This window comes from Nilaparvata lugens, chromosome 3 (assembly GCF_014356525.2).
Source record: "Nilaparvata lugens isolate BPH chromosome 3, ASM1435652v1, whole genome shotgun sequence".
Classification (NCBI taxonomy): Eukaryota; Metazoa; Arthropoda; class Insecta; order Hemiptera; family Delphacidae; genus Nilaparvata; species Nilaparvata lugens.
Window position 1 is genome coordinate 544,670 of NC_052506.1, and position 220,544 is coordinate 765,213.

At 35.3% G+C, this 220,544-nt stretch overlaps 8 protein-coding genes and 1 long non-coding RNA gene across 14 annotated transcripts in view; 4 read left to right on the forward strand and 5 right to left on the reverse strand.

Annotated features, from left to right (window-relative positions):
- Positions 1-495: 495 nt before the first annotated feature.
- LOC120350156 lies at positions 496-2,182 on the reverse strand. The gene is made up of 2 exons (XR_005570658.1): positions 1,826-2,182; positions 496-853 (listed from the first exon to the last, which is right to left on the reverse strand). It is a non-coding gene; the product is annotated as an uncharacterized LOC120350156 (long non-coding RNA).
- Positions 2,183-9,800: 7,618 nt separating this feature from the next.
- Positions 9,801-13,019, reverse strand: LOC111057496 (baculoviral IAP repeat-containing protein 8-like). Its single transcript, XM_039422571.1, has 3 exons — positions 12,894-13,019; positions 11,411-11,965; positions 9,801-9,958 (listed from the first exon to the last, which is right to left on the reverse strand). Exons 1-3 carry the CDS (start codon positions 12,937-12,939, stop codon positions 9,918-9,920), a joined length of 642 nt encoding a protein of 213 aa, XP_039278505.1. The 5' UTR covers positions 12,940-13,019; the 3' UTR covers positions 9,801-9,917.
- Positions 13,020-28,496: 15,477 nt separating this feature from the next.
- Positions 28,497-39,850, forward strand: LOC120350152 (ataxin-10-like). Of its 2 annotated transcripts, XM_039422563.1 has the most exons (7): positions 28,528-28,564; positions 29,106-29,307; positions 31,630-31,779; positions 32,871-33,205; positions 35,149-35,324; positions 36,924-36,987; positions 39,601-39,850. In XM_039422563.1, the coding sequence occupies exons 1-7, from the start codon at positions 28,531-28,533 to the stop codon at positions 39,780-39,782; spliced, it is 1,143 nt and encodes a 380-aa protein (XP_039278497.1). In that variant the 5' UTR covers positions 28,528-28,530; the 3' UTR covers positions 39,783-39,850. The 2 variants fall into 2 exon arrangements, with proteins under 2 accessions (XP_039278496.1, XP_039278497.1); XM_039422562.1 differs by having other exon boundaries at positions 28,497-29,307.
- A 723-nt stretch (positions 39,851-40,573) lies between these two features.
- LOC111044916 (transmembrane protein 98) lies at positions 40,574-94,970 on the forward strand. 3 transcript variants are annotated; one of them, XR_005570657.1, is made up of 8 exons: positions 40,574-41,776; positions 43,228-43,410; positions 46,101-46,213; positions 71,691-71,803; positions 76,852-77,070; positions 79,756-79,813; positions 93,249-94,018; positions 94,054-94,970. XR_005570657.1 is itself a non-coding variant. In XM_039422569.1 (7 exons), exons 2-7 carry the CDS (start codon positions 43,238-43,240, stop codon positions 93,257-93,259), a joined length of 687 nt encoding a protein of 228 aa, XP_039278503.1. In that variant the 5' UTR covers positions 40,574-41,776; positions 43,228-43,237; the 3' UTR covers positions 93,260-94,969. The 3 variants fall into 3 exon arrangements, 2 of the variants coding, with proteins under 2 accessions (XP_039278503.1, XP_039278502.1); XM_039422569.1 differs by having other exon boundaries at positions 93,249-94,969; XM_039422568.1 differs by lacking the exons at positions 93,249-94,018; positions 94,054-94,970 and having other exon boundaries at positions 79,756-80,414.
- A 4,472-nt stretch (positions 94,971-99,442) lies between these two features.
- On the reverse strand, positions 99,443-150,131 carry LOC111048166. Of its 2 annotated transcripts, none has more exons than XM_039422566.1 (5): positions 149,982-150,131; positions 116,366-116,546; positions 112,190-112,339; positions 103,492-103,668; positions 99,443-101,492 (listed from the first exon to the last, which is right to left on the reverse strand). In XM_039422566.1, the coding sequence occupies exons 1-5, from the start codon at positions 150,005-150,007 to the stop codon at positions 101,307-101,309; spliced, it is 720 nt and encodes a 239-aa protein (XP_039278500.1). In that variant the 5' UTR covers positions 150,008-150,131; the 3' UTR covers positions 99,443-101,306. The 2 variants fall into 2 exon arrangements, with proteins under 2 accessions (XP_039278500.1, XP_039278501.1); XM_039422567.1 differs by lacking the exon at positions 149,982-150,131 and adding an exon at positions 126,592-126,867.
- LOC111048167 (NADH dehydrogenase [ubiquinone] 1 alpha subcomplex subunit 8) lies at positions 126,017-126,962 on the reverse strand. Its single transcript, XM_022334032.2, has one exon. The coding sequence runs from the start codon at positions 126,773-126,775 to the stop codon at positions 126,248-126,250; it is 528 nt and encodes a 175-aa protein (XP_022189724.1). The 5' UTR covers positions 126,776-126,962; the 3' UTR covers positions 126,017-126,247.
- On the forward strand, positions 139,040-144,659 carry LOC120350150. Its single transcript, XM_039422559.1, has 2 exons — positions 139,040-141,214; positions 143,313-144,659. Exons 1-2 carry the CDS (start codon positions 140,703-140,705, stop codon positions 144,592-144,594), a joined length of 1,794 nt encoding a protein of 597 aa, XP_039278493.1. The 5' UTR covers positions 139,040-140,702; the 3' UTR covers positions 144,595-144,659.
- A 9,538-nt stretch (positions 150,132-159,669) lies between the features above and the next one.
- On the reverse strand, positions 159,670-175,900 carry LOC111048161 (protein LZIC). Its single transcript, XM_039422572.1, has 5 exons — positions 175,580-175,900; positions 167,428-167,563; positions 166,858-167,013; positions 163,935-164,067; positions 159,670-159,779 (listed from the first exon to the last, which is right to left on the reverse strand). The coding sequence occupies exons 1-5, from the start codon at positions 175,678-175,680 to the stop codon at positions 159,718-159,720; spliced, it is 588 nt and encodes a 195-aa protein (XP_039278506.1). The 5' UTR covers positions 175,681-175,900; the 3' UTR covers positions 159,670-159,717.
- Positions 175,901-194,120: 18,220 nt separating this feature from the next.
- The window catches only part of LOC120350154, a 54,200-nt gene continuing 27,776 nt past the window's right edge, over positions 194,121-220,544 (forward strand). The window contains exon 1 of one of the 2 annotated variants that reach the window (XM_039422574.1): positions 194,121-194,313. The gene's annotated coding sequence lies outside the window, so the exon portion shown is untranslated. The remainder of the gene's footprint in view (positions 194,314-220,544) is intronic. The other variant, XM_039422575.1, reaches the window with a different exon arrangement.

Sequence of the window (220,544 nt, forward strand, 5' to 3'; positions counted from 1 at the left end):
ATACACATTATAGGCTAACAAGTCAAGGTAATTATTTACATAGGGAGTATATGTTTTCTACACAGTCAGTATATGAGGTACCTACCGTCAATTTATCATGTCATGTTTTAACCGATGATTACTATAATGTCTGGCATTCAAACAATATTATAATGGAATTTCACCAGTTAACATCTCCTCAACCGAATAAAAAGCCTGACCGGTATCAACTTGAATACACTCTCTAGTAAAGTGCTCATGTAGATCGCTTATTAGATCTAATATATTCAAGATATCTTTGAAAAGTAAGAGCCTGCAGCATAATAAACAGTGAAGAGTCAAATTGCTGTATATTTTTGAAAAATGGCTTGCAGGGATCCATTCTACCCAGATATTAAATTGCCACATCATAACACTGTGTTATTAAATATGCTTAATTTCTGCATGTACATAACTGAGTAAGTCACCATAACAATCATATATTTACAATTGTTATATACAATAAAGTAGCATAGATATGATGTTGAATTAATACTTTTATTTCTGAACACAGCAATCATGAGTTCAACTTGTCTTGATTCGAAAAGTTCTGTAGCACTGTAAAAGCACTATTCGAGTCTTTTAATTTCCTCCTAAACAAAGGTTTGCTCTCTATTTCAGTTGTGATATTCATTTATTCATTTACGGTACAAATGAAAATTTGTCACTGAAATGAATACAAAATAGTAGGCTATTCGGATAGTTACCTAAAATGCTAGTGCAGTGCAGACGAAGATCTCGCAAGTTTCTTGAGGTATGATTTCAAAACCGACCGAGTACAATTTTTCTAGTGTCTTGTCCAAATAATTTGTTCCATTTCATCAATTTTCAGAGCCTGTAAAAGAACATGGATAAATTAGATGAAAAAATAAGTAATTCGCAGATGAATGAATGGAATCACAGTTCACCAATTATCAGACGCAACATATGAAAATAGAAATGAGATAATGAATAATGCACAATAGAAATTCATAGATCATCACAATGCATACTTGAAAAAATCATGCTTCTTCTCCTACAGAAAAGGATCGTTAGAATTATAAACAATGAAAACTACCTGGCATATTGCAAAACTTTGTTTATTGAGACTGGAATACTAACACTCCCTTGTCTTTGAATCAGCTCTGATGGTTGAAAGAAGACCGGATTATTTCCAGCGGAACCAACATATACATGGATACAACACAAGACGACATAATGACACCCATATACTGACAGTGAGAACTGGACTGGCGCAAGAGGGGCCCAGATACTTATGCAGCAGGATTTACAACCATCTCCCAGAAGAAGAAATAAAAAATATCAAAAGCATAGGCACCTTCAAGGACCTCCAGAAGAGACACTTACAACAAAAGCCTTACTATAGCCTGCACGAATTCTATGATGACGGTGTGTTCCGCAGGGACGACCACGGCGCTGTCGCGCTACTAGTGGGATATCTACAAGTATCAAGCATTACGCCTCAACTACTGGACTGATTAACTTGACAATTTGCATATAGATTATTAATTATTCACCGTTGATGGTTATATTAATTCTTTTAAATATAAAAGAATATTAGCCTATTGTTAATTTTTCAAGATTAAGGTAGGTCAAGTTTTAAGTCTGTTAAATTTTCAATTAGCCCATTGCGGTGCACGGGTTATCTGCTAGTATTGAATTGAATTGGTGGTGGAATACTGCCCTGAATTGAGCCACTGACAAACTTGATAGCCAGAAAAGAGTATTGTAGCAGCTATTAAGTTGTAAGTAACTAAGTAAGTATAGGCCTACTTGAGTAAAAGTATACTTATGTTGTGTGACTCACCTGTCTGGTTGACTTGCTTTTCTGTGAGCATCAAGATTCAAGATCCAAAAACATCTAAATGCGTCTTCTTCTGTGTCTTACAATCCATACCAAGCAACTGCAAAAACAGACCCACATTATTATTATTGTGTACAATCTTAATGTAGAGTGGTCAAATAAAAAAACAAAAATATGACCACTTTCAATAAAAATTTGAATCATCAATCATAAATTCATTCAAATTATAATATGTATTATCCCAAAGCAGCTGAACGGTGGAGACGTCTCCTGGGGATGATGCGTCATTGAAAAATATCCAATCCCCTACGTGTACAAGCCGATTCTTTCCATTATTACATTATAGATTTATCATTAGGTTTTACCGGTACTTACCAAGTTGTCGTTCTAACAAGCTAAACTGTTATTATTTGCTAGGTTGGGATAAAACTAGGAAAACATGAGCGTTAATGAATAAATGGTTTAAATTATAATACATAACCAACTTTCTTGACTAGTTTATGAATCAAAATTCGGAGAAGGAAAAGTTTCGGCCTGTACCTTTAGCTCCTTTCCAATCATTTAAATGAATAAGTTTTATGTATCATCAAATAGCCTAAATAAAATAAACTTATTGACTATTTGAAAAGTGTTTACCACCGTACGTTGGTTTATGCAAATTGATTTTATCTCACCAAACTGTTATTTATGAAGTAAAAATTGGGCTTGAAAGTGGAATTCTAACCTCATTCTTTTAAAGAAAACATAGGTAGCCTCAAAATTTTGGGCCTGTTGTTTTCTCCGAATCTAATTATTGTATAACATTATGATTAGCAATTGACAATAAATAAAATGAATAAACTTGTCAACGACACCCTTGGCTATGATACCATACAAAACCTGGAATAATATTGTAAACTAACCCATAACCTATTTGCAAATGTTCATGTTTGTTTATTAGTGAATAAACCATTACCAGCGGGGTGGTACAAGTTATTCGCTCCGCAAACTGTTCGACTTAAGGCGCGTTTACACCGGAGTTTGAAACACGAGTTGCAAACAGAAGTTGCAAACATCTCTAAAAACGCGCATTTTTAGACGAAACATTTCGCTGTTGCAAACAGTTTTTCAGTGTTTGCAACAGAAATTTTTGTTTCCACCTGAAGTCGGTAAAGATCAAAGGGAGTTGCAAACTTTTGTTTGCAACACTAGTTTCGGTCACTATGTGCCGTTGAAACACGAAACAGAAACATTTCCCCGCCATCCCCTACGCTGCCACCTCCACTCTCACTCAGTTATAAATCCTTCTTAGTCAGTGCCTGTCATGCATGGAATACACTTCCTGTTTCTATCAGGTCTATCGAGAGCCGAGCGAGCTTCAACCTGACTTTAAAAAACATATTTTGGAACAAATGACTGAAACTGTCCGGCCCTAGAACGATCACATGACAACCATCCCTCACCCATTCCACCAATATAAACCTTTAAACCATGTTATAGAACGAATTATATATATATATATATATATATATATTATATATATATATATATATATATATATATATATATATATAATTATATATATATATTATATATATATATTATATATATATATATATATTATATAAACTCATGTTATTTCAATATTATCCACTGCATACTGCTGTATATTACTGAAATTTGATAACCTGATCTACTTTCAGCCTACTTCATTTTATTAATCAATTATTTGATCTTATCTACCTGTATAATTATTTTACTTTATCAATTTTCTGTTTTTTTTCTCTTCAATATTCATATTGATTAAAACTTTTACAATATTTCCATTAATAAATAAATCCTTAGTTTAAATAACGAAATCAACGTTTTGGTAGAGAGTTAGTGGGGAGGATATTTTTAATATTCTTCCCAAAGAATGGACATTGATATGTCCAAAGCTCCGCCAATTTATGTAGATGCATAACAATATGATTATTATCTATAGTTATTATATTACAAATTGCTTTTTCATATCATATACAGTTCAATAGTTATTTTCTTAGTCTATATTATGCAAATTCATCTATAACTTTGCTGTATTGTAAGCTATTGTATATAAGTGTATAAGCCAGTATATATTGTCATCTACATAAATAAAGTACTCAATCAATCAATCAATCAATCAGTTACAGAAATAGCCTTTCGGTAATTCGTATCCATTTTCGAAATTTTGTGACCAATCAATAAAGTTATATATTCAAAATCCTCACTGGTCATTCTTACAAAGTTTTTAAAACTTCCGTCCGTTCTCAGTTCACCTGATAGAGGGTCGACATCATCTCTATTTAAATCGTCCAACAGGTCGTTTCCACTGTACGTAGCTCTGGAATTCAGAGACGGCCTCACCCAGTATCGTCTCGGCCTACGTTGCTTTGACAACACGACACACGCCGCCGCGGCTAAAATGACATCCTCGACACTTGACATCCTCGGAAGGACTGATCCCAGGAACCAGAACATAGGCGAGTCATAATCAAGGTTGAAAACATTTTCATGAAACATGGAAATAAAACCATGAAATAAAAGTTGCAAACTTTTATTTGAAACTACTGTTTGCAACTGCTGTTTGCAATAAAAGTTTGCAACTTTTTGTTTGAAACTTCGGTGTAAACGCGGCTTTACAATCTGTTCGCTTGACAAACTGTGCGCACTACTATATAAAGGTCACGTGATGGCATTTTGTGCGCACGATACTTTGAGTGACGTCATCGACTGTAGCGCTACCTACTGCTTTAATATTTATTATTACCTTAGCTTCGTCTCTCTAATAATTCTATTATTACTATCTAATCTTATAGCAAGATTTTGACGGCATTGAATAATTTTCTAACCTAAACTAATATTCTCATTTTTGATTAGTTTAGAATTTGAAAATTAAATCTAAAGTACCTTATTATATTTTCTGTACAGTTTTCTCAGACTTTATTGATCTCAGTTGGTAAACCTTATTATTGCAATTCACGTTAAGTTAATTAAAATTGTAATGAAAAAATACTTTTATTCAATTGCAGTTTAAATGATAATGATGAATTCTAGGTTAGAACTAGCACAATTACAAAGTTGGTAATCAACACCTAACAGTGTACCTATGCAGAAAGATTCAAAGACTCTTCTCACAACGGTAAAGGAAAGGTTAGGTTTTTCTTATAAATGGCAATATGTTGATATTTTTCATGTGACTTTTTACCCGTATTATCGGATGGTCACGTTATATTGTTGGTCCCGGCTGAAGTATGACAGTCGTTAGGCCCATTGACGGCTTAAATTATATATTCAGGCGGTGGGACCTTCCCTCAAGGGACTCCTCAACTACAAAAGCCATACGAATTTACTTTTACTTTACAAGGTAAAAGGAAATGTTAGGAGGTTAGGTTTTTGCTTATAAATGCTAATATGTTGATATTTATCAAAATGTCTAATCACAGTGATTAGTAATCGTGATCACAAAAAACTATCCTAATGGTAGCTTTAATACATGATGGGCATGATGGGCGGGCATACGGTGCTGCGTAGGATCAACATAGTGGCAATACACATTGTTGCCATGATAGTAACTTCAATTTTATAAATCATAGCTGCCTAATTATTCAACAGAGAAAATAGATTTCTTCATGAAATCATTGGATTCAATATTACATGAATTATAAATTATTAGTACTGTATTCAAAAGTTATTCAAGTAATAGAATTGTAATTGATATTGAAAGTCGCCGTTACTCAAGGTTAGTTTTGAAATCAGCTAGCCTATTTCTAAAAATTGAATTGAATTGTATCAAAATAGGCTACCGCCTACCGCGCTTTATTTTTTCCTTCTCTTCCACCTAAAAAAATTGAGTCTATATCTTCAATAACAACTGAGATAACAGCGGTAGCTCCTCGGCTAGAATTTTGCCTAACTGTCTCTCATGGTTGCCAATGGTAGGCCTATTTATTGACTAAATTGCCTCTGTCGCGCCAATTGTCAATTTCGGGGCAACATCTGTACGTTTTGTTGAGCCAACTAGCCTATGTTTGGCCACTGTGCCTAGTTATCTAACACTTCACCCTAGTACACAGCCTGTATTAGGACTAATAAACTACCAGTAGCCTTTTTTAGACACTACTACTGGCGCTGTGGTCTAGAAGAACCCATAAGTTTTTTTCTTGAATAACATTTAAGAATTTTTTTCAAACATTGATGGTCATCTTAAACTTTGTAGTGTTTTAAATTAGTTTTACGATAACTGGAAAGTAAATTTATCAATATTAGAAAAGTGCAACTGTTAATATTTCTTGTATATTTTTGTTAATGACCAATTTTGGGAGAAAAATCTGGCGTTTTCTTAGTCTGTAGGAAATAAATTTAAAATAATATAAAAGTTGTTAAACTCAAGGTCCTCACTTAGAAACAATGAAAAATAATTAATAAGAATAATATACTCCTTGTATTCACACCAAGTGAGCGCTGCACTGTCGCTGTTTACAGGCGGAGGGTTGGTGTGTGGCTCCTTAGCATCGGGACTGAAGCGGCGGATGCTCTACTTTTTTCGTCCTATATTCAAAAAGTTAGATCTTCCATTTTTGTTTCTCTTTTTTCCAAATTTTCCATTTTTCTTTTAATTTATTTTCTCGTTTGCTTTAATTTATAAAATTAATTGTTTTATTTATAAAAATATTTTTTGTATTTGGTAATAAATTAATTATCATAAACCCCTGATTGCTGTCGGATAGAATTCTCAATAAAGCGTTTTTCATCAAAATCAACCCAAACTTTCACTTGAAGTATATATATATATTTTATTTTTTAAATTTTAATTTACGTATTATATTTTGTCAATTACCTACCGTATATAAAATTGAATTATTTTCTCCATATTATAATGATGTGATACATAATTATTATGAAATGAATATTGTTTGCTTTATGCGACTCCCCCCCGCACACGGACCTGTCATCCAAGCGGGGAGCCTATTCATATGTATTTATTTTATGTAAATTTTATAGTATTTTAAATGAATAAATACATTTGATTTGATTTTGACGATATATTGCGTATTTTAGTATTTTATTCACCTACTGGAATTTTGATTATGTAGGCTACTGCGGTATGCTAATTTCTGTTGCTGATCAAAATACACATTGATCACCACATGGAATTGTAACTTTATCATTACATAACCATATTTACAATTATATATTGTAAATAACTATTAAAATCATATTTATATAAAATGATATCATATCATTATGTTGTTGGTTATCCATCTTGTTTCCACCATAATTATGGTGAAGAAAATATTTTAAAGTTGAGCCATAATGATATTACTATCGTATTTCATAAAACTTTAAAGTTAAAAATCCTCACATTCTTTGATGTGGCGACGTCCGTTTCATGCTGGTATTGCACATTTTCAAGCCAAACAGAAACTCAGGAGTCTCTGAGTAACAATTCTGCTTCAATACCAGCACGAAACGGACGTCACCACATCAAAGAATGTGATTGGTTTTTTTTTTACTTTAAAGTTTTATGAAATACGATAGTAATATCATTATGGTTCAACATTAAAATATTTTCTTCATCACTCATATCTTCAAAAATATTATAGCATGATTAACTTTACTTTAAGCAAGGATTTAAATAGCCACAGATCACAAACTTATTGTAGACAGACTACTTAATTTCATTTTATTGTTATAACATTACAAAAATGCACAACACAGTCAAATACAAACAAGTAAAGTAAATAACAGCATTAGCTAAACAAATAATATCATATATTCATTAACAATTCATTCTTATTAATATGGTGAAACGTCAACAAGTAAAGCTTTCATATTTCTCTCAAAACAGACAATATCGCAATTTCTTGAAACATTTGGTACCGTAAGTTATTGAAGAGCCTAATTTATAAGTCCATTTAATGTATAAGAATAATTTAACTGATTAACTCATATTGAGCCGGTTTCCGAGCTCTGGCACAGAATACAAAATATTGTATTCTGTGGCTCGGGATTTAGCTGAGTTCTAGACTTAAAACAGCTGGAGTCGGAAAATTGGCTTTCCGAAACGGGGCCTATTCATAGTCATAGTCAGGTTTAAATCAAATTTCGAAAAACTAGAAAATTTAACACAACATAAAATGAAGAGAAAAAAGTGTAAAACCCTTGTGTTGATGCATGCCTAGTATAATGAGTATGATCAGAGCTATTAACTGTAATACAAGACAGGTTTTCCTTATAAAAGATGTTCAAACGCATAAACATCAGGCAAAGTCAATATTTTCAATTGCTTAAAAAGTGGTTTACAATGTGGATGCCTGGCTATGAACATGGGAAATCATCCTTACAGCTATTTTCTGCAAAATTAACAACCTCTTTAAATTATATTATAGGCTACACTAGCTGGCCAGGCGAACTTCGTAACGCCAAATAGTTTAATGCATCTCATGACAAACTTTATCTGGATACACACCCCAGGAGGCGCGATGCGGCATTTTATTTATATAGATAATTTTGCAACTGCAAAATTACTTAAATAGGAAATAAGCTCGAATTTCGAGAAAATGTGATTATTCAATTCCAAACTGTTGGCAACTGTAGATTCTATTAAATCATTCACTATGAAGAGATAACAGTCCTCGTGTGTCTCCAGCGTTATTGTCCTGTCACCAGCTGGCTCAGATCTTTGAATCGTACACTTGAGATGCGCGTGAACACTAGCGTCAGGTGATGAATTTTCATAACGGCAAGGAAAGTTGTGGGAGTGCACCACACCAGATCTTTTTGTTTTTAGTCGGGGTGTTTATAGTGGGTTCCACGTTATATTGGCAGTGTAGGAAGATAGGAGAAAAGGGTTGCCAGATCTCAGCCTTGCCACCCAAACAGCTGATACTGGTATATCTGATGAATTTAACTGTTAATTATTGTTAAAAATAGTTATTTTATTTGCCAAGAAAATATATTTTTTAAAGATGTAATAATAAATATTCATGATTGAGATAAAATATTTTGTCAATTAGGTAGTTGAATTTCTACATTGTTGATAAACGATGTGGCAACATCGCAATGCGTGAAAGAGATAGCGCCATCTGTTTTGTTGAACGATAGACAAGGATAGCAACACCATTGCAAATCACACACTGCCATTATAACGTGGACCTCACTATAGCATGAAATACATGGGCGGTTATGGAGCAGCACACACTCTTGTCTACTATCTACTGACGGCTGCTGTATGACGCAATGATTATAACAGGTGATTTTTATTTCTGTGTGTGGCCAGCTTACAAATCTTCTACCATACAGATTACATGTAGACTTTGAAGGACCGTAGGAAAGAGTCCAGAAGTCGGATTATAAATTTGATAGGCCATAAACCTGGTCCTGAACATAACGAATACAACTATAAAAATCATCAAATTCGATGCACACATAAAAAAGTTATTGAATGTCAAAATTTGAGGCTTGATTATCATTTATATAGCACATTATACAGAGTGGGTGAAAAGTCCGAGAACGGCTTAATATCTTATACACAAAGGTAATTTGACTGTGGGTGTGATTGTGGATCCTACTCATATTGAAAATACTACTTTACTATGATTTCAAAAATCTGGTCCGCCATATTTTTTTAAAGGAAGGTGATCATTCAATATATGATTTCAAGACGGAATTTCAAGAAAAAAAATGCGAAAACCGCATATTGACATCTCAAACCGTTTCAAAGATATTCACATTATTAATCAATAATATTCAAAGCAGAAAGGGAAGAAAGAGTATAGGAACCAATCACACCCACCGTCAAATCACATTTTTTGTGTATGAGATATTAAGCCGTTCTCGGACTTTTCACACAGCCTGTATTATATACTTTACATTACAATAATTATTTTTCCTTGATGACTCTTAGGCTCAACTCACACTTACGCGATTCAGGCCGAGAAGAGACTCGTTTTGTTTTCAAATGGTGACAATCGCGGAGACTAGAATCGACTGGTCTGAGTGTCATCATTTAGAAACACATGCTCTCGACTAGAGTCGAGACTCTTCTCGACCTGACTCGCCTAAGTGTGAGTTGAGCCTACCTGCTTATTGCTGCTTACTGAAAATTTAAGTACACCCTCTGATAGTGTGTACAATGTATGTTGCATAGTGGGCAACGTGGCTGCCCGTTCATGTGCAATAGATTTTGCTCGACACATTCCTCGCACATGCAAATGTGCCCACACGGAAGAGCAATGTGCGTACATTCATTGTTCAAACAAATCACGCAATTGCTCAACCGTGGGGCTGCATGTGGCTGCTGCTGGGCTTCGATGGGACGCTGCAGGACTCCCTGCTGTCTTCTTCGGCGGCGTCGGGCAGGTGGCCTTACATTTTCTGCTGCCACCACCACCTCCTCTCCTGCCACTGGCAACATCCACTCAATTATTTCCTCGTCAACGACGACCGCTTCCTGGAGGCCATTGTACTGTTGGACAAATCCCCGTTCTATCAGGTTATCAGCACAATGGCTCACCGTCGTCAGGAAATTTATTAGTGTAATTTCCTGGCGCGTTAATCGCCGCAGCGCCATCCTGATTGCATCAGAGTTGGCGTTGTTGTCACTTCGAGCCCTACGCACACGTTGCGGATCGTCTCTGTCTATACGTTGTAAATCATCAAATGATGATCTCTCAACTTCTCTCAATTTTCCTGAAAAAAAACAAGAACCGTTTGTTTTTCGGTAACTTTAAATTTATATTCTTAATATGTAAATATTTCCTATTCTAGTTATAATAATGTGAAATATATCTTCTATGTTCAGTTTTGAAGCATCTAAATTTGAAAATCTCCTTTGTGAAAATACTTGAGGACTGGAAATTTTGTGAATTGAAGAACTACAAGACCTAACCTATTTCGTACTACAGTATGTGCTATCTACATTTGGGAGAGGAATAGCACAAGGTTACTTTATTTTTTCCTCTCCCTATCATTTTGATAATGTGCTTGTTGTATGAATGACTAAAAAATCAATAAATAATCATTTATATAATAACTTGAGCTCCAAAACAACATCTCAGCCCACTTAAACTAATCTGGTGGCATATTTTATGGAGAGGACTTCTTGGCAGGCTAATCCACTGGTATGACAAATGTCACAACCATTTCAGCAACTGTGTTTAAGAGTAAGAGTGTAAGTAACTTCTAAAATATTTCGGATATTCATCAATGGCCAATAGGAATGTGAAAAAGTAACCTCCGTAGAATGTATTCTGAATAGGAAGGTAGCGTGACATATAAATAAAGTTCAACAATTTTTAATTTTACTCATTCATTATGTGTGGTAGAGTTAATTTCATATCATGACAGCCAGTAGGCTTAAAGGTGCGTACAGACTTTCGCTCTGCTCCGCAACCGAACGTCACTCCAACAGAGCGATTGATGATCGACCGAGAAGATCTAACATCTTCCGTAACGTTCATGATGGGTGCGTGGGCGGAGCGACTGTGGTTCGATTGAGGAACGAGGTCGGTGCGGGTTGGAAGCGCGTATATGTGTACGCAGCTTTATATGTTGGAAGTAAAATACCTATCTTATAATGTGTACAATGTATGTTGCATAGTGGGCAACGGGGCTGCCCGTTCATGTGCAATAGATTTTGATCGGCACATTCCTCGCACATGCAAATGTGCCCACACGGAAGAGCAATGTGCGTACATTCATTGTTCAAACAAATCACGCAATTGCTCAACCGTGGGGCTGCATGTGGCTGCTGCTGGGCTTCGATGGGACGCTGCAGGACTCCCTGCTGTCTTCTTCGGCGGCGTCGGGCAGGGGGCCTTACATTTTCTGCTGCCACCACCACCTCCTCTCCTGCCACTGGCAACATCCACTCAATTATTTCTTCGTCAACGACGACCGCTTCCTGGAGGCCATTGTACTGTTGGACAAATCCCCGTTCTATCAGGTTGTCAGCACAATGGCTCACCGTCGTCAGGAAATTTATTAGTGTAATTTCCTGGCGCGTTAATCGCCGCAGCGCCATCCTGATTGCATCAGAGTTGGCGTTGTTGTCACTTCGAGCCCTATGCACACGTTGCGGATCGTCTCTGTCTATACGTTGTAAATCATCAAATGATGATCTCTCAACTTCTCTCAATTTTCCTGAAAAAAAACAAGAACCGTTTGTTTTTCGGTAACTTTAAATTTATATTCTTAATATGTAAATATTTCCTATTCTAGTTATAATAATGTGAAATATATCTTCTATGTTCAGTTTTGAAGCATCTAAATTTGAAAATCTCCTTTGTGAAAATACTTGAGGAATGGAAATTTTGTGAATTGAAGAACTACAAGACCTAACCTATTTCGGACTACAGTATGTGCTATCTACATTTGGGAGAGGAATAGCACAAGGTTACTTTATTTTTTCCTCTCCCTATCATTTTGATAATGTGCTTGTTGTATGAATGACTAATAAATCAATAAATAATCATTTATATAATAACTTGAGCTCCAAAACAACATCTCAGCCCACTTAAACTAATCTGGTGGCATATTTTATGGAGAGGACTTCTTGGCAGGCTAATCCACTGGTATGACAAATGTCACAACCATTTCAGCAACTGTGTTTAAGAGTAAGAGTGTAAGTAACTTCTAAAATATTTCGGATATTCATCAATGGCCAATAGGAATGTGAAAAAGTAACCTCCGTAGAATGTATTCTGAATAGGAAGGTAGCGTGACATAAATAAAGTTCAACAATTTTTAATTTTACTCATTCATTATGTGTGGTAGAGTTAATTTCATATCATGACAGCCAGTAGGCTTAAAGGTGCGTACAGACTTTCGCTCTGCTCCGCAACCGAACGTCACTCCAACAGAGCGATTGATGATAGACCGAGAAGATCTAACATCTTCCGTAACGTTCATCATGGGTGCGTGGGCGGAGCGACTGTGGTTCAATTGAGGAACGAGGGCGGAGCGTGCTCGGTGCGGGTTGGAAGCGCGTATATGTGTACGCAGCTTTATATGTTGGAAGTAAAATACCTATCTTATAATGCAATTTTAATGTATCATTGCAGCTACTTACGCATAAAACTGCACACATCCAGGTTGACGCCGAATGCAGCCAACATCCTAGCGTGGAAGCTTTCGAGGTGATTATTAGTCCTCCGAGGTGCCTGCAAGGTGGAGAGGCTCTCCACGCCAATCACCCCCATCCAATACCTGAATAAATCAATAAAAGAAATTATTTCCACCTCCAAGAATAAAATTACAGAGAAACTTGTGATCTGTTATTTTAAATTATTAGTTTCCAGTATTCTGTCAGCTGTGTTATTGAATGCAGTGAAAAGTCAAGAAAGGTAGTTCAGGTTGCATTTAGACCAAGAAGCAGCGACCACGGGAGGATGGAGTGGACAACTGTGAGGGTGTACATTGTGGCTGGTGAGTCCCTAATTCATTATTAAGCTTGAGCCACCCATTGTTTCATTTTGACCAGTCCAGTTTAATCATTGTAATTTCCTCTTTCAAATTTAATTAAAATCTTTCAAATATTTTTCAAGTTTTAAAAGCCCTATTGGAGGAGGCCTTCTGCCTACTCGAAACAGCGATTAAGTAACTGATTAATAGTCAAGCGTATTCAATGTTAGCACATCGTTAATATAACCATAGATAAACTAAGTTCATTTATAATTTATTATTCTTTTGGATTTGAGTATTTGAATATTTGTAACTGATGCTTAATAGTCTTTCCATCCATCCTCATCAAGGTTGTCCTGTTTAAAATCATAATCACCTTCTCTTTTGTATTGTTGTGAGAGGAGTAAAGTTTTATTTGTATTTTCTATATTTTCGACACTAAATTTGTTCTTATTTGCCTCCAGCGAAGGCCTAGGCTGTCTTCCAGAGAGCTGTTAAAGTAACTAGTGAGGTCAAGAAATACCTCATCTCTAGATAAAAGTTTTTTCGGTGAAAGTCTGGACTATATCTCCCTTCTTGAAAATAGATTTGACTGTAGCCACTTTCCAAACTTCCGGGATCCTCAATTATTGTCTCCAGCACATATCAAATGGAGGAAGCGAAGTTTGAAGAAGAGTTCCCTATGCTTGAACCATATTTAAACCATCCGGTCCAGCTTGTCTTATTTTATACTCTTTTCTCACCTTTTATTCTGCAGGCTAAAACCTATTTAATTTTAAATTTCCGTTGATTGAACAATTTTGAATTTATTTTAAATTGAAAGATTTTCAATTTAGAAATATCAATGGAAATTTAAAAATAAATAGGTTTTAGCCTGCAGAATACAAGGTTAGAGAGTATAAAATAAGAAGTTTTATCACCCAGCATTGGACAATGAAGCGAACAATGACGACTTGCAGGTTGCAGGGGCAGTGGGCGCGCACAGGCTCACTCAATGACTGGGAAAATATACACCTATGCTATGCGTAGAGTGACTGTATTTACCAAAGTTTTTATTGTTTATGCCACAATTAACACCACACATATAAGTAATGAGTTATACATAGAAATGGATTGATAAGAAAATGGTTCAAGACCTTTAACGTGAAGGTGAAATAAAGGTACTTGAACCGAAAATGTCGGGGCGCTAATCATCATACGACCGCGGCGCCCCCCTAGCCGGGGCGACCGCCCCGGTCGCCCCACCCTTTGGGCGGCCCTGGAATTCACCAGCCCAATCTCAAAGTCGGTGGTGATTGTTTGGATCACCAAAAATAAAATGAAAACTCAAAAATCAGTTGAATGTTCAGGTCAGAAAGTTGGATATTATTCAATAATTCTGATTATAACCTAACATCAAAATTGGTGAAATTCTTATAACTTTGTTAGTTTTGAACAGATTGATTTGAAACTTCATGGGTGTGTTAATTGTATGAAGGGAAACGTTCATGATTCTTTGTAGAATTTTCCTACGTCCCCTTCTTCCTCCTAAATCGAAAAAACATAATTATGGTAATTCTGATGCTATATGCGAGAAGATTCAAAAGTCGCGCTATTCTGAGCTTCCTCTCTTCTTCGCGGCAAGGAACAGGATTGGATTAAATCGCCGCGGAACAACACTATTGGTCTACTCAAAAGCGCGACTTTTGAATCCTTTCGCATATACCATCAGAACTACCATATGTTTTCGGTTTAGGAGGTAGAAGGTAACATAGGAAAATTCTACAAAAAATCATGCACGTTTCCCTTCATACAATTAACACACCCATGAAGTTTCAAATCAATCTGTTCAAAACTAACAAAGTTATAAAAATTTCTCCAATTTGTTGTTAGAAAATCTAAATTGAATAATATTCAACCTTCCGACCTTGACATTCAACTAATTTTTGAGTTCTCATTAATTTTATTTATGTTGAAAAATTATTATTCAATGATATTTTAGTTTCTCTGAGCTTGTCATCATATTTTTGACGACTTTCTTCATACCTATATCCAATCTGGTATATCTTTTATGATACAGTTCTTGATGAGTAATTAACATTTATTTTGTATACTCTTGTATATTTTTGTCATTGAGTACCTAAATGGATAAATAATAGGCCTACTTCTTGTACAAATCAATTCATATTCCATATAATTCAATAATATTTTAGTAATTTGAATTAGAATAAAATATTATATGAGGAACTGTCATAAGGCTGTTGGAGAATGTTTATTATAGAATGTAGTGTAACAGTTTGTAGCATTCAACGTTTTAATTCAAGTTCAGTATACTTTCTTGTGCATATCATTTATCATTGCCATATACTGTACGATAGGTATGGATTGAAACTTGGAATAAATTTAAATGATAGGCGGTGTATTTGAAAATAATAATAGGCGGTGTTTGGCAAAGATGAATTATTCCAAACAATATTGTGATTGTGATGTCGAAATGCAATAAACCTTAGCTGCAATAAACTTGTAGATCTGGGAATTTTTTTATTCTCTAACTAGTCTATCAACCTCCTGCACACGTTATTCAGCTGTAGGTCGGTCAGAATAAATAAAAATTTAAACGACCGCCATTGTGTGTATTAATTTGACAAATTGTCATAATTTATTCTTTTGTAGCTCTATCTAGTCACAAATCATTGTGCAAAGTTCCTATTCCTATAAGAAAACAAATTGTAAGCAGTGGCCTAACGTACACCCCCGCAGCCCCCACGGCGCGGGGGTGGGTCACCAGGGGGCCCGGGCAAGGGCCCGGATAATAATATGTAGATTATAGATTCTATAAGATTGAACGGAGCTTGACAAACACATATTTTATGTTCATCATGTGTATGATAATTTATATTCAGTGGATTTTTTATTGCATGCATTATTGTCTGGCCGTATATATTTCTATAAGGTGGGGTTTCAATATTTTTTAAGATGCGTGCCCATCAGTATCAATATTCTCACATTTGAAAATTGAAATAACTATAACATTGTTGATAAAAAAATAAAAATTTTAAAATAGTTGAGAAATATTTTTATCAGATGGGAAGATTATCACGAAAATGAATAAATTATTATCAAATGGGATATAAATTCAAACGTGAACTGAGTTTATTAACATAAGTGAATTTTTGATCTTTGAGAAAACAACAGTTTTTAAGAGTAAATTATGATTCAACTGTGAACTGTGATTCACTGAATCAACTAGAACAGGTGACATCAGATACATGTGGATGAAAAAACTGCGTGAGGTCTACTGTTCACAGGTCTACTAGTATTTAGGATACAAACCAACAATTAATGCTTTTTAACTAATAAGGAAGATTTCTGATAAAAAATACAATAACAATTTTTGAAAAATCAGGCGCTTATAAACTGGAATATAGCCTAGTAATTGTGAAAAATTTTACATTGGTCAGATACATAAATGTTTTCAAAATAGGTTCAATGAACATATTCAGGCTTTAAAATAAAAAAATCTGGTTACCTACAACCATTCACCCCGCTGACGGCGTGATTATCGAGCCCAAAAATTGAGAGTGGTATCATATGATAGCTGTAGACTTGTTACATCGATTTCCGTTAAATTTATTATGAAATACAACTTCCCTGGGGGCGGCAAGGGACCTGGTTACCTACAACACTTCCCTCCCGCTGACGGCTTGATTATCGAGCCCACGAATCGAAAGTGGTATCATATGATAGCTGTAGACTTGTTACATCGATTTCCATCAGATTTTTCTTGATTACTCATACCCTGGGGGCGGCAAGGGACCTGGTTACCTACAACCCTTCCCCTCCCGCTGACGGCGTGAATATCGAGCCCAAAAATTGAAAGTGGTATAATATGATAGCTGTAGATTTGTTACATAGATTCCCATCGAATTTTTCTCCATTACTCATACCCTGGGGCGGCAAGGGACCTGGTTACCTACAACCCTTCACCCTCTGACGGCGTGATTATCGAGCCAAAAATTTGAACGTGGTATCATATGACAACTGTGGACTCGTTCCATCGATTTCCGTCAAATTTTCCTGGAATACACTTCCCCTGGGGGCGGCAAGGGACCTGGTTACCTACAAACCTTCCATCCCGCTGATGGCGTGATTATCGAGCCCAAAAATTGAAAGTGGTATAATATGATGGCTGTAGACTTGTTCCATCGATTATCATCAATTTTTTCTGGAATACACTTCCCTTGGGGGTGGCGAGGGACCTGGTTACCTACAACCCTTCCTCCCCGCTGACGGCGTGAATATCGAGCCCAAAAATTGAAAGTGGTATCATATGATAGCTGAAGAGTTGTTCCATCGATTCCTTCCAAATTTTTCTGGAATACACTTTCCCTGGGGGCGACAAGGGACCTGGTTTAATACATTAACCCCCCTCCCCCGGCCCATAACGTTTTTCCTCCGCCCGCAGCGTAATTATTGAGCCCAAAGTTTAAAAATGGTATAGAATGAAAGCCCAAAATTTGCTCTATCGAATGTCACATTCATCTTCAAGATCGGTGATGGTCGCGGGCTAACCGTGAAGCTGGCCCGCCAAATTTGAAAACTTTCGAAGTCTCTCACGGTCGTATTTTTTGAGCCCAAAATTTGAAAATGGCATAGAATGAAAGCCCAAGATTCACTCTATCAAATAACACCTTCATCTTCAAGATCTGTGATGGACGCGGGCTAACCGTGAAGCTGGCCCGCCAATGTATAAACCCCATTTCCGGTTGAGCCCAAAAATTGAAACTTGGATATTCTGGAAGCCCAAAAAAAGCCCTAAATATTGGCACATGTTTCAAATTTTGGGCTCGATATGGTGGGGCCAGCTTCACGGCGGTCAATAATTACGCTGTCGGCGGAGGAAAAACGTTGTAGCCCGGGGGTGGGTTAAAAAATCTTGTGTCATACAATATTCAAAATCTCATTTAAGGTCAATATTGAAAATGAAGAAGAGGAGCGGGATATATATTAATAGTAAAGAAAATAGGAATCAGAAGAAGAGAGATTGGGACCAATAGTAAATAAATATGGAGAAAAAAGTTGATTGAATGGGGATAGAAAAATTGAGAAAGAGATAGATAGTGAAGAGAAACTTATTAAGCCTGGAATAAAAAAGGGAAAGGTAATGTAACGAAACATAAAAATTTATAGAAGAGTACCAAGCTGGCTTGTACGGGAGGAGAAGAAATGTGAAAGAGGAGATCAAGATAAGAAGAAGAAGGAAATCAGAAAAAGAGACATGAGGAGGAAACGAGAAGACACCAGAAAACCGAAGGGAAGAAGAACGAGAAAGGAAGAAACAGGAATCAGAAAAAGGTAGATGATGATGATGAAGGGAGAAGAAACTGAAGGAAGGTTGAACTTCTCGGAACGAAAATTGTGAGGATACAACATAATAAGTTGAGATAAACACTCTCAATACGTAATCTTGGAAATGGTACTAATAATATGAATTTGAATTGATAATCAATATGTCTTATTTAGTAATAAATGGAGTGAATAAGTGTTGTGATAATATTGTAATATCCAATATTACAATAACTATAAGAATAAAAGGGCTGCTTTATAGTATCTGAACTATTACTCTGATAAAACCGTATCCAAATTGAATATAATAGCCCGGCGACTTGCCTGCACGGCCGACGAATCATTTGCCTTGACGCGAAAGTTTGGCCAATTGCGAAGAGCGCCGCCAATGCTAGTCGAAGTGGGAAATTTGAATCGAACTATCGGCGCGCGACATTTTTTGAGCTGTAGATCATAAAAATACTAACGAATTCTTCCGAAGAAAATTTTGATGATTTCTCACTACACTATCGATAAAATGAAATATTAACGATTTCGCTGAAAACTGACAAACATAATTTATCTTCTGAACATTCAGTAAGCAACCAAAATCTTTCCAGATACCACAATCTTTCCTAGACATCGATTGGGTTTTGATGTTCTAAAAATTTCAACCATGGCTAAAATGTTTTCACGCTCCCGTCGCATTTCACACTATTGTGCCCAGGGGATTATATACTAAATTAATTACTACCATAATTTATTTATATACAAATACGATTAAGGTAAACACAACAGGCATTCACCCCAAACTGTTCTAAACCTCAATTATTGGAATACACAGTCTAAAGGTTATGTAAATGATAAGTTAATTCACACACTATTTTGAGTACAAAAAAATGTATCTACTACAATTTTGAATTTAACGTTGTAATTTAAAGCACAAATGAACACAAATAGAATTATAGGTATCTTGTAAAGTACAAAATAGAATAGATTACATTTTATAAACAGATTGCATAATGTCTACGTTAATAACAATGTTATTATTTGATATTTTTATTAGAATGTTTCTTAAATGCAGTATGAAAACCAACACACACGAGCTGACTACGATGCGGACTTTGTGATATGTTTTGTTGTCTGAAATAGAAAGCAACAGAATAAATTAGCATACATTTTTTTATAACGGGCACAAAATATATGACAAGATTATGGTACAATTTTTTTCAATAAACGATTTATCATTTATGTGCTAAAATAGTTCAACAAATCAAATCTTTATTTATTTGTCCCAAAAACATAATTACAATGAAAAATTAGAGAAAAATTCCATACACGATACAAAATGAAAAATGAATAAATACCATCAAAAAGAATAAGATATTTATGAATGAATTGAATATATAAATGAATGAATTAAAGTATAATGAATAAATATATTAAAACTGAAGTCCCTGCAAGGTTCAAAAAACCTGAGCGCAGAGATTCAATGATTGAATAACAATGAAGATAAAAATGGGATAACATGAAACTTGGATTTGCTATCAAACATTTATTGAGAAAATCGGTAAGAGGAACAGGGAGTGAGGAAGGGAACATAAATAGCAGAGAAAAAGCATAAGGGAAAGTAAAGAAAAGTTGAAAATTACATAAAAATAATTAGAAGTCTTTATATTAAGATAGGAGGAAATTTCTCTAGATGAAAGCTACTATTAGTCCAGTCAATATAGATATAAAAAAGGGGATGTGCTTGCAATGTATATAGTAGTTATAATTTTTGAATGTATTACTCGGATACATGAGAAAAGTCCAGAATAACATTTTTTAGGCAAAATTTCCTTGTGCTAGATACAGAGTGGCCCAGAAACATCGTATTTTCGGCTCATTATCCAGTTTTCAGCTATTTCCGCAAATCTAGCAATCGGACAGAAAAATTTATTTTTGTATCAAAGTGAGAACAATGCAGTTGGTGATGATGGTTGAAGCTAAAAATTAGGTGTTTTTTCACAATACAAAGGGCATTGTTGTCAGAGGTGTAGCTGGAAGAGATAGAGCACTCTACCAGGTCTTAAATTGTAGAGCTCAAAAATACGCCCACAGGGATTTTGAATTATACATCTAAATGGTAACAATCTGAATATATTGTTGAAATCTGAAATTAATCAAAATTGATTTTTTCTTTAAATTTCACAAATTTTTGAAAAATCATAACCCAGTACTTATTGAAGATAGAGTTCAGTAAAATCTCATTTTATTCAGAATTTTATAATCGAAAGGAAAGGAAAGATCAATTTTTTTGTCTGATTACCGGATTTGGCGGAAATAGATGAAAACTGGAAAGTGAACCGAAAATACAAGGTATTTGGGCCACTCTGTATCTTACACAAGGAGATTTTCCATGAAAAAATTGGTTCTGGACTTCACTCATGTAGCCAAATAATATATAAAAGAATCAGAACTACAATATAAATTGCAAGCACCAATGTATATAGTGGCTGGACTAAAATTGAATTATTCAAGACACTACATGTATTGATTTCAGATACTAGTTTCCTATCAAATTTACTGGTGATAAAATGGCCAGATCTTATCAATTCTACAAATTGATAAAACAGTATCTGCAATTTGAAATTTAGATGATTGATTTAGATGTATGGGTGCCTGACAGTTAAAAAATCCAGCCCACTAAAGCAACTCTCACTTGGATAGAGTCTGGGTTTTCCTAATGTAGCTCTAATATGGTGTTTTTGAATCACAAAAAGTTTTTCCAAGTGGTTTAAGTAGGTTCCATCCCAAATTTTTATCTAATATCAATATTCAAGACATTACTCACCGTTGAACAACTTTGTCTTTTGGAAAGCTTTCTCGGTTACTCAGCAGTAATGAGGGGGCAGATATTACTGGCACTTTGCGTTTCTGAAAAAGAAAACCCTATTAAACATGACAGTATAAAATACGTATAAGTAATACAGGAAAACATAATTACTAAATAAATTATAAGCATATTATTAAAAAAAATTAAACAAAATAAAAAGTGCAATAATGAATCTTTCCTCTATAAGATATTTTCTAATAATAACACCTATTTCATCTTCTAAACAAACACAATTTATTGAATGTGAACATCATCTTTGAATCTATTCTCAATCTTCATGATATTTGGATTGATGATCACTGATAATAGTCGATTAGGATTCTAGGCGGCTACACGATGTAGATTGACCTTTCAATGAATTCTTGTTGATCATCTCTGATCTGAAATGGTCAAATGTTCATAACATTGATAACCTATTCCAAGAATGACCATTCCATTTATGAGTTAAAAATGTATTGTCTCACTGGGCTAGCTACACACAAGTCGATTGTGGACGTAAAATGAAAGTTCGTTCGAATTTTGACCGCACAACCGTAGCTTTCAGAAACATAAATTCCATAACGATTATAATCGTGATCGAGCATATTTCAAGATTCACATAAGCTGTTTGGCATCTGGTTGCTATGTGGTAGTGAAGCCGATGGAACGCTAGACGTTCAAACAAAATCAGCTTTTTACACACATCGATTTTGGACGCACGATAAAAAACCGAACGTCCAATTTTGTGGCGCAATGAAATGAATGGGTGATTACAAACACATCGATCAACGATTTTTACCGTACGGACGCCGTGTAGCAGTCGTCTCTTGTCTGGAATAATATACTCCTATATATTCCAATATCAACTATATTGGAATTTGGACGTTCAATTTTTTATCGTAGGACCAAAATCGATGTGTGTGAATCTAGCCTAAAGCCCCGCACACACATCAATTTTTGTTCGTACGATATTTTTCTGTCCTTGAGAATTCTATTAGATTAAACAGATGATGTTTGTCAAGTTCCGTTTAATCTGATAGAATTCTTAAGGACGGCAAATATCGTACGAACAAAAATCGATGTTTGTGCAGGGCTTTAGATGGTCTACTTCTATTTTTTTGTTCAATCAAAGCTGACAAAACGAATTCTCACTGAGTATGTACTGTAAATTTATAACCTACTGATTTATTGGAGACACTGGGGCTGATGAAGCTCCCAATTAAAAGTGATATAAAACTGTGTAAATTAGCAATAATCAATAAATAATAGCCTAATCTATAGAATTATCTATAAAAGTTTGTGACATAAGACACAGGAGATAACATTATTACCATGCTTTGAAGATCATTTCAGTAATATTGAAATTGAAACTTTTCAGTTATCTAGTCAATACTTTCTGCAATGAAGTTATCAATCCGATCTCTCTAACCAACATAGATGCGTAAAATCAACAGCATATAGTTGTTGTGTTTGAATTAGAATTATTAGAATATGGCATTGTCTGTAACTATGATCAGTTGAATGGTAATAAAATTATATTTATTTATTTAGAACATACTATGTTGCGTATGATAGAACATAGTTTAAGAACAGGCGCTTTTATTTCAATTTTTTCTTACAATTTACACTTATTGAAAAATTCTACATTTTTTTGTAAAAGAAACCCTGCTCTAAGAAATCAGCATTGCTTGCCACACCTCATTCATTCTTGTTCATTTCATACCGTATATTAAAGTAAAATCATCTTTATTCACTTCATTTTACAAAGCATAAACAATAATAAAAATATCAAATGCACTCCTCATTAGGCTAGGCCTGCGTCGAGAAGGAATAATTAGTCTGGAAATAATTTAAAAAATTTCCTATATTGAATCAATATGTTGAAAAATAGTTTTATGAAATAGAGAAATGATGATGTAAAGAGAGAACATGATGTCAACTGCATGCTTGCTCTCTTCGAGCGCATGGTAGTAGTTTAGTTTATCCTTATTTTCAGCATCGAATAATCAAGTTTATGGATAAAACCAAATTACAAAGTATTATAATTTGAGTGATAAACACATTGATCGTGGACATTGGTTCCGCTTTGCACTATTGCTACTGCTGTCATACAGTCCTCATAAATAAATCTAATTCCAAAAAACAACTGTCATAAAAAAAATTAGTTATTTGTTTGGATTCACCAACATTGACTTTCTGGGCCCTGTTGCATGATAAAATACAAGCTAATGTTCTGGTTATTTCCTATTCTAATAGCCAACTTACTACTAATATTATTGGGTTTTATTTTCACATGCAATAGCCCCCTAGTGGGGCGTAAATAAAATACAGATATTCGTGAAGCTGTAATAGATCAAGTAGAAGATGTTGCAAAAATACAATTGTATTACATAATTGGTAGGCCTATTGAAAGTAATTAGTAACTTTGCTATAGCAAAAACTGAAAATTATCAAGACCTGATAGGTTGATATTGAAGAAACTGACCTGATACTTGATAAATTGTTCACCAGACATACATCAGTTTCAACCAGCAGCAAGTTTCAACAAGAGATCAGTGAGCATGTGCTACATTATCTGAAAAGAGAAAATTTCTAAATTAAATAATAATGTACAATATTATTATTATTAATAATAATCTTTCTTAGAGCGCCTCTCGTTTTACACGTTGCCTAGGCATCCATGAATGGATCGTATCCTAAATACATAGGGTATAACAATGAATAGTCATAATTGAATAAATATCAATAGTCTCAAATAGCAAAGGTTAAATCTATTGGTGGGGGAAGAGCGGTGTTTACCAAAATGTGTCCTCGATGCTATCAAAATACCAAATTTTGTATGTATGCTGAAGATAGAAGTTTGTGCATAGTAGACAATATATTAAATTCTCTAAAAACTCAATGAAAAGATTCAGCATTAATTTTAGAAAAATTGTTTGAGTAGATTAGATTTGATAGGTTGATACTGAAAAAAACAGACCTGATACTAGATATTATATTGTTCACCAGCCATACATTAGTTTCAACAAGAGGTCAGTGAGCATGCGCCGTATTATCTATAAAAATAAAACTTCTAATTATTACAAAATTAAATAATAATGTACATTGATAATAATAATCTTTCTAAGAGCGCTTCTCGTTTCACAAAGTAAATGCCCATGCATTCACGGATGGATCGTGTCCAAAATACATATTACAATAACATAGCCTAATACAAAAACAATAAATCTATTGGTGGGAAGGGGGAGTTTCCAAAATGAGTCCTTGATAACAAATTTTGTATGTATGCCAATGATATAAGTTTGTGCATAGCAGACAAAAATTTTAATTCTCTGAAAACTTAATGTAAAGATTCAGTATTGATTTTAAAAATTTGAGTAGGAAAAATAAACGATCACTAAATTATGATCAAACAAAATTTCTACATTTCACTTCAGTTGTAATAGAAATGTATAACTTAGTTCTTATATACGGTACATAAGAAATATTATATGATATTCCATTACTCATTTTATTGCTAGTTACTAAAGAATTAAGAAATCTTAATTGAAGGAAGTCTTAATAATATGTTGCATTCGTGGATAGTAGGTCTTTAATAAAGCGATTTATTGATTGCTAGCAAATTGTAGCCAACTTCTATGGATTTTGAGATTTGGATTTAATCAATATCCTACATAAAACAACCGTTAGATATTATTTATTTATTAGGTTAGCTATACAAAGATCAGGAAAGAAAAAAAGTTTGGGCTATTGCCCAAAACTTTTTCAACTTCCTAATTTAGTTCCAAATTGTCTAAATATTATTGTAGAATCTCATGTTTGCCCAATAATTAACAATTATACATAGTTTATGTCTATTTATGATGTAGTATAGTACTTTGATAGGACAACTTGAATTGTTAAATTACAATAATTGAATGAGAAAGTAAGTAGCAAATGACATGAAAAACTAAAAGAGTAGCTAAAGAGTATTCTTTCAAGTAGGTAGGCTATGTGTTTTCCAACAAAGTATTTTTAATGGACAGATGAAACATAATTGTGGAAAATAATTATATAATAAATTTTATCATCTAATGCAACTTTTCATTTATTTATAATGCTTATTCATTTATTTATTTATTCATTTTATAACAAAAATTTGTAATAGCCTACCTAGTATTTTAGTGATACAAAATTGTACCATTTCAGCTTTTAACATAGATAAGCTTAACACTTTTCTACTTGAGAAATTGCTATTTACTTTCCTAAAGTGAATCTGCAGTAATGTTGCAGTAAATGAAATTTACTTGCATTAATAATGTAATATTGTAAATTTATAACTTGAACTTAACCTCTAAATCGATACCGTTTTTGCCTCTAGAAATAACCTATAAACACCATACGACATGCGTATAAATGGTCTAGTTTTTGTTGCCAATGCCATTGTGATAAATTAAAGAGTCGCATAGTTCTGATGATAACATTCCGTTAGAGGGCAGGTAGAGCGCCTACGTCACTAAACTACTAAATTTTGCGCACAAGTGCAAGCGCGCACAGATTGCGATGCGAACAACTGTTAGTGCGCACAGATTGCGATGCGAACAACTGTTAGTGCGCACAGATTGCGATGCGAACAATTGTTAGTGCGCACAGATTGCGATGCGAACAACTGTTAGTGCGCACAGATTGCGATGCGAACAACTGTTAGTGCGCACAGATTGCGATGCGAACAACTGTTAGTGCGCACAGATTGCGATGCGAACAACTGTTAGTGCGCACAGATTGCGATGCGAACAACTGTTAGTGCGCACAGATTGCGATGCGAACAACTGTTAGTGCGCACAGATTGCGATGCGAACAACTGTTAGTGCGCACAGATTGCGATGCGAACAACTGTTAGTGCGCACAGATTGCGATGCGAACAACTGTTAGTGCGCACAGATTGCGATGCGAACAACTGTTAGTGCGCACAGATTGCGATGCGAACAACTGTTAGTGCGCACAGATTGCGATGCGAACAACTGTTAGTGCGCACAGATTGCGATGCGAACAACTGTTAGTGCGCACAGATTGCGATGCGAACAACTGTTAGTGCGCACAGATTGCGATGCGAACAATTGTTATAATGTATTTATTGATACCCTTTTCAAATATAATGGTGTTTAAATGCCTAATTATCTACTGAACTTTCGACTGGATACTAGGCTAACCTCCAAATTCCTGTATATGTTTACCAAATCAACCGTTTTATTCTTAAATTATTTCCACATATAATTTTAATTAAAATGATTGGAAATATGAGATAAAAACTGTCCTATTCCTCTTTTAAATTTAGATTCAGACTAAAAATTCCAAAAATTGGTTATTGGTGGTTATTACAAACCACTCTGTCTCAGACAGCACCGTATCGCGCATGCGTTAGCAACGGGTTTTTCCCGTTCCATTCAGTCAGTTCTTTGAATGTAACGTTCTTTGTGATGATGGTTACCGAGCACTGTAACTGGAGCCAATCGTCATTCTATTTGATGGAAATATTATTATCCAATGATGATTCATCATTTACTAACCTAACCCCCTAACCTATCCTTTTACCTTTGAAACATCAAAAAACATAACTCTACCTGGACCCTAGCCCCTTCTAGCATATTGCAATTTTTAAGCAAAATTCTAACCCATCCTAAAAAAACATTATTGAATATAACCTAAATAAAACCTTACCCCTAACTCTTTCACATTTGCAAATCGTACACTACCATTATAACGTGAACCTCACTATAGATATTCAAAGAATACTTTTGAATAACTATGTTATAACTGTGACTGTTGCTGGCCGTTACTCTGTTTCTGTGACAAAGAGAAGCTCCTAATTTAACTTGTCAATGCTATGGTTTGTCGATGCTATGTCGTGTCGGTGCTATGATTTGTCGATGCTATGTCGTGTCGATGCTGTGGTTTGAGCAGCTTCTCTTTGTGCCAGTTGCACAGCAGCCGGTTATATTTTAACCGTGATTAATTCCTCGAGAACCAATCAGAGAAGCCGTCTTATCAGAAAGGCCTTCTATGATTGGTTCTCGTGGAATCAATCACGGTTAAAATTTAACCGGCTGCTGTGCAACCGGGCCTTTGTGTCAGATACAGAGTAACGGCCAGCAACGGTCACAGTTATCACATAGTTATTCAAAAGTATTCTTTGAGTATCTATAGTGAGGATCACGTTATAATGGTAGAGTGTGATTTGCAATGGTGTTACTATCCTTGTGTATCATTTAACAAAGCAGATGGCGCTATCTCTTCCACCCATTGCAAGCTTGCCACTTCGTTTATCAACAATGTAGAAATTCAACTAATTGACAAAATAGGGTTGAGGGTTAGGTTTTATTTAGATTATATTTAAAAATGTTTCATGAGGTTAGTTTTTTGCTTTGAAATTTCAATATGCTAGAAGGGGCTAGAGTCCAGGTAGAGTTATATTTTTTGTTGTTTCAAAGGTGAAAGGATAGGTTGGGGAGTTAGGATTTTGCTTTGAAATCCAAAGTATTGAATGTGAAAGGGTTAGGGGTTAGGTTATTTCAAGTTATATTTAATAATGTTTCATAAGGCTAGGTTAGGTTTTTGCTTTAAAATTGCAATATGCTAGTAAGGGTCAGGGTACATGTAGAATTATGGTTTTTGATATTTCAAAGGTGAAAAGATTGGTTAGGTTGTTAGGATTTTGCTTTGAAATTGCAATGTGCTGGAAGGGATTACGGGTTTTTACAAAGATTCATGTTAATTAATGTTTTAAATATGAAGGGAGGGTTGAGGGGTTGGGTTTTTGCTTTGAAATAACAATATGCTGACTTAGTTATAAAGTTTTTCAACATTAGTTAAATAACAACCGTTATATTTTATTAATTATATTATTGAAAAGTACTCTTCCTTTTATTGAATGGAATGATGATGATGATATATTGATTATCATATTGAATTTAATGATAAATCATCATTGGATGAGAATATCATCATCAAAATGGAATGACGGCTCCAGCTACGGAGCCCGGTAATCATCATCACAAAGAACGTTACATTCAAAGATGTGACTGAATGGAACGGGAAAAAAAACCGTTACTAACGCCTGCGCGATACGGTGCTGTCTGAGACCAAGAGCGGTTTGTGTGGTTGGTCGATGCCGTCGACGGTGGTTCCCCTAGGGGTTATAGGTTAGACAAAATTCAATATTTGCTATTAATATTAATAATATTAAATTTCATCGATTAGAATTGTTATTCAGTTACCGACACTTTTTTTTCCTTCTATCATTAAAAAAATTGAGTCCCATATTTTTAATAATAGTTGATACAAATAATTATAATATTTAGAATTGTCCTTTCTTCAAAATAAGGTTAGTTTTGTAACAATTCTAATATTAAAATTGAATCGAATGGTATAAAAATATGCTAGCGCGCTTTATTTTGTCTTTCTCTTTCATTAAAAAAATAAATTGAATCGATATCTTCAATAATAACTGAGATAACAGGGGGAGCTCACCGGCTAGAGCTTAGCCAGAATATTGTTCAGTATAAACTGCACATTAGTCAATACTAAAGTAGGTAATTCTTTTGTGGGTAAATTTTCAGCTAAACATGAGTGAACAACTCCATTCTCAACTTTTCAAACTTGCACTCGAAATAAATAAAGAAACTTTAGATATCAAATGTATTACAGAAATTCTAAGGTATTTTCGTAATTTATGTGCCACAGATAAAAATTCTCAAGTAACTGTCGGCGAGGATGAATATTGTATTGATCTTATATGTACACTATTTGATAAACTTTTAGAACAACCCAAGATAGAAGAAAATATTGTTTGCCTAAGAGTTGGCTGTCAGTTTATTGGAAATTTGATTGTAGATAATAGTGCCAATAAATTGAAGATACATAATAAGTGTTTTACGCACATAAGGTGAGTAAAATTCTATTTAAACACTTACAAACAGCTTAAGACTAGACAAATGGTAACACCTAGATAATTCTTAGATCTGGATGATCTCATAATAAAATCTGGTGTAGTCACAGTCTCTACTTTCCTTGTCATAATAGTAGTTTTTAAAATATTTCACTCTTATAAGATACCAATAACTTTCAGCATAATATTCACAAGTAAAAATATTTTTGAACACAACATTAGGTTAGGCTACAGTAACTATAAAAATGGTAATATAGTTACTGTAGGTTAGGTTTATTCTAAATTCATAATATGATAGTCATTATCTCTACCTTGACCAGCTGTTCTATAACTGTAAGTTCTTATTCAATTTTTAGCTTTATATTTTTACAGTAAGTAAAATTTATAAATATAATATTATATCAAGGTATAGAGTATGACACTGACAAATTTATTAGTCTAAAGTATTGTTTAAAATGCAAATGTTGACTGACCTATAATAGTATTGTCTACTAGTAGTTCTATGAACAGTAGACCTCTCGCAGTATTCTCATCCACAAGTACCTGATGTCAACTGTTTTAAATGTTAACAAAATCAGTTCACGTTTGAATTTGTATTCCATAATTATTTATCAATATTTATGTTAATTTAAACAATGAATAGAATATATTTCTATTCCAGAATTTATATAATATTCATCCAGTTCCGTGATAATCTTTCCATCTAATGAAAATTAATTTTTTTTTCAATCAAAAATATTATAATTACTTCAGAATTATTTAGTTCATTTGATTATTTTTAATCGCCTATTAAATTAGTTTTTTCGAATGTTAGGATATTGATACTGATGGACACGCATAATAATACCATGATTGCAAAACAAAATATTGAAACCAAAGACCTTAAAGCTGCGATTAGACCAAATTTATTAACAAAATGTTAATAACTCAATCCATATAGATCATATTAGATTGAACATAACTTATCATACACGTGTGTTTGTCAACTTGCGTTCAATCTAATAGAATCTATAAGGATTAAGTTATTAACCCTGGTGTAAATCCAGCTTAAAGATGCATACCTCTTCAAGGCCTTTGATTGAAACTATAGACCTTATACAAATACAGTAATAGACTGGCTTCTCCACACATCTGTGTAATCACTTGTCAGCTGATTTATGATGAATAATTCTACAGTTTGATTTTTACTCTAATATTGGCGTATGAAGGAGGCTCCTTTTTCCTTTTATATTATCCTTGAAATGCAAAATTTCCAAAAACCTTGTATATACGTCGACGCGCAATTTAGAAAGGAACATACCTGTCAAATTTCATGATAATCTATTACCGCGTTTCGCCGTAAATGCGCAACAAAATATACACATATAAACATTAAGAGAAATGCCAAACCGTCGACTTGATTCTTAGACCTCACTTCGTTCGGTCAATAATAAAAACAACGAAGCTCATAAATAAGTAATACACCTAGTGCCAAGCCATATGAGGCGTTTTCAAATGAGTCGGCAGGGCAGGAATCTCTCCAATGACTGATTATCAGCTGATTTCCGAACGACAACTCAATCAGCCAATCTGAGAGCTCCCTGCCCTACCGACTCGTCTGAAAAACGTCTCATGTGGATTGTCCTTAAACTGGCTTGCCCTGTAGTCAGAGTCATTTCTAATCGTTGTGATTTGATTAACTTTATATTTAAACCCTATTCAATGTTATACTGACTAGTGTTAATGAGCTTTTTACAGCTTTACAAATTAGATGAACCGTTGCTGTGTTGGTTATGGGTTCGATTCCCACATTCCCTGGTATTATATTTCCGGTATCATGAATGCACAAGTCGTAGGCCCATATGTACCATCTCGGTTTAAGCGGAGATAAGGTGAGGTCCACGTTATAATGGCAATGAAAAAAAATAGGAAAAAATCGTTACCAATTCTCTGCCTCCTATACAGGATAGCTGATGATAGCCGGTCGTATCTGATGAAATAAAACTGGTCTTTCTCGTTTAAAATTATCATTTATATTTTATTCGTCAATAAAGTATTTTGAGTATTGAATTTTCATCATTGAGATTAAATATTTAGTCAATTAATTATACTTCTAGATTGTTAAAAAACGATCTGGCAACGTTGCAGAGTTTGAAAAGGATAGCGTTAACTGCTCTGTCGAATGATAGACACGGACAGCAACACCAATGTTAATCATATAACATGGACTTCACTATAGATGGAGTATTTATTCACATTGTTGGCGATTTAATAAAAAAGGTATAGGTACTGATTACAGCCTGACACTTGACGTATGATTTTGTTTGTTTTTGATTGCAGGAAATTAATGCTATTGGGCGATGAAAAACTATCACAATTTTGTGCAATGATTCTCTACAATATAATCCTCTCTCAAGGTGAAGCTTGTCAGGATATCTTGAAGAAGACCGATTTAGTGAGAGCTATTTTGAATCAAAACTCTGAATTTTCGTAAGTGATTATCCGTTGTTTTTAATTATTAGCTTGTGTTCATAGAGAAAAGGTAGCATTAGTTACGTTATTTATCTATCTTTCATCTGTTTTTACTTTCCTTGCCCTATTACCATAGGTAAGGAAAGTATTGCTTTCCGAAAAAATTAAGGTATCCCAATTTCTAAATTTCTATACGTTTCAAGGTCCCCTGAGTCCGAAAAAGTGGTTTTTGGGTATTAATCTGTATGTGTGTCTATGAGTGTATGTGCGTCTGTGTACACGATATCTCTCATCTTCCAATAAACGGAATGACTTGAAATTTGTAACTTAAGGTCCTTACAATATAAGGATCCGACACGAACAATTTCGATCCAATGCAATTCAAGATGGCGGCTAAAATGACGAAAATGTTGTCAAAAACAGGGTTTTTCGCGATTTTCTCAAAAACGGCTCCAACGATTTTGATGAAATTTATACCTAGAATAGTCATTGATAAGCTCTATCAACTGTCACAAGTCTCATATCTGTAAAAATTCCAGGAGCTCCGCCCCCATCTATGCAGATTTTGATTTTAGATTCCCAATTATCAGGCTTCAGATACAATTTAAACAAAAACTTTCAAATGGAAAAGATTGAGTATGAAAATCTCTACAATTAATGTTCAGTAACATGTTCACCTAAAATTGGAAATAAGCTCGAAATTTGATAAAATGTGATTATTCAATTGCAAACTGTTGGCAACTGTTAATTCTATTAAATGATTCACTATGAAGAGATAGCAGACCACGTGTGTCTCCAGCGATATTGTCCTGTCACCAGCTGGCTCAGTTCTTTGAATAGTAGACTTGAGATGCGCGTGAACACTAGCGTCAGGTGATCAATTTTCATAACGGCAAGGAAAGTTGTGTGAGTACGCCACATTAGATTTTTTTAATATATTATTATGCTACATCTTCTTTATGGCTTTTTCTATTCTACCTTTATTGTATATTACTCTATTCTACCGTTATTGTATAAATGGATAAAGAGAGGAACTGATTCAAACAGGCTTTTGTGCAACCGAGCCTAAATGTTAGAAAAATGATCAAAATTTGATTTTTGTGTTACAGGACATTTATAACCGAAACCCTCCTGTTCAAACATGGCGAAATCGAGGCTCTCTACTCAAACTGCGACCTTGAAGCGAGAATAATGCTACTAACGATGATCAGAGACCAGGCAATGGATGACAAAAATGTGCCTGACACTTGTATCACCTTTATAGCGGACAGATTTAAGAAACAATCCGACAAAATACTGAAAATAGTGTCGACTTATGTGGAGTCACTGGACCCGCAAGAGATATGCGCTCTGCTTTTCACGTTGGCTTCGTTGTCTGGCAGCGATACGGGACCTTATCTAAAAACACTGCAGACTGATAATTCGCTGTTCATCAATTGTGCTTGTAAGTTCATTCATTCTTTCATTCATGCATTGAGTTTATTATTTATTCATCTATTTATTCATTTATGATACGGGGCTCTTTTTCATTTCATTTGATCTCGAATCGCCACCCTAATCTTCAGGCCCTATCTCAAAACACTGCAGGCGGATAAATCGCTGTTCATCAATATTGTGCTTGGATCATTAATTCATGACACGGGGCTCTATCCCAAGTCACTGTGGACTGAACATTATCTCATCAATTGTGTTTGTGTGCTCATTTATTCATTCATTTTATTTTTTATTAATTGATACAATAAGTATATCATCATCTTCTTCTTCTTCTTCTTCTTCTTCTTCTTTCTCTTTTTCTTCTTCTTCTTCCTCTTTCTCTTTTTCTTCTTCTTTTCCTCCTTCTCTCCTCTTCTCCTTTTCCTCCTTCTTCTCCTCCTTCTTCTTCTTTTCCTCCTTCTCCCCTATTCCTTCTTCTTCTTCTCCCTCCTCCTCTTCTTCTTCTTTCTCTTTTTCTTCTCTTCCCTTTGTTCTTCTCCTTCTCCTCCTTCTTCTTCTTCTTCTTCTTCTTCTTCTTCTTCGTCTTCTTCAGTGGAAGGAAGAGAGATGTGAGGTAGAGTATGAATAGGGTGAGAAGAGGGGAAGAAGGGAGTGAGAGGGATAGAAAAAAATATATCCTTTTGATTCCTTCTCCTCTCTCTTCTTCTTCTCCTCTCTCTTCTTCTTCTCCTCCTTTTCCTCTTCTTCTACTTCGTATTCGTTTTCTTCTTCCTCTCCTTCTTCATCCCCTCCTACTTCTTCTTCCTCCCCCACTTCTTCTTCTTCTTCATCTTCTTTCTCTTCTTATTCTTCTCTAGAACTATAGGCCTACCAAGAAGTATAGATAAGTATCATCAAAATGATAGGGAAAGAAAAAATAAGGTAACCTTGTGCTATTCCTCTCCCAAATTTAGATAAGGTTACTCATAGTCCGAAATAAATTAAGTCTTGTAGTTGTTTACTTCACAAAAATTTCTGTCCTTAATTATTTTCAGAACGTAGATTTTCAAATTTAGATGCTTCAAAACCAAACATAGATTTCATTTATTCGTTCATTAATAATCTATGACAGGGGGCCCTATCCCAAGTCACTGCAGATTGAAAATTCTATCTTCATGAATTGTATTTGTAAGTTCATTTATTCATTTACAAGGGGCCCTATAGTGAGTACCGATTATTGTTAATTACTGTCGACTATTGTCGATTATTACTGTGTTTTTGGGATGATTGTGTATGAACGGCGTTGGATGAGAGACTACCAGCGTCAATTAGCTTCACGAAAAAGCTACAGCATACTCTAGAGACATTCTCTTTAGTGAGGTCCACGCTATAATGGCAGTGGAGGAAAATAGGAGATCAGATCAGCGTTGCCTATGCTCTGCCTTGCCACTGCCTTCTATAGAGGATAACTGATACCGGTATATGTGATGTAATATCAACTGTTCATTCTTGTTTAAAATAATCAATAATATTTAATTCGTCAAGAAAAATAATTTTCAATTATTGAACAATGCATTTCTATAATAGATATTAGATAATTTGTTAATTTATAAATCTACATTGTTAAAACATGATCTTGCAACGTTGCAGAGCTAGAAAATGATAGCGCTATCTGATTTGTTGAATGATAGACAAGGATAGCAACACCAATGTTAATAGAATACTGCCTTTATAACGTGTTATTTTCATGAATACAATTTATGTTCTATTCATGATGTTTGTAACTTATTTTCTTTTGTAAAAAAGTTCAAATTCCAAAAATGCTTAAAGTTGAATTTTATACCTGTTTTTTGGCATAAGATCTCTGATGAAGAAACGTGTTTGTTCTTATCTATTAGATTTCGCTAGATTTTGATCACTAAAATGATTAAAAAATTATTTCAAATAATTTTTTTCTGTTGTTTTGATTTGCAGTTCTGTTGAGGAGCATCCATGAGGCTGGAAAATCGGGAAATAACTGTTTTACCAGTGTGAGAAAATTGCCAGATGAAAATTCTAAATCAAAGGAAAATCCTGTGTATGGCTTCAAAGCTGACCTCATCAGGTTAATAGGCAATCTGTGCTACGGCCACGACAAAAATAAGAATCAGGTGAATATGCTTATCTATAATCTTATTGACCGAGGTCTAAGATTCAAGTCGACGGTTTGGCATTTCTCTTAATGTTTACGGCGAAATGCGGTAATAGATTTTCATGAAATTTGACAGGTATGTTCCTTTTTAAATTGCGCGTCGACTTATATAAAAGGTTTTTGGAGATTTTGCATTTCAAGGATAATATAAAAGGAAAGAGGAGCCTCCTTCATACGCCAATATTAGAGTAAAAATCAGACTATAGAATTATTCATCATAAATCAGCTGTCTAGTGGACTATAATACTACCCGTTCAAAAACATCGAACATCTTGAAAATTTATCTTTCCATCAACGTTAGTAGACAGTTGACTATAATACTACCCGTTCAAAAACAAACAAAATAAAATTACATTAGTCTTGTTCGAAATGTTTTTCTCTTTCCAACAATACCCTTGAAATTGAAATTCGACCAGTAGTTTTCGAGTTATTGAGTATTTAATGATCGGAAGTGGGCATATTCTGAAAATATCGAAAAATCTATATATCTCGAAAACTAAGGTCGATAAGAAAAAATATTACTGAACATTTTTTGTCAGAAATGTCGAGTAGAATCTATGGTCAACGGCTGTTACAACCTTGGTGGGACACTCTGTATAATATTATAAAACGAAAAATCTAATTAATTTCAAAGTTTCCTTCGCACTTTTCATGCATCATACTCTTCTATTTAGTTGTTTTCATACATTCCACATTGACTGACAACTGTTTTCATCTCATTTTTAGGTTGGATTGTACCTTCATGATTAAAGTTGAATCCAAAAGTCAAACATGTAGCCTACGTACTTGAATCAACAGGGTTTACATTGGTATAGTGGAAGTTTCTGTTCTTGTAAACTTGACGACAAAATACATTCATTTTATACAAACTTGAATCCAAGAAAACTTGACTAATATAAACGCCCCTTTAAGGTGAGCGTGCACTAGGTCGGTGGAGCGGCGTGGCGCCGTTTTGAACTAGTTATTCGTGACGTAGACTTGTCAATTGCGATTTGAAGTTAGAGCTCCGATTGAGGTCAGTTCTAATTTGTGATAAAGTGGCAAGACGTGAGTGATGGATTTCTGAGATGAAGAAATGTTATTTTCGGCAGTTGTGGTTGAAGCAGAGGAAGAGGAACTATCAAGGAAAAAGGGTACATCCCATTAACTTACCGTAATCATAGGTAATTGATCAGAATGCAAAGTTTTTCTTTGTATTTTGTTTTTGGGAAGATAAATAAATTCAAATTCAGAATGTGAATTGGAAGACGACAGAGCAGCAGGCTGTTTAGTGAAGAAGCAGAGCTCGGAATCAGCCGAGCCCTCACGAAGTTACCCGAGCGCGGAAAAAATCCGACCTACCCTCCGTGCACTAGGTCGGTAGAGTGCGACTTGGACCCCAAAAAGTCCAGAGACTTTTCGAGATCCACGCCACGCCGCTCCACCGACCTAGTGCACGCTCTACTTAATAAATTGTGAATACCTCATTAGAACTCTGATACTGACATGTGAAAATCTGTGTTTTTGTATATTTTTGTGGTTTTGAATTTATAATTATTAGATTATGAATGTATTTCAGGTTCGGGAGTTGGATAGCATACCAATTCTGCTTGATTGCTGCAATATTGATGACTCCAATCCTTGTATCCTTTTACTACAATAATTAGGGAGAGACACATCTTTGGGTTTATTCTGTTGATTCTCTCCCAATCATCAATTTGATATTGTGATATTGTACCAACTTAGAGAATTGGCTTGTATTGAAGCTTTGTCAATTATGAAAATTACATTGAGGGGACGTATATTCTATAATTTACTGCAACAAAATATTAAGGAAATTGAAAAGCAGAACCTTCTCAAAGAAAAGACTAACTTGTGGACAATCCTCTTTATTCATTGAGTGAATTCCCAGTGATGCATGTTCATAAATTATAATTTACTAGCTGGCTCGGCAAACTTCGTACCGCCAAATAGTTTGCATCTCATGACAAACTTTAGCTGGATGCACACCTGAGGAGGCGCGATGCGGCATTTTATCTATATAGATTATTTTCCAACTACAAAATAAATAATTTACTGAAAATCAATTTATCCTGAACACCGAAGACAGCACAATTATTCGAAACAAAGCAATGTCTTTAGAGCATGTCTTTAACCTGAGGCCGCACTGCTGGATGGTTACACACACAACAGTCATTTTGTTTTTAGTCGGGGCGTTTAAAAATACATGGGCGGTTATTGAGCAGCACACTCTTGTCTACTATCTACCGACAGCTGTTGTATGACGCAATGATTATAACAGCTGATTTTTATTTCTGTGTGTGGCCAGCTCACAAAATCTTCTAGCGTAAGGATTACATGTAAACTTTGAAGGAACGTAGGAAAGAGTCCTGAAGTCGGATTATAAATTTGATAGGCCATAAACCTGGTCCTGAACATAACGAACACCACTAAAAATAAATCATCAAATTTGGTGCACACATAAAAAAGTTATTGAATGTCAAAATTTGAGGCTCGATTTCTATTTATAAAGATTTATGACGTGCCCCTAGTCCTAGCGTTGTAGATGGCGATTTGAAATGTAATGGTCCAAGGCCACATGAACCGTTTTTTTTTGGCGTTTTCGAACTGGCGACGGACGAGTCGGCAGGGCAGTAAGGAAAGCTTTGAGATTGGAAGATTAACTGGTGATTGGGTAGGCGTTCGGGAATCAGCTGATAATCAGCTATTCGGAGAGCTTACTGTCCTGCTAGCCAGTGTAAAAACGCCTGGAAAACGCTTCTTGTTGCTTGGCCCTTGGGGCGAAGGTGAAGGTTATCATGGAAGGTTGTTGAGAGTGTTGAAAATAATTCATGTATCTAAATGTCTTCGCTTCCTTTGCTGCTCCATTACGTTCTGAAACATTTATTTGAAAACCTTTTTTTTATGAGGGTAATGCCCAGATGAGCGGACGATGATGAGAGATGAATGGACCTAAAGTTTTAGGTGGGCTCCAAACCACTTTTATTACTTCTCTACAATCAGCTACCTTCTCTCATATGCCACTCAACTATATTTTCAATTTCATTTATATTCAATTAGAATATTCAAAACATATTACAAATCTTTATAATATGACATATCCTTCAAAATATAATAAAATAAACATAATTACTTGAATAAAATAAAATATAAAATCTAGGCATCACCAGCAAAAAGAAAATCTTTGCCCGCTGGTGAGAGTTTCAAAACAGTGAAAGAAAAACACAATATTTCTAAATAATGCAGGAAATTTAGGTTGAATTTAACTAATAATCACAATAGAAACTTTAGAACAGCAGAATCATAAAAAATCAACAAATATTGTGCAGAGAAAAGACTATAAAATGAAAATAAAAGAATTAAAATTAAATTGATATATTTAAGGTGAAGTATTCCCTCTCAATCCACTCATTGATGCTCTTTTTACTAATTTCAAAATCCAAGTCAAAAGGTATTTCATTGATCAGTTTACTGCTTGTGTAAATTAACTGTCTTCTGATCAATAAAAGTTTAGTAGGATAAAGTTAATAATTTTGACCCTAATACATCAAATCGAAGTTTAGATATCTTAATATTAATTAAGTAGATTATTTATTAGGATAGATAACCGAATGTCTTTATTATAAGAGTGTTATCACATTGAATGCGTATATTATGTGTAAGTGCACGCTTGATTATGTAAAAGATGAAAAGAACTGGAAAGAGCACTAGGTACACTCATACCGAACGCGTGCACTTACTGGTTGCGTTCAGTAGGAGCAGCTGCATGCACGTCACAACGTGCTTCTATGGCTATTTCCAGATTTTGTTTCTCATGTGCGCGCTTGGTCATGCATGATCTCACGTGCACTTGCACATATGTGCATCCAATGCAACGGAATACCTTCCGTTCTCCCTTTTAAGGTATTCAACGTTGATTTCAGTGAAAGGTTTTTTGGAAGACAGGATACGACTGTTCCAAAAAAACCTTTCACTAAATGCGTTCTTGAAAGTCTGAAAAAGGAGAACGAATTTCAGAATAGTGAAATCATAACCCTTTTAAAATGTTATCTAAATTTGGGAGAGAAATAGAAGGAGTATCCTTAGTTTTTCTCTCCCGGTCAGTGCTTCTTTGTAAAATTTATAAATAAATTAGATGAAAAAGACAATCAGCAAGTCATCAACACAACGCTCACGGTTTTTGAGAGAAACAGATAACGTTATGAAACAGATACTTTCCTTAGCGACTTGCACAGTTATTCTGCAGTGGAGCATACTGGCATTGAAGAATATCAGCGAGAGATGTCATGAGAATCAAGCAATTATTGCAGGTCTAGCGAAGAAAGACGTTGCATTTTCTCCGATCCTCGAGGAGTTGGGCTACACGTTGCATTCTGAAGATGGCAAAGGCATTCGAATAGCTCCGTTGAAGCGATAGAGGACTGAAAAAACTGGTTTTGTTCAATTTTTACTTGAGTGTAAAATGAAGAGATTACTATTATTTAATTGTTGTTATTTTTAATCTTATTGATCAACATGATTGTTATGAAGTGTGACTATAGAGAGGTCCACTTTATAAAGGCAGTAGCTGAAGATAGGAGAAAAGCGTTGCCGATTCTCTGCCTTGCCACTGCCTTCTGTAGAGGATATCTCTACCGGTTTATCCGATGAAATATTAACTGTTCATTCTTGTTTAGATTAATCATTCATATTTTATTACTCGATAAAATATATTTTTTTGTTGATCTAATAATAAATGTTCATGATTGAGATAGAATATTATGTTAATTATATTTCTGCATTGTTAAAAGATGATCTGGCAACGTTGCGGAGCTAGAGAGGGATAGTGTAATTTGCTTTATCGAATGATAGGCAAGGATAACAACTCCAATGTTAATCAGATACTGCCGTTATAATGTGTACTTCACTAAACCGTAATTATTGATCGACATGATTGTGATAGCAATGCATATTTAAAACCAATCAGAGAATAAAACTTGAATTTTAAAAAACTTTTGAAGTGAAAATGCACTTACTTTTTGTATAGTGACGATCGTTTCGACCTGTTGTTGGTCATCATCAGACTCTGTCTGAGTCTGATGATGACCAACAACAGGTCGAAACGATCGTCACTATACAAAAAGTAAGTGCATTTTCACTTCAAAAGTTTTTTAAAATTCAAGTTTAATTTTAATAGTGAAAAAGTATGGATATACAACAGAGCAATCAGAGAAGTTGTTACTACTTATAATCACGGTTAAAATTTAACAGACGTTTGTACAACCGGGTTATAATGTAATAACATTACAGATAATGCATATCTAAAGTGAGGTCTATGTTATAATGGCAGTAGGCTACCGTTGATTATCATTGATGCTGCTATTTATTCAAGTATTCATTTACAACAATATGGAACAACTAGCCTTGCATATCAGTCGACAAAGCAGATAGCAATATCCTTCTCTAGTCCCGCAACGTTGCCAGATCGTTTATTAACAATTTAGAAATATAATTAGTATAACAGAATTGGTTTCATTTATGAAAAATTATCAAGTCATTATTATTAATGAAAATATGACGATTCCCTGGTTAATGACTATGGAGAAGACGAAACAAGTAACAAGATAAAACCACAAGAGAGTCACGTGACAAGCTGCAGATTACTATTGGTGTTTGTTCTCATTCAGCTGGAATCGATTGGCAAGGAATTACAAAGTGGCAGATCAAACATTCTCCAAAAGCCGTTCAAGCACAGGCCTTCAAAACCCGCTCAAGCTCATAACCCGTTGACATTAGAGATGTATCACCCGCAAACATCAGAGAGGAACCGCGATTATAAAGGTTCCAATCGTGGTTGATAAAAGCAATCTAAAGTAATTGTCGAACATACAAGCGGGTAATGACTTGAGCCTCTTGTTATCAGTGGGAACTCGCCACGCCTTTCTAACAAATACGATATTACCATTAACATTATTTATTTCGAGGATTGTTTAAGGGACATCTTGTTCTATTTTAGTTCTAAAGAACTAGTTCAGTATTTTTTTTGTAGTTCAAACTATAACGAATCTGCGCAGTGTACACGCAGTGTCCGATACCACAAACGTATCGATATTTAGTATCGGATCGAAACAAAAGTATCGATAGTGAAGTATCGAGACAACTCTACGTCTACGCAACGCAAGTACGCATGCGCTATTATTGTCAAAACTCAAAGATAAAACTTTTATGCAACAAGTTTCAAAGTATTTAATATTCTTCTTTTGTTGTAATTTCTCATGTTTATAAGTTAATCTACTCAAAAGATTGATTTTTAAAAATTACCCGTGTTAATTCAATGCCAAATTTAAGCCATTTTTACGAACAAGTATTGAATTCATTTCCTGAAGTACATATCTGCGTTTTTGGTTATAACCTACAAATTTTAATAAACAGGTAAATATTATGACCTTTTAATTCATAAAATTTGTAAGTTATTGTGGAATAATAAGTATTTGATATCACCTTGTAATAATGAACGTTTTGAAACTGTTAATTATTTTTCTTTTGGATTACTTTTCACAATTATTCTTTTTCTTTCAAATATAATTATACCGTAATTGCTAATTGGTCAATTGATAGCCGACGTAAGTTTGATTTAGAGGTGGTTTCTTTCCCTATAAAATAAATGTATAGTTTACTTTAAATTCAATTTTAAATAATATAGTCTTAGCTAAAACCATTTCCTCTAGTCATTATTTCTTGAATCCAGCATAAATCCTTTGCAAAACAGTTAATGCTATGACTGTTTCCATTATAATGTAGAACCATAGAGAGTAAAGAAATTTAGGATTAGATTATTTGTCTCTGCTGACAAAGATCTGCTTTTCGATCATCTAGCTTTATTTCCTGTGTTATCCTTATTTAAAAACATATTTATCCTCATTAAACTCACTTGAGTTTATCTTTTTTCAACCAGTTCTATCTTATTGCTAAATATACATAAACATTGATATTATAATCCTCCATTATTACATTCATGAATACATGAAACAGGATTTATCTCAAAAATTGCTTTCATAATACAATAATAAATTACAATGATTCATTATAAATATTTAAGAATACAAAGAATTGTATCGGTATAACAGTAGCAAATCAAGAATATTATATCTGTGAGGTCGGTTTCCGAGCTGGGCAATTAGCTAAGTTCTAGACTTTAAACAGCTGGAGTTAGAAAATTGGCTTTCCGAAAAGGGCGTAGCCTGAATTAATTCATGCTAATGAATTAATTAGATATTATTATTAAACGAAAATCAAAATTAATTGCTGTAATTCACCCCGAAGACTTCTGCTACTGCAAATGATGACAACAGGGTAAACAGCTAGATGGAAATTCGATGAACGCTACTATTCAAAAATTATTATTGTCAGCCCGGGATCGAACCCAGTACCTCCCAATTGCCGGTCATAGTAGCGCTCATCGAATTTCCATCTTGCTGTTTACCCTGTTGTCAATATTTGCAGTAGCAGAAGTCTTCGGGGTGAATTACAGCATTTAATTTAGATTTTCGTTTAATAATAATTAATTCAATAGCATTTGAATAATTGCAATATCTCAGTAATTTCCATCCATTCCTAAATAATTCAAAATATTTGAGACTTTACACTATTTTCGCTTTATTTTATTTTGTGTTCAATTTTCTAGTTTTTTTAAATTTAATTTAAACGTGGACTATGACTACGCCCCGTTTCTGAAAGCTAATTTTCTGACTCCAGCTGTTCAAAGTCTAAACTTGAATAGAACCCGAGCTCGGAAACCGGACCTAAAAGTTCTGAATTTGTGTTTGGACCATTGCATTTGAATATGATACATGGACTGAATTTGTGTGTTTGAACTATTACAGTTGGTGATACATGGAACTATGGTTAATGGCTGAGAACGGCGGCATGGATATTGTGATTGCTATTGGAGCATTGGCCAGTGTCTTCATTGGAGCATTTGTCAGTCTAGTCATGGTCTGTCGGCATCGCACTTTCACAAATAAAAACACCGCTTTCATCTCAAAAGTCGCCGAACCCAAAGGAATGTGAGTATGAGTCTTACTTTATTCGGCGAGCTAAATGGGCGTTGACATTATAGTCCATACAAAATTACTTTTGATTTGGAGCAAGGTTTATAAATACAGGTCATGACACTCGTGTTCCTTATGGAGCGGCCATTATGTGGGGTCTTTATGGCGGTACATTTGAAATTCCAATCTGCTCATAACAAAATCATGCATTATGCTTTTTGAAAACAATATTCTGGTTCAGATAATATGCAAATTCAGGTTTTCGATTTTTTAATAATGAAATTTCAATAATAAATGGTCCAATAATTCATTTTTTTATTATTAAAAATTGTTCTTATTCTTGTAACTTGTTATTATTTATAAGGCATTGGGACAAAAGGCTAACCTCATAAACAGTTTAAAGTTCCCAATCAATTAAATCTAAAAATCAACAATTCAGTTCCTAGTTGGAATCTAAATATTATTATTCTGTCAGAAGAATTTATTTCACAATTCAAAGCCAAGCAATATTCCTTGAACAATAATTAACAAAATAACACATCATGTTGTTCAATCTATAATGATAACAGCTGATAGATTTGAAAATTGGTGAACTAGAACCCCATAAAATGGCGATTTTGCAATGCATCACGGGATTGTGTCATGACCTGTATTTATAGACCTTGATTTAGAGGGATATATGCGCAGCAGAGAAAGGTAGGGATACAGCGGCGGCAATGTTGCCGTTCTAAATCGGCCAGCGGTCTCTAATTTCTAGTGAGTGTTCAAGTGCTCATGTCAAGCACTAAGTAAACTAAGTCTAATCGACAACTTGGCAACTGCGCTTCTTTGTATTCATTACTGTAATTGGCTGATCTCCCTCCATTTCTCTGCTCCGCATATTCCTCCCAGTCAAAAGTAATTTTGTTTGGACTAAAGACAAGTTTACGTGAATTCAAGTTTTGTATAAAATGAATGTATTTTGTAAACTTGAAGTCTACAAGTTTACAAGAACAGAAAATTGAATACACTATACCAATATAGACTTTTCTTCAAGTTTTGTAGATGTAGAACATGTTTGACTTTTGAATTCAACTTGAATCTTGAAGATGCAATCCAACCTAAAAATGGGGAAAATAAGATAGAAACTGTTTCCAGTCAATGTAGAATGGATAAAAACAACTAAATAGAAAAGTAAGAAGAAAACTTTGAGATTAATTAGGTTTTTCAATTTATAATTCTATACTTTTGAGGTTATAAAAACTTGAATTTCAAGCAGTCGCCTGTGCTCAAATATCGAGGTGACAAGTAGACGGGGTGACACCCTGTCGCGTACCCTGTATTATATTATAGATAACAGGATAGAAATGAAGCATGTTCTAGTTTTTGAATCCTGTATGTTTTCTCTAAATACAAAGGGTGCGTTAAGACGTATTACAGGGAATACAATCCACGAACCTTGCTATGTTACATAGACTCAGTTTTTGTTTGTGTTTTGTATTTAAATTCTATGTTTTTTTCTCCATTCTGTATTGATACTTCAATTGCAATGGGCAATGGGGTTTTTGCAATATCTCGCAGATAACTCTCTATGTGTCCAGTCCCTTAATGCCGCATCCACACTCTCGCCCAATGCGTACAAATGACGACGAGAGTGTGGATGGCTGGTTTACCAGTGCTTGCCTTCACTGGCCTTCGCTTGCCTTCGTTCCAAGCGAAGGCGAGTGGCCTTCAAAAATGGTCACATTGCAGTGTGGATGGCAAGACAAGCGTGACCAAGCTTAACCTACGACTTGGCGATAGTGTGGACTAGACATTAGACATATTACAGGAAATAAAATCAATGAACCTTGATTATGTAGACTAAAAGTTCACTCAGTATATAGACATGTTCACTGTAACTTAGTGGTTTTCCTCTTAATTTTATTTGGAAATAATTGAAGATTTATTAGAAATACTTCAGTCAATTTATATCAATGAGCCTTGTTAATGTGGTAAATTCGCTCTGTATATAGAAATCCTATACTATTAAACAAGCAATTTCTGTTTATATGTTTAGATGTTTATATGTTTGTATTTCACCGGATCTCGAAAACGGCTTTAACGATTCTCACAAAATTCATAACATAGTAGGTTTATAATATAAACATTCGTTTGCACTAGGTCTCATCCATGGGACAACTCGCTGAAGAACATTAAAAGGATATTATTCATCCTTGGAAAACAGCTGATAATGATTATTTCTTCGTCTGTTGATGATGGAAGTGAGTGAGCGAGTTCATGTGTTTGGGACTGTGTCAAAATTATGACTCTGCTGTTGAACTTTTGTAATCATTCAATCAGGTAGGCCTACTTAGTGCCGGTTGCAAAAAAGCCGGGTTATTTTCAATCCTGATTAATTCCAGTATTTTGAAATGGTCTTCTCTGATTTGGTTCACGTGAAATTAATCTGGATCAAAATTTAACCGGCTTTTGTGCAACCAGGCCTTTGTGAGGGAAATTTTTGCATTCCTCTTGGAATTAATCTCAATTTACTGTGCTTAGATAGAACATTTCTGTATGAACTATGAATGTTATTATAATTTCTTCTTTCGTAATAAATTTTTTATGCTTTTGTAGTCCAGAGCGAAGCTCGGTCCCCGATATTCTATATTTGCACTGTAAATTGGTGGTTTCCCTCTTAATTTAAATTTTAAATAATTTATGTTTTATTTCAAATATTTTAGACAATTCGACAACACCACTCTTCTGGGATCGGATCTTGAGTTGGGAGAAGTGCTGCTACATCCTTATATTGAACACATTCTACTCACAGAGAATTGGACTGCAGATGCTTCTGGTGAGTTTTATTTGTGTATTTAATCAATCATTTAGCATAAAGTTTAGCTTCAGTCTTTTGCTCAAGCAAAAGTCGGAGCATGTAAGTCGTTGCGTCTGGACGGTAAAACGGATGGGTCTTCAAGCTTAAGTCGTCAAACTTGAAATGTATCGGCCGGCAATCTTTTTCCATCAAACCGTCCGACTTTTGCCTATCCACCAAAACCTAAATCGCGTAAAAATGGAGATAGAGAAATTGTGATTTCAGATTCGGATTCAGCGCCCTCAAACTAATAAAATGCCTCGCGAGTACTTGAAAATAAGCAAGTTTTTTTATCGATTGTATATAACGCCTTTTAACCATTTTTTTCTTTCTTGATTCTCATGATACTCTCAGAATTTGATATTGATATTATGATTTACCATCATGATATATTAAGATGTACTATATTGTTGATAAGAATACTATCTACAAAATTTCAATCCATTAACAATCACTGTGTTTCGAGATGTGACATGTAAACAAAGCCATTTAGCGATTAACAGTAATATTTTTGTCATTATGTTTTTAAATATAGCATTATCCAGTTGAATCAGCGAAAAAATACGATTTAATTATTACTCATCTACCGGATATATGTCAACCGTATACAATTCAGACTCAATGAACCATATCACAAGTCATATTGAAGTGACACATATAACCTCTTATATAAGCTACATAAACATATAAGCTACTTTGGGCTGTTGTAAAAATTGGAATTAGAACCGTTTTGGGCGTAAGTTAGCCTGTGGCACTTTCCTGTAAGTTGTATAATTCTGAATGATTGAATAAGTAAATAAATAAACATATCAAGAACTGAACTTGTGAACACAAAAATAGGAAAACGGACGACATAAGACGGATGCGTGTGGAGTGGACGCAATTTTACATCCGTCTTTTGCTTGAACCAAACGATCCGTCTTTTGCTTGAGCAAAAGACTGATGGTATACTTGAGCGTCTGGACCCGGCTTTACACAACTTCCAAAAGTACCACAAACTTAAGCCCAAAAACGGTTCCAATTCTAATTTATACGACAGTCCAAATAAATAAAATAAATGAAACAAGCTTTATTTGTCATAAGGGCCATGCCCCTTACAAAGAGTTGCACACTAAAAATACATGAATTACAATTACAACATCAACACAATTGATCAACTCCTCTTGACCAAACCCCGAGTTCGGCTCGGGCCGTGGTGATAGAAGGAGTGTTTTCGTGGCTGCTCTGTTCAGATAAGATAGGCCTGACTGTTTCTGATTCTGCTTGTAGAGATTAATGTTGTTCATTGTTTTCGTAGCATTTCCTAACCTAGAAAGTATTTGTTTAAAATTATTAACAATATTCCAATAATCTATAAATGTCAAATGTAATAAATTAATTCAACTCTAATATATATTTTTTAATTTCTTAACATATCATTAGTTTCAACTTTCACTTTATCCGTTACATAAGTAGCTTAAACTCATCAATTACCTTTTTAACACTGAACTTTTCAAATAACTATTCCTAGAACAAATTGATCAATTTACAATTCTTAAACCCAGATAATCTTATCACTTAAACGTATCACAATATTTTCTCCGTAGTAAATGTTTTTCTAAACCTTAGTCCTACCATAAATAAAACTGAAAATTGTATTAGTAAACCGATAACTTTATAAATTCTCTAGTTTCTTAAACCTATCCTTTTTTCTGTTTCATAAGAAATCCATTTTTTACATTCCTTTTTACTTCTTGATTTCCTAGAGGAGAGCTTATTCTGTATCATAGATAATCATAATTATTGACACACGGGTTGAAATAGATCTGCAGAATCGGCGGGCTGCTCTGTAAGATTTGTGAACATTGCATCCTGTTATAGTCGCTCTTAGCCCGGATCCAGACGGGGTACGAGCGATTTGAGGACAGACTGTTTCATAGAATTTTCACCTGTGTTTACTGAAAGTTAAAGACTTGTTTTCTGTTGAAAATTCACTAGAGCTGATTCCTTCTTTTTTGACTCTTCTTTGTATTTTTGCTGATATATTTAACTGTTTCTCTATTTATTCAGCATAGCTCTCACCAGATTTCCTTTTCCTTCCCAAATCATCTCTGACTTATCTTCAAATAATAGACTTTAATATAATATCGTTATATTAATCAATTCACCTAAATATTGCCATTCAAACAACGCTAACAACTATACGGTTGTTGATTTTCTCTCTTTCAAACAGCTTATTTTTTCTCAAAAAAGTAGCATAAAAATTCTTAGTAAAATTTAGATTTCTTAATTTAGTCGTTTACAGTTAATTTAATTACTCATTTTCACGTGTAATAGAACATTGTCACTATATCTTCAATCCGTAAATCTTACAAAAAATACTGACTAAAACTTTAGTAATTTGGAATAACCACCTTTTCCTTAACGATTATAGAATAATACTTCCAAATTGAACAAAATACTAAACACTAATACAAAATAAGGCAAGGTTTATTTTGAGGGATAACTATTAACACTAATACAAAATTGAGAGCTGAAATAATCTTTTTTTTCTATAGGAATTTATCTCAAATTATTAAATCTGTTTTTTCAGTATAGAGCTTTTAGGGTGTTTCTACGAAGGAAGTGGAAGTCAGGGGTAGATAGGCTGTCTTGAATTATAAATAAGATCATAATAATAAATTTAGACACTTGGCATGGAAAAAATTGAAAAATTTTTGACTCAGCAAAGAAAGCCAGGGCTAATTTTTAAAGGCTATAGATATAGACGAGATACTCGTCGAGCTGATGACAGTGTGGTATGGCGTTGCTTGCAACGGTCTTGCTCAGCTACTGTGAGAACTAACTTGAGCGAATCGGAAGTCTTGAAAGCTGAGGGTGTCCATGGCCATTCGCCTACAAAATCTTCCGAAGCTAATATCAGCATGCTGAAATCACCAATCAATGTGGAGAAGGTGAATATTGATAAGCAAAATATGAGTGACTCGAATAGTCCTTACTCACCTGTAAGAGGTGGAGAATTTATTAAGATAGCCACAAAAAATGCTGCCGTGAATTCATATAGAGGAAATTCTTCATCACCTCGTATGCTACCCTTGGATGAATCTCTTAGAGAAGTTGAGCTTCAGCAGCAAAGAGATGATATTATTGCACATTCTATGAGTCTTCAGATAGAGTTAGAGTCTTGCAGGAAGGAGAAGGATTTCTTATTACAGTCGCTCCAGGAGAAAAAAATTGAGATCGAATTAGCCCTTCGAAATAAAGCATGCTTGGAACAGGAGAATGAATATCTTAGATCGAGAAATACCGAAATGATCACCACAATTGAAGTTCTAGAGGCGGATAATACTCTTATGAGAGCCGAAAATAAATCGCTCAAACTTGAAACAGTAGAACTAAAAAATTTCTATTCACCTGGAGATATCAATGCATCTGTCGACTATGATGACCTAAGACTAGAAAACTCTTTCAATGCTCTTGTCCAAACTGCTAAATCGAGTTTGTCTGAAGTAAGTAAATATAAAGATACAGAGTCTCGAACAAAAAATACTTCTTCCAGTGTTGATAAAACTGAGAAAAAAGATAAGAGAGTGGGACATGATAACGAAAGTATATATGAAGTGAATGATCCACACACAATTAAAAGGCAATCGAGCTCACAAACGAAAGAAAATAATGAAATTAACTCTCATAAGAAATCCATCAATAAAAATAGGATATTGGTATTAGCCGATAGTCATGGAAGGAAAATCTGGAAATTTATTGGTAATAAGCTTCCTAATTATGACGTCCAGGTCTTTTTCAAACCTAATGCTACAATGGAACGGGTAATTGAAGGAGTTGAAAAGCAAATTGAGAATTTTGGTTCAAGTGATTTTCTGATAGTTATGGGTGGCACAAATGACATTGGAGCTCAAACGTCACGAAGTGTAAATAAATTCAAGAAAGTACTTGATATTTTGGTTCCTATGAGTCTCAAAACCAATCTTATCATGACCACCATACCACATCGCTTTGACAGACCTCAACTTAACCAGACAATTGACGAGATAAATGACGCTATTCATAAACACATCAATAGCAGTACAAGGAAAAATTCGAAGAGAATAAGGATGTGTTTTATAAATGAGAGATTGAGGCGAGCAAACTTCACCCGACATGGGCTTCACCTTAATGGATCAGGATACAATATACTGTGTACTAGACTGGCGGAATTGGTTGAGAATAAATCACCATGCAGAAGTGTAGATAAGAAAGAGTCTTTTTTAATGAGGTGGCTGAAGAGGAATGTGAGGGATTGATCTCTTCGAGTAGAGTCTCTCAGTTTGATGAGCTTCCAGAAGAGACTATAGATAAACGCCGAATCGGAGCCTCTTCTTGGCAAGCTCTGATCAACAGACCATGTAGAAAGACTATTAAAGTTATTCACCAAAATGTCGACAGTATTGTGAATAAGATGGATAGATTGGACATACTATTGGAAGATGAGTCTCCTGATATCCTGGTCATTACGGAGCATGCTTTGAGAGACTTTGAAATTAAAGACTTAAATCTGAATATTACACCCTAGCATCTTGCTATTGTAGAGACAAAAAAAGAAAGGGAGGAGTAGCAATATTTATTCATAAAAATTTCAATGAGTACTTAAAAAATAGTGAGGTTTTGCCAGTGTCAAATGCAGAATTATTATGTGTTGAAGGAGATATAGAAGTGACTGGAATAAAGTTAAATCTTTCCTCTCGAAACTTGATTGTGGTTGGAATTTATCGACCCCCAAATGGAGTCTTTGAAACTTTCATTGCTAATCTTGATTCTCTGATGGACAGAATGTCAGTTAGTTCAAATGATTCTATTGTTCTACTTGGGGATATAAACGTGAATTTTCTGTTGGACAGTATTAAACGCTCAAGAATCACGGAAATTTTGACTCAGTATGGTCTCTCACACACAATTGACCAGGTAACCAGATTGAAAAGCGGTACATGTATCGATAATATATTTACAAACATTTCTTCTTCACAGTACTCCACTCAGGTAATTCATACTTTCTTATCGGATCATGCTGCCCAATGCATTGACATTTCTGCTGGAGGTACATCTGAAACTGATAAAGCAGAGAGGCCAAACAATAAATTCAAGTCATTGATTAACGATTGCTCAGATGCCAATATTGATCTTCTCAGGCTACATTTATCCAACGAAACATGGAGTAATGTTTATGAGGAATGTGACACAAATGAAAAATTCAATCGATTCATTCAACTCTCCTTCACCACTTTAATGTGTGTTGTCCTCTGAGATCCAAAAAAACTTCAAGAATAAAAAGAGTGGCATAAAAGGTAACTGGATAACTCAGGAGTTGGAGCAAATGCGCCTATATCTGAACATGGCTACCCAAAGGATGAAGGCAGGACAAGAGGTGGATATGAGTGCAATAAATAGAATTAAAAAACATTATGATGCGGCGGTTGTCACAGCAAAGAAAAACTTTTACGGCGATTTTATTTCTAAATCTGACAACAAATCCAAAAGTTGCTGGAACGTGATCAATAGCTTCAGAGTTGATGGGAGCAGAACTACAAGTCAGTCCGGGATTGCTGAAATTAAAGTTGATGATGAGATGATTAGAAATCCAAGTGAGATAGCAAAGATGTTTAATGAGCATTTTGTGTCAGTGGGAATGCAAACTGAAAGAGAGAGATTGAAAAGCAGTGCTAGAGAAGGATTTGCGAATAGTATGCCTGAACCAAACCATAATATGTTTCTCTCTCCAACAAATGCATATGAAGTTCTCTCCATCATTAAGAGTATAAAATCTAAGCGAAGTAAAGGTTATGATGGATTATCTATGAGTGTAATTGAAAAATGTATTAGCGAGCTAATTTCCCCTCTCGTCAACATCATAAACTCAATGCTTGAACAGGGAGTTTTCCCAGATCGCCTGAAAATCTCTAAAGTCACTCCTATCTATAAAAAAGGAGATAAAACGAATATCGCTAATTATCGACCCATCTCAATTCTGCCCGCCCTCTCAAAAATTTTCGAAAGAATAATCCATATAAGATTAACTAGCTATTTGTTCAAATTCAAGCTTATTCCTTCCTATCAATATGGTTTCGTCAAGGGGAGATCGACTATTGGTGCAGCAATAAATCTGTATGAGAGAATATTAGATGAATTAGATAAAGGAAATTACTCCTCGGCTGTTCTCTTAGACCTCTCGAAGGCCTTTGATCGTGTCGATTTCAAGGTCCTGCTGATTAAATTGCGAGGCCTGGGAGTGAGAGGTATCCCCTACCAACTATTGGAATCATACATAACTGAACGCATTCAGTATGTCACCATATCTTCGACCTCTGGAGAAGTTTCCTCTTCCAAAATGAAACTTAAATTTGGCGTCCCTCAGGGTTCAATCCTGGGCCGCTACTCTTCCTTCTGTATATTCTGATGTTCATTCAGCGGTATCTGACAGAGTTCACTTGACACTATATGCTGACGACACAACTCTTTTTTTCTCAGATAAAGATGTGAATAATTTTGAAATAGACATGAACATCTCCACAAATGCTGTTGTTCAGTATTTCAATGAAATCTGCTTATCAATTAATTCTACAAAAAGTCAAACTATCCACTTCAAATCTGCCGCTACTCTTCCTCAATTATGTATTGGAGAAGATGAAATTGAGTGCACGGATACAGTTAATATGTTGGGGGTGTACTTTGATGACAGGTTGACATGGACAATGCATGTTGATAATATTGTGAAGAAAATAAGTAAAAGTCTCTTCCTCTTAAGAAATCTTGCGAAGTATGTCCCACAAAACACCGTTAAAGTTGCATACTTCGCTACTTTTTACTGTTACCTCACATATGGTATAGAGCTTTGGGGTTGTACCACAAAGGAAAATATGCAGAGGGTCTTTGTACTACAAAAGAGGGCAATACGGTATATAGCGGGCCTTGGATTTAATCACCCCTGTAGAGATGCGTTCAGATCATTGTCGCTGCTGACGGTGCCTTCGATTTACATGTTTAGAATGATCATGCATACTGTAAAAAATAGAATGGACCTGACACTTATCTCCGATACGCACTCCTACAACACTAGAGGCAGAGACAACTTTGCGATTCAGCCGCATAGGAGGAAGCTTTTTGAGGGTAAGCCTAGTTACTCAGGCTGCAAATTTTATAATAAGCTTCCTATACATTTAAAGCGTGCATCCACCAGCATTCCTCTTAATAGATTTAAAACCGACCTTCAAAAATATTTTATAGACAAAGCCTACTACTACAGGAGTATTTGGAGGATCATTGAAGGAATCGCTACTATTTTAATTAGTAGACTATATTTATATTTGTGATAATTTGACGACGTTCAACTGTTTGCTTGTGTAATAATGAGTACACTGTGTTGAATGGATTGAATATCTATCTATCTATCTATCTTCGACTTTAGGAGTTGACACTGATATTGAAATGAAATAGTTTGATATAGACCAAATAAAGCTAGGTTATTTGCCACTTTCACATGTTTGAATTACACACTCCATTTAATTTTATTCATTTCTTCATTAATTCGTACATTTCTTTCTTCGCAGAGTTTTAAAACTTTCTTGAAAGCACAATTGACTCAAGTTCTGTTGGGTTTAATCGAATTTAGCCTATATATCAGTTTATAACTTTATTATATTGTCCAAGTTAACAGCTTGTACAGTATTGGACTGATGAGAAGACCCCCATTTGTTCGGTGAGGGGGCAGGCGGTGGTATTGCTAAGGGTAACCGTCCAGTGGAACCGTATTCGACCGATCCGTTCGGCCGTTGGATCGGACGAATCTGCCGGCCGTTAATTCGGCCGAATATGGTCGTCTATAGGAACCGTTCACGTCAATTTAGTTCAGTAGTTGGCTGAACTAATGAATACCGGTATTCAATAAATATTGGATCAACTACTATCTTAGCAACCAAAATTTTTCATAAACAATGATTATATTGAGATTTTGAAAATTGAATAAACAAATATCCACTAAATTAGTTATTCATTACAATAATCTTACCTTCAGATCCTATTTGTTCAGATTCCTTTGAACATCAAGACGATGATTTGTCTTGCAAATGAATGAATCTTGAATTTTGATCTTCTGTCTCGCATATCCCACAATGGAACATGCTCTTGAACCAAACTTATCAACTTTTCATTGTCCATAGTAAAAACTTTATAAAACAGAACAAGTTCAAAAAACGAAAACAGACAAGACTGTGAAACAATTTTGAGGTTAGGATGATGTTGTCCGAGCTTGACTTTGGCCGGATAGAGCCGGAAAATCCCATTCAATTCGGATCGAAAACTTGATCGGCCGGAGACGGCCGTGCACGGACGTATATGAACCTGTTGCAATGGACGATCATCTATAGTTTTCTTTGTTGGGGGATCGTTCGGACGAGTTCGGTAGTTTTCGGCCGATGCTAGTTCGGACGAAAACGGTTCCAGATGACGGCCAACCTAATTATGAAATTACGGCTTGCTGGCTGCTTGACTCAAATAACTGGATAACTCAGCGGATAGAGTGCATGTTATTGCTAGGTATAGTATCGTCTTGATGCTGTGAAAAAGTTAAATCTATCCACGGATCAAGTTATGAGTCTGGGACTGTATGCTCCTAATTGAATACTATATCGGATTAACAAGGCATTCAAGTGTTATAAACTATTAGAGAAAAATAACTCATTTTTGACAATGTTGAAATTTATCAAAATTTGGCTGAAGAACGCTTTGGCTTAGTATGTTGTTTAACATACCCCCCCCCCACTCAATCAGATGTTATATGTTTTTTTATTGTATCAATATAAATAATTAATATGAAGAATTACTGGTACCCTTTTTTAATTTTATTTTGGACATGACTGGTTTCAGTCGATTATCAATAGCAATAAATAATATCATCAGTTTATCCTATACTATTGAACGAGCATTTTCTGTTTGGATGTATATATGTTTGTATTTCGCCAGATCTCGAAAACGGCTCTAACGATTCTCACGAAATTCATAACATAGTAGGTTTATAATATAAACATTCGATTGCACTAGGTCTCATCCCTGGGACAACTCGCTGAAGAACATTAAAAGGATAATTATTATTCATCCTTGGAAAACAGCTGATAATAATTATTTGGTCGTCTGTTGATGATGGAAGTGAATGAGCGACTTCATGTGTTTGGTACTGTGTCAAAATGATGACTCAGCTGTTGAGCTTTTTTAATCATTCAATCGGGTACTTAGTGCCGGTTGCAAAAAAGCCGGGTTATTCTCAATTCTGATTAATTCCAGTAGATCCATTGGGGTCTGTTTCATAAAAACTTGGAAGTCCTGTAATACATGAACAGCTGATTTTATCGGCTATATTGAGCATGTAATTGGAATGGTGATTCTCCTGTATTATGTGACTTATAAGTTTCATGAAACAGGGCCCTGATTGATTCCAGTAGAACCATCTTTTTGAAATGGTCTTCTCTGATCTGGTTCACGTGAAATTAATCAGGATTAAAATTTAACCAGCTTTTGTGCAGCCGGGCCTTTGTGATGGAATTTTTACATTCCTCTGGGAATTAATCTCAATTCACTGTGATTAGATAGAACATTTCTGTATGAACTATGAATATTATTATAATTTCTTCTTTCGTAATATTTTTTTAAGCTTTTTTACTCCAGAGCGAAGCTCGGTCCCCGATATTTATTTTAAAAAGGTACTCAATATTACTGGTTACTGGATTGAACAGATGATCGGAGCAATTTAGCTTGATCAGTAAGTTGATCGAAGCACTGTCTACACGCTACAACCTGTCGCTCCAATCTTGCCAGATTGGTGCAATCTTTGCCAGGTTGATCAAGTTTTCGATCGACCGTTCAACCCCGATATATCGCGATCAATCTCGCTCAATCGCATACATATGCTCCAATTATTGTAACGATATGGTCGGTACCGATCAGATTGGTGCAATATATCGTAGCGTGTGGACCAGGCTTTAGAACAATAGTGGATATCAGAATTGTAATGTCCGGTTTCACCAAGTTCGGTCGAGACATTTGAACATGGTAAAATCATGTATGCTTTACAACGAGTGCACTGGAAAATACTAGTAGCTCTGTGAACAGTAGACCTCGCACAGTTTTAAACCGCCGCCTCCTCTTATACTGTCCATCAGAGTAAATCCTGTCTGTATGTCGTGTCGGCGAGATATCGTTGTGAAACCGGCTAATGGCTGTTGGGGTTGGTGTATCAAAAATGCTAACATCAAAAGCTAATCTCCTTCAAGACATACTGGCAACAATACAGCCCAAGTTCAAAGCAGAGAAAGTTCGATACCAATACTATGTTATTTTAGTTTTTAGCATGCGTTATTGCACGCAATTAATAGTTCATTTATTTATTTATTTATTCACAATGGAGACGACGGGTTTCCCCAAATATGTCTCCCTATCAATAAAAATTGTACAGATACAAATGAAAAAAGAAAAATAATGATAAAAATAATACGAACTTATGCAATAATAAATAATACAAACAACAAAAATACCACATAATTCAAAAATGGAAAATACAAAGATTTCAAATACTTATGAAAAAAAGTAAAAATAAAACAAATTGAGAATTCAAAATTCCAAAAATTGTAAAAATTAAAGAATTTAATAACAAATAATGAACAAAATTTCATCAATAGAATAAATAACATTTATAACTGAACGACGTCCCAAACCATATGCACATCCTCACTGATACAGTAATTTATTTATTTGATCAGATCATTTAACTATCATAATAACGCTTTCCGGAATTTAGCGCGAGAAAACCAGAAGACATCTAGGCGCCCAGACAAGCTGTTATAAATTCCTTGCATCATATTTAATAGTGTATGAAAATTGCATTCAATGAGGCATGCAATTTATAGTCTACACAGCTGCTGATTTTTTACCAAGTTACATTGAAATATTGAATTGCATGCATCATGGCATGCGATTTATAATCCACTCGACATAATCTGATTTATGATGAATAATTCTATAGTCTGATTTTTACTCTAATATTGGCGTATGAAGGAGGCTCCTTTTTCCTTTTGTATTATCCTTGAAATGCAAAATTTCCAAAAACCTTGTATATACGTCTACGCGTAATTTAAAAAGTAACATACCTATCAAATTTCATGAAAATCTATTACCGCGTTTCGCCGTAAATGCGCAACATATAAACATTTAAACAAATGACAAACCGTTGACTTGAATCTTAGACCTCACTTCGCTCGGTCAATTATGATTTCCATGGTGATAGCATAGAGAAAAGATAGCATAACAATAAATCCCATGGTATAGGGCGTTTGTGTTGCAAATTTCACTGTTAACTCAAGGTGAAGCTATTAAGTGACGCTGGTAGTATCTCATACTGTGCCGTTCCTACACTCTCACACGGCCAAAACACTAATAATAGACAATAGTGGACAGTAATGGAATTGAGTTTACAAAAAGTGGCTTGAAATTTGGAACATAAACGACCTTCATCATGGGATATATTCTTATGCTATCTTTTCTCTATAGTATCACCATAAATGATACAGTATCACTACACATGATACAGTAGGCATGATTTTCAGGAGGCAGATATCCCATGGTCTAGGGCGTTTGTGCTGTGAATTTCACTGTCAACTCAAGCCGATAGTCCTAGTCATTGTTTTTGGTGAAGCCAAATTATTAAACTATTATCAGGGAGATATTATGAGGGAGGCTGAGAGCTGCAGCGATGTGGTGTATAAAAGGAAGCTGTTTAAATGGTTGATTGGCATAGGTTGGCATAGCTGGAACCGAGGGCTTACTCATTTCCTATGCTTCTTAAATCTCTAAAATTTAATGAATAAATTGTCACAGTCGAGTCCTCTTGCTCTTTTTTATAGCTCTTTCTTTCCATTTGAGCACTTTTCACAAATGGTGACAAAAACAGTGGTAGGGAAATGCAATAGTCTGTAGATTGCACTCCATCATACCAGCATATATGTTAGGTTATCTTAGGGCCGGTTTCCGAGCTCGGGATTTGGCTAAGTTCTAGACTTTAAACAACTGGAGTAAGAAAATTGGCTTTCCGAAACGGGGCGTAGTCGTAGTCATTGTCAAAGTCACGTTTGAATTAAATTTCAAAAAAAAACTAGAAAATTAAACACAAAATAAAATAAAGAGAAAGTAGTGTGAAGTTTCAGCTGTTTTTAATTATTTAGAAATGTTCAATTTCGTCAAGAAAAAACGTTTCCAATTATAGAAATGAGAAAATAAAAACTGCGACTACTGTTATAAAAACTGCGACTATGCCCCGTTTTGGAAAGCTAATTTTCTGACTGCAGCTGTTTAAAGTCTAGAACTTAACTAAATACCGAGCTCGGAAACTGGCCCTGGCCCTTAGTATTATAAATGTATTTTCCTCCACCTACTGTCAAAAGTACTTGGACTACTTTACTCCCTGAAACATGATACTAAAGTGTCACTTTTTCGCTCTCGGTACTAAAAAACAGAAAAACTCCCTAGGGAGTAAAAGTGACTCCATTTAAATAACATGGGAAGCATCTCTATTTTAAAAACGTACATTTGGAATAGGTCAGAAGGTCTAAGCTCAGATGAGGAAGCATATAGAGTAGTCATTAAACCAACTAAATTCAATACCTCAACCAGACATTTGATCGATATATAAAATTTTTGTTTGTATGCTGAAAATATCATTACCAACTTCATATCACTATACTAAAAAAAATGTATATATTTTTTCTTTTATTCCATGTTATTCAAAATATCAGCCAACGAATATTACTTATTAACTAATCAAATTTGAAACTGGAACTTCATCATAGCTGTAGTTTTGGCTGTCATTGTTGTTACAACTTTAGCCGACAGAAAGTGCTGTCGGAGGAGAACTGTGATTACAAGCCAGCTGTTTCTGTTTACTTTTTAGATTATGTTGTAACACATTGTTTGGTCACATACGTTTTTAAAAATTATTTTATTAGCAGTTTTTATAAAAATGTAGGTGAAGGAAAAATGTTGTGTATATCACGAGTGAAAAATGTTTTTTCTCCCTCAGGAAAATTGTTGCCCTCGGCTTCGCCTCGGGCTTCAAACTTTTCCCTCAGGGAGAAAAAACAGCACTTTTCACTCTAGATATACAAATAACTATTATATATTGTTTTGCTTATAACTATTTCAAACTTTCTTTACTTTTTGTTATTAGCTTGCTCATAGGAACTCTCCCCCATTCACAGACGTATTCCTAGGCATCGGCTGGGTAGTAGACAAGGAAGACACCTCAGGTTGCGGTTAGTCTCGCCGTGGTTCCCTCATTGGCCTGCTCGCTGCTCTGCTCCTGGTCTCGGTAGTGGTCTCGGCTGGTAGTGGTCTCTGGTAGTGGTCTCGGCTGGTGGTCTCTGGTAGTGGTCTCGGCTGGTGGTCTCTTCTGGCTCTTCAGTGGAAGGCTGCTAGTGAGCAAGTGCTATCGAGGGTAGCTGAGTAGCCCCCTTTTATTCACAGTCCCCGAGTTCACCTGCGCTGCTATTGGTCGGTGGTGCTCGGCCAATAATATAACAATATTCAGTGTTTACAATAATATAACAATAATAGAAACGCAGGAACAGGTGGTGGCGACTGAGGCGCACCCTGGTGGCGGGTGGGTCAACCACTCATTTGGTTGATGCGTGGCGTGGGGAGCAGAGCAGAGCGGCAGGCTGAAAGGTAGCGAACGCGAGGGAGGTATCAATTCCCCCCCCCCCGTTTGAGGTAGCCACGGCGAGAATTTATTGATTGCAAAAAACAAGATACAATGTTTACAAAATATACAAAAGTGCCATTGGGCGATAATTTTACAGAAGTGAGACCAGAAGGGTCTCCCCCAACAGGTGGGTTGTGGTCAATAATTACAGAAATAAGACCAGAAGGGTCTCCCCCAACAGGTGGGTTGTTATTCCAAGAGATGTTGCTGGTCGGTGGTTGGAGCCGGGCGTAGTTGAGTCTCGTACACCTTGATGGTCTCGTTGTCACGGGTGATCCAGTAGACAGCTCCTTGGTTGTGGGCGACCGTATATGGTCCCTTCCATCTGGGTGCTAGGCCCGCGTGGAATTTCTGAGCCTTGTTGGAGAGTTGATGATTCCGTGTGAGCACCTGGTCGCCGATCTGGTAACGAGGCTGTGTCTCGGCTATCGGGTCTCCCTTCCTATTGAGATAATTTTCTTGGTCCAACACGGCTTCACGTTGGATTGTGGTTAGCGTGTGTAGACGCTGGTTAATATGGTCTTTGTGCGGTTTGAGTTGATTTTTGGGCCAGTGGCTCCATTCCCCTGGCCGTGGAAGGGTTTGGCCAAACAGGATTTGACTGGGGCTGTATCTTGTTGCCGTGTTCTGTCGATTTCGCAGGGTGAATAGCACAGATGGTAGTTGGTTCTCCCATTCTTGGTGTTGTTCTTGTAGGCGGATCCGTAGTCCCTTCTTGAGTTCCTGGTTCCTTCTCTCGGTAGGGTTGGCCCGGGGGGGATAAATTGGCATGGTGTAGTGTAAGACTCCCCATTTGAGGCAAAGTTCGTTCCATAGTTTCCCCGTAAACTGAGTGCCATTGTCGGAGAGTAGGATTTTTGGGTATCCCCATCTGGGAAACAGGTGCGTATCCATTGTGCGGCCAATCGTGTTGGCGTCGCCGTGAGGCAGCGGGTAGGCTTCTATCCACCTGGAGAAAGAATCAGTGATGGCCAATATGAATCGATTTCTTCGCTTGGAGAGTGGGTAGGGGCCCATCAGATCGAGACATACGGTTTCCCATGGTCTAGTAGACCGTCGCGGTCATTGCGTAGGTTCGTGATTCTGGTTGTACTCTTTTGAGCAGCTACACAGCAGGCAATTTTGTACGTACGCGGTTATCTGCGCCTTCATACGGGGCCAAGTGTAGTATGTAGCGATGTTTCGGTAGGTTTCGGCGTAGCCTGGATGTCCCATTAGATCATCGTCGTGATAGCGGAACAGTAGCCGGGTGCGAAAGTTGGGCGGTATGACTATTTGCCAACCGTCGCGTGTCTTCTTCTCCCAGAGTTGGTTGTGTAGGCGGTAACTGGTGAGGAATACTTGATCAGTTCCTGGTTGATCCTCCAACGGTCGGGGTTCGATCTCCATCCATCATTGCACCTGCGCGTTGATCTGGTCGTCTGTGGCCTGTGCTTTCCGAATCTCTTCTAACAGTTCAGTTTCGGTTGCAATGCTTGCTAGCGTAGCAGGTTCACTGGTGACTGGCAGGATGTCGGGAGGCATGGTTCGTTCTAGTTGTTGACTGGTCTCCTCAACTTTTTCGTTGTCGGGTTGCCGTGACAGTGCGTCGGCGAACTGATTCTCTTTACCCAGGCAGTGTTCTAGGGTGAAGTCAAATTCTTGTAGGAGCAGGGCCCATCGAGTGAGTTTGGCGCGGCTGTCCTTTGCAGTTTGTAACCAGGTAATCTTATTGTCGGTATGGAGTATGAATGGCCTGCCTTCCAGGTAAGGGCGATATAGCTTTATTGCCCAGACAACCGCAAGACACTCTTGTTCATTACTGTGATACTGTTGTTCCGTGTGGTTCAGCTTGGCACTGGCGTATGCGATCACCTTACGGTCATTGTTGATTTCTTGGTATAGGACAGCCCCTATACCGACCTTGCTAGCGTCTGTCTGTAGGATGAAGGTCTTGGAGAAATCTGGTCAACAGAGTGGTTGGATGTTGGCGGTCAATGCTTGTAGGCGGCGGAAAGCTGTCTCTTCTGTTGGTGACCATTTCCATCGCGTCTTCGTGCTAAGTAGCTCAGACAGAGGCGCACAAATGTCAGCGGCATTGGGTAAAAATTCTCGTAGCCAGCCGACTACTCCGAGAAATTCTCGCAGTTTCTTTCTGGTGGTGGGTGGTTGGGCAGAAGTCACAGCTAGGAGAGCCTGCGGTTTTGCTTGGTTGCCCTCGGAGGTGATTATGTGACCGAGGTATTCAAGTTGCTTGCGGCCAATCTGGCATTTTGCTGCTGAGACAGAGAGATTGTATAGATTTAACCGTTCAAACACTTTGGCTAAGTGGAGTTAGTGTTCTTCCCAGGTATCCGAGTACACAATGATGTCGTCGAGATAAGCGTAGCAGAACTTGTCAACGTATCCACTCAGTACCTTGTTCATCATGGATTGGAAGCAGCTGGGTGCATTTCGTAGGCTGAAAGGCATGACCTTAAATTGTAGCTTTTCGCCGTAGGGAGTGGTGAAGGCAGTGTAAGGTCGAGACTGGGGTGCGAGTGGTACCTGCCAGTATCCCATCTGTAGGTCGAGTGAGCTGAATATTTTTGAAGTTCCCAGGCTTCGAATGACGTCCTGTAGGGTCATCTGCGTTGCCGTGGCTGGAACGGTGATGGAATTCAGCCATCGGTAATCGATGCAGAACCGTGATGTGCCGTCCTTCTTGGGGACAACGACGATTGGAGAGTTGTAAGGCGAATCACTGGCTTCTACCATGTTGCGTTCCTTGAGGGCGGCAACTTCGGACTCGATAATTTGCAGTTTCTCCCATGAGTATCGGTAAGGCCGCTGGCTGCGTATTTCTGAGCTGTTGAGTTGAATTGTCATGGTGGCGGCCGTGGTGATGGAGGGTGGCATCTGCTCCATGAACAATTTTGCGTGTTGTTGCAGTAATACTGTTAACCGTCGGTGCTGGTCGCTGGGCGTGTCTTCTAGTAACTTGTCAACCAGGTGAGTGTCCATCTCTACTGAGACTGGTGATTGCGCTATCCAGAAGATCGTGTCTCGCTGCGTCTTGCCGTAGATTAGCCTGTCTTGCTCAAAGTCAAGCACTGCCTTATTCTCCCGAAACCATGGTCATCCCAAGATGATGTCTTCGCGTAGGTCAGGTAGACCTAGGAAGGGAATATTTTGAATGTGCTGTTGGATCTGGAGTTCCAGATGTCCTTGTATGGCCGTTTCACAGCTAGTTTTTCAGATTGGTTTCTACAAGGATGCAGGTTTGATGCCTAGTGAGATCGGACTCCCCGATCCTAGGTGACGGTTGGCCAGCAGTACAGGTAGCTTCAACGGTTGGATCCGTGTACCGTGGTCGAGGTGGGCAGCTCTCTCGAAGTTGTACGTTGCGGCTGAATCAAGTAGAGCGTGTAGTTGTTTACCTGCGAGGATGACAGGGATCCGGGGTAGAGTCTGTCCGTCTATCTGGATCACAGCTAGGTTCGGTGCTTGGCTGGGCGGAGGGCTGGTGATGTGGTTGTTAACTACTGGGGCGGCAGTGTGGTGACCTTGTCGGTGACTGCGGCCAGGGCAGTGTTGGTGACTGGTGGCTGACTGCGGCTGGGGCAGTGTTGGTGACCGGCTGGTTGACGGCGGCTGGGTCAGTGTTGGTGACCTGGTGGCTGACTGCGGCTGGGGCAGTGTTGGTGACCTGGTGGCTGAATGTGGCTGGGTCAGCGTTGGTGACCTGGTCGTCGACTGCGGCGAGGGCAGTGTTGGTGACTCCGTCCATGACAGCAACCCCGGTAGGTGGCGGGTGCGTGTGGGTCACAGTTGCATGTTCCTCCCCAGGCTGGTGGTTGATGACGTGCTCATCGTCGGCTGGTGATGCTGTCCTCTCGCGGGCCAGTAGAGGCGCGGCTGCTGGGTGCTGTGGAGAGTCTCTGTCAGCCGGGAAGAGCAAGGGGTCTTCGGTGACATTGGAAGGAGACTTAGCGACGCTAGCAGGGTCTACGGTGGCGTGACGGGTAGGCGATCGATCCGTTGTGAGTGAGACGGTCATGAGTGACGGCTGGGTGGTTGACGCGCAAGGGTGTGCCGGACGCGGTTGCTGTTGTGAGACGGTGACCTGGGTGACGACTGGTACTGGGTCATTCTTGATAGCCCGTGGAGGTGCGGCTGCTAGGTACCGTGGAGAGTCTCCGTCAGCCGAGAAGAGCGAGGGGTCTTCGGTGACGCTGGCAGGATCCACGGTGGCGTGACCAAGGAATGACTGGCTGGCCGGTTCGGTGACGGTTATCGCTTGTAGTTGGGGTGGTGACCTGCGAGGCTGGCGCTGCGGGTCTTGCACCTCATCGTTAGTGTAGTGGACTCCTACTTTCCGTGCTGGAGGGGTGGAGTCCGAGTCTCTCCAGTATCGCCGTTTCCCTGCCATTTCTTCGCGAGTTCTGGGCAGTCGCGATGAAAATGCTTGGCCGGGCAGTAATGACACTGAGGAAGCTGGTTGTAGTTGAACCTCGGCGGCGGCTCTCGATGGGGTGGCCCTGTGGGTGCCGTAGGTTGAGGCGGCTTATATTTTGGTCGACTGTTGAGGTCGGTTTCCAGGTCGTTGGCGATCATGATCAGCTCTTCATAGTTCGTGGGACGAGCAGCTCGAACTAGGGTGCGAAGCTCGGAACTCAGCTGACCGATGAGCAGGGCGATCACCTCGTCTTCAGCCAGGTTGGTTCCTAAGCGCTGCTGTAGTTGGAGCTTCTGACGGATGAATCGCTCCACTGGCTGGTTCGGTTTGTGGGTGGTGCCATAAAATTCCGTGTGAGCGGTTGCGATTTTATGGGCTCCCGAGAAAGGGCCTGAAGTCGGTCACGGAACTGTTCCCAGGTGGTGACGAATTCTCCGTAGTCTCTCCACCAGGCGGCGGCGTCGTCTTGTAGTTGCGCTTTTAGAAGCATGACCCAGGTATAGCTGGGAATGTGGTGACCCTGTAGCAGCTCGGTGCACTGTCGCATGAAGGTGATGGGGTCTTCATGGAGCTTGCCGCGGAAGAACGGTAGCAGGGTCGCTATGCTGGTCAGCTGGCTGAGGTTGCCGGTGTAGCTGACGGCTGGAGCCGGTAAGTTGGCCATGTTGCTGGTTGCGGTAGTGGCGTGACTAGAGTTGACGGTGAGCAGGCAGGTTGACGGTCAGCGCGCTGGGTTGCAGGGTGGTTGGTCGAGCGGGCTCGCTGGTGAAGGCGGGTGGCTGCGTTGCCCCGGTTTCGCTGGTGGAAGCAGGCGGCTGCGTCGTGCTGCTGTCGTTTGACCGGTGGTCTGTGCAGGCCAGCCGGCGAATGTAGACTCGGTGTGCTGGCTGGTTGACTGCATCGAATCTTCGGTGGTCGTATCTCCACTGTCTCCAGCTCCGGTTCTAGTCGCTACCATGTTCAGGTGTTATGGGCGCCACTGGGAAATTGCCTGTTCCCAGACAGGTATTCTGAATTGAAAGATTCAGAGACACATTTTGTTGAAAGAAAATAAGTTTGAATTTTTTGTGTGAAAAATTAAGACATACATTTAGATGAAAATTTAAGACATACATTTAGTTGAAAATTTAGGTTGACATTTTGTTTGAAAAAAAAGTTTTGACAGTGGTAACGGGTTACTGTATCTCCATACAGTGAGTGGCCCCACGTTGGCAGGCGCCAATAATTGATATGGCGGAAGGTGTGGCTCGTTCATCAATTGGGCTAGTCAGTCGGGTCGAGCGAGGGGTTGTTACCACTGTCTGAAAAAATGGCTTTTGGTGGCCCTGAAAAAGGCCAAGTTTGTTGCTGGTGGCCCTGAAAAGGGACCAAGATTGTTGCTGGTGGCCCTAAAAGGGACCAAGGCAGGCTAGATGTTAGTAGTCGTCGACTGGCGCGATACCACGCCGCGCGAGGGTCCGGGCAGGTCCGTCTGGTGCGAGAGCAGGCCGGCAGGGGCTCAAGTCAATGGTTTGCAGTCTCCACTCTGGTTTACCCGGGCTACGGAGAGGGCTGACCGGGTGATCTACTAGCCAGAGGTCGTGCCGAATCTCCGCCGGGAGGACCTCCTCGACCACTTCCTCGTTTAGAAGGGGCCTTCGGTCAAACCCCGGGCAGGCAGGGTCATAGGCTTCCGCTGCACACACTCCGATGTCGGTTCGGCACCCAACCCGCGCATCCAGAACCGCGCGCCAGTTGTTAGGCTGGGGCGCTAAGTCTTGGGGCGCAGCTGGCGCGGCGGTGTACAGCCTCAGCCTCTCCTCCACCTGGCGAAGCCGACGTAGGGCCCTCCTCTTCTGGATTCGGCGGCCGGCTCGGTTCCTCCTAGGCATCGGCTGGGTAGTAGACAAGGAAGACACCTCAGGTTGCGGTTAGTCTCGCCGTGGTTCCCTCATTGGCCTGCTCGCTGCTCTGCTCCTGGTCTCGGTAGTGGTCTCGGCTGGTAGTGGTCTCTGGTAGTGGTCTCGGCTGGTGGTCTCTGGTAGTGGTCTCGGCTGGTGGTCTCTTCTGGCTCTTCAGTGGAAGGCTGCTAGTGAGCAAGTGCTATCGAGGGTAGCTGAGTAGCCCCCTTTTATTCACAGTCCCCGAGTTCACCTGCGCTGCTATTGGTCGGCGGTGCTCGGCCAATAGAAACGCATGAACGGGTGGCGGCGACTGAGGCGCACCCTGGTGGCGGGTGGGTCGACCACTCATTTGGTTGATGCGTGGCGTGGGGAGCAGAGCAGAGCGGCAGGCTGAAAGGTAGCGAACGCGAGGGAGGTATCAAAATATTATTACTAACTTCATATCACTATACTAAAAAAAATGTATATATTTTTTTTCTTTTATTCCATGTTATTCAAAATATCAGCCAACGAATATTACTTATTAACTAATCAAATTTGAAACTGGAACTTCATCATAGCTGTAGTTTTGGCTGTCATTGTTGTTACAACTTTAGCCGACAGAAAGTGCTGTCGGAGGAGAACTGTGATTACAAGCCAGCTGTTTCTGTTTAATAATAATAATAATAATAATAATAATAACTTTTATTCACTTCATTGTACAATTTTACAAAGCATGAAACATAAAAAATATCAAGTGCACTCCTCATTAGGCTAGGCCTGCGTCGAGGAGTGGTTCGTCTTATGAATTACAGAAAATATATAAGAAAAACGATTCAGCTGCTTCAAGTACTATATAGAGCTACTTACATAAATAGTATTATCTTATGCCATTAAGCAATCTAAACAAAAATACACATCTTCCACAAAAATAAACAAATTGATTACAATGCTTAGTTATATAGCCTAGTTTACAGAATAAAGTTAAACATATTTCAATGAAAAAAAAATGAAACGAAACAATTTATGAAGCCGATAAATACAGTCTTAACCTTCTACAGAAAATCGATAAGGAGGACTCTCTAGAAATATCGAAAGGTAAAACATTAAATAAACGAGGACCCTGAAAGGCTGCATGACCAGCCGCAGATGCAGTTACTCATCTCGGCTCATACAGTTTCTCTCTGGCTTGACCACGAGTTGTATATCCATGTTCAGGAGTCACTGGAAAATCTAATGGTCGTTCAAATACATATTTTAATAAGTTCAATTTATATAAATCCTCAGGGCTTAGAACTTTGAATTCTTTATAGATTAGGTTAGTGGGATATCTAACTGGTCTATTCAGACATATTTTTACAATTTTCTTATATTGCAAAATAAGGGGTTGTAAGATGGAAGATCCACAACCTCCCCATCCAACAATGCCGTATTCAATTACAGAAGAGATTAGGGCAAGGAATACCATCCTCAACTGGTACAATGGAAGAATATTTCTCAATTGAACAAACTTATAAAATGTTTTCCTTAATCTATTACAAACATAAGAAATATGTGGCTCCCACCTTAGTCGAGAATCTATCATGATGCCTAGGTATTTTACAGAATCATGAACAAAGAGAGGAACACACTGGCAATAAGACTGATTACAGTCAGGTTTATGAATAATTATTTTAAGTTGGTACTCCTCAGAGGGCTTACCAGCCATTGTGAGGTAAAAGGGTAGAACCACAGTTTTATCTTTATTTATACATAATTTATTGTGGTCACACCAATTTTTTATCTTTGCTATACCACTATTTGCTTTCTTAAATGTTTCCATCCATGAATTTCCATGAAACAGAGCTACAGTGTCATCCGCAAAAGAGTAGAGAGAGCCACAGTCTAGATCAATATTTAATAAATCATTAATATAAATTAGGAATAGAATTGGGCCAAGCACTGTTCCTTGTGGAATCCCAGCTTCAACTCTCCTATCGTTGCTAATTGTATCATCAATTTTTACGGCTTGTAACCTTAAGTTTAAGTATGACCTAAAAAATTTCAAAACTATGCCTCTAAAACCGATAATTTCCATTTTATTTAGCAAGAGTTCATGGTCCACTGTGTCGAAAGCCTTTTGGAAGTCCAGAAAGATTCCCAAGCACTTTTTTCCTCTATCTAAATGATTTATAACTTCTCTACTCACTCTAAATATTGCATCAGAAGTATTAAGGCCACTCTGAAAACCCAATTGCGAACTATTTAAGATTTTATATTTATTTAAGTAGGATATTAGTCTCGACTTTACACATTTTTCTATAATTTTACTAATACTAGATAAGAGGGAAATGGGACGATAATTATTCAAACTGGATTTCTCCTTTCCTTTATTTTATGTAATGGAATGACTATAGCCCGTTTCATTTCGTCAGGGAAGTAGCCCTGTTGAAAACATAGATTAATTATATGCTCAAGAGGTTTAGAAATATTATATGCATTTTCAATGAGGCAATTTGCATATACTCCATCAGGGCCAGGATTTACCCTTCTTTTCAGACTAAAAATAGTATTAATAACTTCTTCTTCTGAGACTGGTGTAAAAAAGAATGAATTACAATTTCCTGGAATTACTCTATACCTGTATGTTTGTCTTGATTTAAGTTCTTTAGATTCCTATTTGTAATCTCTTTACCGATTGTAGTGAAATATTTATTGAATTCATCTGCTATCTCTTTCTTTTTGTCTGACTTTATTACTCGTTTATCAATGCCTTGTATATCAGAAGATATATTTTTCTTTTGTTTAGTAGAATCCGTTGCTTCATTTATTGTTTCCCAGGTCTTCTTGATATTATGTTTGCAGTTAATAAATTTGTTTTTGAAATAAGTCTCCTTTACCACGCGCAAAATCCTCTTTAAAATAGTATTATAATTTTTTAATTTGTTGGCAAGTGCATCATTGAACGGCTGTCTTCTAGCTTTTATAGTCATTTTGTTCCTTGTCCTTATTGATCTAACTAAACTTGATGTGATCCAGGGTTTAAGTCGGGTTTGTCTACTGCTAACCCTATGACAAACTTTTTTTGATAATGTAAAATGTTTTATGATAGTATCAAAGAAAATTGTAAAGGCTTTTTCAGCACTGCTTTCTGACATAGTTTCCCCCCACGATTCGTTTTCAATTCTAATCTTAAAATTATTTAAATCAATTTTTTCTTGTATGATTTGTAGATCATCAACAGCAGTATTTTTATTTTTACATATTTGATTCTTAGTCTCACTAATAGTACCCATTATTGCTTCATGGTCAGTAATCGAACAATTAAAAATAGCTGGATTAAGCCAAAAATACCGACTTTTTAGAAAAAAATGGTCAATACATGTTTCAGATACGTCACCGATTCTAGTACCTCCATAAAGATAACTTATAAACCCATATTCATTCAATACATCCATATACCTATGCCCAGCTAGACCTAAACGATTTTCCAAGATATCAATATTCGTATCACCAATCAGGACTCGATTTGAGAAGCATTTAGTCTCCTCTAAAAACATTTCAAGGTTATCTATGAATTCAAAAACATTCGTATCTGACGGTGATCGATAAAGGGCAGTGAAGTAAAACTGGTTTTGTTGAAAATCAATAATAAAATTAATAACATTTGTTTGTTGAATATCGACATTCAATATTTCAAACTTAATACTATGCTTAATATACACAATAATTCCATCGCATTTATTATATTTTGTTGGTTTTATGTATTTATTGTAATTGGGTAGATCAAACCCGTCATCATGAGACAACCAGGTTTCAGTGAGTATTATAATATCAAAATTTACATTTAAACTAGTAAGAAGCACACATAATTCATCAAAATTCCGTCTGACACTTCTAATGTTCAAATGAAAAATTTTTAAAACAGAATTGTCCGAAAAGAAAAAATTAACATGATTAGAATCTTGTAGCTTCAAAGTTTTACAATTATTATTGTCATAAAGTTCCTCCAATAAGTCTCTTACTTGGCAGTTCTCCATAATAAATTAGAGAGAAAAAAAACAATAACCAAATAGAAACTAATTTACAGCTTGTTGTAATCATCTTTCGATCTAATCAGCAAAGCCGGACTGGTTTCAGTCTTCCTGACAAAAATTTTTCCATCTCTAGACCATACGTAGCGGTAGTTTTTCTCTTCAGCCAACTTCTTCGTGTCTTTGAGCAGCATGGACACCGCCGGGGACAAGTGTTGGTAAGCCGATATCCTACCAACCGGAAGAAAGCGAGATACAGTCTTTGTCGATATGCCAGGCTCACTTTTGTCTTCAAGTGCCTTCTTCTTGAATTACTTTTTACTTTTTAGATTATGTTGTAACACATTGTTTGGTCACATACGTTTTTAAAAATTATTTTATTAGCAGTTTTTATAAAAATGTAGGTGAAGGAAAAATGTTGTGTATATCACGAGTGAAAAATGTTTTTTCTCCCTCAGGAAAATTGTTGCCCTCGGCTTCGCCTCGGGCTTCAAACTTTTCCCTCAGGGAGAAAAACAGCACTTTTCACTCTAGTTATACAAATAACTATTATATATTGTTTTGCTTATAACTATTTCAAACTTTCATTACTTTTTGTTATTAGCTTGCTCATAGGAACTCTCCCCCATTCACAGACGTATAGTCTTCTTGGGGGATTCCACTTTCCAATAATGTTACAATTTTAAACAAAATAGTAAAGTAATTTATCTTTATATTCATTGTCTTATTATAACTTAACTATATTGTACAAATTTGTAATTTCATGTGGAAATAAATTGAATTATGTGATACTGGTTGTCTCTCATACTGTGCCGTTCATACACTCTCACCTTAACAACACAGTAATAATGAATAGACAGTAGTCGACAGGAATCGGCTTGAAATTTATAACATAGGCGACTTATACTATAGGATATCTTAGCATGCTATCTTTTCTCTATAGTGATATTTACTATTGATAATTTCAGTGCACACTTTCAGATCGTACCCGGTTTGACCAGGCTTGGCGAAACCGTGCATCAGCACAGGTTGTACAAAAGTCTGTTAAACTTTAACTGTGATTAAGGACGTTTTCCGCTTCTCCGATTGGCTCTCGTGGTATTTAACCGTTAAAATTCAACAACCTTTGGCAACCGGGCCATAATTTTCTCTTTTGTTTTAATGATTAATGACAGTCTATTGTATTTTATGATTAATAAAATATTATCTTCGAAGTGTGATTAATAATGCCCATGAAACTGGCTCCTGATCATTTTATATATCATTTTGATTTTCTGAGTAGTTCTTAATACATTTTTTAATAAATCTGTGTTTGGAGTCTCTAGTTTTTTATTCATTCTGTTTCTAGTCTTTTTATTTGTTTAATTTTGTTCCTAAATTCAATTTGTTTTAGATCTGATCACACACTGCTTGGAAATAGTGAAACTATGTAGACATGTAACCAACACTATAGCGGCCTATTCAGTCGGACATCATAACTCCCAAGCTCTCTATGAAATTGTACAGGTAAACTAATAATTTGATCACAATTCGCCAATAATTTATTGTAATACATGTCTATTTATAACCATCTTTTACATTAATGTAAACATTAAGCTGCGTTCACACCAAAGTTGTCAATAAACTCTTCATTTACTAGATATAGTTTTGTAAAAAAAATTCTTTTTTTTTATCAACAAGTTTCTATTCTCGAATGTAAAGCAACAAAAGCAACATCTCTCATTATCATTCGCCTCATTACCAATGCACAAGCCTAGAGCTTATGTGGGCATCATCCTCAGCAAAAATAAAGTTTTCAATTTTTGCCCAGAGAGCGTATTCGGCGTAGAGGGGAACATTTTGTTGGCAACTTTCACAGTGTTTCCCACACTGAGTGGGAGACAAAAATTTTGTTGAAAACAAGGATTTCCATACATGTTGCTGTGTTTTTTTTTAATTTGACAACAAATTGCCGCAATTTATTGAAAACTTTTTTGTGTAGTTGAGAAGTTGTTGATATTGTGGTAATTATTCATATTAAATGAAAAGACTAAGAAATTGTCAAAAACCACAGATTTTTTTTAAACTTAGAAAGACCGGTTTCGCTTGTTACACCATTGTCAATCTAAAACTAAATACATGAGCAGCAGAATTTATACTGAAAACTTAGTTGACAACTCTGGTGTAAACGCGGCTTTATATTTTTATTACAATTCTCCAATATCTATTGTAATACATTTTCAGTAGTATTTTTGATATTTTTAATATTGAAATGTGGAAAATATCTGAACGAAATCTAAACTAGACATTATAACTACAACCCACCCTATGATATTATACAGGTTACCCACTAATTAGATAAAAAAATTTAAATTGTCCATTGAAATACATTGTCAATAGTCTTGATAATATTTATTATAGCTATGCTAAGAATTTTTATGAACAAGTTCCCTGAACACTACATAAGGCCCGCGTTATAATGTCAGTGGAGAAAATCATCTACTATTAAATGCATGTCAGCTGATTCGGAGTATGAATAATGTCTAAAATTACCTGCCATTTTTTAAAAGTTGACACTTGACACAAAAGCAAAGTGAAATGGTTACAAATAACTGGTTAATAGATTAAACAAAAAACACAGCGCGATTACAGTAGGCCTAACTTACAGTTTGTTGTTTTGTTCAACAGTGAGCTAAAATATTTCTAAAAATCATTTTCAGCTATTTTGGAACAGCTGTTATTTAAATCCATGTTTTATTTTCAATCATCTACAACCTATGAGTTATTAGTTCTCTCCTCATAAAACAGCAAATTTTTGTGGTGTAATGTACTACATAAGAATACATTTTATTCAACTTTTATTTAAATCTAGTTTACACGGCTTACATAATTCTTTTCAGAATTAAATTCTCTACAATTTTTATTGCGAAAAATTATTTGTTTACTCGTCATTAAAGAAAGTTATCGGGCTTCAAACGTAGAAGTCTGTGTTTTTCTACTTAGACTTTTTGCATATTTCAACTTTTTTCTCAAAAACTACTCACACTACAGCTTCCAGACTAGTTTTATTCAATTTTTCAGATATTTTTCCATATGAATCCAGCATAAGTTTTTCAAAAACTAGTCCCCAAACAATTTAGCATCGGTGTATTGCACTAGAGGAACTTAATTCCGGGCGAAAACTTTCACTCTGTATAGCTCGCAATGAAGCGTTTATGGATATATGTTTATAAGAATTTTTTTCTTATTTTTACCTCTACTATCACGTATTGAATTATTTTACCATAATTAAGAATCACCCTGTAGAAAAGGATAGCGCTATCTGCTTTGTTCAATGCTTCGTTGTACAAGGATAGGAACACAAATTTTAATCAAATACTGCCATTATAACGTGGACTTCAATTTGTGAGGTCCACGTTATAAAGTCAGCAACTGATTGAAATTGGTGTCTTGCTATCCTTGTCTGTCATTAGACAAAGCAGTTAGAGCTATCCTTTTCTATAGTGAGGTCCACATTATAATGGCAGTGTACGATTGACAATACTGTTGCTGTCCTTTTCTATCATACAACAAAACAGATAGCACTATCTCTCTCTCGCTTTGCAATGTTGTCTATTTGCCAGAATATTTTATATTCACTTTTGACAGTGACTGTACAAAACTGACCAAACAATTCTCAGCCCCATTTTTTCCTTCATTCTATCAAAATACTTGAGTACACAAGTCGTATAATTTTTTCAAAATTTATTTTTGAAACAATGAAATAATTTTTAAACATTACCGTATGAGAAACACAAATTAAAATACCTGAAATGACATTTTAAAAGTTGATAACTAACCATCCTGGACTTCATCCATGCTTCAGTTAGCCTGCACGTTTAGGTTAGACCTACTCGTACCCCGGTATAAATAATATTGAAAAGTTATTTCAGAATTAATCCATTGAATTTACTTATTTTTAAATAGGATTTCTATTTTTCTATTATTTTTAAAAGAAATTGGAATTGAATACCTACCAAATAACTTAATTTCTGTTGTTTTGAAATTCAGATTGTTGTATCACAGCTTTTTACTTTCCTTGCCCTACTACCATAGGTAAGGAAAGTATTGCTTTCCAAAAAAAATTAAGGTACCCTAATTTCAAGTTTTCTATACGTTTCAGGGTCCCCTGAGTCCAAAAACATGATTTTTGGGTGTTGGTCTGTGTGTGTGTGTGTGGTGTGTGTGTGTGTGTGTGTGTGTGTGTGTGTGTGTATATATGTGTGTATATATGTGTGTATGTCTGTGAACACGATAACTCCATTCCTAATCAACCGATTGACTTGAAATTTTAAACTTAAGGTCCTTATACCATGAGGATCTGACAATAAGAGGATCTCAATAAAATTGAATTCAAAATGGCGGATAATTACTAAAAAACCATGTTTTTCACCGTTTTCTCAAAAACGGCTCTAACGATTCTCTTCAAATTCATACCATGGTAGCTATTTATAAGCCCTATCAACTGACATGAGTCTCATTTCTGGGAAAATTGCAGGAGCTCCGTAATATTCTTGTGAAAAACGGCGGATAATCACTGAAAAACCATGTTATTCACGGTTTTCTCGAAAACGGCCCTAACGATTTTTTTCAAATTCATACCATGTATAGCTATTTATAAGCCCTATCAACTGACATGAGTCTCATTTCTGAGAAAATTGCAGGAGCTCCGTAATATACTTGAGAAAAATGGCGGATAATTACTAGAAAAACCATGTTTTTCATGATTTTCTCAAAATAACTTGACCGATTTTTTTCAAATTCATACTCTGTATAGTTATTTATCAGCTCTATTAACTGGCATGAGTCTCCTTTCTGGGAAACTAATGGGGGGTCCACCCCATCCTTGAGAAATGAACTTTGTAACCTCCTTCTCGTGCATGAGGTAGGTAGGTAGAGCAGTTCATAAAAAGAACACATAGTCGAGATATTTCATCTGTAGAACAGATGTTTTGACGACTTTAAAAAAAATGACGACTAGAAAAAATCATCGAATTTTACAATTTACACAAAGGAAAAAGAACTCTGAAAACAATTATATATACACTTATACAAAAGTCTGATCGTAGTTTCAAATATGAGCAAGGAAAGTTGTGTGAGTGTACCACACCAGATTTTTAAATTAGCCGCCATTTCAGGTTTGTATAAAAATAAATATTTGATGTCAGGTATGAAAGCAAATTTTTGAATCAAATTATGAAAAAATATATTTTCTTGATTAATTTGACATTAAATTAATTATGTAATCAAGGAAATGATAATTGTTATTAGATTAAATTTAATGGGATGAATTGAGTAACAGTGGGTACAGTCAGTGGCAAAATGGAGAGACTTGGCATGGCAACGTTTTTCTCCTATCCTTCATCACTGCCGTTATAACGTGGACCTCACTATAGAACAGCAACACCAATGTTAATCAGGTGCTGACTTTATAACGTGGACCTCACTGTAGAAAAGGATAGCGTCATCTGCTTTGTTTAATGGTAGACAAGGATGGCATAACCAATGTGAATTCGGTGCTGACTTTATAACGTGGACCTCACCATAGGCCGATCGGGTTCCTGATATGATGACAAGTTTGACTAAAAATGACTAAAATTTAGGGTAGATTTTAGTATTTCCCAATGTGGAAAAAGTGCCATGAAGATTTTTTTAAAAGATAATTAAGATATGAGAGCTTATAATATTAAGCTAGAGTATTTCTATTCCATTCTATTTAAATCGTCAACTGTACTTTTAGGATTGAATTTGTTTCTTGGTTCTTGTTTAAATTTTTCTCCAATAGAAGAATATTTTCCATTTTGAAAATAACTGATTGGTATAAATCATTATAATTTTGGTATTTGAAACATCTTAAGATGTTAAATACTGTTAAGATGGATGTGTGGGGTTACAAGAAGAGATAAAATAAGAAATGAATTGATCAGAGGCACTGTAAAAGTTGGACCACTGGGAAAGAAAATGCAGGAGACAAGGATGAGGTGGTTTGGGCATGTACAGCGACGGGAGGAGGATTATGTTGGACGAAGAGTGTGAGAGGACGAGGTAGACCTAGGATGAGGTGGGGAGATAGAATAGCGGCTGACTTGCGGGAGAGTGGTTGGAGGAGAGAGCAAGCATTGGATAGGGCTTTGTGGAGAGGCAGGAAGGAATGCCGACCCCATTTAAATGGGATAAGGCAAAGCCAAAGAAGAAGAAGAAGAAGAAGAAACATCTAAATACAATTCTAATCTATAATTATAATTAAGGGAGGAATTGGGTTATACACGTACGGGATAGGAAATTCACGAATGATTAACTTTGAATTTTGCATACAGATTCTCAAATTACCGAGGATGGTTATAGGCCTATTTTAAATTCTCCAAGATTTCAGTACGGTAGGTCAAGTTTTTAATTAGACCCTTGCGGTGCACGGGTTATCTGCTAGTGTTACCCAAATTTGGGATAGAAATAGTACAAGGTATCTTTAGTTTTTCTCACACGATCTGTGTTTTTTGTAAAAAATAATAAATAAATTTCAATTTTTCATTTTTTAGGTGGCGAAACAAGTGTCAGACTGTGTAGACGATGTGGTTCGCACAATGTACTGTCCGCCAGTACTGGACGCCAGTCTACTGGAAGCTCGCTGTCTGGCGCTAGTACTTACCGTCACTCAACTCATTCTCGTTGCGAAGCACGGGCTGCTCCCTGCTTCCCCCTCCACCCCCGCTGCCGTCTGCGAGCGTGCGCTAGAACATATGCGCAAACACCTTACGGTAATAAATAAATAAAAACAATTACATTGTGCTGTATCTTCATCGGGTACCGTTCTGTATCTGTCAAGCCGATTACTGTCGACTACTGTCTATTATTACTGTTTTGGCCGGGTGAGAGTGTACATTGTTGAGAAACGATATGGCTTGTTGCGGAGGTAGAAAAGGATAGCGATATCTGCTTTGTCGAATGGTAGACAAGGATAGCAACACCAATTCAATCAAATACTGTACACTGGTATTATAACGTGGACTTCACTATAATTTCTCTGATACCTCTACCTATATACCCTAATTTGGGACTGAATTTTTGTTAATTACATTTCTTATGAAATTTACAGTTAATTACCATTTCTACATTGTGAAACGGGAGAGAAAAACTAAGAATACCTTGTACTATTTCTCTCCCAAATTTAGGTAGCATTAAAAGTCCAAAATGAGGTTATGTCTTCTAGATTTCCATAAAATTTTCAGTCCAAAAATATCCATACAAACCATTCTTTTGAATTTAGATTTTCCAAATACCAAAATAATAATAATAGTAAACACTCAGTTATTTTTAAAATAGAGAATATTCACTTATTAGAGAAATTTTTTAACACGAACCAAAAAAACAAACTTACTCCTAAACAAAAAGTACAGCTGACTCACTATATAACTTTATAATATTCATTCTATTGTCATTTAGACTGAATTTGGAACAATTCTGTTGTGGAATGGTTGCAATATTTATTATGAGCATTAAAAATACTAAAGATTTACACAAACAAACATTTTATTTGGTATAGGACATGTTCACCGTCTATTACTGACTTTTCACATTCTATGGTAACTAAGTTTCTAAGTTTCTTTGCTACACTCAAGAAATGTGTGATGCTGTTATTAATAACCTTAATTCATTAAAAAAATTAATACTCCAATTGAAGTTGGAAATTCTCAGCCAAAGTTCTCATTTTTATTCATTCAAGAATCAGAAAAAATACAGATAGAACAAAAAATTTGCATTTAAAATACACGCCAACAGTTGATTGGGATGGCTGCAAGATGGCTGAACCGACAAGCGCGCGACCTAGCGGGAAGAATCTTACCTAAGTTTGTTTCATCCAGCTAGAAAGTACTGAAAAAGGATTCAGAAATTTAGACTTTTGCTCAAATTACCGAGGAAAATGCTTAGAGTAAACTGAAAAATACTTATAAAAATAACATAGTCAACCGAGAATATTTATTGTGGTATTCTTATGTTTTTTTATTATTTTTATTTATATGGATATCGAACGGTAATCATTTAACCTCAAAATTCGAATTTTATAATGTATATTTGCTACTTTTCTCATTGCTTGCAGTTGAAATAATAATTATCAATAGAAAAGAAATATTATTTATTATTAAATGATGATTATTTAATTATGATTTAGATGAACATTATTCTTGTTTTGGATTTCTAGATTGGGATTTTATCATAAATGTAGGGTAGCCATTGATATGATTCTTATCTAAATCTAACCACATTCATTGTTACCAACTTAATTTTGTTTTTCGTGCACTAATCCTCCATATAACCCACCAACTATTTTGTGTTGCCATGTTGCAAATCTCGAGTGCGCAAAGTAATACTTTGCGCACTAGAGCGGAAAAGTGATTCTTTGCGTTCTGTAATCAGTGCAGGAATGGCCACTTTTTAAGGTATCTGTAGGAAAAATATATTATTTTATATCCTTATTTGTTGAAGCACCGCCGATTCATGAAATTACATTTTTTTAATGAAATACAAATTAAAATCAATCTTCTTGCTGATTAATAAATCTTCGTAAAGTGAATAATAATTCATTGAGTTCTCGAACATAGTCTGTAAAATGAAATCAGCATCTGATCAACATTGGTTTGCTATCCTTGTCTCTCATTAGACAAAGCGTATAGCTCTATCATTTTCACAGTCATCTGGGATAACTCGCTGAAGGACATTAAAAGGATAAATGCATCCTTGGAAAACAGATGGAATTTTTGTCGTCTGTCGATACCGTAATGAAAGTGAGTGAGCGAGTGCATGTGTGGGTTATTCCTCAGCTGATCGATCTCACGAGAAAAATAATCTAGCAAAAAATCTTATTTTTGTTTATTTCTCTTTTTTTAGAAAACGTGTTTACTTCAGAAAGTCCAAAATAGTAACTATATGCTGTTAGTGTAAAATAGTACATAGTATACTAACAAATATTGTAGCAAACATAGTATATCATTATAAATGGAATTCATAGTATATCTATTTGTAATTGATGATGTGTTTGTTTTTGAAGTGTGAATACATTGTTATTTTGATGAGTGATAGTAGCTTAACCTAGATTTTGGACTGTAGTATAAATTTGATAAGGGACACTTAATGGGCATAAGCCTGTTGTTCCTCCTCATATAACTGTAAAAATAATTGTATGACTGAGAAAATGAATAAATAAATATAAACTATAAATTCAATCTTTCGTTACAAATTGTCTATGATTTTACACTCCAGAGCGAAGCTCGGTCCCCCGATATTCAATAACTAAACACACATTTTCTCTGCTTTTAATAGAACAGCTGACAGAATATCAGAGACATTTTGAGCGAGTTCTTCTGCCTGGGGCTATGATACTACTGAACCAAGAAATTAATAAAATAAATAAATTTAATGAATAATAAAATGAATTCTATTTCCAGGTTCTGAGAGAGGCGGCCTTAGTTCGTGAAGCAGCCGAACATGATGCAAATTCTTCAGTTGACTCAAGCTCCTCTAACGATGTCAATTCATGAATACTGTAGGCTATTCCAAAACAAGGCTCCACTATATTGAAGTTTATATAGTAACTGTACTCTACACAAGCTACAGTTTAAGTCTATAAGTCGTCATTTCAACGTTTAACAAGTTTAACCAAGTTTTAAAATTCCACTTTTTACAGTCAGCAGCTTGGAATAGAATTATGGTTCCAAACACTAGTGACAGAAAATATAGAGTTTATACTCCGTACAAAATTACTTGTGACTTGGGAGGGACATGCGCAGCAGAGAAGGCATACAGAGGTAGGGATACAACAGCGGTGATGTTACCGTTCTGAACTGGCCAGCATTCTCTGATTTCTAGCGAGTATTCAAGCGCTCATGTTAAACTTACGGAGTTTACTCTCTGAAAGCCTTCAGTCAACTGACTCTAATCGACAAATTGGCAATTGCGCTTTTACCTATTAGCCTATTAACCCTACAACTCTCCAACAATGCATCGTAAAAATGAATGCTCACCGTAGATTTATAGAGCTTTGTTTTCTCTTCAATTTGATGTATTATTTCACTACTTAATGTTTTCCTTCTATTGTTATAGCAGATTCTTGGATGGACGGCGTCATTTTATATTCAGACCTAATTTGGTCGTCGTTGATTGTAAAAATTTATACAAAACTTGTCAAACATTAACGTTTTTAAAGCTTAAAAATAGATCGAGATGGTCGGTCGGATTCTAAATCACTTGAATCAAATTAAAGACTTGTCGGCCTCAAAGTATTCAGCCACAGAGTAGAATGGCATCCCACGCAGCCAGGCTCTAATCCTTCCACCAAAACTTCTGTCATCCAGATCCCTCACCATGTCTGGCAGCGCATTGAAGATCTTCTGTGCCAGTACAGGGAAACAGTCTCTTTTCTTGTTCAATCTGCAGAAGGGTACATCAATTTTTGCTTTCCCTCTGGTATTATACGAATGCTTATCAGCTCTTCTTGTCATTGAGTGATAATGACTTTTTATGTGTAGCAAGGAGAGCAGAATATACTGGTTGAACACCGTATAGATACCCAGTCTGATGAAGATCGGCCGACAGTGATCAAGGTATCCGGCTGAGTCCAAAATTCTTAATGCCTTTTTCTGTTGAAGAAGCACATCATTACATCCGGGCGCATGTCCCCACATCTGCAGTCCGTAGATAATATGGCTGTGGAACAAGGCAAAGTAGACTTCAACAAGATGCTTCCTTGAAATAAGAGGCTTTAGACGTCTGAGTAGAAATATTACCCTGGATAGCTTCAGACAAAGTTTGTTGGTATGGCTACCCCAGGTGAGTCTTGAATCCAGCGTAAATCCTAGTAGCTTGACCTCAGTGCGATTGATGAGCTGGTTTGTACTGAGGCTACAGGTAGTCTCTTGTGTCTTGTCTTCATTTAGACTCAGCTTATTATTGTTGAACCACTGTTTTGCTAGTCCAAAAATATCTGCAGCCGCCTTTTGCGCCAACAATGGTGTTCTCCCTCTAGCAAAGATTGTGGTGTCGTCAGCAAAAAGTAGGATGCCTCCCAGCAAACCAAGGTCATTGATCATAATCAGAAAAAGGAGGGGTCCAATCACTGATCCTTGTGGCACCCCATGATTAACCTGTAGAGGACCTGAGTTAACTCCCTCCAGCGAAAGGATCTGCCTTCTGTCTGTTAGGTAGGATTCCAGGGTGGCAAGGACCCGACCTACAACTCCATACGCTTCAAGTTTCTCCAGCAGAATATCATGCGGGACACACTCAAATGCCTTACTCAGGTCTGCCAGAGCCAACGCCACTGAGTCCCCCTCTTCAAAAGAATCTAGGATGTCACATACCAGCTTGGAAACAGCTGTGACTGTTGATTTACCGCGCCTGAAACCGTGCTGCACACTTGAAAATAGATTATTGCTCTCAAAGTGGTCCATTAGTTGAATCTTCATAAAGGCTTCAAAGATCTTGGCCAGTGCGGGAATAATAGAAATTGGCCTGTAGCTTTTCAGGGCTGTAGGGTCACCCTTCTTGAAGATAGGCACTGTTCTAGCCAGTTTTAGGGCTGTGGGGATATATCCTTTGCTAAGGCATGCATTCAACACTACACTAAGAGGATGGGCAATGACATCAATAATAGATTTCAACAGGTCAACTGACATACCGTAGATATCTTGAGTCTTTTTATTTCTGAAGTGACTCACCATTTGAATAATGTCTTCTGGTGTTACTGGGTCCCAGTCCTCCATTTCTACAGTACCATCTCTGGGTTGCTGAAAGAGTCTGCCAGCAGCCACCTAAGATCTGTCTGTTTCTGGTAGGGCACTGACAATTTTTTCCACCTCCTGTATCAGGAAATTATTGAATTCATCAGGGCTTGCTTTGACTCTGGGCTTCAAACTCTGCTTACTTGGTCCTGAAACACTTTTCACTAGGTCCCAAGCAGCCTTGCATTTGTTATTGGCCTGATTGATTGAGCTAATGTTAGCCTCCCGTTTTGCAAGGTCCACCTCCTGCCTGTAAATCCTCTTTGCCTTAATGTATTGATTATGGATGTTCTTCCTCTCTTCCTCATCGAGGCAAGATTTCCTTCTGCAATCCAGAGCCAAGACAAAACTCTGTAGCCGAAGTAACCCAGGCGTATACCAGGCATTACTTTTTTGCCTACATGAATTTATTTTCTGGGCCAGATGGCTCTTTTTGATTCTTGTCATTTTTGCAGGAAAGATTCTGTCAAACATGTTAGAGAATTCTTTAAAAAAGGAGTTGAAGAGCTCTTCTGGATCATCCATTGGATCAGACAGAATTTCGGTCCAGTCTAGATTGGCCAAGGCTGCTTTAAGTTGTGGAATCCTCCCAGGGTCAATTTTTCTAGAAGATTTAAAGTAATTGGAGTGCCAAGGTACAGAATCTGAAGTTTCACTCACCGACTTCAGCCACATGTTCATTATGACAGCGTCATGATCAGCAATCATAGGATCCTGGATGTCCACCTCATAGTTCCAGGAGTCAAGAGAGGTTGCAATGGTATCCAAGCAGTTGTCACCTCTAGTTGGAGCATGACTCGTGATGTACAATCCATGACTTTGCAGCAGAAACCTGAATGTGTGATATATGCTGTTTTCTTCATTCAAGTGGATATTTACGTCTCCGCCAAGAACTATAGGCATGTTCAACTTGTTCAGGCTTGTCAAACAATTGTCCATGGCAGTGAAAAAATGCTCAACATTACCATTTGGGGAACGATAAACTGCGATGACAATTACATTGTATTTTTCGAGTTTTACTCCAGATAGTTCAATGTCAAGTTCCCTACAAAACATACTCACGTCAACAGGACTAGACAATAAATCCTCTCTTAGATAGACTGCAGTTCCTCCATTCTTGTGATTTGAGCGAAAGTATCCTGCTCCAAATTTCAAATGTTCAATAGTATTGTAGAATTCAATCTCCTGGCCAAGAAGATGATGCTCACTTATACACAAAACATCTGGATATGACTTTCCAACAAAGAGAGAAACCAAATTAATTTTTGATCTTAAGCATTGCACATTTACAAATATCATTTTAAAATTGGATAGGGAATAATTATCCTCACTCTGAGCGTCCAGGTGAACTAATTCACCTCTATTTGCTTCGGGCGAATGGAGTTTAAATCACCTGCTTCAGGTTGTTTCCTTCCTCTATTGAAAAACTTGGACACCAGAATGTCACTTGGCCAAAAGTCAGAATCATACACCTCACTCAACAAACTGGAAGGCACTCCTATTTTGAATGATGAATACTCCTTTGGGAATTTTGCATTCAACTTCTCAACCACATAGTCAGCTTGTTTTTTACTATTCAGATAGTCTTTCACCTCAATTACATTTGTATCAGGCCCAAAACGAGAAACAAATAGAAAAACTTTCCTACCTGCAGTCGATAATTTATGCTCACAGTGTGAACTGCCTGTAATAAATTTCTTTTTTTAGGGCCTGATGAATTGGCTGGCTTATCTCCAACAGTCACTGGTTTAGAAACTCTGCTAAGATTCTTCCTATCACTTTTTTTATCTTGAAATTTGGACTTGACAGAATCAGCATAAGTGAAGCTTTGTTGAACAGCGGTTTTTGCAGTCAAATTTTCACTCAAGTTCATATGTATAATGGTGGTGAATATTTTCCCTACATATAAACTCATTCATATTTTTCTTTACATTCACGGCCAACATGAGAACAAACAAGCTATAAACAGTCATTATCCCTTGATTGATGAACAATGGCTTGCAGTGCTCCAAGTAGTTAGCATTGGAAATAGTTCTTATTGCCTTCTTTTGAAGCAGTAGGATTTTATGAATATCAGGAGAACACCCCCATAGAGAGAGACCATACGAAAAAGTACTTTGAAAGAAAGCAAAGTATGTCATCCTAAGGTAATCTTTAGGAACACATTCCTTCAATCTTCGTAGGAGATACAAAACTCGGTTCAGCTTAGAACATACATAATCAATATGAGGGCCCCATGTTAGTCTTTGGTCGAGGTGTATACCAAGAATCTTCACACTCTTCACATCTTTCTCATCCACTTGTCTCAAACCTAAGATCATTTCTTGTGTCTTTCCACTATTGAGAAGCAAGTTATTTGCCCTGAACCATAGGCTCACTTGTTCTTGACAAGTAGACATCTTTTCTTTCAGAGTTGTAATGTCAGAATCGGTCGAGAGCATGGAGGTGTCATCTGCATAGCAAACTATTCTTGAATCAGTGCTGAAACCTGCATCATTCATCATAACAAGAAACAGCAATGGTCCTAATATTGAACCTTGTGGTACTCCCTGAGGTACATGGCAAGGCTTGGAAAATTCTTTATTGACATTGACAGTTTGTTTACGCTCACTCAAATACGACTTTATGAGCTTGAGGGACTTTCCATGCACGCCTAGATGATGCAATTTTTTCAGCAGAATGTCATGGCTTACAACATCGTATGCTTTACTTAAGTCATAAGCACTAGGCCTGCATAACGTTTAGAATTGAAGCAGTCCATAATATCTTCGACAATGGAGCTAACCGCGTCAATAGTTGATCTGCCCGCCCTATAACCAAACTGGGTATCTGAGAGTAGGCCATTACTCTCCAAATATTCATAGAGTTGAGTCCCAATTATGTATTCAAAAATTTTGCTAAAAATTGGAGGGATAGATATTGGTCTAAAATTCTCAGGTTGATCCTTGCAACCTTTTTTATAGATGGGCACAGTTCTAGAATGTTTGAGAACTGCCGGAAAGACTGACTCATTCATACAAGCATTAAAACACGATGTTAAGGGGTCCGCAATTGAATGAATAACTTTTTTAATCAATGAGCTAGATATATTATAGATATCATTACTAGTTGTAGATTTCATTTTCGAAACAATGGCAAGAACCTGCTCAACTGATACCTCTCTTAACTCAAATCTTGAAACAGATCTAGGGGAAAACTCCAAAAAGTTGGTTGCTGATATTTCTGATGCGGTAATACTAATGTTAATCTTCTCTATTGCTTCTAAAAAATATTATTGAACGCATCTGGAGAGACTGATGTTTTCCATTGTTGATATGGATTTGAACTTTTTCTAATGATTTTCCAAGCAGCTGAGCATTTATTGCTTGCCGACTCAATAAACCTAACATTGGTATTCAGTTTAGATGCTTTCAATTCAGATCTATAGATTCTCCTTAAATTCCGATAATTAAATTTTTCATTTTCCGACCCAAAATTCTTGTATTTATTGTAAGCGATGAGTAACGCATTCCTCAGACCACTTAAAGCAGGCGATAGTTTCATCTTACTAATTTTGTCATTGTTGGGCTTCCTACTTTTCAAAGGAAAAGAACACTTGAAAAACTCATAAAAACACTTGAAAAAGGTTTGAAAATTGTCTTCAGCTGATTTGTGAATGAGAATACTAGACCAATCCCTACCATAGAGTTGAGAACGCAGATGATTGGTTCCCTCCGTAGTTATTGCTCTAAAACTGTAGGACTTACCGGCTTTCAAGCTATTACATGCATTATCCACACTTAAGTTCAAGAAGTTGGACTTATATTGAAGCATACAGCATCATGGTCTCCTAGCATGACAGGCTCAACAGCCACCTCAAACAAATCAGGATGCAAGTCAGTTGCTACATTATCTAAACAAGAATTCATTCTTGTTGGCTCGAAGTTACTTAAATACAGGTTATAAGATTTGAGAAAATTCACCAACTCAGTTCTTCTAGAATCAACAGACAATATGTTTACATTATAATCACCTCCTATTATGAAGTGATGATCATGCACATATTTAGTTAATGATAAAATTAGTCTATCTAATGCATTAAAAAAGAGAGCTAGATCACCTTTTGGTGATCTATATAGCGCTATGACAATTATTTTCAAATTTTTATTCCTAACAGCAACAAACTCATGGTTGATTTCATCTGTATATGTAGATACATCGATTTCTTTGAAATTATTTACACATCTGTCAGCAATAAAAATAGCTACACCACCATTTTTAGAATTCACTCGGCAGAAGGCAGAGCTCATTACAAAACCATTTATTTTGACTAGACTTAGAAGATCTTTTTTCAACCAATGCTCTGTCAAGCAAAGAATATCATGTCTATTTGTACTATTTATCACATTGATTTCTTGTACTTTATTGCTTAAGCTCTGTACATTGCAAAAGAATACTGAGAGTGCAGAACAGTGATCTCCATTAATATAGAATGGTTGATGAAGTTACTGATTTGTGTGCTTCTGTTTATAGAGTTCGGTTGAGCATGGAAATTACCTCTAAAAACTACTCTCTTCTCTGTGCCGGGAAAGTATTGGTGATTGAGGACATGAATTTTGTAAAATGGGAGAAAAACATGTGGATGTTGAACGTTGTTATTTTCTACATTAACTAAGGAAAAACTGTTATTACTAAATGGTGAAGTATGATATTGTCTGTTGTTGAATTGTGAGGTATCATGCAGATTGTCATCAGAATTTATTGCATCCAGGGCAATTCCATTCTCGTCCAGTTGGTGAAGTGTCTCGTCTGCGTTTGTGAGATGTCGCACGTTTGAAGCTGCTCCTCCGTGCCAAGTCGTATGAGACTGACCAATCAACGGCGCCGGTGATGAAGTCAATGGTTATCGCATCAACATCGTCATTAATCTCCATTCGTTTAGAAGGAACGTATTTTTCAGCAGTCGTTCTTCTGGTCATGCAATTAGCAATAATTCCACTATCGCTAGTCACAAGGTCACATAAAATCTTTCCCATGAAACGCTTACCATTCTTCGAGTAATGTAAGCCCTTTTTTGTGAAATGGTGTCTCTGCATGTCCCTATTGACCTCTGTATAAATCACTTTTGATGCCCCACAGTAAGACGATATTCTACCCGAGATACATATGTTTGCAAAATGTATGTCATCGTTGAATTGAGGTCTATCGTATCTGCTGGGTATCGCACTGACAATTATGTTAGTGTTGAAGCTCGAGGACAAAATCTTATCCATTGCTTGATGGATAGTTAGATGACCTGGCTCATTGTTTCCAAAATCATTGGATCAACGAAGTTATCACCAATCCAAATCCAATCCAATGCAACGAAGTTATCACTTAGACGACCTAATTCATCAAGAATAATAGTCAGATTTTCAGAAAATTCACTATTTTCTTCGTTATTAGATTTGATTTTGTCAGTTCCTGCATGTTCAGACAGCACTGAAGCAACCTTAACCTTGCAAGCTACGCAATACCACACAAAACCGTCACTTAACTCATCTACTTTCTGATATTCAGTTGAAGAAATGTTCACACAACCAATATGATACCAAAAATTACACATTCCATCACAAAACATAGCATTATCACAATTTTTAACCGTTTTTTTACACGCACCACACAAACTGTGTTGTCTCTTCGACGCTGCCATCTCGATCTCTAGCCCGTCTATTGAAGGTGTGGAACTGCTAAGTTGACACTTGTTGCAGAGTTGAAAATTTCTCCCCCAACATTGAATCTGCTATAACAATAGAAGGAAAACATTAAGTAGTGAAATAATACATCAAATTGAAGAGAAAACAAAGCTCTACAAATCTACGGTGAGCATTCATTTTTACATTGTTGGAGAGTTGTAGGCCCTGAAACATCAAAAAAATAGTATTAAAAGCTGTTGTTTTAACAATTTTACACTTTTAAGAGCGTATATCTCGAAAACTGTTGGAGATTTCACAAATTACCACAGAACAAATATTGTAGAGAACTTATCAAGCTTCATTTCTGAATAGTTAGTCATGTCGGTTGAACGCATTATTCTCAAGATATGAGCGTGTAAGCAAAACATTGAAAAATGCAACTTTTAAACCACCCTCATCACTTAAGCACAAGGGGTAGGGATGGGGACTTTTGATATGTTCATCCCCTAACTGGTCCCAACAAAGCTGCGAAGTCAAAAATTGTGTTCAAAGCATTCTCACCAAATTCCTTTGTAAATTGGTCTATTTTTGCATAACTGAAGATCTCACACTCAACACTGAAGCTGCTGCAACAGTCGTGGGGATGTGCGTAAACTTGTGAAATTATACATAAAATTGGAGAGAATTTGATGCTCTATAAGCTCATGATCAGCATGGATTTTCCCCATCGATATTAAAAAAGTTATAAGAGCAAAAATAGCAAAAAATCGAAGGAAATGTGTTTTTTTTTAAATGTCACATCTATTAGAGCGGATATCTCGAAAAGTGAAAGAGACATAGAAAAAGTTGTTGGTTCAATATTGTATGAAATTATGTAAGCTTTAATCCCTTATAGAATAGTCATGTCTGTAAAATGCATAATTTGCGAGTTATATGCGAGAAACCAAAAATGGTACCTTTGAACCACCCCCACCCCCTTAGCACAGTGGGTAGGGGTGGGGACTTTTGATATGTTTACCTCCTCACTACCCTAAACAGAACTGCGGGGTCAAAAATTGCCTTCTAAACTTTTCCTCTATACCCTTTTTTGAGCATTCATTCCCTGGACTGATATCTATATCAATCACAGTAATTGGCTGATCTCCCTCCACTTCTCTGCGCCGCATATTCGTCAAAGTCAAAAGTTATTTTGTACGGAGTATAATTGCACTCAAGTACAATGTGCGGATCAAAACTTCCTCAGTTAGTTGATGACATAGCGGAATGCTAATTCTCGAGAGTGGTGGTTTTGAAGGTTTGTTCTTGCACAGATCAGTCGCCATTATGCGTTGGAACAGCGAGAATCGTGCATTCGCAGTTGAGGCCTACTTTTCGAGTGGCTGTTCAGTGCAAGGTCCATAAATACAGGTCATGACACAATCCCGTGATGCATTGCAAAATCGCCATTTTATGGGGTCCTAGTATACCAATTTTCAAATTTATCAGCTGTTATCATTATGGATTGAACAACATGATGTGTTATTTTGTAATATTGTTCAAGGGATATTGCTTGGCTTTGAATTGTAAAATAAATTGTTCCGACAGAATAATAATTAACCGAGCCAAGTGAGATTTAAGATTCAAGTCGACGGTTTGGCATTTCTCTTAAATGTTTGAATGTTTATATGTTGCGCATTTACGGCGAAACGCGATAATAAATTTCATGAAATTTGACAGGTATGTTCCTTTTTTAATTGCGCGTCGACGTATATACAAGGTTTTTGGAAATTTTGCATTTCAAGGATAATATAAAAGGAAAAAGGAACCTCCTTCATACGCAAATATTAGAGTAAAAATCAGACTATAGAATTATTCATCATAAATCAGCTGACAAGTGATTACACAGATGTGGAGAAGCCAGTCTATTGCTGTATTTCCATAAGGTATAATAATTATTATATAGTCTGTGTACTCGTGGATATATCAGGTACTTGTGGATGAGAATACTGCGTGAGGTCTACTGTTCACAGAACTACTAGTAAATTAGATTCGACCAGGAACTGCATTGTTGATTTTTAGATTTAATTGATCGGGAACTTGAAACTCTTTTTGAAATTGGCCTCGCATATTTCTGTCTTGTCCCAATGCCTTTTGAATCATAATCCTTGATCTACAAGAACAAGAACAATTTTTAATAATGAATAAATGAATAATTGAAGCATTTATTATTGAAATTTCATTATTAAAAAATTGAAAACCTGAATTTACATATTATCCGAACTAGAATATTGTTTTTAAAATTCATAATTTTGTCACGAGCAAATTGAATTAATTGGATTTTCAAATGTAGGCCTACCGCCATAAAGACCCCATAAAATGGCCGCTCCATAAGGAACATGAGTGTCATGACCTGTATTTATAGACCTTGTTTCAGTGGTTGCAGTACAGCGCGCCTTTCGGGATCGGTTTAATTTAGCCCTGTATAGTAATCCTGTAGTTTGTCAGGCAGCCCTCAAGGCTCTTGACTCCAATGAATCTTGTCTAAATTGGTGTGGGAGTGCCACAAAACACTCAGCAGGCTTGCAACACGCAACTCTGTGCATCTTGGTTGGGTACCTAGCCATGTAGGCATAGGAGGTAACGAGCGTGCAGATGAGCTTGCTAAGCGGGGTTCCAGTATGCCATTCTTTGGCCCAGAGCCAAGCTGTGACATAAGCAAAACAACTGTCTTCCATACAATAAGTAAATGGTCCAGGGACTTAAATTACCAGCAATGGCAAGGTCACCCTGGTCAAGCACTTGGCAAAAGGCTGCTGGCAGACGCAAGCCCTCGCTTCACCAGTCTGGGTAGAGGTCAGGTCAAGCAGTTGATTGCCCTGATAACGGACACGGCCACTTCAGGAAACATCTCCACACAATTGGACTCAGAAATGAAAGTCAGACTTTGGAGTGTGTGGGCTTTGTAATCAGTGTGAAGAAACTGCCAAGCATATCATACTGGATTGGGAAAGACCTGAAGCTGGAAGAAGGGCTCTGTTTGGCTGCAAGCAACCAGGTGAGGAATGGGATGTTAGTATAGGGGAAAAATTCATGGACCTTGGAAAGGACACAGGAGTTTGTTTGCCTAACTAACATACTTGGGACACACAATAAGTTTCGGTTGACGTGTGAGGCTCTTTGAACCTTTGGATCCGTCCCTTCAAAAACATAACCCTGTTGGCCCGTGTTCCGGGCCGGAAATTCATTGTTTTGTTGATTACTACATTATTTAAAAAACGGATAGTTCAACAAGACGATGATCTGAATTTCCATGGCCCATTATAGCACATGAAAACATTAAGGCTGTGAGCGATTCAATGGGTTACAGCAACAAGACGGGCCGCCGTAAACAATGGATGGACAGGTAGAAGTTCTACAGTGGTCGCCTACTCTTATTGAATTTCGACATTTTCGTGTTAATTGTTAAGGTTTCCACTCCGAGGAATATATTGGTGGACCAGTGTAGTTAGTTACTTGAAGGCACTTTCAGCTGTAAACCAGTGGTAGCATACAGTGATTTGCTAAACACACACATAACAAACACACACATATCTAATATTGTAGAATTTATAAGGACGGCAAACAAATTTACATCCAAAGTATTATATCGATGTTAAGTACAAATTTAGTCGGACGCACGTGGTGTGTAAAGCCCACAACGAGTTTTGGATGTAAATTTGTTTGCCGTCCTTATAAATTCTACAATATTAGATAAGACTTGACAAACACAAGATACAGATCATATTATGTTTGTTTGCTAAGCTGTGTTCAATCCAATAGAATTTTAAAGGACGCCAAATAATCATATTTCCAATGAGTATTGTATGTAACTAAAGTTAGTCTGTATACAGCTTGTGAGCAAGTTGAGTTTCATCAAATGAATCATTGGTAATAGTACAATAATTACAAGTACTTGATCACTGATTTACATTCGATAATTGCAGAAAATACAAGTAACTAATGTAAGGTGCAAAGTAATATAGCTCTGCTAGATGTAGCTCTGCTATAAGTAGATATAACGCTTATTTAATGTAGCAGAGCTATATGTAGCTCTACTAGATGTAGCTCTGCTACATGTCAATTTTTGTTTATAGCAGAGCTAGATGTAGCTGCTCTGTCCTTGAAGGAAGGCTGCCGCAGCTGTTTACTGCTGTTTGCAGCTGATTAGTGCCTGCTGGGTTTACACCAGATATACCGACTCATTTGTTTTCAGAGTGCTAGTAGGTTACTGCGCATTGCCAGCATTTATTTTTTATTTATATATTATTATTATGCAATGATGGAGAGTGAATTTGACTGGAATAGAGACAAAATTATCCAATATCTTCTTTTTCTTCTCTGTGATGCCATTTTGATGCCATTACTTGTAGCAGAGCTACATATAGTTTGGAATAAACCAGTATTCACTGCTGAGTTCCCAGCCAGATGTTGAAGAAGAAGGTAGTTCTTGCAGCAGCCGCTGCTTTCGCCACAGCTACTGTGATATTTTCAGCACAGAGAAGAGAAAGAAGATATTGGATAATTTTGTCTCTATTCCAGTCAAATTCACTCTACATTATTACACAATAATATATAAATCAAAAGTAAATGCTGGCAATGCGCAGTAACCTACTAGCACTCTGAAAACAAATGAGTCGGTATATCTGGTGTAAACCCAGCAGGCACTAATCAGCTGCAAACAGCAGTAAACAGCTGCGGCAGCCTTCCTTCAAGGACAGAGCAGCTACATCTAGCTCTGCTATAAACAAAAATTGAATAGAATAGAATCTTTATTGCAGCGATATCTGAGGTCTTCAGATACAATACAAGTGTCAAATATATACAACATGATACAAAATACAAATATATTACATCAGTAAGTTACACTATCAGTACCTTATGATAATATGTCACCTGATTTTCAACTTATAACCGAATATTCCTAGCTAATGTATAAAAATCTTCAATCTTGTTTAAAGGGTTGACTTGTAGCTCTTTGATGTTTACCGAAAATTTTGGATAGCTCATTTTCTGCTAGCTGAGAAAATAGGCTTAAAACTGCTATATAGCAGATCTCCAGTGTCACTTTTTGAACTTGTAGCAGAGCTATATAGCTGAGCTACATAGTGTAAACCTAGCTTATGGTGCTACCAGCTAGAATTGCCTTCAAGAAACCACGCGGAGCACTAATGAGGGTAATGAAGCAGAATCAGAGGACAATAAATCTATTCATGATTCTTTTGAGTTTGGAATGTCTTTCTATCTTTTGTATTATTTATGAAAATTGATCAGCACTGGGATGTGCTCACAACTGAAAATTTCATTTTTTATTGTATTCTTCATTAGTTTGCATTTAGAAGATTCGATAAATGTAGGCTGGATGACTGGTTTTGGTTATCACCTGTATAATTGGTTTTAACACGAAATTATTCAATTCTTATCATTGTATTATTATAAGAAGCATTACTATAATATTTATTATATAGGTATATATTTTTTTCCATTTTTCAGTATTGCTATAGGCTACTTCGTACTGTTTGCTTTATAAACTCACAGCTAGCGCACAAGTTTAACTTTGCTGGCTGTGCCAAATCATTTAGATCTTAGATGTAATATCAACTGTTCATATTTTTTGGTGCCTAATAAAATAAAGAATTGTAGTGGAGAGTTAGGGAATGCACCTTTTTGGAACAATAGCCCAGTGCACTGTTAGCGCGGCCCCGTCTCCTTTCTTTTGCCCGATTCAATTTTGTAATATCCAAGGCGATCAGCACGCAGATGCGTGGACTTTCTGCGAGGAGAATTCTTTTTCCTTTCTTTTTCATCCATGCAAAATGGATATAATATATATTTGAAGTAACACTTGCCAGAATGCCTTATTTTAATCAAAGGTGATTTGTAATGGCCCGATTATGATGTCCCCGTGTGATTTTTTCTGTGAGGTTTTTTCATATCCTATATGTCAACCGTCCAACGACCTTCAAAGATTGAAAGAACATCGTAGGTCTACAGGAAGAAATTTCCAACCTGCAAGGGTAAATCAAATACTAGGGTAATATCAAATACTAGAAATAGATAATTATTTTAAGTGTATCCCGAGTGGACGGGGGGAGGTCAATTTGATGATGTGCTCTTCAAATCTGCATGAAACAAAACTTTAAATTAACACTTTCATTCTGAAAATGAAATGAAAATTTTCTGACTTACTGTGTGTTTTGAAGGAAGTTTTGATGCCGCACTCTATATAATGACTTGACTTATATTTTCATATATTTATGCAGGTAGGCAGATTTATATTTTCATAATATTTATGCAGGTAGGCAGATTTATATTTTCATAATATTTATGCAGGTAGGCAGATTTATATGTTCATATATTTATGCAGGTAGGCACGTTACGAAACGGTATCATGTTTACACATGGTTGGTGAAAATCATGGAAACAGCTTGATATTTCTTTCAAAAGGAAAGTTTGACGATAGGTCTGATTAGGAATCCTATTCGAATTAGAAAAAAAAACACTTTTCTGTCGCTTCAAAATTTTGGTCCGGTATTTTGAATCCAACTTCATTCTTTTAAATGGAAAGTTGGTAATATGATGCATGATTTAGATACAGAATTTCAAGAGAAAAGCTATTTCACATTTTAAAATATTAATAAATCATACTTTCAAACTTTTCTGTTAAAATTGTTAAATATGTGATTGGATGTTACGGTAATACTGTAAAAGTAAAATTTGATAGTTTAGAATTTTTTAGATTTTCATGAACTCATTTATTTCATTATTGTATGTTTCATTTGTATTTTTAAATGTGAATAACCATGTAACGGATTGACTTATTGATTTGCGGTTTTCGCCATTAATTTTATCTTTAAATTCTGTATCGAAATCATGTATTGTATTACTACCCCTTCCTATCTAAAAAAATGTAGTTGGATTCAAAATGACGTACCAAAATTTTGAAGCGACAGAAAAGTAGTTTTTTTTTTAATAATATAGGATCCCCCAATTAGACCTATTGTCAAATTTCCCTTAAAAAAAAAATATAAGTTGTTTCCGTATTTTTCACAAGCTATGTATACATAACTAGTACTTTTGTTTTGCCAGTGTGAAGTATTCATTTAATACAGTATTCTTAGTAATTTATGTTGATTTGTATTATTATTCGTTATTTTATTATTGTTTTGTCAAAATAGAAACTGATTTCATTGATTGATTTTTTGATTATTATTAAGCCTATATCACACCATTTCATTATATATTTATATTTTTCACAAAGAAGCACTAAACCTAAATGCTAAATGAACCTGCGACAAAAATGAACTGGTAGTTAGTAAAGCGAGGGTAAAATCTTTGTTGTAGTTTAGATACTACTGTGTTACATTTGTAAATATTTTTAAAACACTTACTTTTCTTGGCGAAATGAGGTAGACCTATTGCATTTCACTCCTGAGAGGGTTTTCTGACTTTTCCAGCTTCATCAGCCTGGATTTAAACTTTAAAAATCCTATTTGAAAAATTCAATAATTACAATCAATTGTGTGTTTGGGTATTAACGTGATCAATTTGATGAAATGATCATGATCTTGAAGTGATCGTGTAAACAATATTATGGATGTTGATGGTCTATCTTAAAAATCTGGTGTAGCGCACTCACACAACTTTCCTTGCCGTTATGAAAATTGATCACCTGACGCTAGTGTTCACGCGCATCTCAAGTCTACTAATTCAAAGATCTGAGCCAGCTGGTGACAGAACAATAACGCTGGAGACACACGAAGTCTGCTATCTCTTCATAGTGAATGATTTAATAGAATCAACAGTTTGTAATTGAATAATCACATTTTCTCGAAATTCGAGCTTATTTTCAATTTTAGGTGAAAATGTTACTGAACAACAATTGTAGAGATTTTCATGCTCAATCTTTTCCACTTGAATTTTTTTGTTTAAATTGTATCTGAAGCCTGATAATTGGGAATCTAAAATCAAACGTTGCATGATGGGGCGGAGCTCCTGGAATTTTTACAGATATGGGACTTGTGGCAGTTGATAGAGCTTATCAATGACTATTTTAGGTATACATTTGATCAAAATCGTTGGAGCCGTTTTCGAGAAAATCGCGAAAACCCCTGTTTTTGACAACATTTTTGCCATTTTATCCGCCTTTTTGAATTGCATTAGATCGAAATTGTTCGTGTCGGATTCTTATATTGTAAGGACCTTAAGTTCCAAATTTCAAGTCATTCCGTTAATTGGGAGATGAGATATCGTGTACACAGATGCACATACACTCACACATACACACACACAGACCAATACCCAAAAACCACTTTTTTGGACTCAGGGGACCTTGAAACGTATAGAAATTAAGAAATTGGGGTACCTAATTTTGACGTGACAACGTCTTATAAATTGGTTTGCCGGGTGACACTTCAAGAAACTGCGTTACGTTCCCAGTTATGCGCTCACAATGAGAGCGAGTGAGAGCGTTCGTTTCGGTTCACGGTCGTCTGGAAAGAGCACGAATGGGAGCAGTGGCGAGCAACCTTCGACCATTATATTAATGGTCGAAGCGAGCAACGCATTCACCTGGAGAGAGAGTGAAACGGAGCAATCTCCTGCGACTGCGCCACTACTTAGTGAATAGGTTATGTGAATAAGTATAAGTGAATAGGTATAAGTGTAAGTAGTATAATAGGTATAAGTGAATAGGTTATTTTGTAGTAATCACAATGTTGTGGTAGTTTTCAATCACAAAAGCAGTATAAATCGTTTCTCAGCCAATAATAATTGTTAAACTTGAAAAAAATGAGCGCGACTTGCTATAAAAAAAATTGAATCGAGCACAGTTAGCCGCCTAAGAGCGAGAGAGACAGAGTGATTTTGTTTTGCCAGTGTGAAGTATTCATTTAATACAGTATTCTTGGTAATTTATGTTGATTTGTATTATTATTCGTTATTTTATTATTGTTTTGTCAAAATAGAAACTGATTTCATTGATTGATTTTGATTATTATTAGGCCTATATCACACCATTTCATTATATATTTTTCACAAAGAATCACTAAACCTAAATGCTAAATGAACCTGCGACAAATGAACTGGTAGTTAGTAAAGCGAGGGTAAAATCTTTGTTGTAGTTTAGATACTACTGTGTTACATTTGTAAATATTTTTAAAACACTTACTTTTCTTGGCGAAATGAGGTAGACCTATTGCATTTCACTCCTGAGAGGGAGCTTCATCAGCCTGGATTTAAACTTTAAAAATCCTATTTGAAAAATTCAATAATTACAATCAATTGTGTGTTTGGGTATTAACGTGATCAATTTGATGAAATGATCATGATCTTGAAGTGATCGTGTAAACAATATTATGAATGTTGATGGTCTATCTTAAAAATCTGGTGTAGCGCACTCACACAACTTTCCTTGCCGTTATGAAAATTGATCACCTGACGCTAGTGTTCACGCGCATCTCAAATCTACTAATTCAAAGATCTGAGCCAGCTGGTGACAGAACAATAACGCTGGAGACACACGAAGTCTGCTATCTCTTCATAGTGAATGATTTAATAGAATCAACAGTTTGTAATTTAATAATCACATTTTCTCGAAATTCGAGCTTATTTTCAATTTTAGGTGAAAATGTTACTGAACATCAATTGTAGAGATTTTCATGCTCAATCTTTTCCACTCAAAATTTTTCGTTTAAATTGTATCTGAAGCCTGATAATTGAGAATCTAAAATCAAAACTTTGCTTAGATGGGGCGAAGCTCCTGAAATTCTTACAGATGTGTGTCTTGTGGCAGTTGATAGAGCTTATTAATGACTATTTTAGGTATAAATTTAATCAAAATCGTTGGAGCCGTTTTCGAGAAAATCGCGAAAATCCCTGTTTTTGACAACATTTTCGCCATTTTATCCGCCTTTTTTGAATTGCATTAGATCGAAATTGTTCGTGTCGGATCCTTATATTGTAAGGACCTTAAGTTCCACACACACACACACACACACACACACACACACACACACAGACCAATACCCAAAAACCACTTTTTTGGACTTAGGGGACCTTGAAACGTATAGAAATTTAGAAATTGGGGTACCTAAATTTTTTTAGGAAAGCAATACTAATACTTTCCTTACCTATGGTAATAGGGCAAGGAAAGTAATAGAAGAATTATTTATAATTTTGTCAAAATTACATGAATAATCTAAATTGGAGTTAAAATGAGTAAACCCCACAAACCCACAATTTTCATTCATAATTCGTGCGTGCTACCAATGAAACTTCAAAGCCCAGTTGCCCAAAAGCCTGTTAAATCTTAATCATGATTGAATGTCATAAGAACCAATCAGAGAAGGCTATTTTGAAAAGAAGGCTTCTCTGATTGGTTCTCGTGTCATTTGATCATAATTATAAAGTAACAGGCTTTTGTACAACCGAGCCTAAAACTAGACATTTTGGGTCCATTTTCAAATGAAAATTAATAGGTTACTAATTTATTTGGTTCAATATTTTTCATATTGCTAATAAGCATACTATTACCTAATACTTGCTGATAAGGTAAAATACAGTACACAATGAGGAAGCTTCGTTTTTCATTTATTTCGACTTAAAAATTACCTTTAGTGAAGTCCACGTTATAATGGCAGTGGAGAAAGATATGAGAACAATGTTTTGTCAATACCTTCTATGGAGGGTAATTGATAACGGTTTATTGATGTAATATTAACTGTTCATTATCGTTTAAAATAATCAATTGTATTTCATCAGGCAAGAAATTATATTTTTCAATGATGAATTTTCATAATCAAGATTAAATATTTTGTGAATTGATTATATTTCTAGATTGTTAAAAAACGATCTGGCGACAGAGCAAAGCGAAAAGAGATATCGCTATCTGCTTTGTTGTTGAATGATAGACAAGGATAGCAATACAATTGCTAATCAAACAATGCCATTACAACGTAGACCTCACTATACTACAAAATATAATCACTTATAATAGAAGAAATTAACATAAACAATTTCAAATATAAAATCTTTACAAACTGTACAATTTCAACGCCATATTTATACATTATTTCTTTACTAAACAGATCTTGATATAAAAAGAATGATCTACGGTAACTAGAATGTATAACTTAGGAGATGATAATTAAAAAAAAAGTATAAACACAAGTAGTTTAGTTTTGCAACCTATGCTTATAAAATGAGCTACAAATTGAAAGACCATTAAATGGTTAAAATCTTAAATTTTAAGAATACTTGTCAAGTTAGCTACAAAATTCAAGTTGCTGGTATACATTTCTCAACATCCACCAAAACTATTCACTCAGATGAAACTTTCCAAAGAAAATGCAATGAAATATGAAGGAAATATTGAAAATTAGAAGACTTTTGAATTATTCAAATTTCCTGAAGTTACCATTTATACTGGTCATAAACAAAACTATTGACTTTTTCACATGTGTAGTGCTTAAGCTGCATTTACACCAAAGTTATTAACAAAATGTTGGTCCTTATAGATTCTATTAGATTGAACTTATCATACACATGATAAACATATGTGTTAGTCAAGTTCCGTTCAATCTAATAGAATCTATACGTTTTAAGTTATTAACATTTTGTTAATAACTTACACAGTATCCAAGTTGATTTAGATGTCTCAAAGATAAAAGACGTAGTATCAATTCATGTGGAAATTTCATATCATTTTATAGGTTTTTTTTAAATTAATTTATAGCTTTCACACAATAGTGATTTATCTACTTGGTACACTAGGCATATACAATTCAGTTTTTGAAGGAATAGTTGATAAAATATTGTAATTTTTCACTGGTTTGAAAATTATCCATCGGGTTGAGAGTATCGTTTATAGCTCTAGAATAATTTTATAATTAAAATTATTGATAACGATTTTTCTTTCTAAAAAGGATGACGATTTCCAGCATTTTTATCAAACTTTATGGCTCTGTCGCAAAAAAGGCTGTTGAGTTCTAATCATTATTAAATTTTAAGAGAACAAATCTTCTTTCTACAAAGCTTGATTGGATTGTCTGATTGGTTCTCGTGGTATTTTAATCATAAAATTTAACAGTTTTTTGCAACCAGCTAGATTCCCGCAAGCATTCTACTCTATGCTATGGTATAACCAAGTATAGTGATGTTCACGTTAAAATGGCAGTGGAGAAAGATAGGATAACAGTGTTGCCACTGTCTTCTATAGTGGATAGCTGATAAAGGCATATCTGATGTAATATCAACTGTTGATTCTTGTTTTAAATAATATTATATAATGCTGAGGAAATAATAAATTTTCATGATTGAGGTAAAATATTTTGTTAGTTAATTATATCTATACATGGTTAAAAACTATCTGGAAACGTTGCGGAGCTAGAAAAGGATAGCAACACCAATGTTAATCAAATACTGCCATTATAACGTGGACATCACTGTAAGCTATCTTTGAGCAGTACCTTCTTCAAATCTTTATTTAAAAAACAATACAATACATTCCAAAAAGCAAATACAACATTGCTTCCTAATTTCTAATATGTGTTCCCTATAGAAACCTATAGAAGAAAGAGACCTTAACAATATTTCAATATCAAGTCCACACACTGTTACATATTTAAGATCGATTGAATAATAGTCTATTTTATGGAACGAAATAAAAATTCCTAACTACCCAGAAATAGATACTTGAGAATTCTTATTTCATTCTAACAATAGTAGTAGCTCTGTAAGGAAAAGTTAATATAGTCTATTTTGATTATCGCTAGACGTCTGTCTATCACGTATATAAAGGACCACTTATCTAAGTAATGATACTATAGTGAGATTAACGCTATAAAGTGAGCACCTGATTAACATTGGTTTGCTATCCTTCTTTGTCATTGTACAAAGCAGATAGCTCCATCCTATTCCAACTCCGCACCGTTGCCAAATCGTGTGTGTGTGCTATGAAAAGATATAATGAACTACCAAAATATTTTACCCCAATTATAAAAATATATTATTAAATCTTGAGAAAATAAAACATTTTCTTGTATAATAAAATATATTCTATATACTATGTATACATAGTATATATAGTATAAGTTAGAGTTGACTGTAAATAATAAGGGCCAGACCATAGTAGGCGTTTTTGGGGGTATTTAGAGTCGGCAGGGCAGGAAGATCTCCGATTAATTGATTGGGTTGACCGGCTAAAAAACGCATGATGTGGTCTGGCCCTAATAATCGTATGGTTTTATTGGTGTGAAGTCCCTGACGGAGGTTCCATCTCACATGAATATAAGATTCAAGCCGTGAATGGACCTCGAGACTGTCATATATCAGCCGGGACATTTAACGTGCCCATCTATCAACAAGAATTATAAAAAATTGATATATCAGATATACCGGGTTGACTTGAATCACCACTATCTAGAAGGCAGTGGTGAGTAAAATAGAAGCTGAGAATCGGCACCCCTGTAGCCCTATCTTTTCCACTGACTTCATAACGTGAATCTCACTATGGAATGCATTCATCTAGACGTCGGCGACAGAATACTGCGTTTAGAACTTGCGGCCGCGTCCTGCGAATAGCCTGGCCGATCTGGTGGTTTGTGCTTCCTCGCTAGATGTCGCCACTTCTTGGGAGACGCTGGCCTGGCCGCGCGGTGAGAATCGCCTGGAAGCTCCAGGTTGCGACTGCGTAGTTGCCGATTTGCGATTCGAGTCGCTGCCTGTTTGATCTGCGATCTGCAACACATTCAAATCGATTAAACAAAATCTAGATTATTGAACACCATTGAGTCTCAGTTGCACAAAAGCCTGTCTAATTTAAACCGAGATTAAAATATTTATTATTTAGTACATTATACAGAGTGGCCACCTACCGGGAGAACCTTGAATTCCTCATGAATTTTTCTAATAACTCATGAATTTTCAAAAAAATTCAATTAATTTAGTAAAAATAAGTGTACAGAAACAATAAACTCAACTAAAAAAAAAAATACTTGATAGCTAGCAATAATAATTGGCAAAGTTTTTGAACTACCTAACCTAAAAAATATATAAAAACATCGATATTCTTGTCAAGTCAAAAATTATCAATAAATTTGGAAATTTAAATATGCTACTCGCAATTCGTCATGGAATATATATCAAACTGAAGATTTCCATAATAAATTCTTTACGAATGTATCTTGTTCCTCAAATACCGCGGATACTCTACCTGGAAAGTTTGAAATTTTTCTCTGGAAAACCGGGAATTACTCATGGATTTTTTATTTTAAATTGAGTGATCACTCTGATTGAATGAAAAAGACTAAGAAATTGTCAAAAAAAAGTCTTTAGTCTTCTTAGTCTTTTTCATTCAATATGAATAATTACCACAATATCAACTTCTCAACTACACAAAAAGTGAAAAAAAAGAGTCACTCTGATTATTATTGTGAATTTTGTAATTGTTTGATTGTGGAGCAATTTTTGGGGTTTCCATATTGTAATCTACAAAGTGAGCATAAATTATTGAATACATTTCATAGGTGAAAAAAAATAACGAATAGCAGTAGCGCGCCTATTTTTTGCGGCAAAAAATTGGTGTAGATGCTATAATTCCTGATGACCTTCATAGAAACAAGACGATTGAAAGGTGGGGGTGACAGTCGGCTCAATAGTGTGGGCTGATGGTGCGTCAGGCGAAACCTGTGTGCGTTCTGTGGATACACGAAAGCAAATCGGTTATTACCGTTCAAAGACGTTTTCGTTTTCCAGATTCGTTTTCCTCGCATCAAAGAGCATAAGGTCACGAAGTTTGAATTTTAATTTTTCACAAAAAAAATGAGGAAAATCGTGGACTAACCATCGTGCGTTTGGAACAGTAAGTTGAAAAAAACGTATCTCAGATTTGGCATAAATTTGCACCATAGATACAGCTTTAAATGAGAAATGACGGAGCCAAACTTGGGAACCCAACCTACTATACAGGATGAGTTTTATGCAGCTTCAAACATAAAATTTGCATATTTTCAAACGGCCATATCTAATGAACGGTAAGGAATTTGTAAATAGGATTCCAGATTCGTTTCCTCGCATCAAACAGCATAAGGTCACAAAGTTTGAGAGATTTTTATTTTTCAAAAAAGGATGACAAAAATCATGGACTAACAACCATCGTGCGTTTTGAAACAGTAAGTTGAAAAAAGTAGCTCAGATTTGGCTTGAATATGCACCATAGATAAAGCTTCTTTACCTGAGAAATGACGGAGCCAAATTTGGCACCCCCAGCTACTATACAGAGTGAGTTATGCAAGAGATATGCGAGACAAAAGATATCATCGTCGTGATGTTCAAAGGAATCTGTAGACAAAGATTACTGAACAAATAGGATCTAAAGGTAAGATTATTGTAATGAATAACTAATGAATAACTAATTTAGTTGATATTTGTTTATTCAATTTTCAAAATCTCAATATAATAATTGTTTATGTAAAACTTTGGTGACTATGATAGTAGTTAATTCAATAATTATTCAATAGTTCAGCCAACTACTGAACTGGACTGACATAAACTGTTCTAATGGCGACCATATTCGGCCGAATTAACGGCCGGCAGATTCGTCCGATCCAACGGCCGAACGGGTCGGTTTTGAATACGGTTCCAGTGGACGGCTACCCTTAAAGTTCTACAACTCTGTGGTCCTATAATTTACACTGATTTTATAACGTGAATATCATTATATACTATGAGAATTTACCTTGTTCCTTCGTCCATTGCTGTTGGACTTGTAAGTTTTGTCGGAGGACGGAGTGGGGGTGGGTTGAGTGGTGGTTGTTGAGACGACCTGTCCGTGGTTGGAGCCGACTTGGGCGCGACGTCTTTTCAGCGTCTCCAGGAGATCCGTGTTGCTACGGAAGGGCCGCACCACACCGCCCTTTTTTTCAAAAAATAAATTTTGCATGAAAAAATTGGTTCTAAACTTATGTTATTTATCCAAACAATATATTTTCAAAAAATCGGTTCTACAAGGTGCGCCAGAGAAACTTACTTATTTGAAAAAATTAAGCTCAGGAATTTTCGCGCTGAGACGACTAGTAAAAATTTCCAACTTAGAAACGTTAAAAGCAGTGTACTTTGCACCGATCCATTCCCACATTTCATATGGAATTGAAATATATGGAGGAACAAGCATCTCAAAATTGAATAAAATACACCTATATTACAAAGAGAAGCAATAAGAATAATTCTAAATCTTGATAGAGAGCCATTTTTCATGCAAGCCATTTTACAGTAAGTTAAAGTTCATAACAGTGTACAGCTTTATAGGACAATATTAAATATAAAAACTAACGAATCGAAATTCCCACGGCGAGTAGATGTACATAATTACAACACAAGAAATAAAAATAATTTTACAATAAAGAAACACAATAAGGGAAAGTATAAACAAAGTGCAACGCACATGGGAATAACATTAATTTATTGGTAGTCTCCCAGGTTACATTTGGCATGAACGTGATAGATCAAAATTCAACGAATTGTTGAGAGCATATTTGATAGATTTAGCAGTATAAACGAGTTTACTGTAAAAAAGGAATTTCAAACTGTCACTTCTTAGTTTTTTGACTTTTTAATGTACATTTTCATGTATGTTTTGGAAGGAAAATAAATGATTGATTGAAAGGTCAATAAAAACATAAGTACTTATTGTTTTAATCTTTTTTTATCTGAGAATGCAATATTCCTATTTTTTCATACAATCTTGAAAATTACATCAGATCAATGGCGACCCCCATTATGCATATACTGATGAAGTCGGTTTTTGAAATTTGTATCCACTCGTTGCAGTATATCAATCGGTATGTTGGCATGTTCTTGCTAAGGCGTGCTATGGTCCGTTGTCGATCGTCATAAACCAGGGATTTCAAATAACCCTAAAAAAATCGCATTGAGGAAACGCATGTGGTAATGAGCCCAGTCACTGATAAAAATGACCGCGTCTTCAGGCAGGTTGTCAATCAGCATATCACATGCATTTTGACGGGCAACAAAATCGCGTTCAGTCAATTCTTGAACAGCAGCCAATTTATAGAGATGAAATTGAAGGTGTTCATGGAAAATTCGTCGAACAGTGGAGTCAGAAATTGCCATAGCAGCTGTGTGTTTGCAAGTCGAACGCCGGGGAGAACGCACAACTGACTGCCTCACTCTTTCGATATTTTCTGGAGTTTTGATGGTTTGTTGAAGTCCATTTCTGGGTTTAGCGACACTTCCACACTCCCGAAATGAGTTAAACCATGACGGAATCGAATTACAGCCAGGAACGAGTTTGTGAGGAGGAATATCAAATCGATGTTCCAGCGCAGATGTCACATTGCGTAGCAGCAAGTGATCCACCATTAGAGAAGAAGCTCTCAACTGCGAAGGCCCGCAGCTCTCTAGACCAGAGCATGATGGCTACTTACTTGAGGGAGGATAAACTTGGGTACCTCCCCCTCTACTCCAGATGCGCCCCCTCTACTCAACCAATTCAACGCGCGGGAATTTTTTCAAATAAGTAAGTTTCTCTGGCGCACCTTGTACAATATATATATATATATATATATATAATATTATATATATATATATATATAATATATATATATAAATTAAAACAGGAGACACAAGACATAAATAGATTGAAAACACTTAAAAACTTACATTAGAAATGGGGGGAAATTTTCGGAGACTGAGTCTCCTTTCTCAACCGAGCAGACTGCAGTTTTGAATCCAACGGTCATGTGACCACTGAGTACGCACGGAGACTCAATTGTAGCAGCAGAGACCACAGATTACGCGGTGCAGACGGATGGAGAGAAAAAAGGTACAGATTCAGGGGACATGATGGGGTATTTAGGGGGCGATTACAAACGGGATATTTAAGATTTGAGTGAGTTATGAATAATGAAAGGTGTAGCTTATGAATTGATAGAAAAGAGGAGATTTAAAATTAGAAATAAAAAAAGAATTAGACTAAAATTGGAGAAAGGAATTGTTGAATTGAACTTGAATGAAATTTATTTTTCATTTTTATTGAACATTTAATATATATTTGATAGCTGTGAAATTTATTATGATATGATGAAATTTATTTCAATTTAATTAAACAGTTGGTAGCTATGGTACTATTGCTGTCTGTTGAGACCAGGACTGGAAGCAGCTCCAAGCACCCAAATAAAAGCCAATTCTTTCGTCTTGACATCTATGGAGGGGGCTGTGGGAGGGAGGGTGGCAAGGACTTTGACTTTGAAGCATTGGTCAAAGTTCTTGTTGTGCTCAGAGCCATGGGTAGGGAAGTATTATTTTCAAAGGAAGCCCTGTGATTGTTGATCCGGAGGTCTAGGGCAGTGGTGGTTTCACCTATGTAGAAGGCAGGACAGAAGTTGCAGGAAAGGAGGTAGATGCAATTTTTGGAGATGCAATTACTGGATTGATGGATTTGGTGGGTGTAGTTGGTGATAGGACTGGTAAAGGAGATGGAAGAATCAGTGATAGGACAGGTTTTTTTTTTTATATTGTCTCATGTTGATTCATGTAATACTCTCGCCATTTATATAGTGAAGAGTTCAAATTTTTATTCAAATTCAAGTAAGTTACAATACATTCTGGTTCATACATGAATCTACAATAAATTACAGTACAACAGCCAATTATGCAACAAATTTCACATATTATGAAAACTTATTAATTACAATGAAGATTGAATGCAACATTAGAATATTGATAATATAGTATTGTAATATAACTACATAAATCAGCGGTGTTTCAACAATGAATAAATGATAATTTCAATGAATAAATATACACCCCACTATATATTATATGTGTTGGGGTATAAGTAATTAGTTGCTTATTGCGTGTAATAATTACTATTTACAAACTTCATTCACTGATATGGGATTAAAGTTTTTTATAATAAAATTAGTAAAAATGTATAATACAAACAAACAAAATTATGGAATTAGTAAATAAATATTAATGTTCTATTAAGGAATAATAATAAGAAAGGTTATTTTCGAAAAATGAAAAACAGTAAAGAGTGGAATGAAGAATAAATAGTTTCAATATTTACAGTCTAACTAAATTTTCACAATTTTCCACTCCAATATCAACCAACCAGGAAAATAAACTTTTCTTGAACCTGTGTCTATTGAATTCTTCCCTAATGTAACTTGGTATTGAATTATAAATTTTTGGTCCCAAATATGTGTAGTTTCTTTGCCCAAATGTAGTGTTCATCCTTGGTACTATTGAATACGTGTTTCTCTGCCTTGTTTGATGGTTATGATCTGCCAGTCTTATGTGTTCGTTGTTTCTCCTCATTCGCGTGATGATAGCCTGGATGTAGAGTTGTCTTACACTCAGTACTTTACTGTCCTTGAAAAGAATGTTCGTGGGGAATTGATTCTCCTTGAAGCCTATTATTTTTAGTATTCGTTTTTGAAGTTTATAGAGAGGTTCAACATGTGTAAAATTCGTAGCTCCCCAGATAATTATGACGTATCTTAAAATTGATTGCACTAAAGAAAAATAAACAGTTTTTAATGTCTCATAGTTGAGGATTTTACGGAGTTGATAGAATTTGTAGAGAAGCTTCCTGATCCGGGTAATTGATAGATTAATGTGCTTGTCCCATTTGAATTTGTTGTCCACTATTGTCCCTAAATATTTTATTTCATTGACTTGTTGAATTGAAGGGCAATCACACGGGTTGTTGGTGCTTCCACAGTGATGCAGGATTATTGAAGAATCCGGTGGTCTCGTCCGTTCTGTCAGAGAAAAGGCTAAAAATTTCGTTTTTGTTGCATTTACTGTAAGCAAATTTTCTCTCAACCATTTATCGACTTTGATCAATTCTTCCTGTGCCAGATTAAAAACTTCCTCCCAGGTGTTTCCTTCAAATAGTATACACGTATCATCAGCAAAAGCTATTACTCTTCCTCTTATCTCAATTGAACATAGCTCATTTGCATATGCCAAATACAGAATTGGCCCAAGAACTGTTCCTTGGGGAATCCCATTTTACAGCGGGGGCGTTTGCAAGGTAGGGTACCAGGTGGAGTTGGGATTTCAACAGAGGTGAGTGATTTGTTTTTACTGAGAATTTTCTTGAGGTTGGGAGGTTGCTTATAAATGAGGGTGGGTGGTTGCTGGAAAAGGTGTTTGGTAGAGGGATTGTAGGAGATGACATGGAATAGATCTTTAAGGACAGGTTTGAGGTATTCAATTCCAGGGAAGTAGCTGGTACAGAGCTTTGGAGTTTGTGGGATTTGGGAATTTTTTGTGGATGGATTAGTGCCAGTTTTGGAGGAGATTTGTTTCTGTAACAACCTTTCAGGATAGTTACATTTCAGGAGGGATTGGTGGAGTTTTTTCGAGGTACTGGTCAAGATGGTGGGGATCACTGCAAATTTTTTGGCCTCGGATTGAGAGGGAACGTGGGAGGGATCTTTTGATGTGGTAGGGATGGCAACTCTCAAAGTGTAGGAACTGTTGAGTGTGGGTGGATTTGGTGAAAGTATTGGTGGATAAGGTATTGGAGTTGGAAAGGATTACATTGACATCTGGGAAGTTGATGGAGGATTCAGAAATATTCCAGGTGAAGGAGACAGAGTAGTTGGAGTTGAGTTGATTGAGGAAGTGGGAGAGGGAATCATGTCCATGAGGCCATATGAGGAATATGTCGTCGATGAAACCGTGCCATATCAGGGGGGATAGGGTTTGTTTGGAAAGGAAATCTTGTTCAAGGAGGCCCATGAATAGGTTTGCATAGGATGGTGCCATCCTGGTGCCCATCGCTGTACCCTGGGTTTGAAGACAATATTCATCTTCAAACCTGAAGGCATTGCTTGTGAGCACCAGTTTGGCAAGGTTTACTAGGAAGGAGGTTGAAGGGTGTGGGCCGTGAGGAAAGCAAATGCTCAAGGGATTTTAAGCCTTCAGAATGTGGGATGGAAGTGTAGAGGGATATATATATATATATATATATTACATTTGAGTGTTTCGCGGATGGATATATTATATGTAAAAGAATTAACCGGGTACATCCGTTTGTTTTGACTTAATTACTTGAACATAAATTAAGCATAAAAAATCAACAATCAACCTCAGCCCTATATAACCATGTGAAAAATACTGGTCATACAATAAATTTCGTGAATTCCAAACAAATAGCCAGCATTCGAGATTTTCAAGTCAGAATTGTGAGAGAGGCGTTGGAAATCGAAAAGCAAGGCTCTCTAAATAAAAGAGACGACAGCCTCAACGTGTCTCCCTTATGGAAGTTAATTTTGAATACCAAACGCCCAGTACCTGGTACAATGAAACCCGCTACAGCACCATTGTCACCAAAACAAGACAACTTTCCTGGAATTTCACTCACCCAACAGCGCCAGCACAAGCAAGTGGAGGGAGGGGGTAGGAGATATGCTCTTCGACCCAGAAAGAATACCTAGGACTCAGTGTGGATCTCGACGCCACCCTCAGAAGATGTCGTCTGCGATGGCGACGAAACGTCAGACTCAAGTAAGTCAAAACAAACGGATGTACCCGGTTAATTCTTTTACATATAATATATATATATATATATATATATATATATATATATATATATATATATATATATATATATATATATTTTGCAAGCACCCTCCCTTTTGTCTATATAGACTGGACTAATAGAGAAAAAACAGCATAAGAAGATGTGTAGGTCGTTATGTTCCAAATTTCAAGCCGATTTTTTATAACTCAAGCCGATTACTGAAGACTACTGTCTATTATTACTGTTTTGACTAGGTAAGAGTGTAAGAACAGCACAGTATGAGAAACTACCCGCATCACACAGGACATAGCTTCACGAAGAAGAACTACTAGGACTAACGGCTTGAGTTAACAGTGAAATTTGAAACATAAACTCACTGTAGCAAGGAATATATTCTTATGCTATCTTTTCTCTATGCAATCAATCAAAACAGAATATAATTCTTTGTTGCGTTCAAAACATTATGTGTAATAGATGTGGTCAAGAAACAAATCAAGTCCTACAACAATTCTACAGAATCATACAATACAAGGGTTTGATCACAGCGGATCGAAGGCATGTGCATGCAAGTGCACGTAAGATCATGCATGAGCCGAGAAACAAAATCTGGAAAGAGCCATAGAAACATGTTGTGACTTGCCTATAGCTGCTCACACTGAACGCCACCAGCAAGTGCACGCGATCAGTGTAAATGTTCATATTGCTCTTTCCAGATTTTATTTCTCATCTGCATGCATGATATCCTCTATAGAAGGCAGTGGCAAGACAGAGAATCGGCAACATTGTTCACCTACCTTTCACCACTACCATTATAACGTGGACCTCACTATAGGCCTATTCTATCTTTTCTCACTTACGTCGAGACCATATTAGGCGTCTCTCAGGCAAGTCGACAGGGCAGAAAGCTCTCCGATTGGCTGATTGGGACACTACCTCCGCAAACAAAGCCGTAGTGCATTCGTATGACGTCAGCACAGGTAGGGCTCCTACACCAATAAAATTCATTGATTTCAGCTGATCTATATCTGCTAGTGTTTTTATTGGTGTAGGAGCCCTACCTGTGCTGACGTCACACGAATGCACAATGGCTTTGTTTGCGGAGGTAGTGATTGGGTTGGCCTTCAGGAATCAGCTGGTTATCAGCCAATTGGAGAGCTTCCCGCCCTGCCAACTCGTCTTAAAACGCCTGAAAAACGCTTCATGTGGCTTGGCCCTTACACCTTTACATCAGTCTGTCCAGGTCCACGTCTCCAAGGTGTAAAAAGAGATAAGATATCATGAAAAGCTATTCCATGGTATAGAGCATTTACTTTCCAATTTCCACTGTTTGTTCAAGCCGAACCTTGTTTTATTAGTGTCGAAAATTGTTGATTATTACTGTTGTTGGGGTGAGAGTGTATGAACGGCACAGTTTGAGAGACTACCAGTATCACATAACTTCACGAAAAAGATGAAATTTAGAACATGAACGCTATACAGTGTTATCAAAAAAGGTGCCCATAAGTCAGGGTATGATTCCTCACATCAAAAGAAGAAAAAAGTTCCAATTAACATAGGTCCGAAAATGCTTGGTTACCAAGTTACACGGAGTGAAAGATTACGTCTGAATTTCAGTTCCCCTGCTGAAAAGAAGCCTACTGGTATTTGTTGGCTGTTAATTAAGATGTACTATTCATCGTACTTTATGTAAAATGAACTGAAAAATTAAATAAAAACGTTTCCATACCTGTAGCTACAGTAATTTTCAAGATATGTGACGAAAATAGACAAAATCTGTTAAGCTCTCTTTTCATGCGATTTGTATGTAATTAAAGATTATTTTTTAAGGGTTCCGTTTATCTATTATAGACTTATTTTACAACTTTCTATTCGAGATTAGATTTTCTACAAGTTCTGTAAGAAAATATGTTGTGTTTATTGCACATTTAACATAGTAAATCAGCTTCAAACCTAAGAGGAACTTGTGTTTCGGGACCAAGTTATGCTTATTTCGTCACATATCTTAAAAATTACTGCAGCTACAGGTCTGGAAACGGTTCTATTCAATTTCTCAGTTTATTTTACATAAAGTACGTTGAATAGTACATCTCAATTAACAGCCAACAAATACCCATAGGGCTTCGTTTCGGCAGGGGAACTGAAATCTTCCACCCTGTATAACTTGGTAACTAAGTAGTTTCGGACCTATGTTAATTAGAACTTTTTTCTTCTTTTGATGTGAGGAATCACACCCTGACTTATGGGCACCTTTTTTCAGAACACTCTGTATATTTTCTGTGTGTTTACACTTGGAAAATACCAAACAATGAAGTATGAATAGCCAAGGTACAGTACGGCCTGATTCCACCAAAACTAGAAACTAGGTTTGAGTGGCAGTTGGATCTGTGGAGATCATTTTAAATTGGTTTCTGTTTGTAGTATAATTTTTGTTGGTGTAGAATCAACCTTAGACCAGTTATAGAATAGACACGCTGGGAAGTCTAGCCTCTGAAGCCAACATCTACTGCCATATCGCCAGATCGTGACGTCATCATCGGATAGAAAACTTTCAGATTGTGTCTATTTCAGAAGGATGTATATTCATTAAAATGGTAAACTCCCGCTGCGCTCCCGCTGGAATAGAAACAATCTGCTATGGAAAACAATGTAAACAGAAAAGTTTTCTATCCGATGCTGACGTCACGATTTGGCGATATGGCAGTAGATGTTGGCTTCATCGACTTTCAGTATGAATATACAATGGGCCGTGTCTATTCTATAACTGGTCTAAGGAATCAACTGACGCTCAAACAAGGTTTTCATTCTGTTGAGATGCATGACCTACCGTTAGTGGCCAGCATAAGTAAAGCTAAATGTGGAAAATGGTTGTACGTACCTTGAGACCGCCCTTGCCCTTCTTGGGCGCCTCGGTCGTGGTTGTCTGCGACTGCGACTCGTTGTCTTCTTCGACTAGCGACTGGTCTTCTTCGTCGTACTCCTCTGCGGCCGGCGGTTCCGGCTGAGCCGTGGTCGTTGTCGACTTTGTCTGCAAATTTAGGTTAGGTCACACATTAGTCTCCAAACAATTCACACTGAACTGAAGGTGCAATGCGACCACTCTATTCTATCCGCGCGTCTGCTATAGTAGCTATAGATTATACAGAGTGATTCTTAATTATGGTAAAATAATTTAATACGTGATAGTAGAGGTAAAAATAAGAAAGAAAGTTCTTATAAACATAAACGCTTCATTAGCTAGCTATACAGAGTGGAAGATTTCGCCCGGAATTCAGTTCCTCTGGTGAAATACACCGATGCTGAATTTTTGAAAAAAAATTATGCTGAATTCATATGAAAAAATATTTGAAAAATTGAATAAAACTAGTCTGGAAGCTGTAGTGTGACTAGTTTTTGAGAAAAAAGTTGAAATATGCAAAAAATCTAAGTATAAAAACACAGACTTTTACGTTTGATGCCCAATAACTTTCTTTAATGACCAGTAAACAAATCATTTTTCGCAATGAAAATTGTAGATAAATTAATTCTGAAAAGAATTATGTAAGCTGTGTAAACTAAATTTAAATAAAATATATTCTTATTTACATTACACCACAAAAAAATTGCTGTTTTATGAGGAGAGAACTAATAACTCATAGGTTGTAGCTGATTGCAAATAAAATATTCGGTTTTTTATCAAAAGCTTTATTTTTATATGAAAGTAACATATCTAAATGACATTAAACTTATACCAAAAGACTAAAGACTTATACCAAACAATTCAGCATCGGTGTATTTCACCAGATGAACTGAATTCCGGGCGAAATCTTTTACCCTGTATAGCTCGCTAATGAAGCGTTTATGGATATATGTTTATAAGAACTTTTTTTCTTATTTTTACCTCTACTATCAAATATAATTATTTTACCATAATTAAGAATCATCCTGTATATAACGGGTGATTTTTAGAGGTGTAGAACTGTTCAAGATGGCGACCGATTTTTCAGTTGTTGAATGATTTATTCTCAGTTTTGTTTGGTAATTCATCATGAATAGATTCACGCCTGAACAAGTTTAGGTAGAGTATTGGTAAGGAGCTCGTGAACACCCTGTATTATGTAGCCTGCCATTCCACACTAATAGCATCATGTTATTATTTTGCACTTTTTAGAGTAAACATGTAGCCCAACATTCACAACTAAATATGGTTCTCAAGTTTTCACTTGAGAATTACTTCTAATTCTACTAAGCAAAAAATAACTGTTATTCATACACTATGAACCTACTCATTGCTAAGAGCTTGTTCACATGACAGCGACTTACGCTCGGTTGTCGCGCGGTTGGCAAATCGCTCGATTTGCCAGTCTCGTACACATGACAGCGATTCATGAGCGATTTGCCCTCGGTTAAGTCTGAGATTACAACCGCCGCGATTCGCCGGCGACTACTAAAACCGAGCGATGCATGTGTACGGAACCATGTGTTTCCCTATACCTGGCAACCGCTCGGTTGGTCAATCGCGCGACAACCGAGCGTAAATCGCTGTCATGTGAACAGGCTCTTAGAGCCACATGACAGCGATTTACGCTCGGTTGTCGCGCGATCGCTCGGTTTTAGTAGTCGCCGGCGAATCGCGGCGGTTGTAATCTCAGACTTAACCGAGGGCAAATCGCTCATGAATCGCTGTCATGTGTACGAGACTGGCAAATCGAGCGATTTGCCAACCGCGCGACAACCGAGCGTAAGTCGCTGTCATGTGAACAAGCTCTAATACTATGTCTCATCACTTTATAAACAAAAAATCTGGTGTGGCGCACTCACACAACTTTCCTTGCCGTTATGAAATTGATCAACTGACGCTAGTGTTCACAATTTTTTGTTTAAATTGTATCTGAAGCCTGATAATTGGGAATCTAAAATCAAACTTTGCATAGATGGTGCAGTGCTCCTGAAATTTTTACAGATATGGGACTTGTGGCAGTTGATAAAGCTTATCAATGACTTTTCTAGGTATGAATTTGATCAAAATCGTTGGAGCCGTTTACGAGAAAATCGCGAAAACCCCTGTTTTTGACAACATTTTCGCCATTTTAGCCACCATCTTGAATTGCATTTGATCGAGAATGTTCGTGTCGGATCCTTATAGTGTAAGGACCTTAAGTTCCAAATTTCAAGTCATTCCGTTAATTGGGAGATGAGATATCGTGTACACAGACACACATACACTCATACACATACAGACCAATACCCAAAAACCACTTTTTTGGACTCAGGGGACCTTGAAACGTATAGAAATTTAGAAATGGGGGTACCTTAATTTTTTTCGGAAAGCAATACTTTCCTTACCTATGTTAATAGGGCAAGGGAAGTAAAAAACGTTTAATACGGTATGGCCCTTACTGGTTTTGTATAAAAACAGATAAAATGAGCATAGCATCAGCTGATGAAAAGCGAAATACGCGTGTTATGAGCGAAAAGCCTGGCGCATAAGACTGTACGCACCAGTCTAGATACAAACATATAGATTTTTGGACGTATGATTTATTGCCGTCCTTATAGATTCTATTGGATTTAACAGATGATGTTTGTCAAATTCTTTTTTGCCGTCCTAATAAATTCTAGCAGATCTTCACCAAACGTCATCTGTTCAATCTGATAGAATTCAAAAGGACGGCAAAGAATCGAACGTCCGAAAAACGATCTGTGTGCAACTGGCTTAAGACTAAGAAAAATGATTTATGCTTTTAGGAAACTTAGAGAATATTTGAACAAGAACGAAATCCTAACAATTTATTACACATTTGTTCAATCAATTATTGAAGGAGGGATCCTGGCTTATGGAGGAGGATTCAGATCTATTTTGAATCCTCTATTCATTACACAAATTCTGATTCTAAAGGCTGCACTTGGGAGGCGTTGAGACTACTCGACTGAGGCGGTTTTCGCGGAGATGGAGGTGCTTGATGTCAGGCAATTATACATTAGAACTTTGGCAACATACATATTCAAAAACTATTCTGACATTATACTATCACTCATAATTATACAACAAGTAGAGTAATACATAACAATATCCAAATGCCAAGGGTAAATAAAACCATCTTCACTACTAATTCATACTACATAGCCCATGTTCTGTTAAAAAACTTACCTATAGCTGTAACAGACTTCATTAACTATAAAATATCTGCATTTAAAATAGCAATTAAAAGGTGGATTCGGGGTATCGGTAGAGGCGAGAGTTGTGAAAGATTGATTACTTCAGAGTTTAGATTCTAGGGCTGGATTCAAATGAGCTAAAAAACTAATAAAATCATAAGACTTTACACATTCTATCACCGGTCACTATTACAAATTTTAATCATTATACTGGCTATTTTTCTGAATCTACTGATTCTCTCTTTTTGAGGTGTGTGTGTGTATGTGCGGGTGCTGGCGTTTTCACGCCTTTGTGGGTGACCTGTTTCTTCGTCTGTTTGTTGGGTTTGGATGGGGGAACGTCACTTATGGGGGGCGGGAAGGGTTTCTTGGGTTTCTAGGGGGTGGCATAGGGATAGGGCGGAAAAATGTAGTTTCTTTCAATTGGGGGGGGGGGGGTTAGTGTCACTATTATTGAAATGTCAACAAGCTTAACCGATCTATGCAAGTACTGCGAAATATACATGTATAAGCCTATTCCTACCTTAGACTCATTCTCGCACACAGGCAGTAATGCCTCTGCGAGAGTAAATATTTCTTAATATATATTTGTATATCTGCTGTCATTTCTGTGGTGCTGACATTGTCTTATCTTTATTGTAGAGTGTATTCTTATTTTATTATGTAGGCTACCACTGTAATTGCTTGTACGACTTATGAAATAAATAACTTTTTGAATTGAATTGACTCATAATGGACTGCAACTCCGGTATTATTTAATAGTCATTAAATTACATTTAGTTCGCGTTACACAAGTAACGGTGGTGAGTTTCATTTTAAAGTGAGATTAACTTTCAACTGTTCCTATCTCAACTGTTCTCTATTCCTCAATCGACCAAAGTTATTTTTTGGCACTCCAAATGACTCAATGACTTACCAATGACTTGGGCTGTGGCCGGCCAATGACCGGACCTCGGGCCGACCTCTGCAGGGCCGAGGGCAAGCCCCTAGGGGCCGGTGGGGCCACCTTTTGAGGGGGCGCTGGGGCAGAAATTTCGTCATCGTACTCGTAGTCTTCACACGACACACTGTAGATAGTGCATGCTGCTACCAGTAATCTAAAACACAATCGATAAAATATAATCAAGTAAATAAATAAAATTTTGAATTAATTTTATTCATTTATTATTCTAATTTTTACAAGAATGAATGAACCAACATTTTCAGGTGAATTTGAACGTAGGCGGTTACCGGTTTCTGTTGGTCAACCATCCAATGAAAGTATCAGAAGTTTTTCAATTATCAGAAAGAAAACTGCATTTGAATTGAATTTTTATCAATTGAATATTAATTGTATGATTTAAAAAAAATAAAATAAATGCTTCATTCAAGCAATAAAAATAAATTGCATTACAATTACATATTAAAGCACAATCGCAAGTAATATAATATTAAATCAAAATAAAATAGGATATAAATAATGGATGATAATAATAATAATGAATGGAAAGTGCTTTTGAAGAAGTATTAATGGTTCATCCCTCTTTAAGCATATAGTCGCTCAACATAATAACAAACTTTATCTTGAACTAAAGTATCTATCAATAAATCAGAACACATTCAGACAAACCAAAACTAACTACAACAAAATAAACTAAAAAATCTTTCAACAAAACTAAAATAAACTGAATCAATTGTGTTCCATTTTTACACTATTTGTTATGAATATTTTACAAAACAAAACAAGAACAATAATATTTTAATCAACAAAGAACTCTTTTAACAAAACTAAATTTACAATCTATTTTGGTAGAAACAAAATCATAGCTACATATATATTTAATCTAATCTTATATATATTAATATCTATATCGGAATATCTAGAATATCTATAATCTTATATCTAATTGATCAAAGTGAATTATAGCAGAGCTACATTATAGCTCTGCTACATAAAATTAAAATCTACTTATAGCAGAGCTATATGTAGCTTAAATTTTATATATCTCGTAGTTCTGCTATAAAGCTACATAGTGTAAACGTAGCTTTACAAGTGTCACACACGTGTTACAAGTGTCACACGCGTGTTATAAGTGGTCACATACGTGTTACAAGTGTCACACGCGTGTTACAAGTGTCACACACGTGTTACAAGTGTCACACGCGTGTTACAAGTGTCACACGCGTGTTACAAGTGGTCACATACGTGTTAAACACATGTCTCACAAGGGTTATAAATGTGTTACAATTTGCGTTGCGCCTGCCAGGCTAAACACAGTATCCTGACAAGCGGCTAAAAGCAGGAAAACGAAAATAGGAGCTCCCCGCGACCTTGGAATAATAATAATATTGTTATTGGTTTGTGATCGTACTATACAGTACCGTACAACTATAGTGATACTATCATCTTTAGAACCGGTTGGGTGGCAAGTGAAAGTACAGACATAACCTAAAACCGAAACTGGTTTCAGTCAGCCACAACCCGTACTTTACATATTATGTATCTGATTCTTAATGTATGGAGACATTATTACGAAGGGTAATCATGGTCTTACAGCGGAGGAGGTGGTCTCATCACTACTTCTTCTAATCCTTATCATTCATTTTTCAAATTCAATTACAAGAGGGGTCCACGTTGTAATGGCAGTGGAGGAAGATGAGAGAACATCGTTGCCGATTCTCTGATACCAACTTAGATTAAACTATTAGGTGTAATTTTGACACCTCTCCACCAATTAAGTCTGTAGGTATCCTATTATATTAAGCGAGCAATTTCTGTATGTCGGTTTATATTTTTATATCTGGTTATTTAAGTTGAACGGATCTCGAAAACGGCTCTAACGATTTTCAGAAATTTGTAGTAGGTTTATGATATAAAAATTCGATTGCACTAGGTCTCATCCTTGGGAAAACTCGCTGAACGACATTAAAATGATAATTCATCCTTGGCTGAAACAGCTGAGACTTTCGTCGTCTGTGGATAGTAAAAAGTGAACGAGTGATTCTGTAGAAAATCAAAATATCGCATCCCCGAAATTCATAAGCTGACGTATAGTAGTCAGCTGTGAAATATGAACACGATCATTTTGGAGAATTGTGTTCAGTTTATCAATAAATGAAAATAACGAGCGAAGCTCGGTGCCCCGATATTAATTATAATTTATGGAAATGTTGCCCCAAAGACAAAGTAGTACTTCGGCTACAGTGAGGTCTACGTTAAAATGGTTGTGGAGGAAAATAGGAGAGCATCGGTGCCGATTCTCTGCCCTGTCACTGTATTATATAGATAGCTAATACTAATATATGTGATGAAATATTAACTAATCATTTTCGTTCAAAATTATATATTATTCACCAAGAAAACATTTTTTTGGATGACTAAATAATGAATTTTTACAATTGAGATAAAATATTTTGTTAATTAATTATATTAATTTCAGCATTTTTAGAAAATGATCTGGCTACGTTGCGGAGGTAGTTAACAACATTTTTAATCTCAATTATGAAGATTCATTAAATCATATAAAAATATTTTCTCGACTAATAAAATATAATTGATTATTATTAACAAGTATACATCAAGTATATATTATTAATTCAGTATACCGGAATCAGCCAACTTCTATACACAGTGGCAAGATAGAAACGGCAAAACTGTTCTCCTTTCCTTCTTCACAGCCATTATAACGTGGAGCTCGCTATAGTTCAGGAAGAATATTATGCATTATCAAATTCAAGAGGAAAAAGGAACACTTGGAGTGCTTTTTGTAGCAAAAAAACAAATACAGGTTGTAACGGAGCTCATGTTATATGGAGACACAGCTTATGAAGGAGAACTATTCAAAAAAAGCAAATCTAACGGATTGGATGCAGTTATACAGTAATGTAATTGGCTTTATGGGCGTTGTCGTTCTATTGAACTTCAATTATTATGTTATTCTACGGTTGTAATTTCAATTTCCTATTTCACTTTTACAGTAGGTAAGTTTGTGGAGTAGAATAAAGCAGGAAGGAGAAGGACGAAGAAGAAGAAGGAGAAGAAGCAGAAGCAGAAGGGCGAAGAAGAAGCAGTTGAGAATAATATGAAGAGTAAAATGAGAAATAATAAAACATATAAAAGAAGAGTGGACTGGATTCGCAAACAACAGAGATAGTGTAAAGTGAAAATATAATTCCCTTAAAAATGCTAATGGTATTATTGACCGAGCGAAGTGAGGTCTAAGATTCAAGTCGACGATTTTGCATTTCTCTTTATTTATGTTTGTATTTATGTTCCGCATTTACGGCGAAACGCGGCAATAGATTTTCATGAAATTTGACAGGTATGTTCCTTTTTGAATTTCGCGTCGACGTATAATATATATGAGGTTTTTTGAAATTTTGCATTTAAAGGATAATACAAAAGGAAAAGGAGTCTCCTTCGAACGCCAATATTACTGTAAAAATCAGACTATAGAATTATTCATCAAAAATCAGCTGTCTAGTAGGCAGACTATAATACTACCCGTTCAAAAACATCGAACATTCTTGAAAATGTATCTTTCCATGAGCTGAGGCCATGATTCAAGTTTGGAGTTATTGATAGAAAACATTTTGTTAATTAATTATATTAATTTCAACATTTTTAGAAAATGATCTGGCTACGTTGCGGAGGTAGTTAACAACATTTTTAATCTCAATTATGAAGATTCATTAAATCATAAAAAATATTTTCTCGACTAATAAATATAATTGATTATTATTAACAAGTATACATCAAGTATATATTATTAATTCAGTATACCGGAATCAGCCAACTTCTATACACAGTGGCAAGATAGAAACGGCAAAACTGTTCTCCTTTCCTTCTTCACAGCCATTATAACGTGGACCTCGCTATAGTTCAGGAAGAATATTATGAATTATCAAATTCAAGAGGAAAAAGGAACACTTGGCGTGCTTTTTGTAGCAAAAAAACAAATACAGGTTGTAACGGAGCTCATGTTATATGGAGACACAGCTTATGAAGGAGAACTATTCAAAAAAAGCAAATCTAACGGATTGGATGCAGTTATACAGTAATGTAATTGGCTTTATGGGCGTTGTCGTTCTATTGAACTTCAATTATTATGTTATTCTACGGTTGTAATTTCAATTTCCTATTTCACTTTTACAGTAGGTAAGTTTGTGGAGTGAAGGACGAAGAAGAAGAAGAAGGAGAAGGAGAAGAAGCAGAAGCAGAAGGGCGAAGAAGAAGCAGTTGAGAATAATATGAAGAGTAAAATGAGAAATAATAGAACATATAAAAGAAGAGTGGACTGGATTCGCAAACAACAGAGATAGTGTAAAGTGAAAATATAATTCCCTTAAAAATGCTAATGGTATTATTGACCGAGCGAAGTGAGGTCTAAGATTCAAGTCGACGATTTTGCATTTCTCTTTATTTATGTTTGTATTTATGTTCCGCATTTACGGCGAAACGCGGCAATAGATTTTCATGAAATTTGACAGGTATGTTCCTTTTTGAATTTCGCGTCGACGTATAATATATATGAGGTTTTTTGAAATTTTGCATTTAAAGGATAATACAAAAGGAAAAGGAGTCTCCTTCGAACGCCAATATTACTGTAAAAATCAGACTATAGAATTATTCATCAAAAATCAGCTGTCTAGTAGGCAGACTATAATACTACCCGTTCAAAAACATCGAACATTCTTGAAAATGTATCTTTCCATGAGCTGAGGCCATGATTCAAGTTTGGAGTTATTGATAGAAAACATTTTTTTTACATTTTTCATTTTGAATCTGATGATTCAGTCAAGTTGACAACTTTTTATTAATAACTCATGTTATCAACTCCGGTGTAAACGCAACTCAACATGATGTTATTGACTTTTGTAATTAAAATTGCAACAAATATTATAGAAAAGAAATTTATTTCTAAAATCATGAAAAGTGATAAATGAAGTTTGCAGGAAATCATTTTGTTAATTTCATCACACAGATTTTTCGCCGAAACGACAACACAGAATGTTCTCTGATGGGTTGATTGGATTGGCGTATCGACGGCAGCCAGACCTGATAACAGCGCTCACACTCACATTCCGGGACGACACGTCACGGTACGATAGGACAGAAAGCTCTATGTTTATTTAGGTTTTTTCTACACATTTTAAATTGATAAATTATTTCTTTTTGAGAAAACATAACAACAGGTCTACTGTAACTTACATTGCGCGAGGTCTACTGTTCACAGAACTACTAGTTTATACTCACTTGGCCTGACTGAGTAGGAATAGTCCAATTGGAACTCATGGGATTTATATTTTCACTGTACCGGTGACTTTCACTGACACTGACATGTGGGAATCCATCTTTATGCATTGAATGTCGCAACTGACCGCTGATTCTATAGTGAGGTACACGTTATGAAGGCAGTATATGACAAACATTGGTGTTGCTATCATTGTCTATCATTCGATAAAGCAGATAGCGCTATCCTTTTCTAGCTCCACAACGTTAACAGATTGTTTTCAACAATGTAGAAATATTGACAAAATATTACAACTCAATTATGAAAATGTATTATTCAATCATTGAAAAATAAAAAATACTTGACTAATAAAATAATGTCGGGGACCGAGCTTTGCTCTGGAGTACAAAAGCATAAAAAAAATTATTACGAAAGAAGAAATTATAATAATATTCATACAGAAATGTTCTATCTAGTCACAGTGAATTGAAATTAATTCCCAGAGGAATGCAAAAATTTCCCTCACAAAGGCCCGGTTGCACAAAAGCCAGTTGAATTTTAATCCTGGATAATTTCACGTGAATCAAATCAGAGAAGACCATTTCAAAAAGATGGATCTACTGGAATTAATCAGGATTGAAAATAACCCGGCTTTTTTGCAACCGGCACTAAGTAGCCTACCTGATTGAATCATTACAAAAGTTCAACAGCTGAGTCATAATTTTGACACAGTCCCACACACATGAACTCGCTCACTCACTTCCATCACCAACAGACGACGAAATAATTATTATCAGCTGTTTTTCCAAGGATGAATAATAATTATCCTTTTGATGTCCTTCAGCGAGTTTTCCCAGGGATGAGACCTAGTGCAATCGAATTTCTATATTATAAATTTACTATGTTCTGAATTTCGTGAGAATCGTTAGAGCCGTTTTCGAGATCCGGTGAAATACAAACATATAAACAGAAATTGCTCTTTTAATAGTATAGGATAATTGATTATTTTTGACAAGAATTAACAGTTAGTATTACATCGGATATCCTCTATAGAAGGCAGTGGCAAGGCTAAGAATCGGCAACGCTGCTCTCCCATCCTTCTCCACTGCCATTATAATTGCTTTACAGAATAAGGGTTGCATAACCTGGAAAAAGGTTCAGCTATAGGACTATTATTGGCTATTGGGTGAAAAAAACTGTAACATAGATAAAACGGTTCATCAACATTGAAGGTCATGCGCAGAAGAATACGAAGAATAAAAAGAAGAAGAAGAAGAAGAAGAAGAAGAAGAAGAAGAAGAAGAAGAAGTCCTTGTCCTTGCTTCGAACCTTGTCCTGCTATGTCTCCCCAAGTCCCCATATTGGTGTACAATTATTATAGAATATATAACTAATCTATAGCTATATAGAAGCTTGTGCTTATGCGAGGTTCATGTTATAATGGCAGTGGAAAAAGATAGAACAGCGTTGCCGATTCTCTGCCTTGCCACTGCCTTCCATACAGGATACAGTTTTATCTCATGTGATATTAACTGTTCATTCTTGTTTAGAATGATCAGTTAAGGTGCGTACGGATATACGCGCCGCGAACATGAGCAATTCACTTTTAATCAGCTGACTATATCTGTATTTTTACAGAAAAGGTAAGAAAGATACAGATATAAAAAGCTTGGCATCAGCTGATTAAAAGTGAATTGCTGATGTTCGCGGCGCGTGAATCTGTACGCACCTTAACATGGACCTCATTATACAAAGATGCTATAGTGGATCAAGAGAATCTTCTGTATAATCCATGCTCCATGCAGTTATTATTATATTAGGGGTTTTGATATGATGGGGCCTGTCTGTCAACAAGGTGTAAACGTTATTTCTGTGATATTCGTTGAAAATATTTCATAAAATTTGACGAAAAATTGACATTTTCGGAGCACGGGTTACCTGCTAGTCTATAATATAATACAGGAAGGAATCAGCTTATACACGTACGGGATAGGAAATTCACGAATCATCATCACGTCTCAACTACTCAACTGATTAACTTGAAATTCTGCTTGTGAATTATTAATTTACTGAGGATGGTTATGAGCCTAATTGAAATACTCAAAGATTTCTGTAGGTCAAGTTTTTATTGGACCCTTGCGCAGCACGGGTTACCTGCAATACACACAACAGTCTTGAGGAGACGCCAAAACGTTCAAAGTAGGTACCGTACTTGTTAGGGGACATTCCTTCTGTATTAATTGTATGCTGGCATCTAGAGACAAGGTAAGCAGGATATGATACAAATTCGTTCAGATTGAAGGCTGAAGAACTGGAATCGGCTGAAGTCAACTCACAGAGGAAAAGTGCAGCAAATAACCTAAGATAATCGGTAGAATTTGATGATAATTGAGTCCTTCCAATAAAGTGTACCTTCAATTTTAATGATAGCACCAACTGCACCCTTTAGCTTCCGTTCATTTTTTATAGAGAGGTCCACGTTGTAATGGCAGTATTTGGCTGACATTGGTGTTGCTATCCTAGTCTATTAATCAACATAGAAGATAGTGCTTTCCTTCTCTAGCTCTGCAAAGTTGCCAAATCGTTTTTTAACATTGTAGAATAATGTAATTAACAAAATGGTCAATCTCAATTATAAAAAATTATTGTTCAATCATTAGAAATACATTTTCTATACGATTAAGATAAATAATTGATGATTTTCAGCAAGAATGAACAGTTTAGGCTGTGCAAAGGCTAATAATAAACTTTCTACTCGTGATATTTTTCAAAGTTTTTCGATTTGTATATCATCAAGCTATCAAAATAAAAAAGTTTTCTTAGGAAAACATTTTTTTCCTATCATTACTTTCTGAGAAATGAGCGCCTGAAGTTTGAAATTTTGGGACAACACTTCAAATTCGGTAAGATATAAATCCATGCGATTTAGAGGATGGATTCTTCATGGTATTGTTGATCTAGTAAAACAAACATTTTCTGAAAATATCAATGTTTGGAAAAGTTATTCAATTTACCAAAAATAAAAGTTAATTTTAGTAAATTCTGTCCCAAAAATTTAAACTTTAGGCGCTCATATCTCAAAAAGTAATGATCAGAAAAAACTGAGAAAACTTTCTCATTTTGATAGCTTGATGATATACAAATCGAAAAACTTTGAAAAATATCACGAGTAGAAAGTTTATTTTTAGCCTTTGCACAGCCTTAATATTATATCAGATATACCGGTATCAGTTATCCTCTATAGAAGGCACTGACAAGGCAGAGAATCAGAAACGCTGTTCTGCTATCTTTCACTACTGCCATTATAACGTGAACCTCACTATAGCTGAACTACTGCTATGTCTTTATGGACAACATTTCCAATATAATCAGACCTGCAGATTTAATTGGCGGGGAAGTGACAAAATTACGCCTAATAGTATAATATTTCATAACACTATAAGGCTCGGCTCTACGTCCATTAAATTTAACCGTGATTATCTTCAGATTAGTGACGTCCTTCACTTCTCTCTTTAGCTCTTGTGGATTTAGTTTTGTTTTGTTAGGCTGGACCACTAACATTATGAACAAGTCGTCATAGATGAATCATTCTGCTTGCTGCTTTTTGTGTTTGATGTGTATTTTTGTTCTTGACCTGTCTTATGACAGTTTTTTATGTTCTTGACTTGTTCACTTGTGGCCATACTTATGACCACGCCATGAACAGAAACTCATTATTATTATTATTATCATACAGTGTTGTGTCATCACAGCAAAAGGTTTCGAACAAACTTTATTCAGGTTAGGTTTTTGTATCTTCGATTTGTTATTGTTTTATTGTTAATTTTTCCTTTGCTGCTCTATTTGAAGTTTAATTATTTTTTGCATCACTATGATTAGGCTAGTAATTTCCCAGTAAGTTTATAGTTTGTTATTGGTTGTTTATTTCATGTTAGAAGCTGCTGTCAATCAGAGCTGTTTTTTGTTCAATGCCTCTCGCCAATGACAAAACACGCATGATGACCATGTGTGTACACACATGTTCATCATGCATGTCCTGTCTTCAGTGGCCATCCTAGGATTACATTATTTTTAATCACAGTTGCATTTGACATCCGTAAGTAAGATCGTGAGTTTGCAAATTCGAGACGTGTTTCAAGGCACTGGGACCATATATTAAGCTCAATGTCAGTTTTTACACAAATCGATTGTCGGCCAACACTCAGAATATTGTTATTTTAGGGTGTGACCATATTAGGTCGAAGAACAGTTTTGAGATTTAGACGACAACTGGTAGATAAGTGTAAGATTAATAGATCGATTTTACATTACTAAACCTACAGAAAGTAGGCTACTAAGTCCATGAACAAACATCATAATTTCACAAAAAAAGTTTATTAAAAGAACAGATAGACACGAAATGGATACATATATATCGGAATGTGTTAAAGTAGAATTTGAGTTGGCATATAATATGGACCTCATTTAACATCTGGTATGTTTTAAAGGGATACTATAATAATTGAACAAAAGAGCAGTGATTTATAGTTTATAACAACTCAAATACTATAGGCTAGTTTAGTCTATGAGAAGCTCAACAGTTTTGTTCAGGCGTAGAAGTAGAACCGAGTGCCATATTTTGTTGGTTGTCTTGGGTAGTCATCGGGCAAATCATCCGGTGTATCGGAAAACACCTGGATCTGTTCAGGGGGCGGCTTCGGTCTTTCAGCTTTATGAATTTTTGGTCTAGAAAAGTACCCAAAATCGGGTCGCTCAATGTTCAACTCATCTAGCATACATTTGTCGAATGTGGTCTGGGTTTTGCGACAAACACTGAAGTCATAATCAGCACTGGACCTATCAATACAGTGGTAGTAGTTTTCGAATTCATTGCGACAATGTCTCTTCACCTTACGAAAGAAATCAAGTGTACATGAAGTAACAGCTTTACCTTCGGATATGCATTTACGGGGATCATCCAGTTCGTTGCGACAAAGCATGAATTCGTCGTTGGGCCATTCGCAATATTTGCCCAAATGAAATGCAGCTGCTCGCAATGGAACCCCACTCAATTTTACTTCATCAACTGTAAGTTCTTCGATTGAAGGTAAACTAATATCTGCGGTAACCGCCATTACTACAAGAGAAGTATAACTCAGCCCGAACAGTACAAAACTTTTAACAAATAAATTTGATGATTTCAAGAAACAAACCTAAAATCCGGAACAAATAAATTCAAGTCAGCTGTGAGTGACGCTGAGAGCTGTGAAGCTGTGATTGAACTTTGAGGTTACGGTTAGGTCAATAATCGATTTATTTTCAAAATCAAAAATGGTCGATTCAATTTGTCGACTATCGTCTAGTAAGGAGCGAAATAATATGAAATTCAAAAACACGGTAAACGAAAATTCATGGAAATAGAAATATTTTATTTCTAATATTCAGTATTATAGAAGTTAGCCCTAATATTGGCAAAAAATAATCATAAAGGTCATTTTAAAATACCACCTGATAATTTTCTCCGCATAAAATATTTTTAAAGAATGAAAAGCACAGATTTATAACAGTTCTTGTAAACTGTTCTAAAATTTGCACAACTATCAATAAAAATTAAAAAAAAAAAAACAGCAATTCTATTAAAATTACACAAATCACAGATAAATATGATTTCATATTTATTTATATGATTTCATATTTATGTATTATTTTACAAAGGCGACTTTCTAGAAGTATTTCAAGCCTAGGTGATGATGATGGGATGAATGATAATACAATGAAGGTAGAGTTATGAATGAATAAAAATGATAGGTTATGCTATCCACTTGAATTGATAAAATATAACACAATACAGCCTTACGGTACTAAAAACAGAACACACTTCAATTTCATATAAATTAAACATGATTATTTAGAACACTATTGGCCGGTTGCACAAAAGTCTGTTAAATTTTAATTATGATTAAATGCCAGGAGAACTATCGGAGGAGGCTCTTTTGAATAGAGTCTTTCTCTGTTTGGTTGTGACATTTAATCACGGTTTAAATTTAAGAGACTTTTGTGCAACTGGGCTTTTATAGGTACTAAATTACCTATACAAATATACACAGTGTAAAACGATATTATACATGGTATTCTTTAAGAATTAAATAGACAATACACAATCAATCATAGCAAACTTAAACAAAAACACACCTGGTAATATTGTAGACTAGGCTAATACTTTTTCAAAATAAATTAAAGCTACCTACTAAATCCGTAGTATTGAATCAATTTACATGCATTTTTGGCCGCATGTTTCAAGTTCCTATATACCTGGTTTTTGTTTGAATAGTGAGGAATTTAATAGAAAACGTACGGACGAAAACGTTTCACTATTTTTCTATAAACCTGGAGTTTCCATACATGAATAGAATAATCAAGTAACGAATTTGATATCGCTCTTTCAAGTTCAATATATTTGAAAATCGGGTCAAAACACAGTACCACTATATCTGGCGTTAGGAAGACTTATTTCATTTCAGTTCTTCTTTCTATTGTAGAATTTTGAATAAATTAACTCAAGTTGATTGCTAGAGTATTAAGCCGACTTCAAATTTGAACAAAGCTAGTGGCGCTGGCGCCTGGTGGGTTCAGCCCAGTCAATACATTATTTCGCATAATTATTCAATAGGTATAACTGCAATAATAATTCGGAAAGTGCAGGTCCATAACTCATCTTGTGTACGGTGCTTTTTGATTACTATTGCCTCCAGATTATGAACATAGTGGAAGAAAGAGAGAGAGAGTTTGTGAGATAGATGGAGTGAGAGAGAGCAATCAGCATTCCTATGCTAATGAGCAGAAGGTATGCGCAATGAACATTATTGAACAACAGTAATCGTGAGTTTAAAGTGAAGGGTGGTTGGCTGGCATATTATACTGCACTGACATTATACTGTATTTCGCGGTGCGCGCGCACATTATATACTGTACTCAATAATGTAATGGAGAAATAAGCCAGCAGCATGGCTTGCATCTCAGGCCTGGCCTTTCCAATGTGTTATTGCCAAATAATAATAGCCGACTAACCGATAATAGCAAATCGTGATCATCGCCGCAAAACAAAGAATAAATCGATGATGAGACTAAATCTTAAAATTCACATTTATTCCACACACATACTTACATTCACAAAAATCAAAATAAAAGTTCCAGCCTCACAATACAATTAAAAATTAAAAGTTTATCAGAGATTGACAATGGTGTAACAACCGAAACCGGTCTAATAAATCTGTGTTTTGACAATTTCTTAGTCTTTTTATTTAATCCTATTAGCCTATATTAGGCGAGCAATTTCTGTATTTTTATATCTGGTTATTTATTCAACGGATCTCGAAAACGGCTCTAACGATTTTCACGAAATTTAGAACATAGTAGGTTTATGATATAAAAATTCGATTTCACTAGGTCTCATCCCTGGGAAAACAAGCTGAAGGAACATGAAAAGGATAATTCATCCTTGGAAAAACAGATGATAATTTTGTCGTCTGTCGATAACAGAAGATGCGTGTGCCTGTGTGGGAGATCAGCTGTGTAATCAATTAGCTTACCGTATCTCAAGAGAAATCTAGAAATTTTAATTGACTCGATCAAAATAATCTGATTTGTTGACTTGAGATGGTATATATCTTAATATTCAAATTTGATCATTATTTTACAGTTCTAGGTGATAAGTGAATGTTATTCAATTTGGTATAAATAGCCTCTACCTGCACTGTATTATCATCCCATCATCATCATCATCACCTAGGCTTAAAATACTTCTACAAAGTCGCCTTTGTAAAATAGTATTTAATAAAATATGTAAACAATCTAAATTAGAACTTTTATGTTTTCAAATATTTGAACTGAAAATTTGACCTGAATTCAAGATTATGGAACATAACCTACTTTTTAGAATATTTATAATGTATAAATCAAAATTCGAGGAAGAAACAGTTTTGGGCTGTGCCTGTTAGTCCTTCCCCAATCATTTTAAAGAATTGAGTTCTGTTTATCAATAAATAAATAACGATCAAAGCTTGGTGCACCAATATTATGAATAATTACCACAATTTCAACTTCTCAAGTACACAAAAAGGGCAATTAAGAATTAACAATATACGGTAGTATAAGTGAAAAACCACTGACATAAGATAAATCTTGTCCGCCAGTGGGAGTAGGAGAAAATATACGATTATCATACACTAGCTTCATCCGAATTGATGTAGAACAGAAGCAGATCTATAGAGAAATGGAGATCAATTTCATTATAAATAAAAATATATATCTAAGTACCTACCCTTTTTAAAATTGTCTATTCACAACATGTTTCGGCCATTATCAAGTGATTGGAAAATAAATAAAGTGACTTGATAATGGCATCATGTAGCCAAAACATGTGAGTAAATCATTTTTAAAAAGGGTACTTGGATTTCTATTTTTATTTATATTCTAGAGTAGCCTCAACGGAAAAAAATACAATTGATTTGATTGTATGGTGAGAGATGATATGTATATGATGATAAATGAGAGATGAAAGTATATTTCTCCATAGTTGAAAAAATAAATTTCTCCATAATTGGAGAAATAAGACGTTGATGTTGTCAATATTGTTCAACATCATCAATTCAAGTTACAGAACCAGGTTTCATGGCAACACCTACCACATCTTTAGTTCTGTGTTTTTTCAACATAATTAATTTAAAAATAATTATCAAGATTGATATTAGATTTTTGACCGAACCTAGTGTAGTCAATTTTTTAACTCGGATTTTCTTTTGTCGCCTGTATCATAGAGAAACAATAGCGTAAGTAGATATCCCATGGTATAGGGCGTTTATGTCGCAACTTTTACTGTTATCCCAAGCCGATAGTTCACATAGTTATTTCATATGCAGCTGTGTGACGCTGGTAATCTCTCAAATTGTGCCGTTCCTACACTATCACTCTAACAAAAAAGTGAAAATTGACAGTAATCGACAGTAATAGGCTTGAGATAACAGTAAAAGTTGCGACATAAATTCCCTATACCATGGGATATCTACTTACGCTATTTTTACTCTATGCCTGTATGTAACGCAATTACGGCCAAATGCGTTGATAGAATTCGATGAGATTTGGCAGGAATATTCTTTTTTCAACTGCGCGTCGATTTCAAGTATAATAATTATGGAAAGAAAATGGATTCCTCTATACTCCGATATCACTATCATATATATACTCTGAAGATAGGATTAATCAGACTATAGAATTATTCTTAATCAATCAGCTGACAGATGTCTGGAGAAGCCGTGTCTATTTCTTTAAGGTCTATAATAGTTTTAATCAAAGACCTTAAAGAGGTATGCATCTTCAAGATCTTTGGTTTCAATATTTTGTTTTGCAGTCACGGTATTATTATGCGTGTCCATCAGTATCAATATTCTCACATTTGAAAAAATAATTTAATAGGTGATAAAAAATAATAATGAACTAAATAATGCTGAAGAAATTATAATATTTCTGATTGTAAAAAATTAATTTTCATTTTTTAATTATCACGGAACTGGATGGATTATATCATATGGAATACAAATTCAAACGTGAACTGTGTTTTTTTTTAACATTTCAAACAGGTGACATCAGATACTTGTGGATGAGAAAACTGCGTGAGGTCTACTGTTCACAGAACTACTAGTAGTTGGGATATGTTTGAAAGAATTTATTGATGTGAAATATCACACTGAATTATAATCAAAATTCCGTGCCAGTATTGACCTTGTTTGAAAGCAATCTCTTTCCGCTAGTAAGGAGCCTATTGTTTTGAAGTAGAAGCAGCATTTCTCTGGAATCTTCAATAACTGAGAGAGTGAACGGTATTTCTAAAAATACATTCAATAATGATGATGATTATTATTATTCCTACAGCCGGAGGTGTTCCGTGTTCAGGAAAATTCATCAGTTTCTTGTATATCACATCTTTGGAAGATATCTTCTGTAACGGTTAAAACTGTTCAAATAAAAGTATATGAACGGTAGGCCTAACGGTTACAAACTTTTTTGAAATAAACGCATATAGAGGTGCGTACAGATATACGCGCCGCGGACATGAGCAATTCACTTTTGATCAGCTGATGTCAAGCTTTTTATAACTGTATCTTACCTTTTCTGTAAAAATACAGATATAGCTGATTAAAAGTGAATTGCTCATGTTCGCGGCGCGTATATCTGTACGCACCTTTATAATGTATCTAAATCACATTAATAATATATATTGGAGAACTATACTGGATTTTTTTATCAAACATTCCAGGCCTCCCAAACTTATTTAATGAGGATGATTTTTACAGTTTCTCTTTCTCTCTTTACCTTCAATTTAAATATTCTCAATAATGTTAAGTTATTCTTATAATTTTTTAGGTCTTCTGAAAATGTATGAGTGCAGGGCTACTTTCTTTTATTTATAAACTAGAATTATAGTACCCTTTGAAATTGATAAAATAATAATAATTTGTATTTTTATTCTATTATTTTACTAATTTCAAAGGGTACTATAATTCTATTTTATAAATAGATTTCTGATGTATTTTACAACTTGAAAATGACTAATGGTTGAGATATATCTATAATATAATAGAGGAATGAATCGGCTTATACATGTAGTGGATATGGAATTCACGAATGACGCATCATCACGTCTAAACTACTGGACTGATTCACTTGAAATTTTTAATATATTTATTTATTAGGTTAGAACAAACAATACAATGATCGGAAAAGAAAAAAACAAGCTATTGCCCAAAACTTCTTCAATTTCCTAATTTAGTTTCGAATTGTCCAAATATTATACATAAATATTAAATAAATATTATATATAGATTCTTAATTTGCACTAGATGATTATAGGCCTATACGAATGACGCATCATCACGTCTGAACTACTGGATTGATTGATTGATTGAGTACTTTATTTATGTAGATTACAATATATACTGGCTTATACACTTATATACAATAGCTTACAATACAACAAAATTATAGATGAATTTACATAATATAGACTAAGAAAATAATTATTGAACTGTATATGATATGAAAAAGTAATTTGTAATATAATAACTATAGATAATTATATTGTTATCCATCTACATAAATTGGCGGAGCTTTGGACATATCAATGTCCATTCTTCGGAAAGAATATTAAAAATATCCTCCCCACTAACTCTCTACCAAAACCTGATCTACCTGGACTGATTCACTTGAAATTTTGCATATAGATTCTTAATTTTACAGTAGATGATTATAGGTCTATTTTAACTCCTTCAAGATATTAGTACAGTGGGTAAAGTTTTTAATTAGACCATTGCTAGTATATAATAAGTGGAACAGTACGGTTACCCCACAATATAGATGTAGCTAACACCAGATACGTATTGTGTCTTATCTGTGTTAAAACACCTTTCCTGAATAACTATATGTATATGAACAATAACACACACACACACACACACACACACACACACACACACACACACACACACACACACACACCGATAGTATCCTTTAATAGCAACTTCTTATGCAATATGAACGTCTACCACTAACTTACATTATAATATATAGCACGGGTTTTATATGTTCTGCCCTGAATAGGAGGAATAATATGTATATTGACAAATAACGAACGATTTGTAACCTCAAACTCCATATATACAGCAGTGCAGTGTTATCAAATTTAATATTTTTATTGGTAAATATTGAAAGGTTGTTACTCAACACAGATATTCAAGACTAAAACTATAAAATCAGTCTCAAGAAGAAGAAGAATAAAACGTAGAAGAAGAAGAGGAAGGAGAAGTAGAGGATAAAGAAGGAGAGGAAGAACCAGTTTTATCCATATATAAATATGACGAAGAAGAAGAATAATAAAAATAAGAATAGCTGACTAAATTTAGCCTAATTCATGAAGATTCAGTTCAAAATACAGAAAATAAAGTGATGAACATAGTATAGGTCTACAGCCTATACATGTCCCAGGTTATACAACAGATTTGGGATTAAGTCTATCTTTAAAGAATTCAATGCCCTCTAATAATTTATTGAAAGAGAGAGCGGGAGAGAGAGATTTCTTGTAAGAGAAGGTCGTTCGGTAGGTAAGAGTTTTTCATTTGCCTCAAATGTCAAGGCCACAGTTTCGAATCAATAATCAATTATAATATCAGCTTCCATTTATAAATTGACACTTTTCTTTTCCTAAGAGCAATACAAAATAATTAATTTTTACTATACAAAACATATCAATCAATAATAAATTCCAAAAAAACAAATCCACTAGAGACAGATCTCAGCAATAAAATGAAAAACAGTGAATTTTTAAACTAATTTCTGTATTGTGGTGAAGATATAATTATGTTCTGGTTATGAAAAAAGAAATCCAAGTAAATTTTTTAAATTATTTAGTCACAACATGCTTCGGCTATATGCCAATATCAAATTATCCTATTATATTAAGCGAGCAATTCCTGTATATTTATATCTGGTTATTTATGTTCAACGGATCTCCAAAACAGCTCTAACAATTTTCACAAAATTTGGAACATAGTAGGTTAATGATATAAAAATTCGATTGCACTAGGTCTCATCCTTGGGAAAACTCGCTGAACGACATTAAAAGGATAATTCATCCTTGGCTGAAACAGCTGAGACTTTCGTCGTCTGTGGATAGTAAAAAGTGAGCGAGTAATTCTGTGGAAAATCAAAATATCGCTCCCCCGAAATTCATAAATTGTAGTTTCTCTTTTGTTTTTCATAACAAACGTGCTCGGCTTGTGCGACTGATAAAAATATGTATTTGAAATGGCTTCATGTTTGGCATTGACTGAGTTATATATTAATACCCAAAATTTTACTAGTGGTGTGTGAGCTCGTTCGTTAGGACTGAGAGTAAAAGTCCGGCTGTTCTGGTGAAGGGGATAGATTTTGTTCTTGTTTTATAATACAGTTTTCCTGTCACAGTTCGGGCAGTTTAAAGAGAATTGTATTATTGAATAGGAAGGGATCTGAACCCACTTCATTAGATCAGTTTTTTTTATTTATTTTTCATTAATAATTAACGTCGCGATTAACCAGTGGATGCCAAATTGGGGGCCATTATCATAAAGGTAGGTGACTACTGAGTCATTGTTTTAATTTTTCCATAACCACAACAAATTTAATCTTCACTAGCAGCCAAGCGAGTAGCCCTTGAAACATTCATATATTTATTGTTATTTCATAATTTATAATTATAATTCTAATTTTTTTGTACAAATAATTTATTGTTTTGTTTTAATTATCAAAACCAGTACGATCATTTCTTGTTTTCATTTCCCCACCTTTACATACTCGGTGTAGGCACATATTGCTTACATATTTGGTGGAGGTTTATCCTGCCGTCCATATCTTGTTTACATAATTGGTGGAGGCTCAAGGGTTTTTAATCCAGCTTTTAAAATTTGGACTTTTCCGGTTACCTCATTGAAGATTCAATTTTTGTGGTTGCATTTTTCATTATTAAATAATTATATGTTTTTATTTCAGTGAAATTATGGGTGAAGTAGTTGAGTTTAAACCTTACGGGGCTCTAGAAACAGTTAGTAGGATGAATTTCGAGGATTTATTGAATTTGTGGAACAATAATTGATTACTAATAATGGATTTTAACGGATGGAGAATGATGATTATAATTGAACAGATTAATTTTGAGATTCACGATATTGGAAGATTTACGATTATTATTGATTTTGAATTGCAAAAGCTATGACAATTGAAGATTTTGTACGATTGCAAGATTTATTATCAATTCTTATTAGAAAGAATTAGATATTTATGATGAGATGAGAAATTAATGATTATTAAGATATGATTGAATAGGATAAATTTATTATTATTGGAGAGATATCGATATTTGAGATATGGAGAATTTATGATTATTGAAACCAGATTAATTGGAAATTTATTATTTATTATTGAATAGAATTGGATTGGAACAGATTAACAATGGAAAAACTTAGACCGTTACTATTACCGAAATTTTTTGATGGAAAAGATGAAGAATTTGACATTGATGATTTTTTCAACTATTTTGAAAAGGTTGCCTTAGCGAACGGTTGGGATGAAAAAGATAATTTATTATACTTGCGGTTTTGTTTGAAAGGAAGTGCTGAGAAATATTTTGACGTTATTGAGAATGATTTGACTCGACAGGACAAATTTGAATATATGCCAGTGAAAGAAAAATTGGTTAATTTCTATCGATCTCCTCTCAAATTGTGGAAACTAGAAAAGGAATTAGATACTTGTAGCATGGAATTTGAAGAAGATGGTAGAGATTTTGTAGCACGAGTCTTATCCCTATGTAGAAAAGTAGATTCGAATATGCATGAATCTCGGATTATCAGGATAATTTTAAGAGGTTTGTCTTCAAATATATTTGAAAGAATTATAATGTTATCAAATAGTACTATTGTAGAATTGTATAAAAATATTGAGAAATATGAATTATCATGTCAGTATTTGAATGAGTGGAAATTTGGACAGGTGCAAGTAATTAATGATATTATGGAACCAGAATTTGAAGAACTATTGGAAATCGGAAATGAGTTTGAAAATGAGAATTGTTTAGAAAATGCTATTATCTGTGATGATTTTGATTCTTGTAATTATTATGTTTCAAATGAAGTGGATGTATATTGTCATGTTAGTAACTTCGAGATTGAAAATGGGTTGGATGAAGTTCTTATTTGTAATGATTGTGATTTGAATGAGGAAGATATAATTTACAAAGAGGATAAAGATAGGGAAATGATTAAGGAAGAGTTATCAGATTTATCGGAAAGTGATTTGGATTTCTCTTTTACGATTGATAACAGGCCGTTTGAACATTTTGTGAACTCTGGTATGCGTAATGATTGTGAATCTAGAGGAGTCAAGATGCATCAGAATGTTAGTCTCGTGAATAATAGGACTAATAGAAAAAGAAGACGTAAGAAATGTAAAGTTTGTGGTAAACATAATCATTTTACGCGGAATTGTTTTTACAACGTTAATTATGCTTATCGGGTTTATAAAAGGATGCATAGAATTTGTGAAAAAGAAGGCTATGATATTAGAGTGTGTTCTTTTGATGGCAGAAAGTTTTCGGAAAATGCTAGACGTAAGAAAGCATATTTTACTGATAGGACACAGGAGTTTAGTACTAGGCATATTGATGAAAATGTTTTAGACGGCGGTCCATCAAATATTGATAATTCAAGGAATGAATTAGGAGGTTGTATAGTCACTGAATCAGGTTCTACTTTGGAAGGTGTTAGGCACAATGGGATATATGTTAGAAGAAACTATTCTAATACTGATGATAAGAAATATTCAATCTCCCATAAACACGAGATTGATCTTGTAGATATTAAAATTAATTATAGCCAGAAATGTGGATCAGCAAATAATGGTGTTGAACGAAATATTACTGACTCATGTTCAGAGTTGAAAAGTGATGTAGATAATAAAAGTTTTGTTAACAAGATGAATGAATCAATTATTGATAAACAAGAACCAGGCCATGGAAATAGTATATTGAACCGATTACAGAAAAAATGTGAATCAGCGATTTGTGTGAACAGTGAAGGTGAAAATACAGAGTCAGATTTGAATTATTGTAATTATCCGAAAGATATGAAGAATAATAAAATTGAAACTGATGGAATTGTTATTAATGAGAGTTCGGTAGAGAAATATGATGACATAATTTTGAATAGTTTGGAAAGCGTGTCCCAGTTAAGCGTTAATAGCGATGAAATATTTATTGAAACAATAATTCTGGAGAGGTTTGAAAAACGAACTCAGACTCAGCAGACTCAGCGAAAGTATTACATGAGACAATATTGCTAGTAGAACGAGGCCTTTTAGCTGATTTGCAGTTGTCATTCAATGAAGAACGCTGAACTGTTTGGGACTAATACATCATTCGATGTCAGATAAATTGAAAATAATCATTGTCCGATATGAAGAATGATTAATATTATGTTATGTGGAAATATTATGAGCTAAAAAGAATAATGATTAGAGTAGAATAAGATAATTAGAATAGAATTTTTATTAGATTTTGATATTTTTACTAATAATGAACTTTTCAATTTTGGGATTTTATGATTTTTTTTCACTGAGCTTGTAGGTAGTGATAATTTCAATCGTTTATGTCCAATAAAATTTTTCGATTAGGGCAGTAGTTTTCGAGTTAGGTATTTTCAATAATTTTCAAAAATTTTCTTTTTGGGGTTTTGTGATTTTTTTTCTTCATATAAAGTTTTGTTTTAGTATTTTGAAACATATTCTGGAAATTCAATGTAATTCACCGAACGAATCTGTTGTGAAGGAAGTTTTTCAAACGACGATTTTGATAGCGTTCGATATTGATTGACTTCTACTAAATTTTTGCTCTACTGGCTGCCAAGAGGCGAAATTATCGAAAAATTCAGAAATCTCCAGTTCATGGAAAACAATTTTGTGAATTTTCGATTTTTTTTTTCGGGAATCTTATTTTTTAGGATGAGTACATTCAACTTTGTTCTGTGGAAAATTTTGTTTAGAGCAAAGGGTTTTGAGGTTTTTCATTTTATAGTTTTTGTTGGTGACCTTGTATAGTAGCAAAAAAATTTATTTTTTGAATTCAAAGATGAATTTTAGGTCATTCGCTTGCATTTCTAAAATGGGATAGGATATGTGAAGTAGATATTTTTGAGATATTTGAGGGTTCGTGAGTTATTTCAATAGGTAGTAAATTTTCGGCTACAGTCAGACACGGATTTTGAATTTCGCGCGTTTCTGCTGAATGGTTATCTACTGATTTTGAATTTCGCGCGTTTTTGCTAAATGGTTATCTGCTATTTTTCTATGGTTTATGTTGGGATTTCATTTTGGTTTCATGATATTTGATGGATAGTTGTATTCTACATATATTGGATTTTGGTTTTCAGTTATAAGTGGTATTCGTTTATTCCGATGAGTTCTTTTTTTTACGATTTATGATGATTACAAGGTATGCGGCGTATCTTGATTGTTAGTCTAGAAATTTCAGACAAATTCGGAAAAAGTCGATTTTCGAAAAAAATTTTATTGCAGTTTCATATTTTCTTAGCATAGATTTTAGCATTGCGATAATTATAATTTTGTTTAGGGCAAAGGGTTCTGAGATATTTCACTTTAGAATTTTGGCCCTTTGGATTTTATATTTCATTATATTAAGGTTATGAATAAGTTTTATTGAAATATTTTCAAGGGTTATTAAAGGTAGATATTTTGTTGATAGAATTCATGAATTAAATATTTGAATTTGTTGTCATAAGGTGTTGATAATTAAGGTTTAATGGTGATAGTCATTTTTTTAAGTCGTATTTTTTTGAAGTCATGCGCTATATTAAAGTCCCTAAGAGAATTTTTGTAAATATTATTCGTAATTATTTATCATTTCATCATTGTTTATCAGAATTGATTATAATATTTATGGATTTATCATCCAGTGGTTGAATAATAGGATTATATTTTATTTATTTGATCTGTTTTCGATGGGGTCTTATGATTCAAGCCTATAATTATAAGTCCTCGTAAAATTTTATTAAAGTATTATTACTGATTATTGTTGCTGGAGGTGAAGTCCATATTTTTCAATGGTAATATAGACCAAACTTATTGTCCATGGGTTATAATAAACGGTTATAGGGGAATTTTTTAGCTATGGATAGCAGAGTTTCAGTTTTATACGTTTATATCTTTGAATTGAATTTCGTTTTATAATTTTTTCTCAGTATAAACTAATGATTACTATATTCTTGATTATATTTCATGATAATATTTGAGTTTCATTGTGTCATGGTTCTAATATTAATGGTTTTGAGTAGAAAAGTTTTTCTTTTGGCACAATAGGTTGAGTTTAGGGCTTATTATTATGGTTGAGTTTTTATTTTCAGAAGTGATTTTTGGTAATCATTGTAGAACCATGTTTTACGATATAGAATCAGTTATTATAGAAGAGGGTTTATTATTCCATGGTTACATATTTATAATTTTAGGGTACAGTTACCTATGAAAATTGGTATTTGGCTGGGTTTTACATTTAATTTCACCAGTTGCATTATTGATTTTGTATTGATTTTACAGTTATGATTAACCATGTTATATTTCATAGTCATTATAATTATATCTCAGTTATTTCAAATTATGGTTATTCCAGGAAAATGAACAGGAAATATGGTTGATGGATAGTTTACCATTTTATGATAACCAAATGGTCATGTTTCATTCACATAATTACATATTCTGATTACATGTTACATTTTTGTAATATAACATTATCACTGATATAACTTTCTTTTTTTTTCTCGATAAATCATGGTACGTTTTAATATTTGGTGCCACGAAAAAGTACAGTAATGTAATTCATTGTTTTGTTATTTTATTTTTGCGTTTGTACTGATGTGACCTACGTTAAGAAAGTGCAATTGTCACGTATTTTTGTTTAGTTGTCAATCTTGTTATTCATATCCAGGGCAAGGTCGTTCATTGAGTGACAAACGTTGTTATTGATACTTTTAAACGTTCACTAATAGAAATTCATAATGAAGCTGTTATAAGACAATTATATTTTTGATGGATGAATATTTTATTCACTTTTATTTTGACTTGAATTTCTTTCTCAATAAAAATATAACTAGAGTATAAGTTTCTTATATTCTGATGATTTATTGTATGATTGTGATTTTGTTTTCATATGACTCATATATTGTTCTGATTTCAGAATTGTTCCAGTATATATATATATAGGCCTATGCACTTCTAATAAATTGTATCATTTCTAGGTTTCTGATTAATAATATATGCTAACCAGCCAGTCCAGTTGTTAATTGTAATATTCACGTCGAGTTTATTAATATTATTGTAAACGTTTCTCTTGATTTTTTTTTATTACGATTCATTTGCGGTTGCTTCAAGTAGAGTTTTTTTTGTTTGTAAGAGGTTCTGTTACGCATAAACATGTCAATTATGGTACATTTTGCGTCATTTCTCATTCTCACGACTTTCACGGCGCAACTGGAGGCAGTCAGGGTCTTCGCGGGAGTTTTCTACAAGGAGCTACGTCACGCTGTAGCGTATGAATCATCGGTTCCACTAACATACGAGGTAGATTTCCCGGCAGCTCAGCTCGACATCTTGCAGGCGGAAAGGGTGTTCTGGCCTAACTGTCAACAAGAGGATTGCAGTTTAGCGGATGCGGTAGAAGTTTTGTATAATTCTACAAACGGAATTCTTCGCAACAGTCATGCTGCTTTCAACTCTTCAATTCGTTTGGGAACTCAAGCTTCACGAAAGACCAGAGCGATCGATGTTGTCGGCGATTTTCTTCATTTTTGTTGCGCAGTCGCGACGGATGGGGAACTTCATAAGCTGGAATTCAACGAAAAACATGTAGCTGATCACCTCAACGCATTCCAAGGGTTGGTTGCAGACGACCACAAAGATTTAATTCGGATTTCTCGCAACTTGAGGCAGTTTGCTGGAAATTTTTCTCAGCAATTTCACGATGCGTATAGCAAATTAACAGACAGTATGAGATTATTCGTACAACAGAATGTATCGGAGGAGAAAACACTGTTCACAAACCAGTTATTAACTTACATTTTTCACCTCTACTCACATGTAAATATTTTATCACGGCAGGAATTCATAAATACTGCGAAGGAACGCTGTGATAAAAAGCTTTTACCCTTTTCGCTGGTACACCCCAATTTATTACGTTCAGATCTCTTCAGATTGGAGAAAGGATATAAGTCGAAAGGACACCAGTTAGCTATACCTCTATCGGATTTGCAGCGATATTTTGATCTTCCACTTACGACTTGCGTGGTGAAGGAGAACTCCATGGTGCTTAGCTTAAAAGTACCGTTGGTCAGCATCGGCGGACAGTTTCAATTGCACAAGTATGTGAGGACACCTATGTATTTCGACGGCCAGATTTGTCAGCTTCAGCAGCAGGATTTCGTTTTGGCGCGGAGACAGGAGGACGGTGAGATTCAGGTCATCTCGGGAGATCATCTCTCTTCTTGTCGGGCACAGGACGATTTCTTATGCTATCTTCCGCGGCTGGTGCATGGAGGACATATGTCATCAAGATGTATGCATCACTTGTTTGCGGCGACAGAGCTGAAGGACATCCAACAATATTGCAGTTTAAGCTGTCGTCCAGCTAAGCAGGAGTTGGAGATCGTCGAATTTTCGCCTTCGGAGTATATCGTCGCGAATATACAGGCCAACACTACAGTCACTTGCGAGGGAGGTTCGTTTCATCATCTTCAACCTATTCCGGGAGCAATGTATGTGGTTTTACCCTGTCATTGCGAGATTTCGGTCGGCGGGAGAATAATGGTGAGAAAGACTTTTCCGTGTGACGCAAATGTTGATAAACAACCTCAGGTTCTCCATTACTTACCTTTGCATTGGGTTAAGTTTAATTCGTTGAAAATTGATGTTTTGCAACCGCATTTCAATCCTAATTTTGTTAATTTTAGCGAAATTTTAAAAACTGATATAGATATAAAGGTTCCGGAATTTACAGTTCAAGACGTAATATCGTCAGATATATTTCACAAAGTAGATCTTCCAAATTCTTGGGGAGATGTTGTAAATTCCTCTAGTTTTGTTTTTTATATATTATTTGGCTGGTTAGGGTTTTTAACTTTATTCTGTGCATATTTAGGCATCAAGTTGTATGTGTGTAAATTATCTGCTGTAACGGTAGCACAACCCAAGATACATATAATCGATAGTTAGGAGTTATATAGTTACTTTTTGATGGATTAACTGTTTTATTGTTTTTTTTCTTGACTATATAGTTATGAGTCATAATGTACTTATAAAGTTTTTTTTTTCTCGATAAATCATGGTACGTTTTAATATTTGGTGCCACGAAAAAGTACAGTAATGTAATTCATTGTTTTGTTATTTTATTTTTGCGTTTGTACTGATGTGACCTACGTTAAGAAAGTGCAATTGTCACGTATTTTTGTTTAGTTGTCAATCTTGTTATTCATATCCAGGGCAAGGTCGTTCATTGAGTGACAAACGTTGTTATTGATACTTTTAAACGTTCACTAATAGAAATTCATAATGAAGCTGTTATAAGACAATTATATTTTTGATGGATGAATATTTTATTCACTTTTATTTTGACTTGAATTTCTTTCTCAATAAAAATATAACTAGAGTATAAGTTTCTTATATTCTGATGATTTATTGTATGATTGTGATTTTGTTTTCATATGACTCATATATTGTTCTGATTTCAGAATTGTTCCAGTATATATATATATATAGGCCTATGCACTTCTAATAAATTGTATCATTTCTAGGTTTCTGATTAATAATATATGCTAACCAGCCAGTCCAGTTGTTAATTGTAATATTCACGTCGAGTTTATTAATATTATTGTAAACGTTTCTCTTGATTTTTTTTTATTACGATTCATTTGCGGTTGCTTCAAGTAGAGTTTTTTTTGTTTGTAAGAGGTTCTGTTACGCATAAACATGTCAATTATGGTACATTTTGCGTCATTTCTCATTCTCACGACTTTCACGGCGCAACTGGAGGCAGTTTGCTGGAAATTTTTCTCAGCAATTTCACGATGCGTATAGCAAATTAACAGACAGTATGAGATTATTCGTACAACAGAATGTATCGGAGGAGAAAACACTGTTCACAAACCAGTTATTAATTTACATTTTTCACCTCTACTCACATGTAAATATTTTATCACGGCAGGAATTCATAAATACTGCGAAGGAACGCTGTGATAAAAAGCTTTTACCCTTTTCGCTGGTACACCCCAATTTATTACGTTCAGATCTCTTCAGATTGGAGAAAGGATATAAGTCGAAAGGACACCAGTTAGCTATACCTCTATCGGATTTGCAGCGATATTTTGATCTTCCACTTACGACTTGCGTGGTGAAGGAGAACTCCATGGTGCTTAGCTTAAAAGTACCGTTGGTCAGCATCGGCGGACAGTTTCAATTGCACAAGTATGTGAGGACACCTATGTATTTCGACGGCCAGATTTGTCAGCTTCAGCAGCAGGATTTCGTTTTGGCGCGGAGACAGGAGGACGGTGAGATTCAGGTCATCTCGGGAGATCATCTCTCTTCTTGTCGGGCACAGGACGATTTCTTATGCTATCTTCCGCGGCTGGTGCATGGAGGACATATGTCATCAAGATGTATGCATCACTTGTTTGCGGCGACAGAGCTGAAGGACATCCAACAATATTGCAGTTTAAGCTGTCGTCCAGCTAAGCAGGAGTTGGAGATCGTCGAATTTTCGCCTTCGGAGTATATCGTCGCGAATATACAGGCCAACACTACAGTCACTTGCGAGGGAGGTTCGTTTCATCATCTTCAACCTATTCCGGGAGCAATGTATGTGGTTTTACCCTGTCATTGCGAGATTTCGGTCGGCGGGAGAATAATGGTGAGAAAGACTTTTCCGTGTGACGCAAATGTTGATAAACAACCTCAGGTTCTCCATTACTTACCTTTGCATTGGGTTAAGTTTAATTCGTTGAAAATTGATGTTTTGCAACCGCATTTCAATCCTAATTTTGTTAATTTTAGCGAAATTTTAAAAACTGATATAGATATAAAGGTTCCGGAATTTACAGTTCAAGACGTAATATCGTCAGATATATTTCACAAAGTAGATCTTCCAAATTCTTGGGGAGATGTTGTAAATTCCTCTAGTTTTGTTTTTTATATATTATTTGGCTGGTTAGGGTTTTTAACTTTATTCTGTGCATATTTAGGCATCAAGTTGTATGTGTGTAAATTATCTGCTGTAACGGTAGCACAACCCAAGATACATATAATCGATAGTTAGGAGTTATATAGTTACTTTTTGATGGATTAACTGTTTTATTGTTTTTTTTTCTTGACTATATAGTTATGAGTCATAATGTACTTATAAAGTTTTTTTTTTTTTTTTTTCGATTTTTATTGCAGCTTTTGAAGTAGTTCAATGTTGATTCACAAATAAATTATTGTCAATTGAGATTTTCTTTTCATAATAAGTTGAATATTCATGTATATTAATGTGTATAATATTGAAAGTTAGTTTCATATATAATCAATGTTATTGTGCAGCATAGTTTCGTTTTGAATTTGATTTGAATGTTTGTAATTTAGTTTGAGTAACCTACCTTTCTATGTAAAAGTTTGATTTCAATGTATAGTAGCATTATCAAGTCAATCAGGCACACGTTTGTTTCCCGAGTATATTATTTTGTTTAATCATTATTTTTTTTTTTTTTTGTTCCCCTCTTGACTACAGACTCAGGGACGAGTCTTTCAGCGGGATGGGTGATGTGTCACCTGGTCATATGGGACATATATATGATTCATATATTTATCTCATATTGATCAGGATTTTAGAGTTTTATTTTACGAAAAGTTTAATGAACGGTGTTTCTGCCTTTGAACAGTTTTGTCATCGACAGAAAGATTGTTTATTTCACTTGTTATCAAAATTATTGTAGTTTCTCTTTTGTTTTTCATAACAAACGTGCTCGGCTTGTGCGACTGATAAAAATATGTATTTGAAATGGCTTCATGTTTGGCATTGACTGAGTTATATATTAATACCCAAAATTTTACTAGTGGTGTGTGAGCTCGTTCGTTAGGACTGAGAGTAAAAGTCCGGCTGTTCTGGTGAAGGGGATAGATTTTGTTCTTGTTTTATAATACAGTTTTCCTGTCACAGTTCGGGCAGTTTAAAGAGAATTGTATTATTGAATAAGAAGGGATCTGAACCCACTTCATTAGATCAGTTTTTTTATTTATTTTTCATTAATAATTAACGTCGCGATTAACCAGTGGATGCCAAATTGGGGGCCATTATCATAAAGGTAGGTGACTACTGAGTCATTGTTTTAATTTTTCCATAACCACAACAAATTTAATCTTCACTAGCAGCCAAGCGAGTAGCCCTTGAAATATTCATCTATTTATTGTTATTTCATAATTTATAATTATAATTCTAATTTTTTTGTACAAATAATTTATTGTTTTGTTTTAATTATCAAAACCAGTACGATCATTTCTTGTTTTCATTTCCCCACCTTTACATACTCGGTGTAGGCACATATTGCTTACATATTTGGTGGAGGTTTATCCAAGCTAGATTGAAGCCAAACTAATCTATTTTAATTGCGAGTAGTAATGACACACGGAAAAGAGTTTCACATTGATCTCTTGAGAGTGTGTTGACTGGAACAACGCTATCAAATCAATTAATACTAGTAGTTCTGTGAACAGTAGACCTCATGCAGTATTCTCATCCAAAAGTACCTGATTGAAACTATAGACCTTATGGGGATACAGCAATAGACTGGCTTCTCCACACATCTGTGTAATCACTTGTCAGCTGATTTATGATGAATAATTCCATAGTTTGATTTATACGGTAATATTAATTGGCGTATAAAGGAGGCTCCTTTTTCCTATTATATTATCCTTGAAATGCAAAATTTCCAAAAACCTAGTATATACGTCGACGCTCAATTAAAGCAGGAACATACCTGTCAAATTTCATGAAAATCTATAACCGCATTTCGCCGTAAATGCGCAACATAAAAACATAATATGTTTAAACATAAATGTTTAAATGCTTATATGTTTAAATGTTTATATTATAAACATTTAAACATTTAAACATTTAAACATTTAAACATTTAAACATTTAAACATTTAAACATTAAACATTTAAACATTTAAAATTTAAACATTTAAACATTTAAACATTTAAACATTTAAACATTTAAACATTTAAACATTTAAACATTTAAACATTTAAACATTTAAACATTTAAACATTTAAACATTAAACATTTAAACATTTAAACATTTAAACATTTAAACATTTAAACATTAAACATTTAAACATTTAAACATTTAAACATTAAACATTTAAACATTTAAACATTTAAACATTTAAACATTTAAACATTTAAACATTTAAACATTAAACATTTAAACATTTAAACATTTAACATTTAAACATTTAACATTTAAACATTTAAACATTTGAACATTTAAACATTTAAACATTAAACATTTAAACATTTAACATTTAAACATTTTTAATCATTTAAACATCTAAACATTTAAACATTTAAACATTTAAACATTTTTAATCATTTAAACATTTTTAATCATTTAAACATCTAAACATTTAAACATTTAAAATTTAAACATTTAAACATTTAAACATTAAACATTTAAACATTTAACATTTAAACATTTAACATTTAAACATTTAAACATTTAAACATTTAAACATTTAAACATTTAAACATTTAAACATTAAACATTTAAACATTTAAACATTCAAACATTTAAACATTAAGAGAAATGCCAAACCGTCGACTTGAATCTTAGACCTCACTTCGCTCGGTCAACTATAGTGAGGTCCACGTTATAATGGCAGTGAAGAAAGATGGGAGAACAACGTTGCCGATCCTCTGTCTTGTCAATGCCTTCTATAGACGGTAGCTGATATTGATGTAAATTAACTGTTCATTCTCGTTAAAATAATCAATTATATTTTATTAAGCAAGTAATTATATTTTTCAATAATTTAAAACAAAGATGAAATATTTTGTTAATTAATTATTAATTCTACATTGTTAAAAGACGATCTGGCAACAGAGGAAAGCTAGAATGAGATAGCGCTATGCGCTTTGTTGAATGATAGACAACGATAGCAATACCATTGCTAATCAAATACTGCCTTTATAACGTGGACCTCAGTGTAGGAACGGTGGTGAATTTCATTTGGAATCTCAATAATAATTACAAAAGTAACCTCTACTTGATAGAGCAAAATAATATAACTGAAGCTTTCCTTCTATTAATGATAGATTCTATGCTGGATTGAATATAGGGTCTGCTAGCTGTGTGAATAAATAAAGAAATGTTTTAGCTTGTATGGTGATTCTGAATTAAAAAATCAGAAATAAAATATTTTGTTAATTAATTATTAATTCTACATTGTTAAAAGACGATCTGGCAACCGAGCAAAGCGAGAAAGAGATAGCGCTATTCGCTTTGTTGAATAATAGACAAGGATAGCAATGATAATGCTATCTAATAATTCATATTTTTTGTTGATTGGGGATTGAATATTATTTCTGTGTACGATTATATTATTTTTATTATCTGGTATATCAATAATATCTGTAGTACAGCGTAGTTTGAGGTGCACATCATCACAGAATATTTTGGAAGAGGAATATGACAGGGTTTACCTGTTTTCCTCTTCTTCAGTTGTAAAAACGTTTTCAGCTTGAGTTATATACAGCTCAACTTTCAACTGATGATTGAGCCTTCATCATTTTGAACCCGGGCTTTTTATAATAAAATCTTTCTAGTAGAAAATTATAACATATTTGTTTCTATGACATCGTCGAAAAGGTCTTCAACATCTCTGTCGGCATTTAAATCAAACAGGTCTAGCTATTGTTTTATTAAAGAAAAATACTTTTAACTTTGTTACAATTTTCAGGAAAAATAAGACAGGAGTACTATAATTTTCTATAATTTAGCATTCAATTAGAATACCCACTTCCTATTTGAACACGATACTCCATTGGGTAGTGTTTGATCACAAAAATATCATGGATATCTATACTGTACGAATAAAATGAATTTAATCTATGTTAGAAATATATTCAATAATAAGGAACACTGGAGCCAATAAAGTAAAGCTACGTTTAAACCAAAGTTATTAACGAAATGTTAATAACTTAATCCTTATAGATTAAATTAGATTGAACGGAACTTGACAAACAAATATGTTCATCATGTGTATGATAAGTTATGTTCAATCTAATGGAATCTAAAAGGATCAAGTTATTAACATTTTGTTAATAACTTTGGTGTATGATAAGTTATGTTCAATCTAATGGAATCTAAAAGGATCAAGTTATTAACATTTTGTTAATAACTTTGGTGTAAACGCAGCTTAAGGGGAATGTCCCATCATTACATCCGAACTACTGGACTGATTAACTTGAAATTTTGCATTTAGATTCTTAATTCAACGAGGATGTGTTGTAGGCCTATTTCAATTCTTCAAGATTTCAGTAGGTCAAGTTTTAGAACCTAGCGGAGCAAGGCTAGTTTTGTAATAAAATAATAGGTAGGTACTTGATAGATTTCATTTTTATGGGCTATCTATAATATAATAAAGGAAAGAATTCACTTACAACGGGATAGGAAATTCATGAATCACGTCTCAACTACTGGACTGATTAAGTTGGAATATTGCATATAGATGCTCATTTACCGAGGCCTATGTGTAATAGGCCTAATTTCAACTATCCAAGATTTCAGTAGGTCGAGTTTTAAGGTTGTCAAGTTATTAATTGACCGAGCAAAGTGAGGTCTAAGATTCAAGTCGACGGTTTGGCATTTCTCTTAATGTTTAAATGTTTATATGTTGCGCATTTACGGCGAAACGCGGTAATAGATTTTCATGAAATTTGACAGGTATGTTCCTTTTTAAATTACACGTCGACGTATATACAAGGTTTTTGGAAATTTTTCATTTCAAGGATAATATGAAAGGAAAAAGGAGCCTCCTTCATACGCCAATATTGGAGTAAAAATCAGACTATAGAATTATTCATCATAAATCAGCTGTCTAGTGGACTATAATACTACCCGTTCAAAAACATCGAACATCTTGAAAATGTATCTTTCCATCAACGTTAGTAGACAGTTGACTATAATACTACCCGTTCAAAAACATCGAACATCTTGAAAATGTATCTTTCCATCAACGTTAGTAGACAGTTGACTATAATACTACCCGTTCAAAAACATCGAACATCTTGAAAATGTATCTTTCAATCAACGTTGTAGACAGTTGCAGCCAGACCTGATAACAGCGCTCACACTCACATTCCGGGACGACACGTCACGGTACGATAGGACAGAAAGCTCTATATTTATTTAGGATTTTTTCTAGACATTTTAAATTGATAAATTATTTATTAATTTTTGAGAAAACATAACAACAGGTCAATGTAACTTACTGAGCGCGAGGTTTACTGTTCACAGAACTACTAGTATTTTTTACACATATTAAAACTAGGGTGTTATTTTTAATGTGTTTTAGAATATTGTGATAGGAGATCGATGGTACTGACATTAAGGAGAAAATAGAAAAATGATAGAATATTGTGACACGAAATAGATTTTACTCACATGAGGTGAAGAGTTTGAGTTTTCATGTTTGTGAGAGGAAGAGAATAAACTGGTTGATGCTGGGTGCTAGAACTGGTTGCAACTACTGACTACTGACTACTGTGACTGACTGGCCAAGGCACACACTCAACTCACACTGACTTACTGACTCTCGGCTGACTAGTCACAGGAAAGGCACCAGGGGTAGGGGTCATCCACCACCCCACCTATAATGAGGTCCACGTTATAATGGCAGAGGGGACAGCGGTGCCGATTGTCTGCCTTGCCACTGCCTTCTATGGAAGATCTTAGCTGATACCAGTATATCTGATGTGATATATTAACTGTTCAGTATTGTTTAACATAATCAATTATATTTTATTCGTCAAGAAAACATATTTTTCAATAATTGAATAATACATTTTCGTAATTGAGAACAGATATGTATGTTGTTACGGCAATTCATTATCTTTCTACATTGTTGCGGAGCTAGAAAAGGATGGCGCTATCTGCCTTGTTGAATGCTGGACAAGGATAGCAACACCAATGTTGATCAAATACTACTATTATAACGTGGACCTCAAGTAAGTATGTATTCGAATACCTTAAGGCTGTTCGGTGTATACCATTCATTTCTATTTAAATTGGATAATCTGTTTCAATATAATTGTTAAGATCATTAAAAGAGTGAGAAAAATTGGCAACTGGAATTTTTAAGTGGTCTAATAAGCGAGTTATGGGTAGTTGAAGTGCTAATTTTCCAGAAACCGTTGAACGGTTTCGACTATATTATTAGAACTTCTCTTAAAAATTCAAAAAATGTATCTTTCCGAACTAAAACATTTTATTCCCCATATCGTTCATGAATAAAAAAATAACATTTTTTGTAAATTCGATAACTGGTTTATTTTGGCATAAATCGCGAAAAACGCATATTAGAACAAATCAATGATATACTGAATGTATTAAAAAGAAACTCCAATGGAAAATTAGAAACCGTTTATGATCTGGAAAGAAAACGGATTTAGCACTTTCAACAACCCATAACTCGCTTATTAGACCACTTAAAAATTTCAGTTGCCACTTTTTCTCACTCTTATAATGAGATCTCAACAATTATATTGAAAAAGATCATCCAATTTAAATAGGAAAAAAGTGTACCGAACAGCCTAAAGCAATAACACTAAAAATGAGGTACTGAACCGGTGATACAAAGAAGTTATCACCGACAAAATTGTAACAAAAATAAAAGATTCACAAATTTTCACACGAATGGCTCCTATAAAACAACAGATTCATTTCTAAAGAAGATTTATGACTCTATATCAAGTAGTCTGTAGTCTCAATCTGTGAACTACATTTTTACTTTCCTTGTCCTATTACCATAGGTAAGGAAAGTATTGCTTTCCGAAATTAAGGTACGGTACCTCAATTTCTAAATTTCTATACGTTTCAAGGTCCCCCCTGAGTCCAAAATAGTGGTTTTTGGGTATTGGTCTGTATATGTGTGTGTATGTGTGTATGTGTGTGTGGTGTGTGTGTGTGTGTGTGTATGAGTGAATGTGTCTGTGTACACGATATCTCATTTCCCAATAAACGGAATGACTTGAAATTTAGAACTTAAGGTCCTTACACTATAAGGATCCGACACGAACAATTTCGATCAAATGCAATTCAAGATGGCGGCTAAAATGGCGAAAATCTTGTGAAAAACAGGGTCTTTTGCGATTTTCTCGAAAACGACTCAAACGATTTCTATCAAATTCATACCTAATAAAGTAATTGATAAGCTCTATCAACTGCCACAAGTCCCATATCTGTAAAAATTTCCAGGAGCACCGCCCCATCTATGCAAAGTTTGATTTTAGTTTCCCAATTATCAGGCTTCAGATACAATTTAAACAAAAAAATTCAAGTGGAAAAGATTGAGCATAAAAATCTCTACAATTAATGTTTAGTGAAATTTTCACCTAAAATTGAAAATAAGCTCGAAATTCGTGAAAATAAGATTGTTCATTTGCAAACTGTTGGCAACTGTTGATTCCATTAAATCATTCACTATGAAGAGAATAGCAGACCTCGTGTGTCTCCAGCGTTATTGTCCTGTCACCAGCTGGCTCAGATCTTGGAATTGTAGACTTGAGATGCGCGTGAACACTAGCGTCAGGTGATCAATTTTCATAACGGCAAGGAAAGTTGTATGAGTGTGCCACACCAGATTTTTGACACCAGGGAATGCAAGACTGAATATTTCATCAATGATGTAGTGGATCTGAGAATGGTGAGAAGTCGGCCTTTGAAGATCCTGGATTTGACTGTCACTGTAACTTTTCTGGTCAATTTTTTGATGAATAATTCAATATGACTGGGGTAATCAAGGATTTATGATCCTCTGGATCTCCATGACACTCAACAGTCTACAGTAGTCTACAGTCTACAGACGTCTACTGTAGTCTACTATGGTCTACAGTCTACAGACGTCTACTGTAGTCTACTATAGTCTACAGTCTACAGACGTCTACAGTCTACAGACGTCTACTGTAGTCTACTATAGTCTACAGTAGTCTACAGTCTACCGACGTCTACTGTAGTCTACTATGGTATACAGTCTACAGACGTCTACTGTAGTCTACAGTCTACAGACGTCTACTGTAGTCTACTATAGTCTACAGTAGTCTACAGTCTACCGAAGTCTACTGTAGTCTACTATAGTCTACAGTAGTCTACAGTCTACCGACGTCTACTATAGTCTACAGTAGTCTACAGTCTACAGACGTCTACTGTAGTCTACTTTAGTCTACAGTCTACAGACGTCTACAGTAGTCACACTGGGAAAGAAATCTTTCACGAATAAAGGCTTAAGAAGTCTTGCATCCTTTCATTCTAAAACATAACAGAAAATTATTACAGATGGGAATTACTGAGGTATTGCATTTATTCAAATGCTAATGAATTAATAATTATTAATATCGGGGCACCGAGCTTCGCTCGTTATTTTTATTCATTGATAAACAGAACACAATTCTCTAAAATGATCGTGTTTATATTTTACAGCTGGCTCACGTCAGCTTATGCATTTCGGGGATGCGATATTTTGATTTTCCAAAGAATCATTCGCTCACTTACAACTATCCACAGACGACGAAAGTCTCAGCTGTTTAAGCCATGGATGAATTATCCTTTTAATGTCGTTCAGCGAGTTTTCCCAAGGATGAGACCTAGGGCAATCGAATTTTTATATCATAAACCTACTATGTTCCAAATTTTGTGAAAATCGTTAGAGCCGTTTTCGAGATCAGTTGAACATAAATAACTAGATATAAATATACATAAATTGCTCGCTTGATATAATAGCATTAAACAAAAATCCAAATTGAATGATGTAAATCACCCCGAAGACTTCTGCTACTGCAAATATTGACAACAGGGTAAACAGCTAGATGGAAATTCGGTGAGCGATACTATTCATAAATTATTTGTCAGCCCGGAAATGACAAATAATTTTTTAATAATATCGCTCACCGAATTTCCATCTAGCTGTTTACCCTGTTGTCAATATTTGCAGTAGCAGAAGTCTTCGGGGTGATTTACATCATTCAATTTGGATTTTCGTTTAGTAATAATTGGAAAATTATCATCTCTCAATCTCTTGGGAAGAGTTTCTCTCAAGAGCTTCATGTCTCCAAGTTGATAAAAATTCTGTTTTGTTTGTTCAGTTGCTTGTACCTTGTAGAACAGTCATAAGTGTTTCAATTTTCCATGATGAATTTTAACTAAACAGTCCTTTAATAGTTACTGCAATTTAACTGTTATTGAGTGTACACTAATAGTTCAATATAAATTATTTTCAATATTCATAATCTGAACAATTCATTCTGTAACAATATAGGATGATTGAGGACAATGGATTGTTCAATATAGTGTGGCTCACGCTATAATGGCAGTGAAAAAATATAGAACACAGTGTTGCTCTCCTATCTTTCTCCACTGCCATTAAAACGTGGACATCACTATTGGCCCACATCAAAGTTAAATCCCGAATTCGCCACTGCGAAGAAGGCAAAAGGATAAGATGAGAAAGACATAAAAGACGAAGAGAGGAACACGGAGAAGAATAGACTGCAGAAGATGACAGTAAGTGCAGAGAAATTCTTGTAGATGTAGAAGAAAACTGGAAAAGAATAGGGAGGAAAAGGAAAATAAAAAAGAAGAGGAAGAAAATCGACTAGGAAGTATGAGTTGTCATTATTAATGATCTGGATCATTTGCTGAACTAGTTGATCAACTTCCGGTATCAGTGTAGCAGAGAAAAAATAACAATAACTTGTAATAGCCTAAATTAATAGCATAGTAGACTAGCCTTTATTTCTATTAGTATGGTGTGCTAATTTTAATGAGACCTTATTTATCTAGAGGTCATGCCGGAATTAAATACTATAACAAACAGCAATTATCGTACATTACACCTACCATACACACAAATTAACAGTTCATGTTCTATATTATACTAACTAGTAGTTCTGTGAACAGTAGAACTCACGCACTTTTCTCATCCACAAGTATCTGATGTCACCTGTTTGAGATGTTAACAAACTCAGTTCACGTTTAAATTTGTATTCCATATGATAATTCTTGCAGTTCCGTGATAATCTTTCCATCTGATGCAAATATTCCTCAAATATTTGAAAATTAATTTTTTCAGTCAAAGATATTATAATTTCTTCAGCATTATTTAGTTTATTGAATTATTTTTAATCACCTATTAAATTTCTTTTTTCAAAAAATGTGAGAATATTGATACTGATGGGCACGCATAGTAATACCATGACTGCAAAACAAAATATTGAAACCATATAGAGATAGACACAGATTCTCCAGACATGCAATGAATATAATCCACTTGTCAGTTGATTGATTATGAATAATTCTATAGTCTGATTATCCTGTAGTATCTTCTATAGTCTGAATTCCTTTTCTTTTCATATTATCCTTAAAATGCAAAATTTCAAAAAACCTTGTGTATACATCGACGCGCCGTTGAAAAAGGAATTTCCTGCCAAATCTCATAGAACTCTATCAAAGCGTTTGGCCGTAATTGCGTTACATACAGACAGACAAGAGAAAATCCGAGTTAAAACATAGACCTCACTATGTTCGGTCAATTACAATAATAACAGGTAAACCGTGCTAATTGGAAAGGGTCTAATTAGAAACTTGACAAACTGAAAACTTGACCTACTGAAATCTTGAAGAATTTAAAATATATCCTACTCTATACTCAGGCGGGATGGAACTACCGTCAAGGACTCCCCACCAATTCAAATTTATTTCCACAAAGTAGGTACAAACATTTAACTATAAAACACAAATGCAATTCGCCACAATCAATTCAAATAAATGACATTCCTTAGTAAAAAATAATGAATTGAAACATAACAGCATTAATACTTCTATTCCTAACTAGTAAGAACTATAATGCACAATCAAACTGAATGGATTGAGGATTATCATTACATTATTATTCAACACTTCAAATAGCATAAGCTTGGTGGAAATCTACTGGCATAAGTGAGAAATTGTCCGCCAGTAGGAGTAGCACCCCAATACTAAGAGAGCAAAAAATGAATAAAAATAAAATAAATGCTGCACTCGAGGATTTCTAAACATATGTAATTCTAGTCATACGCATCCTTCAACAATATGTAAAAAAAAAAATATTTTGCAAGAGACCTTGAAAATGGTAACTATATTATTTTTATATCAAAATAATATTCTTGGATTATCCAGTTTTTTATTTTCAATGTGATATACTTCGTTATTATTTGTTGATTTATGAGATCGTTTGGGATACTATTTATTATTCTTGGTGTAATATAAATCAGTTGTTTCCGAATTAAAGTGAGTTTTGAAGCATAGCATTCAAATTTATGTTCATTATATCTTGTTTTATGTGTTTCGCTATTGATTTTTTTAAAAGTTTTTGTTATATCTATTGAAATATTTGAAGATTTTAAGCACATACAGTTGGCGGATAGTCATGACTTTCAGATCACTGAATGCACTCATTGAAGGGTATAATATTGGTCTATTTAAAATTGTCTTGACAATAATTTTCTGTACAATGAATAGTGTAGAGAGGTGAGAGTTGAAGGTACCTCCCCAAACAATTAACCCATATTGCAGTATCGACTGAACTATAGCAAAGTATAACATTTTCATCACAGTTACCTTCAATACTGATCGTAATTTAAAGAAATTATATGATACAAATTCCAATCTATTGCATGAGTAATCTATGTGTCTTTTCCATTTGAAACCTTCCTCGATTATTAACCCTAGGTATTTCAAGTGACTTGTTCACCAATAAAAGCCATACGAATATAATATACAGAGTGTTTAAGAACTCGCTACCAATATTCTAGGGCATTGTTCCTGGGTGAAAACATAACTAAATATCATATATTTAAATTCTCCTGAAGTCTTCAGTTACTCACACAGCGGCCATTTTGATTTTTTCACTTATTATTTTTTTTCTAAATAATGGTTAAACAAACGAAATTGAAACTTTGCACGATCATTTTATAACAACTAGACAAATCTAGAAAAAAATTACTGTATAATTTGTCAAATTCATAAAACAAAATGGCGGTCATTTAAAATGTTGTTTCTTAAATAACTCAGAAACCGTTGATTTTACAAAAACTTTACAAGAGTAACTTGTTTTAGTAAATTCAAATGCCAATCGATTGGTACCAAATTTTTGGACCAATATTAACTGAGATATGGCAGCCTTAGTGATAGGTGACCACTGAAAGTTTGTTGCAGTGCAAACCAAGGCATGCTGATAGAGTCGCCTCAATGATGCAACAATCTCTATTTGCATTGCATGTTAATTGTAAGTGATTTTAGGTCATTTCAAACAATAAAATAGCAGTAAACAACCCTCTAAAGGTGGGTCACCAACCATTAAAGCTACCATATCTCAGTTAATATTGGTCCAATCTTACAAAATCTGGTACCAATCGATAGGCATTTAAATTTACTAAAACAAGTTACTCTTGTAACGTTTTGTAAAATCAACGGTTTCTGAGTTATTTAAGAAACAACATTTTAAATGGCCGCCATTTTGTTTTATGAATTTGAAAAATTATCATACCTTTTTCTAATTGTTATAAATGATCGTGCAAAGTTTCAATTTCGTATGTTTAACCATTATTTAGAAGAAAAATAATGAGTGAGAAAAACAAAATGGCCGCTGTGTGAGTAACTGAAGACTTGCGGACAATTTAAATATGATATTAAAATACGATTTTTACCCAGGAATAACGCCCTAGGGTATTGGTAGCGAGTTCGTTAACACTCTGTATATAGGTGTCCCGCGAAAGATGTAATAGCCGAAGACCATAGATTCTACATGAAATTTGCAACAAGAAATGTCCAGTAAAAGTTTCTTATATCGACCTTAGTTTTCGAGGTATATAGATTCTACGATATTTTTGAAAAACGTCAATAGCTAAAAAAAACTATTACTCAATATCTAATTCTGAGGATATGGTTGGGGAGAGGAATAAATTTCATAACCATATTACATTTTATAGTCACTGATTTTATCAGTAGTATTTAAACACTTACTATAGACTGAGATATTCAACTCAATTCAATTTCCATCAAAAAAATACATCAATAAAACATTTACATCTCAATTCAATAACAAATATTTTCAGGAAATAAATATTCCCCCACATAGACTATTGGTCCGTGTGTGGGGGAAGAATTCCTATCTATAATAACTGTAAAATAAAAAAATCTGCAGAATTCTACCTTAATATTATTCTCACTTCACTATTACAATATTGGAAATATGTTATATAAAGAAAAATAAATATAAATTATTAATAACTTTTTTTTTATAAACAGAGCATGATGTGGGTTTCTTTTATAAAAAACTTAGTATTATGTTGGAGTACCTATCTCCTAAAGTTTTTAAATTACTTATTATAGTGTTCAGAGTGCTGCATCACAGTACCAAAGTTAACAGGGTTTGAATCAGAATCTACATATAGGGCGAGTTTATGAGGGCTTCTGATGCCTCCCGACCAATACCAAGCAACCATGTGACTATCTTCTTTTTGTAGTTAGCAACACTGCATCCCTCAGCCTCTTTTATTGTGATTGGAAGATTGCGATGAAGTAGGTGAGCAATACGAAATGGGTTGTTATCGACCGATGTAAAGGTAGCTCTAGGTGTATTAAACCCAAAATCAGCATATGTCTAGTGGGGTAGTTATGGTTTAGCTGTGTAAAAATTTCTGTTCTGTACGATTTGATAGAAATAAGAAGAGTTTTAATGTAGATTTGTCTTATGTCAAGAACAGGAAATTCGGTGTAGGATTGTTCAGTAGGAAATCGGATATTTTTATTTAGAATTATTGTATCCACGTTATTAATGTGTCAGTGGAAAAGATAGGACTACAGGATTGCCGTTTCTGTGCATCACAACTGCTTTAAATAGTAGATAGCACTCCCAGTATAATATCATAATATCGGGGACCGAGCTCTGCTCTGGAGTACAAAAGCATAAAAAATATATTACATAAGAAGAAATTATAATAACATTCTTAGCATTCATACAGAAATGTTCTATCTAATCACAGTATATTGAGATTAACTCCCAGAGGAATGCAAGAATTTCCCTCACATAGGCCCAGTTAAACAAAAGCCGGTTGAATTTAATCCTGATTAACTTCACGTGAACCAAATCAGAGAAGACCATTTCAAAAAGATGGATCTACTGGAATTAATCAGGATTGAAAATAACCCGTCTTTTTTGCAACCGGCACTAAGTACCTGACAAAAGATCAACAGCTAAGTCATAATTTTGACACAGTCCCACACACATGAACTCGCTCACTCACTTCCATCACCAACAGACGACGAAATAATTATTATCAGCTGTTTTTCCAAGGATGAATAATAATTATCCTTTTGATGTCCTTCAGCGAGTTTTCCCAGGGATGAGACCTAGTGCAATCGAATCTTTATATTATAAACCTACTATGTTCTGAATTTCGTGAGAATCGTTAGAGCCGTTTTCGAGATCCGGTGAAATACAAACATATAAACATCCAAACATCTAAACAGAAGTTGCTCGTTTAATAGTATAGTACATCATATTAATTAATGATAGTATATTTAAGTTATGAGTTTTTGTATTGTTTGTATTATTATGTATATTTTGTTTCTGCTCTTATTTGTGATTGATTTGAAATCTAGGTTATATGCCTCTCTTATTAAAATGTATGTATTGTTTTAGTTTAAATGGCTAATACATCAATTGCTCACTCTAGTTAATAATAATCAACTTTATTTTATTCGTCAAGAGAATATATTTTTCAATGATTCAATAATAAATTTTAGAAATTTAGATTGAATATTTTGGTAATTACATTTCGACACGGTCCAAATACAATCAGGCAACGTTGGGAGGTAGAAAAGGATAGAGCTATATGCTACATGCTATAACAACACCAATGTTAATCAGAGGCTGACTTTATACCGTGGATCTCACTAAATATCCATATTCTACAATGAAAGACATTTTTTGACCCATCGGAAAAATTATGTCAATTTGCGCACTAGTGCAGACATTAATATCACCGGAAAGTAAATTATGGAAAGGCACTGTAAATCTAGAAACTTGAAATCGTGATTTTTGGTTTAAAATTAATGTTTATTTGATTTACAAAAATTACAATTATTAGGGTGTCTCCAAAGACTTAGCTTCCAATCTGGCTAGGTCCAATGCTTTTTCTCCAACATCTGAAGGGAATAAACAAATTATCAATTTAATAATGTGTAATTAATAACATTTTTAATAGAGTTACTTATTTAAGTTTATAATAATTAATTATCAATTCTTGAGAATGGGATGATTCCTGAAACCAGTATTATTGAATGCCTTAAATTAAAATATTACAAGGGTATTAGTGATTCATTTTCTATAACATTTTTTATTATATTATTGGTAATTGAAAATACTGTGTTTGTTGAACATTGTACGGGGAATGTATTTGAGTTTGACTTTAGATACAGGTTGTTGGTGAGATATAGTGATATTAATTCATAATGAAACACTAGAATATTGTCTAAAATATCACAAATTTATCAATTTCAGGAGAACCAATCAGAAAAGGTCTTTTTTATAAGATGGCTTCTCTGATTAGTTCTCGTGGAATTAATCAAGATTAAAATTTAACCGGCTTTTATGCAACTGGACCTTGAACTTTAAAGTTTAAGTTCTGGTTGCACAAAAGCCGGTTAAATTTTAACCGAGATTAATTTCAGGAGAACCAATAAGAGAAGGCCTTTTTTATAAGACTGCTTCTCTGATTGGTTCTCGTGGAATTAATCACGATTAAAATTTAACTGGTTTTTGTGCAACCGGCACTAAAAGTTTTATTAAACATGTTTCAACACCTTGATGTCATCTCCAGTGTGAAAATAATATTTCTAGTCTTTTATTTTACTATAAGTTTGTAATAGATTCTTGGAGACCCCCGAGTATAAGAATATAGAAGGATTCTTAGAGACCCCCTGATTATAAAAATACAGAAGGATTCTTAGAGACCCCCTGATTATAAAAATACAGAAGGATTCTTAGAGACCACCTGATTATAAGAATATAGATGGATTCTTACAGACCCCCTGATTATAAGAATACAGAAGGATTCTTAGAGACCCCCTGATTATAAGAATATAGAAGGATTCTTAGAGACCCCCTGATTATAAGAATATAGAAGGATTCTTAGAGACCCCCTGATTATAAAAATACAGAAGGATTCTTAGAGACCCCCTGATTATAGGAATATAGAAGGATTCTTAGAGACCCCCTGATTATAAGATATAGAAGGATTCTTAGAGACCCCCTGATTATAAAAATACAGAAGGATTCTTAGAGACCCCCTGATTATAGGAATATAGAAGGATTCTTAGAGACCCCCTGATTATAAGAATATAGAAGGATTCTTAGAGACCCCCTGATAATAAGAATATAGAAGGATTCTTAGAGACCACCTGATTATTAGAATTTAGAAGGATTCTTAGAGACCCCCTGATTATAAAAATACAGAATGATTCTTAGAGACCCCCTGATTATAAGTATATAGAAGGATTCTTAGAGACCCCCTGATTATAATAAATACAGAAGGATTCTTAGAGACCCCCTGATTATAAAAATATAGAAGGATTCTTAGAGACCCCCTGATTATAAAAATACAGAAGGATTCTTAGAGACCCCCTGATTATAAAAATACAGAAGGATTCTTAGAGACCCCCTGATTATTAGAATTTAGAAGGATTCTTAGAGACCCCCTGATTATAAAAATACAGAATGATTCTTAGAGACCCCCTGATTATAAAAATATAGAAGGATTCTTAGAGACCCCCTGATTAGAAGAATATAGAAGGATTCTTAGAGACCCCTGATTATAAGAATATAGAAGGATTCTTAGAGACCCCCTGATTATAAAAATACAGGAGGATTCTTAGAGACCCCCTGATTATAAGAATATAGAAGGATTCTTACAGACCCCCTGAGTATAAGAATATAAAAGTATGGGATTCTCTTTTTCCAACGCCTTATATATTGGAAAGCAGGCTACAAAATGAAATATAAGACAACAGGGTTGCCGATTCTCAATTTTCAACGCCTTCTATATTAGATAGCAGGCTATGATTCAGGTTATTCCAGTATATCTGATTCTTGTTTAATAATGTACAAATATATTTTTCCTACAGTTACGTTGAAAAGTGGCCATTGCTGCACTGATTACAGAACGCAAAGAATCACTTTTCCGCTCTAGTGCGGGAAAAATTTTTCTGCACTCCAGATTTGCAACATGGCAACGCAAAATACTTAGTAGGTTATATGGAGCACTAGTGCAGCAAAATCAAAATGAAGTTGGTAACAGTGACTGCTGTGGCTGCTATAGTGAGCAGAGGTGCAACGAAGCACAACGAGCTAATTATTATTCATTATATATTATAACCAAGGACAACGAGGACTTTAGGATTTTAGGATTAAGGTTTTTATCAATAATAAAATTACACAGAAATACATTTGATGGATTTCAGGCAATTTTACCCATAATTACCCACTTCTCATATTCAATGGTAACTGTAGGAAAAACTTAATGTGAAATACGTGCGCAAAGTTCCTCTGCTGCACTCAAGAAACCATTCCGCCCTCGCCTACGGCTCGGGCGTAAACGTTTCTTTCGGTGCAGCAAACTGTCACTTTGCGCACTAGTTGCACAAATAACTATTATTCGCAAGTGAATATATTTTCACATCATCTAATGATATATTTAACATAAAATTATGAATTACAAAAAAAATTGTAGTTCATTCATAGCCAAAGCCGATTTGGCAATAGTGCGGAGGTAGAGAAGGTTAGCGCTATCTGTTTTGTCTAATGACAGACAAGGATAAAAAAACAAATACTAATCAGGTGCTGGCTTTATAACAGGGATCTCTCTACAAAAACATAATCCTGTGTTTCATAGAGTAAAGATAGAGTAAATCATAGAGTAAAGATAGCATAAGAAAATATCCCATGGTATAGGTCGTTTATGTTCCAAATTTCAAGCCGGCTTTCTGTTATCTCAAACCGATTACTGTCGACTACTGTCTATTATCACTGTTTTGGCCGGGTGAAAGTATAAAAACGTCACAGTATGAGAGATTACCAGCGTCACATAGCTTTACAAAAAAGAACTACTAGGAATATCAGCTTGCGTTAACAGTGAAATTTGGAACATAAACGCCCTATACCATGGGATATCTTCTTATATGCTATATTTTCTCTATGGTATCACCATAAATGATACAGTATCACCACACAAGATACAGTATGAACACAATATGATACAGTATCATCACAACAACACCATGGGTTATCTTCTTTTGCTATATTTTCTCTATGGTGGTATAGAATACTCCACCAATCTGTAAATTTACCAACTCCTTCGCGAAATCACAATAGTATCTTACGTCACAAGGACGGGAAGGGGCCTTTTGCAGGCGAGAATGATGTTTCTAGTCGAGGCGTTGACCGAGACCAGAATTTCATTCGAGCACTGCAAAAGACCCCTTCCCATCCTTGTGACGTAAGATACTATTATACGGATAGAAAGCATTCTAATAAACTTGAGGTACATCTGAGAGGGAAGATCAAGGAAATAGAACGGTTTCCAGTATACCCTACATCAAAGAATGAGTTCTTAAGGTTGTATGATATGTTATAAATTACGACTGTTCAAGTTAATTTTTTTTTTGTAAAATCTATCACCAATAATAAATCTGTTCATTATGAAAATCCCATCACAGGTGCTGTACCATAGTGAGGTCCAAGTTACAAAGGCAGTATTTGATCAACATTGGTGTTGCTATCCTTGTCTATCATTCGACAAAGCAGAGAGCGATATACATTTCTAGCTCCACAACGTTGCCTTTCTGTTTTTAATATGAATATGTATTAGCATAGCCACCTCTAATACATTTCATAATACCCCGGTCTACGATATTGCAACGTCGAAGTGTGGGCCTAGAATCTAATACATGATTGGTGAAAAAGATCAGCTGGTATTTTTTAAAATCTTTTTCACCAATCATGTATTAAATTCTAGGCCTACACTGCGACGTTGCAATATCGTAGGCCGGGGCCTTGTATTAGAGGTGGCTATGGTATTAGTCAACAATTGAAAAATACATTTTCTTGGCGAATAAAATATAATTTATAATTTTTAACAAGAATGAACAGTTAATACTACATCAGTCAATCTATCCTATATAGAAGGTAGTGAAAGGCAGATAATCGGCAACGCTTTTCTCCTATCTTTCACCACTGCCATTATAACGTGGACCTCACTATCGCATCAATCTGCTAACATTATAGGATAAGAGATAATTTTGTACCTGTTTCATTAGTGATGTGAAGAAAACCAGCCTGATGTGGATTTTCCTTTTGTTTTTCCAACTCAGCAATCAACTGTAAATCGGCGGCAGACAGTTTTTCGCCCATCTGACGTAGAGTGGTGAGAATTTCCACCTGGAAAACAAAAATCAACTATTTCTAAAAATCTGGTGTGGCACACTCACACAACTTTCCTTGCCGTTATGAAAATTGATCACCTGACGCTAGTGTTCACGCGCATCTCAAGTCTACTATTCCATGATCTGAGCCAGCTGGTGACAGGACAATAACGCTGGAGAAACACGAGGTCTGCTATCTCTTCATAGTGAATGATTTAATAGAATCAACAGTTGCAAACAGTTTGCAATTGGAATAATCTTATCTTCTCGAATTTCGAGCTTATTTTCAATTATTTTAGGTGAAAATGTTACTGAACATTAATTGTAGAGATTTTCATGCTCAATCTTTCCACTTGGAATTTTTTGTTTGAATTGTATCTGAAGCCTGATAATTGGGAATCTGAAATCGAACTTTGCATAGATGGGGCGGAGCTCCTGAAATTTTTACAGATATGGAACTTGAGGCAGTTGATAGAGCTTATCAATGACTATATTAGGTATAGATTTGATCGAATTCGTTGGAGCCGTTTTTGAGAAAATCGCGAAAAACAAGTTCCTTAAAGGTTTGAAGTAGATTTACTATGTTAAATGTACAATAAACACAACATATTTTTTACAGACCTTGTAGAAAATTTAATTTCGAAGAGAAAGATGTAAATAAGTCTATAATAGACAAACGCAACCTTAAAAAAATAATCCTTAATTACATACAAAACGCATGAAAAATAGACAAAATCTGTTAAGCTCTCTATTTTTCATGTGCGTTTTGTATGTAATTAAGGATTATTTTTTTAAGGTGGAGTTTGTCTATTATAGACTTATTTACATCTTTCTTTTCGAAATTAAATTTTCGACAAGGTCTGTGAAATTTTTTTGTGTTTATTGTACATTTAACATAGTGAATTTACTTCAAACCTTTAAGGAACTTGTTTTTCGGGACCAAGTTTCGCGTATTTCGTCACATATATTAAAAATAACTGTAGCTACAGGTCTGGAAACGGTTCTATTCAATTTCTCAGTTTATTTTACATAAAGTACACTAAATTGAACATCTTAATTAACAGCCAACAAATACCCGTAGGGCTTCGTTTCGGCAAGGGAACTGAAATCTTCTACTCTGTATAACTTGGTAACTAAGTAGTTTAGAACATATGTTAATTTGAACTTTTTTCTTCTTTTGATGAGAGGAATCACGCTCTGACTTATGGGCACCTTTTTCAGAACACCCAGTAGGCCTATATTAAATGCAGCGTTTAGAATCCTTCGACGCTCCTTACGTCGCGTACCTTTGAACCCTAAAGAGTTCAAATAACTGAGCCTTTTCAGTATATCTAAACCATGCTGCATACTAAGCTGTAATAGCCTAGAAATTAATAAAATATTTAAAAAAAAATTAAAAGTGATTCATATTATGGATGATTAAGCTAAGAAACATTAATGAATTTATTCAATTCATGTTTGGGAATAGTAACACATTGAGAGATTGACTGGATTTTGACACAGTATATTGTGAGATGTGGTGGTATTTATTCATAACTAGCAGGTAACCCGTGCTCCGCAAGGGTCTATTTTAAAACTTGACAAACTGAAAATATACCATTCAAGGCTCAACTCACACTTACGTGACTCAGGTCGAGAAGAGACTCGACTCTAGTCGAGAGCATGTGTTTCCAAATGGTGACACTTAGACCAGTCGATTCTAGTCTCCGCGACTGTCACCATTTGAAAACACATGTTCTCGACTAGTCTCTTCTCGTCCTGAGTCGTGTGAGTTGAGCCTAAGCCGTCAATGGGCCTTACGACTTTCATACTTCAGCCGGGACCAACAATTTAATTAACACAACTTAATTAATTAAATTAACAGATATTCTGTTAATTATATTTTTACATTGTAGAAAACGATCTAGCAAAGTTGTGGAGCTAGAAAAAGATACCGCTATCTGTTTTGTCGAATGATAGAGCAACACCAATATTGATGAAATACTGCCATTATAACGTGGACTACACTATCCTATTATATTAAGCGAGCAATTTCTGTATATATTTATATATTTGGTTATTTATTTATGTCTAACGGATCTTGAAAACGGCTTCCTAACGATTTCCACGAAATTTGGAACATAGTAGGTTTATGATATAAAAATTCGATTGCACTAGGTCTCATCCCTGGAAAAACTTTCTGAAGGACATGAAAAGGATAATAGTTATTCATCCTTGGAAAAACACATGATAATTTCGCCGTCTGTTGATAACGGAAGATGGGAGTACCTGTATGGGGGAGAGACAGAATAATGTTCAGATGTTGAATCAATCAGCGGATCTCATGAGAAGTATAATTATCTATCAATTATAAATAAACCGACTTGATCAACCTTATCTGATTTGTTGACATGACTAATGAAATGATTTTATTCAAGATCCATTATTTTTTTATTTAAATTAGAGTGCCGGTACCTATATAACATTTTTCAAAACCAATCATTATTTTACAGTTTCAAGTGATTAGTGAGTGTTATTTTGTTATTAAATTTGGTTTGTGAAAAAATCTAAATTCGAACTTTTCTGTTTTCAAATGTTTGGACTGAAAATTGAAATTGAAAAGTGTATGGAACATAACCTACTTTTTGGACTACCGTATTAAATATGTAGTGTATACATAAAAATTCGGGAAAGAAACAGTTTTGGGCTGTGCCTGTTGGTCCTTCCCCAACCAATTGTGGTTATGCTTTTATGCTTTTTTTTACTCCGGAGCGAAGTTTGGTGCCCCGATATTACAACATACTATAAGTAGCAAGGATTCGAATACCTTTTTACGCTTGACAGTGAGGGCATCAAGATGCCCTAGCTTGTGGTCCCTCTCCAGCTGTTCCAGCCGCTGTTTCAGCTGTTCCGGTTCCTGTTTCGCAAACAGCTGTTTCACTTCCGGCGTCCTAAACGCTGCGCTGATTGCCGATGCTGTTGCCTGTCAAAATGAAAATTAATTTTGTCACAAAGTTAGAAACAAATATTAATAATTTCAAACTGTTGGGAGAAATTTTGAGGCCTGCAGGAATAGAAGAGAAAAACATTATAGGGTGTTAATGAACTAATCATTTGAATGGTTAGGAGACATTTTCAAACGTGCAGACCTAGAATTGAGAAAATTTTGATTGCAGAAACGAGCAACGCTACACAAGAGCTCTGGCGGTAGACTCAAGTGAAGCGACCATGTTTCTGGGTCGATTACTCGACAATTGACGATCTGGCCGCAACGATCACAGGGCATTTGGTGAGGATATGAAGCTGTTCATCTATCACCTCCTACCGCTTTATGATATGTGATCGGAGGTTGAAAAAATGACCCTCGTATTAAAAATTGTATTCAACGATTACATACCATTTGCATAGCGCTGAAGTGGTCCACCAGAGTAATATCCCCCGCCATCATTTTTGAGATACGCTCATTGAGTTCTTGTAGCTGCTCAATTGTATCATTTTTGGTTTCTTCATAGTCTTCAGCATCCAGCTCATCTCTGAAAACAAATTTTAGGATAAGAAAAAGATTTTTAATTCATTAAACAGTTAGAAAACTGAGTGATGTTCGGTTGCCCAAAGGTCGGTTAAATTTTATTTGTGATTAATTTCTCGAGAACCAAAAAGAAGGCTCCTCTGATTTGTTCTCGTGAAATTTAACCGGCGCTAAGTGTGAAGACGAAAAAGCTAGAGGGAAGAAGAGAATGTACTCGATATCTTTGCAGTTTCATTATAATCTGATGCCTCATTTAAATATTAAAACTAAATTTAGTTACCGCATCACAGGATAACTCATGGTTTCTATTATTACAAGTGTCAGACTAGGTGTGTATTAAGCTATGTCTCCATATTATAACATTCTCTCTATTTGTCCATTGCTACAAAATACATTACAAGTGCTCATTTTTTTCTCTTGAATTTGATAATTCATAACATTCTTCCTGTACTTTGGTGAGTTCCATGTTATAATGATAGTGGAGAAATATAGGAGAACAGCTTTGCCATTCTCTGCTTTGCCACTGTCTTTTATAGAGTATAGCCGATTCCGGTTTATCTGATGTAGGAGGATTTCTTTAGTGAGAGCTTTGCTGGACTGTGATACTGCCTACAGTGCTACAGTTTGTGAATATTGTTTTTAATTACTTGACACGATCTATCCAGGAAAACCTGGCCTTCATCACGACATTATATATGCAAAGTATACAAAGGGGTGTCTACAGCTTGGATTGTGAGCACCAATTTGAGTATTTTATTTTAAAACTGCGATCAAAACTAATTTTTATCTACTTTTACGACGCATTACAGTGTACAAATATGTTTTTAAAATAAATTTCTACGAGTATAAATATAGAAAATTAGCAAATTACATCAAACCGGAGTAACCTAAAAACGAAGTTGGAATTATTGGTGAGATTGTTCCTGAATGAATACTGTATTATTGCCTTTCATAAATAATTTCTATTGTGAACTTGCATCTATTAGTGATTTATATTTTATTGAAAAGTAATTACAATCAATAATAATCAATTATTATGAAACTATAACCAGTGGCCAACATAAAAAATCCAGTAGTAACTCACCTCTGCAGGTAGTGAGTTGAAATACTGAATTATCTACTGACAAACTATTTTAAGAAACTGGGCAAATCGTAAATTTTATGATTCATAAATGTAATAATAGTTGGATTGAACCATAAACTTAGCGAGAAAGTGTTCTTAACCTTTTTTATTCAAATACTAGGAAAATTCATAACGTTTGCTTTCATCAGTATTAATAATTGTTTTGCAACTTGTAATGGTTCTAGAACATTTCTCGTAGAATTTTTGTTTAAATGCGATATTATTCTGCTGCCGTGATACTATTCCTTCTGCTGCTATTCCTCTGTAATTATTGTTTATCGAATCTGTTGCCAAAACATAATCTGATAATAACGTAAGTTGGTACTTTTGCACCGTAAAATAAACAATAACCATAAAAACGAATTAAATAAATATGGGAAGAAAACAGAATAAACAAACTACAGAGATGCCTACGGAAAAAGTAAGTTCGGAACAATATGTGAGCAAATTTTGCAAAAACCCAGTTAAAGACGATGATAAGGCTGTGGCCTGTAGCTGTGATGAGGGAGTGTGGTTCCACACACAATATATAGGCAATACTTTTTGTGTAGTTGAGAAGTTGATATTGTGGTAATTATTCATATTGAATGAAAAAGACTAAGAAATTGTCAAAAAACCACTGATTTATTGATAATTAGAAAGACCGGTTTCGGTTATTACACCATTGTCAATCTCTGATAAACAATGGTCTTTCTAATTATCAATAAATCAGTGGTTTTTTGACAATGTCTTAGTCTTTTAGTCTTTTTCATTCAATATAGGCAATAGGTATAACGGACGAGCAATATGATCAAATGAAGAAAGAGTCCCCCGACGCAAATTCCTGGATGTGTGAAAGGTGTAAGAAACATTCCAAGTGACGAAGCAATGCATGTATCAATGTTGCTAAACAAATCCGACAGCTCAAACTCTGAGCAAATTTTAAATACTTGCGCAGATGAGAAAAACAGCGTAATGCATGACGAACAATTTGATGTTATAATCAAAATCCTTCTTGACGACATAAACAACTATAAGAAAGAAGTTACAATACTAAAATCTGAAAATGACAAACTCTCAGATGCACTAGCTAGAAAAACTGATATTGTATATAGACTGGAGCAAGTGATTTATGATTTCACACAGGGTATGTACCCCGAGCCATGCCAAATACGGAAAAAGGCTGAAAAGGATACTGTTACTCTACTGTTGGAGGCTGAAGATGATGGAGGAGATAAAACCAAAAATAGACAAAACCTTGGAGTTGACGCTAGCCCACCTCAGAAAATCGACCTCGACCGGAGTGGGACAAGTAACAATAAGCAGACAAAAAACAGCAAAAGTCTCCAGCCAATGTCTGATCAAACTCATACTTCGAAAAACAGCAGCAAATCAGGAGAAACAGAGAGCCAACATAAAAAAGGAGCCCGATCACCTGATCATTGGAGACTTCTCGTTGAGAGACATCGGCAGTATTGTAGGTAAAAAAATTAGCCAGTATGCAAATGTAAAATACATACCTACAGGAAAAATACAAGATGTCAGCAGATACCTCTCAAAACAGGAAACAATGCCACGAAAGGTAATCATCAACATTGGATCAAATAATGTCCCACTGGCTGAAACACCCAACCATGTAATGAGGCCACTATGGCTGACACTGGAGGCTAATATAAAGAGATTTCCGTGGACTGACTGGTATATGGTTCAATACACTACCGGGAAGACTGTGGTATCAGATTCATTGACGAAACAAATGGTGCACTGAAATTCATGTGTGAGCAGCGGAAGGTGAACTATATGGACAACACAAAGAACTTGAAACGGAGGCACTTGAGATGGGATGGGTGCAGTTGAATGATGAGGGAATAAGTCTCCTGGCAGACAGCATTGTAAGTATATTAAAATCAAAAGAAATGCTGCCAATAAAAAACTTGCATACGTGCCTAAACTGTCAAGTAGCGGTCCCTCAACACGAATCGATCCAATAGCCCAACCCAACCCTACAACAATAGCCAGAACAGAACTTGATAAACATCCAAACCTTGAAAACACTGATATAGGCCTTAACAGAGAACCGGATATATACACCAACCAAAGAAATAGAAATACAAACAAAACAAATAGAAAGGGCAACAAAGCAAACAATATTAAAGTCTTTCATTTAAATATTCAGAGAGGATTACAGAGCAAATTGGACAGTCTAGAAATTTAATTGAGTGTACACAGCCCGGATATAGTCATATTATCAGAGCATGGTCTCAGACCAGATGAGCTCCTCAACACAAATCTTCAGGGATATACCCTTGTCGCTCACTTCAGTAGAACCGTATACATGTGGGGCGGCATTGCCATCTTCAAAAAGAATAATTTTCCACTATCCACTAAGGAGTTGACTTTTGAAGAGGAAGTGCAAAAACCTATAGAGAAAATCTTCGAAACCATAGCGATCGAAATACAAATTAAAAAACTAAATCTGGCAATCATGGGCTGCTGTAGATCACCCGATCCCAAAACAGAAGCAGAATACCTGACAAGGCTAGGAACTCTACTACAACACTTCTCAGAGAAAAAGTACTACATCTTGGTTTTGGGTGACACTAATATAGACATCCTCAAAACAGACAAACAAATCTACAAATACCTGGAAAACCTACTAAGACAACACGGCTGCTACATATATGGCATACCTGACACCAGAAAAACCCAAACTTCAAGTACTAGTATTGACAGCTGCTATCTCAACATACCAACTGAAAGAGCAAAGGCAACAGCACAACCCAACTTAATTTCCGACCACCACTTCATATTATGTGAAATAAAATATGAAGTGACACATAAAACAGCAACGTACAGATATGCAAGAAATTTCTCAAGGACAAACTTAAGAAACTTGAAACTCAAACTCAGTAACTCTAAATGGGGAACAGTGATAGCATCTCATATTGTGGAGGAACAAATACAATACTTTTCTAAGGATCCTTCGAGTCAACCTTGATGAAACCATGCCAAGAGAATCAAAGAAGATGAAAACAACTAAAAATCTTATTTTCTGGGATAATGAAACGTTAATGCTAAAAAGGAATACACAGATTGCTAATAATCAATACACACTTACAGGTAGAACAGATGACAAAGTAACATACCTAGAAAAGAAAAAAGCCTATGATCATGGAGTAAAAAACAAAAAGAAATTACAGCTAAGCAGAAAGATTCACCAGGCAGTAAATAAACCCAAAGTGCTATGGACAACTACAATAAACGATGAAAGGAATAAACTGAAATGCAAACATCAAGAAAACCTCCACTTGACTATTGAGGGGAAAAAATCACTGACCCACATCAGATCTGCAATACCTTCAACACATATTTCACCCAACCAATTACTGAACTACATAGCAGCCAAAATGGTAAAGAAGATCTGGTGGTTCAGAATAATGCCCAAGTGTTCTGTCAATTCAACACCATCACTGAAACCTGCACCATATTTTCAGAAGGCTAAAGCCAAACAACTCATCAGGCCATGATGAAATAACTGGTAAAATCCTGAAGTACTGCGAGAATGAAATAAAGAAACCTACCCTACACATAATAAATGAATCATTCAAACAGGCAAAATTCCCACATAAATTGAAAATAGCAAAGATTTATCCAAAGCATAAATCAGGAGATAAATCTGACCCACAAAACCACCGACCAATAGCGAATCTGCCAGTTGTCTCCAAGATCATCGAACGAGCGGCCTACAACCAAGATTCAAGATTCATTTATTGTCAGAACACTTTAACAAAAATGCAAGACAAAGTCAACAATTACATAAAAAATTCTAAAATATAACAATAAACATTTATAGTCATCACAGTCACATCGTAATATATACAAAAGAAGACAAAGATAAGCAAATTCTATATAATATAATAAACATTTTTAAAACAGTTATATCACAGTTAAGAAAATACACAGACATCACCACAAATCCTCATAACCATATGGACAACAGTCAATTAGAATCTTTTTAACGGAAAACTTAAAACTATTAATATCACATTCTTTAATATTAGCAGGCAGTTTATTAAATAACCTCTTTCCAAATTCAACAAAACTTTTCAAAGTTAAATGGTAATTGCACTGTGATAATCTAAGTGCTTCTGCTTGAATTGTAAAATGATTGTGAATATTACTATTTATGGGTAAGATGGAAAGATTTTTTCTGGTATACATCAGACATTCAAACACATACAAAGCATAAACAGTCATAATATTAAGTATTTTAAACAGAGGTCGACAATGTGCTCTACTATCTACTTTACAAATGATCCTTATGGCCCTTTTTTGTACAACAAAAAGTTTCTTCATATTGGTATCTCTCCCCCATGCCAAAATACCATACAACAGGTGTGACTGAATGTAAGCATAATATACAGCTACCAACACATCAATGCTAACAATATTTCTTAATCTACATAACATAAAAATGCCTCTAGATATTTTCTTACCCAATGAAAAAATATGATTTTCCCATTTCTTATTACTCTGCAATGTGATGCCAAGAAATTTTACATAACTAATATCTGTCTTACAACCAAAGTCAAAATCTAACAACTGGGTCTTATCTTTATTAAGGCAAAGAAAGTTAGCAGCTGTCCAGTCCTCAATAGTTGCATTAATCTGCCCCAATACATTCAAATTGGTAAAAATCTTTTCACACTTAATCTGGACTGCCAGATCATCAGCAAACATAAAAGCCTTAATATCTCCATTACTTATAGCAGCTGGCAAGTCATTAGTATAAATAATGAAGAGTATAGGTCCAAGTGTGGAACCCTGGGGTACACCTGTCTGAACCTTCAAAAAATGAGAAAGAGAACCCTTATAAAAAGAAGCCTAAAATCTATCACTTAAATAGGAAATCATGAGCTTAATAGACACATCATCAAACCCATAAAACTGGAGTTTTTTTATCAAAATCTCATGAGATATGGTGTCAAAAGCCTTTGACATGTCATAAAAACTACTAGAAACTTTGTTCTTACCATCCAGCCAGTTAATACAGTTTTTCATGAATGCAGATATAGCACCATGAGTACCTCTTTTAGATCTATATCCAAATCGACTATTTGTGAACAGTGAATTACTTTCAAAATAGATTATGATTTGCTTATAGAGTACCATCTCAAATATCTTTGAAATTATAGGAATAATGGAAACAGGCCTATAATTGTTGTAATCCAGAGATGAACCCTTTTTCAACAAAGGAATAACTTTAACCAGCTAATAACACACCTTGAAAGAAACAAACTATTGTCAAAAAATCAGCATGGCTTCCGAAAGAACCACAGCACATCAACAGCAATATCTGATTTGAGTGACGACGTATGCAAAATATGGGAAAACAAAGAATTGGCCTCAGGTATTTTTATTGACATCCACAAAGCTTTTGACGTCCTTGATTGGGAAATTCTCAAGACTAAATTGAAATATATGGAAATCCAGGGGAGTGCACTAGAATGGATCGAAGATTATCTAAAGGACAGAAGGCAGTATGTGGAACTGGATTTTCAAGAAAAAACATCAATAAACTCATATAAGTCGTCATTCCGACTTGTAAGAAGGGGTGTGCCACAGGGCTCGATTCTAGGACCATTGCTCTTTCTAGTATATATAAACGACATTCCAGACAGGCTTCAAGGCAACAAAAAGTGCATTCTTTTTGCGGACGACACCACTATTCTACTCCCTGCAAATAAAAATGTGACACAAAATAACCTTGTTGAATCTACACTTGCAGAAGCATCACTAATATGCAGCGAAATGAGACTGGCAATAAACAACAACAAAACAGTGCACATAAATTTCTAGCCGACTCACCATGTACAGCACAAACAACAAAACAGCACTGTGCAAACAGTCGAATGCACCAAATTTCTAGGTGTCATTCTAGACAATCACCTGTCATGGAAACAGCATACGGTATAGAGAGTTTATGTAGAAAACATTCATCAGCAACATTATGTCATTAGGAGAATAAGAAATATAACAGCAATAACTGCCTACCACTCGCTATTTGTCTCACACTTGAGGTATGGTATAGCTGCCTGGGGATCGTCTGCTAAAGAAAATCTAGAGAGAGTTCTGAAAATCCAAAAGAGAGCAATAAGAAATATTTTAAGAACCAAATACATTGAGCATTGCAAACCACTCTTCAAAAAAACAGGAATAATAACGGCAGTCTCCATATATAGCCTATCTTGGAAGTCGTTATTTTGGTCAAGAAATCAAATCCAATCTTGAGACAAGACAGGCACAGCTATGGGACAAGACAATGAAGACATAATCACAATATAGACCTCCCACAACATAGATTGAAAAAGCTCAGCGATTCTCCGTCTTATGCAGGGTCATACCTGTTCAACTTGCTCCCAGATAGTCTAAAACTACTAGAAAACAACAACGCGCTAGCAAAGGGTTTGAAGAGGTACCTAATGGACCGGCCTTATTACACCGTTGCAGAATATATCGAGGAGCATACATACACCCACCTCAGATAGCGGCTAGTGCCGTGGAAAACCCCGTTCAAGGGACAATGACAATTCCCCGGTCAGCAGACTGCGGCGAAGACAACAGAAGTAAAAAAAGTACTAAGTAAGTAAAAAAAGATTATAATATGTTATTGATGATTAAATAATACCCCAACGCTTTAAGGTATACAAGGGAGAGACAAAGAAAAAGATGATCAAATATTTAAACATGAATAAAACAAAATAACAAGTTAAAATCCAAATTAAACACACAAATTACCGTAGGTACCGTAAGTTACCTGCTTAACAAATTCCTAAGAAAGACCAGAAAGCGGCTAGGTCTACCACAAAACTCTTAATAAACAATGTCATAATTAAAATTGAAATAAAGATACATTACTTGCATTCCTCAATATCCTTCAGCTGAAGTAGCAGTCTTTGAAGTTGATCATTCAAATTACTTTTTAGCCTTTCTGTTTCTTCCATCCCTTTTGATGACATTTTGATGTTTTGACTGAAAGAGACCTCCCAATGTATTTGCCGACTGTAAATTATATTTAAAATCAAATACTGACAAATTAAAGTTTTTACATTCAACGTTGATAATATTTTACAATTCGTAAAATACAGTAAAAAAATTGTATATTTATATCAACTTGAATATTATTTTTAATTTTTTATAGGTTATGTAACGTTTATCGTTTACAATAAATCGATACTCGGCACTAGATCGATAGTCACTACTAGCGTGGGAAGTCGAACATTTGATATCGACTTATCCATTGAATACGATAGCCTACTGTCACAGAATAGGTATACTGTGCTACTGTACTTGACTGGACCACGGAATAAGCATAAAGTAGCCTAGTGTTTCTTTCCTCTGTGACTGGACTCAATTCTCAAGAATTAACTGACATTTTATTAAGATTATAATAAAAGAAATTGAAAACCAATAAATTATTATATATCATTTTAAAGGCCCTGAAACGAGCTAGAACTTTTATCTGGAACACTAACTTGTTTTGTATAACACGAGCATAAACGTTTATTCAACAAAATATAAAATTATGAAGTGGAAATTTCATTATTTTCCAACTTTGTATGAAAATAACTTTCTAATTAGAGGATAAAAGGTAGGATTATATTGGACATTTATAGTAGACCTATATATCCTTAAAAGAATAGAATCAAATTCACACTAATATTTTGTTTGAGAGTTTATATACCCGATTCCCAAAACCTTTGCAGTCTCAAACTTTGAGAAGTGGTACTGGGGAGGATCCAAGCAAGCGGTGGTAAGAAGAGGACTTTGTGATTCTATAATATGTAAAGTACTTTAATATCTTGCAAAATTTTGATTGCCCTTACATTACGCGAACTCACAGCCTCCTTCATTCCCTGGGATTTCTTGGCCTGCGCAAGAAATAAAATCAAAAAATGGATTAAATAATAATAGCAAAAAGTGATTAAATAAAATCAATCCTAAGTTTAGTTAATATTTTTCTTTTTATATTTTATTCCTTAATTAAGTATTAATTCTTATTTCTTATTTTACTAGACCTATTATTTGAATTTGTATTTTAATCCATTATTATATTCTGAAGCTTATCTTTTCTAATTATTTTATGTAGTGACTGCTTGTGTTGTCTATGGAACTCTCCTCCACACGCAGACGTTTAGTCTTTGTGGAGGAATTCCGTAATATTGAGTTTTTCACTGTAAATGTTTCACTCTAAATACTTGAGGGTATAAAAAAATATTTGAATTTGAACTGTTGCGCAAACCTCTGTTTATTTGTCTTCATTTGCTGGGCTGATATTTATTTTTGTTTTCAAATTGAATTTTCTTGCAAACTTCAAAAGAGACTCAAATAATAAGTCTATGAATTTCATACAATGCTTTTGATATCGTGGTGATTCAAGCCAAGCAATTGAACTCTCCAATAGAATTGAAATCCTAGAATAATATTATAATGTAATCAAATAATAAGTCTATGAATTTCATACAATGCTTTTGATATCGTGGTGATTCAAGCCAAGCAATTGAACTCTCCAATAGAATTGAAATCCTAGAATAATATTATAATGTCGACTACCAAACAGTTTTAATCATATATTTATGTACGTAGTTACATTACAATATCATATTACCGTTATTCAAATATTCAAATTACATTGAATCTTGATTCCCATTGATTAATTTTTCATACTTTGTAAAATTCGTTGAATTTTCAATAGTATCATTTAATATAAATTAGTGTATAAGCCAGTATATATTGTAACATACATGAATAAAAAACTCTAATCAAACTTAATTTTCATTGTTCAGTAAGAAATGAAGAATATTGAGACATCTTGAGTTCTCAGAATATATAGTGAAACACCCGCACTGGTAATGCATCTTATTATCGGATTCTTCCCTGGAAAATATGATTTATTATTGAAGGAGCAGCTGAAAATAATACTTTTAATCGAAAGTAGCCGACTGGTTTGCCTTGGAACATTATTGAAACTGCCGGCATCTACTGAACAAAACCAAAACTTGTCTTATAACTAGACACAGACGGTATGTGAGTGTAGTATGTCAGACTATGTGAGTGTATGTGTGTATGTATATGTGAGTGTATGAGTATGAAACATACAGTGTGAGTGTATCCACATCCACACTGATTACCGGTTCCTGGAGCATGTTTTAATACTATAGTGAGTTCACGTTATAATGGCAGTATTTGATTAACTGTGGAGTTGCTATCCTTTTCTATCATTCGCCAAAGCAGATAGCACTATCCTTTTCAACCTCTGCAACGTTGCCAGACCGTTTTTCAACAACGAAGAAATATAATTAATCGTCAAAATATTCAATTTCAATCATGAAACTTCATTATTTAATTATAAAAGGATTTACCTTCTTGACGAATAAAATATAATTGATTATTTTTAACAAGAATGAACAGTTGTTGATATTACATCAGATATAACGGTAACAGCTATCCTCTATAAATGGAAGTGGGAAGGCAGAGAATCGGCTACGCTATTCTTCTATCTCACTCCACTGTCATTATAACGTGGACCTCACAATAACGGATTGTACATGTGCGAGTTTTATTTCTATCATAATACTATAGCATACTTTTCTTCTCAGCATTTTAAAATAGATGATATTTTTTTTATTTATTTATTTTCACATTGATGGATTCAATATCATTTTCAATTATATGCATGATTGGGAAAGGCTCAAAGCCCAAAACTGTGCCAAATTTGGATAGAAATATTGTGTTTTTTCATAATTATGATTTGTAATTGTCAATGAAATAAATAATTAACATCAAACAAAAATTGAGACGTAATTGTTTTAAATGCATTTTTTATAATCATATTTTTTGTATTTAAGTTTCATAGATTCGAGTCAATAATAGGGTGAGGGAGCCAATAAGTATCTAGACTACATAGAAAAAGGATAGCATAGGAAGATGTCCCAAGGTATAAGTCGTTTCTGTTCCATATTTCTAGCCTATTTTTTGCTAATTCAAGCCGATTACTGTCGACTACTGTCTATTATTACTGTTCAGGCCGGATGAGAGTGTGAGAACGGCACAGTATGAGAGACTACCAGCGTCACATAGCTCCACAAAAAAAGAACTACTAGGACTATCGGCTTGAGTTAACAGTGAAATTTGAAACATTAACGCCCCATACCTTGGGATAGACTATCTTCTTTTGCCATATTTTCTCTACGATTAAGTCGAGAGTAGGATAGAACAATAAATCATCCCTATAGTTTTATGTGTTGAAAATATGAACGATATACTTACAATAAAGAAGATTCACTGATTAAGACTTGGTACAATTGCCACATTACATTTTACTTTCCTTGCCCTATTATCATAGGGAAGGAAAGTACCTATTGCTTTCCGAAAAAAATTAAGGTACCCCAATTTCTTAATTTCTATACATTTCAAGGTCCCGTGAGTCCAAAAAAGTGGTTTTTGGGTATTGGTCTGTATGTGTGTGTGTGTGTGTGTGTGTGTGTGTGTGTGTGTGTATATGAGTGTATGTGCGTCTGTGTACACGATATCTCATTTCCCCTTCAACGGAATGACATGAAATTTGGAACGTAAGGTCCTTACAATATAAGGATCCGACACGAACAATTTCGATCAAATTCAAGATGGCGGCTAAAATGTAGAAAATGTTGTCAAAAACAGGGTTTTTCGCGATTTTCTCAAAAACGGCTCCAACGATTTTGATTAAATTCATACCTAAAATAGTTATTGATAAGCTCTATCAACTGCCATAAGTCTCATACCTGTAAAAATTTCAGGAGCTCCGCCCCATCAATGCAAAGTTTGATTTTAGATTTTCAATTATCAGGTATCAGATACAATTTAAACAAAAAATTTCGAGTGGAAAAGATTGAGCATGAAAATCTCTACAATTAATGTCCTGCAACATTTTCACCTAAAATTGAAAAAGCTCGAAATTCGAGAAAATGTGATTAGCCAATTACAAACTGTTGGCAACCGTTGATTCTATTAAATCATCCACTATGGAGAGATAGCAGACCTCGTATGTCTCCAGCGTTATTGTCCTGTCACCAGCTGGCTCAGATCTTTGTTCATAAGTAGACTTGAGATGCGCGAGAACACTAGCGTCAGGTGATCAATTCTCATAACGGCAAGGAAAGTTGTGTGAGTGCGCCACACCAGATTTTTTATGTTTGCTATTTTATAAGATTAGTGTGAAATGATATCCATCCAGTTGACAAATCGATGACGTGTCATTTCTCTGGGAATAACAGCTGTCACTTGTGGCTATACAAAATGGCTGATAGCCTACTTTGTATAAAATAGCAAGAAGGTCACCTGAGATTTTAGCATGAATTAGCCAGAAAATGATAAATCCGGTTATCTTCTGGGCCTTCCAAGAGAAATGATCAATATCTCAATGGAGAATGTTATTTTTGAAACCAAATGTTTAGTTGGACAAATCCTATTATATTAAGCGAGCAATTTCTGTATTTATAATATGGTTATGTATGTCCAACGGATCTCGAAAACGGCTCTAACGATTTTCACGAAATTTGGAACATAATAGGTTTATGATATAAAAATTCGATTGCACTAGGTCTCATCCCCTGGAAAACTCGCTGAAGGACATGAAAAGGATAATAATTATTCATCCTTGAAAAAACACATGATAATTTTGTCGTCTGTTGATAACGGAAGATGAGAGTGCCTGTGTGGGAGAGAGACAGAATTATGTCCAGCTGTTGAATCAATCAGCTTATCTCACGAGAGATAATATCTAAAAATTTTAATCGACTTGATCAAAATAATCTGATTTGTTGACATGACATGGTATATCATTCTAGATTAGATTATATCATAATTTTCAAAGTTAATCATTATTTTACAGTTTTAAGTCATTAGTGAGTGTTATTTTGTTATTCAATTCGGTTTGTAAACAATCTAAATTAAAAATTTTCTGTTTGGACTGAAAATTGGACCTGAATTCAAGTGTATGGAACATAACCTACTTCTTGGACTATTTATAGTGTATAAATAAAAATTCATTCGGGGAAGAAACAGTTTTGGGCTGTGCCTGTTAGTCCTTCCCCAATCATTTTAAATAAGTGTGTTCTGTTTATCAATAAATAAATAACGAGCGAAACTCGGTGCCCCGATATTTACTATTACATGTCCGTCATCAATGGAGATATGTTTTCTACTACCTATTTCGTTTAACCATACGTTATCACATTTTCTATTTTTTACCAAGAGGTAACCCGTGGTCCTCAAGGGTCTAGTTGAAAACTTGACAAACTGGACCTACTGGGATCTTGAATTTCAAATATGCCTATAACCATCCTTGATAAATTCAGTATCTATCGGCAAATAATTTAATAACGCCTTCAATATTCTGAACGCAACACGTCTTACACAAATTCCCAAATACTAACCTGTAGTACAGATTAGTATCAACACGAAGAAAATCACTTCTTCTTTATTTGGGAAGAACGAGATCTCCTGAATTTGAAAAGATAAATTTTATTTTCCCATATCTGAGAATAACTAGGAACTTCTCCTCAATCTGAGAAGAATAACTTCCCCGAATCTGAGAAGAAAACAGATCTTCTCCTGTATCTGAGATAAACAATGTACCGGTACTTCTCCTTTATTTGGGAAGAACGATATCTCCTGAATTTGAAAAGATAAATTTTATTTTCCCATATCTGAGAATAACTAGGAACTTCTCCTCAATCTGAGAAGAATAACTTCCCCGAATCTGAGAAGAAAACAGGTCTTCTCCTGTATCTGAGATAAACAATGTACCGGTACTTCTCCTTTTTGTGACTAGCAGGTAACCCGTGCTCCGCAAGGAACCACTTGAAAACTTGACGTACTGAAATCTTGAAGAATTTAAAATAGGCCTACAACCATCCTCGGTAAATTGAGAATTTATATGGAAAATTTCAACTTAATCAGTCCAGTGGTTGAGACGTGATAATGCGTCATTCGTGAATTTCCTATCCCGTACGTGTACAAGCCAATTCTTTCCTTTAGATTATACTAGTAGCTCTGTGAACAGTAGACCTCGCGCTCAGTAAGTTACATTGACCTGTTGTTATGTTTTCTCAAAAATTAATAAATAATTTATCAATTTAAAATGTCTAGAAAAAATCCTAAATAAACATAGAGCTTTCTGTCCTATCGTACCGTGACGTGTCGTCCCGGAATGTGAGTGTGAGCGCTGTTATCAGGTCTGGCTGCAACTGTCTACAACGTTGATGGAAAGATACATTTTCAAGATGTTCGATGTTTTTGAACGGGTAGTATTATAGTCAACTGTCTACTAACGTTGATGGAAAGATACATTTTCAAGATGTTCGATGTTTTTGAACGGGTAGTATTATAGTCCACTAAACAGCTGATTTATGATGAATAATTCTATAGTCTGATTTTTACTCTAATATTGGCGTATGAAGGAGGCTCCTTTTTCCCTTTATTATCCTTGAAATGCAAAATTTCCAAAACCTTGTATATACGTCGACGCGCAATTTAAAAAGGAAAATACTTGTCAAATTTCATGAAAATCTATTACCGCGTTTCGCCGTAAATGCGCAACACATAAACATATAAACATTTAAACATTAAGATATATGCCAAACCGTCAACTTGAATCTTAGACCTCACTTCGCTCGGTCAATTATAGAAGAGGTTTTTTTCTTGAATCTGTTCAAGCAAACTTTTCCTGTGGCTATGGGTATGGATAAAGTATTGGGACTATTCAGCACCCCAATGCACAATTCTAGGACTTATGCAAGCATCATCCTCAGCTATGACAATCCACTTTCCCGGTTATTGTTGTCTCATCGTTCAGAGTGGATGGAATCCGTACAGTACTATGACAATCCACTATTTGCCAAGGATTCTGATGTCTACAGCTGAAATGTCAAAAACGAACATTATTCAACGTAATTCATGAATATTCATGACTTATTCATTACTGAACTCATGCCAAAGTAACGGTAAAGTCGTGTCTTCGCTTGATTTAATCGTTAAATCATTTATAAGGCAATTCACATTCCAATTTTGAATGAGCCGTAAGAGCTAAACGTAAGCTAAAAACTAATCTAACCTATTCGAAGGCAGGATAAAATACATTATCCTCAACAATTGATTCTCCAATATTTTATTTAGTGAGGTACACGTTATAATGGCAGTGGAGAAAGATAGCATCATTAACGATTCCCTGCCTTCCCACTGCCTTCCATGGAAGATTGTTGATACAGGTTTATCTGATGTATAATATTAACTGCTAATTAAAAATAATCAATTATATTTTATTCCTCATTGAAAATATATTTTCCTACAGATACCCTGAAAAGTGACCATTTCTGCACTGATTGCAGGCCACAAAGAATCACTTTTCCGCACTAGTGCGCAAAGTGAGTACTTTGCGTACTCCAGATTTGCAGCATGACAACGCAAAATAGTTAGTAGGTTATTATGGAGCACCAGTGCAGCAAAATCAAAATTAAGTTGGTAACTGTGACTGTGGGTCTAGCACGTTATAAGAGTCTTGAGGTGGTGGACAACAGTGGATGACAGCGACAGCCGCCCCGCCATTCAAACACACAACATACTACATTCTATTTAAAATAAATTAAGGTTTTTATTAATAACAGCATCACAAACACAAACATTTGATGCATTTCAGGCAATTTCACCCATAATTACCCACTTTTCATATTCAATGGTAACTGTAGGAAAAATTTAATGTGAAATACGTGCGCAAAGTTCCTCTGCTGCACTCAACAAACCATTCCGCCCTTGCCTACGGCTCGGGCGTAAACGTTTCTTTCGGTGCAGCAAACTGTCACTTTGCGCACTAGTTGCACAAATAACTATTTCAATGATTAAATAATACGTTTTCATAACTAATATTGAATGTTTTGTTAAGTAATTATGTTTCTACATTTTTTAAAAATCTGGTGTGGCGCACTCACACAACTTTCCTTGCCGTTATGAAAATTGATCACCTGACGCTAGTGTACACGCGCATCTCAAGTCTACTATTCAAAGATTTTAGCCAGCTGGTGACAGGACAATAACCAATAACGGGGGAGACACACAAGGTCTGGTATATCTTCATAGTGAATAATTTAATAGAATCAACTGTTGCCAACAGTTTGCAATTAAATAATCACATTTTCTCGAATATCAAGCTTATTTTCAATTTTAGGTGAAAATGTTACTCAACATCAATTGTAGAGATTTTCATGCTCAATCTTTTTCACTTGGATTTTTTTGTTTTAATTGTATTTGAAGCCTGATAATTGGGAATCTAGAATCAAACTTTGCACAGATGAGGAGAAGCTCTTGAAATTTTTACAGATATGAGACTTGTGGCAGTTGATAGAGCTTATCAATGTCTATTTTAGGTATGGATTTGATCAAAATCGTTGGAGCCGTTTTTGAAAAAATCGCGAAAAACCCTGTTTTTGACAACATTTTTGCCATTTTAGCCGCCATATTGAATTGCATTTGATCGAAATTGTTCGTATCGGATCCTTATATTGTAAGGACCATACGTTCCAAATTTCAAGTCATTCCGTTAATTGGGTGATGAGATATCGTGTACACACACACACACACACACACACACACACACACACACACACACACACACACACACACACACACACACACACACACACACATACAGACCAATACCAAAAACCACTTTTTTGGACTCAGGAGACCTTGAAACGTATAGAAATTTAGAAATGTTGGTACCTTAATTTTTTTCGGAAAGCAATACTTTCCTTACCTATGGTAATAGGGCAAGGAAAGTAAAAACGATATGGCCATGTTGAGGAGCTAGAAAAGGATATCGCTAACTGATTTGTTGAATGATAGACAAGGATAGCAACACCAATGTTGATAAAATTCTGCCATTATAACGTGGACTTCACTATATTGCCTTGATACACTATCATCAACTACTGAAGGATAAGAGTATATCCTGAATTGAATAAGGAGATCAAATATACATTATATCCGGGATTCAAATCCCAGAAAACAATCGTCCAATACTTTTCCTTCTCCTGGATTTAGTTCCATGAATAGTTCAACTATTATTTTTATACTAGCAGGTAACCCGTGCTCCGCAAGGTTCTAATTAAAAACTTGACAAACTGAAAACTTGACCTACTGAAATCTTGAATAATTTAAAATAGGCCTATAACCACCCTCGGTAAATTGAGAATCTACATTCAAAATTTCAAGTTATTCAATCCAGTAGTTTAGATGTGATGATGTGTCATTCATGAATCTCCTATCCCGTACGTGTATAAGCCGATTCTTTCCTTTATTGACCGAGCGAAGTGAGTTCTAAAGCTGCGTACACATATTCGCGCTTTCAACCAGCACCGAGCACGCTCCTCCCTCGTACCGCCCTCGTACTGCCCTCGTACCACCATCGAACCACAGTCGCACCGCCCACGCACCCATCATGAACGTTATGGAAGATGTTAGATCTTCTCGCGTTCCCCGGTCGAACCACTGTTGCTCTCCGGTCGATCATCAATCGCTCTGCTGCAGTGACGTTCGGTTGCGGAGCAGAGCGAAAGTCTGTACGCACCTTTAGATTAAAGTCGACGGTTTGACATTTCTCTTAATGTTTGAATGTTCAAATTTTTAAATGTTTAAATGTTTATAATGTTGCGCATTTACGGTGAAACGCGGTAATAGATTTTCATGAAATTTGACAGGTATGTTCCTTTTTTAATTACGCGTCGATGTATATACAAGGTTTTTGGAAATTTTGCATTTCAAGGATAATATAAAAGGAAAAAGGAGCCTCCTTCATACGCCAATATTAGAGTAGAAATCAGACTATAGAATTATTCATCATAAATCAGCTGACAAGTGATTACACAGATGTGTGGAGAAGCCACACATTGCTGTATTTCCATAAGCTCATTATAGTTTCAATCAGGTACTTGTGGATGAGAATACTGCGTATGGTCTACTGTTCACAGAACTACTAGTTATATCATAGATATTGAACCTAGTAAACAATTCTCCAATAATTCTCCTATTCCTGGATGAATACTTCCAAATATTTATGCCAAAATTCAAATCGACAGCTAGAGTTTCTCTCCCTGGCAATGATTGAGCAGTTTCTCCGATAAATTGGCCAATGAAATTTCTTTATTTTGAAGCATTAAAGTCACACGTCACTTTTGACCAATAAGATTTCCTTGAAGCATTAAAGTCACGTCACTTTTTGGACTTGGCTCTGAATATTGTGTATTTCGTTGTGTGTGTTATATAACCACTTTTGAGCATCGGTATGGTATGTAGTTACAGTATATATAGTGGCTGAAAACAAGCCAGTCAGAAATGTGAAAGGTAATTGGCGCCTTACTGTATTTTTGCTAGCAATCTTTGCTAATATAATGATATTTCACGATCATGCCATTGTTCAATTCACCTCTACATCTGAATGTCAACTATTGACAAATAAACGTATATTTAAATTACTGTAAAACTGCATATATATATTGGCTGAAATTGCATCTATAATGTTTTGTAGAGAATGTATGTTTCTGAAATAATTATTCCTTTATTTATTCATCAGTGATTTTATTGAGATGGAATAAAGCTAAGGTTCATGCTAAGAGCTGAATGTCAGCTGTAGACAAATGAACGTATATTTAAATTACTGGAATACTGAAAACATTGGCTATTTTAGCCATTATAATATTGGGATTTTGTAGAGACTGCATGTATCTGGAATTATTCCTTCTATCAATTTATTAGTAATAGGCCTATTATTGATATGGCATAGATGAGATGCTAAAGAGCTGAAAGTCATATACAGTATTATTATTAGTTATTACTATAGGTATTGAAATAAAATTCATAGTAATAGAGTTTATATAGAAGATAAGAAGAAAGAGGAGGTGGGGAAGGGGTGAAAAGGACGAGGAGGAGAAGAAGGAGGGAAGGAGAAGGCAGAAGAAGAGGATGAGGTGTGGGAGGTTGAAGGATGAGGAGAAGTAACAGACGGAAGAGGAGAAGCAGGAAAAGAAGGAGAAGGAAAAGGACCAGAAGGAGGAGATGAAGGAGAAGGAGGAGAAGGAGGAGAAGGAGGAGAAGGAGGAGAAGGAGGAGAAGGAGGAGAAGGAGGAGAAGGAGGAGAAGGAGGAGAAGGAGGAGAAGGAGGAGAAGGAGGAGAAGGAGGAGAAGGAGGAGAAGGAGGATAAGAAGTAGGAAAGGAGGAAGGAGAGGAGTTGGAGTAGAAGGAAAGGAAAAAGAAGGAGCGGAAGAACGATGAAAAGGAGGAGTAGGACAATAAGGAGAAGAAGGAAAAGGAGTGGGAGGAGGAGAATAAGGAGTAAGGAAGGAGGAAGGAAGGGATTGGAGGAGAATGAAGAGGAGAAAGAAAGAGGAGAAGGTTGGGAAGACTGATGAGGATGTTGTAGGATGAGGAAAAGGAGGAGGAGGATGTGAAGGAGGCTTGGGATTGGGATGAGGAGGAAGAAACAGAAGTAAAAGAAGAAGGGGAGAAGAAACAGAAGTAAAAGAATGATGGATAACGGATCTATGTCAAGGTCACGTGAGCAATAAGATCGAAACTAGAACAATGATAATCTGCTAAGCCTGACTTAGTCACCTACCCACTCACAAACTCTAATTTTTAATTCTTCATCATTGGATTTCCCTCCAATTTGTCGTTTACTGTTCCTTTTTCAGCGTCTAAAGCTGCGTTTACACCAAAGTTATTAACAAACTCTTAATAACTTAATACTTATAGATTTAACAAGTCTTATCATTCACATGATGAACATATGTGTTTGTCAAGCTCCGTCCAATCTAATAGAATCTATAAGGATGGAAAAATAAACATTTTGTTAATAAATTTGGTGTAAACTCAGCTCAACTGTACTTAATTTCAGCTAAAGACCGGTTTCCGAGCTCGGGATTTAGCTAAGTTCTAGACTTTAAACATCTGTAGTCAGAAAATTGGCTTTCCGAAACGAGGCGTAGTTGCAGTTTTTATGATAATCTTTATTTTCTCATTTCTATAATAGGGAACGTTTTTTCTTGACGAATTGAAACATTCCTAAATAATTCAAAATAGCTGAAACTTTACACTACTTTCTCTCTATTTTATTCTGTGTTCAATTTTCTAGTTTTTCAAAATTAAATTTAGGCGACTACGGCCCGTTTCGGAAAGCCAATTTTCTGACTGCAGCTGCTTAAAGTCTAGAACTTAGCTAAATCCCGAGCTCGGAAACCGGGCCTCAGCTAAAAGCATTGGTTAGGACGTGAGTTTTTTTTAATACTACCATAGAAAAAAGATAGCATGAGAAGATATCCCGTCGTTTATGTTGCAAATTTAAAGCCGATTTCATGTTAACTCAAGCCGATATACTGTCGACTACTGTCTATTATTACTGTTTTGGCCGAGTGAGAGTGCAATAATGGCACAGTATTAGAGTATTGACAGTGTGAGAGACTACCAGCGTCAAATAGCTTCATGAAAAAGAACTTCTAGGACTAAAGGCTTGAGTTAACACTGAAATTTGCAACATGAACGCCCTATACTATGGGATATCTTCTTATATGCTATATTTTCTCTATATGGTATCACCATAAATTATACAGTATCACCACACAAGATACAGTATCAACACAATATGATACAGTATCACCACACAAGATACAGTATCAACACAATATGATACAGTATCATCACAGCAACAGCATGGGATATCCTCGTATGCCATCTTTTTTCTATGATACTACCAAGCAAATGATTGGCAGATCAAGCTCGTTCGACCAATCAAGTGAGACGAAAATTTTGACCAATCAAGAAATGGGAACTGCAATGTGATCCATAAATTAGGTAGCTAATAGGAAATTCTATCATTTGTGTTTTTAGGAATAGAATCTCCTCCAAAAATATTCAACCATCTATAGTAAGGTCCAAGTTTTAATGGCAAGATAGGAGAACAACGTTGTCGATTCTCTGCGTGGCCACTGCCATAGATTAAATGAATAATGCTGATAAATAAATAATATTTCTTTACTTTATGCCACTGCCTTCTATAAGAAATAGCTGATTCCGGTATATCTGATGTAATGTTAACTGTTCATTCTTGTTTAAAAATAGCAATAATATTTCATTCGTCAGGGGAGGAATAGGAGAAGGATGAGGAGGAGTAGGAGGAGGAGGAGGAGGAGGAGGAGGAGGAGGAGGGGCAGGAGGAGGAAGAGGAGGAGGAGGAGAAATACATGAAACTCTATTATGTGAGCAATTTACAATTCTCTCTGCAAAATCATCTTGAATAATAAATGTAAACACAGTTACTTAGAAAATCACAGTTTGGGCGAAACCCTGTTTTTATTACCTGAATTGTATGAATAAAAATAAAAATAATAAAAAGTATGTGCTATGATTATCTCCGATCATCTCTCAGGTGTCAAGGCTAATTCGTTGACATTCTCTGTTTGATACCCCTGGCAAAGGTAATTTTACCCAGCAAAAATATGTTATATCTCATATTAAAAATGTGATTACTGTAGATAGGTATCTTCTCGTTTATATACAGAAACATAATATTATTGTGATCTCAGTAATTTATTGTTATTAACATCTTGTATAATTGTGAAATTTTATTTCTATTTTACTACATTTTGCTTAGGTTTTTTGTTTTGCAATTATATGAACACCAGAAAAAGATATTCTACAAGGTGAAGAAATGTGTATTTAGTTATACATTGTGTCATTTTTATTGGAGAAGCAGCTAGTCTATGTCTAGTAATTTGATACTCCACTATCCACACACTTTATTATATTTAAGTGGTCATATCTCCTGAACGGGAGAGAATTTGCCTGATCCGTTTGCAGACGCATTAAGAAGGCAGTGTTGATAATTATTTTAATCGTCCCGAAAAAATGAGTAAAATAATGTACTGACCAATTTGCGTTTTTCTTTATGGTATCACCATAAATTATACAGTATCACCACACATGATACAGTATCAAAACAATATGATACAGTATCATCTCAACTTGTTACACAACACCATGGAATATCTTCTTATGCTTTCTTTTCTCTATACTTTCATCATGAATGATACAGTATCACCACACATGATACAGTATTAACACAATATGAAACAATATCATCTCAACTTGTTACACAACACCATGGGATATCTTCTTATGCTATCTTTTATCTATGGTGATATGCACTTCATTCTACCGTCAGTATTTCTTATACAGGGTAACACATGGAAAATTGAGAAAATCCATGGACTAACCATCGTGCATTTTGGAACAGTAGAGAAAGTTTCTCAGATTTGACTGAGATTTGCACCATAGATGAAGCTTACCTGAGAAATGTCGAAGCCAAATTTGGCACCTCCAGCTACCATACAGGGTGAGTTATGCAGCTTCAAACAAAAAATTTGAAATTTTTCAACTGGTCATATCTCCTGAACGGTAATAGTACTTTACGTCACAAGTCCGGTAACGATAATTTACCGCATAAGTATGATTGTTTCTGCCCTCAACTACGTTTCGGGCAGAATTATCATACGAATGCGGTAAATACGTTACCGTACAAGTTACGTACAATATTTTCTGTCATATTTATCTGAGAAAGAATAATATTGCTGAGAAACAGAAACCATTACCTGCTTATGCTTGAGTTACTGCATTTTATAAACAATGTTTATGTCATGACCTAGCCCGTAGCGCCTAGTTCATAACAGACAGACCCTTCGAGCTCAAATAAAATAATAAAGGCCTATATTATAAGATTTCAGATGAGCTCTTATAACTTGAAACTTCTTAGATGAGTTATTGAATTATTTGAGTTATTATATTAACATAGGACTATATTAACTATAGAACTAGGAAACATACTCGACTGTAAAGAAAACATATGATCTCTTTACAGTATAGTATGCTGTAATGAAAATCACATGTTTTCTTGTTCTGCAAACAGCTGTTTACCGGCTTGATTCAATGCATGGAAAACAGCTGCAATTGAGTAAGTATGACAAAAATAATTTTTAAAATTCGATACCAGATTCGTGTTTCTCGCATCAAAGAGCATAAGGTCACGAAGTTTGAGCAATTTTTATATTCCACAAAAAATTGAGAAAAACCATGGACAATACCTGGACATATTGCATCGTGCATTTTGGAACAGTAGAAAAAGTTTCTCAGATTTGGCTGAAATTTGCACGAGACGAGACAGGACAGGACAGGACAGGACAGGACAGGACAGGACAGGACAGGACAGGACAGGACAGGACAGGACAGAACAGGACAGGACAGGACAGGACAGGAAAGGACAGGACAGGCCAGAACAAGACAGGACAGGACAGAAAAGGACAGGACAGGACAGGACAGGACAGGACAGGACAGGACAAGACAGGACAGGAAAGGACAGGACAGGACAGAACAAGACAGGACAGGACAGGACAGGAAAGGACAGGACAGGACAGGACAGGACAGGACAGGACAGGACAGGACAGGACAGGACAGGACAGAAAAGGACAGGACAGGACAGGACAGGACAGGACAGAACAGAACAGGACATGACAGGACAGGACAGGACAGGACAGGACATAACAGGACAGGACAGGACAATGTTTCATGGCGTTTTTAAAAGTTGCCGTTTTTCTGTGTCACTCTGTAGATAAAATGGATGCTCACCATTGAACCAGTGCCAACAGCTTGAAGCGATCCTGACTGACTATAGAGTAATGAATAGCAAAACTACAGTATAAGTTCATCCTAGTCACGACAGTTAATTGACTTCCTGGTTTCACACAAAATTAAAATGGCGACTGGTTGCCTAATACTAGTCACTGCTCTCCATACAATTAGGCAGCACTCAATTAAAATCTAATCACCCGTTAATTTAATCGCAAATTGAAATAATTGCCAATTGGGAAGTTGAGGTAGGGTGTCACCATATTGCAGTGCTCAAATGATTATAATTGCTATGAATTGATAATTGTAAAGCTACAGTGATGTCCACGTTATAATGGCAGTGGAGAAAGATAGTAGAACAACGTTGCCGATCCTCTGTCTTCTATAGACGGTAGCTGATACAGGTTTATTGATGTAATATTTATTTATTTATTTGAACAAAGAAAAACAAGTGAGTTACAAAGATATACATTGTAACAATTACTTTTTTGTATGGTTATCTAGTGCAGCAGAACAGCTTAGAGATTGCCTTAGTATGCTGCTCACGTCAGGATGACGTCATAGCTGAGTTGAAGTTCAGTCGAACTTTTAACTATTCATTCTTGTTTAAAATAATCAATTATATTTTATCAAGCAATAAATTATATTTTTCAATAATTTAATAATGAATCTCCGTAATCAAGATGAAATATTTTGTTGATCAATTATTAATTCTACATTGTTAAGAGATGAACTGGCAACAGAGCAAAGCGAGAAAGAGATAACGAAATCCGCTTTGTTGAATGATAGACAAGGATAGCAATAGCATTGCTAATCAAACACTGTCATTATAACGTGGACCTCACTATAGTACTATTAGGCTATTGGACTGTAGTTAATTGATATTACAAGCATTAATATTATTGTCTGAAGAGTTTGCTTCTGGTTTTGAGCATTATGATCTTAAATAATTATTTGTTTGTTCACCATGATCCCATTTGAACCTAAACACTCTGCAAGTTCCTCATTCTATTGTACACCTCCACCTCTTTCTTCTTTGTCGCCACTTCTTCCTCTTCTTTCACCTCCTCCCACTATTTCTACTCCTCCTCCTCATCCTCCTCCTCCTCCTCCTCCTCCTCCTCCTTCATCTCATTTTCGTCCTAGTACTTTATTTTTTTGTCTCTCTTTCTCATTTTTATTGGGTGAATGATTTGAGAAGTCTTGCTGCCATTTAGAATAATTATATGATGCGCTAAGGTCTGATGATGAATTTTTCTTTTCTAAAATTGGTAGCTTTCATTCGGAGCGATTGAATGCATAGGGAGTATCAATAAGATGTTGTCCGAAATAATTTAGAACTGATTCGAGAAATCAGCTTATCAAAAAATTGATATGATATGATACAGATAAACTACCAACTCTGGCTGACGGCATGTGCCATGCCAATTGAATTTTTGTTATTGCTTTGGAATTGGAATTGTGCTTTTTGTTATGAGTATCAATAAATTCTCTATCTATCTATCTAGCTGGCTATCTCTCAATCTATCTATCTATCGTCCTAGTACAAATCTAATCAAATCAAATCAAATTTATTCTCTTCAAAATATACACTTTACAAAATTTATGCATATTGCACAGCACAACATGAAATACAGTACTACTACAACATAACATAAAATTCATAAGCATAGCATAATAAAGACTATAGTAACAGTAGTAACAATTTGTTGCTCTGTACAAAATACAGAATATGACAGCAATGAGAAATACCCTTACATAGGCTATTGCCTGTGAGTAAGGGTGAATCTGGATTGAATGATTAAGATGAAACTTGTATGAGAACTTAACAGATAAGGATAGTAAAGAAATAAAGAGATTTGAAATTTAGTTTATGAAAAATAGAATTTACCGGAGCTTGAGAACGTCCACTAGTTAGTAGCCTACTTGCTTCATCTAGAATAAGTTTTGGGTATAAAACTCTATAACCTATAAACTGAGCTAATGATATTTTCGGTTCCATCCCTACCTATTTCGCTTAGCCAAAGATTCACAATTTTTTTGTACACAAGTACAAAGTGAGTACTCTCACTCCATTATCTTTCTCTCGATCTTCTTCTCTTAAAGATGGAAAAGAAGAAATAGAAGTGGAGGAAGAAGACAAAAAAATAGGAGTGGAGGAATAAGAAGGAAAAACAGGATAAGAAGAAGAAGAAATAGAAGTGGAAGAAGACGGCAGGATTCGGATGTGGAGGAAAGCCATCCACTGCAAGGATAAGATGGGAGAAAGAATGGAAGGATAAGAAGAAGAAAAATATGATGGAGGAAGAGAAGGAAAATATGAAGTAGAAGAAGAAGAAGAGGATGTAGATAGGGGAGTGATAAATAAAAACAAAAACAGAAGTAGAAGATGAAAACATTATTTGCTGCTATGTCTGTATTTATGTGCACTGAATGTGACAATAATGAAGAAGCTTTTTTTGGAATAAAATAGAAGTAGATGTAGAAGAAAAGGATGATGAAGAAGAAGAAGAAGAAGGAGAAGGAGAAGAAGAGGAAGAAGAAAAAGAAGACAGAACCAATGAAAAAGGAGAGTGGATATGGCTTGGTGGCGGCGTTGAAAAGGAAAGTGGTTACCTGGAAGAGGATGAAGAAGGAGAAGAAGTAAAGAAGGAGGAGGAGGAGAAGGAGGAGAAAGAGATGGAATGGTGTGGTAGGGAGTGTCTAGAGAGGTGACCAACAACTGGAGTTTAGTTCCTCAGCAGAGAAGTTGCAGTCTAAAAGCACAACTCAGCCCAACTAGTCAGAAGAAGGTGCGCTTAATCGAGAGTTAAGTTCTAAGTTCACCTCGATCCAAGTTCTAAGTTCGGTTGCGGGCATCGACTTACGAGAACTTACATTCACACCGGTAAGTCCACAAAATTAATACTCAATCCCACTTCTGTTAAATTTTAACTGTGATTAAGTGAATAGGGCTTAACCCTGTGGTACTTTTCTGAAAGCTGTGTTGTGTTGAATGGTTAAAGACGTCTTCTGGTTTGACACCAGTCTGTTAAATTTTAACTACGATTAAGTGTTAATCAAAGACGTCTTTGATGCTTCAAATAGGTTCTACCAACATTATAGTGAGGTCCACGTTATAATGACAGTGGAGGAAGATAGGAGAACAGCATTTCCGAGTGTCTGCCTTGCCACTGCCTTCTATTGGTGATAGCTAATACCAGTATATCTCATGTAATATTTACTGCTCATACTTGTTTACAATAATCAATTATATTTTATTCGTCAAGGAAATATGTTTTTAAATGATTGAATAATACATCTCCATAATCGAGGTCAAAATGTTATTCAATTATATTCAACTGTCATTTTTCACCGTTAAAATTTAACAAACTTTAGTGCAACCAGGCTTCAAAATCCATCAATTACTATATTTATACTTTTTCCAGCTGAAAGTTCAGATTTGAAGAGTGAGCACATTTTTATATTCACGAAAAAACAATTGCAAAACTAGCGTAGATTTGTCAAACTTATACTATTATGGTTTAAGGATGCACTGAAGAAAATACTGTATTATTTTTATAAAATGGCGAATAAGCTGAATTGAATTAAAAATGTCATCCACTGCGTGGCCATAATATCGGATTTTTTCCTGAGGATGATGCCCGTATGAGCTCTAGACTTGTGGGTGGGTAATGAAACGGATGATGATTAGATTAAATTAGATTAGAGTTCTTTATTCATGCAAATTATAATAGATTTTGGCTCATACACTAATCTATAGGACAGAATTGGCTTATACACGTACGGGAGAGGAAATCCACGGATAACGCACCATCACGTCTCAACTACTCAACTGGTTAACTTGAAATTTTGCATATAGATTCTTAATTAACCGAGGATGGTTATAGACCTATTTCAAATCTTCAATATTTCAGTAGGTCAAGTTCAATATTAGACCCTCGCGGAGCACTGGTTACCACAGGCTAGTTCACAATAAATGACAGTGTAGCTGTATTCAACAAATTTTACAAAGTATGAAAAATTATTAATTACAAAGGAGATTGAATGCAATTTAAATATCAATAATAAAAAATTGTAATCGGAGGTGTTTCAACAAATTATTGTCGACACTCTGAAGAGAATATAAAATATTATCCTTCCCATCAACACACGACCTAGAAGTAGAGAAATAGATAGGTAGATAGAGAAGGAAGAGGAATAATAAAAAGGAGTAGGAGAAGGAGAAGGTTGAGAGGAATATAGAATAAAAGCTTCCTTCCCACCAACACACGACCGGATGATTAGAGATGAGTGAATCTAGGTGTGTTCCGAACCACCAGGAACCGATTTTCAAACCGTATTTAGAGGAGTTTGGCTCTCATAGTGGTCACCCCCACAACATTCAGGCGCATATATGGAGCTTAACTTATGTTATGGATAACTTATCAGCGCAACCACGGATTGATCTAATGAATATTCTTAATATTACACTACCGGTACAAGCTTGTTCATTAAAGAACAACTTGTGCGCCGGCAGTGAGTTCGAACATCCAAGATAAAAATGTCGAAAGAAAAAGAAAAACAGACCTTACTAAAAACAACTAAACCAAATGAAACTACGAAAAACTAGGTCTTGAATGAACTTGAATTAATGAGAAATTGAAGATTTTCTTCAGAGTTTATCAACTGGAATCTTCTAGGTCCTAAATGAACCAGAATATTGAGACAAGATACAGACATGTACTCAGGGATGAAACACATCGTACAGCTTTATATGCGAAAGGGGTAACCAGCGTATGTATTCATCTATTCAATGTATTGCCAACACATTTAACGTGTCTAACACTTCTTGGAAAACTGAGAGTTCAGTTGAAGACAGAACTGGAAGGACAGTGCTTTTATTCGATTCGGGAGTTTTTCAGTTGCTTTAGTTCACGGCGATTTTTCGTAGACCTTTGAGAGTATATGTTACAATCTGATTTATAAATGCACAATTTAAGTTGAATAATTTAAATGATTGACAAGTCCTTATACCCCTTTGAGAGGAGGTCAGTGGCTGCTAAATTATCTATCCATCTATCTATCTATTGATGAGAAATTGAAGATTTTCTTCAGAAAATTGGTGATGGATCAATTAATTATGGAAAATTTAAGATTTTCTCCAGAAAATTGGGGAAGGACCATCATGATTGATGGAAAATTGAAGATTTTCTTCAGAATTTATCAACTGGAATCTTGTAGGTCCTAAATAAACTGAATATTGATGAGAAATTGAAGATTTTCTTCAGAAAATTGGGGATGGATCAATTAATTATGAAAAATTGAATATTTTCTTCAGAATTTATCGGTTAGAATCTCTAATCTGATAAAAACAAGGCGCCAGCGTTACCTTGAATCCTTGTTTTTGGTTGTTGGTGGGGGCAGGAGAGAGAGGTGGTATATGTGAGAGAGTGAGAGAGTGACCGTGTGAGAGGGGGTAACTTTCAAAAGCAAATTCCACAAACACAATTTCACATTAGTTGAAGGGTGTGCGTTTCAATTAAATCAATTGTTGGTTATATAAGAGAGGTTATGGTTGCCTTACGAATAATGTAGGCCATAGTTGGCATTCTTTCGGCCACACCCTCTAGATATTACTGTGCGAGAGTGAGAGAGAGGCCGGATCAGATCTCTCTTTCTCTCAAGTTGCAAGCAATATTGTTGAAAGCGATAAGAGACAAGAATAGGTTTGCATCTCGCTGCAAACGATTTCGTTACATTGTTTTGTTGTTCAATTCTATTCATTCTAATCATTCATTCATTCACTGATTCACTCACCTACTCACTGCAAAATAAATAAATAGGAAGAGAGAGAGGGAGAGCGATCGAGAGGAGCACATCCGTTTACTTGAGACTTTAGTAGCGACGGTGCAATACTACGAATGGAACTTTCTAATTTCCGCATATAAAAATATCATGATTCAATACTCTCGGCTGAAGGAATGAGGGCTCAGGCTGTAATAATATCTGATATTGAAAGTGAAATTCAAAATCATTAGAGTTATTCTCCAACCACAGATTTACTGATTTTAAATCTGTTGTTGTACATTATGCTATAGTGAGGTCCTCGTTATAATGGAAGTATTTGATTAACATTGGTTTTGCTATCCTTGTTTATCACTCTACAAAGCAGATAGCGTTAACCTCATCCACCTCCGCAACGTTACCATATCGTTTTTCAGCAATGTAGAAATATAATTTATTAACAAAATATCTTATCTCAATTAAGAAAATTTATTATCAAATTATTTAAAACATATATTTTCTTGATGAATAAACTATAATCGATTATTTTTTAACAAGATGGAATAGATAATATTACATCATTCATACAGGTATCAGCCATACTCTATAGAAGGCGTGCCAAGGCAAATCTGATCTCTTATCTTTCTGCACTTAACTGTGATTATAACGTGGACCTCACTATAGGTGAGTTATAACATAGTTATAACACAAAGGAAAGAACTGAGTATTTAATTTTTTTCTTCTGTAGTAAATAATTCATTCCATGTAAAAATACAACGAATAATGTCGAAGAATAAGTTTCACTTATTTAAGCATCCTTGAAGTATTTAAACATCTTACCTACATGTACGATAATTACTTTTATGATAATTCCATCCCAAGTAGAAAGACTGAATTTTAGGGTGAGTGTTAGTAGAGAATAACTAGTTGTTCTGTGAACAGTAGACCTCACGCAGTATTCTCATCCACAAGTACCTGATTGAAACTGTGGACCTTATGGAAATACAGCAATAGACTGGCTTTTCCACACATCTGTGTAATCACTTGTCAGCTGATTTATGATGAATAATTCTATAGTCTGATTTCTACTCTAATATTGGCGTATGAAGGAGGCACCTTTTTCCTTTTATATTATCCTTGGAATGCAAAATTTCCAAAAACCTTGTATATAGGTCGACGCGCAATTGAAAAAGAAACATACCTGTCAAATTTCATGAAAATCTATTACCGCGTTTCGCCGTAAATGCGCAACATATAAACATATAAACATTTAAATATTAAGAGAAATGCCAAACCGTCGACTTGAATCTTAGACCTCACTCCGCTCGGTCAAATATATATGAGTTAATGAGTATTCTCTTTTCTATGGAGGTTGAGAGGACTAAAAACTCCTAACTCTGCCATTTAAACAATGTTTTCATCTTCATTTTTATTTTTATAATACAGAAAATTATCTGAGAAGCATATGGCACATTGGAATGTTGTCCAGTCGCCATCTACCTTAATACAGGAGATGTTCTAAAAATAGTGTCAATAATTTAAGCTGCAATCGTTGTCAAGAAACTGGTTTAAACTGGTTGTCAGAAGTCAGATGACGCAGGCGCTCACCAGTACATGCATTTCTTCTTAAGTTGCACTTGGATTCTACATTCTATCCCAAGCTGCACTTGGATATATTGAGGTCCACGTTATAATGGCAGTATTTGTGTAGTCTATCATTCGGTAAAGCAGATAACGTTAACCTCTTCTAGCTCCACAACGTTGCCAGATCCTTTTTTCAATGTAGAGACATAATTTCAACAAAATATTTAATATAAACTATGAAAATTTAGCAAGTAACCCGTGCTCCACAAGGATCTAATTAAAAACTTGACCTACTGAAATCTCAAAGAATTTAAAATAGGCCCATAAACACCCTCGGTTGATTATTTTTCAAGAATCTATATGCAAAATGTCAAGTTAATCAGTCCAGTAGTTCAGACGTGATGATGCGTCATTCGTGAATCTCCTATCCCGTACGTTCTTTTACTATATTATAGGTTATTGAAAAATATATTTCCATGAGGAATGAATTATAATTGATTATATTTATTCATTTATCATTTACGATCAATTAAGGACAAAGAAACAGACTACAGTCCAAAACTTCTTTTCATCCTAATTTCATAGAATAAATTGTCCAAATAAAGGTTTTGTGCGACTTTCCAATTCCTCACTAATTTGCACATTGAAACAAAACACAAACACTTGAAACAATTATTAATTTTGAATTTAGAAAGATTAAGATCCGAATTGATACTATCTTCTATAGTATAAGGCATTGACAAGGCAGAGAATCGGCAACACTGTTCTCCTATCTTTCTCCACTGCCATTATGATGTGGGCCTCACTATACTTTAAGCTGGAACCAGAGAAAACTACTATGATGACGTATTCTGTGTGCAACCTATAAATATATACATATAATACTTGACAATATCAAGTCGTGGATATTACATCAGATATACCTGTATCAGCTATTCTCTATAGAAGGCATTGACAAGGCAGAGAATCGACAGTGTTGTTCTCCTATCTCTCTCCACTTCCATAACTATATTACTGTATGCTCGTGACAGGCTTCCAGCTATATTCCTATATAGGTGTGTTGGTTAATAACTTTTGATGTTAAAAAAGAGAAACCAGAACCCGTTTCTACGAAAATATAGTCGATAAACATGCTTGGAAGCAATATGATATTCGACTGGAATGTGGTGAAGGGTGAAGGCTTTTGATAGTAGATTATGTCAGTTGTCTGGGATGTTATAGCTTATTGGATAATGTTTTCTATAATTTAGATAAGAATTTTGATAATGAATGTTCCTCAACATGCAAATTGAAAGTGCCCTGTATTAAAAGTTATTTCATTTCTCACAACTTGTTTCGACTATTAATGTAATTTTTTAAAATTATCCCACCTTATAATTCTTCTCTCTCATAAAAAATCATAATTCTCTTCTTATATCTCAGTTATTCTAAATCTCCTCCTTACTCATTTTATTTTTCCATTCATTTTCTTCTTTATCCACAGTTTTTCTTTATGCGTTTATCCTCATCCTTCATTTCCGAGTTTCCTCCCCGTTAAATATTTCATTTCTATATTATTCATGACATTTTCCAAGATATTGAAGCTTCATTTCAGTTTGTAATTTCTTCAGTTTGTCTCGACTTATTCTTCTTCTTTTTTGGCCCAATCATAATATATGAGGTCGGCATTTCCCTCCTTCAGCCATCTGCCCATACTTTTATCCATACTAGCAGGTAATCCTAGCTCCGCAAGGAGCTAATTAAAAGCTAGACAAACTGAAAACTTGACATACTGAAATCATGGAGAATTTGAAATAAGCCTATAACTATCCTCGGTAAATAAAAATAATCTATATGCAAAATTTCAAGTAGTTCAGACCTTGAAGAGGAAACCATTTTCCTTTATCACTCTCACTCCTCTTTCTTTTCTTCCCTCTCTCTTCTTCTTGTTCTCTCTCTCTTCGTTTTCTTCTCTTCTCTTTCTCTTCTCCTTTCCTCTTCTTTTTGCAAAGCGCGCGTGACCTAGTTGAAAACCCTGTTGCTCCAATGCTCCTATCGTTTTGCCTTGAATCATATGTTAAGCCGAGCAAATTTTCAAATTGTACACATGATCAGCCGTTTGAAATAGATACGCATGATCAGCTGTTTGAAATTGATGGAATTCGACAATAACGTTACAGCCAAGTTTAGGTTGGGTGTGTGGAATGTTAATTAAAATTATTTAATAATAATTGGATCTTAGAAAAAATATAAATTTTAATGCATTTCTGCAATCTTACTCATCATCCCCTATAATTTGACGTATTAAACTTGAAGATTGGTTGAGTGGTTACTGACATCTCAGGGTATCGAATATATAGAATAGATACATCGATCGAATATCGATAATACATCGATATGAAATGTCATGATATACATCATGATGAAATGTAACTACATGAATCGGCGGTGTTTCAACATTTTTTTATTATAATTGTCGACTCTCTGAAAATGAAAATAGTTATTTGTGCAACTAGAGCGCAAAGTGACAGTTTGCTGCACCGAAAGAAACGTTTACGCCCGAGCCGTAGGCGAGGGCGGAATGGTTTGTTGAGTGCAGCAGAGGAACTTTGCGCACGTATTTCACATTAAGTTTTTCCTACAGTTACCATTGAATATGAAAAGTGGGTAATTATGGATAAAATTGCCTGAAATCCATCAAATGTTTTTCTGTGTAATTTTATTATTGATAAAAACCTTAATTTATTGTCAAATTGAATAAAAATGCTGTCCTTGGTTATAATATATACTTCATTTTGCTCGTTGTGCTTCGTTGCACCTCTGCTCACTATAGCAGCACAGTCACTGTTACCACTTCATTTTGATTTTGCTGCACTGTTGCTCCATATAACCTACTAAGTATTTTGCGTTGCCATGTTGCAAATCTGGAGTGCAGAAAAGATTTTTCCCGCACTAGAGCGGAAAAGTGATTCTTTGCGTTCTGTAATTAGTGCAGCAATGGCCACTTTTCAACGTAACTGTAGGAAAAGATATAAAATGATATGCTTCCCATCTACACACTTGTTCTCACACACGTTAGAGGAAGAGGAGAGGAAAAATTAATAGCATAGAGTATAGAAGGATAAGGAGAAGGAATAAGAGGAAGAGGAATAAGAAGCATGAATAGATTGAAGTATTGTTGGAGAAGGATGATACGAAAATGAAATGAGAGGAAGGATGGAAAAAGAAATTAAAGATGGAAATTACTGAGATATTGCAATCATTCAAATGCTAATGAATTAACCTTACAGTTGTGTTGTGAGTGATGTTGTGGTACTTTTCCAAAAAAAACACTAATGTATTATAAAACGAAAATCCAAATTAAATGCTGTAAATCACAACGAAGACTTCTGCTACTGCAAATATTGACTACAGGGTAAACAGCTAGATGCAAATTCGATGAGCGCTGCTATACAAAACTTATTTGTCAGCCCGGGAATCGAACCCAGTACCTCCTAATTGCCGGTCAATAATGTAAACTGGCCTCTGGATAGCAGAGGCACCCGGGCTGACAAGTAATTTTTGAATAGTAGCGCTCATCGAATTTCCATCTAGATTTTTACCCTGTTGTCAATATTCGCAGCAGCAGAAGTCTTCGGGGTGATTTACAGCATTTAATTTGGATTTTCATTTGATAATAATTATTAGATAAAAGATCAAAAGAAATTCAAATCAATACACAAAAATGGTAGCATTAATTGACCGAAGCGAAGCTGAGGTCTTAGTTTCGACTGGATCGGCTTTTGTCTGTTTGTTTGTTTGTACCGCAGTTACAGTCGCAGTTATTGTCCGATTTGGATAAAGTTTGGTATGCAAGTTCTTTGAAACAAGGCGCAGAAACGTATTTGCTACGATTTTTGATAAGACCTCTGGTTTTTTGTAATTTAAAAAAAACCGTAAACTAACCTCAATCCAGAAAGGATGTGTCTTTGAAGATACAGCAATCCATGTTCATACTTTTTCGCATCTATTGTTACGAGCACATGGTGACCAAGTTAGTTAGACCGTGGCTTCTCACACTGTGGAACCAAGGTTCAAATGCCGTTCCTACCATTTTTTTTTGCAGATGATACTAATAATTGTTTTATCTTATTCTAATAATATATCATTATAAAATAAATTATATGATTAGAAAGAATATTAATTGAATCATCTTATTATAATTATTAAATTGATTTATCAAATTATTGGATAAATTATTTTTAGAAAATTTTTATTGTATTGGAGTCCAATAGGTACTGCAGTTGTAGAAAGAAATTTGTATGTAAAGGTATAAAGGTTAATTTTGTTTTTCTTTTTTTTTGTAGTTGAGAAGTTGATATTGTGGTGATTATTCATATTGGATGAAAAAGACTAAGAAATTGTCAAAAAACCACATATTTATTGATACTTAGAAAGACCGGCTTCGGTGATTACACCATTGTCAATCTCTGATAAACTCTGATGAAGACCGAAACCGGTCTTTCTAAGTATCAATGAATCTGTGTTTTTTGACAATTTCTTAGTCTTTTTCATTTAAAAGGTAAAATTTCTATGTATTTGATATAAAGGAACCTCCTTGATAAGTCCAGTGTCCCTTCAAACAGTGTCTCTAGCACTTTCAATGGAGAAAATAGTAGATGACATGGCTAAATATTCACAATATTCTGTACTTATTGTACTGTCCCTTCTCATTAGATTGAAAGTTGTATTCATGAGCGAGGTCTACTGTTCACAGAACTACTAGTATTATAGATAATGAAAGTGAAGAGGTCTGGTCTACTTGATGATGACGTAACAACCGAATCCACTGTCTTGTTGTTCTGATAATGATTTTATCGTGTCAAAATAGAGTTGTTCACACCTTATCAACTTCATCCACCAGAAAATAGATTTTTGCTGTCATCCAACAGAGACCAGCTGACCTCTAGGAGGTAGGCTAGATGTGGTCTAGGACTAGTTTTACAACTAGGAACTAGGGAGAATGACCTGTTCTAGCTAATTAATAAAACTGGCAAGGTCGCTTACTTAATATATCAGCTAGGCGCCAACAAAATAATATATTAGTATTCAAAAAAGCAACTCACACATTCTTTTCCGGAGTGAAAACTTTTACTCAGCCAACACAGCCAACTGCCACAACTGATTTGATTCGAAAATCGGAGAGATAGATTGATGCACTTTTTGATGAAGAAGAAGAAGAAGAAGAAGAAGGAGAAGAAGAAGGAGAAGAACAGCACAGCTGCACACACGGAGACATTATAGTGAGGTCCACGTTATAATGGCTGTGGAGAAAAATAGGAGAACAGTGTTGCGGATTCTCTGCCTTCTACAGAAAATAGCTGATACCAGTCTATCTGTTGTAATATCAACTGTTTGTTCTTGTTTAGAATAATCGATTATATTTTATTCTTCATGAACATTTATTTTTCAATGATTCAATTTCAATAAATGAGTATATTTTGTCAATTGAAAACGATCCGACAACTTTGCATAGCTAGAAAAGGATATGCAAAAAACCAAAATATGTTATTTTCAAACCACCCCTACCCTCTTGGCACAGGGGGTAGGAGTGAGGACTTTCGATATGTTCACCTACTTACTATTCTTGAAAGAGCTGCGGGGTCAAAAATTGTGTTCCAAACTTTTCCTTCTATAATCATCCGTTGACTGGACTAATAGCGCTATCTTCTAGCTATAGTCTATAGACCAATCTAGAGATTCAATTATTAGTACCTATAGAGAGTGAAAATACGATAGGAGGAGAAGAATATGAGGATAAAAGAGGGAGAAGAAGAACTGATACATGAGGAGAAATAAGGACACAAAAAATGATTGTTTTCAAGAATATTCTCATATGAACAGAGGACATTTCAACATAACTGGTGTTATATAATAATCAAAAAATACTGTACCGCATATATTTTGAGATGCACGCTAAGTGTGTGGAGGAGACGGTAATAGAATAGAAAAAGAGTTGAAAAGAGGTAGGAAAAGATTATCAAGAAGAAGAAGAAGAAGAAGAAGAAGAAGAAGAAGAAGAACTAGATTTCCTAGTTGTGCAACTTGAGACGAAATTTTGACCAATCAAGTGTAGGGGAGACTAGAAAACGTTGATAAGAATAGGAGATCAGAATTTACATATTCGAGCCTAGACAGGTCTAGGATATAGACTTGGCTCTACAATAAGGTTGCCTATTATGATTTCTATTTTTATTTTATTTTATTTTTGACATTTAACAATACACGCATCAAATACATGATTAGAAAATGATCAACAGGCCTTGCCCAAAACTACTCCTTTTCCGAATTTTGATAGTAGTAAGCCAATGTCTAAAAGGTAGGTTATGTTGCTTCACTTTGAACCAAATTCCAAGTCCAGAAATATACAAACTAGAATTTATAATTTAATTTGATTGAAAAACGAAAAAAATAAAAATATTCCACCAAACTGTAATTCAAAACTTTAAAACATTGAATTATTATTTCGAAATTTAAAAACCAGAAAGCAAAACTAAACTCACTCCAAAAATCACTTCAAAAATATTATAGTAGTTGTCTATTATATAAAACAACGTTGCCGATGCTCTGCCTTGCCACTGCCTTCTATAGAGGATAGCTGAGATACCGGTATATCGCATGTAATAATAACTGTTAATTCTTGTTAAAGATGATCAATTCATAATAATAATATATTAAAAATGAATAATTAATTATGTCATTGGGGGGAAAAACTAGGCTGAGCCTGTACTATTTCTCTCCAAAAATTTAGATAGAATGTTAATGTTGTCCAAAAGTTAAGGTTATGTAATCACACACTGCTTCGTCACTTGATTTCCGGTCCAGGAATAATGAATTGAAAATTTTGAATTTTGAAGGTTGATGTTATACTCTAAATAAATCACAGAATGTATCACAATAAATTAAAAACTTGAGAAATATTGCACTTCTTTAAAAAATTATCAAGAATATAATAATAGCCTAATTAATTCAATATTTATATAATTAGCCTATTACAATTATTTTTTTTGGTGAAGTAAATTTATTTCTCGATGATTTAACAATAGATTTTTAAAATTGAAATTGAATATTTTGTTAATGAATCATTTCTCTACATTGTTGAAAAACGATCTGCCAACGCTGCGGAGCTATAAGACGATAGCGCCTTCTGCTTTGTAGAATGATAGCAACACCAATGTTAATCAACTACTGCCATTATAACGTGGACCCAGCTAATTTATTCTAATGACGTTATCAAGAAGTGGATGTCAATCTGATAAGATGTCTAACAAGATAATTTATTAGTTTGGCTTTGACATTGTAAACACCGTCTAGTCTTCTAGCTTTCTGGCGTCTCTTACTGTTGTAATATCAATGACAAATGGGTAGACAAGAGAAAGTAAAAGGATTTTGGATGGGTTCAGATGCTGAGGAGGAAGAGTGGGAGGAGGAGGAGCAGGAGGAAGAAGATTGAAGTCAGCCAACTTTTTCTTGTCATTCCAATGTAACAATGATGTGGAGGAGGAGGAGGAGGAGGAGGAGGAGGAGGAGGAGGAGGAAGAGGAGGAGGATGAGTAGGAGGAGGAGAATGATGATGAGGAGGAGGAGTAGGAGAAGGAGGAGGAGGAGGAGGAGGAGGAGGAGGAGGAGGAGGGGAGGAGGAGGAGGAGTAGGAGAAGGAGATGTGACAAATTAGAACGAAAATGGAAGTAGAAGATGAAGCAGAATGAAGCAAGAGGAAGAAGAAGACGAAGAAGAAAAAGGAGAAGAAGAATAAGAAGATAAGAAGGAGGAGAAGTAAGAGAAGAGGAAGGGGAAGGAGGAGAAGGTAAAGAAGAACAAGAAGATGTAGATAGAAGAGTGTCAAATAAGTACGAAAATGGAAGTAGAAAATGAAGCAGAATGAAGTAAGAGGAAGAAGAAGATGAAGATGAAGAAGAAGAAGAAGAGAAGAAGAAGAAGAAGAAGAAGAAGAAGAAGAAGAAGAAGAAGAAGAAGAAGAAGAAGAAGAAGAAGAAGAAGAAGAAGAAGAAGAAGAAGAAGAAGAAAGAACCGATGAAAAAGGAGAGTGGATATGACTTGGTAGTGGCGTTGAAAACGAAAGTGGTTACCTGGATGAAGGAGGAGAAGAATTAAAGAAGTAGGAGGATGAGAAGAAGTAAAGAAGGAGGAGGAGGAGGAGGAGGACGAGGACGAGGAGGAGGAGGGGGAGGAGGAGGAGGAGAAGGAGAAGGAAGATAGAAGTCAGCCAACTTATTCTCTTGTCATTCCAATGTAATAATAATGATGATAATGCAGTGGGTGATTATCAATTCACTTCATACTGTAATCATTTTTCATAAACTACCATTCTGACAATTTGATGTGAGTCTTTCTATAGCTAGCTAACCTCAGTAGTGAAGAATAATAATGATGTTGTACTGCCTTCTTGATTAAGATCTGCTATGTCTTGTCACAGTGGTTGTAGGGTCCGCGTAATGGCAGTGGAGAAAGATAGAACAAATCGTTGTCAATTCTGTGACGTGTAGAGGGTTGCTTTGTATAGAGGATAGCTGATACCAGTATATCTGATCCTATTATATTTGAGCGAGCAATTTCTGTATTTTTATATACTAGTATCTGGTTATTTATGTTCAACGGATCTCGAAAACTGCTCTAACGATTTTCACGAAATTTGGAACATATTAGGTGTATGATATAAAAATTCGATTTCACTAGGTCACATCCTTGGGAAAACTCGCTGAACGACATTAAAAGGATAATTCATCCTTGGCTTTAACACCTGAGACTTTTGTTGTCTGTGGATAGTAAAAAAGTGAGTGAGCGAGTATGTGGAAAATTAAAATATCGCATCCCCGAAATTTTATTCATAAGATGACGTATAGCCAGCTGTGAAATATTAACACGATCATTTTAGAGAATTGTGTTCTGTATTATATCAATAAATAAAAATAACGAGCGAAGCTCGGTGCCCCGAAATTGTGATATTAACTGTTCATTATGGATGAAATAATCAATTTTAGTCAACACCAACTTTCATTCAAAGATGGATCACACAACAGTATCATCATTAAACCTGAATTTCCCCAATCTTTGAATCGGAAGTTAATGTCATCCAATAATAGAATCGATTCCATTACAATAATCTGATTATTATAATAGAATGCCTCTCATTTGATATGCCTATGGATAAGGATATGGAAATAAATAGCTTATTAATAGTTTACTAATGATAGAAAGTGTTTACACTATTCATGAATGTTGTAAGACTTGAAACAATCTATTTTAAACGATTTATTATGTTTGAGCTGATAATCCTGCAAATTGCTCTGTGGCAGAGACAAGAAATATAGGTTTCGTTTATCCTTTATCTATGTCTGTCGTGAGTTGCACGTTCTAATGGCAGTGGAGGAAGATAGGAGAACAACGTTGCCGATCCCTCTGTCTTGTCAATGCCTTCTATAGACGGTAGCTGATAAAGGTTTATTGATCTGATTTAAAATGTTTGTTCTCGTTTAAAATAATCAATTATATTAAATCAAGCAATAAATTATATTTTTCAATAATATTTCAAAATGAATTTCCATATTTAAGATGAAATATTTTGTTAATTGATTAATAATTCTACATTGTTGAAGACGATCTGGCGAGAAAAAGATAACGCTATCCGTTTTGTTAAATGATAGACAAGGATAGCAATACCATTGCTAATCAAACACTGCCATTGTAACGTGGACCTCACTATAGTTCTATCCTCTTCTGTTCACATTCAAACTATTAGTTGGTCGCTCATATTATAATGGTTCACTTAAAATATTGTTATTGTTGTATAATTTACATAATTTGATATAAATATAAGCTATTTGCTATGACTTAAGATGTTAGATGTATACAATACAATAAGACTGTGTTAATACAATATTGAACAATGTTTCAAAACCGATTCTCCAATCATATTCAATGTTTTGACAGATTAAAGATGAATAATTTTATTTTCAAACGAAAATCCAAATTAAATGCTGTAAATTTTACTTTCCTTGCCCTATTACCATAGGTAAGGAAAGTATTGCCTTCCGAAAAAAATTAAGGTACCCCAATTTCTAAATTTCTATACGTTTCAAGGTCCCCTGAGTCCAAAAAACTGGTTTTTGGGTATTGGTCTGTATGTGTGTGTGTGTGTATGAGTGTATGTGCGTCTGTATACACGATATCTCATCTCCCAATTAACGGAATGACTTGAAATTTGAAACTTAAGGTCCTTTCACTATAAGGATCCGACACGAACAATTTCGATCAAATGCAATTCAAGATGGCGGCTAAAATGGCGAAAATGTTGTCAAAAACAGGGTTTTTCGTGATTTTCTCGGAAACGGCTCCAACAATTTTGATCAAATTCATACCTAAAATAGTCATCGATAAGCTTTATCAACTGCCACAAGTCCCATATCTGTAAAAATTTCAGGAGCTCCGCCCCATCAATGCAGATAGATTTCCAATTATCAGGCTTCAGATACAATTGAAACAAAAAAAATCAAGTGAAGTAGATTGAGCATGAAAATCTCTACAATTAATGTTCAGTAACATTTTCACCTAAAATTGAAAATAAGCTTCAAATTCGAGAAAATGTGATTATTCAATTGCAAATTATTGTTGATTCTATTAAATCGTTCACTATGAAGAGATAGCAGACCTCATGTGTGTCTCCAGCGTTATTGCCCGTCACCAGCTGCTCAAATCTTGAATAGTAGACTTGAGATGTGCGGGAACACTAGCGTCAGGTGATCAATTTTCATAACGGCAAGGAAAGTTGTGTGAGTGCGCCACACCAGATTTTTTGTATAGTAGCATTAGTAGCGCTCATCGAATTTCCATCTAGCTGTTTACCCTGTTGTCAATATTTGCAGTAGCAGAAGTCTTCGGGGTGATTTACAGCATTTAATTGAAATTTTAGCCTTAACCTTCCGGTAGTCGCGCCCTACTCAATTACACGAGCAGTCGCGTGTTGAATTTTGTACAACATCCAATTTCCCAAGTATTATGTACTCTGTTTACTATTAAAACATATTAACTAATTGTATAATTACTTTTTCCATCTTCTTGGATTATTTTACGCCTATGAACATTTGGATGATTAACATTTCATAACCCAATAAGGTACATCAAACGACGCCATCAATTCTGTATATTGGTTGGTTCACAATCCCCGTATACAGTCTTCCCCCATCATATGCACAGTCACAAAGTAGAAGGAATTTCTTCTCTGTGGCACAGTGCGACTTATGCACTGTCGCGACTAAATGGCACCTAAAGACTGAACCATTGCTCAGTTGATACTGCAACTCAATGGAGTGATGGGGAGAAAGTTTTGGAATGCACAGGTCACTTATTCACTGACACCACCCCATTCAATAGTTTTGTGCAGCAAAAAACTGACACTGTTGTACCGTACTTTTTACAACAGCGCGACTGCCGGAAGGTTAATAATAAAATTATTAGCATTTGAACAAATGCCACTTCCAATTTATTTTTATCTGTAGATTAAAGATGTTTGCAGAATTTTTCTGATCGAGTCGAGACAAACTGGAAGAAAATGGAAGTGGCTGAAATGAGAATGCCAAGATGGATGTGTGGGGTCACAAGAATAGAATAGAATAGAATGGCTGCCTTTATTTTTACCTAGGAGGGCGGAGTTAGGGCGCAGCCGGCCCTCTCTTACACTCAACCCTCGAGAAGGGATATGATTCGTAATGAGGTGATTAGAGGTACAGTTGGGGTGGGACCATTGGGTAGGAAGATGCAGGAGGCCAGGATGAGGTGGTTTGGGCATGTGAGGAGGATTATGTGGGTCGGAGGGTGCAGGATTTGGATCTGGGTGGCAGGAGGAGGCGGGGACCTCCAAAAATGTGATTTTTTACTCTACAAACTGACTTTTGTCACAGACTCAATTGAATTTATCACATATTGTTTATTGAGTCTATGCTTCTATCAATATAAATATCAGGGCACCGAGCTTCGCTCATTATTTATTTATTGACTTTTGATAAACCGGACACAATTCTTTAAAATGATTGGGGAAGTACTAACAGGCACAGCCCAAAACTGTTTCTTTCCCTAATTTTGATTTATGCACTATAAAAAGTCCAGAAAGTAGGTTAAGTTCCATACACTTGAATCCAGGTTCAATTTTCTGTTCAAACATTTGAAAACAAAAAAATTATAATTAAGATTAGCCTATATACAAACCAAATTGAATAACAAAATAACACTTACTAATGACTTGAAATTGTCAAATAATGATCAACTTTGAGAATTATGATATACTCTAGTTTAGGAGGATTATCATGTCATGTCAACAAATTAGATTATGTTGATCAAATCGATTAAATAGTCTACCTAGATAAAATTTCTCGCTGATTGATTATGATTACACAGCTGGAATGAATTCTGTCTCCCTCCCACACAGGCACACGCATCTTCTGTTATCGAGAGACGACGAAAATATCATCTGTTTTCCAAGGATGAATTATCCTTTTAATGTCGTTCAGCGAGTTTTCCAAAGAATGAGACCTAGTGCAATCGAATCTTTATATATCATAAACCTACTATGTTCCAAATTTCGTGAAAATCGTTAGAGCCCTTTTTGAGATCCGTAAAACATAAATAACCAGATATATAAATACAGAAATTGCTCGCTAAATATAATAGGATTAATGAATTATTAAAGAATGAACTTTGTCTCCTCCTTACATCTGTCTCACCATGACCTCACATTGATTTGGTACTATCGAATTTATCCATAATCTCCGAAATTCTATTTTTCAACTCTACAATAAGCTGACTTTCATTAAATATTCAAATGACTTTATCACATATTGTTTATTTCGTCTATGCTTTTATCAACACTGTACAATACTGTACTGGAGAGAGGCAAGAGTGAGAGAGAGAGAGAGAGAGCGAGAGTGTATATAACTGAATAATGATTTTGAGTTGGAGTGTAGTTGGACTCTGTGCCCTTGAATGAAAGGAAAAGCAGCTCCACTCAGCTGGACTCCAACCGGTTTTCTCTCTCACTCTCTCTCTGTCTTTCTCAATTACTTTCTGTCACTCTGACACCCGCTCTCTCACTCTATCACAACTTGCACTGACACGTCACAGCCACGCAACCACCACTTTCCTTCTTAGCATTGCCATAAAGTAAGGATACTGTTTAATTTATTTTTCTCTATTTATTTTTATTTATTTCTCAAATTTTATCCTATTATTTGTCTCTGACACTACTCTCTGGATTCTAGAGCTAGATCTGCTCCAAATTCCAAACCCTTAGACTGGAGATTCTCATAGACATTGAACTGGATTTGAATTTGAAACTGGTAAAAATAGAGAAATGTAGGAGTTTTGAATTCAAAAGTATTTGGCACTTTTTTAACAAAAGAAAACTCTCTAGTACTACTCTAGATGCTCTGAAGTCTGGAACAAAGAAACTTTGGCTCTTAAAATTGGTCGATTCTATCTACTAAACTGTATTTGAAACTGGTAAAAATAGAGAAATGCAGGAGTTTTGAATTCAAAAGTATTTGGCACTTTTTTAACAAAAGAAAACTCTCTAATACTAGCCTACTCTAGATGCTCTGAAGTCTGGAACAAAGAAACTTTGGCTCTTAAAATTGGTCGATTCTATCTACTAAACTGTATTTGAAACTGGTAAACATAGAGAAATTCAGGAGATTTGAATTCAAGATTGTTTGGCTATCGAAGAGAAGATTACTTGAAAAAAATGTTTTCCTGAGAGAACTTTTCCATTTTGATAGCTTGATGATATACAAATCGAAAAACTTAGAAAAATATCACGAGTAAAAAGTTTATTTTTAGCCTTTGCACAGCCTTAAGAATGCTCTTCAGAATTAACCTGAAGATAGCTCTGTGTAGATATGCTCTGAAGACTGAACCCAAAAAACGTTGACACTTGAAATTGGTCGAATCGTAAAGAGAAGAATTATTATTTTTAAGAAAGATTATTTCTATCATCTCTGGTCGAATGTACCAACTGAAATTGAAACTGCTAAAAAATAGAGAAATGCGGGGGTCCTGAATTCAAAAGTATTTGGCTCTTTTTCAACCAACTAGAATAGATAATGAGTCTTCATAATTGAGAATAAATATTTTGTAAATTACTGTATCTGCTTTGTAGATGAAATAAAGATAAGGATGCAGATAAGGATAGATGTAAAAGACAAAGATCTATTATATAAGATATTAACCAACTAGATTAGATAATAAGTCTTCATAATTGAGAATAAATATTTTGTAAATTACTGTATCTGCTTTGTAGATAAAATGAGGATAAGGATGCAGATAAGGATAGTTGTAAAATACAAAGATGTATAATAAGGATAGATGTATTATAGAAAAAGGTAAACAAAACGAATGTTAATCAAATGCTGTCATCATAATATTGACCTCACTAAAAATATTTCTAGAATTCAGTCATCTCCTTTCAATTCTACATTCATTGATTCTTTCCCACAAAAATATAGCATTATCCTTGATCAACACAAACGTTTTAGAATGATTCGAACACCTATTGTTAACTACTCATCGATAGAAACTCAACAATAATTCAAATGTGGGCCCCTCATTGTGTACATCATCGATATTTATATCGATAAATAATAATTGAAAAAACTATTATAGTCTCAGAATAGATTGCAGCTCTATTTCTATAAAAATGTAAGGCACAGTGAAAGTATTCCATTGACTTGTGCTATCTTTGTTGTTCTTTAGAGGCTTTCCATTTGGTTAAGTAGCGTGAAAACTGTTGGGAAATAACCTTGACCTACACCGAGCAAAAATGCCAGTCACTATTTTCTTGTTGCTTGCTCGCTCTCATATATCTTATAAATATTTAGTCATTTTTGCAACAATGCTGGTAAAGAGTGATCCAAAATGATCCACCCAATTTAAATAGAGTTTTTTTTATGACAGAAGGTTCAACGTCAACTAATTATCTACATTATTACTCACAAAAAATAAGTTCATTAGAAAGCATGATATTTGACGATAATTTGGTGTTTTAGTCGTACTAAATTCAAAATTTCTAGCTCATCAATTATACTCTTGGACGAAAATTGAACTCAAAATTTCAACAGTAAAAACATAACTTATTTTTTGGACATGTTATTTCATTATAAAAATTTGAGAATAGAATATTGTTTGTTTCCAAGCCTCTTGTTATTCTCCATTCATATGATTTGTAATAATAATTGTATCCACAAATAAATAAATATTCAATATGATTCTCTTCTGTTTTCCATGCAAATATATTCAGTAATTCCGATAATTGAGAATCTAAAATCAAACTTTGCATAGATGGGGTGAAGCTCCTGAAATTTTTACAGATATAGGACTTGTTGCAGTTGGTAGAGCTTATCAATGACTATTTCAGGTATGAATTTGATCAAAATCGTTGGAGCCGTTTTCGAGAAAATCGCGAAAAACCCTGTTTTTGACAACATTTTCGCCATTTTAGCCGCCATCTTGGATTGCATTTGATCGAAATTGTTCGTGTCGGATCCTTATAGTGTAAGGACCTTACGTTCCAAATTTCAAGTCATTCCGTCAACTGGGAGATGAGATATCGTGTACACAGACGCACATACACTCATACACACTCACACACACACATACAGACCAATACCCAAAAACCACTTTTTTCGGACTCAGGGGACCTTGAAACGTATAGAAATTTAGAAATTGGGGTACCTTAATTTTTTTCGGAAAGCAATACTTTCCTTACCTATGGTAATAGGGCAAGTAAAATAAAAATGAATACTAGACTTCAGATGATACCAGTTTTAGTAAAATATAGTGATATTTATCCACAATAAAACACTAAAATATTGTCTAAAACTATCACGAATTTATTAGAAAGTCACCTACAAGATCACACCATAGGAGTTGAAATTTGTTTGTAAATTTTTAATAAATCCCTGATATTTTTAGACAAAATTCTATAATGAGGTCCAAGTTTTAATGGCAGTCTTTGATTAGTATTGCTATCCTTGTCTATCATTCAACAAAGCGGATAGCGCTATCTTTCTCTCGCTTTGCTCTGTTGCCAGATCGACAATGTAGAATCAATAATTAATAACAAAATATTTCATCTTCATTATGAAATTATTTAAAAATATAATTCCTTGCTCAATAAAATATAATTGATTATTTTAGACAATTAGAACATATTAATAGAGAATGAACAATTAATATCAAATTAATAAACTTGTATCAGCTACCGTCAAGAAGGCATTGACAAGGCAGTGAGGATCGGCAACGTTGTTCTCCTATATCTTTCTCCACTGCCATTATAACGTGGACCTCATTACAGTGTTTTATTGTTGGAATACTAAACTGATAGCTGGTTAAGATTTCAGTTCAAATTTGGACTCACCAGTCAACTAATTGAATGGAATTAGAAACTTATTATTAATTGACTATGGTGTCCTTGACATTTGCAGAATATCAAGTCACATTTAGAGCATTTAATCGACATAATTGTTTAGACTGAGGCGGGAGGCCATTAGCATTAGTTGCTATATGGCTGCAGCCACACAAATATTATGAAATTATTTCAATTTCTCAATACGACTGACATTCTGTGGAGCGTGCATAAGCCTGATATCGGATTGAAATAGTTATTTGTGCAACTAGTGCGCAAAGTGTCAGTTTGCTGCACCGAAAGAAACGTTTACGCCCGAGCCGTAGGCGAGGGCGGAATGGTTTGTTGAGTGCAGCAGAGGAACTTTGCGCACGTATTTCACATTAAGTTTTTCCTACAGTTACCATTGAATATGAAAGTGGGTAATTATGGGTAAATTGCCTGAAATCCATCAAATGTTTTTCTGTGTAATTTATTATTGATAAAAACCTTAATCCTAAAATCCTAAAGTCCTCGTTGTCGTTGGTTATAATATAATATAATGAATATAATTAGCGCGTTGTGCTTGGTTGCACCTCTGCTCACTATAGCAGCCACAGCAGTCACTGTTACCAACTTCATTTTGATTTTGCTGCACTGTTGCTCCATATAACCTACTAAGTATTTTGCGTTGCCATGTTGCAAATCTGGAGTGCAGAAAAATTTTTCCCGCACTAGAGCGGAAAAGTGATTCTTTGCGTTCTGTAATCAGTGCAGCAATGGCCACTTTTCAACGTAACTGTAGGAAATAATAAATGCTGTTTATCACTTATTATAATAGTACTCGTTATTAGTGCAGGTTGACAAACGATTGAAATCCTGAAATAATTGACAGCTGATAAATTGTATTTCTCAATTTAGTCTACTGGTTGTATTTGAAGTGAGTTGCAATGCTATTATGTAATACAATGGAATGTAATAACTACATTTGAATCAATTATTGATTATTCAACGTGGAATAATTATCATCTCCGGCCTGTATTTGGAGAATAAATTATGATTATCATTGGACAACAATACTCCCAGATATATGGACCTGTTTAGTAAAATATAAAATATACATATAGCCGTCAGGCTCGCTTCGCTCGTCGTATCCGTCTAGCCAGGGGGCTCCGCCCCCTGGACCCCCGACTTGATCGTCCGAAAGTGAGATCGGCAGGCTCGCTTCGTTCGCCTGTATTTTTCATTTGAGCATGCTTCATTCCATCAAAAAGTCAAAGTACTGAGAAAACGTAGAAAAGCTGAGAAAAATGCTGATCTTTGATGAAATATTAAAGTCACAAAGTTTTTAGACCCTAGCTGATCCTCTGTACCAAATTTGAAAATTTTCTGTTTATATCTTGATGAAATAAATGAGAAAACGCTAAGTTTGGGTGTATCTTGGCATTATTCCAAATTCCTTCTAACATAACATTATTACACCCTAACTTAGCTTCTGTACTAAATTTGAACAATTTCTGTTCATTTGTTCTCGATGAATCTGAGAAAAAGAAAAAAAAAACGCTGGAAAAACGCTAATTATGGGCGTATTTTTGACGTTATTGCAAATTCCTTCTAACACAACATCATTACACCCTAGCTAAGCTTCTGTACTAAATTTGAACATTTTCTGTTCATTTGTTCTCGATGAAGCTGAGAAAAAGCAAAAAATACGCTGGAAAAACGCTAATTTTGGGCGTATTTTTGACGTTATTAAAAATTCCTTCTAACACAACATCATTACACCCTAGCTGAGCTTCTGTACTAAATTTGAACAATTTCTGTTCATTTGTTCTCGATGAATCTGAGAAAAAGCAAAAAATACGCTGGAAAAACGCTAATTTTGGGCGTATTTTTGACGTTATTACAAATTCCTTGTAACACAACATCATTACACCCTAGCTGATCTTCTGTACTGAATTTGAACAATTTCTGTTCATTTGTTCTCGATGAAGCTGAGAAAAAGCAAAAAATATGCTGGAAAAACGCTAATTTTGGGCGTATTTTTGACGTTATTGCAAATTCCTTCTAACACAACATCATTACACCCTAGATGATCTTCTGTACTGAATTTGAACAATTTCTGTTCATTTGTTCTCGATGAAGCTGAGAAAAAGCAAATAATACGCTGGAAAAACGCTAATTTTGGGCGTATTTTTGACGTTATTGCAAATTCCTTCTAACACAACATCATTACACCCTAGCTGAGCTTCTGTACTAAATTTGAACATTTTCTGTTCATTTGTTCTCGATGAAGCTGAGAAAACGCTAAAAAACGCTGAAAAAATGCAGATTTTGGGCGTATCTTTGGAATTTTTTTCAAATCCGTTCTTAGTGCGCCTCTAAAGGGCCAACTGAACATACCTACCAAATTTGAACGTTTTTGTTGCGGTAGATTATTAGTTCTGCGAGTGAGTGAGTGAGTCAGTCAGTCAGTGAGTGAGTGCCATTTCGCTTTTATATATATTATATAATATAGAATAGATGAATGCATTAAATTATTCATCAGTTATCGATACAACACGGTATTATAAAATATGACATTTTCAGTCAAATATGATATAAACACAATGGATAAGAAGTCTATAATATAGTGAGTTGCACGATTATAATTGCTGTATATTGATTTAAAGATTGTTCTGCTTTTGTTTCTTGCCTATAATTCGACAAAACAGATCGCACCATCCTTTTCTAGCTCTGCGACCTTGCCACATCGTTCTTTAGCAATGTAGAAATATAATTATTCAACAAAATATTTGATCTCAATAATGAAAATGTATTATTCATTCTTCATATACAGTTGCTGGTGAGATGTTATGATAATATCTATCCATAATAAAAACACTGGGATTTTGTCAAAAATGTCACTTATTTATTGTAAAATTACAAACATGGTTCAACACCAATGGTGTCATCTCCACACTACAACTAGTAGTTCTGTGAACAGTAGACCTCGCGCTCAGTAAGTTACATTGACCTGTTGTTATGTTTTCTCAAAAATTAATAAATAATTTATCAATTTAAAATCTCTTGAAAAAATCCCAAATAAACATAGAGCTTTCTATCGTACCGTGACGTGTAGTCCCGGAATGTGAGTGTGAGCGCTGTTATCAGGTATGGCTGCCGTCGATACGCCAATCCAATCAACCCATCAGAGAACATTCTGTGTTGTCGTGTTGGCGAAAAATCGGTCTGTTGAAATTAACAAAATAAACTACCATAATGCTGATTTCCTACAAATTTCATTTCTCACTTTTCATGATTGTAGAAATCAATTTCTTTTCAATAATATTTGTTGCAATTCTAAATAATCATTAGATTGAAAAGAAAAATGTTTTCCATCAATAACTCCAAGCTCCAAACTAGAATCATGGCCTCAGCTTATGGAAAGACAAAGTTTGTAGACAACTATCTGCCAACGTTGATGGAAAGATACATTTTCAAGATGTTCGATGTTTTTGAATGGGTAGTGTTATAGACCACTAGACAGCTGATTTATGATGAATAATTCTATAGTCTGATTTTTACGGTAATATTGGTGTTGAAGGAAATTCTTTTTCCTTTTGTATTATCCTTAAAATGCAAAATTTAAAAAAAACCTTATGTATACGTCGACGCGAAATTCAAAAAGGAACATACCTGTCAAATTTCATGAGAATCTATTGCTGCGTTTTGCTTTAAATGCGCAACATATAAACAAGTGAACATCTAAACATAAAGAGAAATGCATAACCGTCGACTGGAATCTTAGACCTCACTTCGCTCGGTCAACAAATAAGTGATATTTTTGACGAAATCCTAATGTTTCCATTATTAATTAATCATTGAAAATAGATTTTCTTCACGAATAAAATATAAATTTAAACATGAATGAACATGTTAATATTGACACATGTTTGTCTTGATATTACATCAGATATACCGGTATCTGCTATCCTTTATATAAGACAGAGCTGTGGCAAGACAGAGAATCGGCAACGCTGTTCTACTATCTTTCTTCACTGCGATTATAACGTGGACCTCACTGCAGTGGCTCAACCGCGATTCAATGTCGAAACACAAACATTTATCAGAGTGTAAAACCTAAAACGGTCTCGTGGAGTAATTAGCTGGAGTGTTGGCAATAATCAGTGAATAAATGAATCAGTGAATTATTGTCCAGGAATGCGGAGAAGATATGCGTGACTGGAGCCCAGTCACTGGAGAATTCACTCCAGTTTATAGTAATTCTGGAATTCGGCAAATAATGGTGATTTCCAGAGCAAAGCTCTCCAGGTCATGTGTTCCAAAGTCCACCACTGGAACAATGATTTTCTCATGAATAAGGCTCAACTCACACTTACATGACTCAGGTGGAGAAGAGACTCGACTCTAGTCGAGAGCATGTGTTTCCAAATGGTGACAGTCGCGGAGGCTACCATCAACTGGTCTGAGTGTCACCATTTGGAAACACATGCTCTCCACTAGAGTCCGTCTCTTCTCCACCTGAGTCGCGTAAACACTGTATACATACAGTATGGAAACTTGGCTAGTACCCTGACGCAAAAATCCGCCATCTTGTTAGGAAGCGCCGCATTGTAATAGTATTGATGGTAGGTTCGGATCACTTTAATGATCCGGATCAATTATTGATTTCGTTCACTGCCACGAGCCAATCAGAAGACCAGGATTGGAACTTCCTAAGGTCACGTGACGTGTCTAGTATTTGCGTCATAAAAAAAGCATTAGTTAGATAGGCGTTTGATTACAAGTTTCCATTCTGTACCTATTCTGTGGCGTAAAAGTGAGTTGAACCGAAGTATTATGAGTATTTTGGTAGAGCAACTTAAATGTTTAACTATTCATGATATCATATAATTATTAATTAATAATTAATTAATAAATAATTATAATTAATAATTATTAATATTCATATTATCTTGTTTTATTGTGTGATCAATGCATTGTGTATTATAGCCTACTGTTTTATGATATACTAGCAGGTAACCCGTGCTTCGCAAAGGTCTTTCTTAAAACTTGACGTAATGAAATCTAGAAGAATTCAAAATAGGCCTATAAAAATCCTCGGTTGATTAAGAATTTATATGCTGCATTTCAAGTAAATCAGTATGACCACCTTTCAATTAAAAAAAGAAGTTAGATTCAAAATGGCGGAAAAAATTTGGGTGTGACGGAAAACCTGTTTTTATCATTCGAAAAGGATTTTTTCATAAAAAGTCATCATACCTATCTTCTAATTTCCCTTTTAAGAGAAATCTTCTGCTGCTTCCATACAAACTGGAAGCATGACAAATAATATTGTAAACTTGACAAACTGAAAA

Coding starts and splice junctions, on each gene's coding strand:
- LOC111057496 (XM_039422571.1), bottom strand. CDS start 12,939: ATGTTGGCTGCATTCGGCGTCAACCTGGATGTGTGCAGTTTTATGC. Junction 11,966..12,893: donor GGATGTGTGCAGTTTTATGC/GTAAGTAGCTGC, acceptor GTTTTTTTTCAG/GAAAATTGAGAGAAGTTGAG. Junction 9,959..11,410: donor TTGCCCACTATGCAACATAC/ATTGTACACATT, acceptor TATGCAACATAC/ATTGTACACACTATCAGAGG.
- LOC120350152 (XM_039422562.1), top strand. CDS start 28,988: ATGAGTGAACAACTCCATTCTCAACTTTTCAAACTTGCACTCGAAATA. Junction 33,206..35,148: donor GCTGTTCATCAATTGTGCTT/GTAAGTTCATTC, acceptor TTTGATTTGCAG/TTCTGTTGAGGAGCATCCAT. Junction 36,988..39,600: donor TATTGATGACTCCAATCCTT/GTATCCTTTTAC, acceptor CGACTTGCACAG/TTATTCTGCAGTGGAGCATA.
- LOC111044916 (XM_039422568.1), top strand. CDS start 43,238: ATGGAACTATGGTTAATGGCTGAGAACGGCGGCATGGATATTGTGATT. Junction 43,411..46,100: donor GTCGCCGAACCCAAAGGAAT/GTGAGTATGAGT, acceptor CAAATATTTTAG/ACAATTCGACAACACCACTC. Junction 46,214..71,690: donor TTGGACTGCAGATGCTTCTG/GTGAGTTTTATT, acceptor AATTTGTTTTAG/ATCTGATCACACACTGCTTG.
- LOC111048167 (XM_022334032.2), bottom strand. CDS start 126,775: ATGGCGGTTACCGCAGATATTAGTTTACCTTCAATCGAAGAACTTACA.
- LOC120350150 (XM_039422559.1), top strand. CDS start 140,703: ATGTCAATTATGGTACATTTTGCGTCATTTCTCATTCTCACGACTTTC. Junction 141,215..143,312: donor CGGATTTCTCGCAACTTGAG/GCAGTTTGCTGG, acceptor GCGCAACTGGAG/GCAGTTTGCTGGAAATTTTT.
- LOC111048166 (XM_039422566.1), bottom strand. CDS start 150,007: ATGAAAACTCAAACTCTTCACCTCAT. Junction 112,340..116,365: donor GGCCACAGCCCAAGTCATTG/GTAAGTCATTGA, acceptor CTAAATTTGCAG/ACAAAGTCGACAACGACCAC. Junction 103,669..112,189: donor AGGGCAAGGGCGGTCTCAAG/GTACGTACAACC, acceptor TTTGAAAAAAAG/GGCGGTGTGGTGCGGCCCTT.
- LOC111048161 (XM_039422572.1), bottom strand. CDS start 175,680: ATGTCATCAAAAGGGATGGAAGAAACAGAAAGGCTAAAAAGTAATTTG. Junction 164,068..166,857: donor TCACTGTCAAGCGTAAAAAG/GTATTCGAATCC, acceptor TTTGTTTTCCAG/GTGGAAATTCTCACCACTCT. Junction 159,780..163,934: donor TCACATCACTAATGAAACAG/GTACAAAATTAT, acceptor TATTCCCTTCAG/ATGTTGGAGAAAAAGCATTG.